This window comes from Muscardinus avellanarius, assembly GCF_963383645.1.
Source record: "Muscardinus avellanarius genome assembly, chromosome: 14".
Taxonomy (NCBI): Eukaryota; Metazoa; Chordata; class Mammalia; order Rodentia; family Gliridae; genus Muscardinus; species Muscardinus avellanarius.
This window is the reverse complement of record NC_137800.1, coordinates 40910314-41118179: the sequence shown is the minus strand read 5'-3', so window position 1 is coordinate 41118179 and position 207866 is coordinate 40910314. Positions and strand designations below refer to the sequence as shown.

The 207866-nt window shown below is 40.1% G+C and overlaps 1 protein-coding gene across 5 annotated transcripts; it reads right to left on the bottom strand.

Annotated features, from left to right (window-relative positions):
* Window positions 1-3104: 3104 nt before the first annotated feature.
* MTUS1 (microtubule associated scaffold protein 1) lies at window positions 3105-108562 on the bottom strand (the record flags this gene model as incomplete). Of its 5 annotated transcripts, XM_080710536.1 has the most annotated exons (14): window positions 3105-3318; window positions 3862-3959; window positions 12497-12613; window positions 15659-15754; window positions 15889-15962; window positions 16941-17046; window positions 17758-17972; window positions 29769-29835; window positions 38259-38473; window positions 67850-67888; window positions 70669-70800; window positions 79304-79465; window positions 101642-101837; window positions 106487-108562. In XM_080710536.1, the coding sequence occupies 14 exons, from the start codon at window positions 108560-108562 to the stop codon at window positions 3105-3107; spliced, it is 3807 nt and encodes a 1268-aa protein (XP_080566662.1). The 5 variants fall into 5 exon arrangements, with proteins under 5 accessions (XP_080566662.1, XP_080566663.1, XP_080566664.1 ...); XM_080710537.1 differs by lacking the exon at window positions 79304-79465; XM_080710538.1 differs by lacking the exons at window positions 79304-79465; window positions 101642-101837; window positions 106487-108562 and adding an exon at window positions 76895-77084.
* Window positions 108563-207866: the final 99304 nt, after the last annotated feature.

Sequence of the window (207866 nt, the reverse complement as noted above, 5' to 3'; positions counted from 1 at the left end):
TATTCTGAATGCTTACCCAGGTCCACGTGTTTCTAGTTTTTTTGCTGAGAAAGCATATGTCAACAATTTACATAATCATATCTATTAAATGAGCAAGTTTTTATAAAAAATAAAAACTGGGCTAAGTGCTTTTTTAAATTGGTTTAAAAAGTGCATTGGGAAAGACTTATTGGTAGGAATACTTGGGTCATTGCTTACTATTCTATTTGATATAACACTACTACATTAGTTTGATACTATGCCAATACTATATTAGTTGATATAATACTACATTAGTTTTAAAATGGGCTATATACAGTTCAACTACTTATCTACAAGCAGCAACTCAAGATCCAAATGCTAGCTGGGCATGGTGGTTCATATCTATCATCCCAGTACTAGGGAGGCTGAGACAGGAGGATCAAACTTTTGCTGTCACCCTCAGCAACTTAGACCCTTAGCAACTTAGCAAGACCCTGTTTCAAAATAATAAAAGGGGTAGGGGGATGGCTTGGAAGTAGAATTCTCAAGTTCAATTTCCAGTACCACACAAAAAAAGAAGATTCAAATACTTAGACATTTCACTATTTCTCAGTAGCAACTTTAAAGCTAATGTGAGTTTATTTATGAAGGTATCAAAAAAAAAACATGCACAGTTTTTTAAAACTGTGGCACTCAAATTCTAGGTTAGTCTATTCACTTAGAACTACAATGGGTGTTTTTAAATTTTAACTTTTAACATAAGATATATGCAGAGATTAAAGAAGATTTAACTTTGTCTAGACCCATTTCCAAAAATAGACTACAGCTGTTGTAATTTTGTTACACAGCAGAAAATTGTTAAAACCAGCCAAAATTTATTTCTCAAATACATATCTTTGAATTTGGAAATGCTTAGCTTTAACTCTTGCTCTGTGTGCCAAATTTTAGCCCATGATGAATTCTGGAGTTGCTTTGGAACTTCCTGTGAAATAGCTTAGGAGATGGAATTTTAACTGCTAAGCTGAGAAGGGCTATCCTCTGAGTCAACTTTGAAGGGTGATGTATGTCAAAGGCTGCATTTCTTACATTGAATACTCCAGCATTATTTATTTGATCAAAGTAAAATACACTTTCCAGCACTACAAACCGAGCACAAGTACAGCTGTTTACACATCCATAGTTTTTTTGATGTGCCAACATTTTGCATCCTACATAAAACATTTGGTTTAAAAAAATCTGAAGTTCTCTATTTTGTTTCCTATCATCTCTCCTGTTGTCTCCCATCCTCTGAAGACATCCAATACTAATTGCTGTAAGATTTATTTCCTGGACACCTAAGTAGTATGGGGGACAGCAAGGAGTAGCAGATTTACCATGCATGGGGGATGAATGGCAAACCCAACTTTGGCTAATATCATTAAGAACAACTTAGAAGTGTGAGCAGAGATGTTCCAGGTGGCAGTGACCTACCCATTCATCAGAAGCAAACATGGAAGGTTACATACATGATCAATTACTACAAGTTAAAAACTCTAAACACAATCACTAATAAAAAAAACATGCATCATGAATATCAATTTTCTATGTAGTATACATGTAGATGACTCAAATACCCGCCTCTAGTATCCTGAATCTGTTCTCACTATGTTTGCACAGCCATCGAATGCAGATTAGTAAATACTGACATCACAATGTTAACACATGCAGGGAGAGGGGGGAAAAGCCACAGTTTCCTTCCAACTTCCCCAAAGTTTTAGAATTGGGTGAGGTAACAAGCAAAGTTTTGAGAAGAAATTCAGTTAGGAGTTGTATAAGCCACATTTTCCACTCATTGGCTGGTCATTCTGTTACCTTCCCAGAGACAGGAGTCCCCAAAAGGCACCCCAAATTAGCATTACCTTTCCAGATTGTTTTGTTCTAATAGACACTATATCACTGGCTGAATAAAGGTGCTTGTGTTCTCCAAGGAATTCTGAGTATAATCTTTCTGAGTTCTAGCCCTGGCTTCCTCTTTCTCTTTATTTTCTCTAAGGTTTCCCAAAATTTGTACCATCAGATCTAGGTCTTGGTTTATTTGGAAAATGGGTTCAGCACCTTGAAGATGAGCTGGCTCTAGAAAAGCTTAAGTCCTTTATCTTGTCCCAGAGAAAGTAGGTAGGAGGTAGAAGCTTTTGTGGCTCTGGATGTTGTGGAAAAGAAAAGGGAAAATGAAGACAGTGGAAGAGAAGACAATGGTATACATCTCTACGGATGGCTTAGAGTAAGGTACGAATGAGGCAGAACAAGCCACTGTACTGCCCTCTTTTTTAGAAAAATTAGGGTTCTAGAATTGCTTGTAGCCTGAGAAAATGGATCTTAGTATAGCTTTAGTCTCACATTAATAAGTCAAAAATCTGCAAGAAAAACCAGCTAGTTTCATTTGACAGGGCTGAACACTGAAAAACTACCAACAGGTTACTCTAAAAAGATATGAAGAATGTACAGACATTGATAAGTCAAAGCTTTTCCCGTTGTACCCTCTCCTTGCCATATGGAAGGGCGGAGCGAAGCCGGTGGTAGATACTTATAAGTCAAGCAACTATTGCTTTTTCTTCTATGGCTTTTGTTAAAACACGTACGCTGACTATGATTTGATTAGTACATACCCAGCTATGTTCAGCTGTTGACTTTTAATACACAGCAAAGAAGGCTGCCTCAGACATAGGACACTCGGGTACATCCATTTCATTCACACCCCTGCCCCCTGTCCAATCAGACCGAAATAAAAATCACAAGAAGGTGTCTGTGGTGAGGAACATTACAAAGGTTATAAATCTTTATCTCAATAGGCCCCTGAGAGTTTTTCCCCTTATGTTTAGGTGAAAAGGCAATGAACAAGATTTTCTCGTTCCATAAGTGCTTTGTGCAGCAAGGTCCACATCAATTCGGAAATCTCTTCTGGAGGAGAGTCCTCTGGACCACGTCAGAAGTCTCCTCCACAGTTCCCAGCCATATGTAGTCGGTCCTGGTGGTGGCTGCTTTTCAGTTCCCTGCGGCAGCGCCACGTGTGGTAACGTAGCTTCTGCTCCCATGACCTCTGCTAGGTCAGTCCTGCAGACTTGCGTCCAAATGCCTTCAGAGAGTCTCTTGGCTTCCAGACAGCGTCATCTGGGTGAAATGCTGGGGCTGGAGAAGGAGCCAGAATTCCTTGGTGACTGGAAGGGGATGGCGGGAGACGTGGGGGATCTCTTGGGGCTGCACAGGTCCCCGTTGTGCAGCTTCCACAGCAGCTCCTCATTCTCCATGGATAGCCGCTTGTTGACTTTCGACTCCTTCTCCAGCGACTCCTGCAGCACTGCCTGCTCAGTGGAAAGTTGCCTGAGAAACAAAGGAGAGGCAGGAACCAGGTGGGTCTAAGTTAAAGAAAACAGGACTTGAAAACCATGCTTACCATTTGAAATTTGAAAGTCAAAAACCTGTGTCTGTGCTATAAAAGAGAATCCTGCACACAAGTCTAGGTATTACGCTGCCTAAGAAACCCACATGCTGGAAGCACTGGTGTGAGCCAGAAAACAAAAACACAAAAACAGCTGAGCTGTACTGTTGGGCAAATCCATAGTATGCTGCTGACAGTTCCGCCAGCTTTCTACATGGCATTCTACAAGTCTTAGGATGGCCTTACATTCGGAGCTCTTTTCTCTTTCTTTGAAAGCATTCGACTTGCTCCCTTAGATAACAAGAGTTTGGTCCAGGCCACTTTGGTAAAAGCATGAACTGCTAACAATCATCTTTTCCAGATAGAAATCAGTACCTTTTCAACCAGCTGCTTCAATCACATTTCTAGGAGGACTGCAGGGGAGCATGGCAAGAAAGCAATGCTAGGTTTGAGCAGCTCAGGAAAAACAGGACCACGGTTTTTACCTTGAAATTGCCATGTGCTTGTCCATCCGTGCTTTTAACTCCTCATTCTCTTGCTGGAATCGCTTCAATTTGTCAACTAGCGCCGTATTGTTGTCCACCTTGGTATAAACAAGAATTCTGACATTTATATAGAGAAATAAAAAGAATTCCCTCATTTTTCTTCTTCTTCTTTTTTTTTTTTTTTTTTTTTTTTTTTTTGCGGTACTGGAGATGGAACCCAGGGGCATTCTACCTCTGAGCTACACCCCCTGCCCTATTTTTTATTCTTTACTTTGAAACAGGGTCTCACTGACTTGCAAAGGGCCTAAGTAGCTGAAGCTGTCCACGAACCATAATCCTCTGGTCTCAGCCTCCCAAATGTTTAAGTGTGTGCCACCACGCCCGGCTCCCTCATTTTTTAAGGTACATTCCTGACACAAGCATGCTTTGGAGAGATTTTATTAGAGAAAGTTTAAAAATACATTGAAATATTTATACCCTGATGCATTGCAAAAAGAATCTGAATCAGCAAAATTGAGCACCTAGAGATGATGTGTTTTTGAGAAATGTCTGCCAGACCACTTAAGAAATGACACCAGAGTGGTAACTTTCTTGTTCCAGGTCATACTTTTAGAATTCCCTTGGGAAATGGTTCCCTGCCCTGGGCAACTTTAAACACACTAAAGCTGAATAGAATGCATTTATCAAAGCTATCACATCCTACAGTGAATTTTGCAAAAACAAACAAAAAAACTCACATTTGATGAAAACTCACAGGCTAAGAGGTTATCATTCTCATGTTTAATAAAACCTTAAACATATCTCAGGATAGCTGAGTTTTCAGCAGCTACCTTCACCTGACTGCACAAAGGTACAATGCAACAAAGCTGTGCTGGGCATCACCTGAAAAGAGGGACGCTAGGCAAGCCTCCCGCCCTCTCCAGCTCACTTCAAGATATGTTTTTTCCTCCTGCTGACCTGCCCAGGTTAGACTGTCAAGAACAAATGCAGCAGTTGAGAGATTAAAGGATAAGATTCCTGAAGACATTTAATCACTTAACACGATGGAGGGCTGATACCACCCCAGCTTGCTTTTCTTTTTTTTTTTTTTTTATTTTTTTTATTTTTTTTATTTTATTTTATTTTATTTTTTTTTAATTAATTTATTTTTTAAATTGGTGCATTGTAGTCATATATCAATCACATTGGAGTACAAGACTTGAGAGGATATACAAGCACACATCATCCAATTAGCCCTCCTCCAGCCCCCGTCCCATTCCCTCCCCCTCCCTCCATGCCACACTTCTTTGGTGATTTACTTTGATACATTTGTTTATGTACCTCCTGCATTTTAAAGAGGCTCCGTCCTCCAGTATTACATACCCTCTGATTGATCACATTAGTTGCTTCACTATAGGGCCCTTTCTATAGCTCAACCTCTTCCTGTTGCCCTTTTCCTCCTAGTTATTGCTGATTAAGAGAAGCGTCTGATTTATATTTTCTGCGATATTTCTCTGTGCATGCTGCGTTGCAAGTACCAATCCCACTCTTGATGGTCCCAGTAGTGGCCTGGCTACTCAGTGGACTGATCCAGACCTCGCTGGCTCACGCAGCGGCCTTGCCTCATGGGAGGACCCAGTTCTGGTCTCGCTGGCCCCTGAACCGGTCAAACCCCTAAGCTGGCTTTGGTCCCGACCTTGGAGGCCGCAGGAGTGAACTTGCCTCACGCCAGGCTCCGATGCTGGCCATTGGCCCCTGCACCGGTCTAACCCCTTGGCAGGATTCCAATCCCGGCCTCGGAGGCCCCAACACTGGTAATGCCTCACGGCAGGCTCCGATGCCGGCCTCACTGGCCCCAGCACCGGCCTAACCCCTTGACAGGCTCTTATCCTGGCCTCAGAGGTCCCAGTACCGGTCTTGCCTCACGGCACGCTCCGATGCCGGCCTCGCTGGCACCAGCACCGGCCTAACCCCTCGGCAGCATCTTATCCTGGCCTCGGAGGCCCCAGTACCGGCCTTGCCTCACGGCAGGCTCCGATGCCGGCCTCGCTGGTCCCAGCACCGGCCTAACCCCTCGGCAGGCTCTTATCCTGGCCTCGAGGCCCCAGTACCGGCCTTGCCTCAAGGCAGGCTCCGATGCCGGCCTCGCTGGCCCCAGCACCGGCCTAACCCCTCGGCAGGCTCTTATCCTGGCCTAGAGGCCCCAGTACCGGCCTTGCCTCAAGGCAGGCTCCGATGCCGGCCTCACTGGCCCCAGCTCTGGCCTAACCCCTCGGCAGGCTCTTATCCTGGCCTCGGGGGCCCCAGTACCGGCCTTGCCTCACGGCAGGCTCCGATGCCGGCCTCGCTGGCCCCAGCAGCGGCCTAACCCCTCGGCAGGCTCCGATCCCAGCCTCGGAGGCCCCAGCACTGGTCATGCCTCAAGGCAGGCTCCGATGCCGGCCTCGCTGGCCCCAGCACCGTCCTAGCCCCTTGGCAGGCTCTTATCCTGGCCTCGGAGGCCCCAGTACCGGCCTTGCCTCACGGCAGGCTCCGATGCCGGCCTCGCTGGCCCCAGCACCGGCCTAACCCCTCGGCAGGATCCGATCCCAGCCTCGGAGGCCCCAGCACTGTTCATGCCTCACGGCAGGCTCCGCTGCCGGCCTTGTTGGCCCCAGCACCGGCCTAACCCCTCGGCAAGCTCTTATCCTGGCCTCGGAGGCCCCAGTACCGGCCTTGCCTCACGGCAGGCTCCGATGCCGGCCTCGCTGGCCCCAGCACCGGCCTAACCCCTCGGCAGGTTCTTATCCTGGCCTCGAGGCCCCAGTACCGGCCTTGCCTCAAGGCAGGCTCCGATGCCGGCCTTGCTGGCCCCAGCACCAGCCTAACCCCTCAGCAGGCTCTTATCCTGGCCTCGGAGGCCCCAGTACCGGCCTTGCCTAACGGCAGGCTCCGATGCCGGCCTCGCTGGACCCAGCAGCGGCCTAACCCCTCGGCAGGCTCCGATCCCGGCCTCGGAGGCCCCAGCACTGGTCATGCCTCACGGCAGGCTCCGATGCCGGCCTCGCTGGCCCCAGCACCGGCCTAACCCCTCGGCAGGCTCTTATCCTGGCCTCGGAGGCCCCAGTACCGGCCTTGCCTCACGGCAGGCTCCGATGCCGGCCTCGCTGGCCCCAGCACCGGCCTAACCCCTCGGCATGCTCCGATCCCGGCCTCGGAGGCCCCAGCACTGGTCATGCCTCACGGCAGGCTCCGCTGCCGGCCTCGTTGGCCCCAGCACCGGCCTAACCCCTCGGCAAGCTCTTATCCTGGCCTCGGAGGCCCCAGTACCGGCCTTGCCTCACGGCAGGCTCCGATGCCGGCCTTGCTGGCCCCAGCACCGGCCTAACCCCTCGGCAGGCTCTTGTCCTGGCCTCGGAGGCCCCAGTACCGGCCTTGCCTCACGGCAGGCTCCGATGCCGGCCTCGCTGGCCCCAGCACCGGCCTAACCCCTCGGCAAGCTCTTATCCTGGCCTCGGAGGCCCCAGTACCGGCCTTGCCTCACGGCAGGCTCCGATGCCGGCCTCGCTGGCCCCAGCACCGGCCTAACCCCTCGGCAGGCTCTTGTCCTGTCCTCGGAGGCCCCAGTACCGGCCTTGCCTCACGGCAGGCTCCGATGCCGGCCTCGCTGGCCCCAGCACCGGCCTAACCCCTCGGCAGGCTCTTATCCTGGCCTCGGAGGCCCCAGTACTGGCCTTGCCTCACGGCAGGCTCCGATGCCGGCCTCGCTGGCCCCAGCACCGGCCTAACCCCTCGGCATGCTCCGATCCCGACCTCGGAGGCCCCAGCACTGGTCATGCCTCACGGCAGGCTCCGCTGCCGGCCTCGTTGGCCCCAGCACCGGCCTAACCCCTCGGCAAGCTCTTATCCTGGCCCGGAGGCCCCAGTACCGGCCTTGCCTCACGGCAGGCTCCGATGCCGGCCTCGCTGGCCCCAGCACCGGCCTAACCCCTCGGCAGGCTCTTATCCTGGCCTCGGGGACCCCAGTACCGGCCTTGCCTCACGGCAGGCTCCGATGCCGGCCTCACTGGCCCCAGCACTGGCCTAACCCCTCGGCAGGCTCTTATCCTGGCCTCGGGGGCCCCAGTACCGGCCTTGCCTCACGGCAGGCTCCGATGCCGGCCTCGCTGGCCCCAGCAGCGGCCTAACCCCTCGGCAGGCTCCGATCCCAGCCTCGGAGGCCCCAGCACTGGTCATGCCTCAAGGCAGGCTCCGATGCCGGCCTCGCTGGCCCCAGCACCGTCCTAGCCCCTTGGCAGGCTCTTATCCTGGCCTCGGAGGCCCCAGTACCAGCCTTGCCTCACGGCAGGCTCCGATGCCGGCCTCGCTGGCCCCAGCACCGTCCTAACCCCTCGGCATGCTCCGATCCCGGCCTCGGAGGCCCCAGCACTGGTCATGCCTCACGGCAGGCTCCGCTGCCGGCCTCGTTGGCCCCAGCACCGGCCTAACCCCTCGGCAAGCTCTTATCCTGGCCTCGGAGTCCCCAGTACCGGCCTTGCCTAACGGCAGGCTCCGATGCCGGCCTCGCTGGCCCCAGCACCGGCCTAACCCCTCGGCATGCTCCGATCCCGGCCTCGGAGGCCCCAGCACTGGTCATGCCTCACGGCAGGCTCCGCTGCCGGCCTCGTTGGCCCCAGCACCGGCCTAACCCCTCGGCAAGCTCTTATCCTGGCCTCGGAGGCCCCAGTACCGGCCTTGCCTCACGGCAGGCTCCGATGCCAGCCTCACTGGCCCCAGCAGCGGCCTAACCCCTCGGCAGGCTCCGATCCCGGCCTCAGAGGCCCCAGTACCGGCCTTGCCTCAAGGCAGGCTCCGATGCCGGCCTCGCTGGCCCCAGCACCGGCCTAACCCCTCGGCAGGCTCCGATCCCGGCCTCGGAGGCCCCAGCACTGGTCATGCCTCAAGGCAGGCTCCGATGCCAGCCTCGCTGGCCCCAGCACCGGCCTAACCCCTCGGCAGGCTCTTGTCCTGGCCTCGGAGGCCCCAGTACCGGCCTTGCCTCAAGGCAGGCTCCGATGCCGGCCTCGCTGGCCCCAGCACCGGCCTAACCCCTCAGCAGGCTCCGGTCCCATCCTCGGGGGCCCCAACACTGGCCTTGCCTCACGGCAGGCTCCGATGCCGGCCTCGCTGACCCCAGCACCGGCCTAACCCCTCAGCAAGTTCCGGACCCGACCTCGGAGGCCCTAGCACAAGCCTTGCATCATGGCAGGCTCCAATGCCGGCCTCGCTGGCCCCAGCATCGGTCTAACCCCTCTGCAGGTTCCAATCCCGGCCACGGAGGCCTCAGTAGTGGCCCTGCCTCACAGCAAGCTCCGATGTCGGCCACTGGCCCCGGCGCCCGCCTAACCCCTCAGCAGGTTCCGATCACTGTCTCTGTGGTTAGTATTTCAAAGGTTCCAGTTGTAATGTATCAGATCTCTGCCTCCCCCGAATATTGGCCACTGGCATTGCCACTGCCTCCACCGTTTCAAATCCTTCCCAGGCTCTTTTTCCACTCTGAATGTTGTCCAGTGTTCCTAAGCATGCGTGATGGTAGCATTCGACATTTGGTGTAATTTCTCCAAAAAAATAAAGTTGGTAAGATCCGGTTTCTGCTTCTCCTGAATACAAGTCTCTACCACCATCGCGAAGAACTCTTTCAACACCGCATTTCTCCTTGGTCTCCGCTAAACTCTCTCCTTATATGTGATGTCTGAGATTCTTAACAATATAGAGAAATAGCAGTCCTCTTTCACGGCGAATTTTTCCATAAGTTCCAGTGCATTTAGATAAGTTTTGTCTGCATCTCCAGTGTCCTGGCATCCATAACGGCTTTCTTACCACCTCTCCGATATTTTTCTTTATCTTTTTCTGTTCTGGGCCCGGTTTCTCCAGGGGTCTGGCGTGCTACTCGCAGTTCGGCCGGGACCCAGAGTCCCACGATCCGGGCCCCAGCTGGGGTGCCCTGTGCTCGACCCCCGCTCAGAACCCAGCGTCTTACTGGGCCTTGTTTCTCCATGGGTCTGGCGTGCTACTCGCAGTTCGGCCTGGGGCCCAGAGTCCCGCGACCCGGGCCCCATCTGGCGTGCCCAGCCCGCGACCCCAGCCCAGAACCCAGCGTCTTACTTGGCCTGGTTTCTCCAGGGATCTGGCGTGCTACTCGCAGTTCGGCCTGGGGCCCAGAGTCCCGCGACCCGGGCCCCATCTGGCGTGCCCAGCCCGCGACCCCTGCCCAGAACCCAGCGTCTTACTGGGTCCGGTTTCTCCAGGGGTCTGGCGTGCTACGCGCAGTTCGGCAGGGGCCCAGAGTACTGCGACCCGGGCCCCATTAGGCGTGCCCCGCCCGCGACCCCCGCCCAGAACCCAGCGTCTTACTGGGCCTGGTTCCCAGCTTGCTTTTCAAAGGTACAGTTTTATTACTTAAGAAGCAACATCACAGCCTGGTCAGAATTCCAAATCCCTGTCATTGTAGTATATGACTAATAATACTTTGATCAAAGTGCCCAGTTTGGAACTCTATTTTTTTCCAAACACAAAAAAAGACGGAAACTCAGAGCCTCATGTATGACAGGCAAACACTCTACCACTGAGCTACACTACTGGCCCCCTATTTTCTTAAGATGTCCTCATATCCAGAAAATGCCCAGCATAAGCCATTCAGGAGAAATAACTTTCCAGAAAATGAGTCTGAAATAAAAGAAAAACGAAACACTGAAATTTTCTATAAGTATAAAGGAATTCAAGATGAAAATAAGAGGTGGGAAGCCGGGCGTGGTGGTGCACGCTTGTAATCCCTGTGCTTGGGAGGCGGAGACAGGAGGATCGCGCAGGTTCAAAGCCAGCTGCGCTGGCTTAGGAGACCCTGTTTCCAAATAAATTATAAAATAGGTCTGGAAGTGTAGCCCGGAGGTAGAAGGGTTTCATCCCCAGTACCAAAAATCAACCTTAAATATTAGCTTATCCAACATTTTACAGAAGAGGAAACTAGTCCCGATATTCTCACAGAGCTAATTCTTGGCAAAGCTAGTTTTCATATCAAAGCTTCTTCTTTAGACAACCTCCTTGTCCTTATTAAGTATTTTAACCTAATCAAAGGCCTAGAGCTTACAAATAAAAAAGGTAATCATGGGTGTACCTGTCCTCATAGCAACCCCTTCTATACATACAACAATGTGATGCTGGTTAATATGATTATGACGCCTCTTGGTACAAATGTAGCAATAAACAAATACCCAGGGTTAACAAAATTAAACTGTTGGCATTTTTATAGCAGAGTCTATTTTATTGCTCGTGGTCTTCTGAAAAGTCTTGATGAATGAATGGCATATGATCCAACAAATTATTAACAAGGTCATCTTATTCTTCACTGCCTGGCTAATGAGCAGAGTTGTCAGACCTGGTATAATGAATGGGATGGTCTCTGGCAAGAACTAGTATGGCAACTAGATTAGCAACCACAAGATCCTTTTATTCCACTAAAAAAACCAAGATTTTTTTGACAAATTAAAGTGTACATTTATCCACATGGGGGCTTAGCCATTACTTCCCTCAAAAATAATAGTCTCTAAAAGAAAACCAAACTGAACTAAGCAAAATCCCCGAACTCCAAACAAAAAGCCAAACAGGTCAAGAGTTAGCTCCATGCTCCCTATTGCCCAGGACTGGTCTAGGTTTGAATGAGGAACTTATTCAACAATGAGTCACCCATAACTGGGAGGAGACAGGCAAGCAACAGTCGGCAGCGGGTGCAGTTGAGAACAAGTATGCAGGAGCTGGAACCGCCCGAGCTGCCTTGCCAAACTCTGCCAACTTGGGCAGAGTCCTGGATCATAGCAGCTGTGTTTCAGGGTGGGGCCAAAACTGACACTGAGCACTGGCACACCCCTCAGACACATGGTATTTTGTGGATTTGTCACACATAAACCCCTGCTCTATCCTACAGACTGTACGCTAAAATCTATTCATATTTTCGCGATGCTCTTATTTGTCCAAGTGGATTGATCTTATAAAGCAAATTCTGTTTTTTGCCACTAGAGGTTGAACCCAGGGACATTCTACCTCTGAACTATGCCCCAGACCTTTATATTTTGAAACACAGTCCATTAAATTTCTGAGGCTGGCCTTGATCCTCTTGTCTCAGCCTCCCAAGTACTGGGATTTCTGATGTGTGCCACCATGCCAAGCATAGAGCACAATTCTTTAATCATATTCTAATTTATAAGAAGAAACATAAGGAATTTAGATGGATTATATTGTTGTTCCTGTGGAATTAATTTGCATATTAAATTGTTTGGGACATAAAAGGCCTGCCCCAGAGTTGGTGGTAAGTTACTGACTTTATAGTATCTAAGATTTTTCTTTATGGTGAGGAGTCATTGACCACCGAATCATGAGTCTGATTTGTTTGCTATAGTTTTTGCAAGGACTGAATGCTGCTTTTCACGCTCCTTGGAAAACAAATGTTCTAGAAGGCAGCAAGAAATCATCCTTGAACAAACTTGGAAAAGAAAATGCAACTTTTAGCTCTTGTATGATTTCCAGGTGTCTGTATGTAGCAGTTATCCCAGCTCCACAGTTTGGAGGCTCAGAGCTCAATTCCTATTTCACAGGCAGCACCTCAATTGTTAAGACCCAGTTTGCCTTCCTGAAGGAGACATACCAGTTTCTCCATTTTCATTAACTTGATGTCCTGTTGATGTAGTTTCTCATTCTTGATCTCCAACACAGCTTTTAGGCTTTCTAGTTCTTGCTCCAGATACATGATCTGAGGGTTTTTCTGGAAAAGACACAGCGAGACATTGCTCTGACTTATTTAATACAATCACACAGTACAAACTTAATATAAAATGTAATCTAGAATTAGACACTATACGAACAAGTAGTAAGAGTCTTTCTTCTTAGAGCTGTTGCAAAGAAAGAAGTGAAAAAGAAAAGCCAAAATCTCTTTAATCTCAAAGATTTTGGTCTTACTATTTGAAAACAAACATTTCACCCACTGATCAATAACTTAGTATTTAAAAATATTGGTTTCATCATAAATGCTCTTGGAAACAAAACCATTCCTTACAATGCATAACAGAGCTCTGGCTAGGAACCAGGCAACCTATAATCCTTCACTGGTATTTGGAGAAAGAAAAGGGAACAAAAATTGTAGGCAAAGTCAGTACCTAATCAGGAACGAAAACGCAGTATGTTTATAGGCATCTCTGGAGGACAATAAATACAGCAGTCAAGCCTTGAGTCTCTGGACTTTTCTTGTGATGGTGCTATGTTGGCTTAGCTATACTATTAGGGTAGCTGTGACACTATTTTATATTATGATGCCCCATAGCGAACATGCATACAGCACATATTCTACTATGATTCTTTACAAAATAAAACTCTTGAAGGGAGACATTCTGAGAGCACATCAACGGTGTGGACTACTCCCTACACCTCACTTCTTGCTTTACTGATGGAAACTCAACGGAACCATTCAAAACTCAGGATGCAAATTAGATGCACAAGATATATTGATCAGATGTTAACAAAGGAATTTCTAAGACAGGTTCAGTGTCTTGGATGAACAAAACTACTTTCCAAGGCAGAAGTTTTTAATCTGAACCAATTCTTACCCTTGGGGAGAGTTAGGGAATGGGGAATGGGCATTATTTAATCCCAACCTCCAAACCCCTCACTTCATAGACAGATGAAAGGTGTTCCCCAAGTGAAACGACCCACTCAGAAAAGATGCCAGAGCCAAAGGGCATCAGGATCTCCAACTCTGGGCTCTTAATTTTCACATAAGACCTTTTCACATTTGACTTTTCTTTTTTGCCCCACAACTAATAAATCTCACCTCATTTGTATTAGAGGGAAATGGCATTTTTTAAATAGGACAGATTATTTTTAAAAGTTCCCAGTGTGCTAGCCTGTGCCCTGCACTCCTCTTTCTAGTTCCCTGCCAGTCTGCCCCCTTATGAGCCCACTCTTTTCCCACAACCTCCAATTTGAAGAGGGGAGGCACTGGGTGTCACTGCTCCCTACCTCCTCCTGAACTTGGCAAAACTGGTTGCAGTTGAAGAACCTCCTTTGTGTTCCAGAGAGCTCTTAATCTCTTTCCTGAACCATCAGGGAGATCGCTATTCCTCAGGTATAGATGTCTAGATTCCTTTGGAACTCACTGACTTTTTCTATGAATCTTCCAGAATAACTAACTTTGGGTTTTTTTTTAAATATTTGATCTCATCTAATGTTTATCAAATGTCTAACGGGTTGCCATGTGATTATCACAAAAGGTCTCACTGAGAGATGAGTATTTGTGCTCACAAATGTACTTTGAGCTGGCAACATATTTTCAGTGATAAAAAAATCTTTATCTTCAATTCCAGAGAACAGACATGTGGAATGAAAAACGGGGCAATAAAAAACGGGGCACTGAGACAGAAGGAGCATGAAAAAAAATTATTTTTCAGTATAGGAGGCTTGGGTCCTACTTGGAGTGACAAAAATATTCTGGAGGTTGGGTGTGGTGGCACATGCCTGTGATCCCAGTACTTGATTGGATAGGACAAGAGGATTGCACATTTGCAGCCAGCCTTGGCAACTTAGTAAGGCCTTGTTTCAAAATAAAAATATAAAAAACAGGGATGAGGATGTAACTCAGAGGAAGAATGCCTCTGGGTTCAATTCTCATTCTCCCTCTCTTCTTCTCCCCTCTCCCTCTCCTTCTCTCCCGAAAATAGATACTGGTGACCAATGCACAACACTATGAATATAGTTGATAAGAGCAATGGATTGTACTATTTATTTATTTATTTATTTATTTATTTATTTATTTTGGTGGTACTGGGGTTCCTGGAAACTCTTCTACCTCCAGGCTACACTCCCAGACCTATTTTATATTTTTATTTGGAAACAGGGTCTCTTAAGCCAGCGAGGCTGGCTTCAAACCTGCGCGATCCTCCTGTCTCTGCCTCCCAAGCGCGGGGATTACAAGCGTGCACCACCATGCCCGGCTGGATTGTACACTTTAAATGGTGAACCTTTTGTAATATAAATTATATCACAAGACAGTTGTTAAAAAAGAAAGAGCTGTCGGGTGTGTTGGCGCACGCTTGTAACCCCCGCGCTTGGGAGGCAGAGGCAGGAGGATCGCGCAGGTTCGAAGCCAGTCTGGCTGGCTTAAGAGACCCTGTTTCCAAATAAAAATATAAAATAGGTCTGGGAGTGTAGCTCGGAGGTAGAAGGGTTTCCAGGAACCCCAGTACCACCAAAATAAATAAAAAAGAGCTGAGTGTGGTGATGAATGCCTGTAAATTTAGTACATGGGTGGGGGGGGCTGAAACAGCAAGATCACAGGTTCAAGGACAGCTTCAGCAATGTAGTTACACTCTCAGCAACCTTTCAGTGAGATGTTGTTTCAAAACAAAAAATAAAAAAGGGCCGGGGGTGTAGCTCAAAGGTAGAATGCCCTTGGATTCAATCCTCAATCACACACACACACACACACACACACACACACACACACACACACACACACACAGGAAGGGAAAGTCCTTTCCTTGATACTGATTGATAATTTCTTTATTTTCCTGTAGGTATTTGCTTAGACCACCCTGAATATACTGGATTTTTCTGTATGTCAGTTTCTAAGATGTCATAAAAAGGCACCAGTCAACAAAGGAACTATTTTATATAGTTACTTAAAAAGAGCCCACAATGCAAGATACAAAGATAATCCCAGCCTGTAGTATTTCCCTAGCTGCTGAGCATTTAGTTGACTCTAAAAGACAACTGAGCAAAAGAAAAATTCAGTAGTGACAGAGAGCCCACAACTTACTGAATTTGCCTTCTCCCTTGATATTCTTTTTTGTTCTTCTGATTTCAACTTTTCATTTAAAGCATCGTTTTCACTCTTCAGATCATTGATTTGTTTCTAAAACACAAACATGGGATGTAAGTTAACAAGTACCAGAAAGAGAGCAAACATGTAACAAGCATCCCCAAACCACACCAACAGCAAGAATATTTTTTTCTTTTTTCTTTTTCTTTTTTTTGAGATTCACTCACCTCTAGTGACTCCTGCTTCTCATAAAGAAGATCCTCAAGTGATTTCTTCTCTATTTCATGTTTCTTCCTGATTTCTGGAAAAAAACAGATAATTTCTCCATGTTATGAGAATGTTATACTTCACACTGCTGAAGCGTATAGATGTAGGGGCTGGTTAGAAGTTACGTCTATGTTACATTTGTAAGGTGGTTTCATATAAATTAACCTATTCTCATAAGGACCTTATGAGTTGGGTAGAGAGTGGCCTCCAGAGGCCAAGGTAATTTAGAAAGCACACAATAAAGGGTGGTCCTCAAAACAATGACCTAAGATTTCTGATCTCTTTTCAATTTATCTTCCAGAATCAAACAAATCTAAAATTAAGCTCCTTTCTAGCAGAAAGAAAAACAATGTTTACTGAATGTCTGCCTTGAGCCAACAACTTTCACATATCACTGTCTGACCTCACACAACTCTTTTTCTGATGAGAAAAGTCTTTGCTTAAGGTCACACTTGCATGTGCTATTATGTGAGAGGCAACTGGTTTAGTATAAAGACTTCATTCAGCTACAATGTTATAATCTGAAAAAAAAATCACTCCTTGCTCTTTTCCTTCTTCTTCAAGCTTTCCAACGACGACAGGTAAGATAATAATAAGATTCTTTCTTGATCCAACAAGTGTTACTGACGTCTCACAGCACTGCCGCTGTGCAAGAGTGGTGAGTGTGGATCCTTCACTGAGATATGGGTGTAAACTGACACCTGCGACTTCCCAGGAACCCAAAATAGCAGCCACCACCATCAGCATGACCACCAAAAAGGCCTTTAGAATCTGTAAGCATTCGTCCTCTTTCCTGAATATGACTGGCACTTATGAAAAACTATTATTTGCATCCTTTGAGAGAAAGGGTATCCATTAACAATAAACAATGCAGAAAGAAACCAAGAGCACTCCAAAATGAACACCATGGGGCGGTCTCTGGAGGGGAAAGCTATGAATCATTTCTGTTTCAAGAAATGTCATTCTTTTCCATTATGTCATTTTCTGTTTCAATGGCAAAAAGCCTCCTTGCCTGAAAACGAGGCCTCATAGTCCTTCTTTAGCAATTCTACTTTCTCCGAGTGGCTCGCTTCAATTTCCAGCTTAGCAGTTTCATGGGCAGCATTCAAGTTGTCAAACTATAAGAAACAAAACAATTGTTTACTACTAACACCCAAAATTTCAAGTTGAATAAATATGCAGCAACATTAGGAGACTTTACTCATGAGTTCAAGGGCAACTAGGACTTGTGAAGAGCGATCCCCAATGGTGATGGCCGAGTTCATCATAGGACATTTTTTTTTTTTTTTGCTGTAAGCTTCAGCAATTTTATTATTACAAAGACAGAAAGATAAAGCCCTACACAAGAGGGGATGTAGGGGAGTAACTTGAAAATAAGTTACTCAGGAAATGTTTTTCACTGAGAGGGCTACCTGAGCCCCATGCCTGTCACACTGACTACTGTAGCCTCAGCTGTGTCTGGCATGCAGCAGACATTATGTAAGTAATTGCTAAATGCAAATTTAAGCTCAAAAAGATTTAATGATTTACTAATAAGTGAGGAAAATGTGTTATTTAACAAGCGCTCTTAAAAAAAAAGGCAGTAGAAATGCAAATAAAATAAGGGCTACTTTTAATTTTATCTTTTCCTTCTTCAACTTTATCTTTTTCTTCCCTTCTTTAATTTGACATATGCACATTACCTTTATCATAAGAAAAATAATCAATTAAGCAACCTTTTTAACCTCAAATTAAAGACAAAGAGAAACTTAGCAAAAAATGTGAACTGCAATCAGAATTCAAGTGAACAGCCATGCTCAAGAACATACTCTGGGCGCTAAGACACAGACCTGCTCTTGCAATTGGGTTTTATATTTCTCGGCTTCTTCGATGTAAATGTTCTGAAGCTTTTCATACTCTCCGGTGTAAAATTCCTTTAGCCGATTCTCTAGTTCTGTCCGGTCAGTCTGGTGCTGCTGGTTTAGCTTTTGCACGAATCCTTCATAAGCTGTTTGTAACTCATTCCTGGCTTTTTCTAATTTCTCACAGGTAGTTGATGCAGCAACTGAAAACCAAGAAAAAGGAAAGATGTCATTTCATTTGTTGACCATCTTAAATTTACAATGCTCATGAATAGCCACGATGATTCTGGGAGGCATAAACACAGTAACGTCTCAGTTCTCTCATGATCAAGGCTACAGTTTGGATCATAAATGTCTCCCAAAAGCCCATGTGCTAAAAAGGTTGGTTCCTGGCCCAGGGCACTATTGAGAGGTGGTGGAACCTAGAAACTATGGGGCTAGTAGGAGGCTTAAGGTCAGTGAGACATGACCCTGAAAAGGGACAGTGGGACCCTGGTCCTACTTTCGCTTCCCAGCCAAGAGGTGAATGGTTTGCTCCATAGTGCATTCCCTCCCTGCCTTGAAACATGCCTGACCACAGGCCCAAAGCAATGGCACCAGTTGATCATTGCCTGGAATATCCAAAACTGTGAATCAAAATAAACTTTTTTCTCTTTTTAAGTTTATTATCTGGAGCATTTTTTTTTACAGTGACAGAAAGCTGACCAACAAAGCCAGATTTTTAGGCATAATAGTATATAACTGAACTATAAAAAGGAACCAAAGGAAATGATTTCTGGCAGCAAAACAAATGATATCATCCAGTCTCATAAAGTCGAAGGTTATATATTTTCTCTCTTATGTGGAAGCTAGAGAGAAAACAGGAAACAAATGGGTCTTTGAATAAATAAGAAGAGAGACCAGTTGGGTAGCAGAATGGGATTGGGTGAGGGAGGCAGGGAGGGGGGAAAGGAGAACCGAGGAAGGAAACAGTTCAAATAATGTTGTGTCTATATATCAAGGTATCATCATTACCAATCTCACCAACGTGTACAGGAAGTTCCCTTCCGAGAGGGGAGTAGGGAAGGATGCGGAGGACAATGCACCAAGTGCTTTTGTCATGCACCATTAAAACTGCCATGTACCATTAAAAGTATAAAATCACAAATCACTAGAGGGTAAAAATTTTAGAAAAGAGTCACTTTTTTTTGGTGCACTGTTACCATGCATCATCACACTGAGGTTTAGTGTGACAGGAAATGCACAGCAGCTACTGGATTTACCCCCAGATCCTGCCTGCTCCCTCCCCCTCTCCATTTATAATATTGAAAGTGGTAACGATAGCTTCACAGATGTATATAGGATTGTTTGAACTTATTCCTTCATCAGTCTCCTTCCTTCCTACCTTGCCTGCCTCCCCAAGTCCCCTTCCACTGTTTTCCTGGCATCTCCTCTCATTTATCTAAAGTTTCCTTTGTTTCCTGGTTTTTCTCTAATTTCCACATATGAGGGAAAACACACGAGCGTTTCCTTTCTGAGACTGGCTAATCTCACTTGGCATGATTTTCTCTAGTTCCATTCATTTCCCAGAAAATGACAATTTTAATATGATTAAAAGATTAACTTATTTGAAAAAGGCCAAATAATTTGAAAAACATAATTTAAAATGAAGACATCTACCTTCTTTCCCACCACTACAGAAAATAGAATTATAAGATAATACACTGCAGAACACACACACAGAGATACTTATACTGAATAACATATACTACAAAAAATCCTGGAAGAGTTATACACTACAGAAGCTCCTGGAAGAGTTCAAATTTCTCAGGAGACTTAGCTTCAAACCTCTCCAGCCTTGCTTCACTGATGTGTAAATACAGATAAATAGAGCTAGTACACCTGCCATGAGGGTGTGTGCTCTCCGTACTGCAGCGTGCCCATGGATTCATATAAAATAGTAACGGGTAAATCTGTTACATTAGTCCTTACCTTTCTTTTGGTAATAACTATCTTTTAGGAGTTGTCTAATGAAAAAATAATGTCATAGGCCAGAGAAAATAATTGTATAAATGATTATTCTACCTAAGGAATATGAAATTGGCTGGTTCCTACGATGAATTTCCTACGATGGTGTAGACATGTTTCTGTGGGAATGTGTCATGTGGTGGTAGAAATAACCAAAGTCACTTGTGTCTCAGAATACTTTCAGAAATAAAAGACAGCATATTGAAATAAGGGCAGGAATGTGTGCAAATAAGAATTCTTAAGAATAAGCCCATATATGTTTATTGAATACCAGCTGCCATAGCATGGATCTAACGTGTGCCCCAGAGGTCCATGTTGTAGAAGCTTGGTTCCCAGTGTGGCAGTACTGGGAAGCCATGGAACCTTTTGGGGGTGTGGCCCGTCGGAGACAGAAGCACCTGAGGGAACGCAGTGACTCAGGCCCCTCTCTGTACTTTGGGCTGGAAGAGTTTCTAAGTGAAAGTTAATGGACGCTCCACCAGCCAGATTTAAACACAACTGCTTATAATCCAACTACTGTTGCTTTGGATATCTACTTATGATCATCAGAGTTTAAACTAAAGTAGAATATACAGAAATCCTTTCACATTAGCCATGGAATAGGGATATTTCCTCTGTTTAGAAAAACAAAAAAGAAGAGGCCTAAATACTGTGTGTTCTTGTTGGCCACAGTGAAGGAGGCGAGGGGAGGAGAGATGGGAGTGGACGGGAGGGAAAATGGGTCTGATGGAGTGGGGGGGGGCAGTGGTTGCTATCTCAGCTTGCAAAGCAGCAGGCCCAGCCCCAGACATTGACATCAGCCTGCAGCTGTGCAGAGACCTTTGCTCTGTTTACAACTGGGCTGTGGTGAGCTGAGGGGCGCACAGCTGGGCCACAGTGCTCACTCACACAGATGGCTGGAGTTTCAATCAACTGGCCTGGAGGCCTAGAAAACACTGATTTGGCACAAGGCCCCTGAACTACTTTGAACAGGATGCACATGTAAGCACTGTATAGAGGTGCTCAGAGCTCCTCACCTCTGGGGCATGCTGTGTTGGGTGGAGACAGTAGACGCAATGCCCCATCATCATAGGCCACAGGATTTCTCTTGCACTTAATCCAGTGGGAGAGAGACAGTGCCACTGTGCTGGCTCCCACTCCTGTCCTTGGTCAACCTCCTGCTCATTCTACAGCATTCCATTCAACTTCCAGTTCATCAGACATCCAGCAAAGCCACAAACAAACAGAATCACCCAGAATTTGGAATAAGTATACATGGAATTTTCCCAGAGAAAAAGGAGCATTTGTTGTAAAGAAGTTACTACATGCTAGGGATGGTGGTGTACACCTGTAATCCCAGTACTTGGGAGGCTGAGATAGGAGAACCACCGGCTCAAGGACAGCCACAGCATCATAGTGAGACTCTCAGCAACCTGGCAAGACCTTGTTTCAAACAAAAAATAAAAAAGAGCTGGGAGTATATCTTGAAGGTAGAATACACACACACACACACACACACACACACACACACTCTCTCTCTCTCTCTCTCTCTCTCTCACACACACACACACACACACACACACACACACACACACACACTCACACACACAGAGTTACTGCATGAATATAAAACTTACCTACTAAAGCCAAAGGAGTCTTTGGGGTTTTATTTTGGTGGGGAAGGTGGGCACTGGGAGTTGAACCCAGGGACATTCTACCTCTAAGCTATGGCCCAAAACCTATTTTATTATTATTTTTTATTGTGAGACAGGGCTTCACTAAGTTGCTGGTGGTCTAGCTAAGTTTCTGAGTCTGGCCTTGAGCCTGAAATCCTCCTGTCTCAACCTCCCAACTGGGATTACAGAGGTATGTACAATGCCTAGCTATTCTTGTTTTCACTATTCCATTAGTCAATTTTTTTAAGGTACTGGAGATTGAGCCCAGGGGCATTCTACCTCCAAGCTCTACCTCCTGCTTAATTTTTTTATTCTTTACTTTAAAACAAGGTCTCATTAAGTTGTCGAGGGCCTCACTAAGTAGTTGAGGCTGGCCAAGAACACAGATCCTCCTGTCTCAGCCTCCGAAGTACTGGGATTACAAGCATGTGCCACCACACCTGGTTCCATTAGTCCCATTTTAAGATTATTCGTATGATTAATGGCGATAGAGGCCCACCGCCTGGAGAAGAACATTTGCTTATAACTTTTGTGCTTGTTGCACACGATAAAACTTCCTTCAAATGAACAACATGGTTTTCAGAATTAATAGAGTGAGAAACACAAACTTATTTAAAGAGTTGTCTCTGAATAAGGACAACTGAAGAGCAGAGGTTGATGCTTTGCCCTAGGAGGGACCATTCCTGAGAAGACATGGGCAGAACAGAAAACACTTAGAGACTCATCTGGACAGTCTAATCCATGGAGAAATGCCTAGGGCTGGTTTTTAATTATTTGGATGATATCTAGAAAAGGCACCAATAGCTCCTTTTTCAACCAACCAGAACTCTGGAAGACACATGGCAGACAAGGGTCTTTTACTATATTTCAAGCTTAGCTACACATGACATTCTCATTGCTCCTGTTCATTATATCCACGGTTTGACATGAACCAGTTTCAGTTTTCTACTAATCATAATTTATGAGGAACCGATTTTTATAAAATGCTTGGGTAATCTAATCAATTCCTCCATAAATAATGATACCTCTCTGCCTTTCAAACTCAGTTCAGACTTTAGAAAGGGCTCTCACATTTATTTTCATATAATATAATAATTCTTTGAGCTGATAAATAGGTATTGTCAGAAATCTCATTTTATCAAAGAGGGAACTGAAATGGCAGCCATGAGTCGAGACCTTCAGTCTCCTGAGTTCCACTGCACACACACCAAACTAGATCTGAGGGGCTACTTCCCAATTGAGATGGAGAAGAGAGAACTTAACTGAGACATACAGTGGACACCTAGGGGCACTGGCGCTTCATTCTCTGGGCACTGGAGGCACTGCTGAAAAGACTAAGATAAGGCACGTTAGCAATCTTTTGTTTTTTTCTCCTACACTGATTAGTTCTGACGGAATCTTATTGGCAGGTCGGGTGAAGAGAGGACCAGCTAGTCTATCTCCCATCTCCCATGCAGGTGCCAGCTGGGCCTCCACAGAGCCCTGAGGTTCTCCCTGCCAATGCTCTTCCTCCCTGGTCTGAAAGGCTTTGCTGGTTCACGGCTCCTCCACTAGCCACTGACAGATTGCTCTTCTCACAGCAGCAAGTGTCCCAAACCAAAGTACGTAGGAGCGAGAGGTGATGAGAGATAAGCATGGATGAATAACTGGCCCAAGATTCAGGTCTGAGAAAAAGGAGTTGAACTTCACCTTTCATTCCAGAAAATAAATCTAGTGGTAATAAAAAGGTGAGTCAAGGTGCCAGCTATTCTGATTCACCTTCTCCCTGGTGAATCATTTTTAGGGCACAAAGGAAACAGCTGGTAAAAGTCCTTGATGTGCATAAAGTCTGGAAACCGTGTGTGTGTGTGTGTGTGTGTGTGTGTGTGTGTGTGTGTGTTATAAAAGAAACTTTTTAGACAGAGTATTGTGTTAAAGTATAGCTCCAGGAGCAACTGCAACAGAATCAAATAGGTGACTATTAAAAATATGAATTCCTGGATACCATCCCAAGCCAACTGAGTCAGACTCCATGGTTATGAAAACTGTGACTCTACATTTTCACCAGGTCTATTTCATTACAGAAGGAAGTTTGAGAATCCCTTCCACTGTTCTAAAAAAATGAAATTAAATTCAGGAAAATCAAATCTGAGAGGCTGGAGTTAAGACAAGACATAGGACAAGGATGAATATTCAATGGCCTTTCAAAACAGATGCCACGGAGCCAGGCGTGGTGGTGCACGCTTGTAATCCCCGCATTTGGGAGGCTGAGACAGGAGGATCGCACAAGTTCGAAGCCAGTCTCAGCTACTTAGTGAGGCTCTCAGCAACTTAGTGAGACTCTGTTTCCAAATAAAGTATAAAATAGGTCTGGGAATATATCCCGGAGGTAGAAAGGCCCCTGGGTTCCACCCCCAGTACCACACACACACACACACACACACACACACACACACACACACACACACAAAAGATGACACTGGCAAATTTTATATTGCTGCAGGTGAAAGAACATGGTCTTTTACTTACAAATACATAGATGAAAAGCCCAATTTTAGGCTTAACATGGATACAAAAAGAATAAGTTGGAGGTGGCTATCAACTCCATCCTCCAACAACTCAGCAGGAAAAAGTGTTCCAGATGTACAGTCAGTTTTCATTTTATTGATTGGGTTTTTTTTTCATTAGAGTCCACTTAAATTACTTCTGAAATTTTGTAAATCAAAAGTGACTTGGCTACAAAGAGTTTTTAAATTACTTTAAATACACAGCCTCATTCAACAAAAATTATAGCCAGAAGGGGAATGGTGAAAAAAATCAACACATTCCATAAGGTGAGAGCTAATCTGAAGTTCAAAGACACTGGTGAGTGTTGATTAAAAGATCTGCATACTACTTTTGACAAGTTACTTTGTGAGCAGGTAAGACATTTGAATTTTTATTTTTATTTTTTTGTGTGTGTGGTACTGAGGGTGGAACCCAGGACCTTTTTTTTCTCCTACATCTGGACTATATTCCCAGACGTATTTTATACTTTATTTGGGAACAAGATCTCCGTAAGTTGCTGAGAGCCTCACTAAGTAGCTGAGGCTGGCTTCAAACCTGTGTGATCCTCCTGTCTCAGCCTCCCAAGCACTGGGATTACAAGCATGCGCCACCATGCCTGGCTAAGACATTGTAATTTAATAATACTTTACTTCTTAAGCTCATTAGACAAAAAAGACTCCAAAGTAGTTATCAGTGCAAAGTAGTGCTTATTTCAAATGGCTCTCCCATGTTTTAAAAAGTCTCATGAGGTGTTCCCTGTTGTTACCGACAAGAGCTTGGTAGGCTAGTCATCTTAGGTTCTTATTCAAGTCCTTTGCCTTCAAGCTGTTTGGCCTTAAGATAAAGTTACTTAACTTCTAAGCCTCAAGTTCTTTTTTTAATAAAAGAAATTACTTTCTCTTTTTATACTTAAAGCTGGACACTGCTTATTAAGATATGAGTAGGCATACAAAAAATGTTTTTGCCATTCCTATCTTATAATTTTACACAGAAGGCAAAATCAACCAGCCTCTCACAAAATTACTATTGGAATTATGGGAAAGCTTAGTGAATTAAGGGCTAAAACCCCATTTAGTTCATGAAATATAAAAAACTAGGACTACATACAAAAATATGTAGGAGTTATTTGTTAGATTTTAATGGCCATATAATAATTTTGAATAGAAGTTATCTTTCTCTTAATTAATGTAGATAAGAGTATGCTTCTAATAATTAATATTAATAAAAAGCAACAGAAACCTCAAAAGATCACAATGATAACCCTCTGTTCTGTTTTAGTGATATTGGAGATTGAACTCAGGGCACCTCCAAGCTACAGACCCAGTCCTCCCCCTTTTTTGTTTTGAAACAGGGTCTTGCTAGGTTTCTGAGAGTTTCACTAGATTGTTGAGGCTGTTCTCAAACCTGCAGTCTTCCTGTATCAGCCTCCCAAGTACTGGAATTACAGGTGTGTGCCACCATGCCCAACTTATACCAGTTTTTATTCAACATGGCTCTAGAAAGAATCAGAATGACATTATTTTGCCCCTATCTCAAACCAAAACATTTGCTGAGGATGTAGAATATTAAATTTAACTGTAAACTATTTCAAAGGCTAACTCATCACTTCCTAGGCTGGAGGTGACGCCAGGGGAATGGATGATAAAACAGGTGATGAGACCACTATTTTAGAGGTGAGTGAATTTGTGGTAAATCCACTTAGTAGATTTTCCTGTAGTCATTGAGCATGGCCATCATGCAGACTATGAGGCTATGGAAAAAATGTTACATCCATTAAGTTAAAAAGATCAGAAGCAAGCCAGGTATGGTAGCACACACCTGTAATCCCAGGAGGATCATAGATAGGTTCAAGGCCAGCCTCAGCAACTTAACGAGATCTTGTTTAAAAAAAAAAATAGGTCTGAGGTGTAGCTCAGAGGTAGAATACCAGTGCCCAGAGGTTCAATCCTCAATACTACCCCTCCAAAAAAAAAAAAAAAAGGAGAGAGAGGATAAACACAGTAATATGGATACATCCCCAAAGCATACTGTGCCAGACACAAAAATTAACATACTATATATTTCCATTTATATGAAAGTCTAGAATAGACAAAACTAATATGTTTGATTAAAAAAATCAGATCGGTATTTGCTTCTGAGGGATGGGGAGGACCCACTGTAAAAGACCATATGGAGTTTTCTGGGATCACAGAAATGCCATACCTTGATAAGGGTGTAGCTTATATGAAAATATATGTTTGTTACAATTGATGGAATAATAAGACTTCTACCCTACATAAATTATACCTTAATTTAAAAATCAAAGTATAAATTTTATATATGTTCAACTAAACAAAGATGAAGAATGATACACATAGGAAAGTTACATTAGGATAGTAGGGTTATGAGATATTCCTAAAATTTTTCTCTTTATACTTATTCTTATATAAAAGGAACAAAGAAGCCTCAAATGCCAATAAATATTATCAAGTGCTCATAAAATGGACAGCATATTATAATTTTCCCCCTAAAAAGCAGGAAAGAATGTCTGCAATTAAGGACTATATTGTCTGAAGATAACAGGAAAGCATAAGGTATAGCCGATACACAAGTGTAAAATACCAAGGCATCACCAGAGTGAGTGGAGCCTCACAGTTTTGTTCTGAGGAGATTGCAAGGGTTTGTGTATTTTAAGAGTTTGTGTAGAAACCAAGTAAGTCATTCTACAAGGGGGTTTGGCTTGGATGGCAGAAATATGCAGACGAGCTGGCTTAACTTGGCAACAAAGCACACTTGTCTGGTATGAGAGAAATGGCAATGAGAAAGCTGCTCTGTGGTGGGGACGGATGGAGGTCATTAGCTGCTAAAAGGCCCAAAGTACAGTTCTACTTGGGTTTCAGTGCTTCTGAGTTTGAGTCATCCCTTATCCTCTGCAGTCCTTAGCAATTTGGGAACACTGTCTCAATTTTCATAGACAAGGTAAAGAAAAATTCCCCAATGGGAAAAAGATACCCATGCATGACCCCACATTTTGGAGGGAAAAGGTGGAGACTTCCGTGAGGGTAATGAAGATGGTGGTGGCTCTCTGTTCTTGAGTTTCCTGTCATGGTGTGGGTGCTATGACACTGCTTCATGCCTATTACTATTTTATGATCCACAATGACCCAGCAAAATACATACTGACTTCATTTCATCAATGAAGAAACTGTACCCAAAGAAGTTAAGCATCTTCTAACTGGGAGTGAATGGACAAAGACCTAGACTTCCAACCCCACACACCAAGCCCCACTGCACTAGGAAGGGATGATCAGGCCTCCATTCCATTTGAGGCTAAAGAGCCTGTAGTGAGGGATTTCTAATAATATTTCATTTGACTACTATTAGGTCCCATAGTTTGGTCTATGTCTTCGCAAAATGGCAAATGTAGCTAATTACTACACAGCTGTAAAACTGCATACACCTTAATACTTATTACTTAGTAGCAGTTAACACTTCCCCGGGCAGATATTTTACAGAGAATAAAATGGGGAGAGAAGAGCTGCCACACAGCTTGCTCTGGGTCACCTGGCTATAAAATCTTTGAACCTGGATACTGTGACACTGTCCTACATATTTTTCTCTTCTGCCTCAAATTTTAAAACAGAGTGTTGAACTGGGTTATGTATACCTAACCTTTTCTCATCTCAGCTCATGTTATAACCAACAATCCAACTGGAAGCTTTGAGAGCATTCTTCCCGGCCCATCTCTTCCTGGCCCATCTCATCAGAAGTGTTTAAGGGATTCTCTTCTTTCCCCTGATGGAACCAAACCCTTTCCAAAATCCTTTACATTGTTACTTAAGTGGCCCTGTCTGGTTCAACAGCAGCAATGGCATGGTCCTTGAGACCATCCTTGAGTGACAGGATGGCAGAGATACGCTATCTGCTGCATCCTGACACTCGCAGGGGTGGGGGAAGCACACTAGGACAGTCTCCCCGCCACAGGCGGAAGGTGAGAGCCAGTACACTCTATCTCTTGGGCCCCAATTTAAATTGCTTAATTGTGCCATCCGCCAAAAGGTGAAAAGAGGATCCCCCATTCAATTAGAGTGAATGAGCCCAGTGTTCCATCTAGTTCCTGTCTCACCTGGGGGAAGCTGAAATGTGAAACACTAGGTAGGCTCTTCCCCACCTCCACGGGGGTGCAATGAACTCTGGAGCGCACAAAGAAGCCTCTTTCCTGATGTTCTAACTCTGTATCCATTACATTATTTAAGCCACAAACAAAAGCAAATTAAGTTGGCCATTTGGGTAATAGAAAGGGCAATGGTTGAATAGCATGGCAGAGAGTCTTCCAAGTCTCCAAGGGCTGGGCTGCCCAGCAGCCATGGCTTCCTGGGATTCTTTCACTAGGACTCTCAAGTCTTTGGAGTTTGGAAGTTTCCCATGAAGGGTTGTTCATTTCCTTAGCATCAAATAAGGTCAAGACTGATGTCTTGGCAAGGTGTTATGAATCCAGAGCTGGCCAGGGGCTTGGCCACGCTTCAGTCAGGAGGTGGTCAGAGAAGGGACTTGTAGAGAGAATGTCTCAACCCACAAGCACTGCACCTTGACTTTTGCCCTGCATAGGGTGAGGGCTGGTGAAGGTGGGATTTTGTTTTTTGTTTTTGTTTATTGTTTTGTAAGACTGGAGATTGAACCCAGGGGAATTCTACTTCCAAGCTACAAACCAGCCTTTTATACTTTTGGTTTTGAAACAGGGTCTCAGGTTGCTGAGAGTCTTGCTATGTGGCTGAGGCTGGCCTCAAACCTGCTACTTTCTTGTTTCAGCCTCCCAAGCATTGGTATTACAGGGGTGCACACCATGCCTAGCTGATGATGGTTGTTTTAAGGGTTCTCCAGTCCCGAAAATGAGACTGAAGACCCTTAAACTCTTGTCCAAAGAAAAACAGGTGAATTCTCTTAAAACTGGCTGAGCACAATTAGCTTCTCATGCTGTTGATATCTCTTTATCACTTACACTCATACCTACCCACAGTTCTGTGGAGAACATGGCATGCACAGAGAGCTGCCAAGCGCAAGGAAACAGCCTTGTGATGAACCACTGCAGATGCTGCTGAAGCTAAGCAAGAAGCCTCTAGGAGGAGCCCCCTGCAGACAGGGGGACCCCAAGGCAGTCAGCTCACCCCAATAGTTGAGGTAATAAAGGCAGTCCTGTCACTGTCCCATGAACTCCAACAGCTTCCAGGACAGACAAGAACTATGACAGCCTGCCTGCCAACAGCAGCAATGGGTGAGCACTACAGACACTTGGCTTCCTTTGGAGCCTGACAGTTGTTCACCCTAAGCCTGACCAAGTGGTAAGAGCGGCATAGAATACACCTTTTATAGATGGACAACCCTAATGGGCAAGATTCTTGTAACTTTAACCTCACCATTCATAAGCCATCCCTAGGAAGTGTAATGTAATTACTGTGACCAGAGAGGACATTTCCTCAATTCTCTTTACTATGAAAAGATGGTTCAGGGAAAAAAAATTGACTGAATGATTTAACAGGAACTCAGGCAATTATGAAAATCATTCTGTCCCTCTCTCCTCAGCAAGAGACATGTTTTGGCCATCGGAGGCTCTGCTAAGCTTTAGTCACATCAGTGCCAGGAATTCTGTGAACTTGAGGTCAAGCTGCCAAGATTCAAAAGAAATGTCGATAGTGAGTGCACAGATACTGGGGTGTGAGAGCTAAGGACGGCCAGTGTGCACTGAAGCTGCAGTGCAGACTAGAAGGCCAGTTTTCCAATTTCCCCCTTTTCCCATAAAACACAACCCCCCACCCCCACACAAAGAGCTCTTACCTAGCTCTCCTCGGAGGTTGACAAGTTCTTGAGATAGGGTTTTGTGTTGTTTCAGTGCTTCCTCCCTCTGTGGAAAACACACATCGAGTTACTAATGTTTTCAAGAGGGTCCCTTTCAGGAAGGTACACATTTATTATCGCTAGGAAAGTGAGACCCAAAATTGAGAAGCCAAGATAGGAATCATTTAGGCTAACAAAATGTGCTGTTAAAAAACACAGATGTCCCTTAGCTGTGAAGGAAATTGGGGTTTCGAAAATCTGTATTTTCTCAGGTCCTAGTGAAACTTTCCTTTGAGGAGCTGAACAGTTTAGAAACATTTTCTTTGATCCAATGCTTCGCTGCTGATCCATAGGAAGTTCAGCTAATGCGTACTATACTTAAGACGTAATGCATTCTCCTCCTCCAAGGGCAATAAAGGGCTAATCAGCTGAAGATAAATATTTAATGTTCTAAGCATAGGCGCTTATATGTACTTTGTCCTATATTCACAAATACAAAATAAGTTTTGTTACAAAGTCAATCCTTAACTTCTAAAAAGAAGACAAAAAAAGTTTATTACAAAAATACAACAAAAAATCCTTTAGAGACAAAAACAATGATTTTATCCAGCTACACAGTAGTTTAGAAGGACTGTAATATCTTGGAGCAGCTACAGCTAAATAGATGTTAGAGAAAGAAACCAAAGGAAACCAGACAACTGTTTCAGTATAGAAAAAAAAAGCAGTTATCATAAACCTTGTAATAAAGAGTAATTTTCAAGTTACTAGCAACTCATAGTAATCCCACATCCACACATACTTACACAAAGACAGTCATCAGACAGTTCCTTGTGAGGGAGATTCCCTAGGACCAGGGCATAACTAAGGAAGACATGGAATCTCCGAGCTCTCTGAACGTGCCCTCACGGGGATCCCCCAGATGTGGCTCCCACCGCATCCTGACCGCGGTATTGCAGAGATCCTAAGACCCAGCCTTTGCAGGCAAGAGTTGCTTATCATTCAAAGCACTCACTCCTGACTCCAGACACCCTCTGCTGTAGCCCCTGACATTCCTCCCGAAAAGCACTATAAACAAATACTCATTACCCTTGTTGCTGCACATGGAGAATAGAGGCACATTTTGCTGCTGGGGCAGCCCATTTTCCAGCTTCTGTCTCCAACTCCCCCGCCCCCTGCACTGTCCAAGAAGCGCACAGGTGGCTGTGCCACCCACCAGCCAGGTCTGTCTACATTCAAAGCTCTACCAGGAGGAGCGCCATTGGCCCTCCCCCGTGGCCTCCCTGCCAGTCCTGCAGGTTACCGTATGCCTCAGACTCCTCTCTCCCCACAGAAGCTGATACTGCAGCTTCTGCCTTTGGCACAGGCAGCCTGCGATTACTTAAAGCCACAGCCCTTCATTTATGAAAAAGGAGAGCCAGACATTAAACTGATCGATTGCCACTTACTTAAGTATCAGCTGGGATGGTGGGAACAAAAACTGACCCTCCCTGCGTGGATAATGGAGTTATTTTTAGATTTGTGAGCCTTTTTACTCCCCTCTCTAATTGAGGTCATTAGATTATCACACTTGCTAATAGAGAAGTGGAACCTGTTCTTCAAAACCCATATACTAAATGAGGCTATGAACTAGGCGAAGGGCAAGGAAAAGGGGCACGTCATGACTTAGAATTTTAAATGACATGATAAAAGAAAATGAATGGTGTCTCTCTCAAGATTTAATTTGGTCACTCGGAACACAGTCCATTGATGTTTCTTAAAAATGTCTTTAAGTTTTGATTTGAGGGCTTTCATTGGTAGCTAAAAAAAAGAAAGGTAACTCTGAATGCTAACACTAATCATGTGGATGGGTAATAGTAACCCAAATGTAAGAAACACTCTTTTCGTGGAATACATTTTGGCCGTATGGTATCCTAAATGCTTTTTAAAAATGTGGTATTAAGTGGTTTTGAATCACAAATATGTGAGTTTAAGTTTAAAAAATAATAAATAAGGCTGGCTGGGGGTATAGCTCAGTGGTAGGGCACTTGACTTGCATGTGCAAAGCCCTAGGTTCGATTCCCAGGACCACAAATACAAAAAGTAACCGAAGCTGGTCTCAGTGGTATAAGCCTATAATTCTAATACTTGGGAGGCTGAGACAGGAGGGTTGCAGGTTTGAGACCACTTTGTGGTAACTTAGTGAAACTCTGACTCAAAAAATATAACAGAGTTGGGGGTACACATCAGGGATAGAATTCCCCTTGGTTCGATATACCCCCAAAAAATTAGGTTTTTTTTTTTTTTTTTTTTTTTTGCAGTACTGGGTGATGGAATCTAGGGGCATTGTACCTCCGAGCTACACCCCCAGCCCTATTCTTCAGTCTTTTGATTTTTGAAACAGGGTCTCACTGAGTTGCAAGGGTCTCACTAAGTAGGTGAGGCTGTCTGCAAACCATGGTCCTCCAGTCTCAGCCTCCCGAATGCTGGGATTACAAGCATGCGCTACCACGCCCAGCCTTGGTTTTTTAATCTAAAAACAACAACAACAACAACAACAACAACAACAACAACAACAACAACAACATTAAAGTTTAGAAACAATCAGCCTGGGTAATAATGAAAGAAAAATTTAAAACTACATATAATGTTCTTTTCTTTTAATCTCATAAATTTAAGTCTTAATTTTATTTATTTACCTAGTTCAGGTAAACAGCAGTAAGTTTTGTCACTGCAGTGACAGGAAACACAAGAAAATTTTACTAGACATCCTGAAGCCATCCCAAAACACATTCAGTGACCTTGCTTAAAGTTCACTTTCCAACAACAGTACCCACTTTGCTAAGAGAAGGAAGAGATAGCAAGAAAATTAAATCACTTCTCAGATCTACGAAAACTAAAAGGAAGATGAGAAAATTAAGAATTATAGGCGGTATAATTCCAAAAAACACTTCTGTTAAAATCATTATGATCTGTCACAAACACATGCCAGGTGATGTTTTTGCTTCTTAAGGGGTTTCAGTACACTTGTGGACATTTTCCCCAGCTCCACTACACTAACCGTCCCATCCTCACTGCCTCCGGTCTTCCAACCTCTGCCAATCACAGTAACAGCAAGAGGAGAACCCTGAGGTCATTCTTCACTCTCCTCTCCACAGGCTGTGCAAAGTCAGTTCTTCCTGTACACCTTTTCTCTTAGTGCTATCTCTTTCCATCCAGCCTTGGTGCTCACCTACCCAGACCTGGGCCATCTGTAAAGGGCTACTAGGTTATTATTCCATATTTTTATGCATATTAACTCACTTGCTCAAAACAGCCTCTGCAATGGGGGAGTGGAAGCCTCTCATTGAGTGCATTGAAAACAAAAAATATGCCGGGCATGGTGGCGCACGCTTGTAATCCAGGAGCTTGGGAGGCGGAGACAGGAGGATCGCGCTGGTTCGAACCAAGCCATGCTGGCTTAAGAGACCCTGTTTCCAAAAATAAAAAAAGTATAAAATAGGTCTGGGAGTATAACCCGGAAGTAGAAGGGCTTCCAGGAACCCCAGTACCACCAAAAACAAACAAACAAAAAAAAAACAAAAAAAAAACAAACAGAACTCGGGTATAGCTCAGTGATAGGACATGTGCTTAGTATGCACTAGGCCCTGAATTGTATTTACAACACCAAAAAGAAAAAACAAAGTCATCATGGTTCCGGGCACCCAAACTATCCAGCTCTAGTTCAGACTTTCAGCAGCCTCCCTTCTGAGCAAGTCACTAGCGTCACGCCATTATCTTCTCAATGGCCCCCTCTCTGGATGCCTGGCCTTCTTTACCTGGCCTGTTACTCGGACCTTCCCAAAATGCTCAATGTCAATCATCGACACCATCCTCCTCCCCCACATGCCTCGAAGGGACATTCATCCTTCTAAAGTGGTTGTCAGTACCAAGTAACTAAGCATTTTTCATATGCAATGAAAAAATATGTAAGACACTTAAGGCATGGTCCCTGCCTTCAAAGCAGACTGGGACCTTGACAGATCTAAAATATCCAGGCCCATCTCTTTGGTCATTAATCAAGACAGATGACTTACTTCATCTGAGGGGAAGCAGTCCAGGATAATGGAAAACCTGAGGCCTTTAAATATGATCCTTCTGTGAAGTGATGCCCACGGTTTCTATACCGTAACAGACACATACTCAGTGTTCGTTTCTGCCTGACTTTCCGAGTAGCTTGTTCTTTAAACATACTTATCCTTTACTTGTAGATGACAGAATATGTTTTGTCAGTTAAATACTGATTCGCTATCTCCTTTTCTTCAAATGTTTCCAGATCAGTGCTTCTGTCTTAGATGATGAACTCATTACAATCCAGATAACAAGTCTATTTGATTATCTTTGTATTGTAAATGTACAATTCCATATACACACAATGAGGGAAAAAAGAGTAAGGTGGGAATATGGATAGAAAGATGCTTTTGTACTCATGCATTAAATATATGGAGTGCTCCAAGAAAAAAATGGATTGGCTATAATTTAATTAGGGGTCCTTGGGACACAGGCACTTAGTCTTTGGCTGTCGGCCCATCGCTGTGCCTGGATTCTGCCAGCTACCGAAGAGCGTCAACAGCACAAGGGATCTTGCAGGAAAGAGCCACATGAGATGGCTCAGATGTGGCTACGTATGACCCCCACCACATTCACCCACACAGAAAATTCATCAGTGTGGCCACTTTTTTTTGGTCTGAGACAGTAGATGGCTAGTATCATTTAAAATTCACCTTTGGTTAGGTGCTAGTCTAGGCTAGATTTGGAGACACTTTGAAAAATCAGAGATTTTTTTGGGGGGTGACCTTGATCCTGTTTAGGATCACCTAGAAACCTACACAAAGACTCTTTTATAAAGACACTGGTATTTCTTTCTTTCTTTTTTTGCGGTACCGGGGATGGAACCCAGAGACATTCTACCTCTGAGCTACATTCCCAGCCTCATTTTTTATTCTTTATTTTGAACCAAGGTCTCACTGAGTTGCAAAGGGCCTAAGTAGCTGAGGCTGTCTGTGAGCCGAGATCCTTCTGTCCCAGCCTCTCAAATGCTGGGATTACAAGCATGCGCCACCACACCCAGCTTGGTATTTATTTCTACCATCAACACTGTCGTTCACTTTCACCATCTGTGCAGAATACTTTCCAACCATGCCAGGATGAGCCAAGGAAAAACTGAAAATAATATCAGCATGAGTGTGGCACAAGTTTCTAGATTCATGAGACATTTAGTAGAACTAAAATGTGTTTACATTGTAGTTATTAAACAGACTTGTAACCAAAGGGTAAGAGATAGGTTCCAGAACTCCCTACATTTCACCATTTTTACCCACAACCTTAACGCTTTAAAGTCATCGAGAAAAGGTTAGCAATCACAAGATTTGATCATACTTGTATAATATACATATACAGTCAAACATACATGAAAAATATACATACACTAAAGGGTTAAGGGAACTTTTATTGCTTCACTTTCTCCTTGTTGTCTTTCCTTTCCAACTGCTTTATAACAGTACCCTGTTCCCATTAAGCAGTCAGTAAATATTTGCTGATTGATTATAAAATAAAGAGAGAAGGAGCAAAAACACGCCCGCATAAAGACTTACTGTGTACCTTACATCTGGGATTCCATCCTCTCCATTCATGTATATACTGTGTCTACTACAGCTGCTGGTAGTTTTATAAGAAAGAACTAGAGGCAGATCTGGCTCTCAATGAACTTATCTTAAAAAGCAGACACAAGCACTAAATGGAAACCTATAATATAGAGAATGAAAGATAAGTAGAAATGTTCCTGGCATCCAGAGGGTGGACAGAACAGAGGGCTACAAGTCCCAGGAGAGTCTTCCCTCAAGAGGGAGATGTCTTCAGTAGAGTCATGATTGCACAGGTACTAGGACCTACATTTAGGTATAAGTGAAATTCACATGTGGTAAAAATGTCTTTGAAACGAAGAGTTTGACACGCTCAGACTATTAAAGCATCTTTCAGTTTATCCAATCCAGTGGATGTTTAACCTCGTACCGGGTCTGTTCTTTCCTCCAAGGAGCACATGTTTAGGCAAGAGGGGAAAAGGTAGCTTAAAACACAGTTGCATATAGTGTAAAGTGTTTGTGCCATGAGGGGCATTTAGGGAGAAGATACTTGAAAAGCAAACTCTGTCTTTCATCTCAAATCTACTCCTGGGCCTTTGCCCAGAGAGGGTAATGGAAACCAGGGTTGTCTGCTTTCTTTAACATGCATTTTTACTTTGGTTGTTTACAAGATGAATCTGTGTAAATTAAATGCAGGTAGTGATGTGAGGATGCTGTCAGAAAGATTTGAACACACAGGTGAAGAAGGGAGAGCACAGCTTGGTAACAGTATTTGAACGAAGGGTAAAAAGTATAGAAAATTTCACTAAAAAGTTCATAAAAGTCCTAGCCATAGGTTTAAGACTGGTCCTCCTCTTGCTTGGCATGTGATGTTACTTAACAACTCTAAGTCTTAATTTTATTTGTAAATTCCAGTTCATTGTGATTTTGGTGTATAGTTAAAGAAGTAAATGAGAGTATCTGGTATTTAATCAATATCTACTAAATGTTAAATTGGTTGTGTTTCTCCTCTCTCTCTAGTATACAGCTGAGCATTTGGGTAGCGAGGGCTACATGAAAATGGGCAGTTGGTGCCAAATTATAGAAAGCCTTATATCTCAGATTATGAACAGAGTCACCCAAAACAAATATGTTGTGAGTCATGTATGTAATTTAAAATTTCCTAGTAGCCACAGTGTGTGTGTGTGTGTGTGTGTGTGTGTGTGTGTGTGTGTGTGTGTTCATTCGTTCCTAGGGATTGAACTCTGGGGTGTTCTACCTCTGAGCTACAACCCTGGCCCTTCATTTTTTGCTTTGAAACAGAATCTCACTAGGTTTCAGAGTCTTGCTAAACTGCTGAGGCTGATTTTATAATCCCACTACCTCAGCCTCCCAAATATTGGGATTATAGGTGTGTGCCACTGCAACTGTCTAAAGGAACATTTTTATTTTTAATAATACTGGGAATTGAACACAGGGATATTCTACCTCAGAGCTGCACTCTGGCCCTGTCAAAAACAAATGTTTTTGAGTCAGAATTTCACTAGGTTACTGAGAGTCTCACTACTTTGGTGAAATTGTCTTCAAATGTAATCCTCCTGCCTCAACCTCCTAGCCACTGGGATTACAGGCATGTACTACTACATACTATGAGAATGTAGCTCAATGGTAGAGCACCTGCTCAGCACGCACAAGGCTCTGGGTTGGATCTCCAGGAACACACAGGCGTGCACACACACACACACACACACACACACACACACACATGGGCCCGCACACACGTGTGCATGCATACATATAAAAAACAGAGAGAAAACACTGCAAAATAGTTTTTTAAACTGTTTACTAGCCTGATAATTCCTCAAAGGCAGAGACCGAGTCTCAGTTATCTCTATCTCCTCCTCCCTAAATAGGCAATGAAAACACAGTGGCCTCTCTATGAAATCACTCTGTATTTTCTGGATTAAACTGAACTACAGTACCAAATTGGACAGTTATTTTTTTGCAATGTTGTATTTATATTCATCTTTAAAACTGTGATTAAAACATATGTGAAGAGCTCAAGTTATATTCTTATCCAAGTTTTCCCCTTAGAAAATTGTATTTTTGCTACTATGTCTTCAGTAGTGTATGTTCACATAAGCTTGGTTTCCTCAATGACTTGCAACCAGTTCCTGAATTAACATCCCTGTAGAATATCAGGGAAGAGTGAGTAAACAAATAAAATCTGCTTCGCCTCTGTTGTACCACAGATTATTTTAGGGATGGGTGAGCCGGGTGTGGTGGCACACACTTGTAATCCCAGTACTTGGAAGGCTGAGACCAAAGGATCTCAGGTTCAAGGAGAGCCTCTGCAAGTAGTGAGACACTTATCAACCTAGTGAGAACCTGTTTTAAAATAAAAATAAAACAGGCTGAGGGGTGTAGCTTGGAGGTACAATGCCCCTGGGTTCCATCTCTGGTACCACACACACACACACACACACACACACACACACACACACACACAAATGTCATACAGAAGCTACATATAGTTAGACCAAAAATATGTGGGAAATAAATCTTAATGCTATTAAATTATGTGAGGAAAAAAAGCTTACTGCTTTTTTTCCCCCCTAGATGTATGTAGGAGTTCCATAGGCAATTATCTTTTCTCTACTGTTATTCTAATCAAGAGACTTTGCAGGGGGAGCGGGAGGGGAGGGGAGTACTAAGATAATGTTTCCATCCTGATTTTCTGGAAGACTGACTCGGGTATCAAGTAAGTAGACAAAAGCAGAATTGGATGGATGGCGCCTGGTCTTCCTAATCATTACCTTCAACAGCTTCACAACACAAGGGCCTTGTGTCCCCGCCTCCATGCAGCCCCACGTCACCCCATGAGCACGACCAGCCAGGGGGTACCTTCCCCTACCTCAGACAGGAGGTGCTGGATCACGACTGTCAGAGCTTCAAGCTTGATGTTGCCGCAGGCAAGAAGCTGCTTGAGCTGCAGGATAAATCCACTTTGGTTCTCACATTTTGTTTTATACTGAGCCAACTCAAGTGTTTTTTCCGAGGACAGCACATCTGGCGATGTCTGAGTCTGAGTGCACAGACTTCGGGGGTTCTTTTGTCTGCCCTTTTCAACTGCAAGAGGAATACAGGCACAAAGACAGGTGGGGTTAATTTTCATAATCACCACCACATGGGTTCAAGAACAACATTTTAGGTCATGTTTGTATAAGGGGCACATATGGATGGAAACTGGGATTGATCAAAGATCAAGATGTTTGGAACTTGTAAACACAAACAATGGCTTTCGGTTCTGACTTTCAAAAATTTATTTGGCCGGTAATCCCAGCATTCGGGAGGCTGAGACTGGAGGATTGTGGTTCGCGGACAGCCTCAGCTACTTAGGCCCTCCGCAACTCAGTGAGACCTGGTTTCAAAACAAAGAAAAAAAAAAAAATAGGGCAGGGGGTGTGGCTCAGGGGTCAAATGCCTCTGGGTTCCATCCCCAAAACCGCAAAAAAGAAAGAAAGAAAAAACTTATTTGGAGCAGAGAATTATGTACATGAAACAATATTAGTATAGCAGCCCAGAAAATGAAAATTGCATGTAAAATGATGTTAATTCCAAAGTCTCTAATTTTCCCCTTAAATTGGTAAAGAAACCTGATTGGCGACTACTCCTTGGCTCACGGGTACTGAAAGAGAAACACAGACGTCTGGACTTTACCTGCCTTTCCCTCACTCCTCCTGTACATTTTCCACCAGGGTCTTATTCTTTCCTTGTTGCTGGCCTGGTCATTACAGAGATTTATACCTCAGATGCGTGATTTCCTAATCTTTAATAAATCAGCACAGACACTGAAAATCTACTCACCCCCCTCTTATGTTTAAGTTCATTTTTCAGAGTACTATATGTATGACTCTGCTAGTCCATTTCCTATAAAAGACAAGACTTGTTCATTAATTTTCCCCCAGTAGTGATCACGGGTGAAGTATTTTTGAAAGTGCCGGCTAATTCCGTCCATCCCTCGGCGATGGCACGCTAAGTGGTTATTCCCTTCCTCTGCTCTCCTGCTTGATTTTAAGTGAAAAACGGTTCAGTTTTGAAACCATTCCAAATGTCTCAGTTGCTTTAAATAATCGAGCAAAAATAGAAAAACAGGAAACAAACTGCTTAGCTTCTTGAAACAAACAGGCCAAATAATCAAAACAAATCTAAGTCTTAAAATAAAAGGACAGAAGAAACTAAATAAAAAAAAAAACAACTATTTCCCACGTTTCCCTACTCAGACACATTCCCTATGGCATCCACACGCTGTGGTAACATATCTAAGAGGAATGTTAAAGCAGTTAGTGATTATTTTCTCCAATTTTTCAAGGAAAGACTAACAACTATTCTGATTGCTTGAAGAAAAAGAAACCTCAATATTCATGTTCCAAGAACCAATGGCAATATACACTCAACATACTCATGTTGGTGGGGGGCATAAGGGGGCGGGGGTACTAGGGATTGAACCAGGGGCATTTTACCTCTGAGATACATGCCCAGCCATTTGCATTTCTTTTTTTAAATTTTGAAACAGAGCCTGACGTGGTGGTGCACACTTGTAATTCCAGTACGTGGGAGGCTGGGACAGGATGACTGCAGGTTTGAGGCCAGCCTCATCCACTTAGTGAGGCCATCTGCAACTTAGTGAGACTCTGCTTCAAAAATAAAGAATAATAAATAGGGCTGGGGGTGTAGCTCGAAAGTAGAATACTCCTGGGTTCCATCCCCAGTACTAAAAATTTAATCAGGCTTTCGCTTAGTTGCTGAGGCTGGCCTCAAACTCGTGATCCTCCTGTCCTGGCCTCTCAAGTACTGGGATTACATGCCGGTGACATGAGGCCTGGCTCAATATTATCTTTAAGTACAAAACAGAAAAAAAAGGCCCTCACTTCCTATAGTTGCTGTACATGGTTAAATAATTCATCTCATACTTGTATTAATATTTGATAATCCTCAGTTCTAAAATAACCAAACTATCCTGTGTGTGTGTGGGGGGGTACTGGGCATGGAACCCAGGGGCATTGTATCTCTGAGCTATACCTCCAGCCCTATTTTTTAGTCTTTTTTTATTTTTATTAATTTTTATTTTTTGCAGTACTGGAGTACTAGGGGTGGAACCCAGGGGCATTCTACCTTTGGACTACACCCTCAGCCCTATTTTTTTAGGCTTTTTATTTATTTATTTATTTATTTATTTTGGTGGTACTGCGGATGGAACCCAGGGGCCTTCTACCTCCGAGCTACACTCCCAGACCTATTTTTATATTTTATTTGGAAACAGGGTCTCAAACCAGCTGAGGCTGGCTTCGAACCTGCGCGATCCTCCTGTCTCAGCTTCCCAAGCGCAGGGATTACAAGCGTGCGCCACCACACCTGGCTAGGCTTTTAAATTTTGAAACAGGATCTCACTGAGTTGTAAAGGGCCTTGCTAAGTAGCTGAGGCTGTCTGTGACCATGATCCTTCTATCTCAGCCTCACAAATGCCAGGATTACAAGCGTGTGCCACCATGCCTGGCAGGCTTTCTTATTTTTGAAACAGAGTCTCAGTGAATTGCGAAGGGCCTCCCTAAGTAGCAGTGCACTGTCATTACGAGGGATAGAGTGATAGGCATCCACGTCCACGCACGCGGAGACTTCCCTCCAGGTCCCAGCCCCCTCTTCCCTGTGCATGTCTTTGAGTTGGAATTGGTAATTTCATATACATACATAGCGTCATTTCAATGTTACCTTCTTACACCTCTCTCCCCTCCTCCTTCCCTGAACTCCATCACTCCACTTACTCTGATCCTCTAAGATTCCCCTTATTTTCCAATTTCTATCTAATTTCTACATATGAAACATCCAAGTGTTTGTTTTTTGAGACTGGCTGACCTCACTTAGCACAATATTCTCAATCCCACTCATTTTCCTACAAGTGACATAATTTTGTTCTTTTTTTTTGCTTCCACTGAAGATAAGGGGAAAACTATCCATTTTTTCTTATTGTTAGTAGTTATTAAGTTGCTTATTAATAATTGACATTTCCCTAGTAGATAGAGATAATATCCAACTTGATATTCTTATACTATTACAGTCCAGAAGGACAAATTATTATAGTCACTTACTATATTAATGAAAAATAGTCCAAATATTTTATAACTTGTCAAAATATCTGGGACTTATATCATTTCCTATATGTTCTAAGGAACTATCAATCATGCAACATGTAATAATAATTACACAAGATCTTACTGTTCAGAGTGTTCATATTCTTCATATCTTGTATAAAATGGGGTCTTGCTATGTTGCCCGGGATGACCTCAAATTCCTGGGCTCAAGCAAGCCTCCCCTTGACCTCCTATGTAGCTGGGACTACAGGCAGGCCGCCCTGGTTACCTTTATTGATCCTCCCTACCTAGAGAGAGAACGGGAGGTTTCTGGATGTGAAAAGGCTTCCCCAGGCGTAGGCAGCCTCTCAGATCCAGTCGAAATCCAGGCCTCTGATACAAGTCTTTGTTCTCATAATTACACTCAGACTATTTTTTGGAAAGTGGAATGGGTATGATATTCTCTAGTTCCACCCATTTTCCTGCAAATGACATAATTTTGTTTTGCTTTATAGATGATGAACACCTAGCTAGTTCCATAATTTGACTGTTGTGAATTGCGCTGCTATTAACATAGATACATAAGTAAGCATTATTAGAGTGGTCTGGTCTCCATCCTTTTGGGAAGATACCCAGGAGTGATAAAGCTGGGTCGAATGGTAGTTTCATTCCCATTCTTCTGAGGAACCACCATTAATTTCCAAAGTGGCTGCACTAATTTGCAATCCCACCAAAAAAAGTATGAGAGTTCCTATTTCCCTACATTATTCACAGAATTTATTATTGTTGGTATTTTTGATGATAGCCATTCTAATTGGGTTTAGGTGAAATCTCAGTGTAGTTTTGATTTGCATCTCTCTTGATAATGATATTGAACACTCTTTCATGTATTTACTGGCCATTTGTATTTCTTGAGGCAGGTGGGGAAAGGAAAGGGAGATTCAATGAAGGAAATATTTCAATGGACATGATGTATGTACACAAAATTATCAATGCCAATCTCCATATCATGCACATGGAGGAGGGGAAGTGAGGCGGGAGCTGGGGGAGGATCACTAAGGAGAGCTGTGTGTATGTATGTCTCTATAGTTCTGAACTTCCTCATGATGTAGAATTACAATGCACCAAATAAAAATTTTAAAAAAGGATAAAGTTTTTGTGGGAAAAAAAGTAGATTGGGTATAGATGCAGTGTATTACATAAGTGAAAATTAAAATTTATGTAATAAACCTAACAAAATATTATGGCTACAAGTTCATTCTCCTAACTGATATTATTGTCTGTGACCTAACAATACTTATAATTTCATTTATTTATTGATACATCACTTTATCATTTCCTGAGTCCTTAGTAACATTTTGATTCTCTTTCTAGAATTTCTATGCTTGTCAATGTTATTTAATATATGCTTACCAATGGTACTTAATACAATATCAGAGTTTTACAATTGTCAGCTTCTAATTACTTATAAAATATGAAAGGTGAATCTTTCACATTAACATTTTTGGAGAAATATTCTTTAAGGTTCTTGCTTCATATGACAAAAATATTGCACAATACATTTAAAAGTACTAAAAATGTTTACTTTTTTAGATTAAGAAACAGGAACCTGACAGATAAAAGGTGTTCTAAAATTATTTTTAATAATTCTTAAACCATGGGTTAAATGTATTACCTATCCAAAATTAAATACAGAATGGAGTATAAACAAACTTATTTTTAAAAGATGGTAAAAATGAATTTTTTGTTTATGTTTGTTTGTTTTGGTAGTACTGGGGTTCCTGGAAGCCCTTCTACCTCCGGGCTACACTCCCAGACCTATTTTATACTTTTTTTTTTATTATTTGGAAACAGGGTCTTGTAAGCCAGTGCGGCTGGCTTCCAACCTGCTGGATCCTCCTGTCTCCGCCTCCCAAGCGTGGGATTACAAGCGTGCGCCACCACGCCCGGCTGTAAAAATGAATTTTGAACACGTGAATCTTTATTTCACATTTAACCACCAAGAAAATATAATCTATTCACAGAAGTCTTCTTTGGGGAATCTAGTCAGGAATCTAAACAGGCTTCTTAGAGATGCAGAACAGACTTGGAATTAAGGAGAAAAGAACACGCTGCCATATTATTCTCCTAAAAGAACATATCTTCGATTGCACACAGTGCCCTCTACCTGGAGCTAGAAGAGCATGCTGTGACCTCAATCTTCTGCTCCACATACAGTGCTCCCTAAGGACAAAACCGCGGCACACGGAGGCTGATGACCCAGTTTGTGCATCTTTCCCTCTCCCCATTCCAGCTCAACTGAAGATCAGAGATGATGCAAAAGCCTCCGGTGATGCTCAAAGCTCTAAGGCTCACATAGAGTGGGTGCTTCATAATCCTGAAAAAACACAAGTTTCCCTTAAATCCTTAGGGGGGTCTGTTACTAAAGTGAAATTAGCATAGCATGCACCAAACTTTGCTCTGATGTAATATGAGCCACATTTTGCCATTCTGTCCTTACATGCCCTTACATGTTTATAAGGATATCACTGTTTTGATAATGCAGCTGTTTTTAAAACATAAACTATTTTATTCATTATAGCTCTTAATAGAACATGTTCTAATTCCAAAGAATCAATTTCATCAGAAATCTTAAAACGGAATGTTAATTTCTACATCAATTCATATTCCTCTCAGCAAGATAATTACCACTATCACTTCTGATTCAACTTTACAGGGATTCATTCTGATGAAAACCAAAATTTCCATTGGGAAAAACAAAAGTCTTCAATCAAATACACTAGCTCACTTGGAAAACAGCTGAAGAGCACTGTTTGCTATTTTTTTTTTTGTCCTTTCTATTCAGAGACTTCTATCTAATAAATTTAAAACTAACCCAAAGAACTGGTTTCTCGTCTTCTTAAAGAAAGTAGGTAAAGAGGAATGGACCCATTTCTCAGGCTCGAACCGTTCAGGTGGACTGACTGACCAAAAACAATTTTGAGAGAGACTTATCCATTAAGTCCCAGACCAATCATCATCATGTAGAGCAGCTGAGAACCACCCATCTTAGGGTCACACAGTTATACGTTTACTGAATCTGCTGTTTTTCCACATTATTAAAATCAAGTGAGAGAAGACTACTAAGAGAATTTGCCTTGTGTTCAGTGAAACACAAAACTGAACACAGAATTTAGAAATTAATGTTGCCTAGTTTTTTTATATACCAATGACCACTTGCTCAGCAAATATTTATCAGAATCTACCACAACAGCCTAGAGGAGGTGCTGGTGAGCTTGCCTAGGTGCCACGGGGCCAGGGAGGACTCTTATGGGAGGGAGAGACCGCACAAGGATGCCTGAGGACGCCTGGGATTACTGCCGGCTCCTGTTTCCCTAGTGGCACTCTCTTCCTGTTCAACTCTCAAATATCAATATACATGCAAAAGGCGACAGACACTGTGTGACAGGGCTTCCACTACCTACCACAATGACAACTAATGCTTACCATCTAACAGAATGTAAGGCATAAACTCGGGGCTAGTGAGGGGTCTCTGAACCTAACAAGCTGGGCAGACAGCCTTCTTTCTTCCTTAATCTGTGCTTACCTATCTCAGCTCTACTAGGGACACCCATGCACAAGTTCTTTCAGTCCATGTTTCCTTAGCATCCCATGACGGGAGCTTATCATAGGATATTTCATGAGAGTAAACCACTAACATTGGAATTACTGGGAAATGTTTTCTAAAAAGAAAAATTATCAAGATTTGAAATGGTCATCTAAATGACTACTGCTCATTCTGTAAATGTCTGTGGGATGCCTTCCTAATGGATCAGTTCTTGCTTTCAAGAAACTTTAGTGTAGCAGAGACAGAAATAAGCCATCAACGGTGACAATGATTTAATAGGTACTAGGATTATATACACCATGTGTGGGGTACAGGTAGGGAAACACCTAGGCCTGGGGCAGAGTTCCAGAGACAGAGCCTGGGTGGAGATTTACACATCTAACAGACAGGGAGGCAGAGAGGCAGAGTACTGGCATTCAAGGCAGGCAAAGGCGGCAGACACAGAGATCCAAGGCCTCTGGCTACCCTGGTATCATGACAAGGTCAGCAATCCCAAAGTTAAAGCAAAATTAAAACAGCTGGAAATGAACATGGACCAGAGCATGGGTGCCATGCAAGGCTGGATTCATCCTGTAGGAGAAAGAGAACAATGCTGAGCGGGGTCCTGGAGGCACAGGAAGAGAGATCTGAAGGGGCAAGACCGGAAGTAGAGAGGCCAGGAGGGAGGCCAGGGAGAGAAACTCCAGGACTCAAGGCAGTGGAACAGGTGGGGAAGCAGAATGTGCTTGTGAGGCAGAAGTGCACTGCGGGGCCAGCTGGATCAGGAGGTGTCCAGACTGAGTCACGGGTTCCCAGCTAGGAAGTGACATCAGGAGGAGGTTAGCATGAAGAATGAGGCAGGGCGAGGGCAGGGAAAGAGATGGTTTCAGGGGGGATGTGCTGAGGAAGGTGCTAGGACGTTTTCTTACACTCTGCTCTTGAGTGTCCAAAAATGCTCTGTTCTAAACTCACCTGCTTTCCAAAATTAATCACTTGCCATTTTCCCAAGGTGCAACCAGCTTTTGATTTCCCATTGCCCTGAAGACTGCCTCTAATTCTTCACAAGACTATGAAAACACACTTTCTAGTTGTATATTTTTGGGCAGGTACTGGAGATTGAACCTAGGGGCATTCTACCTCCAAGCTATATCCCCAGCCTTATTTTATTTTTATTTTGAAACAAAGTCTCACTAGGTTGATGAGTCTTACTATTTGCTAAGGCTGCTCTTGAACTGTGATCCTCTTGGCTCGGCCTCTCAAGTACTGGGATTGTAGGCATGTACCACCATGCCAGTTCGTGGTAGTATCAATTTAACGGTGAGCTCATGGTAACCTGTACACCCTCACCATAATATTTAAGTCATCAAGTATTGATTTATATTTTTACAAAGCTTTCTAGTGTTCTTTTCATTCTTTATTTTCTCTGAAAAAGTTAATAGTAATCATAATTTAGGAGATACATATACTATTTTTCTATTTCTAGGTAGAGATGGCATTTACTTAATATGGAACATTTAAGGCTCAGCAAAGCACAGTTTAGAATTCTGAAATTAGTCAACAAAAAGTTTTTTGGTGGGGAGAGGAGCCTTTAAAACACTTTCACTTTTTTTTTCTTTTTGCTGTGCTGAAGATAAAATTCAGAGCCTCTTGTGCTAAGCAAGGGCTCTCAACACTGAGTTACATTATCAGTCCAGCATTTTAAATTTTACATTACTGGTGGATTTGTCGGAATGGCATATAGTATATGTGAAAGTGGTTTGCTTTTTTGTTGTTTGCTTTTATTTTAAAATCAGATTGAAGAATAGAAGACATAGTAAAAAAAAAAATTAGGCTTAATTATGCTTACAAAGCTTTTACTGAAGAAAAAAATAAATAAACAGTCCAAACTTGACCTTAAATATTTTCTATGTAACTGACAGGAAGTATGCCAAATTCTCATGTTCTTGTGTACTTAAAATAGATACTAATTACAAAAGGATAAAAATTCACTTCCTTCAGAAGTACTGTAAGAAGGAATTACTGCCCTCCAGTAGATATCTTTCTAAATAACATAAAAGTCCATATTACTGTATTGTTGGCTAATTCTGTTCCTGTTGTTGTTTTAGGCCTAAAGAAGCATTCCACAAAATGAAACAGAACACACATTTTGCAAGTATTGTAATATTAGCTTAAAATTAAATATTCCAAATATATGGAATGAAAGTATTTTCATTCTGATCATATAACAAAACTTTTGATAAAAACACAAATTTTAATTAAAAAAATTGAATATTCATTTTAAATTAGGAAACAAGTACCTTGAGTTGTGCTTATTTTCATTTCTTATGAACAAACTGAATAGGTCTTTTCTCAGAAAACAGCACAAGTTAAAGAATAAAATAGAAACCCAAAAGTAGACACTGATACTGGCTTTCCCCAATCTTATCATCCAAATTATGAATTATGTTTTCCTGAAATATTAATAAATAGTGACCTTCATATAGACCTGTGCTGTTTTGTCTTTTTTTTTTTTTTTTTTTTTTGCGGTACAAGGGTGAACCCTGCGGCATTCTACCTCTGAGTTACACCTCCAGCCCTATTTTTTATTCTTTATTTTGAAACAGGGTCTCATTAAGTTTCAGAGGTATTCACTAAGTAGCAGAGGCCGGCTGCAATCCTCCTGTCTCAGCTTCCCATGTACCGGGATTACAAGCATGTACCACCATGCCCAGCTTTAATAATCATTTTGACTTAATAATTTCATTAAATACTTACAAAACTGCACTGTACCACATAGCCTGCTTGTGCCAAGCACTGTCTTTTTATAATCTTAGCAATGACAGCATGCACCAAAGTATCCTTTTTAACACATGAAAGAATATAGTACCAGAAATAATATTCTATCATCATTAGAAACTAATTCCAAAGCAAGAAGATAAACACCTCAAGATTCTTTTTCTTGCAGAAATGGCCTCCAGTGCATTTATTATTTTATAATTTAAGTGCTGTATCTTCTGTAATTTTCACATCCTGAGCTAGGCAGAACTTGGGTCACCAGGGACCAAGAAGCTCTCTTAGCCTTCCTCTGCCTCAAAGGTATATAATTGCTGATGTTTGTAAGGGTCCTTGTGTATTAAAATAACCCATAGTATCATCTAAGACAAATAGAAATGCCAATATTAGATATATTTAAAATCATATATCTATTGCCCTTTTATCTAAGAAAACAAGTAATATACATATGATTAATATTTTAGCTCCAAAACATATTTTAGAGCTAATTAAAAATGTAATACATATTATTTTATCTATAGACTGATTTTCTACTAACTTACACTCAAGTAACCAAACTATTTCAACAGTTCTGATTGGTATTTACTATACATATCTCATCATGTTCCTTCACTGTTTCTTGATAAAAAAAAAAAACCCACCAGTCTACTTCCCATCTTCCCATCCTTAATCTAACTCCAAACCTTAATTTATGGTTTAATTTCCACTTTTCTGTGAAAATAGATACTACATTAAACATAATTTAGTCCAATGAAATTTTAGCTATCTGAAACTTGTCAGATTAAGATGTACTGGCTGTCTTTTTAACATCTAACTTTTAAAAACATGTCAAGATACTATCTATTATGAATGAAAAGTCATTTAACATTTGACTTTCTTAAATAGAATGCTGTAATCATCAAAGGGCAGTTTTTTTTAGGTCATAGCAAAGCTATAGCTGTAAGATCATCATAGCTACAGGGGCTTAGTATCAGTCTGTAACAGCGTGTTTTGAGCATACCACCATTCATAGCACTAGACCTTACTAAATACCTATCTGTAGCAGGAGGCCAGCAAAGTTGCCAAGACTACATTCAAGAGAGCCAAAAAGAACAATGTGAATTCACAGAAAGAAAACAGTGTGGTGGTGAAAGGATACATCTCCCATCGGTTATTCTTGAACTTGGTCCTTTTGTAGTCTACAAATGATTGAATCTCGTGAGTTTTTTTTTCACACAAATTCTAATATATATGGCTTCTCAAGGGAGCTTTCTATAATGGCTTCATTGACATCTATATTTTGTAGTGTAAGAAAACTACAACAGAAGTTAAAGTTTATTTACTACTCCCTTAACAGTCCATGAACAGGCTACCCACCATAAACACACTACTAACAAACTAAGTATATAAAAGTCACATCTAAAGCTGAGGACATTTTCCTCAGTGTATTATAACACAAAATAATTCCCTTAAATGATCAAATATTAACACTTATGTTCAAATAACAAAACAGCTTCAAAGTTTAACTGAAATAATTACAAGTTAGTAATAAGTAAAAACAAACAAGTTCATACTGTATTAGAGAGAAAAACAGCTAAGCCTGCTACCAGATTCAACCTGATAAATAGCATACTCTCTCATTTATAAGTGGCCAATAATAGTTTCTGATAAATGATTATTTTGCTTTCTCTGGTGCAGGTACTACAAAATACCTGTAGATACGACTGTGACCATAGAAGTCACTCAATTTCCCAGGTATCCTTGCAAGGAGAGAGAGCCCTGTGCCTGGGACCTAGCCAATGAGATGTAAGCTTAAAAGTTTTGACACTACCCCTTCCCTATTTATTTTTCTTCTTGCCTGAAACAGCTGTTGTGAGCTCATAAGGAAAGGGCTAAGAAAATAGCAAAGATGCTGATCCTGACATCACTGAGCCACTGAAGATCATAGCTCCTTCTTAGCTGAGATGAACTACTTCTTAGTTAAGCAGTCTGATTTGTTGCTTAAGCAGTCTGATTTGTTGCTTAAATCAGTCCTCTTGACAGTTTCAAAAGTTAATACCAAATGTAAGAACACAATTTGATAAATTTTATTCCAATTAAACCACTTTATTCACATTCTGCCTGACTCTTATGGAACACCTAGTCAAAATGGTTCTCTTCAGTACTGCTTTAAGTAGATAGAATATTTTGTTCTAATACTATTACTGCTCTTCCTCAACACATATGGACATCCACTACTCCTTTTTGCTACAGTACTCTCTTTTAATCTCGCTAGCTCAGGAAAAGGAATTTTTACTTCTTAGTAAGTTGATTTCATTTGAGTCAAAGGGAACATTAACTTTGAAGCTCAAAAGGTACTATTTATTATAATTAATAATTATTTCCACTTTCAAGGAAAAACTGAATTCCAAGTGGCAATGGATATTTCTACTCAGAAAATTCTTTTCCCTATGCTTACCCGTTATAAGATTGGAAATAAGATGATGTGTAAATACTGACATATACTGAGCCTACCCAGTGTCCTGAGGACTCGACTTAAAAGGAATTTTTTTATAACCTGGAAAAAGGTAGCTGAGAGCTGCCCGGGTGCCCACTCCACACCTTAACAGGATTGACTGATGATCCTTCTGTTAATTTGTGGGCTGGGTGAAGGCAGGGGCCATGTGGGACTTAGTCCTGGCTATAGTTTCAGCACCTAGCCTTGTGCCTGGCACACAGTACCTATCTAAAATATACTTACAAAAATAAACGAGTTGATCATGCAATGTAAAAGACAGTTTAGAATTAGGAGGAAGGTTGGTGGTATAGACCAAATACAAAGTCTTTTGGACAGCCCATTGTCAGATTGGATGAAAAAATTGTCAATATTTACCCCCTTTTTACTAATAAAAAGAGCAATTTGAAATGCTTAAGTTGAATAATGCCTGAAATAGGGTAGTGCCAGAGGTAAAAATAAACAGATTGTGATTCACGCCTAAAATTCCAGTACTTAGCGTGCTGAGACTGGAGGATTGCAGGTTCCGGGCCAACCTCAGCAACTTAGCAAAACCCTGTTTCAAAGTAAAAAAAATTTTTAGAAAGGTCTGGAGGTGTAGCTCAGAGGTAGAATTTCCCCTGGGTTTAATCACCAGTTACACAAAAATAAAAATAACATTTCAGATGGTAGTGTCTTAGATTCTTGCCATCAATCAGCTGCAGGTAAAGATGAATAATAATTCAAAGATGACTGAAGTTTGGCAACCAGATAAGGAGAAGCATGGTGTCATGAAGAAAAACAGATGAGTCAAGAGTATTTATTGGATTTGGGAGACAGAATGAATTTCCAGACTTAGCAATACATTCAGAGTTTGCTTGTTTTTTATGGTACTATGGATTGAACCCAGGGGCATTCTACCTCTGAGCTATACCCCCCGTTCTTTTTATGTTTTTGTTTTGAAATACGGTCTTCCTAGGTTGCTGGGAGTCTTACTATGTAGTTAAGGCTGTCCTCAAACCTGAAATCCTCCTGTCTCAGCCTCCCAAGCACTGGGATTATAGGTGTGTGCCACCATGCCCAGCTCAGAGTTTTTAAATCTACAGCCAGGAAACTCACAGAATTTGAGGGTCAGAGGACCTTTGAAACCATCTCATTCAAATTTCTTATTCTGTATCCCTGTGCTGGTTAACAGTTCAACTTTGTTACTGGTAGAACCAAGGCTATGACCCAGGTAGGAATCCTGGAACCCAGATCAGTAGCAAGGTCACTAAGAAAACCAACAACACTTTCTTGACTGAGAACACAAAAAACGTATTGCTTTCAGATCATTTAGATAAGAATAAACTTATGGAGGAGATTTTTGAGACCTTAATATAATATGGACAAGCTCAAAAGAGAATTATATTTTACTTGGGGTGAGGTTTTTTTTTTTGGGGGGGGGGGGTACTGGGATTGAACCTAGAAGCATTCTACCTCTGAACTACATCGAATGGCCATTTTTAGTTTGAAACAGGGTCTCATTGTGTTACTGAAGCTAGCCTTGAACCTGTGATCCTTCTGGCTCAGCCTCCCCAGTATGGGACTTAGAGACATGGGCCACCACACCTGGCTCTTTGCACAATTTAAAAATGTTTCCTTCATGCAAATCTCTTTTTATCACTAGAAACTCTTTCCCCATCTCTACTATTCCATGGGTCTCACAAAATTATAGCAAAATTCACAGCCAGAAAAACCTGTAAGCCACACATTCTAAACAGAACTCCCAGGCTTGGGTCTCTCTGTCATTTACTATGTGCCTTTGGGAGGTAACTTGCTTCTCTGAGCCCTGGGATTCCTGGTGTAAAATAAGGTAAACTAGATCAGTGCTATGTACTTCTAAAATTTATGACTGCAATCAAAGAAATTTTTAAAAATATTTTATGTAGTCAAACACAGTGGTACACACCTGTAATGCCAGTATTCGGAAGGCTGAGACAGGAGGATCAGCCTTAGAAACTTAGCAAAACCCTCAGCAACTTAGTGAGACTCTGTTTCAAAATAAAAAATAAAATAGGCTTTGGGGTGTAGCTCAGAGGTATAACACTCCTGGGCTTAATCGCTAGTACCACAAAGAATACTTGATATAAGTCTAGAGAATAAAATGTGTTTAAAACATCCATATTAATGTCACTTTGGTATTTAAACCCTTGTGTCTTTTGTTTGAGCTGTCTTGGAAAGCTATTTGCTTCACAAAAAATATCACCGACCACCTAAAATGAGTCAACTAATAGAAAGTTGGTTAAATCACAGCTCAACCAACAGATGTTATAGGACTCTCAAAAACAATGACATAGATGAACATGTAGTAAGATGATTCATGGGTCAACATGAAATTCTAAGATATAGTAACTTAAAAAAATCATGCTATAGGTGCCTGGGGATGTAACTCTGTGGCAAAACATTTGCCCAGCATGTTTGAGGCCCTGGGTTCGATCTCCAGCACCTCAAAAAACAAACAAACAAAAAGCTATAGAAGAATATATACTATGCTTCTATTTCTGTGTAACAAAAAAAGAATATAAAAGACCTGTATGGATTTTTATATGATTCAAAAGCTAGAAGCTAGCTTAGAAGCATAGAACTTTTTGTGCTGTTTGATTTTCTTAACTTAGAACATATATTACATTGTTTAAAAATAAGAACTTGTTAAAATTAAAAGCTATTTGGTGCTATTTTAAATTACAAATTATTACCAATATAAAACACCTTTTTATTAATTTCTTTCCATCTATTAGTAATTCTTTTTTTACTTTTTTACTTTTGAGGAGTGCAGAGGAATGAACACAGGGTCTCATGACACCACTAAGCTTCAACCCCAGTCTCCCCACCTCTTTGCGACTTTTTGTTTGTTTTAGTCGTTGGAAGACCGTGTGACATTTGGGCTGGGAGAGGAAGAGCCACTGTTTCCCCTCCCAGCTTACCTCATTTACCTCCTGCCGTCAGCTCAGAACCAGAGGGAGAGGCTGGCACACAGAAATGACAGGGCAAGGGAGTTATGAAACCTGAGAAAGAGGTGTCGGAAAAGATGAGAATTATCCCACAGAGAAGGGAGACGCCCCGGGGAAAACTAAAAACAGCCAGCTGAAAGAGTCGCCGGAGACCGAGAAGAGCCAAGTGAAAAACAAGCTGCTTACAGGCCAGGCCGAGACACACATGAAACAGAAAACAACCCCAGTGATGTCCCTATTCAACAGTCCTATCAAAGTCAACACTAGTGAGCCCAGAACAGCACCCGCGTTTTCACAGAATAAGACCAACTTAATTTACCAGAGTTGTCAGTTATCATCTAGAACAAGAAGCCGCGGTGTGAGACAACCAAACCTTCTCCAAGCGAGCAGGCAGGTTCACAGATGCCTGAAATATACACCAGGTTTATTTCCATCTCAGGCACAAACAAGGAGAGCAGATAGAAACATCAGCATCTCAGGCAGTGTTTTGTGACTGCAAACATTTTTTTTACTACCCAGATTGGAAAGCTAAACTGGTGATTTGTGTGTTCCCTCTCAACAAACATCCATATTTACATTTCAGAAATATTTAGAATATAGAAATCTTTGCTACATTAAAATAACCTATTTATCTCAGTGAGAAATGAAAACATGACAGAAACCCTCTCATTTCATCTCTTTTTCTCTTTTACTGGAAAGAGATGCTCTTCTTAATTTACTTGAGTTCTGTTTCCAAAACCATTTGAGGGAAAATGTAATTTAGTAGGTATTGACTTTTAGAGGCTTAATTGGTGACAGAGAAAAGAACCAGAGCCCAGAAACACCCGGGCCGCACTTCTGCATCCCACAAACACAACAGAGCTCGCATCCTCTTGCAAACAGCAAAAACACGCTCGTGCGCCTCAGCACACAAGACAACTGCTCACTCTACCTAGGAAGCCTACTCCTCTCACCAACAAGAGCTTTACTTCCCCCAATGTCTATCTCTTTACATATCTCCAACAAACATCTGCAAATCAATTGACATTTTCCCCATGCAACACTCAGCAAAGACCCATGCAGACTAACCTGTGTGGAAAATAACTGTGCTTTTTCTAAACCCTGAAGGAAGTCGAAGGTTTCGAAGCAATCCTTTGGCAGTCAGGCGAACATGAATGGTGGACAAGGAGAATTTGGGAGACAACAACATGTCTTCAGAGCAGGTGGAAGGATTTCACAGAAGCAGCAGCTCCCGTGGACTATCACACATGCTGTCTCTTTACATTCAGTACATTTTGAAGCCAAGAGACACAGGGAGAGAAAACATGCCTACATAGCTAATGTCATTCCACCAGAGACTCAAAGCAGAGGAAAAAAAAAAAACCCGGAGCTGTCCAAGGATTTCTGGCTTCTGTTCTCACTCCCAGATGTTGCCCAAACAATGCTCTTCCTCTGAGTGAAAGCTCCCAGGGAATCTAGCAGCAAGCAGCCTCTGAGTTACATCACACTGTACGTGCGTCGGAGTGTTGTGGTTCTCATCGGAGATGGGAAAGGGGAGGAGAAAGTGGGTGGTCTTAGGAGCTTTATGTAACAACCAATACTGTCACAGATCCTGTAGCCACTTGGAAGGTTGTTAAGGAAATTACCTCACGTGCCTGGTGTTTACTTAGTAATTGGGGGGGAAATGATTTCATTAAAGTAACCTACATCCCGATTCAAAAATTTCAAATGATAATTATTTACACTCACACTGACAGGTGAATAGATAAAGAAAATGGGGTATATACACACACCAGAGTTTTACTGAGCCTTAAAGAAGAACAAAATTATGTCATCTGTAGAAAAATTGATGGAGCTAGGGAATATTATGCGAAGTGAGACCAGCCAGTCTCAGAGATTCAAAAGTCATATGTTTTCTCTCAAATGTGGAAGCTAGAGAAAAAGGAGGGAAACAAAAGGGACTTCAGATAAATGAGGAGAAAGACCAATAGAACAGTGAAAGCAGACTGGGGGAGGAAGGTGGAAAAGGAGAACTGAGGAAGAAAACAGTTCAAATAATGCTATGTCTATATATGAAGTATCACTACCAATTCCACGAACATGTGCACAAAGTGGGGTGGAATGTGGAGGGAAACACCAAGTGCTGCATGCACACATGTTCATCTCACTTTGAACCTCACTTTGATGTATGATTATAAAACACCAATAAATATAAAAAGTGAGAAGAGTAAAAAACAATAAAACAGAGCATTTTTCCAGATATTTTAACTATAAGCATGATACCTTGGGTGAGAAAAAAAACTTCAAACAATAAATGTTCCCAACTCTAATAAAATTTCTGTTTTAAAATATCAATAAAGATTGACAAAAGCTGTAATTCTCATGTGCTCAGTACCTTGCTAAAAATCAACAAGAAGTCAATGTGATTTCTCTACCAACTGTCACATTACAGTTCCAGAGGAATAGTCAGATAGGCAGTACTGTAAGGACTACACATTTTGCACTCATAGAACACCAGTGTGCACTGGGATGTAGGTAGCTCAGTAGCTCAGTGGGAGAACACCTGACTAGAATAGGCAAAATCCAGGGTTGATCCCCAGCACAAGAAAAACACAATTACATCAGGTGAACTCTTACAGTGATCTTTGGAGACAGGAATGTGAGCAGGCTACAGTTGGGAATACCTTTTTGGTATTTATTAATTTTTATTTCAATAGAGTGGTTTGTAAAAGTACTTTAAAATAGGATGACAAAGCTGGGCGTGGTGGCGCACGCTTGTAATACCCGCGCTTGGGAGGCAGAGACAGGAGGATCGCACAGGTTCAAAGCCAGCCTTGCTGGCTTAAGAGACCCTGTTTCCAAATTTAAAAAGTATAAAATTAGGTCTGGAAGTGTAGCCCAGAAGTAGAAGGGTTTTCAGGAACCCCAGTACCACCAAAAAAAAAAAAAAAAATAGGATGACAAAAAGCAAAAAGTTGGAAGATATGAGAGACAAGAAAATTAACACTGGCAATGTGCTCACTTAAACTAATTCTTTTAAGCCAGGAATGGCCTAAACTCAACATTTTTTTTTTAAAACGTAAAAATGACAACAGCCGGGCATAGTGGTGCATGCTTGTAATCCTAGCATTTGGGAGGCTGAGATGGGAGGATTGCAGTTCGAGGACAGCCTCAGCTACTACTTAGGCCCTTTGGAACTCAGTGAGACGCTGTTTCAAAATAAAGAATAAAATAAAATAGGGCTGGGGGTGTAGCTCAGAGGTAGGATTGCCCTGGGTTCTATCCCAGTACTGCAATAATAATAATAATAATAATAATAATAATAATAATAATAATGTATATGTAAAAAAAGATATCAATGCCTATATATAAGACTTCTTAAAGAATAAAGGATTTGGAAAGAAATAAATGAATCGATAGCCATAAACAACCCTAATGAATGCTATTAAATAGGAAGCTCTTCTTTTAGAAGTTCTATAGAGCACCCAGGATGGGAAGAGGGAAGAACACAGGCAGGAAAGGAAAATTTTAGTATTTCCTCCTCCCTCTTTACTCAACATTCCGTAGCATGTCATGTCAGAGCTTGTTAACAAGGGAGACAGACCCAACAACCTGCCCAGGTCCCCGTGAGAAAGAGACGTGTTCATACACAACCTCCTACACAGCCACAGTCGTGGCAACTGAGGAGCAAACAATTGAAGGCTTAAAGTCAGAAAACTCACTTTTAGATTTTTTTCTACTTTATCACAATTTTTATTAAAAATATCCACATATTTTCACCAGATTTGGAATATTAAAATATACCATGAACAACTTCTGCTCTCCCAAACCTCACAGAAACCAAGATACCAATCAGCATCAAAATTACAAATATAACAACAGAGACAAATATCCTAATATAAAAACAAACATGTAGCAGTCCATACAGTTGGAGATTTGGACTTTGTATATTTTGGAAGTGGTGGGAATTTGATGTTTCTTCATACTAAATTCTAAAATATCTGTCTCAAAAGAGAAATCCTTTGGCCTAGACCATCCAAAAGAAGAAATGAGTAATCTAGTCACCACTTAGTTACACTCATTAAAATTCTAACTACACTAAACTACCCCACCTAAATTGAAAATAATGTTATGAACAATCTTTTTAACATCAAAGAAAAAACTAAAATAAGTAGAACAATCCTAGTGAGAAAGAAAATTTAAAAAATCAAAAGTAGGTCTTGGCGGAAACAGGAGGATCGCGCAGGTTCGAAGCCAGCCTCGCTGGCTTAAGAGACCGTTTTCAAATAAAAATATAAAAATAGGTCTGGGAGTGTAGCCTGGAGGTAGAAGGGCTTCCAGGAACCCCAGTACCACCAAAAAAGAAAAGTAGGTCTTGTTTGTACAGTAAAGTACACACAGAGATGCATACTAGATAGGAGAACATGAACAGTTGGAATTGAGTTTCTCTCTCAAACCCAGTCTGCCACCTGGCGACCATCTAGCACAATGTGCCAACACCGGGGCTGTTTTGCAACCCATTCACAGTAGGAACAGGCTGTCTTACAGTCCATGGCTGTCTCCTACACACTTACATCCAGTTATTCGTCTAACAGAGCAAGCAGATATTTTAAGGTTTCAACTATTTTTATAACACACACACACACACACACACACACACACACACACACACACTGTTTGGGGGAAAGCAAATTTTTTAAAAGTTGGTTCAAATAAGTTTTTTGATGATTTGATTGGTCAGCTCTTATCACTTTTATGTTAGAGTTTCTGAAATTATACCAAAAAGGAAAGAAATTATAAATAACTGAATAATTGAATCCTCTGCAGATACTTAAATAATTGACATTGGCATTTTAATGATACTTTTGAAGCCATAAAATAACAATATAGGGGGTTATTTAATCTCTTGGGAAGATAAGTGTGAAAAACTTAAGTTGAATAAGCTTACTAAGCTTACATTATGTTAAAAAATAAATTCAGTTGCAGAGCAATATGATATGCAGGTACCTTAAACATTTTTTAAAACAATCTGATGAATAGATTTTTTTTAAAAAGCAACATTATTATTATTAACAATACATTATTATTTTAAATTAAGCTTTTATTTTGGAAGACCAAAGAAATAAAAGGCAATTTCACTGTTATTGAATGCATTATTACTTTTATTGTTTTTAATTTTTTTTAATTTTATGTGGATATTGAAAGTGTGTGTGTGTGTGTATGTGTGTTTGTGTGTGTTACTGAGGGTTGAATCCAGGGGCACTGCACTTCTGAGGCATTCCTCCCCAGGCCAACTTTATTTTTATTTTTAAACAGGGTCTTCCTCTCTCAGCCTCCCAAGTACTGGGATTACAAGCGTGCGCCACCACACCCAGTCACGGCTATTTTGTACCATACAGGGTTTTTAGGGTTTTTTTGTTTGTTTGTTTGTTGCAGGACTGGAGATTGAATCCAGGAGCATTCTATATCCAAGTTATACCCCCAACTTGTTTTTCATTCTTTATTTTGAAACAGGGTCTCAATAAATTTCAGAGGGGCTCACTTAAGTAGCTGAGGCTGGCTGCAAACCTGCAATTCTGTCTCAGCCTTCCAAGTATTGGGATTTCAAGTATGTGCCACCATATTTGATTTACCATATAGTTTTAATAACTGTACCTTTATAATCTATTCTGAATTAGGAATTGTGATGGCTCCAGCTATATTCTTTCACAAAACCATTCTGGTTATTTGGTGGTCCTATGTGGTTCCACATACAATTTTGAGATTTTTTTTCTATTTTTACAGAAAATGTCAACAGGATTTTAGCAGAGATTACATGGGATCTTAGAGGTCTTGGAGTAGTATGATTTATTAACTTCTATTGTGGAATTGTGTATTTTGCTGATTTAAAAGAGCAATTGTGATTTATAGAACACAAGTCTCAATTTGTTCTTTGCTTACTAATACTGTTATAGTGATTTTGAGAAGAGGGAAACTTAAAACATTTGCTGTCATGTTTAGTAATATCTTCTATTATACCAATGCTCCTAGAAAGACTTTCTCTATACAAGTTTATATTTACAATGCTTTATATTAATTTTTGTGTTTAAGACTAATCCATCCATAATACATTTGTGTGTAATGTGTGAAAAAGAGATCTAGCTCCTGCTAACAATATTTGCCCCAACAAGATTTACTCAATAATTCTTCCTCCCAAATTGAAATACCAGATTTGGCACATATCTATATAGCATCTGCCTTTTAAGTAGAGAGGGAAGTTACGATAATCATAAGGCAGAAATGAGAGATAGCCTCATCTCTGTTAACCAGAGAACAACTAAAAACATTAGCATCACCTACCCAGAGGAAATGTACAACTTCTAGCCATTGCCCAACACTTGAAAAAGGGAGATAGAAAAAGCCGCCTTACCATGTAGCGACTTTGCTAAGTAGCATGGAAGTGGAGTTGCATTTACACTTCCCAGGGCAGATACCATGGCACTTGGGACTGACAATCCTGTGTAAAATAATCAGGGAGCTAGATAAACAAACCCTAATGCCTCTGGTATCCCCCAAACAGCTTTCCCCTGTGGTAGAACCAAGGTAATAATAGCAGACTGTGGTATGTGTGACATCTTCCTTATAAACAGTAAGCCAAGTTTATTTAGAGTCAATGCTGCCTAGAATCTCATAGCATCATAACCTTTAAATAAATTATGACACTTATCCCATGAAAATGGTTCTTGACTTTGAGTAGTCTTTCCTGCTTGGTTTAAAGATTTAAAATAATCCAGCTGCCTGGAAAAGAACTCTAAAAATAAGCCACTAGACTTTTAAGAAAAACAGAAAGGATGATCTTCACCATCCCTAGCAAAAGTAGCTACCACTTGAGGCTCTGTATACAAAAATTCTATGAAGTCAACATTATGCCCATATTGAAAAATTATTCCCTAAGCATTCCCACACTGCCGAATGAGAATCGTGAGACTTGGAGAGGCTTAGCAACTAGCCTAAGGTCAGCATGCAAATACAAAGTGTCAAGACCAAGATTCACACCACACCAAGACCCAACCCAGTGCCTCTTCCTAAGCTCTTTATTATCTTATGAGATGATGGAGTTTCCTTAAAACAATAAATTTAACAAAAAAATTAAATAATATCTAATGTCAACTGTGGTGTGTGTGATTCTTTTATGCCTTTGTTCATGGTATAAGTTGATGTGAAGCTTTTGGAAAGTAATATGATTATTTAAGTTAAATTACTATAATATATGCATGTTTATTGATACTAGTTTTAAGAATCTATCATTAAATTATTTTTCAGCTGGGTGTGGTAGTGCATGCCTGTGATTCCAGTACTTGGGAGACTGAGGATCACAGGTTGGAAGCCAGCCTGAGTAACTTAGTGAGGTCCTATTTCCAAGTTAAAATAAAATAGGGCTGGGAGCATAGCTCAGAGGTAGAATGCCTCTGGGCTCAACCCCTAGCGCATGCTTACATGCATGCACACACACACACACACACACACACACACACACAATCCTCAAACGTTGACATTGCTAATTATGAAGAGATTCACCACAAAATCATTATAACATCAAAAATGTGTATATGACATGTCAATCTGGGTACCTTGTATTGGAAGGGAGGTGGGAGCCACAAGGTGGGGAGGGGGGCACCAAGTGCTATGTGCATGGATGTCATTGTCAACATGATTTATATTATGATGTGAGACTATAATTCATCAAGAGAAGTATTAATATCATTATGAATATAATAAAAACCATCCTAAATATTCAAGAGGAATGGTTAAAAAGTTATCATTGTGTACTAAGTGATAAAACAGGACATTAAATTCCCGGAATATTATTTAAAATCACACATTTTAAAAACTAAAGATTGATTTCTAAACTTTTGCATGCTAAAGTTTTGGAATTTGGCAACTGCTATACTTTTGTGTGCATGTGGTGTTCAGATTGGACCTAGGAGTTATCTACCACTCAGTTACAACCTTTGCCCTTTTAGTTTTTCTTAAAACAGGGTTTCCCTAAGTTGCTGAGGCTGGCCTTAAACTTGTGATCCTCTTGTCTCAGCCTTCCAAGAACTGTATTTAAAACAGGTATGTATAGCCGGGCATGGTGGCACACACTTGTAATCCCTACGCTTGGGAGGTGGAGACAGGAGGATCGCGCTGGCTTAAGAGACCCTGTTTCCAAATTTTAAAAATATATAAAAAATAGGTCTGGGAGTGCAGCCTGGAGTTAGAAGGGCTTCCAGGAACCCCAGTACCACACACACGCAAAAAAAAAAAAAAAAAAAAAAAAAAATCGGGTGTGGTAGCGCACACTTGTAATCACCGCGCTTGGGAGGCTGAGATAGGAGGATCATGCAGGTTCAAGCCAGCCTCAGCTGGCTTAAGAGACCCTGTTTCCAAATAAATTATAGAATAGGTCTGGGAGTGTAGCCCAGATGTAGAAGGCCCCTGGGTTCCATCCCCAGCACCACCAAAAATAAATAAATTAATTAATTAATAAAACCGACTAGGCATATATCAAAGTGCTATATTTAAAAGTGACTATTTTACCTGTTTTACTAAAATTCAAGGATATGAAGCTGGTCAGCTATAATCTTCACCATTGTTAACTGCTAAAAAATAAAAGAAAATTGTCTCAAAGCCATAGTATAATGTCTTAAAATTCAGTGCTCAGAGGAAAATGTTTGTTTGTAGAGGCAATGTCTTTTGTATCATCTAAAATATGACTATTTGCCGGGCGTGGTGGCACACGCTTGTAATCCCCGCGCTTGGGAGGCAGAGACAGGAGGATTGCACAGGTTCGAAGCCAGCGGTGCTGGTTTAAGAGACCCTGCTTCCAAGTAAAAATATAAAATGGGTCTGGGAGTGTAGCCCGGAGGTAGAATGGCTTCCAGGAATCCCAGTACAACCATAAAATAAAATATGACTATTTGCCAGAAAAAAATTGAGAAATTAAGATAATCTGCATTCATAGAATACAGATCAATCTTTCCAACTTTACAGAAATGTAAATTAACATGTCAGAGATTCAGTGGTCCACTTAAAATAATTGGCTGCTTAGACACCATTTCTGAGCATCAAAGTTGATACCCAAAAGCTGATACACAGCAACTTTTCCTCCTCAGGCTCATAATACAATCATAATAAATACAAGTTGATGAACCTGGAATAAGCATGCTCATGATTTTAGGAAGATACACAGATATATCACATGATCTAGATGAAGCTGCACTGTCAATCTCTTAAAATACATTCTTTTCCACTGCAATTATTAGAACACTGATCAAATTAACTTTAAAATGTTAATGGGTAATTGGAGTCAGGTATTCCAGAACTCTGCCATATATCCCATTTCGACTTCAAGGCTAAAGGTTATATTTTTATTTTTTTTAAAAACACAACGTTATTAGTACTTTCTACTTCTTTTTCCACTTAATCAGAAATTAATTGGCCACTCTGATAAACTATTCCTGCTCAGGATCATTGAAATAAGGGATACACTCCCAGACCTATTTTATATTTTTGAAACAGGGTCTCTTAAGCCAGCACAGCTGGCTTCGAACCTGCACCATACTCCTGTCTCCGACTACCAAATGCGGGGATTACAAGCGTGCACCACCACGCCTGGCCTCAATATTTCATATGTTGATCTATAGATTCAGCACAATATCTACCAAAATCCCAGCTGATTACCACCACGCCCGGCCTCAATATTTCATATGTTGATCTACAGATTCAGCACAATATCCACCAAAATCCCAGCTGATTTCTTTAGGGGAATTGACAAGGTGATCCTAATTCATATAAAAATTCAAAGGACTCATAAGAGCAAAAAAAAAAATCTTGAAAAAGAACAAGGTTGAGCTAGGTGTGGTGGCTCACACTTGTAATCCCAGCATTCTGAAGGCTGAGACAGGACGACTATGGACGGGTTCATAGACAGCCTCAGCTACTACTAGTGAGGCCCTGTGCAACTCATAGAAACCCTGTTTCAAAATAAAGAAAAAATAGGGCTAGGGGTGTAGCTCAGAGGTAGAATATCCTTGGGTTCCATCCCTGGTACCACGGGGGAGGAGGGGCATGGTTGGATGACTCACACATCTTGATTTAAAAACTTAACTATACCACCATAATCAAGACTATGTAGTATAGATCCATGAAATATAATTTAGGGGCCAAAAATAAATCCTCATAATCAAGAACAGGTGCCAAGACATTTCAATGGAGGGAGGAAAATACTTTCAACAACTGGATGTCCATATGCCATAAAATGAAGTTGGACCCCTTATCTCATACCAATTTTTTAAAAAATTAACTCAAAATGGGGCCAAGGCCGGGATCAGAGCCTGCCAAAGGGTTAGGCTGGTGCCGGGGTCAGCAAGGCCAGTATCAGAGCCTGCCATGAGGCAAGGCCGGTGCTGGGGCCTCCGAGGCTGGGATCGAAGCATGCTGAAGGGTTAGGCCAGTGCTGGGGCCAGCGAGGCTGTGATTGGAGCCTGCCATGAGGCAGGGCTGGTGCTGGGGCCTCCGAGGGTTGGATTGGAGCCTGCCGAGGGATAAGGCCGGTGTTGGGGTCAGCAAGGCCGGGATCGGAGCCTGCTGTGAGGCAGGGCCGGTGCTGGGGCCTCTGAGGCCGGGGTCGGAGCCTGCCAAGAGGTTAGGCCGGTGCCGGGGCCAGCGAGGCTGGGATCGGAGCCTGCCATGAGGCAAGGTCGCTACTGAGGCCTCCAAGGCCAGGATCAGATCCTACCGAGGGGTTAGACCAGTGCCGGGGCCAGCAAGGCCAGGATTGGAGCCTGCTGTGAGGCAAGGCTGGTACTGGGACCTCCGAGGCAGGATCAGATCCTGCCGATGGGTTAGGCCAGTGCCGGGGCCAGCAAGGCCGGGATCGGAGCCTGACGTGAGGCAAGCCGGAGCTGGGGCCTCCGAGGCCAGGATAGGAGCCTGCCAAGGGGTTAGGCCGGTGCCAGGGTCCGCGAGGCTGGGATCGGAGCCTGCCTTGAGGCAAGGCCAGTGCTGGGGCCTCCAAGGCTGGGATCAGAGCCAGCCGAGGGGTTAGGCTGGTGCAGGGTCCAGCGAGGCCAGAATTGGGGCCTCCCATGAGGCAAGGCGAGGTCGGGATCAGAGTCCTACAGGTGGCCAGGCCACTACTGGGGCCATCAAGAATGGGATCGGAACTTGCAATGTGGCATGCACAGAGAAATATCACAGAAAATAAAAACAGATGCTTCCCCTAATTAGCAATAACTAGGAAAAAAGGGGTAACAGGAGGAGGTTGTGTTATAGAAAGGGCCCTATAGTGAAGCAATTAAGGTGACCAATCAGAGGGTATGGGATGGATGAGGATGGAACCTCTTTAAAACTCAGGAGGTACGTAAACAAATGTATCAAAGATCATCACCAATTAAGCATGGGATTGAGGGAGGGGGAGGAAATGAGATGGGGACTGGATGAGGGCTAATTGGATGATTTGTGCTTGTATATCCTCTCAAGTCTTGTATTCCAATGTGATGTATGATTACAACGCACCAATAAAATAAATAAATAAAAATGGGGCCAAGGATATAGTTCACTGATAGAGTACATGCTTAAAATGTGTGCATACCTGGGTTCAATTCCCAGCACTAAAAAATAAAAATAAATAAATAAATAAAACTCAATATGAGTCAAAGACCTAAGCTGTAGGTTTTTTTTAATAGCTAACACTATAAAAGCCTTTCAGAAAAATATTTTTATGACCTATACCAAGTTTCTGAGATATAACACCAAAAACAAAAGCAATAAAAGAAAAAAACAGATAAACTAGACCTTGCCAAAACAAAGACAGCTGTGCTTCACAGGACACTACAAAGGAAGTGAAAAGATAGCCCACAAAATGAGAAACCATATTCATAAGTCATATCTCTGATAAGGATCTAAAATCCAGGATACATAAAGAACTCCTATATTCAACAATAATACAAATAACCCAATTCAAAAAACAGGAAAATATGTGAATGGACACTTCTCCAAAGAATATATATGAGTGGCTGACAAATACATGAAGAGATGCTAGCCCTCATTAGCCCGAAGGGAAATGCAAACTGAAGCCACAAAGGGACACCACTTCATAGCCAGTAGCATGGTTATCATCAGAAAGACAAAAGGAAGTCTTAGCAAGAATGCAGAGAAAAGGGGTCCCTCATACACTGCTGGTGGAAACAGAAGATGGCCCAGCCTCTCTGGAAAACAGTCTGGCAGATTCTCAAACTGTTACACACAAAGTTACCGCATGATTCAGCTTTCTGATAATGGTTACTGTTTTTTTTTAACATAAAGTTATCTCTTTCTCCTAAATATTAGGATGTGCTCAAAATTTTAAATGAAAGTAAAAAAAAAAAAACTGCTTTGTACACAGAACAGTTTCTTTGGCTTAAATTAGAAAAGTTTTGGTAACCATTCAAACTCAGGCTATTGGGGGCCTTTAGAATTTGAGTCATTGGGCATGGCTGAGTCTTCTCTAGCTTTAAGAATATTTCAAAGGTTAGCAAATGTGATACAATTCCCTCACCCTTCCCTTCCTTACTAAGCTAAGAAAACTGTGTACATCCCATGGAGCTTCAAAGATGCTGGTTATTCTCTATGCACTATCATCCCCACCCCCCAATTTTCTTTACACTGGAGGTGCAGAAATTTATACTGCCTGTCTAGGTTTCCCTCACTAGGCCCCACTGTCCAATCCAGACCTCTCTCAGAAGCATACGACCTTCCTTCCTTCCCTCCTAGGACTTACTGCAACTCTAATTTGTGTTTGTCAATTCTTTGACTATTCTGCCAGCTCTCTGAAGTCAAGCCCCCGGCTCGTGTTTGCCTCAGGACTTCACCCTCACCTGAAAATGCTGTCACAGAGTATGTGACCGAACAACAGTAGTCCATGTGCCATAGTGCTATTTTTCTCTCTTCTGATTTCCTGTTCTAATCTGCAATGGACTAAGAGCCGGATAGATGTATTGCCTCTGTATGCAAAGGTAGAAAATATAAGTAGCATACGGGGGACCTGATCAGCTAGCTACATATGATGTACAGGAATTGCAGTGAATATATTTTGTGAATCTATGGCTTCTCCAGAGACAGTCTTGGATTCTTAGCATTGTTCAATTGAAGCTGCAAGCTATCTTGGAGGAAGATATAGCAAAGGTATAAAAAAAAATAGAAAAATGTAAGCTGCTAATGATAAAGGCATTAAAACCAGATCTGGAAAATATTTAGCAATTAAATATAATCCTATTTAAAACTGCATTTATTGCTAATAAGAATGTGTATATGTAGCAGGGGAAGGAACATTTGTGCACTGTCAATGAAACTGTAAATTCATACAACTACTGAAGCAAGGCACAGGATCTGGGAGCAGGAGGGATTGATTGAAGAAGGCTATCTGAATCTCCTTCTGTAGGCTAGGGGGAGGTAATCAGGGTGGACACCAAGAGATCAAGGCCCTCCAGCCTACAAGATAATTCAAATTAAGGATTGAAATTGGTCAAAAGACACTGGTTCCCCACGCCTCAGTTCTGACCATAAAAGAGCAGATGGGGAACCTCAAAAAAGTTTAAAAGCCCATCTCTCAAGAGCTTTGGTGGTTATTCTCTTTCAAGGACTCTCCTATGTACATGTGGGAGCTATTTTTGTCTTCTTTCCTTGACTTAAAATAAACTTTCATATTTCTATACCCTTGGTTGTCGTTGGACTTCATTTGTCAAAGTTTACTGGACAAGAGCCCTGGAAGAGGAGACACTTGTTTCACTACCGTGGAAATCAGTATGGAGGGTCCTCAAAAGATCGCTATATAACCCAGCTGTACCATTCTTCTCTATCCAAAATAAAGTCAGCATACTAATAGAGATACATGCAGATCCATGTTTATAACATCACAATTCACAATAGCCAAGTTACAGAACCAGCTAGGTGTCCTCAACAGATTAATGAATAAAAAACTTGTGGTATATACATTCAATGGAGTTTTATTCAGCCATAAAGAAGAATGAAGTTATGTTAATTGTGGGACATATTTGATAAGTGAAATAAGCCAGACTCAGAAATTCAAGGGTCATATATTTTCTCTTGTATGTGGAAACTAAAGAGAAAAAAGGGAAAAATGGGGAAAGAATTTCATAAAAAAAAATAGAAGGGAGATGAATAAAGAAAAGGAAGAGAACTAGAAGAGGATGGAGGGAAGAGACTGGGGAAGAAACTGACCAAACATGTCACAGTGAATTCAATATTACGTATAATTATAATGCACCAAAAAAATGAAAGAAAATTGTACTTATCTTGAAAAAAGTCTATTTTCTATTTCATATGGACCACATTAACAAAATCATGTTTTAAAAGCTAAACTTATCTGTTATAGATAAAATGTCTTTTTCTACATCAGATGACTTATCCATTCTGCTCCCCAAATGGTCCACATCATAAACAGTTACTTACACCACAAAATCTGAAATTCTATTTATAAGAATATTGATGATAAATCACTATAAATAAATTTATATGCTTTTAATAATATGACTTTACAAAAAATTTTTCTCCACATGTAAAGTGGTAATTTACCTGCATTAAAAGCTGTAAATATATTCTTTCTTGAAGCACCTAAAAAATAAAAGAAATAGCATGTTTATAAAATTAAATAAACACATTTATTGGAAACATCACAAAACATAGTTTTGTAAATAAGAGTGGTTTATTTTCAAAAAAATTCCATTAACCTCTAAATTTTAGGTTCCAGGTAAAAAGTACCACTATAATAAACCTTTATCGAGTACATTTTAAGCATAGAATGATATTCCAAATAATATAAAAATGATTGAGCAACATGAATTCATAATCACAAATTAAATATGGTCAGTTTTAGTGGGACAGGTCACAGTATTTTTCAGTTAAGAACAGTTAATGTTCAAGTTTTAATGGTGCTAGAGTCACACATTTACTAAGCATACATTGTCATCCCACTACTGACAACGAGAAGGAGCCAGACCTTATGAAAGGCAGCCACCAATGCCTGCTTTCTTAAAGTGCTAATTTTATTCAGCTGTGAAAAAAATAGCTAAGCTTTTTTTTTTCCAAACCCATAAAATATTGAATATAAGAGATGCAAATCACTAGTAGAAAACTAGAAATGACCCTATTTGTCACCAAATGGTCATTTCTGGCAGAAACCATCTAAACCATCTATAGATTACTATAGATAGAAATAGCTGCCATATTCTATTTGTGGAATTTTAAAGGGATGAAAATCTCTTAAAACACGTGGCTGTTATAAGTAGAAAGAACTGATTCCTGCTCAAATAAAACCTTTGTAAAACCTACAAATTCAATAGTGAAGCCTGTTGAATACCAGAGCTCCTTTTTCTACAAAGTTTTCAGTGGGATCTCTTAGTTCTCCTTTCCCAAAAGGCACCTCGGTACCCAAGCTCTACATTTATTTTCAGCTTCTATTGTGTGGATCATGGGGCTTTATCATCATGAATAAAAACCGCAGTTTCACATCTTCATGTCTTTGCAGCAAGGGGCCATTTGATGCCTCAGAAATGTACTGAAAATCCCGAACAAATGGGAACACGCCAGCACACTGAAGAGCCGTTTCCCCAATAAATATGGGTATTTTCTTTTCAACTTAATAATAAGAAAAAAATGTAGATAAACAGTAACCAGGTCAGTAACCTTCAAGTTACATGGTGTGTGTGTGTGTGTGTGTGTGTGTGTGTGTGTGTGTGTGTGTGTGTGTGTCTCCACATCCTCCACACTAAGGAGGATGCTAAGCAACGGATCTTCCCAACTGCTGTGAGAATAATAATACCTTTCAGGAAATTTATTTATACTAATAAATAAAACAAAATTTATTTTAATAACAAAAACTAAAATTTATTTATAACTAATAATTATATATACTAACAATGTCAAAGAGGTTCATCTAGTTAATCTCCCTAGTTGCCCTTTCCAGGGATACTTCATGGAAGTAATTAAATCTGAAACAATGAACGATTAATATTCAAAGGTGTTTGTCTCCATATTATACACTACAGTAAAAGTCAGAAACTGTCCAGGATAAACTAAACTAGAAACCACAGATTTAGAAAGTGCAGCACCATTTAAAGTAAAAACCAAACAAAAAGACCTCTCATTATATGTTGTTATTTATTAAAAAGCAAGATACTGGAAAGTGAACACTATGACCCCAATTTTTTTTTTTTTTGTGGGTCTGGGGATAGAACCCAGGGCATTTGACCTCTGAGCTACACCCCCTGCCCTATTTTTTATTCTTTATTTTGAAACCGGGTCTCACTGAATTGCAAAGGGCCTCACTAAGTAGCTGAGGCTGTCCGCGAACCACGATCCTCTGGTCTTAGCCTCCCAAATGCTGGGATTACAAGCGTGCGCCACCATGCCCGGCAACCCCAATTATTTTTTTAAACTAAAAGACCTGTTTATATGCCAAGGGGAAAAAAAATAGAAGAAAACGCGATGATAATTGGTGGTGGGTAGAATTAAGGAAGGCACTTTGTATGTTCCTCTGTTTTCAAAATACTCTTAACATAAATATGGGTCTAATTTTGTGAGTTTTCTCATTGACAATTACTCTTTTAGTTAGGTAACCTTTCAACTCACTAAGAACAAAGAAAACTGATATGCTTCAGACCCACTGTGATAAAGTTGCATGAAAACATTGCATGTTTAATATATACTACATGTTTTGCAAACCTGAAAATTAGTCTTAGTAGCCACAAAAATTAAAAAGTGAGTGGCACAGGGAAGACGAGAGATAAAGAGCAGCGAAAAAAAGAACATGGTTGGAGTGGGGGTGTAGCTCAGTGGTAGAGTGCTTGCCTAGCATGTATGAGGCCCTGGGTTTGATCCCCAGCATGGCGGGGGTGTCTACTATCTCAGACCAAAGATATGAAAGTAATAAACATGAAACATCCTCACAGATGGGAAGAAAACTGCATTTCTACTCCATTCTAGGAGCCTGAGCCAGCAGGTTCACTGCTCTAGAGCACTGTCTTATGATCATTTCACTCTAGAAGTGTGTTTTTCACCTGATACCCTCATTCTGCCTGCTGATTTATATACAAGTTTTATCCACACTGCCTATTAATCCTTAGAACAAGAAATCCCTCAGTGTGATAATGTATTATTTCTCCTTATTCAATAAACATTAAAAAATATCATTGTTAAACACACTATAAACCTAATTGTGAAATGTAACTTTATACTAGTCAAGAACTTTTCAAGATTTGCCCTCAAATCTACAGTGAGCTGTGTGCATGCGTGTCTGTATCACACTGAACCTCGCTGTGATGTATAATTATAGTGCACTAATAAAATCATTTTAAAACTTTTTGCCTTCCTTCTATCCACAATGCGGACCATACCTTTTGGAGGAGTTTTTAGCAAATGCACATGAGCTCTGGGTACCAAAGGCTTTAAATACAAGGATCCTGAGCCATTCTGAAATGCTGGTTTTGGAGGTTTCTCCTCATACTTAATGGCAGCAGGATTGCCAGCTAAAATAAAAGAGAAAAGTACATTTTATTTTATAAATAAATACAGTACCAAACCGCCACAATTCTTTTCTCTTTGAATCAACAAATGCTCAGTAAGCACCTTTAACATGCAATCATTACTAACGTTGAAAATACAAAGGTACTTCGTGTCCTCGGGGACACAAAGTAAAAGCTATAGCCAGTGTGATTATGCATTCTGGTTTTTCTGGCATGACCCAAGTTTATGCATCTTGTCCATTTTGACTTTCATACCAGACAAAAGTGAGGAGATGAATTAAATGGCCAGCCCTGCCATGTAATAATCATGTGCAATGGGCAGATAGAAGCATCTACTTCCATGAGTTCAAGACAGAGTGCGGGCAGCCAGCTCTGTCAATGATGCAAAAACAATAACCAACTACAAACTCCAAGATGAGATGTGGCCCTGATCCCAGGCTGCTGCACAAAGACGCTGGAATGCCAACATCTGCCTGTTACAAACGTGTCCAGCCTCAAAGCAAAAATTATAAAAGGTACTCATTTAAATAATAAAAATAAGCTGGGCGTGGTGGCGCATGCTTACAATCCCCGTGCTTGGGAGGTGAAGACAGGAGGATCACACAGGTTCGAGACCCTGTTTCCAAATTTTAAAAATATATAAAATGGGTCTAGGAGTGTAGCCCAGTGGTAGAAGGGCTTCCAGGAACCCCAGTACAATAAATAAATAAATAAATAAATAAATAAATAAATAAATAAATAACAAAAATTATAGAAAAAATTTTCCCTTCACCAAGACTTGATTTTTTTATTTCTAAATAATCTTCAATAAGTCTAAGCATCCAATACTATTCTGCTATTCAATACTTATGTTCATAAATTTTTTATTACCAACTTTGATTTCTATTCTCACCTCATACTTCTAACAAAGGACAAGATGTCTATTACTTACAAACACATTGTAAATGTGAAGACAGCTAGGCTGAACTATCCCAGCTCCTACAACGATGCCCATAGATGTCACATCAGTGACTTGAAAGGCATGCTGTTATTCTCCCCTGACCCCCATCCAACTCCTTTACAATAGGCCATCTGTTAATTCTTGTGCCCAGATAACATTTCTAATATTAGGTCCAATCAACACAGAGCTTCCCTCCTGCTGACAAGCTTCTGTCAGTTTCATGTCCTCTTTTTCAATTCTCAGAAGGCAGAGATTTTGTTTTTAAAACTTGGCATGAAGTTAATAGGAATGACAGACCTACAGACCCTGCTAGTATAAAATTCAACATAACTTTCTAAAGCATGGATGGGGAATGACTTTAGTCTTAAAATGACAAAACCAAAATCTTACAGAGGTTATTTATTAGAGTCCCATAAAATGAAGATCCAATTGCAATAAGCATTTCAGCTTTTGAGGAACCAAATCCAATAGAGGAAGAAAATAATTTTATTATAGAGTCTTAACCAGGATTTGTAACAATTGGAATTTTAGTCTTGCCTTTCCTTAAGGAATTTATGTTAGCAGCAAATGAGAAACTTATTTAAATTTTAAAGATTAAATTCAATTCAGCTTTTAAGCCTAATATAAAATTGTATGATGCTAAATTCATGCTTTTCTAAGCTTCAGACACAAGGCCTATAGCTTACAAAGAATTTACTAAGAAGATTTCTCACTGAAGCAATGGACACATTCCTCATGAGGCCGGAGACTCCTACCCTCGGCTCCCTGTCACACACAGAACAGGAGGCACTGCGCTCAAGAGGAACTGCTTCCCGACCAGTCCTCGCCCTTACAACACAGCTTCAGCATTAAATCCCTATCAACTCTGGAACATGCAAGTCCAAATCTTTATTTCAAGGACTTGACGCAGATACAAACATATACATATTCATATCTTCTCTTTTTGCAGGGATTGAGCTCAGGGGCATTCAACCTCTGAGCTATACCCCCAGCCATTTTTTATTCTTTATTTTGAAATAGCAGAGGGCCTAAGTAGGTGAGGCTGTCTGCTAACCTGAGATCCTCCTGTCTTGGCCTCCCGAATACCGGAATTACAAACATGCACCACCTCGCCCGGTTCATATTTATATCTTTGTATATAATTACATACTTATATAAGACACACACACATTATACATTTCACACTCTATGACTATGTATTATATCTACATCCTACTTTGGGACAAGCTGCACTACAATTACACACTTTAATGACCCAATGCTCAAGTATCTTTCGACCATTTAACCACTCTGCTGTAGGCCAGCCCATTGCTTCTTAGTAAACCCCAACTTGAAGGATGGATACTATCTTTCCTTTAAAGTATTTCTCCTGCCCCGTTTCAGTCCCTGACATGGCGACTAATGCAGTATCCTGATGATATCCAAATATTTCTTCCTTCAGAGTTATTGCACCCAGATGATAAACTCTTCAGTGATGGTATTTCCAACAGAGTAAGAGAAGCACAATGGTTTCAAGCAATGGAATGAAACCTAGGACGACCGAGTTCTGGTCCTGAGTTGGCCACTGCCTAGATGTGCTGACACACTTCACCTCCATGTGTATTACAAGCGGGTATGGGTATCAGGTGTGTGGAAACAGACAATGTGTAGTTATTTCAAGGGTCCCACAGAGGCCAGATGCAGCCTCAGAATCATCCCAACACAGTACCCCAGGGGCTATAACCACTCAATGACAGCTGGCCTATAGAGTCAAATGTAAAACTCCATCTCCAATCACCGGGGCCTCAGTTCTTACAATTTCTCCTGTTGTGCTGTGATCTCAGTCCTAGCTTTCTCAATTATGCTAGACTAACATTCTTTGGAATCCTTATTTCCCTAGGCCAAAAAGTATTTGAAGTGAAATGAGAGAGAAAAAGGAGGGCAGAATCTGAAAAGGAAATGAAGTAAAATTCTTAGAAAAGTACAAGCAGAAGAAATAACTTTTCTACTAGAAAAAGGGTTCATCAGGGGCTGGAGTTGTAAAGTACTTGCCTGGACCCTGGATTCAATTCTTAGCACCTTATAGACACACAAAAAATAATACTACTAATAAAAGGCTTATCACTGTTCCATACTTTTGTTTGAAAACTAACATTTTGTACTATAATCTAGCATCTAGTTAAAATTAGATTTTGTTTTGATTATTAAATTATATATATATATATACATACACACACACACATATGCAGAGCCAACATTCTGTTCATTTCTTGAATTTTTTGTGAATCAGCTTAACACTCTCAACTGTGCCAGATCATCTGCCCACCTGGCTTAAAATCAAACCAGTACTAAGAGCCTAAGCTTTTAAATTAAAAAAAAATGCAAAATCATTCATATTTGTAATAACAAGAATGTCTCAAATATACCCTAGGAACTGGATGTGGCAGGATATGCCTGTAATCCCAGTACTCAGGAGGCTGAGATAGAAGGATCACAGGTTTAAGGCCAGCCTCGACAATTTAGCAAGACCATTCCAAAATAAAAAATTAAGGCTGAGGGTGTAGCTCTAAGGTAGAAAGTCTCTGGGTTCAACTTCTAGTACCAAAAAAACTATTACACACACACGAAAATGCTAAAGCAGAATGAACTGGAAGAAAATTAATAGTGGTCTGGTTAATATTTCCCTATTAAATAATCTATTCAGAAGTGTATAAATAGCCAGGCGTGGTGGCTCACACTTGTAATCCTCGCACTTGGGAGGCGGAGACAGGAGGATTGTGCAGGTTCGAAGCCAGCCACGCTGGCTTAAGAGACCCTGTTTCCAAAAATCAAAATATAAAATATAAAATAGGTCTGGGAGTGTAGCCTGGAGGTAGAAGGGCTTCCAGGAACCCCAGTACCACAAAAAAAAAGAAAAAGAAAAGAAGTATATAAATACTAATATGTCTTGTGCTGTTGAGTCAGCAGTATATACTGTCTGTCTTGCATCTCGTCTTCATCTATTGCAGACATTATCATGTCAAAGACAAAACTTCCCTCTGGACCTGGAAGCAGCCTGAGAAATCTGCAACACTGTAGTGCAGTGATTTTTTTCTTTTCTTTTCTTTTCTTTCTTTCTTTCTTTTTTTTTTTTTTTTGTAATACTGGGGATGGAACCTAGGAGCATCCTAACTCTGAGCTATACCTCCCACATATTTTATTTTTTATTTTGAAACAGGGTCTCACTAAGTTGCAGAGGGCCTCACTAAATTGCTCAGACTGACTGCGAACTTGTGATCATCCTGTCTCAGCCTCCCAAGTACTGGGATTACAGGCATGCGCCACTGCACCCGGCTTCAGGTGTAGGTGTGTAGGTGTGTAGGGGTGGGTGTGTGTGTGTGTTACTGGGGGGCTTTTCTACCTCCAGGCTTTACTCCCAGGACCTATTTTATACTTTATTTGGAAATAGGGTCTCACTAAGTTGCTGAGAGCCTCACTCAGTACCTTAGGCTGGCTTCAAACCTGTACGATCCTCCCGTCTCAGCCTCTCAAGCGCTGTGATTACAAGCGTGTGCCACCACACCTGGCTTTCAGGTGATTTTTATCAACTGACTAGCATCGACATGTGATACTGTCCTCACTTGCTGTTTCTGCCATAAGAAAAACCAAACACTTAAGGGCAAACAGACTGGTCCTTCTCTCCATCAGCTCAATCACTGAACCACTCAAAACACTCTCCTTCCAAACTACTGGGCATCTAAATATAATAAATAAAAGAAGCCACAGCTACTGTGTAGGGTTGTGAGCATGACCTATTCCTTCCCCTCTCATTCATCAGATGAGAAAAGGAGACAAAGCAAAAAGAAAGATTGTCCAACCTCACATGAACCAGTAGGGGATCAGGATGAATCTGAGGCGAGCACCCTTTTCTATGTCTCAGCCAGGACTGGCCACCAAGGTGGAGGAAAAGAACAAAAACTTGTTTCTTTATTTAGACTCCCTGTGATCTCCTATTTCAAGAGAGTCCAAATAGCTTTGGTTTTCATTCTTATATTGCCCCACACCATCTGCTCTCGAAAATAAACTTGCTTTTGTGGTCAAAGGGGAAGAAGTCTCTGGACTTGATATTTCTGCTAGTGTGGCAACATTGCACAATTGTCCCGAAACCTTTGACTCTATTCAAGACTTACATCATATCATTTATCCTTATCCAATTATCTTAATGATCTTAAAAACTGGACACCAGGTATCTGAATCTGAATAATCTTGTAATATTTAATCTATAAATGAGTGAATTTGGTATAAATACTGCTGTACAGCATTCTATACTAATATTCAAATAAAATCATTATCCTAACTTGAAATTTCTTATGCTTAAATGAACACAAAGCACCTGCGAAAACTTGCAAATACTAAAAATATATTGTCTTACACATCTTCCCCAGTCATTTTCTAACTCGGCTAATATTTCTATAGGATTCCCAAGTGCCTGAGAACCAGACACTAATTTCACAACAGCACTAAGCTATCTCGGAACTTGTTAAATGATGCCACTAACAATGTCACACTCACAAAGAAGCCAGCAGACAATACAAGAGAACAACATTCTTTAAGAGGGGGTCAAATGCTTAACCCAGTAAGAATCAAAACACTAATTAAATGACTGTTTCCTAATATGATCCACCATTATCAAAAACAGAAAACACCCCAAAAATGATTTTCCCATATATTGAGGTCATCTTTTAAAATGTACATACATTTAATACTTTCAAATGAATTATAAATTAACTCCAATTAGAGAAAAGAATCAAGATGTGATGTTTCAATTTTAATTTTAGAAAACTATTTTCCTATATTCTTACAATTATAAGCTAAATGCACAAAGCTACTATTTAATCAGAAATTAAATCATCAAACAGTCTTTGATAATAGGATAATTCCATGTGCTAAGAATATTGACAATGCTGCTTAATTATATTTAAAAAGAGTCCCCAAACACACAAAGTATACAATAAAATGGATTTTATACAAAAGCATTCATACCTTAAATATACATAAATTTTGCCTAAGAAATACTATAGTTAACATAAATTACAAATTATAAAAACAACAATCAAGAGGTCCTAAAACCAATTTATTTGAACAGAAATTTAAGCATGCTTACAAAGAAAAGAATCAAACCAGAAATCATCGACCTACTTCTTTTCCCAGTGAACGTGGCTAACAAAGGAATTATACAAAGGCTGTAGGATCCCACAACCAGCAGTGTCAATAAGGTAGCGTCATAGTGCCTCTCTGAGCCAGCCGGCGGGGTGAGCGTAGAATTGATAAAGATGTTTGAAGAAATAGCAGTTTCTGTACAACTGCGAAATCCTCCTGGTACAGTCATTTAAAAGGATCAAAGCAAGCTCAACCAGGAAAAACTGCAGCCATGTTCATGCTCGTATGCCTCATGCTTGCTCTTAGTGAATTAGAGTGGAGGGGGGAAAAATCTGTGAGCTCAAGGCACTACACAAAACAGATTAAACCAGCTAGCAAATCCAACTAAGAGACTCACTGATCTGAATGCTTAATCCGCAACGGGGACACATGGCTACTAGATCGCTCGGTGGGTGTGTGGGGAACCCCTTTGTTAATAGACAAAAAGGCACCACACAGGCATTTTACAGCCTCCTCAGGAGTGTCAGACGTGGTCCTGAAACTGGCCAAAGGAACATGGCTGCTGTACGGCACGGCAGCATGCGTGCCTCTAGGGTCACAGGTCCCATCGTGTGGCTGTGGGGACAGGGTGATTCCGTTTGGGCAGTTTGTTTCTAAAATTCACATTGTGAAACACCAAAGGCTAGAAGGGAGACGTCCTTAAAATACATGTGTGAATTGCCTTTTCCAGTTCATAGAGGATGATCTGTTACATGCAAACCCTTCTGACTCTTTGCTACAACTTCAAAACTCAATTTATAAACAAATCATAATCCTGTTCAATTTTAAGAAACATATTCCAGTATTTCTAAAGTGCCAGTCACTTACTTGCCTAGAAGACCAGCCACTGCTGCTAAGTGATGTGGCACAAATGTGCTAACTCTCATTAGCTTCGTTCCTTGTCCCCCGTGATCCATTCTGTCACATACATGCTGTGTGACACTGGACCAGCAACAACATCTCTGGGCCTCATGCTACTTCATGTACAAAATCAAGGTAGTAGCATAAGTTGTTTTAAAGAAAAACTTTGAAATATTGTACGGTCACTCTCTGATACTGTTCCATAAACAGAAGGGTTCAATAACTGCTATTCTACTTGGTTCCTGTCTCTTCTCCAAAAAGAAGAAACCAATCTGCCATTAAAACAGAGGGATCTAATGCCTGGTGTGGTGGCGTACGCTTGTAATCCCCGTGCTTGGGAGGCTGAGACAGGAGGATTGCACAGGTTCCAAGCCAGCCTCAGCTACTCAGTGAGGCTCTCAGCAATTTAGTGAGGCCCTGTTTCCAAATAAAATATAAAATAGGTCTGGGAGTATAGCCCGGAGATAGAAAGCCTCTGGGTTCCACCCCTAGTACCATCAAAACAATAAATAAATAAAATAAAATGAAGTAGATCTATTCTTTACTCCTCCCCACATGCTTGTAAATTCTTTAGGCTGAAATTCTGTTCATCCATGTAAATATCTTTGTCTTCTCAACTATATTTAAGAGTAAAACCATCTCATTTATATCCCGTAACTCTGGCTATAGCTTTCATCATATCTGGGCACAGCAGGCATTCCAAGATTGTTTGAATTGATTAATTCAAGTAATAAATGAGAAATAAGTACTGAGTCCAAATACATTTTTTGAAAGAGACAGGTCAATTCATTCACTTTATTTATTTATTTATTTATTTATTTATTTATTTATTTATTTATTTGGTGGTACTGAGGTTCCTGGAAGCCCTTCTACCTCCGGGCTACACTCCTAGACCTATTTTTACATTTTTATTTGGAAACAGGGTCTCCTAAGCCAGCGCGCGCGGCTGGCTTCGAACCTGCGCGATCCTCCTGTCTCTGCCTCCCAAGCGCGGGGATGACAAGCGTGCGCCACCACGCCTGGGAAATTCATTCACATTATACACAGGAAACAAAATTTAGCATTAACTAAAATCTTTTCAAATATCCTATGTTTAAGTGATTTAGAATTAGACTTAACATGATAATTTATTAGTCAGAATGCACTGCCTCCATCCTCTAACGACTGCAGCACACACATCTACAAGATATTTACAAAGTAGGTTTAACTATGGTAATCTTTTTTTTCTGATTTCTAATTTGGATTCCAAGAACCCTTAGGTTGCTATTCTTTTGTCAAATCTCAATCACCAAATTAAAAGAGGCAAAAACACACCAGGTACCTTCAATACATCATCATTTCGGTGTTTCAGAGCACCGTCATCAGAAGGGAATGTTTTTTAAAGACTCTGGTTTTCCTGCCAAACTTTCTGAGCTATTCCAAAGAAACAGTATGCAAAGTGACCCCCTCAATACAGAAATAAAAAGGCTACTGAATCTTTGCAGAGCATTGGTTTTTCTTATAACTACAGTTTCCACCACCCCCAAAGGGGATGCAGGACCGACTTACAGTTGGTGCTGTGGGTGCTCAGGTCACTGTGAGTGCTGGCAATCGACCGCGAGCTGCCTGCCCTCTGCAGTGCACAACTTTTCACAGACGCTTTGGGTTTAGGAAGCGGTCGAGGCAAACTCGCCCAAGATGGCTGTGCAGTTTTCAGGCAAGTAGGTTTTCCTTAAGATTAAAAAAAAAAAAAAAAAAAAAAAAAGCAAATTTCCACTCCTGTTCATTTTGAAAGTTAGTGTTTCAGGCATGTAAACTCAAACTTCTGTACTAACAATGGAACTGAAATACAAAATGAAATGTTCAAATTCATGTAACTTCTGATGAAAGATGAAAGCTTCACACAGACGCTTATTTCTGACACGTTAGAGGCAGAAGAACAGAAATAATGAGACAATCAGGCTATGAGAAGCGTGGCTGGAACCCTGAAACCTGAGGTAATTAATAAGCACATCTCTGAAGTAGAAAATAGATCAGAAGAATCGTGTGAGAAAGCTTTCAGCAAAGTTGAAATCAAAGCACAAACAAACTGATATGAACCCTTCGCATGTCGATACAAAAGTAAACAAATTACTACATGCACACACAAGGCTGCTATATAGACTACAAAAGTGGGGCCAAAAATGTCAAGAAGCAAGCAACCAAAACAGGAAAACAAATCATTTAAAATGCCTAATGTCTAACACCAGGTGGTGCTATATTATTAGCATTCTTTTTGTTTTGTTTTGGTTCTGGGGTTTGAACCCAGGGACATCCTACCTCCCAACATACATCCCAGTCTTTTTTATTTTTTTTATTTTGAAACAGGTCTAAGTTGCTGAGGTGGGCCTCAAACCTGCACTCCTCCTGTCTCAGTCTTCCACATACTAAGATTACAGGTGAGAGTGACTACACAGGCTCATTATTTTTGTTTTAATCTTATTTCTTCATCTTTATTTCCCACACTTATTTGCCAAATATTTGGCAAATCTGTCTTCACTTAAATGTCTAATTCTTCCTCACAGCAAGAATGTTCCCACTTAGCCATGAAGTATGTGTGGTTCCTATCCTTAGACAGCTTTGAAGCCGCATTGTACTGATGCTCACACCTGCTTCTTGAATACAAGCACTTCTCAAAATACAGGAGAGGAAGTTCAGTTCCTCTCTCATGCCTTTTTTCCAACTAATTCTTCTGGATAGTCTATTTTACTTATTTTATTCTCTCCTCAATGCCTTACATGGATGAATCCCAGAGTCTTACCTGCAGCCCCAATCTCCTTCTGAATCCCAAAGCCCCTCCCTCACCTTTTAAATTTTTTTGTTGATGTGTCAACTTGGTCAGAAACCCTCCCACCTATTTGTGCTAATGACACATCATTTTCCTTTTGCACAAGCCTCAAATTGTTGGGATTTTGAGGAATTTCCTCCCCAGGGCCCTACATAATCTGACACTCAACACTGCTAGGATCACATACCAAAAATATGAAGAGTTGGAAAAATCCTTTAATGAAAATGACATTGTCACATTTTACTAATAGCACCATAGATGAGTAAGAAATGCTCATTTCTTGTCCCCGTAATTTCAGTAATAAAAATCTTAGTAGAGAAAAAAAGGACTCAAATCTCCTCAACTCCTTCATCCACAGTCATCAACATTGAGGCTCTCCTGTCACTGACCCCGGCTGCGCTTGCCCACCAGTGTATACCTGCTCCAATCGACCTGGTTTTCTCACACACACCAGGACATACCATGTGTGACTCTGCCACGCACAATTCTTTTCACAAAGTGTTCTCCCTCTCAATCCAAATGTTATGAATTCTTATTCACCACTTATATCTTACCTAAACAACTGTCCTAGACTCCTGCAATCTCGTCCTTCTTTCCCTTCCAACTCTATCACACTGGCCTCCCAAGCAAGCTAAAATTTAGGATTCCCTATTTAAATTATAGGATGATGCCAAGCGTGGTGGTGTATGCTTGTAATCCCCGCACTTGGGAGACTGAGACAGGATGATCGCACAGGTTTGAAGCCAGCCTCATCGACTGAGTGAGGGTCTTAGCAACTTAGTGAGACCCTGTTTCCAAAAAAAATAGGTCTGGGAGTATAGCCCAAAGGTAGATAGCTTCTGGGTTCCACCCCCAGTACCACCCAAAAATAAATAAATAGATAAATTATAGGATGATAATATTACTTTAATCCTATTAATAACTAGTTTTAAAGGCATAAAAGAGTCGTAGGGTTGATTCCTACCAACTTCTACTTTCTTAAACCCCTGCTTCTCTAGACATACACGTACATACACACATACACTCACACATTTGTCTTTATCCAGCTAATTCTACTCTATCTTCTTCTGCCTCGTATGTGACTGAAATGGCTTCCTTTCATCCAGTCCCACAGCTACTCATGATTCTCTAGATCCTAGCTGCTCATTTGCAGCTCCACTCCAGATCTATTGCATTTTTTTTTTTTTTTTTTTTGGTGGTGGTGGTACTGGGGTTCCTGGAAACCCTTCTATCTCCGGGCTACACTCCCAGACCTATTTTTTTATATTTTTACTTGGAAACAGGGACCCTTAAGCCAGCAAGGCTGGCTTCAAACCAGGGTGATCCTTCTGTCTCCACCTCCCAAGCGTGGGGATTACAAGCGTGCACCACCACGCCAGGCCCACAATTTACATTTTAATGAGATCCTCAGATCACTGAAATACATAATACAAAGCCAGTTATGATAGTCTGCACCTGTAATCTCAGAACTTGGGAGGCTGAAACAAGAGGATCACAGGTTCAAAGACAGCCTCAGTAATGTAGAAAGAATCTCAGCAACCTAGTGAGACCCTGTTTCAAAACAAAAAAATAAAAAGGACTGGGGGCATAGTAAGAGATAGCATTTTCCCAGAGCCTAATTCCCAGGAAAACACACACACACACTCACACACACATACACCACACCCATTTCAGGAACACTATTGAGAATCTTACCCTCTTTGTGAGCCTTTCCAGCAGGACACCCTCCTCTACCCAGGATGGAGCACACCTTCCTTTATGCTCACACCACAACTGCATGCATCAGCATCTGCTTCCATGTATCTCTTAGCCTAGTCTCTACGGTCCCTGAAAACAGGACAAGTGCCTGATTCAATTCTGTCCCTTACACTTAGCATAAAGTGTGCAATGCTTAATGACTTAATTTTTCTTTCAATACCAAAAGTAAATAACAAATTTTGATATGTTCTGTCATCTACAATGAAACACTTTATCTTTTTAGCAAGCTTATTTGCCTCCTAAGTCTGTACTAAAGGGAGAGATTCTTTTTTTTACATCCCTTATAGCAGTTAACAAATATTAAATATCCAAATACCCACTTGCTCTTTTATTTTTATTTGCTACCAGTTTTACTTGACTTTAGGGGACTAGAAAAACAAAATTTTGAAATATAACTTAACTATTGCCCCTTCTGTGGAAAAATTCTGCTGAGTCATCAGAAGCCGTGAGCAGGGCTGGGCAAGTAACAGATCAAAACTTGAGGGCCCCAGCCATTCTGCAGTGAAGACTCAACAAGTTGGGAAAATCCACCTATTCTTCAGAAAGGTATGTTTCACCGCACTGTTACCAGAGCCCTATGTTAGTCAGAGGCCTGGCTCTGGGGAATCCAACAGAGCAGGTCCAGCCACTGTCTCAAAAAAAAGAAAAAAAAAAAAAAGAAAGAAAAGAAAAGAAACAGAAAAGTAATGGTGAAAGGCAAGAAAGGCACTTTAATCAATGTAGCAATGCTGGGAAGACAAAGGAGAACCACATCTTTTGCCCTGTCTTCGAGGTGCTGACAACAACTTTAAAGTTTCACACAAAGGGGAATGAGGGCAAGGGTAGGGGCTGCATAGCTGAAGACTGCACAGAAGCCTCAACGGGGGATCCTGATTAGGTATGTTCGGGTTCACCACTATCTTAGGATGGGTTGTGGGACCTTGTCTGAGACAAGAATGTTTCTGTTGCTTGGCTTATCACAAGAATGTTTGTCCATCAGAACTAATGTCTCTGGAATCCAAGGTGACTCTGGACAAAGAAGACAGATGCAAAACAGAGGCAGAGATGCCAAATCTTTAATCCTGCTTTCAGCCATCCTCTGGACCTTTGCAGGGGAAAATGATGAGTCTGAGGTCTTGTTACAGCACTGTTTCTGGAAGCATCACAACTTTGCAGACAGTTCTAAGTGAGCCTCAGAATTATCACAGAAGACCTGTGCCACCACTGGTTCCAACACACTATCAGCAGAAGTACACTCAATCCCAAGCCCAATATCACTACCCTCACCTACCCAACTTCTATTCTAGTTCACAAGTCTTATCGTCACCCCCACCCCCATCCAGCCTCATCCCTTTCATTTAATGGCAACATGTGGAAGCACTGAAGGTACTAAATAATGCCTTTCTTCAAAAGCTGAACTTCCCCCCGCCTTTGGAGACAGGGTCTCACCAGGTGTTCAGACTGGCCTTCACTCTTGGGATCAAGGGGTTACATACTGGTACTATAGACCCATGCCACCACACAGGACTCCTGGCTAGTACTTCTGATGTTGAAAATATCCTAATGGTATTAGGAAAACTACATGGCTAAATGGCTCGTGTAGGTCATATATCTAACCAGTGACAGTGGGTCGTAGTGCCTAACCACAAGCCTAGTGGTCCCTCTGTTATGCCATGGGAAAGAAACATCACAGTTAGAGGACAAGAGTTGGAAGCAGATGGGTTCAAAGTTGGGTTCTATTTCTTACTGGGAGAAAGCTCCTGCAGCAGAATGGTGAAAACAGTGGGCATGTAACAAAGGCACTTAGCCATTTTATTAACAGTCCTAATGTTTGACTAAATATTAAAGTTGACCTAAAGTAGTTATATAAGTAGATAACATATAAAGAAGCAGTTAAACATATAATCATTAGCAATACAGAAAGACAGACATGGCAATACTGGGGTAATTGAGAGACTATATGAGCAGAGCACCAAGGCCTTAAGCAATGAAATCAACACAGGACCTCTCAGACTAACAGTTCTGAAACAATACATCCATCTGCCAGTTTGTCCCACATCATGTAACTTATCCCAGATGAGAAAGGTAAAGACTTAAGATCTACTTGCAGAGACATTATTAACCTTAGTCATTCATTTTAAGCTCAATACATTTAGCATAGACTTTCACATAGATGATAGATTTGTTTTTATTCTAATAATTATGATCATCTTTTGCTTGGGAAAAATCTGGGAGGAATAACATTTGCACTTTGCCTTATATAGTAACACAGGTCAACTAGATTTGAAGCACAGATGTCTTCATTAATCAACCAATAAGGAGAACCAACTTGGCAAACCTGGTAGAGAGGACTGTAACCAACAACAAAACGTCAGTAAGAATGCCTTGCAAAACTAAAAATTCAATGGAAAGTTTTAGAGGACAATGCTAATATTATCCTATTTTATAGAAATGAAAAGAATAGCACTTGCCAGAAGTTAGAAGGGGAGAAATGGGAATTAGTCAATGGGTGTAGAGTTTCACTTATGCTCGATGAGTAAGTTGTAAAGATGGACTGTGCAACATAATGCCTATGTTTAACAATACTGTATTGTACACTTGAAATTTGTTAAGAGGATAGAGCTATGTTAAGCGTGGAGAAAAAGCAAAGAAAGAAAAAGGACAGAGGACTTTGAGCAAGCACTGACAGCTGTGGGAGTTTTTGAAATGATTCACTGTCTAGGAGAAACCTCTAGTATAATTTTGCAGCTCCACGGTGGCCTCCTCCTTTTGTAAAGGAAAGGCCTGGGAAGAATGAGAGTAGCATACTGGTCTGCTAACACTTTCGAAGGACTGAGAACAACTTCCAGGGCTGCAAAAACATCTGCCAGTCAAGCAATTTCTCATCTCTGAACTATATCAAATAGACATGAATAGATTCAGATTTAATACATTTTTCATCATGTGCTGCTGGGCACACATTCTCCAAGTAAGGCTGCGGTGGCAAGTTTTGGCTCTGCAGCCTAGTTGACTTGCACCCCCTAGATGGCCCATGGTATAGAACCACTGCAAAAGAAGATCTTCAATGGAATTTTAGTAGCTGAATTGATGGGCATTTTTGAGCCAAGATTTCTGGGAAACAATAAACAAAAAATTTCCCTCTATCGTGGAAGTTTATGGCAAATACATTGAACAGTCTAGAATATATAGAGTTAGAAAGCAAGCTAAAAAAATGGTTGAATAGAAAAAATTAAGAATTTAGCTACTGATCAGAGTTTACTATTAGGAGAGTTACCAGAATATCTGGCAAGATTCAAATTCCAGAGTTGGCATGGATGGGTTGAAATATTTAAGACAAAATGTAAACTTTAATTCAAATATCATATTATTTGGATTATATAAAAGTTAGCTGAGGGTATTTTTATATTATCAATGAAATTTTGTTTATACTATGAGAATAAAGAATATATGTGTATTTTTATAAGACTATTCAGTATTAAAAATGACTGTTCTTTATCTTTGATTAAAAAATTATGGGTTTTGAAAATGAGATTCAAGTAGTTAAACACACAAAAAAACATTAACTACTATTACCTTTATTGGAAAACACAGATCATCTTAATAAAAATCTGGACCATGAATTAACATAAGAGGCTGTGTTATACAAGTATATACTTACCTACCCATTAAGGTAACTGCAAATAATCACAAAGTTCAAATGTGTACAGTACTAGAAACACTTGACATCTTACCATAGAAATCATGACCAAATGTCTGCAAAAAAAAAACCCTGCATATTACTGGAGAGGCCCTATGTCTCACTATAATAATATCTGTTGTTCTGTAGCTTGCACTGTTTAGTGGGAATACAGGTGTCATGTAAAAAACAAATAAGGCTGGAGAGGTGGGAGTTCACAGGTGGGAGCGATAGAGAGCATGAAATGCTAGGCGAAGAAGGTTAGACCTTAATCATTAGGTCTGGTTGGGAAGATGGGGAGGGGAGTATTGTCATTTTCTTAGCATTTGCTTCAGGACTTGATTGTGAATGGTAGACCACAGAATTGACTGAAAACTTTGAAAGTAAGAGATCAGCCAGGTGTGGTAGTGCATGTTTATGTAACCCCAGTTCTTAGGAGGATGAAACAGGAAGACCACAGGTTCAAAGCCAACCTCGGCAATTTAGTGAAGATTTTAGCAACCTAGTGAGACCCTGTTTCCAAATAAAAAATAAAAAATTGTCCTAGGGGTGCATCTTGGAGGTAGAATACTTCTGAGTTCAATGTCTAGTACCAAAAAAAAAAAAAAGAAAGAAAGAAAGAAAGAAAAGAAAGAAAGAAAGAAAGAAAGAAGTGAGGAATAAAATTAGAAAGCTGGAACATGGGATGGAGGAGTAGGAATTTTCACTAGATAATAGCAGAGACTGCTGAGGTAGTTTGTAATACATAAATACCAATAAACCATGCAAGTGTCAGAGCCATTCACTATTAGAGTCAGCAAGAGAAAAGTCCTAAGTAGTTAAAATATAAAGATATTTTTATAGATATAACTTAGGTTCATTCAATGTAAACACAGAGAAAATGACTTTTGTAGTTATTGTTTACAGCAATTAGAATTAGTATAAAATGAAAGTAGGACTACCCAAAGCAATAAAAAATAACAAATTATGGGAAAAATGAAGTATTCATATTCAAATCAGTTGCCACAGGTTCATCCACAATTAACTTTAAAGGTACAAATACTTTTACTAAACAATGACGGACGGACATGCCTATGAATACAGAATCAATGGAAGAGTTTTACTCTATCAATATTATTTAAATAAACCTGATAGGTTGATTACAAAATATATACTATACAATACCAACAACTTTGTTATATAGTAGGAAAAAATAGCAAAAAGATCCTTTAGCAAAAAAAAGCAACTCCATACAGATACATGCATATGCATGCGCGCGCACACACACACACACACCCTGTTATCCAAAAAATGCTAGTCCTACAAAAATAGGAAAATAAAAGTGCACATATGTAAATTCTTTCCTGCTTTAGTGTTTTAATTGAATGCTATTATAATAAATTGCTTTTAAAAGAGAAATTGATAGAATTTTTAACTTTAAGTTAGTCTACAATAATTAAGATTAAAAATAGCCAAGCTTGGCACAGTGACGTAAGCCTGTAATCCCAGTATTTGGGATGCTGAGACAGGAGGATTGCAGGTTCAAGACTAGCCTCAGCAACTTTGTGAGACCTTTAGCAACTTAGATCCTGAATTTTTTTTTTTTTTTTTTTTTTTGTGTGTGTGTGTGTGTGTGGTGCTGGGGTTGATTCCAGGATCATTCTACCTTAAAGCTACACCCCCAGCCCATTTTTTTGTTTAAAAAAAAAAAACAGGGTCTCACTAAATTGCTGAGGGCCTCACTCCAAACTATACCCCAGCCCTATTTTTTATCCTTTATTTTGAAACAGGGTCTCACCAATTTCCAGAGGGCCTCACTATGTAGCTGAGGCTGGCCACAAACCCGGATCATCCTGTTTTAGCTCCCAAGTACTGGGATTACAAGCATGCGTCACCATATCGGGCTCTTAAATCCTGTTTTAAAATAAAGGACTTGGAGGTAGAATGCCCATAGGTTAAATCTCTAGTCACACACACACACACACACACACACACACACACACACACACACACACACGGCCCAAAAGTTCTGGAACAGAAAAATAATGAGAAGATTATAACTGAACAATAAAACAAACAATTCAACTTAAAAACTGGCAAAGAGCCAGGCATAGTGGCACACACTTGTAATCTCAGTACTTAGGAGACTGAGACAGGAGGATTGCAGGTTCGTGGCCAGCCTCCGCTACTTAGTGAGGCCCTCTGGAAATTAGTGAGACCCTGTTTCAAAATAAAGGATAAAAAATAGGGCTGGGGTATAGTTTGGAGGTAGAATGCTCCTGGGTTCCATCCCCAGTACTGGGAAAAAAATTGGCAAAGAAACAGAACAGACTTTCTCCAAAAAAAAAAATATACGATGGCCAGCAAGCACATGTGGAAAAGCTCACCACTGTTCATTAGTGAAATGCAAATCAAAACCACAATGCGGAGACACCACCTCACACCCATCAGGATAACTATTACTAAAAAGTAATGATAACTAGTATTGGCAAGGAAGTGGAAAAGTGGAATCATTGTACATTGCTGGTAGGAAAATAAAATGGTGGAGCTGCTAGGGAAAGTGGTATGGTAGTTCCTTAAAATAATTAAGTATAGATTAACCTATGATCCAGCAACTCCATGAAACACACCCCAAAAACATAAAAGCAGTGATGTGAACCATTATCTGTACACCCATCTTCACAGAAGCATTATTCACAACAGCCCAAAGTGGAAGTAACTCGCGTATTCACAGGCAGGTGAATAAATAAAATATAGCCCATATATGGACAATGGACAATTATTCAGCCTTAAAAAAGAAATTTTGCCACATAATATAATGTACATAAACCTCAAGACACAATGCTAAGTTACCTATGATGGCCACAAATAGACAAATTTTGTATGACTTTCTTTAAATAAGGTGCCTATAATAGTCAAATCTGTAGAGACACAAAGTATAATGGTGGTTATGAGAACTGGAGAAAGGCAAACTGGAGTTTATAATTTTTAAATGCTTAGAACAGCACCTGGTACATAGTAACATAGTTCTCACCAGTCATCAAAATAAATTAAAATTGAGTAAAAAGTAAATAGTTTTAAATAAAACCATAAAAACAATAATAATTAAATACAGGTCATTTTTTTCTTCACCTAGGAAGGTCTTTTAGGCGTAAAAATTGGAAAAAATAAGTGATACATTTGATGACATAACCTTCAAAATTTAAATCACCATATACAAAATTAAAAGGCATGTAATAAAACAGTGGACAGTAAGAAACTAGCAAAGAACCCTATATCCCAAAATAGAAAGTCAGTACAATTGTTTTAGAAAGTGGCCTTACTGTGTCTAACCCCTTTCCTGGTTACCCAACTGTCACTCTCAATCCCCATTTCCACTGCTCACAACCTATAGAAAGGTTTAAAAAGCCAACTACTTGCTTCCCAACCTTTCTTGATGTGAAGGTTGACCATGTGATCTGATCTGTGCCAGTAAGACATGTGAATAAGAGTGCCAGGAGGGAAGCTGCCAAGGAGGAGTTTCCCTCCTGGATAAATGTAAAGAGGCATGTCAGGGCCCCACTTGGGACCCCATCTTTGGCTCCCAGCCTGTGGACACCGTAGAAAGAGGTCATCATGGGTGGAACTCTTGGCGACCATATTTCAACTGAAATGTCAGTGAGAAGAGCCAACATGCCAAGGCAGGAGGGATGGAAGAATGGGAAGTAGAAAGATGATGTCAGTCACCAGGGCCCAAACTACCTACATCTAGACTTCCTGGTTGAAGCCAAAAGGTTGAGTTTTCTACAACTTGATACAAATTGTGCTCTAAACTGTCATATTCTCCAGTCATCAGTGCTTAGTGCAGCCGATTCCTCTTTTCTCCTTCTTCCTTGAAAGGCTTAATAATTTAGCTTTGAGACCATTACTCTTGACTGATTTCCGTCTTATACTCCTGGCTATTCTCTGGTTTCCTTTGTGATGCCTCTTCATCTTTCCTCTCTATTAATCCTAGGAGTATTCCAGAGATATCCTCGACCTGCTATCTTTCTACATTGCCTGTCTTGGTGATCTCAATTTTACAGTTTTAGACCAGAATCTTCTATGCACTCCTTTATTATTTATCATAATTTCTGAGTTCCTGATACCCATGCCCCAAAAAACCACGTCTCCGTCATCCTTTCCCATCCCAGTTAATGGAAGCACCATTCATCACTCACAACAAATGTTCACAGCCATCCTGACTCCTCTCCCCCATCATCCACCCTAAGCAAATCCTGTTGGCTTAACCTTCAGCATGTATCCAGAACCAGCCACAACCCTCGCTCAAGAAATCATAACCTTCTGCTGCATCTATAATACCGCCTCCTTTTCAAACTCACTCGCATTCAATCTATTCTAAACATGGCTACCGAAGGAATCCTCTCAAAATATGAGTCAGCTGGGTTCAAATCCAGAGCCCATACTATGATTTTTCAAGACCATGCATGATCTGGCTCTCAACTGCCTCTCCAACCTTATCTCCTAAAACACACACACACACACACACACACACACACACACACACACACCTCTACTTTAGCATTTTTTCTCTTTTTAGAGCATATCACGATCAAATATACTATTATTGTTCATGTGTGGACTATCTCACCATGATAAAATTTTGTGTGTGTGTGTGTGTGTGTGTGTGTGTGTGCACGTGTGTGTGCATGTGTGTGGTGTTGGGGATGGAACCCAGAGGCTTTCTACCTTTGGGCTACACTCCCAGACCTATTTTGTATTTTATTTGGAAATAGGGTCTCACTAAGTTGCTGAGAACCTCAGTAGCTGAGGCTGGCTTCGAACCTGCGTAATCCTCCTGTCGCAGCCTCCCAAGTACTGGGATTACAAGCATGCGCCACCATGCCTACCTATGATGTAATTTCAAAGAAGAGCATGTTTTGATCAATCCTGTATCCTACCACTAAGATAACTGGATCTACATGTATTCAAAAAACATTTGCGTGCCAAACATTTGCCAATTAAAATACCATTTTGCACCTTCCTCAACATGGATATTTGGAAAGAGTGTTAGAAATGTCAAAATCCTGGCAAGAGTTTTGGAAAACTCAAGAGTAAAAGCACAAACTTGTATAATGTTTCAGAAGGGCAATTTGGCAGGCTGTGTGAAAAGTCTTAAAGACGCTCACACCCTGTGAGTCCATCCAGAGGAATGTATCTAGAAATTTATCTGACTCGCTTATGTACTTATTACATACAAAGATCTTCTGTGTAGAGTTCTTTAATGTACTGGAAAAAAAAAAACCCTGGAAACCACTTTAATGTTCAAAATTCAAAGAAATAAACCATAGCTGCTATGGTTTGAATGAGTCCTCTAAAGTACAAGTGTTGAATCAAACCCCAATGCAACAGAGCTGGGCAGTTGCTGGGCAGCCTTTCAGGAAGGCCCTGCCCTCGGGGACAGGCTGACATTATCTTGGGAGGAGTGGGTGAGTTAGGAGAGAGAGGGCTTGTTATAAAAGCACTTGCCCTTCTTGCTTGTTCTCTCACGCTCTCTCGTCTTCTGCCTTCTGCCATGGCATGACACTGGGACCAGGCTCTTGGACTTCTCAACCTCCAGACTAAGAGCCAAATAAATTTCTATTGCTTATAAATTACCCAGTCTGTAGTGTTTTGTTACAGCAACACAAAACATCTGAAGACAGTTGCACAGTTAGATGATAAATATTATGGTTATTTAAAACCATGTTACTAAGAAAACTTGGAAAACTCAAAAGAATATAAGCACCATACATTTTAAATGAAAAAGAAAATTCAGTCACTTAAATAAATGCCCACTGACTCCTGGCTATAGTATAATTTTTATCTAATTAATAAATTTCATTTATTTTTTATTTTGCTATTTTTATCAGTACATTGTAGTTGTACATCTAAATGGAGTACAAGATGATAGAGGCACACATATACACATTGCCCAATTAGCCCTTACCCCATTCCCACCCTTATTTATTTTGAGACAAGGTCTTGCTATGTTACCTAGGCTGCTCAGACTCCTGGGCTCAAGCAATCCTCCTGCCTCAGCCTCCTGAGTGGCTAGGACTTCAGATGCATACTACTGTACCCAGCTAGGTATGAGATTGCTGAAATTGCCCTCTAATATCTGTAAGCACGTGTGCAAAAAGAAAAGTCACTAAATAGCTATAAATTCTGATGTTATGAGCTACTTAGTGGCAGTGGTAACTTAAGGGTGATTTTTTTCCTTGTGACTTTTTATTTAAAAATGCTATACTTTAAAAAACCTGCTGCAGGAAGGGAGCAGTGGAGACTTGAGAGTCTATCCAAAATAACTCAAAATATAAAAGAGGTAGAGCAATGTTCTTTTTCTGACCTTAAACAGATCTAGACTCTACTCAGTACCTCTTTGTTGACCACCAGAACACCAATCTACTGTCCGAGTAACTAACCGCCCTCTTCCGTATCTATGCCTTTGTCTTGACTCCATCCTCAATCTTTACATTATACTCTGATTCCTCTATTTCTACTCCCTAGTATACCAGCCAGCTTCTACTTCTGGGATCTTAAATACCAGAAAGCAACACTAAGCCAAGCCTATCCCCGACCTATGTACAGATGCACCTCTGTTGTATTATAAAAGTACCTGTATCACATGCAAAGATTTAAGCAAAGTCTGGTATTTTTTTAACCTTATCCTCTTCTGAAATCCCATGGGTTTTTTTTTGTTTGTTTTGTTTTGTTTGGGGCTTTTTCTTTTTAAAAAAAATACAAGAAAAAATACAATGAGGACTTGTCATCATCCTTGCTTGGCTGTTGATGCCCTAAGGCAAGAACTATATCTTACTCACCCTACAATTCCTCAGTGTCTGGCAGATGACTTATAAAGTATTTACTCTCAAACTACCTGTTAAGCAAATGAATTACCTTCTATAACATAGAATTTCAGTAACGGTCTACATTTATGTATTGTGAAATGGAATTTCAGTATCCCACACTCTCGCCATAGCCATGATAATAATTTACTAGGAGGATATAAAAAAAACTGTACTCTGAGCCAGGCATGGTGGCTCACGCTTATAATCCTAGGACTTGGGAAGCTGAGACAGGAGGAGCACATGTTCAAGGACAGCCTCTGCAAGCATTGAGACTCTCATCAACCTAGTAATACCCTGTTTCAAAATAAGAAATAAAATCGGTCCGGGGTGTAGCTCAAAGATAGAATGCCTCTGGACTCAATTCTCAGTAACACACACACACACACACACATACATACACACACACACACACACACACACACACACACACACACACACAAATGTACCCTGGATACCCATCACCATTTGTTTAAGTTCAAGGGAAAGCTCACAACAAGCAGCCAGGGCAGCACAGGTGAGTCACGATAAAAAACAAAAACAGAGCAAGTCCTAAAAGAGCAGCCATTTGACAAGAAATGACAACTTCCCATCAGGCAAGATTTTTATGACGACGTGATCACATAGAAGCCAGCTGATGCTGCCAGCCCCAGCCTGTGTCGGTACAATGCTCCGAGGAGACATCTGCTGCCTTGGGTGGGGTTTAAACAAAAAGCTTCCTTAGTCACACACCTGGAAAGCCATGTCCCATAGCCAAGGGAATCCTGAAAATTCAGAGTGCAATAAACCCAAGACTTGGAAGAGTCACATTCTTTCTTAGCTACTATACAAAGAAGATGAACAGGACTGTCACAGGCATGTCAGTGAGTTTATCTGCTATCTGGTACTGAGAATAGAAGGGTCTGGGGTGTAGCTCAGTGACAGCACATAAATTCAATGTGGCAAGGGCCTGGGTTAAACCCCTAGCATCAAAAAACAGAAAACAAAATACAGGAAGGCATTCAGTGAGCTTCTGAACCCCTTAGAAGCCACGGTTGATGGCAGAGCTCTGAGAAGTGAGGTCACTGAAAAATCAAAACTGAACATCAGTTGTTACCTTTCCTAAGTTTGCAAAAGTAAGCCAAATAAATATGCACAGAGTCACTTAGAAGCCATCACCTATTCTCATAAAAGTGAGCTGAAAAGTATCAAAGAAGCTAATCATCCCACTGGCTGCTGCTGTCTTAAATCTTTGTTCTTTGTCTTTTTTTTTTTCTTTTTTGAGAGAGGGTACTGGAAACTGAACCCAGAGGCAATTGAACCTCTGAGCTACATCCCCAGGCCTATTTTTTAAAAAACAAGATCTTGCTAAGTTGCTGAGGCTGGTCTCCAACCTGTGATCCTCCTGTCTCAGCCTTCTAAGTACCAGGGCAATAGGCACGCACCACTACACCTGCTAAGCCTTCATTCTTAAATCTTCCTACTATTTAATCTCCAGGTGCATCAACTCGTACCTGCTTCTGCATTCCCTTCCTTTTCTGTCATGTCTGCCAGTGTGCTGGGTGTGTTCTGCCCTTCCAGTGCTCGGTTGTCATGGTTATCCCTGGGGCTTATTATCAGCCCTTTTCCCACAGGCTACCTTCACCTCCTCTCCACATTTTTACTCAGGCTTTAAACATGCACACACCTGTTTGAAGTGCTTCCCAGCCTTTGGTATCTTCAAGTTTAACACACCTCAAACGAAACCATCACTCCCCTGAAAATCTCCTCTTGCTAGTAGCCCCAATAGCTTATATGCTACCTAAAAAAGCAAGCTGCGCACACACAGGAACATTCACCACCACCGGGAGCTGGTCAGTCTTTCTCTAAAATATCTAGAGTATGCGCTCTACTTTCTATTCCCAAAACTCTCAGAGGCCCATGTTAGACAACCAGGACTGACTTGCCTCAGCCTCCCTAGGGCCATCTCTCACGGACCCCAGCACACGTTGTGCTCCACGCATGCGGAGCCTGGCCTTATAGGTCCCCAAACACACCATCTCCTTTCATAGCTCTGCACCTGCACTTTTGACAATACAGCAACCTTATCCACAGGCAAGCTTCTCTGGACACATTCCAAGACGAGTTTGAATGTCCACACTCTTCTCAGGCTGAGTGGGTGAATGTCCACACTCTTTGGCTCAGCTGGTGTTTTCCCCTTTACTGTGGATACAAGCCTCAATTCAAGTCAAACTAAATGGCATTTTTAAACATCTGTTGTGTAACAGGTACACTGTGCTAAGCCCTGGAAAATATAAAAACAATGGATACCTGCACTCTGCCCTATGGTTCTCCCAGTTAAACAGGAGACAGGCATGTAAGAAAATAATTATCAAACAGCTTGGTAAAGGCAAAAATGTCACAGATACCAGGGGAGTCCAGCTGAGATGTGAAGCCTGTCAGTGCAGTGTCATGATTTGCTTGGATTCCTCTTCCCACCTAGTCTTCCAACTACTGAGCTTCCTAGGACAGCATGCTTGTTTAATCGTATTTCTATTCTCAGAATCAAGTAGACCTCCATACACACAGTAGATACTCCAAATATCTTGTGAATGGATAAATAAGACATTGCACAGCTGACCTATTAAGCACACTCTGAGTCATTCCCTAAAGCAGTCTTCTCCGGTATTATTAATAGTGAGAAGTGTGTGAAATACCTAGGAAAATTAAGAATCCACAGTGATGATGGGAGTGAGAAAGGAAAGAGAAGACACTTGTCTCTGAGGCACCCACGGCGCCCTACTTACTCTAGCTTCAGCTCCTTCTCTGAGCTGATCCACTCTCTCCAGGCCCCCATGCTGATGGGCGGCTCAGAGTTTTTCAAGGCTCCCTACCCCCACATCTTGGGACCTCTGTACCCCCTCTGTGCACTAGAAATTTCTCACCCCTGGCACCAGGCTTCCATCTCCTTCTCCTGCAGGTGTCTACTCAGGTGTCATCCTACCAGTGAGGTTATTTCCTGACCACACTCTTTAAAATTCAAACCTCCTTCCCTGCTCTTCTTCCTCTAAGCACCTAGCATCTTCTATACTAAGCGATCCATTGACTTATTTTCTGACTTCCTTTATCAGAACTGAAGCAAGGATCTGTCGCATTTGTGCACTTCTTCATCCTTGGCACTAAGGAAGGTCCCTAGCTCCAGCAACCACTCACTAGGTAGTTGTTACAATCGGGCCCTTTAATGAATAATCGGCTCCTGTTCTTAATGAAGGAGTGAGCATGTCAGTGTTGCCTTATGCAAAGGAAACATAGGCTAGGCGCACAGGTTCTGGGGGCAGGCAGGCTGGCCCATCCCATCTCCCCAGCTATCAACTGTCACCTTGGGCAAGTTACTTAAGCTCTGAAACCCTCAGCCACCTTGTGCAGAATGGGCATAATGACATTATCTATTCCTCATGGGCTGCAAGGATGAGATGAGATTATGCACTTAAGGGAGCTCAGGACAGCGCTTGGCATATGAGTACTCCAAACATGTTAGCCATTACTAGTATTAGAAAGAAATCCTAAGACACTCTAAAATATGCATTCTAATTACATGCAAATACCGAAACATCTACTAGCAACATTAAAGATAGCCCTCAGAATACTTTATTGAGTGATCATTTCTAGTTTTTATTAATTAATGTATACAGATATGTGAAAAAATTCTCCTAATTTTGCTCACTTCCTCTTCCAAGCTCTTACTTAGAAAAGCTAAAATACCCTAGTATAGTGGTACACGCCTGTAATCCTACTACTTGGAAGACAGACAGGAAGATCACAGGATTGAGGCCAACCTTGGAAAATTAGTGAGACCCTCAGCAACTTAGAAAGACCCTGTTTCAGAAGTTAAAAAATAAAAACGGGTTGGGGATTTGGCTTGGAGGTATAATGTCTTTGGGTTCAATCCCTAGCATCAAGAAAGGTGAAAAGAGATTTCCTTAAACTCTAAGGAGAAAAATCAGTTTACATACACCATGAATTTGTACAAGTAAGCAGAAAAAAGAGAAACCCGTAACAACATGCAAGTCATTACAAGTTTCAGATGTACTACTGTCTACTGTCTTGAGAGGAATTCACTGTATTAACCCACAATAAACTGAATTAAAACAAAGGATAACCATAACCCTTTAGAGATGATGTTATTCTAATCATCTCTTTCATGAGGCCATTCTTCTCCTGAGGGCCTCTACCACAGCCCTCCCACATCTCCCTGCAGCTTTATGGTTTTGGCATTCTGTGCACCCACCTTTCTGGGTGGGGTAAAAGGCCAGGGGCAAGGAGGGCAAATGAGGACCTACAATCCTTCCCAGCTCAGGAGGTCACTAGGAAGGCAGCATCATGACTGTGTGGAGGACACAAACATCCATTTACAAAGTGAAACCTAGTAAGAACCTGCCCCTGGAGGATGTGACAGGTGAGGGGCTGACTATGCCCAAGTCGCTGATCAAGACAGTCACTGAGCAGTTCCTTATTCAGCAGAAGTTTTCAATAACTATAAAATAACATACACCATGGTAAATTGCCATGGGTCTGAAAAGTGCCACCATTTCTAATTCAGTTGAGCAACAAGATTTTTTTTTCAAAATTCATGGTTCTACTAATAGTACCTTTGGGGGAGGTGTACTAGGGATTGACCAAAGGCATTCTATCTCTGAGCTACACCCCCTATCCCTGTTAATTTTTATTTGAAAACAGGGTCTCACTAAATTGCCATGGCTAGTCTCAAACTTGAGATCCTACTATCTCAGCCTCCCAAGCACTGGGATTACAGGCATGAGCCACCGTGCCCGGCTAGTGCTTCTTTAGTCATGTGAGGCCTAGGAGCTTGGAATACGGAGCCCTGCTGCCTGGTCTGAATCCCATCTCTGCCACTTCCCAGCTGCCCAGCCTCTGACAAAGCCTGCTCTGCAGTGGTTTCCTAATCTGTAAAATGGGAGGAAGCCTCAAAACATTCATGAGGATTATATAAATTCACAGGTGAAAGGATTAAAACAGACCCTGGCACTTGCTATACACTTAGGAGTGTAAGCTGCTATCATTGGCATTGTAATGATTATTAGAAATAATTTTCATGATCTCATTTTTTAACTGAGTTTGTTGATAAAAGAAACACTCCTAAGAAGCAAAAGTACTTTAGATTTGGTTTTATGTAAATTTCTACATTTTGACCTTAAAATAGAAGTGCTCCATTGGATTTAATTACATTTCTTTCTCGTATTCTTTTTATTTATTTTTTTATTTATTTTTGCAGGTCTGGGAATGGAACCCAGGGGCATTCTACCTGCGAGCTATACCCCCTGCCCTATTTTTTATTCTTTAATTTGAAACCGGGTCTCACTGAGTTGCAGAGGGCCTCACTAAGTAGCTGAGGCTGTCCGCGAACCATGATCCTCTAGTCTCAGCCTCCCGAATGCTGGGATTACAAGCGTGCGCCACCACGCCCGGCTCATATTCATTTTAAAGCTTCAAACACTTGGCTATTTTAACTCTGGGTCTGTTTTTTTCCTTGGTTTTCAAAAAGAATTTTTTTTTTAAATCCTACACTGGCTGGCACATTCCGGCTGCTTACCTTCCAAGCAGAGTAACTTTGTATGAGTACAGTGGATATCCACTTGGTTTCAGTTTCCAAACACACAAACACTTCATTGTGAGATGAATGGCAGTGGGCTCTCCATGATCTAAAGGCACATTGTTTTTGCTCCTGGATTCTTCTGTTCTACTTTTAACTCTGTGGTGATTATGTTTCTTCTCCCCCACAACAAACACCTCTCACTTTATTGTGAACATTGAAACTAGTTGCTATTAATTTTAAAACATGATGCAGCACAATCAAGTTAGTCTTCTGCCTCAGTCTGCTCGGGCTGCCATAATAAATGCCACAGACCGGGTAGTCGCAACTATGAGAAAATTTATTTCCTTATAGTTCCGGAGGCTGGAAGTCTAAGGTCTAGATTGCTGCCGCCGCTTCACTTGTTTCACATGGTGGAGAGGGGACTCTGGCATCCTTCTTCTTCTAGAAAGGGTATCAGTCCCATTGGATTAGGGTCCCGCCTCTATGACCTCATTTAACCTTCACCACCTCCTCACAGGCCCTAGCTCCAAGTACATTCACATTGGAAGTGAAAGCTTTCATGGGTAAATTTGAGATCAAACAAGTCCATAAATGTCTTATAACTACTCAAACATTAACACTAAATTCAAATCCATAATGTTTCCACTTAAAATTTTTTCCATTCATACATGGAAACCACCAGGGAAAATATAATTCAATATTTAACTCAGACTGAAAGAATTTAAAAGCCGGATGTGGTGGTGTAAGACCCCCGCAGAGGGGAGACCCTCAATCAGCCTCGGGATAAGCGACGACAGCAAGAACACACGAGAAACTTTAATCTTGATGCAAAAGCAAAAGGTAAAAGGAGCCAGAGCACTGGGGCCGACCCGTATAGGAGTTCGGCCCCGAGCCACTGAAACTGAGGGTATTTATAGGGAAAAGACCATTGGTTAGGGGGTTTTGGGTTAAATTGCATGCGTTTACAGAAAATTATGGAATCATTTGAAAAGTACATTCTGTAGTCAAGTGTTAGATAAAATACCAGGTGTAGTCAGTAAGCTCCTGGGTCAAGGCGCTCTGGCCCAGACAGTATAGATAAGATGGGGTGGGCTTATCGCATATCTTACATTCCTAAGCTGTAAGCTGCAGTAAAATATACTTTTTCTTTTAACTATTAGCTGGCTGTTTTAACTATTAGCTAGCTGCTAGGGGCTTATGATTTTTTTCTAAATGGAGCCTTTCAGTGGCGCATGCTTGTAATCCCAGTAGGGATTGGGAGGCTGAGATAGGAGGATCATGCAGGTTCGAAACCAGCCTCAGCTACATAGTGAAGCTCTCCGCAACTTAGTGAGACCCTGTTTCTAAATAAAATATGGAATAGGTCTTGGAGTATAGCCCGGAGGTAGAAAAGCCCCTGGGTTCCATCCCCAGTACCACACACAAAAATAATAATAATAATAATTTAATGTGTAACTTAGTGTATCAAGCTCACTGACAGGATAATAAAAGCTCAATGACATTCCCTGTCTCTTATGACCAAACTGATTACTTTTCTTATCTAACCACATGATATTAATGTAATACAGAATAAAAGGACCTAAATGATGCTTTGCAGCATGACCTCCTACATAAAAGAACTCCATCTTTTTAAACAGACCCTGGGTACCAACTTAATTTCTTACAAGTGTGAGCACTTAGGCTTTCTGGGACTCAGTATCACGTGGTTCAGAGCATCACACCAGTAGCAGCTATTATTCAGTCAATTAAATGAGCTTCAAACCGTCCTTAGTAAGACAGGACTGCAGAAGCTTACAGGACGTTAAGTTCCAAACCCTTACGCAGGACAGCTGTGAAAGCTGCTGCCCTGGGAGGGTGGCTGACTGACAAGGTCCTAACCGTACTCCTTCATCTCTCTGGGAAGGGAGGTCCATGCCCTAGCAAACACCGTATGGCACATCAGGCAGCACAGGAGGCCCAGAGCTTTGATCTCACTCGTGTCTTGCCTCCCAACTGCGGCAATGTCCTAAAAACAAGGATCGCTGCTTCTCCCCCACATCTCTTCTGTTTTTCACCCAAACGAGGAACCCCTCACGCTGATGACTTCCTCCTTTCCACTCAGCTCCTCTGGCGATGGGAATAGAAGTACTCTGTGAATACCTTTCTTCCACTCATCTGCCCAAACCCCACGACCATCGCACTTTCTACGAAAGCAAACAATCAATCCTTAAAACACATCTGTGCCCCATAGGCTTCTCACACTAGCAGCTTCAAGATAGAATTTGAAAATAAAACTAAAAAAAACTAAAAAAAAAAAAAAACTGGTGCAGTAAAGAGATCCTCTGGGATTTGGTTGGTTTTATTAGTTTCTGCAAAACATTCTCACATGTGTGAGCACATGACATTAAAGGTACATTTCTTTTTAAAACCATTTGATAGTAGTCACTGTTTTTATAAGGGAACTTACTTCTAAATCTATCTGACATGTCTTTAATTTGCCCAAGGTTGTACCTGCAGAAACAAGGGGTGTTCCCAGCAGTGCGTGCAGCCACCTGGAATGGCTGGCAGGCTTTTGTGTCTTAGTCTCTGTGAAACAGGGCTTGACTTTTCCATTTCCTGCTCTGGTTTGTAACACAAAGAAATCTGTACATCTGCCAAATTTAGTAAGACACTTAATAGCTACTCTCAAAGCTCTCAAATGTCACCGGCCTAAAACTACTTTAAAGCTACAGCTTCTAAAATACATGCCAACATAAACAAAAGTTTGTGTCAGAAAAGTTTATTTTTTTAGTTGCCCTCAGATCCCTATAGATTTATAATACACTTTTTTTTAGTAAAATTTAAAGAAAAAAATTCTCTCTTCACATGGGGTGAGGACACAGTATGAAATCTACTACACAACACTGAAGTACTGTGAAGCACTTTACCATTTGTGGAAAAAAAGATGACATGGTACATATTTAAAACAGTTACCCAATTGCATATGTATGATGTTCCTTCTGAATAGCTTACTAGCTGGCCTGTGCACAGAAACCTCTCTCTAGCTAGCCTCCGCATCACTCAAAGATGGGCGCTGCGCTCTTGTCTTCTTTCTTGACTTTCCCTGTCCCTTGCTGGACCACAAAAGGCTGTCTGAATGCCTTCCTGACAGAATGCATTAGTCCTGCAACCAAAATTGTCTTTCTGCCTTCTGAGGGGCCTCAATTTACATTCCAATAATGCAGACACTACCATAAGCAGCTGTACAATAGTCGATCTACTTTATCCTTACCAGAACTGGACACACGCCTGATCCTCTGCGGAGATAAGGCACGATCGGGGCCCAGGTTTCGACTGTCGCTGTTTCGCCTCAGACAGGAAACAGCAGACCCCACTTTGGCTTTTGCACCAGGTGTTTTCCTCAAACTGCAGGAGTCAGGCTTGGAGACATTCCTGCTTGGGGTGGTGGTAGCTTTTGAATCAGAACCCTATGAAAAACAAATTAAGATTTCAATCCAGCTCACAGCTTGTCCATACCATTTCCTATTGTTAGCTAAGTGTGAGAGACAAATGCTTCCTCCCTTCGTGTGTCTCCCAGATAAACATTTAATTCTCACTTTTACTATGAAGCAATTAAAACTTGACAGCTGCTCTCCCACTGGACACGATCTGCCTTGGATCTACTGTTCTCAAGATCTCCTGTGCCACAGTATTCGGTCCCTTTCCGGTAGACCCTCTCTCTGACAGCTCCATCCTTCTTTGGCTTCACTGACAGCGCTTTTCTGCTTGTATGATTATTCTTTCTCTGGGTCTTCTTTTCCTGTGCCTTTAAATGCTTTAAAATCTTCACCAGGGCCCAGACTGGGTGCTGTTCTCTTTCCTCAGCATGTACTCTCCCCTATGAACTTGTCTGCTGTTTCAATCACCACCTACACACTGGAGCATCCAAATTCCACACGTCCAAGCCAACAACACTCTCTCCAGTTGCCCCTGTATTTCACTTGTCTGCGGCTCCCCATTCAGATCCTTCAGGTGCCTCTACTTAACAATGACAACAATAATCCTATTATTTTTGGTATTTGCTAACTTAGAGCCCTATGTTACAATAAGCTAAAACATCATTCTAAATTCTAAACACATGTATCAACTCATTTAATCCTCATAACAATCCCATGGGGTTGAAACTGTATCATCCTCTACTTTCAGGATAAACATGAGGCATCTTCTAAAACCAAACTTATTTTACCCATCCAACTCAGAATTCATCTCATATTTGCCAAAAAGCCACCTCTGGCTGCTTCTTTTCCTACCTCTAAAACCTCTCCTTTCCATCTGCTTTAGAATAAGCCATCTTCAATTCTCACCACAATTACTAAAACCATTAGGATTTTTCTGGTCTCCAAATCACCTTCCACTTTCCTGCCGAGGCAATCCCTAAAGCTTTCTGCCTTCCAGATAAAACTGACTCTTTTCTGAGGCACCTCAAGCCCTGAATGTGGTACCTCCTGCCATTCTCTTCAGCTTCTTTCTTTCTGTTCCCAGCTCCTATCAAACCCACAGTCTGGGGTCCCTTAAATCAGAAGATCTTCTCGTTCTTCATCCTTATGCATGGTAGTCCCTCCACCAGAACAGGTGCCCCATGTGTTCTGTCAAGGGACTAATGCCATGCGCCCCAGAAGCCTTCCTTTACGTTTCTCCCATCGCCATCAACTTCCTTCCCCTCCTGCACTACAATCTAGTCATATTCCCAACTTACTATTTAACATGCCCTGTGAGCTTACTTTCTAATAATCTCACTGCACGAGGCACTGAATTTAGGCAAGGGCTATGTCTTTTTCTATATCCCAACGATTGTCACCTTCCACGTGGCACACAGGAGGCACCCATTCTACATACAGAATATGGGAGTCTGAGCCTCACCCTACTACAGGATGCAACACTGCAAGCTACAATCTATACTGGAGACTCATAAAGAAGTCATTTTGCAAGTCAATGAGGTGGCTACAATGTGAAACTATCTAAAATCCATGGGTTTTTTGTGGGTTTTTTTGCTTTGGTTTTTAGTACAGGGGATTAAACCCACGGACATTTTACCTCTGAACCCAGGCTATTCTTTTTACTTTAAAAAAAAAAAACAAAAAAAAACCAGGGTCTTAGTATCTGAAGGTGGCCTCAAAACTACGTTCCTCCCATCTTAGCCTCCTGAGTACTAGGATTACAGGTGTGCGCCACTGCATTCAGCCAAACTCCATGCTTTTAACCTCAATGTTGCATAGGCCCCATTATATCTCTTCTTTCTTTAATAATTCATATGTGATCACGTTTTGGAGAGACACATAAAGCCCTACGCTGATGGCTATTGAATCCATATGCCAGGTGAATCAACACTAACTTAATCGGCCAATATTCAAAGAGAATAACTACAGGTCATGTTTTGGTACTGGACACACCAACACAAAATTAGCCAAGAAAATCAGAACATTATGTACAAACTAACAAAGATCTTCCAGCTCTACCTGAAAGCTAAGTTAATCATCCTCCAGAGAAAAAATAAACCAAACCTCTTAAACTTACAAAAGTGAACCTTCAGCAAATCACTTATTTTGCCTTTCAGAACCAACCTTCCATAGAATCTGAAACTCTGTGATGTATGTAGTAGAAAGACCCAGGATTCTCAATTTTTCTACTTACCAGCTCTGAGAGTTTCAAATAACTTCTCTGAAGCATTAAAACTGGATAAGAAAAGCTCTGTTGTTTCTGGGGGGAGTGAACAATAACATATGCAAAGTACCTGAGCATTGTTGGGAAAATTAAATGACATAAGGAAGATCACTGAGCAAAGTGCTTGATCCAGGGCAGGCACCGCACCAATTCATCCCCTTCCCATAATTCACCATTGCTTTTGACTGACACACTGTCCTGAATCCATAACCTCTGCAATGAGTAACTACACTTAACTCTCTGTACCGAGTTCTGAGATCAATCTCCTTCCAAATAATTTTTTTTGGAGTTTCAGATAAACCCTGACCCAGAAACAACTATGAGGTTGGAAATAGCCTTGAGTAAACTAATTTAGCCTAAGACCTACAAAGCATAGAAAATAACATCCCTCCAGGACTGTGGAGCAGGTAGAGCCCCCTAGGTACTGCTAAAGTAAACACTCAGAGTGTGACAGACAACTAAACATTCCCTGCAGTAAATCACAGCCCATGGCTATGAGCCCTTGTCCAGACCCTTCCTTGCCCTCCCTCCCAGAGACAGGTAGAAATGTGCAAGAGGTGAAATTAGAGGTCACTGTGCTTGATGTGATCCTTGAAAAAGAGTGAGTTCTTTTTCCAGTTGAGAAGTAAAAATTCCAGAGCTGAGAATGTGGAACAGTATTTTCAAGTACTTTACGTCCAATTATAAATCCTAATTGCAAGATTCCCAAGGTGCAAGGTGCCTCTTTCTCTAAGATATACTGGGATTCATTTTAATCTGAGGGTTCTAGTACCTTACTTCATGGGCCTGAAAAACAGGCTTTTATTTTGCACAGGGGAGATATAAAGATAACATTGAATGCAAAAATCTGAAAAATACCCTCTAGTTTCAAAATTATGCAACCAACTTATAATTAAGATAAACATTACTTAAACTTTGTGATATTTTTCTGGTAGTTAATACCCAATGTAAGTCTCCCATAAATCAAGGGGAAAATATATATCTTATTTCTATATCTACCCATAAACACCAAACTAAAACTACTGGTTAGAATTAAGAGGTCAGCCGGGCATGGTGGCACACGCTTGTAATCCCCGCGCTTGGGAGGCAGAGACAGGAGGATCACGCAGGTTCGAAGCCAGCCGGCGCGCTGGCTTAGGAGACCCTGTTTCCAAATAAAAATGTAAAAATAGGTCTGGGAGTGTAGCCCGGAGGTAGAAGGGCTTCCAGGAACCCCAGTACCACCAAAAAATAATAATAATAATTAAGAGGTCATTATAATTTAATGTAGCAAAATATTAAAAGTATAAATGACATAAAATGAGTTTCCTCTGCTTGACATAAAAAACTTAAAAACAAAATCTGAGTTTTAGAATAATGACAAACCCATTAGTTTAGAAATCCCCGTGGTGTGCCATTCTTCCCACAGATTTACAGTTAAATAAAATATCTCTAAACTGATCCAGCTCGAGTAGATCTTCAGCCTTTCTTAACTTCATCACCTAAAAGGACCTGGCAATTCCTCCCTGTGTTGTGATAACTCTGTGTCTCATCTACCTTCCTCCCCAGCACCAGCTCCACTACCAGCCCAGAGGACAGACACACAAGGACAGTCTGCTTGGGGCTGAAAATACACCTACGTCTCCAATGCCAAAAATAGGCCTACAGACAAGCATGCAACGCCAACAGTGACCTGTTATGCGCTTCTTTAGACTACTGTCAAAAATACACATGTGTTTAAAGAAAAATAAACTTTGAACTGCATGTGAATTTATTTTTTAAGTGGATCTACCTAGTCCTCATAAGTTTTTGCCAGGTGCTATTTTCACTAAACATGAATAACATGGACTTTGCTTATTTTATGTGCCAGAAATTTAAAAGTTAGGGCTGCAAAAGTTCTTAAACAGCCACAAGTCCAATCCTTTTATCTTTGGATCCTGAAAAATTACTTGCCCATAATCATAATAGCTGGTCATAAGCACAACTAAGAATACTGTTGTCCACAGGAGAGGGAGCTATGTCCTAAACAAGGGACCAGGAGTAATCTTTACGTTGATGTTTACCAGTGCTCCCTAGCCCTTTCTTGAATGTGGGCCAATACATTTAAGAGTTTATATACCTTCATTTTTTCCTCAGAAAAATAAAATGTAAAACTGACAGTATCAGATATTTAACTTAAAATAACTAGTAATACTGAAACTATAAAATTAATTTATTCTTTTTAACATACTATTAAAAGAACCATTTGATACTTGATTAAAAAATACTTAAAGGATTCTTTTCTATGCAGGCTTGTTATACTGACAGACAAAAGAACACCAGAAAGCCAATTTGCACACTTAGTTCTGAAATATTATTGGCTATTAATGGACAAATAATACTAATACATCTCCGTTTTCTCCACTATTCCCTGAGGCATGCAAAAATGTTCACTTACCAAAAACAGAGAGTCATATTCAAAGGTCTGATTCAAAATTTCCTTTTTTAGCTCTTGCTTTTCCACAGGTATCCCATTTTCTTTTTCACCCTTCTTCTCAGGGCTAATCCCATCGATGTTGGGAACATAAGTCAGACTTTCAGCACTTTCCATTTTAACAGGGAGCATGCCTTTGATCTTCTGGAAAAACACAGCTACGGACCCAGTCTCACATGCTGAATTAGAAGAACTTGCTTTGTCAACATCTTCCTGATTCGATTTCATGGCAGATGTTGTTCTTGGAACTCTTTGCGAGGCATTTTTAGAATGAGTTGTAACATGCACAGCCTGGCTAGTAATGAGTTTATTAAAGTGCTGCTTGTGTGTCTTGTTAATTGGAATTTCTGCTTGTGTATCTGCGTTCAAGCCAGATCTTGGTGTTTTGCTCAAAACTGTCACCTGTCTTGAGGAAGTCACCAGGGCGGGTGAGGCGGCGCTGCCCAGCTGAGATTTGGGTGTGACTTTCAATAAAGCAGGGTCTTTGGGCTGCAACACTGGTCTAGACATAACTTTTGCTTTGATGTTCTTGAAGTTTGGTCTTGGATAACTTATAATTTCCATTTTTCTAACTTTGCTGTTCATAGGGACATTCGTTTTGGTTGTTGATTTTCCTAGGCTAGGCTTAGACATGGACATGGGTGTCCCTTTTGGGTTTGGTGTATTTTTAAGGTCTTGATTACTCTTCTCCACTTTATTACATTTCTCCCCTGTGAAAACAGGTGAAATAGTGAATCTTGCATTTGTGGGTTCCAGGACTGGTGTTGACATGCAAACCATGTTATTTGGGCTAATGACCATATCATTTGCATCACAAGTCAGTTCAAATGATGAAGCCATCTTTTGTTCTGATAAGCTATTGAGTATCAGTTCTGAACTACTATTTTGGGTCCTCAAAGCCTTATCACTGGAACCAATGTGTGGATCTTCAGTCACAGTGACTTTACACTCTGAGCTCAGCACTTGGGCTTTACTTTTATCAAAAGCTGGCACCATAAAAGGGCATTCATCATCCATAAGACAATTAGACACTGTTTCTCGTAGATTTTGGCCCATTTCCTTTTGACCATATGAGCTTTGTGAATGTGTCTCACTATTCGGTTCCTCTTTAGATATACAATAGAACTCTTGTAATACAGACCCGCTGGGGACCTCCATGCCATCAGAAACTGGTGATAGGGCTTGTATCTCTTTTACTCCAACCAGTCTTTGCTGTGACCCATCTGTGTACTTGCTGGTGATATTTACTGAAGAATATTGACACTGATTTCCAAAATCTGGAACGATATCACTGTGCATCACCACATCAGAAAATGCTGTGTTTTGGGCTTCTGGTGGTATGGCTTGAGAGTTTTCAAAGCTCTCTCTATCATAACTGGTATCTTTCACATGCATCTTATCAGAATGGGATGATGTCCAAGTGGTGCAGGGTAAAGACGATGCATTTCCACTTTCCATACAGGTTGGTTGTGGACTTCCAGGGATATGCAAAGACTGACTCTTTTCAATGGCATGATGTGTTACAACGGTGCAGTTAACTGTATCCACTTTTATGTCAAATGTTTGGTTCAGCTCCACAGTGATAGGATAGTCTCTACAGTTCAGATCATCATTGGACTTCCACACACATGGCAGAGATGGCTCCACACTTGGGTCCTGAACATCTTCTAGGGAATGATAATTACTCTGCTGGAACTTGGACTCATCCATATTTATAAATGCAGAAGGCTGGCACGTGGATTCTTCACATGTTTCTAAAACCTGCTTACTAATTAAATCAATTGAAGACTTTTGGTGATCAAGTACATCTAGACATTGTTGGCTTAAAGACATACTTTCATCACTGTCCACAACAGGGTCCATTTCATAATCCGCCACCATGTCATCTGGATTAGCAGAAGTCCAATTCACATGACTGGCTGGAGAGTTTTGTATAGATGGTGATTTTTGGTTGTATACATATGTATTTCCATTTTTATCACTGATAAATAAGAAATGCAATTCATCTTCTGTCTTATCATCTGAGTTATCATCATACATCCTGAATTTTGACTTTAAACCTCTGCCATTTTATTTCTTCACTTCCTGCCAAATAAGAGCGAAGGAAAAATTGTCCGTCTCCTAAAATTTTTCAACAGAGTTGGAAGCTATTTAGTCCAAGATGCTTTGAAGTTGAAATGCTTTTTGCTCCCTGGAAGAAAGAAAATGTTTAACTCAAGTACATATTGAAAAAAATAATTAATTTCAATCACTTCATTTTCACATTTAGAACAATGATTTAAAATGTAGGTGATTAAGACATAACTAATTTTTATCTTCTTTCAAAATTACTTTTTTTGAGGGAATCTGGCAGAATGAAAGGTGGAGACACTGCTAAAGTCCCTGTGTCCATGTCTCCTCCCTGCTCCCAGGAACTCTTGTCATATGAGAAGAGGAAGCTAAATCTGGAAATTATTTTTGCCTCTTCTTGGTTGACAAAATGACCATTTATCCTAATTTGCCCATGAAAGTCCCAACTATGTCTGTCATCCCAGTATAAACCATAATAGTGTCCCTTTCATTCTCAGAAGGCCCCCTACAAAGAGGCTGATTATCAGACAGACTCTGTAGTCCTAGCAAGTGAGCTTAAATTTAGGGAAATAGTAAATAAGCATGGAAGATTTTAAAAAATAGCATTTATTTCACCCATTTTCATTTCTATCTTAAAAAATATGCCATTTCAAATTGAAAGGAGAAAGTTATTAAATCTTTTTTTTGTGTGTGGTACTAGGGGTGGAACCCAGGGACTTTTCCACCTCCAGGCTATATACTACCAGACCTATTTTATATTTTATTTGGAAACAGGGTCTCACTAAATTGCTGAGAGCCTAAGTAGCTGAGGGTGGCTTTGAAACTGTGCAATCCTCCTGTCTCAGCCTCCCAAGTGCTGGGATTACAAGGGTGCACCACCACACCTGGCTTGAGTTATTAAATCTTAAAAATTAAAGTGATGCTAATGGAAGTTCCTTAAAGTGCTAAACAGAGTTACTGTGTGCTTATACTGAAATGTATTTCTCCCAAATCCATATGTTGAAGCCCAACCTCCCTTCCCCAAAATGTGACTATATTAGAGACTGGGCCTTTAAGAAGGTAATTAAAGTTAGATTGTAAAGGTGGAACAATTATTCATTGGATCCAGTACCTTTATGAGAAAATGGGCCACCAGAGCACACTTCCTGACTACTCACGCAAGGGCACAGCAAGAAGCAAGCTAGCTGTCCATAATGAGGAAGAGTAGTCTCCATAAGAAAGAAAACCCCAAAAGAACTCTGTCCCTGCACTCTCTATAACTCTGAGAAAATAAATTTCTGTTGTTTAAGCTGCACACTAGTCTGTGGTTTTTTATTACGCAGCCCAAGCAAATTAAGATTCCATATTCTTAAGTATCAAGTAAAGAGAAATTAGAAAATATGTCCATGCAAAAACTTGTAAACAAATGTATGATTCTTAATAAAAGCATTATTTATGATAACCAAAAAGTAGAAACAATCCATATGTCCATCAACTGGTAAACAGATAATATGCTGTATATGCATGGGACAGAATATTTTTGAGCAAAAAAGGAATGCAATATTGATTCATGGTATAACATGGATATAATGTTACAACTTGAAATTTTACTACCTGAAAGAGGTCAGTCATAAAAAAAAACTACCTATTATATGATACTACTTACATGAAATGTCCAAAATAGGAAATTTTATCCAGACAGAAAGTAGATAATTGGCTAAGACTGGCAAAAGGGAACGAGGAGTGGCTGCTAGCTGGGATGATGTTTCTTTGGGGAGGGATGAAATGTTCTAAAATTAGACTTTGCTGATAATTGTGCAATGCTATAAATATACTAAAACCTATTGAATCATGTACTTAGAAGAAAACTTTAAAAGCACTCATAAAAGCTTTCAAATCCAAGGATTTTGCAAATAACTAAAAATTTTACTATGCTTTTTAAATCTAAGTGCTTTAGAGAGGTCCAAGTATTCAAGGGAGAACTATGAATAAGTTATAAATATACGCATGCACTTGAACTGACTTTCTCATCTTAGTAGTTAATGACAATCAAATGTCACCATGCTATTCTGAATAAAATATACATGGGAGAGGTTACATTCTATGTGTGACCTATGAATTTCTGAATTAAGAGTAGATCTCATTTTTCCATTTTGCAATTTTTTTCTCGTATTCAAACTGCAGTGACCTGCATAAAATAGTAAAACCAGAATAGGAACCATAGAAGAACTGAAAGGATCAGATCTTTGCTAACAGTGCTTTGTGTGTTGTTTCTGGCCATACATCCTGAAACCAGCTTTTAATGGGGTAAAGACAAGCTGCAATGTTTATCTCATTAGCACCTGTGCTTGTGCACTCAAACACACACATACACACTCCAAGAGATTCTGAATCCTCAGACAAGGGCTCCACAGGATTTATATACTGACAGAAAGTACACATGAGTTGATTCTTTTCACCAAAAGGCTCTTTAGTTAAAAGGAACCACCGAACTAATAGTTTACTACCTGGGACTCTCGTGAAATCTTTCGTGAAACACAAATTGACATTTTTTAATTCTCTTGCATAAAAAGTTCAAATTAGAGGTTTAAACCAAGAAGTATACTTATTTACTTTCAGATTTATGTGTGTGGAGTATAATTTTAAAAGAATGAAGATGTTAGCCAGGCATGGTGGCATATGCTTGTAATCTCAGCATTCAGGAGGCTGAGACCCGAGGATCATAGTTGGTGGACAGCCTCAGCTACTTAGCGAGGCCCTTCACAACTCAGTGAGACCCTGTTTCAAAATTAAAAGGACTAAAAATAGGGCTGGGGTGTAGCTCAGAGGTACAATGCTCCTGGGTTCCATCCCCAGTACTGCAAAAAAAAAAAAGAAGAAGAAGAATGAAAATGTTACACGTTTATGCTTCCATGAATGCCAGTACTCTTAAGAGATTCTGATATAAGCAACTCTGAGCAAAGAACACTGAAACTATAAGCATTAAGTCTAATTATAGAAGCTACTTGCTTTTATAAAGAGGATCATTAGATTCAATTAATGAAGATTTTATTACCTATGCTCCCTCTTCCAAAATTCATAAAAGTTTTTTTTAACCTGACAGAACTTAAAAATGTTCATATGTGAAAGCATTTCAAATTATTTTTAAATGGATATAAAATAGAATAAATTATACCACCAGTCCGATGACATTCAATATTTAGGTTGTTTCTAGGTTTTCTTTCCTATTAGTAACATTAAATAGCCTTGTAATATTTGACTTCTAGTCATTTCTTTTGGAAAATTTTCTTAGAAATAAAAGGATTATTAAATCAATGATTATTTTAAGGCTTTTGACATTGTCAAACTGTCAAATTAAAAATGGTCAGGATTCATCATAATATATACATTAGCATATACATATATGAATATGATCCAAGCTTGGGGGGGGTTTGTTTGTTTTTGTAGTACTAGAGATTGAACCCAGGGGTATTCTACGTCTGAGTGGTCCCCTCAGCCCTATTTTATTGTTTATCTTGAAACAGGGACTAAGTTACAGAGGGCCTCAATAAGTAGTTGAGGCTATCCTAGAACCTGTGGTCCTCCTGTCTTGGCCTCCCAAGTACTGGGATTACAAGCATGCACTATGGCCCAAGCTTGGTTTTTATTTATTTTTTTATATTTTGGTGGTACTGGGGTTCCTGGAAGCCCTTCTACCTCCGGGCTACATTCCCAGACCTATTTTTATATTTTTATTGGAAACAGCGTCTCTTAAGCCAGCACGGCTGGCTTCGAACATGCGCCATCCTCCTGTCTCTGCCTGCCAAGTGCAGGGATTACAAGCGTGCGCCACCACGCCGAGCCCAAGCTTGGTTTTTAAAGCCTATACATTTGGTCCAGCATTGTCTCAAAAGCATTTTGCTCTCAATATAGTATAAAAACATTTCTAAAGGTCATGAGATTCCACTAAAAGTTAAGGCTAAATGTTTTAAGTTTACAAGTCAGGGGTTTTCAGAGAGTAATGGAAAAATAAACTCCTGAATTGTTCAAATTTCATGACTGTTAGTATACACGTGGGCTTATGATTTCAATATATAGAAACAAAATAACTTCAGATGGGTAATCAAAACTATTTTAAACAGACACAAAAATGTATTCACAAAAAATAAGGAGAATTTTGACACAAATTTATTTTCTACCTTTGTAGATAAGAGTTAAAAATAAGTAGTATGGAGATTTGAAGACCGAAAAGGTCCTGCAGTTAAGTTTATCAATCACAGGATTCGGCAGAAAGAAGATCAACTTCACCATTCACTAAAGAAAAAAATGCTTAGAATCACCACTGAAGATAAGCTATGAGAGCAAGGGCTGACCAGCCCGTCAAGGGGTTTGTTAGAATTTGGTCATTCTGACTGAGGACCAAATTCATTCTTCCTCTACTTTAAAAATAGTAATTTCTACCCACCATGAGCTAGACACATTATTTGAATTAATCGCATCTTATTCATTAGTCAAAGATTCACATTCCTATTGGTGCAATATAATTTGCCTTAATACAAAAAAACTTCAAATTTACTGCTTTAGAAACTTTTTTATCAAAACAAAAGTGGCGGGGGGAGACAGAAATCTCACCCAAGTTTTCTTTCAGTAGCACTATTTAACAGAACAAAGTAGAATGATCAAATTTCTGTTTTAAGATCAAGTAGAAGAGTTCTTTTTTTGAGAACATTTTGGATAAGAGATAACAAATTCCCAACTTATTAAGATTTGGAAATACAAGAGGGCAGCTCTTCTTGAATAAAAAGGTTAGCAAAAATTGTATTTCCATAATAAATTATAAGATTAAAAATTAATAAATATGTACTAGAAGAAATAGTCAAAGAATATAAGATCTGAGGTATGATTTCCATTCCTTGAAAAACTAATATAGGTAACTAATAATTTAAGACTTTCTAAATCTTAGTTTAAAAAATGCTTTTTTATTGTCCAAAGATAAAAATGTCATTTTTTCTTACAGCAAATACACAAATCTGAAAAGTTAAATCATTATCTTATTAACTAAATAATTGTCATAATATGTCACTGTCATATTAATGCTGGAAGAAATTTTAGAGATCCAGTTCAGAATTATTCATTATATAAATGAGGACTCAACCTCAAAAAAATAAACTGTGTACTATGGCCAAATCAATTTCTAACAGATTAGTATGAGGTTGTTCAATAGTTAGTTGTATTCCTTTTTTTTGGGGGGGGGCGGTCTGGGGATGGAACCCAGGGGCATTTGACCTCCAAGCTACATCCCCTGCCCTATTTTTTATTCTTTATTTTGAAACCAGGTCTCACTGAGTTGCAGAGGGCTTCACTAAGTAGCTGAGGCTGTTTGCGAACCGCGATCCTCCGGTGTCAGCATCCCGAATGCTGGGATTACAAGCGTGTGCCACCACGCCTGGCTTTGTATTCCTTATTTTGTCAACTGAACCTATAAACTCAGAAGAGGCTCGTGTATTAATCAAGGTCTTTTATACTCCCTATTACCCGCCATGTCTAGCCCTGTAATTTGAACTTATTATAGTTAAATTTTGCTACACTATGTGATAACAATGAAATGAAGAATTTGTTTCCAAAAGGCATACATAAAAACTAGATTCCAGCTGGGCATGGTGGGACATGCCTATAATCCTAGTAACAGAGTCTGCGACAAGAGGATCGCAGGTTCGAAGCCAGCCTCAACAACTTTGTGAGGCTGATAGCAACTTAGTGAGACCATGTTTCCAAATAAAAAATAAAATAGGGCTGGGGTATATCTCAGTGGTATAATGCCCCTGGGTTTAATCCCCAACAACACACACACACACACACACACACACACACACACACACACACACACACTACTATATGAGATGCCAGCCTTTTAAGATGTGAATACAAATAGTCATAATTTAGTTCCCAAATCATAAAACCTCAGTCTTTTGTGTGTGTGTGTGTGGTACTGGGGGTGGAACCCAGGGGCTCTTCTACCTCTGGGATATACTCTCAGACCTATTTTATACTTTATTTGGAAACAGGGTCTCACTAAATTGCTGAGAACCTAAGTAGCTGAGGCTGGCTTCGAACCTGTGCAATCCTCCTGTCTCAGCCTCCCAAGTGCACACCACCACGTCCGGCTAAAATCTCAGTCTTCTTAAAGTTTTTTTTTTTTTTTAAAGAATTCATGAGCCAGGCATGGTGGCACATGCTTGTAATCCCAGTAGTTGGAAGTCTGAGTCAGGAAGAGTGCACGTTCACAGCCAGCCTGAACTACTTAGGAAGGCCCACCACAACTTAGTGAGACTCTGTTTCAAAATAAAAAATAAAGGTGGGCGTGGTGGCGCACGCTTGTAATCCCTGCGCTTGGGAGGCAGAGGCGGAGACAGGAGGATCGCACAGGTTCAAAGCCAGCCGTGCTGGCTTGAGAGACCCTGTTTCCAAATAAAAATACAAAAATAGGTCTGGGAGTGTATCCCGGAGGTAGAAGGGCTTCCAGGAACCCCAGTACCACCCAAAAAATTAATAAATAAAATAAAAAATAGGTCTGGAGGTGTAGATCAGAGGTAGAATGCCACTGGGTTCAATCCCCAGTACTGCCAAAAAAAATTTCACAAACTATAAGAATAGTTCAGCTCTTTAGGCTTTGAAATCCAAATTACTATCTGATCTTCAACCTGCTTTACATTAAAACAAAAACTGTGGCACAATACTTAAGCTACAAATTTATTTTATTCTAAAATTAAAGATAAATCAGAGCTGGGTTTGGTGGTGCACGCTTGTAATCCCAGCTATTAGGAGGCTCGGTCCCCAGCTATTCAAGTTTGCTGCAATAATAAACAACCCCAAGCTTTGGCAACTTCATGCAAATGCTGGGGATACACACACACACACACACACACACACACACACACACCCAAGTTTATAAAAAGGTGATAACTTCTAAGTTGCTTGAATGAGAACTTAAAACATATTTTGATGTAAGATACCCTAAAAGTGAAAAAAAAAATGCAGGGTAAGGAAACAGCCAAATAATACTATGGCAATATGGGAATGTAATATTACCAATCTCACTAACTCATGTGGGGTAGGGGAAAGGGGAGCAGGTAGGATGTAGAAGGATATATACAAAGGGCTGTCTACATATATGATTTTATGACACTAAACCTCACTATGATGTAATAATTGAAATGTACAAATAAATTATGAAAAGATAAATTATACAACTACCAAAAATAAGAGCCTTATTACTAAAGGTAATCTATAAATTCAATGCAATCCCCATCAAAATACCAATAATACAAGGTATGGTGGCTCATGCCTATAATCCCAGAAAGGCTGAGACAGGAAAATTGCAGGCATAGACCAGCCTCAGCAACTTAACAAGCCTCTAAGCAACCCAGAAAGACCCTGTTTCAAAAACATTGTTTTTAATAGCTAGGGGTGTATCTTAGAAGCAGAATGCCTCTGGGTTCAATCCCCCATTAAAAAAAAAAAAATCAATGATGCCAGGCGTGGTGGCGCATGTTTGTAATCCCAGCATTTGGGAGGCTGAGACAGGAGAATTACAGTTTGTGGACAGCCTCAGCTACTTAGTGAGGCCCTTTGTCACTCAGTGAGACCCTTTTCAAAATAAAGAATAAAAAATAGGATTGGGGCTATAGCTTGGAGGTAGAATGCCCCTGGGCCTGGGTTCCATCCCCAGTACAAAAAAAAAAAAAAAAAAAAACAAGGAAAAAAATCCTAAAATTCATATGGAAGCACACAAAAGATCCAGAATACCCAAAGCAATCCTGAGCAAAAGGAGAAATGCTGAGGTGTCATAGTACCCAACTTCAAAGTAAACTACAAAGCTATAGCAACACAAACAGCATTACACTGGCATAAAAACCGGCGCAGACAACATGGAGTAGAAGAAAGGCCACAGAGACAAACCCACACATGCTGAGTAGATGGGGAATATTATATCTGATACTTGGCAAAGGTACCAAAAACATACATTGGTGAAAAGACATTCTTTTTAACAAATGGTGCTGAGAAAATGGGAGGCTGAAAGAAGTCCCTATTTTTCCCCTCGTGCAAAAATCAATGTATCAAAACCTAAGTGTAAAACCTGGAACATTGAAACTGCTGGATGAAAACATAGGAGAAACACTTCAAGATATAGCACACATGATCACCTCCTGAATAGGACTCCTACAGCTCAGAAAATAACAGCACAAATTGGCAGATGAGACATCAAATTAAAAAGCTCCTGTGCAGCAAAGAAGCAACTACAGTAAAGACAGAGCCTACAGAAGGGAAGAAAATCTTTGCAAGCTGCTCTTTCAATAAGGAATTAAATGCAGAATACATGAAGAACTCAAAAAAGTAACAAAAATTAACCCACTCAATAAATGGGGAAATAAACAGCACATATTTTTCAAAAGAGACACAAATGGCCAATTTTAACTACATGAAAAAAAAAAAGATCAACATCTTTAGCCACTGGAGAAAAGAAAATTAAAACTACACTGGGAGTCCATAATCACTCCAATCAGAATGGTTATGACTTAAAATACAAATAAGTCCTGATGAAGATGTAGTAGGAAAAAACCTTATATATTGTTGATGAGAATGTAGATTAGAACGGCCACTATGGAAATCAGTGTGGAGGTTCCTTAAAAAACAATAGAAAGCCGGGCGTGGTGGCGCACACTTGTAATCCCCGCGCTTGGGAGACTGAGACAGGAGGATCGCACGGGTTCGAAGCCAGCCTCAGCTACTTAATGAGGCTCTCAGCAGCTTAGTGAGATAAAATATAAAATAAAATATAAAAAAGGTCTGGGAGTGTAGCCTGGAGGTAGAAAGCCTCTGGGTTCCACCCCCAGTACCACAAAAAAAAAAAAAAACAATAGAACTACCATATGATCCAGTTATACCACTCTCACACACACATTACAAATATATATATATACTCTCAGATATATATTGAATATATATCAGAAAATAAAGTCATCATATTATAGAAATACTTATGTACCCATAGTTTATCACAGCACAACTCTCAATGACCAAATTATGGAATAAACCTAGTTGTCTATCAACAGATAATGTGGTATATATACACAATGGTGTATTATTCAGCCATAAAAAATAAACTCATGTCATTTACAGAAAAATGGATAGAACAAGAGATTATAATGTTAAGCAAAATAGGCCAGATCAGAAAAAAAGTATCACATGTTTTCTCTTATATGTGGAATCTAGTAGATTAAAAAAAAGATTAAAAATGTAAAAAAGAGACTATTAGGGGAAAATAAGGGTGTCAGGGAGGCAGGGTGAGGGCACAGGAGGGTAACAAAGGGTTGTGAATGATCAAAATATGTTAAACACATATATGAATATGAAAATAAAACCCACTATTCTGTATAATTAATGTGCACTAGTTTTAAGAGCATTAATTATGGCTGGGCTGGGGAGGCAGCTCAGCAGTATTTGCCTAGCATTTGCGACACTCTGGCTTCATCCCCAGCACCTCAAAAAAATCATGTCAGTTACAGCACATCATACCAAAGGCTACACGAAAACTTGCCACAAATAACAGTACGGTTCCTCTGCCTAAGGGATCCCATTCCAGCCAAAAGCATCTCTCAGGGATTCACAACTTTCAGAAAAACCAAAGGAAAAACAGATGAGAAATAAGTGAAAGCCTCCGTCTGTCCCCATGTCTGATGGTCTCGACACATGCGGTACTTTTTGTGGCTTGTAACTATAGCTGACTGCTCACCAAGCCCATTTCCTCTTCTTTATTTTCCCACATTTCCTGCAGGTAAATGTTCTGTGTCCCAGCCACAGAATGTGAGTACCTGTTCATTGTGCCACCTCTAGACCCAGACCGTAAGACTCACTTAGGATCTTTCTTGTTATTTCGCCTTAAGTGACTCGACACAGCATAACAAAGCAAGCCAAGGGCAGACATATATTAAAATGGTGAAGCTGCAAGTTGCAAGAATGAGCCCCAGCTGGATCGCTGGAGGATCACTGCTCACCATCACAACCTCATTCTAGACCTCAGTCCACAAGAAATAAATTAGTATTGTGTTTGAGCCTGCACATTTTTAGAGTTTTTCATTTAGGGTCCTACTATTTAATTAAAACAAAGACTTTATAAATAGGACTTGCTTAATATGAAAAAATATGACCTCCTTGGGGATAAACAGAATCAGTGTAGTTGACTGATTTAGAGCTTCCTTTTACTCACTAATGATGTTTAGCTGGCCAAGCTAGAAGATTCTAAGACTGCCTAGAAAAAAAAGAATTTTGTATACTTGTTTTTTTTTAAATTTATTTTTTATTGGTGCAATGTATTCATACATCATAGTGGAGAATTTTGTATACTTGTATATTTAAAGAGAAAAATATTCCAAGACAATAGTTTATTATAATACACCTCCTTTGCCCTGAACAATCAATCTCCCTGTTACTTTTCATCTTTAACCCCTTTCCCAGTTTGTTTTTTTCAAGAAGTCTTCCCACACCAATATAGTTTGGGGATTTGCAAACTAAATCTGTAAAGGGCCAAATAGTAATATTTTAAACTTTACAGACCATATAGTCTGTGTTGTGTTTATTCAACTTGGCCGTCATAAAATGAAAATAATAGACAATATATAAATCAATAAACATAACCTGGGCATGGTGGCACACGCCTTAACCCCAATGCCTGAGAGGCTGAGAAAGGAGGATCACTGGTTCAAGGCCAACTTAAGGAACTTAGGCCCTCAGCAACTTAGTGAGACACTGTTTCAAAATAAAAAATGTTAGGGCTAGGTGTGTAACTTTGAGGTAAAACATATCTAGGTTCAATTTCCAACCCCCCCACCAAAAAAAAAATATCATGATGAATCTCCATAAAATAATTTACAAAACAAACCAAAAAAGAGGCCCCAAGCCAGACTTGTCCCTTGAGCTGTGGTTGGCTTTGCCCTGAACTAGTCTAATCTCCACTGTGTCAACTAACTGTCATCTATACTCATTTCTTAAAATGCATGTTTCTTTTGGTTTGGTTTCCTCTTGATTTCTAGCTCTCTCAGGGAGGTTATCTCAGCACAATGACAGCATAGGATCAATTCTTTAGGTGCAATGAATATTTATTTCACAAAAGTATCCACTCAAATCCCAGGTACTTAAGAGATTAAGGCAGGAAGATTGCCAGTTCAAGGTTGACCTAAGCAATTTAGCCAGACCTTGTTTGAAAATAAAAAATAAGAGCTGGGAATGTAGCTCCATGTAGAATACCCCCAGGTTCAACCTTCAGTATGGGGGAGGGGGTTTGAAAGATCACATTCGTTCACAAGATCAGGTATAATATGGCTTCTAAATTACTCAACAACAATGAGAAGCCACACCAAAAATTGGTTCCTAATTTTCTTAAGTCTTCACATCAATTATCATATAAATTATAGTTATCAAATATTATAAATTATTTTACCTTTGTGATAAATAAAAGGCCTAACAGTGACTTTTAAGGGGTTCTTTTGGATCGAACCCAGAGCTATATCCTGGCCCCTAATAGTGACTTTAGAGCCATAATAAGCAGTCTTGACACTGAGTGTCCATTTAGTGAATATTTTGTTGACAAGCTCAAGTTTGCATTGCTGTTGAATATTTTAAAACTGAAAGCACACTCCATTACCAAATACAGATCTTACCAGTATCAGCATAGTTTTAAGGATAAAAACAGAAACTTAGCAATGAATTGGTAATAAAAGGTCTGAAAAGTAGTTCAAGTGAGCCAGGTAGGGTACACCTTATAATCCCAGTACCTGGGAGGCTGAAACAGGATTGCAGGTTCACAGTCAACCTCAGCTACTTAGTGAGGCCCTCCACAATTTAGTGAGAACCTGTTTCAAAATAAAGAATAAGAAATTATGGCTGGAGGTGCAGCTTAGAGGTAGAGTACCCCTGGGATAAATCCCTAGTACCACAAAAAATGTAGTACAAGTACATCCAGTACACAAATAGTCACCATCCTGGATTAGACACCAACAAAAGGTAAAATGTTTCATTCTCACCCACCCCAAAGCCACAAGCAAGTCCCATTCCTCCACTGCATCTCCTCCTGCTGCACCAGCCATACCGAGTCCTGTGCTCTACCAGACCCCAGGAGGTGCTCTTCTATTACTCCATCCACCCTCCTTCCCTGATAGCAGAAAGCTGAGCCTGTGCAGACGTCCACCCCACCCATGTGATTTAGAAGAAAAGGCTATCCACAGCCTAGGGGTAAATTCTGACATAAATCATGAGGTTAGGGAAACCTGCAGAAAACCCAAGTCTTTAAGACTTGCTGTGTTTGCAACAATATGTTTAATACATTTAGAATGCCAAGGTGTATAAACTTAATAAAAGATCAGACTCTTACTTAGACTTACTTAGTTTTTGTTTGGTTTTTTGTGTGTGTGGTAGTACTGGGGTTTTTGTGTGTGGTAGTACTGGGGTTCCTGGAAGCCCTTCTACCTCTGGGATATACTCCCACGAGCTACACTCCCAGACCTATTTTTTAACTTTATGTGGAAACAGGGTCTCTTAAGCCGGCAAGGCTGGCTCTGAACCAGCGCGATCCTCCTGTCTCGGCCTCCCAAGCGTGGGGATTACAAGCGTGCGCCACCACGCCCGGCCGACTTAGCTTTAACAAAATGCATTATTTTCATTGGAAACTCCTATGAACAGAGGGTTCAAATATATGCCACCGTGATTTTTTTTAACAGACAAAAAAGATGATAATAATAACCAGTACTATCAATCTTTGCACAAAAGCTATCTAAAGGCTTCCCATGAATTCTCACATAATCCACAAACAACTCTTGCAAGGTAGACAATAAATCCCAATTGTACACAGGAGAAACCTACCATAGTTACCTACGTAGGATGTGGCAAACTAAATACTCTGGTTTTGTGTTCCTTTTTTCACTACTTGCCCCAAAAGTAAATTCCAGGATGGAAAAGAGAGGTGCACACAAAAAAGGATCAAATATCACAGATTAACATTCTTTAAGACTGAAGGCTAAACCTGGCATGGTGGCACTCACCTATAATCTCAGTACTTGGGAGGCTGACACAAAAAGATCGCAGGTTCAAGGCCTACCTCAGCAACTTAGTGGAACCCCATTTCAAAATTTAAAAATAAGCCAGGAGTGATGGCTCACACTTGGAATCCCAGCATTCGGGAGGCTGAGACTGGAGGATCGCGGTTCACAGACAGCCTCAGCTACTAAGTGAGGACCTCCGCAACTTAATGAGACCCTGTCAAAAGTATAGAATAAAAAATAGGGCAGGGGGTGTAGCTCAGAGGTCAAATGCCCCTGGGTTCCATCCCCAGGCCTAGAAAAAAAATTTTTAAAGAAAAAATAAAAATAGGGCTGGGGATGAGGTCAGAGGTAGAACAACTCTGGGTCAATTACCCCCACCCCCACATATGGCTGAAGGCTAGAAGACAATGAAACAATATATTTCAATGTCTGAGAGATAATTGATTCCAAACTGGATTCCACTCCCAATGAAACCATGATTCAGAAGTGGCCAAGGCCACTCCCAGTACACAGGAGGTGGGAGCAGGAGGAATGCAGGAGCCGGGGAGTTCAAGGCCAGCCTGAGCAGCAATAGAGACCCAATATTAAAAAAAGTAAGTGTGGATAAAGGGACTTCTAGGTATGTGAACTTCAAACTTCCCTCCCTTACACATTTTCAGAAATCTGAGACATGGTGGAGAATGAGTAAACCAACTAGAACTGTCACTCAAAACCAAGAAATTCAGGAGAGGGGCAACACCAGGGTGACTCCTGCATCCTACACCAGCCCTTACGGCAGCAGGACGCCAGAGAGGTCCAGGGAGGGTTTTTCCCTGTGTTTCTCCAGGAAAAACACAGCATGAATAAGTATTAGAAGGGTTTAACACTTTGATAAATTGAACAGCGCAAAATTACAAATATTTTGAAGAACATGAGATGTTCCTCCAGGATAGTCAAAGAAAATAAAGTGTGGTGGAGGATTTATTAAACATAAGAAAAATAGTTGTACAAAAAAAGTATAACCATAATACATGACTTGGCTCACCTGGGACATTTAACATCATCATATTAATGGAAACAACATAATTTTACCAACAATTGCCTACAGCTGTAACAGAAAGACTTGGGAAACTAAATGGGATGTCAAAAATCTTCATCTCTAATAGGAAGTTAATACATGATGCTTAAAAGGGATGTTAAGATATAGAAATATGTGCATATTGTTTTGAAATACAGGGGGAAACACAATGGGAAATGGTGAAGGGAGTAGAGAGTGCCTCAGAGGACAAGAGAGTGGATTGCTCCTGCATGGAGTGCTCTGAGCACTAAATAGTCCTCTCTTATCTGCAGTTTTCCTATCCAGTTTCAGTAACCCACAGTCAGTCTCAGTCCAAAAATATTAAGTGGAAAATTCCAGAAATAATGATTCATATGTTTTATTATTATTATTATTATTATTATTATTATTATTAGTGGTGGTACTGGAGCTCCTGGAAGCCCTTCTACCTCCGGGCTACACTCCCAGACCTATTTTTATATTTTTATTTGGAAACAGGGTCTCTTAAACCAGCGCAATCCTCCTGTCTCCGCCTCCCAAGCACGGGGATTACAAGCGTACACCACCACGCCCGGCGTGATTCATATGTTTTAAAGAACTTTCATTAGAGCATATTGTTATAACTATTGATAATCTCTTACTTTGACTAAATTATCAATTCAACTTTAACATAGGTATGTGTATACACAGAAAAAAATACATACAGGGTTGCATACTATCATGGTTTCAGATGTCGAACTGGGGGTGCTGGAATGGTATCCCTCATAGATAAGGGAGAAGCAACTGTACTTGTCTTCAACTCTGAGCAAAAGTAAAGAATTATGAGCAAAAGTAAAGAATTATGTAAAAGAATGACACTTTATCTCTATCCAACTTTTTCTTCCCATTTATAATCACATTAACAAATAACGGTCTTATCTTGGTTATTCTTTTATTTTGTTTTTATTAGGTTGGTTTTTTGTTTTATTTCACGCATGTGTGCACGTGTGTGTGTGTGTGTGTGTGTGTGTGTGTGTGTGTGTGTGTGTGTTTTGCTGGGAATTGAACTCATGGCCTTGTGTATGCCAGATAAGTACTCTACCACTGAGTTATATCCCCAGCCACTGCTTCCTATTTTACAGCCTAAACAGCTTACTTTTCTAGTCTGAGCTTCAGGAAATGCTGAGTGAAGGCTACAGAAAAGGGCTCTATGCAGAGACTGAGAGACATGGGCTGTAAGCGGCCTATTTTTTGAACAACAACCACTGATGTTTCAGCTGCTTCTCCACACTATTAATCCTCATTGGCCTCCTGATTTTAAGCCAATATTCATGCCACAACTTTTTAACTCTAGCCACTAAAGTACCTATGAACCATCAAGGCCAAATGTCAAATTCTGCTCTAGATATATGTCAAAGCCATGAGGCTGACTAATAAAATATACCCTAATTTCAGACATATATGTTAGTTGTTTGGGTTTGGCTTTTTTGGTACCGGGAACTGAGCAAAGTCATTTTTAGTTACTGTACCCTGGTCTTGAACCTGTAATCCTCCAGTCTGGGCCTCCTAAGTACTTGGATGACAGATGTACACCACAGCATCTAGCTCAGAAATGATTTTTTTTAAATAATAATTTATTAAAACAAAGCTCAAGCTGAGCATGCTTGTAATCCCAGGATTTGGGAGACAGACATGAGAATCACAGGTTCGCGGCCAGTCTCAGCTAGTGAGGCCCTCTGCAACTTAGACCCTGTTTCAAAATAAAGAATTTAAAATAGGGCTGGGGGTGTAGCTCGGAGGCAGAATGCTCCTGGGTCCCATCCCCAGTACCCCTCCCCACACACACACAGCTCAACAATCAAAGCCAATGACTCTCAGGATTAGAAAAGAGCTTTAACAAGGACCTATGGAATCTTCACAGCAACCCAACATTTGAATTCTTATTAGGCTAAAATGAAATCTCTACCCACTCCAGAAAACATGTTTCTATTTCATCATCTAGATACTACCTGTCCAAAGTCATAAAACATACTGTTGAATTTGGGACTGAAAGTCTAGATAGTCGAAATTGATATAAGATCCTCAAATAAGTGGTAAGACAAAAGTGTATTTGTTTCATGCAGAAGCCTGCATGGACTGTCTAGGATTAAGGCATTGAGTGAGAAGACAGGAACTCAGACTCTACCTTTCTCATTCTCTGTGTGTGTCCTGAGTCTGTGGCCCAAAATAGAGCCATCTGTATTACACTGAACAGGGAAGAAGGAGAATAAGAAGCAACAAGGATAGAAGACACCTAAACAAAAAACCTATGCCATAGTGCCAGTGGCCACAGCTGAATCACAAGGCCACACCTGCAGAGAATGTGGGCTGGGATTCCAACAATACCTGCCACCTGTCCCCGCCAGCTAAAAATTCTATAAATAGAGAAGAGGGGGAAAAGGAAACCAAGGAGCTAATATTAATCTCTGCCACATATGCCAGAGACCCATTGCTCCCACAGATCACTGCTCTTCACTAATAAGAAAACAGGGCTGTACTCAAAGACTCACCATTGCTGTTTCCATTTTAATAGAGCTTTTCTAGACACCGGGATGCCATAAACTCAGACCAAAGCTACTGATACCCTGTCAGACTCGGGACACGATCCTTGAGAGAGATGGCCCTCTTGGCATCCCTAAGTTATGATGACCCTGCAGAAAGCTCACGGGTCACTTTGAATCATCCTGATGCAACAGAAAAATTCAGTTTCTTTCATAAAAATACCCAGTTTGTTTATGGTCTATTTCTACTTTCCAATGAATAAAGCCCCTGGAGTGGCCCACTTTTTATGTGTGATTAATCACAGTTATGCTTGTATTCAATCAAAAATTGTGGTTTGAGAATATCATCAGTATTTTATCATAGCAAATATAACTAAGGATACTGTTTGAAACATGTATTGGATGTCTGCCATGTGCATGGTTAAATTCTGAAGTTGCTGTGGACAGGATCAGTAGTGAGACATAAAACAAGCCCAAGTACTTTCCTAGAGAAAAGAGCCACATACACAGAAGTAATGAACAGAATTCAGGGAATACCGATGCTTGCCTAGAAAAGTCAGGGGAAATGAGAACTTTGTCAAGCAGAAATGGAGACACAGCAATACAGCCAGAGGGAATCACACAAGGTCCAAAGTACAAAAGGGACCGGACCTTCTAGAGACAGGAAGACAGCCAAATGTCAGGTGGGGGATGAGGAGCGGCCATCCAATCATCTCGAGAGTTTGGCTGCTGTCCTGTGCACAGTGAGAGCCCTCCAGAACAAGGGAGATGGACACGAGCACTTGGCTTGGCTGAGGGGTGGCAGATGTTATAGTGAAGGCAGGCTGTACCGGGAAACTGCTGGGATGGACCTGAACTAACGCAGTGGAAAGGTTATGACATGCTAGGCAAGCCACAAAGGTCTGGGACTGCATTATCTGCACTGAGCAGCAGAGGGCGTTGCACACAGTAAGTGCCCAATAAATGCCTATTCAATGAAACACTTATAAAAGGTTACTTCACATACATTAATATTTAAAGCAGGAAGCTATGGCAGATATGATAGGAAAGCTACATAAATAACCTATCACATTCTAGGAAGATACAAAATGGATTTGAGCTTTTAGCATAAATTAGAATTTTGGGTTTTTTTCTTTAAATAAACAAATACACAAGTTTAAGATATTGGTTTTAGATGAAAATGTCTGAAAGGTTTACTACCCATTACAAACAACGATTAGACAAGAGGTTCCAACGATAAATAAGCTGCATGCACTGGTGCATGCTTATAAACCCAGTACTTGGGAGAACAAGACAGGAGGACTGCAGTTCCAGGCCAGCCTGAGCAAATTGGTCAGGCCCTCCACAACGTAGTGAGACCCTGTTTCAAAATAAAAAATATAATTAGGGCTAGAGGATAGCTCAGAGATAGAATGCCCCAGGTTCTACGCAAAGGCAAAATGCCCCACATAAAAATAATGGAATAAACCTTCACAGGAAAAAAATGAATAATATATTAAAACAGAGAGAGGGACTATTTAGTTTATTCAAATAAAATTCACTTTTTTAAAAATACAAGTGTAAGAAATTTTAAGAGAAAATACTACTCAAAGAATGCTATAAGAAAGTCTGTGGCATGGTAAAACAAAACACAATTAAAACCATCTCAACAAAAATATGTGCTCTCATTCCCCACTCACCATCAATATCACATAATGAGGTTTGTATTTAAATTATCTCTAGAGCCTGACATTTCACTAATTAAAATATTTTATAGGAACAATAAAATATCACCAAGTGTCCTAAAAGCGGATTGATGCCCCTCACTTCCAGGAGCAGACATCACTAGGCCACCAGCAGAGAACAAAGACTGGTGGTAGACAGATGGCATACCCAGAGTCCTCTGCAGCTGTGTCAAACACGCCAGAAAAGTAATATCAGCCTCCAAGAAACTTTGTCGTTTTTAAACTAATAAATAGGGATTAAACAACTCAATTATAGTCTGCTTAAGCCTCATATATAAAGCTTTTTTTAAAACCATGGCTACAATCTAGATACACAGATACTAGAAAACTGACTTCTGATAATCCATAGTACACAATGAAAATTCACACTAAACAATTAAAAAACTTTTCTGCAATGGAGGTGGGTGGAGGCTTCAAGGAGCAAAGCCCTAGCTGATTATTTCAAGGACACCAGCCCTGAAAAAATAAATAAATAAAACCTCGCTCAGGGCCACTGGAAGTATGAAGAGTCGATGCAAGGCCAATGAACTGGCCTACTGAGGTTCAAGAATTCTGATTCCTGCAGTTTGTTCCAAAAATATGCTTTTATTCCAAAATTTTCTGGCTCAAGAACTTCCTAAAACCTCTAAATCAGCATGTGGGAGACCCCACACACTCACAAACTCTTAAAGCTGCATTCCTGAGAGCTTAGTCAGTAATCTTACTAGTAAAATGCTTTAACAGTGGCCTTTTACAAATAACTATACTTCAAGACATCCTACATTCTTTCAACTTCACATAAAATACCTCATAAATAACAGTTGTACCCCTCCATCCTCGTCTCTTGCAGCTAAGATAGTGTGAGAGCCAATCTGCCAAGTTAAATATGCCCGAAGCATTTAAATCATAAATACTTGAGAAGTTCTAGTTTTCTTCTGTCCCTCTCGTTCTGCCTCAATCACTTTGTTTACACACACACACACACACACACACACACACCCCAGAATCACGTGATACTGATCAAATAACCAACTTCTAGCCACTTCAGATGACATAGTAAATTCGTGTGTTTAGTGTGTGTGCATGCGCGTGTACATGTGTATTTCCTATCATGTTCCATGCTACTATCAGTGTGATAATAAAATGACCAAGGTAGGTTGTAAAAACATAAAATTTTTAAGTGTCGCCTAATCAAAGTTTCTGTATTTGTCACCTTACACCCATAGCAGAGCACCCCATTTGACTCCTTTCCTTTCCAAAAAGCAGGAATATTTACTCATAATAGTCTTTGCATTTTCTCTTATTGTAGAATATACCCTGAACTAGGGGTAATTCAATATCAGAAATACCACAAACAAAATTTAAGAAAAAGTATATTAGGTTCAAAAGGCAGGTTTATTTTTAAAAGTATTGAAGCTAGTAATGGTGGCACACACTTGTAATCCCAATACTCGGGAGGCTGAAACAGAAGGATTGCAGGTTGAAGGCAGGCTCAAAGGCCCTCTGCAATTTAGTAAAAGGCTGTTTCAAAATAAGAAATAAGCCGGGCATGGTGGTACATACCTGCAATCCCAGAATTTGGGAGGCTGAGACAAGAGGATCACAGCAAGTAGTGAAATTCTCATCAACCTGGCAAGACTCTGCTTCCAAATAAAAATAAATAAAATAGTGCTAGGTGTGTAGCTCAACATTAGAATGCCCCAGTGACTGACACACACACACACACACACACACACACACACACACACACACACAAAAAAAAAAAGAAAATAGGGCTGGGGGTATAGCCCAGAGGTAGAATGGCTCTAGGTTCAACCCAAGTACCACACAGAGACACAAAAAGTATCACTTTTAAAACTTAATGATAGTGTTCTTGCTTAAATTAAATGCCAAATATCTACTACATCTAGCTAACAACTGTATCCTTCAGAATATCAAAATTGACAGTTCTAAAAGTAAAAAAGATATCTTATTCAAGGTTATTTGTCTAAAAACACAAACATTTTTGGCTGACCTAAAAGACTCTCTTTTGTACAGTAATGTAGAAACTACAACCAGATCAAGAGAAATTCAAACACCAAATCATACAAGGAATACTCTCTAGAGATTACAGCTATTCAAAGGACAACTGAGCCTTGCAGCACTTGCATTAGCTTTCCCTGCCTCCTCCATGTAAAGAATTTTCCTCGGATTCTCTGCCAATGAACCATTATAGAGTTTCCTGAGGCTTTATAGGCAGAAAATATATACCCAGATGTTCTTGGTTATACTGTGCATCACTTACAGTAAAACTCAAAACAAAACAAAAATGACATGTTCTGTGAAGTGAGCAATTTACTGGTCCATCCTTAGAGCAGGAGGGACTCCTACTCAGATTAAATCAGCATTCGCTGTGGTGGGTGACTGCTTCTAGATTAAAAAGCTTATAAGGACTCAGACAAAAACTTTTTTATTAAGGAAAGATGTTAAGTATGCATCTATACTACAATTTGAATTTAGGCTTAAGGTATAATCCTTATTAATCTGTCTGCAAGATGGGCATGGTGGTGCACGCTTGTAATCCCCGCGCTTGGGAGGCGGAGACAGGAGGATCACGCAGGTTCGAAGCCAGCCGTGCTGGCTTAAGAGAACCTGTTTCAAAAATATAAAATAGGTCTGGGAGTGTAGCCCGGAGGCAGAAGGGCTTCCAATTACCCCAGTACCACCAAAAAAAAAACCCTACTCTGTCTGCAATTTTACTTCTATTTTCCTAAACAAATTCTTAAAAGTTTCATATCCCTCAACTTAAAATGCTAAAATATTTTCAATCTAGTGAATAGTATAATACAGAGGGAAAGTTCCAGAATGATATGTAATGTACCATTAATGATAGTAATTAACTTTCTCAAGTGGGAGTAGAGAGAAAAGGAATACGTCACTATGTAATTGCTTTATACATTTCTTCTTTGGGTGAGATTTTATTTAAATACCAAAATATTTAAAATATGTTACACTCCATTCAGAAAGCACCATCTGCATGGATTGATCAACATTTCTTTCAAGAAACTGAAACAAAAAGATCTGGAAATTGTTTATTCAGCACTGTGGAGCCAGCATATCTGCTCTCTGCAAGATGAGTAACTACTGTTGTCAAAGCTGTTACTTTACAAAACAGGCAAAAAAAATGTCTCTCAAACTGCAACAACAGATCCTGTGATTCTGACACCTGGAACACATGCCAAGAGGTCTCACAGGCAGGCATTCTGCACACAGAAACAAACCAACAGAGGAACTTCTCTTGGATAAATTACTCTTCTTACCAACAAAGATCTTTACTACCCCCTCCTGAAGCAAAGCCCACTCATGGAAGAGTAGATGACTAACACTGATGAATCATCTTCCTCGGTGTAGAGTATCTTAGTTCACCAAACCAAGTCTACTCCTTTATATGTGAGAAAACTGAAGTCTGGAGAGAATAAGATTTGTAGTAGTGCCTCCACAGCCATATTTCACATCATATTCGATAGAACACAAATGCTGTGGGTACCATTGCATTATAGATGATGGGAAAGGCTGGGCCTGGTGGTGCATGCCTGTAATCCCAGTACTTGAGAGGCTGAGACAGGAGGATTGTAAATTTGAAGATAGCTTCAGTGACACAGCAAGACCTTGTTTCAAATGTTTTAAAATTGCTGGGAGCATTGGCATTGCCTGGGGATAGAACAATAGCAATGGGTTCAATTCCCAATAACAAACACACACACACACACACACACACACACACACACACACACACACACACGATAAAAGATGGTGGGATGGTGGGATGGTGTCCTGAACATTGTGCAAAGTGGCAGCTGGATGACATGCAAGTTCACATAATCCTTCAGAGACAAAAATCAGCATTAGAATGATCTCTCTCTTTCTCTTTGGCTCATCATCACCTTACCTCATAAAAGTATGAAAGAAAAAAATTAAATGGTGTGGTTAGGCTAGAACCCTATTCGTATCCTCCTTAACACTATGCATCTAACTCCTTTAGGTAAAATGGCATGAATCCCAGAGCAATCCTGCATAAAGAACATATATATTACAAGGAATATATATATATATATATATATATATATATATATATATATATATATTACAAGGAATATATATATATTACAAGGAATATATATATATATAAAACAAGGAATGCAGAAACCACAGGCTAGCCTGCAGAACAAAACAACCTCAAAAAAATAAACCTAAAGATGTTCTACATCAGTACAATGTATTAGTCTTTGTCTCAAACTACAGGTAAAAACAAGAGTATATATTTCATTTGTACAATCCAAACTTGAACCTCTATTGTTTGTAATATCGCCACTGATTATAACACAAAAAATTTAAACAAAGAGATTCATAATTATGACTATTGTGTCTGCTAAAACAAAACTATCTGGTCTTGCTTCCCAGTAGAAAAGGCCAGCTTTGTCAGTACTGATGTCATACCAAGGAAGCACTTTTGGCTATGATCCTTGATGCCAATTAAGATAAGAAACCAGCACATTCAGTACTCTACTGGGTTGCAAAGCAGATTAAACTTTCCTACAAAAATATGCGAGGCTAAAATCTAGACACAGTATGTTCAAACTTTTTTATAGCCTTCTATAACTCAGTAATAAAGAAGGTCTAAAAACAAAGCACAAATATTTCAGACCACTGCTTGGTAAAGAGCCAGAGTAGTTCTTCTAATATCTAAAAGTGCACAGCCATCTGGGATCCATCCCAGAGGAACACAAAAGGATTTTTAAAAACTAGAAACGAAATAGACACAAGGTGCCCTTGAGAAAGTTCTGGCATGGAAATACTTGAGGATTATGTAACAAACCTAATCCATTTTAGAGAACCAAAGGAGATTAAACTCACAACGATACGCTCATAAGAAAAAAAAATCTGCTGTGAACAAAACTATCCTTCTAGTTTCCTAAATGTGTGCAATATACACATATCTTTTCCCCTCTTTCACCTGAGTGGTTTGAAAAATCAGATTAGGTTAAGCAACTATTACTTCTCTTTAATCCTGAAATTCCAGTGGGGATCAAGAAGAAAGGCATATAGTGAAATATAAAGATTAGGAATCAGAACCCAAAGGAAAAAATAATGTCTTTGAATTTATGTGCACGCACATACTGGGATGGACCCAGGTCCTTGAGCAGCTAGGCAAGCACTCTACTGAACCCTACTTTTAACCCATTTTGTGATGTCTCACATCACCAAACCTAAGTGTAACCGTGAGTAGAGTTGTCCTGCATCATGCTGGCCACTCACTCTGTCCTTAGAGATGGTTTGGCAATGCACTGAGGTTACCTAAAGCAAGTCAGAGAGCTCAGTGTCTGCATCAGTAGCCTTCCTACACAAAGATCAACTTGGTCCAAAAGACTTCACTTAGGTGTACCACCAAAATCCAGCAGAAACTCTCCAGGAAGCTCTCTGGGGTCAGCCTCCATCACTCCTGTGTATGACAACCAGCTCTGCGCACACATCTCTGCACTCATGTATCAACAGCTGGCATTTCCAAGGTGAAGACTTGGCCCAAAGCACAGGATGTGGGAGAAGGCCTGGGATGCAAGCCTGCCTGTTCCAAAGCCCATGCTCTTCCCACCTGCAGCCCTCATCACACACTCCCTCCTTCAACATCATCACCTTGTTCCAGGACTTTCACCTATACTGCTGGCAAAGGCAGTCCCCAACTCACAAGTATGCAATCGTGCAAAGTTCGCTTGGAAATTTATTTTAACTCAAATTTTATTTTTTGAAAAATTCAATTAACAGTGCTTAAGGTCCAAGCTGGCCCCCACTTGAAACCCCTTAGTCCAATATGCAGCTAGTTCAGGGAAACCTACCCAAGTCTTTAACATTTCTATAAAGACCAAGGAGCTGAGTATCTGTTAAAGCATTGTTTCAATGGGAGAAAAACCATTCCAAGTTGGAAGAACAAATAAAAGGAGTTCTTTTTTTCTACTTTACCCTGGCTATGACTACCTCAGTCTCAAAAAAAGACAAAGGAGGGGAGGAAGTCAGAAAAATGAAAGGAGTCTTATTTCTTCCTAAAATGTAAAGGAAGGGAAGGGGATGAACTGCAACCAGACATCGGGATGAATCTCATGAAAAGATGCTCAACATCATGAGTCTTGTAGAAAATGTGAGTCAAAACCATGATGAGATTGTTTCATACCTATTATTGGATGACTAATATTAAAATGTAAGTAATAGTGTGGAGGCACTGGAACTCTCTTTCATTGCTGGTGGGGATGTAAAAACAGTGCAGCAGCTGACCAATTTTTGTGGTCTTCAAATAAATTATCTTATGATCTAGAATCATGTTCCAAAAGAACAGAAAAACAAAGATTCCAGTAGGTGTTTGTACCCCTGGGTTAAGAGCAGCATTATCCACAATAACCAATAAGGGGAAACCACCCAAATATCTATCAATGGATGAACAGATAAACAAAATGTGATATCACATGTGTGAAACATTTCATAAAAAATAAAATTCTAAAACATGCCACAATATGGAAAAATCCTGAACACATTATACTAAATGAAATAAACCAGTTAGAAAAGGACAAATATGGTTCTATTTATATAATAATTCATTGGGAAATAAAATTCATAGAGACAGAAGTAGACTAGAGGTGACCAGGGAAGGAAGGAGAGGAGAATGAGGAGTTGCTTTTGCTTTTCAAATAGGTACAGAGTTTCTGTTTGGAAAGATAAAAAAAAAAGTTCTGAAAATAGTAGTGATGTTTACACAACACTACAAAGACACTAATGCCCTGAATTATATGCTTAAAAATGGTTAAGAAGAAAAATTTTAGAATAGCAATACTATAAACTCTAAAAGCAAGATCTACTGGTTTGAGTCTATACCTCAATATTCTCCATCTACAGAAGAATATTGCCTGTCCTGTGACTTTAGGCTGCCTCATGAATATTTCAGACTTCAAATGTTAAATCCACAAGTGCCACAACCATTTTTTCTGACACTGCTGCCAGCCAGAAGCTTTTCTTAGGCAATCACATAGAAAGAATCCACTTGTACATATAAACAAGTTCTTTAAGTTAATAAGTGTGCAAGTTTGATACTCAATCAACATAAGAGTCATAAGAGAGACAATTTTAGAAAAGAGAAAAATTATCATAGTGACCAGGCATATTTGTTATCCAAGACTTTTTAGCCATGACTAAAAAATTCTAAAGTTACTACAATGAATATCAGCACTCATGGTCAACAGATAACTGAGCAAATGCCAGGAAAGCTCAGGTGTAGAATAGTCTGGCCAATGTAGATGGCTCCAGGGGAGTCCTAAGAGACAAAGTGACCACAAGACACACAATTCAACAGAGTCACACGGTTTTTAGGAACAGGCTCTGGGCAGGCAATTCAGAGGAAAATCAAGGTGCTTATCTTCCTACTGGGCCAACTGTTGGACATCAGTGTTGATATTGTTTCCCAACAATCTCTGCATGGAACAGTCCCAGTCCAGGTTCACTTGAATAATAAAGAACTCCTATCCAACAATAAATAAACCCCAATTAGAATGTATGGCTCTGAGAATAAAATCTTATAAACATTTTTGTATTTATAGAAGTCTCAAATACAATAACCTAAAGCAATAAACAATGACTGTAAGTTAGATTCCTTTAGCTATTTATTAAACAATACTCAGAGGTGAGAGAGCAAAATTAGAAGGTAGTAAACAACAATTTTTAGTATCTAATTACAAATACAAAAAAAAATGTGTATAATATTCCTCCAACCCTTTTCTCCTTGAAGACCTAACTGTAGCTAGGAGCAGTGGCACACTTGTATCCAGCTATTGGGGAGACTGAGGCAGGAGGATTGCTTTGGCTCAGAAGTTCAAGGCCAGCTTGGGAACATAATGGGACCTCACCTCAAAAAATATAAATAATAATTGTTTTTAAAAGCTTTAATTGTAACTTCCTTCTTGGAAAGCTATTTCAATAAAAAATTAAAAAGGAGGAGGAGGAGGAGGAGAGGAAGAGGAGGAGGAGAAAGAGGAGGAAGAGGAGGAAGAGGAAGAGGAAGAGGAGGAAGAGGAAGAGGAGGAAGAGGAGGAGGAGGAGGAGGAAGAAGAAGGAGGAGGAGGAGGAGGAGGAGGAGGAGGAGGAGGAGGAGGAGGAGGAGGAGGAGGAGAAAATGATTTTTAGGTCCTCTTACTATATGCAGAAAACTTTTGAGTGTGGGCTCCATAGCCCTCTCTTGGAGAATAGACTCTTCTGTTTGCTAAGGAGGGCTTCACTCTATGAACTGGAAATTAGCTTTGGTACAGACACATCAAATGGAGTCAGGTTTTCTCTTCCTTAGCATTTGGATTTGAAATAGCTGGGCGGGTACATTGTGTCCTGAAACTCCCTGAAACTGAAGAACTATAAATCCTGGCCCTATGGTACACCAATGCACCCAGAACAGAGAAAGCAAGTCTCTACAAAGAGAAGAATGGGTCCAAAATACAGAGAGGCAGAAATGAAAAAGACTGAGGGAGCGGATTGCTTACTGACTGCTTAGCTGATGTAGCTCTAACAATCTCCCAGACTCCAAGCTCTAAGAAATACTCCACACACCCGTGTACTGCCTATCCACATTCTGCCCCCTTGCTTGAACCATTTTCTATTACTGTCATCTAAGTGTGCTAAGTAAATGGTTGCTGAGAACTTATCAGAAGAAACACTTTAAATAGAAGATTTTAGTGTACTTTCAACTGTAAAGACTTAGAGAGAATCTAAATGTCAACAAGAAATGAATTTAAAAATTGCAGTATAGTAAGTCAATGAAATACAACCATTTAAAAACTATGCGTTTGCCGAGCATGGTGGTGCATGCTTGTAATCCCAGCATTCGGGAGGCTGAGACAGGAGGATCGCGGTTCATGGCCAGCCTCAGCTATTCAGAGAGGCCCTCTGCAACTTAGTGAGATCCTGTTTCAAAATAAAGAATAAAAAATAGGGCAAGGAGTGTAGCTCAGAGGTCGAATGCCCTGGGTTCCATCCCCAGACCCGCAAAAAAAAAAAAAAAAAAAAATACAGTTTATGAAACAAGTATAAAAACTTGTATTTTATGATTACAGCCATATAAAATACATAGAAACAAAATAAAATACACAGGAAAAGAGCATGGGTAGTGGAAACAGGAGAAGTGGGTGGGAATATGGAGCTGTGGGTTCTTGGTGTTGTTTTAATTCTTGTATGTTATTATTTAAAACTAGGAAGAGAAAACTGATTACCAAAGAACTAGAAAACTAGCACCAATGTCAATCACAGGTAGATAAATTTTTAAAAATGTAGTGTGACTTCACCATAAAATACTAAACAGCAATAAAAAGGTAAACCGTAACACACAATAACATACATGTATCTTAAAGGCATATCCTCCGTGAAAGATACCATACACAAATAGCTACAAACTATATAACTCCATTTGTAGAATATTAGAGAAAAGCATTACCAAGGGGACAGAATCAATGTATGCTTGGGAATGGGAAAAGATTACTAAAGAGACACAAGAAAACTTTTTGGTATGATGGGAATTGATTGTGGTTGGTGGTTACATACCTATATATGCTTGTCAAAGTTCAATGAACTGTACACCAAAAAATAAATAAATTTTGCTACATTTAAATTATTCCTCAATAAGGCAGACTTAAAGATGACACTGGGCTTTGAAACCAAACCAAAGCTACTTAGGTACATCCAAGACATCTGTTTTTTAATGCTGGGTGACATTTATGTATCATATTTACTTAGCACCCATCTTATGCCAAATACTCCTCTAGGAGTTAGCAGAGAGAAATGAAATAGGGAAAAATAAGAACAATTACAAAAATAAGTTGAAATCAATGCAGAAAAGTTTTAATACTGCTATGAGAGGAATGAGGATCAAAGCAAGCCTCTCTGGGCAAGTCACATGCTTAGCCTAGATTTGAGGCATGCGCAGGAGGGAAAGGTTTCTAAATTCATCATTGCATCAATAGTCAACAGCAACTCAACTCTGGATATAAGAAGTGTGGCATGGGTCCTCCTAAGAAAGTCCTTTTGAATAAAGATCTTAAAATAGCACTACATGCAGTGAACAAATGAAAACAAGTGTTTTATATTTTAGGGACCCTCAAAGAATATTATAGTTCCTCCATCCATTGTTAATATTTCAAAAAATGATAAATAAAATACATGTGTTTCACTAACATAAGGTGGCCCTGCCACAACTAAATCCCATATTCTGATGATTTTAAATGTCTGTCTGCTTGTGTCTGTCTGTCTCTCTCTCTCTCTCTCTCCACACACACATACACACACACATTCTCTCTCTCTCTTTCTGTCTTTTTGTCTCTCTCTCTTTTTGTGTCTGTTTGTCTGTCTGTCTGTCTGTCTGTCTGTCTCTCTCTCTCTCTCTCTCTCTCTCTCTCTCTCTCTCTCATTCACTCACACTCTTATCGAAATACTCTCCTGGTTTAGTAAGGAAAACTCTTCACACTGTGGCAGTTAGGTTCAAGGACACCTCCCTTTGTGTGGCTTCAGAAGTGCTACTCTATCTTGGTTTTCTTTAGAGAGTCAGAGACTTTTCTCTTTGGCAAATACATTTTCTTCTCTAATCAACCTCCAAGTGTTGGGAGTAAGGCAGGCCTCAGCTTCGTGTCCTCTCTTCTTCCTACATTTGTATCTTGTATTAAAAACACTCTGATGACAACTACCATGGGCTTATATCTAGCCCTGGTCTTTTCCCAAAGCTCCAAATTTGAATATCCAACTGTCATGTAACATCTCCATTTAAATATCTGGCAGGCATCCCAAACTTCAAGTCTAACAGACCTCCACAACCGGGCATGGTGGTACATGCCTATCATCCCAGTACTTGGAGGCAGAAATAGGAGGATCACAGTTTCGAGTGCAGCCTCAGCAACATGGTGATACTCTTAGTAAACTAGCAAGTCCCTGCTTCAAAACAAAAAATTTAAAAAGGCTGGAGGTGTAGCTCAAGGTAGAATGCCCATGGACTCAATCTCCAGTACCACAGTACATGCATACATACACACATGTATTTACTTCCAGGTTTACAGAGCCTTGCCAATTTCCCTTTCTTTATAGTGTTCCTCATTCTAAGTGGAAGATACCACTATATCTCCAGGTTGACCAGGCCCAAAACATGAGATAGTCTTCAGTTACCTCTTTCCCTCTCACCCCAATAACTTCACAAGGTGTCACTTTCAACATCCCAAATGCAACAATTTCTCACTTTTACTACTACCTCTTAGCACAAGCCACCACTCTCTGTCCCTTACATTACTAATAGGACAAACCATGATTCCCTTGATTCCTGACAATATGCTTTCCACGTAGCAAAATGATGCTTTGAGTTGTAACTCAATTCATGCCTCTCCCCAATCCAAGCCTTCTCTGGGCCTTCCATAATACTTATTACCAAGGGAGAGCCACTGATGCAAAACAATGTCCTAATTTGAGTCTCCCAAGGCTTTGTGAATTACAGACTTGATCCTCAGGGTGGCACAATTAGAAAGTGCTATGGCCTTTTGGAGGTGTGGCCTAGTGGTTGGTGCTCAGTTCATTAGGGGCACGCCTACCTCCAAATGGGAACGTGGGGCCCCTGTTTGTCCTCTCCCTTTGCTTCCTGACACTCAGTGTAAGATATTTACTCCATTGCACACCCTGCCATGATGTGTCACCCTTGCCAGAGGCCCAAAATATCAGGTCCTGGAACTTCCAGGACCATGAGCCAAAATAAATCTTTTCTGAGTTAACAGCCCCAGGTATTTCCTTATAGCCATGGAAAGCTAATTCACACAAATAATCGACAACAGATTATCCTTAGTGCTAAAGGTGACAAGAAACATTTTCAAAGGTACAGAAGTCCTGCTACCACCATCAAACCAGATGAAGTCAAACAGAATGCTCTCTCTTACCTAATCAGACCTCTACCATTACTCCAAGGCTGTGAGGGTAAAGTACTGCTCTGGACCTTCTGATCACTGCTTAAGTTTCATCATTTGAAGCTGTCCAGCCAATATGATTTCCAAGGAAACTTTGTCCCATACTGTATCCAAAGAGTTATGATTAAGAACATTAAATAACCCTCCCAAAAAACAATTTAAAACGTATGGGTCTTTGAGTAAATGTCCCATTGTCTGCAAGTTTTCTAACAATGCTTCACTTTGTGTTCTAGGGCAGTATAGGAAACAAGACATGTTACTGTTTCAATTTCTCTGACTTACTGTGATTGTTAAACAAAAAAAAAAATTTCTTGAAAATTAGAATCATCTAGAAATATATGCCAAGGAATCCAGCTTCATAAAAAGAATAATATTATTACTGTTTCTAAACATTTTTAAAGTCAACCACCAAAATTCTTTACCTCCTTTTAACACATGAGGAAGGAAACTCCAGCGTCTCTCCCTCTGTACACCTGTCTTAGGACAACCACCCCGGCCCCTGTGGCCTCCTTCCTTATGTGGTCATCTTCTGGCAGGAGCAAGGCAGTGTGGACCTGTGCCATGCAGGACCTCTTGGTAAGCTATGACTATTTTTAGGCTAGTGGCCCCTCTCTGATTTCTAAGTTGGAACTAGCTAATCATGAAGCAATCTTTAGAAAGAAACCCTTCAGAAGCCAGGCAAGTCCCAGTAGGATTAGTGACAGTCCTCTGCTAACACAGGAGAATTTTCCTAAAGGCTATAAAGAGGAATGTCCTCCTAGGACAGCCCAGTTAGAGGACAGCCACGTCCAACCTGACTGCACTCAGCTGGCCAGACCTAAGGCTGGGTTCTCTTTTCACATGTCCATGATTTCATCAGGTTAAGAAGCCAAAGCTGAGATTTACTGATCAGCTCTACAGAGCATTTGAACTCTGTGACAGTAACTTTAAAACAACTCATTGATGAAATTTTTCTTGATGGAAAGGTCATGTCCACTACCAACACTGAGACTTCAGATTTGTGCAATAGAGATTTTCAGGGGGAGGAAAAAGTCAAAGAAAATTTTAGTCACCCTTAAAAAAAAAGAGCATACCGAGACAATGTGGTAAGTTAAATATTCCCTGTGCTATTTATAAATATAAGTATATCATTTCTAATTGAAACAGGCCTTCCAGAAACCCAAAATGTATCTGACACTAAAAAAAATGCCCAATCTACTTCTATACTTCCATAAAAAAACATATTAACATGAATTTTAAGAACAAATTTAAAATAAATATTTGGCTTTTTTCATCTCACTACTAAATGAGTATAAAAACCTCTAACTAGGCTTAAATATCTTATTAACTGGAGTGTGTGTGTGTGTGTGTGTGTGTGTGTGTGTGTGTGTGTTATTAGGGATTGAATCCAGGGGCATTCTACCTCTGAACTAAACCACCAGGCCTATTTTCCTTTTTGTTTTGAAACAGTATCACTAAAATAATGATGCTAACATCAAACCTATGATCCTCCTGTCTCTGCCTCCCAAGTACTGGGATTACAAGTGTGTGCTACCATGCCCAGCTAATAACTGGAATTTTAGGGGAAAACACATCTAAAAAAATGAAGTGGGAAGTTTATGTACTTCATACTGCACTTTTCCTCCAAGGATATCCGGACACATCAAAATTGACTTTTTGTATCCCTAAGCTGGATTTTTGTCAAGAATTGCAATAGCTTTTCTAAACCCATAAGCTTATGGTATGAAAAAATATTTGCCCAGCTAATTTCTACTAGTCACATTAAATGAAGACTTTATGAAACTGTTGCAGACAACACATCAGCTCTTGTATTGACGCAGAGCTGCTGGTTCAGATAATAAAGATGCACTCACTGGTGTCTGCTCCAGCAGTGAGCACCGGCTCATCAGGAGCCTCTGATTCTGAATGTGAGTGCTCCTCTCCCTGCCAGGTGTCTTCCCTTGCATATACTTAAGAACTGGGATTTCCCAGGTACTGCTCACTATGAGGGTGTTCTGGGGAAACAAAAGAACTCAACACAGACCTCAGGAAGCAAGACCCAGTCAAGGGCCCTCCCTTACTCTCATAAACAGAATAAAACCTCACTGCTCCAACACGGAAGAAGAGAGAACCTACCAAATTAATCTGTCCTCCATAGACATGGAGGAATAAATGATATAATGTTTTATTAATTTTTAATATGCATGCTGTTGGATAGCAGAAGAATTTGGAAATTCACAAATTAGGCTTTGTTAGCTTTATATTTCTAAGAATAATGTGTTTAACTCAAAGCCTTCAGCTCCATTAAAATGCCCCTGGACTTGGTTCCTAACTCTATTTTTCCTTCAAAATCATTAGTATGTGACAGTCAATCAAAATGGAGACGTCCATAATTACCCTTGGCAATGAATTCCCAACAGAAACAACTCAGTAATATACCAATTCGATTCTCAAAGACAACCTCAACTGTGGCCCACAAATTGCAAGCTGACCAAGGCCAGGACCACTGTTCCCAGTCTCACAGATCTGTGCACCTTGAAGGCATGACAGATCAGTTTAGAGTTGAGAGACAGAGAAAGCAAGGATTTTCACTTAAAGATTATTAAACAATTGAAATCTGTGGAATTCTAATTCTTCTCATTTTTTATTTTTTATTTATTTTGTGTGTGTGGTACTGGGGTTCCTGGAGACCCTTCTACCACGGGCTACACTGCCAAACCTATTTTATATTTTTATTTGGAAACAGGATCTCTTAAGCCAGCGCGGCTGGCTTCAAACCTGCGCGATCCTCCTGTCTCCGCCTCCCAATCGCGGGGATTACAAGCGTGCGCCACCACGCCTGGCTCCTCCCGTTTTTTAAAATAAATTAATTCCAGTATCTATTCGTGTATTTCTTCAAATGATCTTATTTATACAGGACTGTAATCATAAGTTAAATAACATCTCCTCTTTTGAATAATAACTTCCTAGCCTAGCTGTTAGAGGCAAGATAGCAATGTGTTTTCATTTAATCTACTGCGGACTGAAGTTGAGGATAATACTATTCCCTGCCATGACACAGATGTAAGATGGTTTACTTGGAAACCTAAACTTTATAAGTTTCTTTACAACTATTCTCTTAATATTAAAGACATTCTAATATTAGAGATTTTCAAGAATGAAATCATTCTTTTGTAGCTTTTATATATCCAGAGTCTCCAATTAGGTACATAAAGAAGGGACCCATTACAATGGCACTTAAAACAGTCCCAGATCATATAAGTAGGTTCAAAATAGGGGTTGGCTCCCTCCAACCACTGCTGTCAGCTTCCACATCCCTGTTGCCGAGGGACCCTTTTACATCAACAGCTTGCGTTCACTTGACAACCATTAATCTTCTATCACATGGATCACACACCTAGTGGCTAAGCTGGGTGTTTGGGCCAAAGTGATGAACAAGATGCTCCCTGCCTTCAAGAAGCTTTCTGAGGGCCCACGGCTCCGTCAAGAAGACAAGAAAGGGCAAATAGTTATACAGCTGCGCAAGTAGAAGTGACCAGAGCCTAGGTGACAGAAGGGGACTCAGGCTGTGGCTATGGAGGGAATGGTTGGCTGCAGCTACCAGTGGATGAGAAAGCTTGAGCTGAGGAGAAGGAACAGGCAGGTGAGTGCTTGTCAGCCTTTTCCACTGTATGGACTAGTGACGCTTTCCCTTCCAAACTCTGGCGAGACAACACAGGGATACCAGCTTTGAATTCTGCCTGCGAGGGCATATGCGACAAAATTTCTGACTATGACTAACCCATTCTAGAGGATATTTCAAAATGGAGCACATGATTGTAGAATAAGAAGATTCCTTTAGTTTGAGTTATATAAATTTTGACTTACAAAAAGTCTTAGCACATTGTATTTTCTTTCCATTTTGCTGCATCTTAAACATTTTCTCACAAAACACATCTGATATTTGGAACCTCTGAGCTCAGCCAAAAGGCAACAGTGGGGAGAGATGGAGGGCAGTTTTCCAGTCTCTGGGGAACTCAAAGGAGCAAAGCCATAGAGGAAGGCATGAGCCCAGGGGTGAGGGAGCCAGCAGATCTGAGAAGGCCAGGGCACCAGGAGGAAGGGCGGCATTCGCTGACCTTGCCAGTGGATCCAAGACAGAGACCACAGTCCCCAGCACACATGAAAGCCCCATGGGATGCACAAGGACAGAGGCAGCCAAAGATGAGCCATGACCAGCTGTCTTGGCGGAGACCAGAGAGGCCTGAAGGCAGCCCCCACCCACTGCCACTGCCACTGCCACGATGTTATCAGGGTCCTCGAGGAACCTGGTACCCACTCAAAAGGGGTATGCTGAGAAAGAAGGAACAACCCCTCAGAGGGAAAACAGACAGACGTCTGGATTGACCAAATTTAAATACCAAAGTGAATATTTACCTGAGCATGACTGTTTTAACCATGCTTGTAATCCCAGCATTTGGGAGGCTAAAACGGGAGGATCATGGTTCGAGGACAACCTCAGCTACTTAGTGAGGTCCTTTGCAACCCCATAAGACCCTGTTTTTAAAATAAGAATAAAAAGTAGGGCTGAGAGTGTAGCTCAAAGGAAGAATGCCCCTGGATACCACCCCCAGTATCACACACACAAAAAAAAAGAAACCAAGTTATCCTGTGGTTGCTATACTATGTGTTCTCTACAAAAACAAAACAAAAAAAAGGATGAAATTGAGGCTTGTGAGCATCAAGGTATAAAAAGTAAAACTCCATTTTTTAGGGAGTATTGTAAACCTGCTTTTGAGCATGGTGAGTATTAAACCTGCTTTTGAGCAGGTGTGGTGGTGTTCACCTGTAATCCCAGTACTTGGGAGACACAGACAAGGATTGCAGGCTTGAGGCCAGTCTCAGCAACTTAGCAAGACCCTCAACAACTTAGCAAGGCTGTTTCAAATTTTAAGAAAATAATAATAATAAAATAGGGCTGGAGTATAGTTTGGAGGTAGAGTGCCCTGAGTACAGTCCCCAGTGCCAAAAAAAAAAGGTTTTTTTTAAGTAAAATAAACCTGCTTCTGTAGTTACTAGAATGGCTGGGGTTGAAGAACTGGCCCTTCTTGAGCACTGTTATAGAGTTTTATGATTAATACTAAGAATTAGGTTGGTATTTTTGGTAATGAGCATTTAAACATCCCATGGGAGCAACTTGTCTTCAAGAATACAGGAAATAGTTAAAGATAATTCAGTTCAGGACCAGAATACAACACCACACTTCTTTGGATCACTGAGGAAATCATCCACTTCAAACCAACAGTGTTTTATACCCAAGGATATACATTTTGGGGAAAAAGAGTTTTTTTTGTTTTTTTTTTTTTTAAAGACTCTTCTTCTACAGTTGACAAGTCATGAAGTGAGGCTGACCTATAGCTTAAAAATGATCTAAAGCTTTTGAAAGTTAGGAGGGACCTGTGGGAGAGGGCTGTGTAAACACAGTGTTCAGCACATCAAGGGCCTGGCACTTATGTGAGGACCCCTTTCTCTGACACATTGTCAATTCCACTTGTTTGTCCACCATCAACAGCGTGTGAGGCCAGCTTGGGGGAGTAAGCAGCTACCTCTTCCATGGACAAAGATAACAACATCAGTGCACAGCTCTTCAAAGCCCACAGAACATTTTCTCACACCAACAGTCCCTTGGACAGACAGCTCGCATGACAGTCACACTTTCAACCTTTCCACTACTTCTAGATAGCTTAAGTCTGAGGTTTCCAAGAAGAAGAGTACTTTGCCCAAGAAACAGAGTTAATATATAGCAGTGATGGACAGTAAACCCAGTTAGACTGTGTGTGTGTGTGTTTTGTCTTTTTGAGACAGGGACTTGCTATTTTGCTTTGTTTTTCAAGCTAACCTTAAATTCCTGAACTCAAGCAGACCTCTTACCTCAGCTTCCCAAGTAAGTGAGACTACAGGCACATGCCACTGTACCTGGATCAGACATGTAATGTTGGTCTCTCTCCACCCTCCTTCCCACAGTAATGAACTCACCTAACATTTGGTCACTTTATGCATATAGCCACTGTCCTGAAGCTACCTGGACCTGAAGGACATCCATTACTCCTGGAGCTTCCAAACTGATCCACTCACTGAGCTATGTTGGAAGGCCAAAACTAAGGTAAGCCTTATTTTCCTCATCTACAAACATTGATATAACAGTAACAATCCATCTCATGGAGGTGTTCTATAGTTTAATGAAATTTTTAGAAACTTTCTAATTCACATAATTGGTTGGGAAACTTTCTAACTCATACACAGTTGGGGTGATGGACACGTTCTCACTCTTAATTGATGTGCTGGTTATGTGCATGTACATCTACACAAGTTTTTTTACCCCACTATGATGTATGAATACAATGCACCAATTAAAAAATTTTTTAAATACAGTTATCAAAACTCCTAATTGAACACTTGCACTGGGCACATTTCATATTACTTTACCTCAATTTTCTTCACAGGTCATGTGGCCAGTAAACAGTAGTGTATGTTCTAAAACATCCACTATCTCATGTTGGAATCTCTATTTTTTCCCAGTTCTTGTGCTACAATCTGCCTTCAAAACATTATCGTCTTTCCTACCCATTTAAAACCCTTGAATTTAAATCATACCTATTACTGCCATATTTGTCTATTGTACTTATTCAGAATTGTGTTAGCTCCTAAAATATAATCACCTAAACACTCCTATAAAGTCTATAATGCTCTAGAGCCACAGACTAAATGATTGGCTCGAAAAGCAGGTCAGGATCATGTACCAATTGCCTAGTCTCAGGCCAACAAACTTCTGAGAATCTAAACTATATTTCTCAATCTAAGTCAACATTCCTGCAACCATTTATTGGGCAACTATACCTAAAGTACTTATCTAAATTCTCCTGATAGAGAAGTAAACAAAACTAAGTTCTTTTTCTTGTTCTTTTAGCTATTCCATCGTATTGTAGATTATTTCCAAAATTCTACCAAAAAGCAGGCTTTTTCATGAAAATCAGTAAGCATGTATAAGAATCAAAACAAAAAACTAAGTTCCAGGACATATTTATCCAAAAGAGAAGTTTGTGTTTATACAAGTAAATGACTAAAACTAAACTATCTTATACACCCAGTGCCTATCAGGGATGCTGTGAAGAATTACACTGTTGTACTAAAGAAGTATGAGTTATATACAGCTCCTTAAAGAAATTACCCAACAGAAAGCACAGGTGGCTTGAGGGAAATGGGAGTTGACCCAAGTGGACAGGGCAGATTTAAAGCTAAAATACCACCTTTTCCTAAAAGTGTTAAATGTCCATGGAACAGCTGTATCTTTTAAAATCAAATGCTTTCATCTTTGCTAAAGTCTGTAAATTATGTTGCCAGTTTTCTATCCATACTTTCTAACAGCACTTAGATTTGTGTCATCTCTTTGAATTAATAAAGCACTTATGGATTTGTGTGTGGGAGAAGGGAGTCTGGGGTCAGAACTCAGGGGCACTCTATACCTGAGCTATACCCTTGAGCCTTTCTTCTTTTGTGTGTTTTTTTTAAATAGGATCTTGCTAGTTGTAGGGACTAACCATGAAACCACATTCTTCTGTCTCAGCCACCCACTGTGGCTTCTGTCAGAGCACTTCTGTCAGAGCACTTATGGATTTTAAAGTACTGAAGGCCCCTGTTCTAATTGTTGACCTGTAACTTAGTCCAAAACATTCATACTGAAGAGTTTCAATTGTAAAGTATAACTATTTTTGTATTTCAACAGTAAAGTGATTTTTTGTGTGTGGAGTACTAGGGATTGAACCCAGGGGCATTCTACCTCTGAGTTACATCCCTAACTCAATTTTATTTATTTTGAAACAGGGTCTAAGTTGCTAATGGTCTTGCCAAATTGCTTTGAACTCACAATCCTCCCTCAGCCTCCCAAGTACTGAGACTACACCACACCCAGCTAAAGTGATTCTGAATTTTCATCATTGAGGCAAAGTGAAATGATTCCATATGTTTTTGGAAAGCACCTTGTACATATAACACACTAGAGATACTATCATTGAGTTGACACATCAGCCTTGTGAGTTATGCCATACAAGTCATGAAAGCTATGTTTTACACATGAGAAAATTAGGGACTGCAAAAGTTGCGTAAATGTTTTTGACTTAGTTAAGAAACTGGGGCTAGTACCCAGGACTTCTACCTGTTCTTTTCCTACTCCTAGTACAATACTGTTACTTGATTAGTTTTAATACTAGTCAAAGTCATAAATTACTATTGCAAGGGTTTTCTATATATTGGTGCTGAAGTGGGACCAAAATTACATAACAGTTTGGATATATAAAATTATTCAGATGACATATTTTAGAATTATAGTTTATTATTTTTTCTATTTTCTAACCACAGGACATAAAACAGAATATTGAAATGTCGTAAGCCATTTAGATTAGTAGCACAAATGGAAAACAGAGGGTTACAGATCATTACAGTATATTCCATTGCTAGGAATCTGTAGTTTTCAGATTGATTTCTCAAAAGACATAATAAAATTCTATAAAACATTTATTTGAATGTTTCGACTGTATCCCCTTTTATAGATAACATTCCAGAGCTTTTTATAAAATATTTTACATAAACCTTAAATACTGATTCACTCTTTCTTCATTTATGTGGTGCTAGAGACTGAACCTAAGACATTCTACCTCTAGCCTATACTCCCAGCTCATTTTTAAAATTTTCAGCTTGAAAAAAGGGTCTCACCAAGGTCATGAGAGCTTCACAAAGTTGCTGAGACTGGCTTCAAAAATGTGGTTCTCTGTCTCAGCCTTTTATGTACTAGGATTACAGGTGTGTATCACCATGCAAAGCTCCGCTTCCTTATTTTTAACTACACAGAGGCAAAGGTGGAAAATACATTTCCTGGAAATTTAACTAAAAGGTGACGCCTGACATTTATTGGAACTCAAAAGAGATGAATGCTGAGCAAAGCCCCAGTTAAAGCCTGACTCTCAGCCATGATTTCCAGCCCCAAAGGTCCTCAGTTCTCTACTTCCAAGTGCCATCTAAGGGATGACGAGCATTAGGACTTTAATAATAGTCCCTTTGCTGGAGGTTGGCTCTTCCTTTAGTCAACCAAAGTGAGTTAGATGTGTACACACATTGCCTTTCAGTGTAAGAACCTTTATTGACCAATGGAAAGTCTAAATCACATAGGTAATCATTTTCAAGTAAAGGGTACAGGAAGCTGATGTTTAGTAAAGGTTGGGAGATACAGGATGAAGTGCCAACTTGTGTAACCACTAGCACACACAGGGATATTTTTTCAATTGGTCTTGGCATGATGCAAGTGGAAAATTATTTCCTTTAAGCCAAGTGGACTTTGAAGAGATGTGACAACTGTCTGAAGGTTTTGAATAAGGAGAGCTCAAACATAAGAAAATATGAGCAGCTCACTACATTCAAACTCTAAAGACAGCCAAGAAGTGACACACTGGAATCCAAGAATAAATAATGTCAAATGTTACTGTACAAACCAGTTCCTTCAACAGAAGAGGAAAGTTAGGAGACTCCTGCACCTAGAACTGAATTCCCAACAGATCTCACACCAGTGGATCCAAGCAATAACTTTACCAAAGCTGAGTCACAGATTGTATGAACCGCCTCTCGGTGAATCAGAAGAGATTTAAAACAAGAGACCAAGGAAAGCTATTAGCACCCACTGATCATCTTCTATATACCCGGCACTGTGGCAGACTAACCTCAAGAGACAAGTACTATCCCCAAAGAACTGATGAGGCAACTGGGGTGCAGAGGTAACGGAGTCACTTAGCTAGGGTCACGGGGCTGACGTGGAAAATGTCAGACATGAAGCCAGTCTTGTCCAACTGCTCAGTCCGGGCACTCTCCATTCCATTCCTGTTCCATGTGATCTGATACCCATAACATTTTTCCAATTCTATAATAAAGTATAATTTTAAGGTCTCATAACTGACGTCAGGGTCAGCAAAGCTCAGCTAAATGGTAAAATACCTCTATTTTATTATTCCAATTGCAATAAAAACAAGGCAAAAAAGAAAAGCAATATTCAGCACTAGTGGGTGAAGAAAGCTAATTATTCGAGGTAAAAATAACATACTGTTAGTAGAAAATAATTTTCCATTTTTTGTGTGGTACCGGACATTCTACCTCCAAGCGATGCCCCCTGCCCTATTTTTTTTATTCTATTTTCGAAACAGTCTCAACTCTGTTGTGAAGGGCCTCGCTTAGTAGCTGAGGCTGTCCGCGAACTGCTATCCTCTGGTCTCAGTCTCCTGAATGCTGGGAAAACAAACGTGTGTCACCATGCCCGGCTTCCCTTAATTTTATATGTACAAGGTTACAAGTTTTAAATGTTCGGTTAAATAAGCTATAACCAACACTTTCAACACTCAAATCTGATATATAAAATGGTTTAAATTTTTACATAAAAAGAACAATGTGGGATTTTCCTACCTCCAGTCCCTTTTTATTGACTGGTCTCTTATTTTTAGACAGAAATTTTAAAAGCTATTAAATTACTATGCAAAGTTACCATTAATATCTTCATAAAGCAATGTCAGAAAACAGACAAAAATATTTCTTAAACTATGAACATCAAAACTAATAAGAGCATAAAATCAAGGTCAATAATAAGAAATTTCAGGAGCCAGGCATGGTGACACACGTCTGTAATCCTAGGGAGAATGAGGCAGGAAGAAAGTTGGAAGCCAGCCTGGGCAACTTAGAATGACTCTGTCTCAATAAGAAATTAAAAAGGGCTCGGGATATAGCTCATTGGTAAAGCAACCCTGGGTTCAGTCTCCTGTACTGGAAAAAAATCAGAAATTTAAGTGAACTACCAAGTTTTCCAGAAATGCAACCCAACTCTGGAACACAAATCTTATTGAATAAAATATGAAGCCAGGCGTGGTGGCCCACACTTGTAGTCCCCGCACTTGGGAGGTTGAGACAAGATCGCACAGGTTCGAAGCCAGCCTCAGCTACTTAGTGAGGCTCTCAGCAACTTAGTGAGACCCTGTTTCCAAATAAAATATAAAAAATAGGTCTGGAAGTATAGCCTGGAGATAGAAAGCCCCTGGGTTCCACCCCCCAGTACCACCAAAAATAATAATAATAATAAAATAAAATATGAAAAAGAACAATTTTAGACTGAAAAGTTATCTAAATTTCTCTAAGTTGTAAACACAGAATTCTCAAAACAGAAAACAGCTCAAGTCTCTGTTCAAGAAAAATTATCAACTTAATTATCTGTACAAGTGGAGGATGTAATAAAGTATCACAAGTGGAAATAATTCTGTGTAAGTATTTGCACATGAGTAGGCCAGATGTTCTGAGAAAGGCTCTTCCTAACAAAAGAGTATTGCAGAAGGAACTGGAACCTCTGCACCTTCCAGCTCTGTATTAACCCTGCTCCTGATGGTATCCTTTTCCAGAGGGGCACAGGACAGGCTGAGCTGTCTTCGCTCTCTTTGCTTGCTAAATATGTAATATTGGATGAGGGTGAAAGCATGTGAAGGAGAGTAGAGAAAAGCAGTAAGGAAATCCATACCTCTAGGTGAAAAGACCTTTGAGTAGTATAATTAACTGAAATAAGATTTTCAAATTCCCATGCCTTCAGAGTACCAGATGATTTATTCCAGGCAACATCTGTCACAAATAATTATAAAAGTGTAAGTGCGCCTAGCCTCGTAAATTTTAAACTCAATCCTTAAAGAGCTTACAAGATATAACAAAAAGACAGTGGAGGTTTGAGGAATAGCTCAGTGGTGGAGTGCTTTCCTAGCATGCTTGAGGCCCTAGGTTCAATCCTCAATTTTTTTTAAGTAACTACTAAAAAGTATTCAGACATATTAAAGCCACAGAGTACAGTGCAAAGTGTCTTTCTTTTCAACTCTTCTGGTGAGAAGAAAAAAGTAATAGTGATTAAGGATAAGGATTCTTTATACAACTGAGGGTGTCAATACAGCTTTATGCTTGCTAGAATTTGATCACTAGATAGCAGGCAGAATTCCCAATGTCTGGCACAATGCTAACTACTTGCAGGAACATTTCTAGCAACACAAGCACTCATGTTCTCTCCACTGGGGCCAACTGCTTTCCATACGTGCGTCCTTTACCCTTGACAGTATTGGGATCGTAAAGGGCTTGAGGCTAATGAAAATCAAATAATCATATTCTTACAGCAAGGACTTTTATGCATGCCTTTTAGTTACCATTTAACATGAAAACGTAACCCTAACCATCTGCATAAATGGCTTGGATCTGCATGCAAGGTCTAGAGTAAAGATCTAATCTAACAAGTATATTTTTCCTGGTAAACAGGTGCAGGCAGGACTTAGTCCTTTTTTAGCTTGTTTCTCTCTTCTCCAGTCCTGCTTACCCTAGCACCAGCAAACAGGACTTTTGCAGTCTTCACTTCAATTAAAGCCTCTTGGGTCAGGTTATCAACAGGCAACTATGGTTCAATTGTATAATGTGCCTAAGAGTGAGGTAGTTATAGTATAGTTTACTGTATTATAAAACTTTTTACAGCACATGATGATTTAACTGGTGTTCAAGCACTTGACGCAGAGGTGGAGGAAGCAGAGGGTCTATGTTCAAATGCAATCTCCTAGATTGCTTGTATCTACACTGGTTTCTATTTTTATTCCATGAAGCTCACCAAGTGAGCTATGTTTTAAAGGGACATGCAGTTTCAATTTGATATCATTCATCATTAACATTTATCAAAAAGGTCTATAAGATAAACATAAAAGAAATGTCTCATCTGCCACCGAACACTACTAAATGCCTCATAGAAACTGCTTATCTGAAATAAGGTGAAGAAATATTGACTTTTCCTTTGGGATTGGTATATGCGTAAATAATGCCTTAGTTAAATATTACCAAGTTTTCAGTGTAGAAAAAGTATAGAAGATCAGCTAACCAGCCAACAGTCAAGACTTAATGAACACTGTCATAAACACTTCAGCCGTATGTTTAGTTATGCAAGAATATATTTGTACACCTCTTCTTCTTGCTCATAAGTGTGGCCATTTCTCAGAAGGATTCCTTAATGTCAATTTAGGACATAAAAGTTCCTGAAAGCCGGGCGTGGTGGCGCACGCATGTAATCCCCGCACTTGGGAGGCGGAGACAGGAGGATTGCACAGGTTCGAAGCCAGCCGTGCTGGCTTAAGAGACCCTGTTTCCAAATAAAAATATAAAAAATAGGTCTGGGAGTATAGCCTGGAGGTAGAAGGGCTGAAGGGCTTCCAGGAACCCCAGCACCACCAAAAAAAAAAGTTCCTGAAATGTTTTAGTTCATTGTAGAAGATTAATTATGACTGGACCTCAAACTTAAACAATTTTATTTTCCTCTGCATCAAGTTTCAAATACAATTTACCTGCAAGGTGCAAAGATCTGTATTTTTAAAAAAAATCATAATAAGATAACTTAATGGATTAGAATCCCCTTCTCAAAGCATCTTACCTAGACGACTAGTACGTTTTTGGTCTGCACTTACTGTCTGCTGTTGGCACTGTGCGAGCCTGCCCTTCTACTCAGCAGAGCCCTTACTGAAATACGAAATCAGTATAATTTCAGAAAAAATTATACTGCCTGGAAGTCACTTTCTTGCCATCTCCTTGCCCCTTTCCAGCTAGTGTGACAATCGTACAACCTGCTCATAAGGACTCTATCACCTCTCCTCACACTAAACATGTTTCTCAAGAGAAATTTTATGTGATCTTAAAACTATCTTTAACATTTTAAAGTTGTAAAGCTAAGTTTCAAAGTTATAATGAATGTGGGTTCTCTCACTCCTATTCACATAACTGATGTGTACACATAAACATTCTCAATTGAGATAGGGCCCCCCTAGCAAGACTTAAATGTAGTATATCTTTAAAGTACACTGTTATTACTCTTCCATATGGAGCATAAACTACATCCCAGGGGAAGCCTACTAGCTTTAATGAATAAATTAGGTTGCCTTCTAAATCAAGATTTATGAGCAAATATATACTTTCTGAAGTGTTCAAGAACTAATAAAAGTGAAATACCTCTAGATACAACCGTATTTATACTTGATTTGTTAAACTTTTTCCTTGATTGTGTAGCAGTTACACATCCAGGAAATCACAAAATGCAAATTAGCTCATGGTGTATAAAAAGGAGGTTTTTTTTTTTTTTCATTTATCCACATAAAGATCAGCCCCCAAACCTGTCATCCCCCAAATAGGAAAATCTTTATCTTCATCTTGGGCCAACTGAATAAGTCATTCATTAATATCATCATGGAAAACTGCCCACATTAAATAGTAACTGCTAACTTCAAAGGATACTGAGGTCATTTTTTAAAAATAACTACCATCAGGATAATCTTTAATAAAACTTGGTTTGTTTTTGCTTTGTTTTTTTGGTGCTGGAGATTTAACCCAGGAGCATTCTATCTCTGGGCCATACCCCCAGCCCTATTTTTTATTTTAAAACAGGGTCTCACTAAGTTGCAGATGGCCCAAGTAGCTGAGGCTGGCTACAAACCTGTGATCCTATCTCAGTCTCCTAAGTATTAGAATTACAAAGGTGCACCACCATGCCTGGCTTAAAATTTGGTCTTCTAAATTCTTAGAACAAATGAAAAAATAAGTCGTTTTGCAATAGTCTCTAAGACACAGAAGCTGCTGTAATAAATTTGAAAAGACTAATTCAGAATTTGGGCAAGAATTCTTTTAAAAGTCTTCTACCATAGTCACATAAAGTTCTTAAACTACGATGTGAAAGTGCTACAAATTCTGTTATAAGAGAGTCAACAGAATCAGCAACACTGAGGTACAGAACTTTTGTTAGTCAGCACCACTATAATAAACATGTGATTGTTGTTGTTGTTGTTTGGTAGTACTGGGGTTCCTGGAAGCCCTTCTACCTCCGAGCTACACTCCCAGACCCATTTTTACATTTTTATTTGGAAACAGGGTCTCCTAAGCCAGCGCGCGTGGCTGGCTTCGAACCTGCACGATTCTCCTGTCTCTGCCTCCCAAGCGTGGGGATTACAAGCGTGCACCACCACACCCAGCCTATAATAAACATGTTTATAAGGCAAAGACAAAATAGAGAAAATACCTGCAATATGATGGCAAAAGTTTACTAACAATCCATAAAAGGCTCTCATAAATAGAAAAACATTTGTATCACAAGAAAAAAAATGGCACTATACTCAATTAAAAACAAAACCAAGATGTCAAATGCCTGTAATCCCAGTATTGGCAGGCTGAGACAAGAAGATCAAAGGTTCAAGACCAGCCTCAGCAACTTAGCAAGATTCTTAGCAACCTGGAAAAGCCCTGTTTCAAGATAAGAACAAACAAATAAATAAAAAGATCTGGGCATGTAGCTCAGAGGTGGAATGCTCCTGGGTTCAATATCCTGAGGAAAGGAGGGAGGGGGACAAACCAAAATTATTTGGTGATCTACATCATTTGTGACCAAAGAAATGAAAATTTAGACATTGAGATAGCATTATTCACCTATAAAGCTTGCAAGAATAATTCTTTTAAGGATGATTATGTTAACAAGAATACAGTAACACAAGTACTCTTATAAGAATGCTGGTGAGCAAACTTCAGTTCAAACATGTTGGGGGGGGGCAGGGAAGCACATAGCCAATTATGTATCAAGAGATCTTTGAACCATTATCTGTATTTCAAGGAGCTTCCTAATAGATACTGTACACAAAGTGTTCAAAAGAATAATTGTTGCAACACTACATTTAGTAATAGTAATAAAAACAAAAAAGAAGCTGTAACAAATGGTTAAAGAAATTGATACATCCATAGAATGTAGCATTTCCTAGTCCCCAAGGATTTTTGAAGACTTAATGTCATGGGAAATTTTCCATGATATGCTAAGCAGAAAAAAAAATGGCATGCAAAAATATTAACTGAGTATCTTTATTTGGTGGGATTGTTTAATTCTTATACTTTTCTGAGTCTACCAATTTTTAATGTCTCAAGCATGCATTACTCTTTTTTTGTACTGGTTATTGAACCCAGGGAATTCAACCTCTCAACTACACCCCTAGCCCTAATTTTTTTTTCCTGAGGCTACCCTCAAACCTACAATTCTCCTAGTCCCAGCCTCCCAAGTGTTGGGATTACAGGCATGCACCACCATGCCTGGCTCATGCACTACTCTTGAAATGATACAGGGTTAACGGAATAGGTCTATTAAATGACATGTTTTTAAATGCCTGAGTCTAAGCACTGCAGTTTAGCTTCCAAGAATTACTGTAAGAAATTTATCTAGAATTTCATAATCCTACTAAACACTGGACGTTAACATCAAAATATTGACATTTAATTAAAATGTGGAAACTTCTACCATGCTCTATTTTCTCCACAAAACTTGGTTTTTAAAAAAGAGGGTGTGGGGACACCTCAGTGGCGAAGTGTGTGGTGACACGCACAAGACTTCATCCTCAGTCCTCACCCTTCAAAAAAGAAATTCAAAAAGAACAGACACGAAATGTTGAATTAAATTAAATGTCATTTCAAACTAAATTCCACTCCTATAGGTAAAGTACTATACACTGTAAACCGGGTATTGTTTTAATTTAAATAGCCCATCATTCTCTGCTCTAATCATCCCCGAATTCCTGAAAGAAAAAGTTTGTCTACAGAATTGCAATTCCAATTATGAAACATCCTTAGAGTTATCACCACGCCGTTATCCTTAAAGAGGTCACAGGTTCCAAGGAACAACGACTCTCATTTCTTTTTTATTCCCCTCCCTCCTAGGCTTTCTTCCTCCCCTGGAATCTGTTTCTTAAAACTCCACACTCCCCCACCTGCCACCCGAGTACTGTGATTTAGTTTGATGACTGAATTCCAATCACCTGGCAAGACATGAAAGCTCTCATCTCTCCTCTTTAGCTTAAGACTTTGGTTTATATGCAAACAAAACACCCTGGGTTTCCTTGCTTAGAACACTGACTAGTTAAATAGTATTTAACAGAGTTTTATGTGCAACTGCTGGCTAAATCCTTACTCTCAAGTTAATTATTCCTACTCAAAATCTACAAATGACTTAGCAGAAAAAGAGTTACGTCTGCAAAATTAAGGGGCAAAAAAGATTGTCTAAGGTAAATAAACCCAAGCACTAATTAGTGTTGAGTAGTCCATAAGGTGACCTTAGCTAGACAGGAGTGGGTTTTTCTGGAGGGCGTGAGAAGTACCTGGAGCCGCTGGAGGTGGCCGGGGAGCCGCAGCAGCGCTGCTCCCACTTCCTCGGCCCAAGCAGAGCCGGGCGAGAGCCAGGGCCGGCGGGTCCCGAGCCGGGCGGGCGGCTTCGGCCCCGAGGGTCACTATCCAGGTGACCGCCCCCACTCCGCACCGGTCCCTCCCGAGGGAGCTGCGCGGAGCCCACGTGAGACCGGCCTATCCGCCCCGCCAAGGCCCCCGACTCTCCGGGGCGTGGGCACCCAGCCCCAGAGACAGCCCCCCGACTCTACCGGGAGTGAGCACCCCAGCCCCAAAGAAAACCCCCGACTCTCCCGGGCGTGGGCACCCCAGCCCCAAAGAAAGCCCCCCGACTCTCCCGAGAGTGAGCACCCCAGCCCCAAAGAAAGCCCCCCGACTCTCCCGGGAGAGAGCACCCCAGCCCCAAAGAAAGCCCCCCGACTCTCCCGGGAGTGAGCACCCCAGCCCCAAAGAAAGTCCCCCGACTCTCCCGGGAGTGAGCACCCCAGCCCCAAAGAAAGCCCCCCCCCCCGACTCTCCCGGGAGTGAGCACCCCAGCCCCAAAGAAAGTCCCCCGACTCTCCCGGGCGTGGGCACCCGGCGGGAGCCCCGGGGCGCGGGGAACGGCCCCCACTCACCGCCGCCAGCCAGCCCGGGCCGGGCTCTGCACCTGGGCGCGCCGCCCCAGCCGGGGGGAGCCGGTCCTGGCCTCCGCCTCCCGCCTCCCGGCCGCGGGGAGGAGCGAGGGCGGGGAGTCGGCAGAACTAGTAAATAGAGACGCTCCCGCGGCCCCGGAGCGGCCCCTCGGGCGGCGGGGTGCGCTGGCTCCCCCGCCCCGCCCAGCCCGGGCGCCCCGCGGCGAGGACCCCCCCGGCCGCCGTCACCTGCCGCCGCCGGCCCCGCCCGCCAGCCAGGCCCGCCGGGGCAGGTGCCCAGGCCGCGCAGCCTCCGCCGAGGTCTCCCCTGGACGTCTCAGTTGCTCTGACCCGCGCTCTGTATTGACATCATACTTCCTAGAGGTTTATTAGCAAACACCTATTAAAGATTTGAGAAACCAGCCCTCCAGCTGTTAGAGCTTAAGGTAAAAAGTGGAAAGGAGAAACGCCAGGGGGAGAATCCCCCCCACCCCCGTCGACTTTTATTTGCCAAAGCTATCTTGGGCCCATAAAGTATTTCCTTTTAGAAGGCTTAAGCTTTTCCAACAATGATAGTCTGCCCATGAGGGATATAATATCACTGAACCATTAAATGCCAGACAACCTGGGTCCTTTTTTTCCCTCTTAAATTACCTGCTAGGATTTGCTCAAAGAATTTGAAGTAAGCTTCTTCTGAGAGAGAAAAAAAAATCTCTCTCATCGAAGGGTGCTACAAGCCAGTTGTGTATACCATACTCTAAGATGAACTAAACGATGGATTGCTGATAGTTGCAAAGCCTTTTCACAAGTACAGTGACCTATTATTACCTCAACACTAGACCTAAGTGCAATAGGTCAGATATTATCTCTATTATTCAACTGAAGAAATGCAGGCTCGGGAAGATCCAGTGACTCGCACAAGGTCACAGGACTAGTGAGGTCCAGGAGCAAACCCAATAGGAACAATCGCTCACCTTTTACTCCATTATAGGACGACGCCTCTCGCTTGCTTTTGATGAAGACCCTGTTGCAAAAACAAATATGTAACGAATATGATCGATGGCCTTAGGAAAAGGCACGCGATTAATTTTAGGGCTACAACACTAAACACCGTGGAATGATTCTTCCTTGTGCAAAAGTACACACGCGCGTGCAAACACACACTCACAGACCAAAATGAAAAAAGCCACTGATGTTGCTTCTGCAAGTCATGAGACAATTATGTAATTATGCTAATGAGCAACAAGCCTCTTCCCTACGCAGATTTCCTGTATTAAGCATATTACTTACTCTCTATAACCCTCATGTGACCCGGATGGTTCGTCCCAACCCCCTCCCCCCACAGTTCTGTTGTGTGGTTTAGTTATACCTATAAATACAGAACCTGTTTTACTTCTTTTTTCTATGGGATAGAAAGAAAAATAAACAAAAAACACCCTCTGCTACGTAATTAGAGCTACTTTTGTGGGCATTGGGAAATGTGAACCTAACTTCTAAGTGCATCCACATAAAAACAGAAGTTATCTTCTAGGGATATCATCAGGGACTCTGTCAAGGCAAATATTCATGAAATGGAGCCGATTGGCTTTTCTTTCCCTCTTGGTTCTGGGCATGTTGCCATGTTCCTGATCTCTGAACTCTAAAGCTGACCTGCTACAGACTTCAAGAACAATATTAAAGAACAGATAATAACTCCACATAATTATGTGGCTCTCCTTAAAAAGTTAGCATATTTTCCTCTATGAAGAAAAAGCAAATTAAATTTTTATTGAAAAAACACTTTTCACTGTCTTATTGTAAAGATTCAAAAGTTTGATAAGCACTGTGTTTGTAGAAGTGTAAATAGACAGTAACAATGCAGATGTGAATATCAATTATAATACCTCCATAGAGAGTAATTCGTAATACCTAACAAAATCAGAAATGCACACATTCTTTGAGCCAGTAAAAAGTTTATTTTACAATACATGAGAAATGGCATGTATATAAAACCTAACTTATTTCAACACCATTTATAATAATAGAAGGTTGAAAAACAATATATATGTTCATGAATCAAAGACTGGTAAACCATGATGCAGCCATAAAATGGAACCCTATGAAAGTTTTAAAAAAGAATGAGAACTGGGCATGATGGCACACACATGTAATACCAGTACGTGGGAGGCTGAGACAGAAGGATTGCAAGTTCGAGGCCAGCCTTGGCAAAGTAGCAAGGTTCTCAACAACATAGCAAGACTCTTTTAAAATAAGAAGAGCTGAGTGTGTAGCTGGAGGTAGAATTTCCAATCCCCAGTACCAAACATAAATAAATAATGAGAAAGCTCTTTATACTACTATGAAATGATCTCCAAGATACATTATGTCCAAATTTTGATGCAAAATGATTACCTACTAAAATGCTACAATTTTTATTAAATAGAAGAATATTATATACATGTCTACATATATATGCATATTTATACCTAAAAATATTCTACTGAAAACTGGCAAGATTGGTTGCATCTTCAAAGGGGAGTTTGGACAACTGGAGAACAAAATTTGGAGGAAAACTTTACTAGATGGAATTTTATACTTTTTGGATTTTTAACCATGCAAATGATAGTACCCATTCCAGTATCTTAAAACTTTTTACCACTTTAAGTTTCATCACCAGGAATGACTAAGCTTCTTTGTCAACTAGTTTCGCTTAATACATAAAATAAATGATCAAATTTCTCATACACTAATGAAAGGGAAGGAAATACTCAACCTATTTTAGCCTTTTTATTTTAACCCTATTTCTCCTCTGATTCATCTAAAAAGGAAGACTTTTTTTTTTTTCTTCTTTTTTGGCAGTACTAGGGATGGAACCCAGAGGCAATCTACCTCTGAGCGACACTCCCAGCCCTAATTTTTTACTCTTTATTTTGAAACAAGTTCTCAAGGTAGCTGAGGTTGTCTGTAAGCCTGGATCCTCCTGTCTCAGCCTCCCAAGCACTGGGATCACAAGCATGCATCACCACACCCGACTAAAAGTAACAAACATGCCGTGAGGGTGGTGGAAATGATGAGTTAACAAATTCCTCAGGGTTTTATTAGCATGGACATCTCCCCAGGGGAGAGCTTCTAGCCAACTCTCCCAAAGTCACCTCCAATCAGAAAGGAGAAAAGAGCCCCAGGCTTAATTCTCCAGGGGAAACTTCTGTACGTGAATTTGAGAAGAAAATAACTCCATAGGAATTCCATGGAGTCATTAGACTTTGTTCCCAATCCAGGTCCCTTTTTGTTCCTTTTTAAAAATATATATTTAGCCAGGCGTGGTGGCGCACGCTTGTAATCCTTGCGCTTGGGAGGCTGAGACAGGAGGGTCGCATGGGTTCAAAGCCAGCCTCAGCTACTTAGTGAGGCTCTCAGCAACTTAGCGAGACCCTGTTTCCAAATAAAATATAAAAAAGGTCTGGGAGTATAGCCCTGAGGTAGAAAGCCTCTGGGTTCCACCCGCAATACCACCAAATAAAAAATTATATATATATATTTTTTTTTCTACCACCACTTCATTGAACAGAGATTTGAACCACTCTAAAATACAGAAAGAGTAAATTTTAAAAATAAATATTTAGAAGAATAAACACTTTGAGTATAGAGGGTCCCAGGAAAAGCCGTAAACAAGCTATTAAGCAATGAGTCAAAAACACTGAGTTTCCTGGTAGCCAAATGCCCCAATCAAGGCAATTTTGAAAATTGCCATTTTCAGAAGTGGCCCATGGTTCCTGAAAAGAAGCAAAATTTCTAAAACTGAATTCCAAGAAAAATTTCTGTTTCTCATTTTTTAGATCAAGACTATTTGCCAGGCCTGGTGGCACAAACCTGTAATCCCAGTGCTTGAGAGGCTGAGACAGGAGGATCATAGGTTTGAGGCCAGCCTCCGCAGCTTAGTGAGGCCCTGTTTCAAAATAAAAAATAAGTCAGGTGTGGTGGCACACACTTGTAATCCCAGTACTTGGGAGTCTGAGACAGGAGAGGATTCCAGGTTCATGGCCAGACTCAGCTACTTAGTGAGGCCCTCTGCAACTTAGTTTCAAAATAAAAAAATAAAAAATAGGCCTGGGGACATAGCTCAGAGGTAGAATGGCCCTGGGTTCAATGCCCAATACCAGCAAAACCAAAACCAAAATAAAAAATAAAATAGGGCTGGAGTTGTAATTAAGATATAGACTAACTCTGGGTTCAACCTTCAATACCATAAAACGAAAATAAAAATCAAGACCACTGAATAGGGAAAATCAATATATTATTAAGATATAATAAGGAAACCTTTTTATAGTGGCTTTGAATCAAATAACAGCAGAAAGAGATCAGAGATTAATAGAGGTGTGTCTGGACAGAGACTCGTTCAGACAGACTTCTGAAAGTCAGATATGCTCATGGTAAGATTCTAACTTTTCCACAAAGCTCTGCCTTGGAGGAAAACATACTTGCTTTAAACAGCATTCCAGAAAGTTTCCAGTCAGCCAGCCACTTGATAAGTGCAGAAGAATTGGTATAAATAGTAATAATCTCTGACAAAGTATCCAAAGGTTGTAATTTTGTGCTGCTCTTGACAACTTTTCTATTTTTGTGAAGAGAAAATATATATTACAAATAGCCATGTGACTTTTAATTTCTATATCCCAAGGTAATGGGACATATATTGTCAAATATACAACCTGGCCAGCTGTAATAATGACTATCTAGCAAAAACTAAGAGCAGTAAATGGCTCTGATTTATTTACAAATTGCTCTCACATTTCTGATTAGCTATTCTTCTTAGTGGGCTTGGGTGACTACCAGAATTGTTATGGCAGAAGTCTGCCCATTTATAAATAAAGCATCTCAGGAAGAGCTTCTCAAAGTAAATAAATAAAAACTACGTAAGTAAACGAGTAAATAAGTAAATAAATAAATAGATTCATAGAAATATATAGGTCATAGAAGTAGTAATAACAAGAAAATATAGCTTTCTGCAAGATGTGTTGGCACGTACCTGTAATCCCAGTACCCGGAAGGCTAAAACGGGAGGATTGCAGGTTTGAGGACAGCAATCTAGCAAGACACTAAGCAACCTTGTTAGACCCTATTTCAAAACCAAACATTTTGGATGTGAGGGCGATCTGGCTGCGACATCTGTCACCCCACTGATCGCCAGGGTTGGTTCGGCTGATCTGGCTGCTAGGCGGGTGTCCCCTTCCTCCCTCACCGCTCCATGAGCGTCCCTCCCGAAGCTGCGCGCTCGGTGGAAGAGGACGACCTTCCCCGAATAGAGGAGGACGGGTCTTCGGTCAGGGTATACGAGTAGCTGCGCTCCCCTGCTAGGACCTCCAAACAAGCTCTCAAGGTCCATTTGTAGGAGAACGTAGGGGAGTCAAGCTTCCAAGACTCCAGACACATCCAAATGAGCCTCTGCACGTGGCAGTCTGCCTTTCTTTATAAAAAAAAATAAAAATAAAAAACAACAAAACCAAACTTTATTTATTTATTTATTTATTTATTTTGGTGGTACTTGGGGTGGAACCCAGGGGCTTTCTACCTCTGGGCTATACTTCCAGACCTATTTATACTTTATTTGGAAACGGGGTCTCAATAAGTTGCTGAGAGCCTCACTAAGTAGCCGAGGCTGGTTTCAAACCTGCGCCATCCTCCTGTCCCAGCCTCCCAAGCGCGGGGATTACAAGCGTGCGTCACCACGCCCAGCCAAACAGTTTTTTAAATGGGTTAGAGATGTAGCTAAAAGGTAGAATACCCTTGGCTTCAATCAATAATATCAACAATAGGGGGGGGGGAAGCAAAGAAGAAAAATGTATAGCTTTCTTTTATCCATATGTCCTGAAAATAACTAAGAAACTCACCAAACCAAGAAAGGCATGCATATTCAACTAATCCTTCTCTTCCATTTATAGACTCTGTAGAAGGAATTGTTCTTATAGTATGATGCCAAAATTATTTTAGTTCACACACAAACAAGTTGTTCTATAATTCTTTAGTGGACTTCCTCATATTAGGAAGAAATTAAGAAAAATATAGTACTACCAGTTTGTTATGCAACCACTTTAAAAATGTTTACTTTGAGTGCTTAAAATGTCATGACCAAAGAAACTACTGGTGTGTGTAACCCACTCTTGACAACGAATCACAACCGTGTCACCCTTGGACTTAGTCAGGCTTTGCTCCAATCAAATGAGTCTTTCTTTGAAAGGGGATATATTTTCAATTTCAAAGTATCTATTGCCTAATGACAAATATTTATAATAAATCTGCGACTTTGAGGTCTCACATCATCAAGAGTATTACAGGCTACTTTTTTTTAACTTGCCATCAATATATGCTTCTATTCTTGTCCTCTTGATCAAACATAAGCCCTGAGAGAGCTGGAGAAACCTTTCTACTTGTCCCCAGCCCCTTGAGGCCCAGCAATTGATTGATCAATGACCACATGAAAATAGCTCAGAGTCAGGAAGCCTAATGGGTTCAGTCTCGCCGCACTGTGAGCAGGCTGGATCTGCCGATTACCTGGCTGCAGATCCACTGCAGGCCTGGTCCTCTGATCCACTTTTGGCTTATTCTGCTTGCAGTATTTGGCCTTGACTCATGGTTCCTGATGCATGACTGACTCTGAAATTCTTCCCCCTCAGAAGTGGTATGCAGGCCAGGGAACCAAAGGGCTCTGTTCTAGCAAACCTCTGCAAATCATAATGACATAGGAAGAGCAGTAAATTAAGTGAACAGCAATTAGCCCTTGTGCTGTTACATAAGCATTCCTCACAATCTAATCACTCTTCTAAACATGCTCTGGTGATTCTGAGAAAGGACACAGAAATCATTATCAAATAAAATAATGTTTATTTTCTCTGTACAGCAAAAATGGACTCTGTGCCTAAACCACATCGCAGTATGCCAACATTTTAAATGCATGCTGTTATTAGTTACCAGAGAGGGAAATGATCTTACCTTTGGGCAGCTAGAACACTGAAATGTCCAGTTGCTCATCTAGTATAGTAATTCAACACCACCGAAGATTTATCTATTTTGGATAAGTACACATCTGATTGTTTCCCAAGTTTCTACAACATTATAGTTACCCCCCCCAGTTTACAAACTGATTATTTGAAACTCTAAAATAGGAGAATCTAACACAAAAACATCCTCATCACTCCAAAACTGAGAATACAAACATGAATTCAAAATTTTAGTTCTGGTACATTTCTCTCTAATCTTGAGTGTAGAAGAATTTCCCATTAATAAAAATATGGAAGATACCAAAAAATCATTTTTAGTATAAATACCCAGAGTTTCCTCTTTTGACAATTTTGGCATTCTAAGTAACTTTTCCATCAGTGTCCACCAAAATGCATGTCCCTGGAAGCAACCTTTAAGTATTGGTTTAATTTAAGTCAATTTATTTTTTGTCTTTTTGAACCTGGGGCTCAAACCCAGGGTGCCACACTTTCAAGACAAGTACTTTGCTACTGAGCTACATCCCGCCTTTAAAACTTGTACACATAAAGACAGGGGTGTTTTGTGGGTGTGGTATTGGACCCAGGGGCTTTTCTACCTCTGGGCTATACTCCAGATTTATTTTATATTTTATTTGGAAACAGGGTCTCACTAAGTTGCTGAGAGCCTCACTAAGTAGCCGAGGCTGGCTTCAAACTTGTGTGATCCTCCTGTCTCAGCCTCCCAAGTGCTGGGATTACAAGAGTGTACCACCACACCTGGCTGGGGATGAATTATTAACCCTCATTAATTGTAAAATATAACACAAACACAGAAAACTGCACAAAACAAATTCAAGACATATATATATATATTATCACTATTTAAGTTAAAAAAAATTGATAGGTGTCCAGGTGGGGATGCATTCCTATAAACCTAGCTTACTTAGGACACTGGCAGGAGGATCACGAGTTTTAGACCAGCCTGGAAAACTTAGCAAGACCCTGTCTCCAAAAAAAAAAAAAAAATTAAAAGGGTCTAGGGTATAACTCCGTGATACAATACCCCTAGATTTAATCTCCAGAACCACAAAAAAAGAAAGGAAAAGAAAAGAGAGAATAAAAGGTGGCCTGGCACCCATCCTAACCATGACCCTTTCTTCAGCATTAGCAGTAAGCATATTCTGGCTTTTGTGATAATCTTTTCCTTGCTATTCTTTGTAGTGTTATCATTCATATGTCCATTCCTAAACACGATGTTTTTTTCTGTTCTTTTTCAATGTTTATTTTAATTCTACAGATTCTCTCTCACTCTCTTTTTCATTCTCTTTGCCATATATTTGTTCAAGAAATGGTATCATCTGACCTGGAGAGTTTTCCACAGTCTGGCTTTTACTAATTTACCCCCATATTCATTCCTTCCTTCCTCCCTCCCTCCCTCCCTCCTCTTCTCTCTCTCCAGTACAGTGCTTGAACCTGCAAGCTTGATAGATTTCAGTTTGATTCTGGTGAGGGGAAGAGAATGTCGCTAGTGTTATTGTATCCATATATCTGGTTGAGTCTTTCTTTCTTTCTTCCTTTCTTTTTTGGGTGTAGTACTGGTGATTAAACCCAGAGGTATTCTACCTCTCTCAGCTATTATGCCAGCTCTTTAATTTTTGTTTTTAAAAAGAATCTTGCTAAATTACTGAGAATCTTGCTAAATTGTCAAGGCTGGTCTTGAACCTTCAACCCTCCAGTCTCAGCCTTCCAAGTACTGAGATTATAGGTGTGTACCAGCATGCCTGGCTTGGTTGACTCACTTTTGATGTTAGTCACCGTTGATGCTTAATGCCTATATCCACTCATCCATTAGAGATGGCAATAGTGATGTGCTGACTGAACCATTTATTCTCCAATTATTAGCTGGAATATTTCTATAAAAAGAAACTTTCTACCTCATGTCCTGGCACAGGTCTGTAATCTCAGTACTTGTGAGACTGAGACAGGAGGATTGCAGGTTAGAGGCCAGTCTCAGCAACTTGGCAAGATCCTGTTTAAAATAGGGCTGGGGGTCTGGCTCAAAGGAAGAATGCCCCTGGATTTAATTCTCAGTATCCTCCCCCCCCAAAAAAAAAGAAATAAATTTTCTCTTTTGCCCTGAAGTTGCCCAATGGACTAGTTCATATAAGAAAGAGAAAAAATACTAAATTCTTACTCGTGTTTATCAATTTTAATAAAACAATGAGTTGGTTCTCTCGAAATCTACAAAGGTAACCAACTAGGTGTTTGTTTTTTAAATTCTGAACTCATGCATTCCAGTTTGTTATTGTTGTTTTTAATACTTTTATTAGTGCATTGCAAGTACACATCTAGCAAGGTACAATTTGATACAAACGCACATACACACTGCACATGGCTCTTCTGCACCCCACCCGGCTTCCTCCTCCTCTCTTCTCATACATATCAAAATTGATAGTGATGCCCTCATATATTGCCATGGTATTGTTTCAACTATTTTCTTCCTCAACCCTCCTTTCTTTCCTTCTCGGTCTCCTCCTGCTATTTCCCATGGTCTCTCTTCTTTTAACTAAAGTCCCTTTTGTTTCCTATTTTCTCTCTAGCTGTTATTTTATTTTTTATCTTTTTTCCTTTGGCAGCCAAAGGCTGGCTTCTGGGTCCTTATCACATGATGCTAGTAGCTTTGAGAGCTTCCCTGCTATCTGATATGACAGTGCTATGATGTGTGCCTTAAATGTGCCCCCAGGCCCATATGTTAAAGGCTTGGTCAGCAGCGGTGGGCACTACTGTGACAGATTGCATCTTTTCAGAAGGGTACTGGGGTGTACCTTTGAAGGGAGGTCGGGACCCTCGCTCTTTCTGTCTCTCTCCTTGGTTTCCCAGCAGCCATGAGCCTCCTCCACCATATGTGTCTATCATAGAGAACTCTGCTGCTGCAGGCCCAGACAGCAAAACGAAGCAGCTATGGACTGAAACCTCTGTGACTGTGAGACACAATAGACCTTTTTTTAGTTAAGTTTATTTTTCAGGTATCTGTCATAGCAATGGAAAACTAACTAACACAGTATTTTCCAGGGTTATCTTATACATTCCTTGGGCAGACTTTGAGCTAGCCATGGTTTTATTGTATTATTTATTTATTTATTTATTTATTTTACTTTTTGTTACCAGGGATTGAACCTAGAGGTATTACACCTCTGTGCTATACTACCAACCCCTTTTTGATTTTTAAACAGGAGCTCACTAGATTGCTGAGTCTTACTAACTTGCTTAGGCTGGTCTTGAACCTGTGATCCTCCTGTCTTAACCTCCCAAGTACTGGGTTTACAAGCATGCACCACCACACCTGACGATCATTTCTTTAAGAAGTGTAGAAAAGGATATTCCTAAATCACATTCTGGTGCTAAGAGAGTTTACTGATACTGGGTTGCTTACTGTTTCTAGGAAAGAGGTAGGCAAAATGTTATATCTGTATCTGTATTTATTATCTTAATGTATATTTAGAGTATGTATAAGTCTTCCACACTAAGAACGTTGTTTAATGACAAATATGTGGGGTTTTTTTCTTTATAAGTATACTTTTTTGTCTGGAGGCACCAAGAAATAATTTCCTTTAACATCTAGTAATTTGATGATAAAATGTTCTAGTGTTGCTAGTTCTTGTCAGTTTTTACAGGTATGTAGTATGACCTTTCAATATGTAGCTTCAGCTATATCCACTGGTAATTTTAAGAAATTTTTCTTGGTTGTGGGTTTTGGTAGTTATTCTGTTCCTTGCTTTGTTTTTCTTTTTTTCATCTTTAGGAATTCCCATTAAAGATGTTTGTATTTTCTTTGCTGTCTATAAACTTGTATCTTTATATCCAATCCTTTGTATAACTTTTCTTAATTTTTCCTCTTTACCTTATATTCTTCTTAAGACATTATCTGGTGCATTTATTTATTTTTGTATTGCTTTTAGTTTAGTCTTTACTTTTAAATTGATTTTATTTCTACTTCTTTGTTCCAAGTTCTATCAACTCATCTGAGGTTTCCCAATTCTCATTTTTTGTTTTTTCTTATGTAATTTATTTAAAGTATTTTAGTTCATGATATAATCATAGGAGTAGACACCTGAGAAGTTACTGACTTAGATAGCAGTATGGTAGCTTCACAGATGGTTTGGATTCAAAATCTCCTTGTTTTAAATTCTGAGTTATTAGAGTTGGTTATATGATGATAAAAATTGAACTTTGTGCACCATACACTATTGAAGGTTTTATACTTTACATATGTTAATTGATTTAAAATCATAACAAAAGCCAAGCATGGTGGCATACACTTGTGATCCCAGTACTTGAGAGACTAAAACAGGAGGATCACAGGTTTACTGCCAGCCTCAGTGACTTAGTGAGATCTTGTTAAAAAAAAAAAAAAAACAGCTGGACGTGGTGGCACACGCTTGTAATCCCAGCCCTTGGGAGGCTGAGACAGGAGGATCTCACAGGTTCGAAGCCAGCCTCAGCTACTTAGTGAAGTTCTCAGCAATGTAGTCAGACCCTGTTTCCAAATAAAATATAAAAAGAAGTCTGGGAGTATAGTCCAGAGGTAGAAAGCCCCTGGGTTCCACCTCCAGTACCACACACACACACACACACACACACACACACACACACACAACCTATAGTTATTATACCCATTTTATAAATTATAAAATTTAAACCTAGCCTGGTACTAACTATGCCCTGTGTCACATAGCTAATAAATAACAAGATTATGGTCAAAACCCAGGCCAAGCCTGGCGTGGTGGTACACGCTTGTAATCCCAGCATTTGGGAGGCAGACACCAGAGGATCGCGGTTCGCAGACAGCTTAAGCTACTTAGTGAGGCCCTCCACAACTTAGAGAGACCCTGTTTCAAAAAATAAAGAATAAAAATAGGGCAGGGGCTGTAGCTCGGAGGTCGAATGCCCCTGGGTTCCATCCCTAGACCCGCAAAAAAACAAAAAACAAACAAAATAAAAACAGGCCAGTGGGACCTCTGAGCCTTTCAGAACACTATTCCTGCATAACCCTGTTCTTCATAGTTCCATGTTTTATTTTTGTTCTCTATAGCTCAGAAAAACCATACAACTTTAAAGATTATATTTAAAATAAAGGGCCAGGAATAATTGTACAATATATTTTTCAAAGTTTATTAATGAAGAAACACTAGGATATGGTAACCTGTGCCTGTAGTCCCAGCTATTTCTGAGATTGAGGCAGGAGGATCTCTTCAATCCACAGTTTCAGTTTCACAACATAGCAAGATCCCATCTCAGAAGAATACAAAACAAAAGCCAAAATAAAAACAAAACTAGAATCAGAAACACTTGAATCAATTTACTTAAAAAACAAAAGCAGGGTGTATTCATTCGAGTCACCCCTCCATGCCAGTCTGGTATGAAGCTGTACCTATCCTCTGTATTTCTATCTTTTAATAAACTTCTTTAAATCTTAAAAAAAAAGGCACAACAAGAGTACCCCAACACAATTATCACTAAAGAGGATGTAGACAAATTTATATGTTTTGCATTTTACACACTTAAGATATCAAAGTATTCACACAAAAAATAGCTATCCACAACTAGAAAACAAACTTTATCACATCAACAAACTTTATCAGAACAACAAAAAAATTTATTAAATAAATTTGGGGAAAATTTTATATAGTTACATTCCACATAAGTACATTTTGGTCAGTATAGGCCACATATAAAGATGCTGGTCCCATAAAACTGTGTTATCTAATGACACTGTGATCACTGTAATCATCAATGTAGTCATCGTAGAGTATGTAAGTACAGCCTATGATGTTTGCACAGCGACAAATCACCTAATGACATATTTCTCAGAACCTGTCACCCCACATTAGCTGATCATGACTATATATAAATTTATTGCAGCCACAACTAAAATTCATGTTATAGCTAATACTAAAAAACAAATGAGGCCGGGCATGGTGGCGCATGTTTGCAATCCCTGCGCTTGGGAGGCAGAGGCAGGAGGATCGAGGCCAGCCACGCTGGCTTAAGAGACCCTGTTTCAAAAATACAGAAAATAGGTCTGGGAGTGTAGCCCAAAGGTAGAAGGGCTTCCAGGAATCCCAGTACCACCAAAAAAAAAAAAAAAAAAAAAAAAACAAATGATGGGCTGAGCATGGTGGCACACGCTTGTAATCCCAGCATTCAGGAGGTGGAGATTGGAGGATTGCGGTTCGTGGACAGTCTCAGCTACTTAGCGAGGCCCTTTGCAACTCAGTGAGACCCTGTCTCAAAAAATATAAAGACTAAAAAATAGGACTAGGGGTGTAGCTCGGAGGAAGAATGCCCCTGGGTTCCATCTCCAGTACCACACACTAAAAAAATGGATGACAACATGAAAACATTTTTATAAGTAATAAAGATAGATTCAGCATATTTGGAAAACTGGGCACACTACAACAATGATGAAAATCATGCATGCTAGGTTATCATCGCTTGAAATAAGAATGTACAACACAGAGAAAAAAAGCAGAAGGCAAGAGATAACCACCCTCCACATACTTGGGTAGTTGTTTGAAAAAAATTAATTTAAATACATAAATACAAGAGACTAGACACTACAATTATTTTTAGCTATGCCAAAAAAGTAAAGGCTCTTCTAAAACCCTGGAGTTGTTGGGGTGTGTGCATACAGAGCCTAAAGAGATGCAGCCTCCCTCGGCCTGAGCGGCCTGCAGCCTAAGGCTAAGCTTTAGGTAAAGTTTAAGAACTTCAGTAAAATGATTCAGCAGAAAAGGGGCTAAGATGGCGCCTGCAGGAAGCTACGAAGGCGTGGTTTCCCCATTCATTATGGGTGGGGAGACTGAGCAGTTTTTCCCTTTTTACCTTTAAAGGAGCTTTCCGCACACATGAATGGCTCATGTACTGGCCTGGGATTGGCTGTGAACTACGTGCTAGTGATCTTTATCCCAATAGGCTAGGCTATTTCCCCATGGGAATTCCCCTTGTGGTTTTGTGCTATATATATGTTGCTTGAAGAGGAATAAATGAGATCTTGCTTGACTTGACTCCCGGCTTGTGTGTGTGTGTTTGTGTGTGTTCGAGCCGTCGGTACTCAACCTTCCTGATCAGTCCTGCTACTGACGGGCAAGACCCCCATCATGGAGTGACTCATTTGCCCCAGATATGTAGAGAGTGTGCACTTACAATCACTGAAGAAAATGGAGGTCATTACCAAAAGCAAGAGGGATTGAATATACTTAAACCTTTTAACCTTTCATGCAACAAAATTTGAAATAAAAATATTATAAAAGAAAATTTCTAGTATAGGATGTTATGAACATAACCGAATAATAGCTCTCTCCCAAAGTTAGACAAAGAAATAAATGGTACTGTATGTTATAAACAACTTTTTGCTTGATAAATGATCAAGTGAAATGGTACATGGTCAAGAACATTTAGACTAAATTGTTGTTTTTAAAATTCATAATTTTTGTGACTGACTAAATTCACTTGACATAATGTTCTCCAGTTCCATCCATTTTTCTGTAAATTACATAATTTTGTTCTTCTTTATGGCTGAGTAAAATTTCATTGTGTATATATCCCATAGTTTTGTAATCTATTCATCTGTTGATGGACATTTTGGCTGGTTCCATAGTTTGACAATTATGAATTGTAAAGCTATAAACATAGATACACATGCATTAGTTTGGTAATTCAGTTTCTATTCTTTTGGGTAGATACCCAGAAGTGGTATTTCTGGATCATTCTTCTGAGGATCCTCTATACTGTTTTCCAAAGTGGTTGCACTAATCTGCAATCCCACCGACAATTTGTTAAAGTTCTCCCTTCTCCATATCCTTACCAGCATTTGTTGTTGTGTTTTTAATGATTGCCATTCTAGTTGTAGTTAGGTGAAATCTCAGGGTAGTTTTGATTTGCATCTCCCTTATTGCTAATGATGTTGAGCATTTTTTATACATCATGGCCATTTGAATTTCTCCTTTTGTCAAGTGTCTATTTAATTCATTTGCCAATTTTTATTTGGGTTATTTGTTTTCTTATCTGTGAGTTTCTTGAGTTCTCTGTATGTTCTAGATACTAATCTTCTACCAGAGGAACAATTGGCAAAAATTATCTCCCATTCTGTCTGTTCTCCGTTAAGGTTCTTGATGGTTTCCTTTGCCGTACAAAAGCTCTTCAGTTTGTAATCCCTGCACTTGGGAGGCTGAGACAGGAGGATCGCACAGATTCGAAGCCAGCCTCAGCTACTTAATGAGGCTCTCAGCAACTTAGTGAGACCCTGTTTCCAAATAAAATATAAAAATGGTCTGGGAGTATAGCCCGGAGGTAGAAAGCCTCTGGGTTCCACCCCCAGTACCACACACACACACACACACACACACACACACACACACACACACAAAATCAACATATTGATCTGCCTTTTGGTTTCTTGTGCCTTTGGGGTCTTGTTGAGAAAGTTTTTATCTGTGCCTATGTGTTGAAGTGTTAGACTGATATGCCCTCTTCAAGGAGCTGCAAAATCTCTGGTCTGATTTCCAAGTCTTTGGTCCATCTTGAATTGACTCTTGTGCAGGGTGAAAAAGTGGGATTTATTTCCATTTTTCTGCATATGGTTAACCAGGTTAAAATCTGATGCTCTTCTTAAATATGCGGAAGCTAGAGAGAAAAAGGGTCATAGGAAGAACTCTAGACAAAGAAGGAGAAATCATAGATGCACAAATAAGGTGACCTAACCGAGGGGAATGGAAGGAGAGAAGAGGCAAATACCCAATATGCATGATGTACATTCACAAACATATCAAAGTCAATCATTAAGCCAAACATGAGAAGGGGGGGGAGGAATGGGGTGGGAATTGGGGAAGGGCTAAATGAGTGATGAGTGTATATATGCCTCTACTATCTCATATTCCATTAAGATGTATGACTACAATGAACCAATAAAAAATTAAAAATAAACAAAATTTAAAAATTTACAATTTTATTAAAAATGCAAATATAAGCCAGGCATGGTGGCCTTTAATCTCAGTACTTGGTAGGCTGAGACAAAAGGATCACAGGTTTGAGACCAGCCTCAGAAACTTAGAGAAACCCTCAGCAACCTAGAGAGACCCTGTTTCAAAAAAACTAGGGGTGTAGCTTAGAGGTAGAATGACTCTCAGTTCAATCCTCAGTACCACCAAAAACCAATAACAACAACAATGTTCAACTAAAAGGAAGCCTTCCATACAAGCATATTAAATAAACTGGAAGAAATTTAAGAATTGTAAAGCACAATCTTAATAAGTCTTTGCAGGGTTGAGGGTGGGGAAAAGATATATTTGATACATTAATGGTAGAAATATGAAATAGCAGCCAGGCATGGTGGCACATGTTTGTAATCCCAGCATTTGGGAGGCTGATACAGGAGGATCGCGGTTCGGTTCGTGGCCAGCCTCAGCAGTTTAGTGAGGCCCTTTGCAACTCAGTGAGACCCTGTTTCAAAATAATGAATAAAAAGTAGGGCTGGGGGTGGAGCTCAGAGGTACATGCCCCTGGATTCCATTCTCAGTACCGCAAAAAAAGAAAAAAGAAAAAAGAAAGAAAAGAAAAGAAAATAGTTTCATAGTGTTTGAGAGTAATCTATGTTCTGCTTTTTGATGTGTTACATATTCATTCCCCTAAGGGAAGAAAACTAACATATGACAATTTTTATTGCAACATTACTGAAAGTGGGAAAATACCAAAATGTTTAAATGCTCAAAAATAGTCAATGTTTAGGAGCTAGGGTATAGCACAGTAATAGAGTATATGTTCAGCATGGATGAGACCCTAATTTGATCTTCAGCACTACATTAAGAAAAATAAAACCAGAGGATTAAAACTAGAAACATTATGAAGGGCTGAGGTTGTAGGACAGCATTAGAGTATGTGTTTAGTGCTCTAAACCAATGTGTATTACTATATACAAATTAAAATGATAAGTAAGTGTAGGATGCCATATATGGAGATATTTAAGCAAAATAACAGTCTGAACCCATGATCATCTTATGAAATTTTATAGAAATATGCAAATTTATATTCATCTAGATCAAAAAAAGATTTTGATTGATATAACTGGTATAATAATGTTCATTGGATTTATTTTTATTTTAAAATATAACAAGATGTAACATTTATAAAAGACTTGCTCTATGCCAAGCACTCTTAAGTACTCTGACGTGTATTAATTTCATTTGACCTTTGCAACAACTCTGTGTGCTGGAGATTATTTTTAGTACTCAGAAACTGAGGCACAGAGTGATCAAGTAAACGACTCTGGATTAAAGAGTTCAGCTTAACTCTTCCAAAGTGACAGGTTCTTTCCGAAGAACAGTGTAGATGATTTCTATTTGCTAATTGCTTTAATTGGCCCTCAAATTCTGGGCTGAACATCTGTTGTCTATATCCCCATTCATTTCTCCAGTATAAAAAATTTAAAATCTCAAGAAATAAAAACTATTAATTATTGAATAAAAACATGAAAGGATAAAATAGAACCATATGCAAAATCATTAACAAAAAGTTTAGGCGCTGGGCCTGGTGGCTCAGGCTTGTAATCCCCACGTTTGGGAGGCGAAGACAGGAGGATCGCGCAGGTTCAAAGCCAGCCACGCTGGCTTAAGAGACCCTGTTTCCAAATAAAAATATAAAAAATAGGTATCTGGGAGTGTAGCCCGGAGGTAGAAGGGTTTCCAGGAACCCTAGTACCACCAAAAATAAAGTTATTTAGGGGGATAAAAATAATGACGAATGTTTTGATAAATGGTAGAGTAGGGGGCATAAGGATATCTCTGTACATTCTTCTCAATTTTTGCCATGAACTAAAACTACTCTAGGAAAAACAATCTTTAGTCAGGCAAGATTATGCCTGTAATTTCAGTATTTGGGGGGGTTGAGACAGGAGGATCGAAAGTTCAAGGCCAACCTAAGTAACTTAACAAGGCCCTCAGCAACTTAGTGAGACTGTTTCAAAATAAAAATAAAATAGGGGTGAGGGTGTAGCTCAGAGGTAGAATGTTCCTGGGTTCAATCACCAGTACAAAAAAAAAAAAAAAAAAAGGAAGAGGAAAAAAAACTCGTAAAAGAATAGCCTACAACGGGCGTGGTGGTGCACACGTGTAAACATAGCATTTGAGAGACTGAGCCAGGAGGATTGCAGTTCCCTGACAGACAACCTCAGCTACTTAATGAGGCCCTTTGCAACTCAGTGACCCTATTTCAAAATAAAGAATAAAAAATTGGGCTGATATGTAGCTCAGAGGTAGAATGCCCCTGGGTTCTATCCCCAGTACCACAGAAAGGAAGGAAGGAAGGAAGGGAGAAAGGAAAGAAGGAAGGAAGGAAAAAAAGAAAGAAGAAAAAGAATAGCTTAGTCAAGATATGGCCAATTGAACTAAATAGATACTTTACAAAAGAAAAAATACAAATACCCAATAAATTCATCAAAAAATGTCCAGCATCATTAGCAATCAGGGAGATGCAAATCAAAACTACACTGAGATTCCATCTAACCCCAATCAGAATGGCAATCATCAAGAAGTCAAACAACAAATGCTGGTGAGAATGTAGGGAAATAGGAAATCTTCTACACTGTTGGTGGGATTACAAATTAGTGCAGCTGCTATGAAGATTACTGTAGAGATTCCTCAGAAAGTTAGAAATGGATCCACTATATGACCCAGCTATACCACTCCTAGGTATCTTTCCAAAACGACTGAAGCCACAATATTATAGTGATACATGCATATCTATATTTATAGCAGCACAATTCATAATAGCCATATGATGGAAACAACCGAGGTGTCTATTAGCAGGTGGACTATGAAATGAGGGGATATACACACAATGGGATTCTACTCAGCAACCAAGAACAAAATTATGTCATTTGTAGAAAAACGGATGGACCTGGAGAACATTATGTTAAGTGAGATTAGTCTGTTACAGAAAGTGAAGGGTCATATGTTTTCTTTCATGTAAGGAAGGTAGGGACTGATGAGAATCCGAGAGGGACTTCAGATAATGGAGGAGAAGCCCCAGTGGATCAAGGGAAGTGGTCTAGGGGAGGGTCGGAGAGAAAGAGGGAGAAGTAATGAAGGAAACACTTCCATGGAAGTTATGTACACGTGTGAGAATACCAGTGCTAATCTCAGTATCCTTAAGGGGGAAGAGAGGAGTGGGGAAGGAGTGGGGAAGCCAAGTGCTGTGTGTATGTCTGTCACTACCACTGTAAACTACATTAGGATGTAAGATTATAATACACCAATAAAAGTATATAAAAAAGACAAAAGGCGTTTTTAAAAGAATAGCAATAAGGTAGTAAATATATTCTGGAATTTTACAAAAGAGCCTTTTCACAGTCACCTTCCCCGTAATAAAAGTGCGCGCACACACACACACACACACACACACACACACACACAGAGTCACCTCCCTCCTCATTCCTAGACTTAATATCTCACAGACACACACCCACTGGGCCCTAAGATTCCTAAGGTTTCTAGTAAATTAAGTCTATCTCATAAATAGATTAGAATTCTCAGAGAAAAAAATATATTTTAAAAATCCTTAAGGAAGAGAAGCCCTAGCCATCCCAGTTCTCTAGAAACTGACTAACATACCCACTGATTTGTTGTTGTTGTTGTTGTTGTTGTTGTTGTTGGTACTGAAAGTGGAACCCAGAGACATTCTACCTCTGAGTTACACCTCTAGCTTTATTATTTTATTTATTTATTTATTTATTTATTTATTTATTTATTTCTGTGGTACTGGGAATAGGACCCAGGGTCATTCTACCTATGAGCTACACCCCTAGCCCTATTTTTATTCTTTATTTTGAAACAGGGTCTGAAATGAGTTGCAAAGGGCCTGACTACATAGCTAAGGCTGTCCATGAACCCGGATCCTCCTGTCTCAGCCTCCCAAATGCTGGGGTTACAAGCGTAAGCCACCACGCCCAGCTCAAACCTACTGATTTTAAAGAAGGAATTTTTCCCTCATTAGACTGATTCCAAAGCTTCCCTAGGTAAGCCTGATTTACCAGGCTCCTTTGTTGATACTTGATCTGATTATTCCTTTTCTTCCATTCAAAGACCTCAGTGAATAAGAAACCAGGAGATAAAAGGCCTTAAAAAAAAAAAACACCACCATTGTTGACAGGTCTTCTGTTTTGTGCCCTAGGTAAACATGATAGGCCAAGGAGAGGAGAGTTAAATTCCACCTTAGGCTCTTGACCCAGCACGAATACTTATGTGTACAGTGTCTGTGTGCATGTGATTAAGCTCTGTAAACCATGAACATGGGCTTTATAATAAAACCATGACTAGAATTTAAGGACAACAGCCTTAAAGCAAAGACTTAAAAGGTGCTATCATTAGACTAATTGTAACTTACTCGATCCTCCAATGTAACAAAACACTTCCATCTACTTTCCCAAGCCATTACTCCTTACGTTCAGCATATTGGTTTGTCTACCATTAAATATTCATTGTCTACAGTGCTTTTTGGAAGGCAAACAAAGCAGGCAGCTTACTGCTGTATATTGATTCCTGGGTTGTTCTTAGAAAAAGCTTTTAGGAAGTCTAATTGCTCTGAATGTTTAAGAAGTGTACTGCTTATTTCAATAATAGACTATTAGAACTTAGATCTTTATTTTGCCATCTAGGCCTATGCTGTCATTATTAATGAAGGTCTTAAGTGATACTTGTTCTGAACTGTAACTAATCTATACAGAAAAAAAAAATATCAAAGTAGAAAACACGGCAACTATACATGCTTTTACCAGATGTGATGTTAATTGCCTTAAAAAGAGGTCATGTAACCAGTGAAGATTGGAGCCCTCTGAGCAGCTGGAAGCTCAAGGCTATAGGCATATTTTTGCCTTGTGGGTGAGAGAAAGATAGCTAAATAGTTTTATTTAGTTTAAAAAGCCCTTAATCAAGATTTACTGAAACTGAGCTGGATTTGGTGGTACATACCTATAATCCCAGTACTTGGGAGGCTGAGACAGGATGATTGCAGATTCAAAGCCAGCCTCAGCAATTTAGTGAGATCCTCCACAATTTCAAAAATAAAGATAAAATGAGCCTGGAGTTGTAGCTTGGAAGTAGAATGCCCCTGGGTTCAATCCCCCAGTCTCTGTCTCTCTCTGTCTCTCTGTCTCTCTGTCTCTCTCTCTGTCTCTCTCTGTTTCTCTGTCTCTCTGTCTCTCTGTCTCTCTCTGTCTCTCTCTCTCTGTCTCTCTGTCTCTCTCTCTCTCTCACACACACACACACACGATTTACTGAATTTGATTTAAAACTGACCCCTTGTGAATTATAGAATACTTCCAGAAAATCTCAGTACCTTTGTGAGTGAGTGAGTGAGTGTGTGTGTGTGTGTGTGTGTGTGTGTGCATGCACGCGCATGTGTGCTGCTGGAGATTTACACCCCAATGCTTTTTATTTTTTGGTTTTTTTTTAAACAGTTTCTCACTAGATTGCTGTGAGTCTCTCTACATTGGTGAGGCTTTCTTCAAACCTGCAATCTCGTTTCAACGTCCCAAGTACTAGGATTATGGGCATGCAACAACCTCAAAATTATGTCATAATCCAGGCATGGTGGTGCATGCTTGTAATCCCTGCATTTGGGAGGCTAAGACAGGAGGATCGCAGTTTGAGGATAGCCTCAGCTACTACTTAGTGAGGCCCTGTGCAACTCAGTGAGACCCTGTCTCAAAATAAAGAATAAAAATAGGGCTGGGGGATGACACTCGGAGGTAGAAGAATGCCCCTGGGCTCCATCTCCAGTCTGGGGGAAAAAAATGTCATTCCTCAGGGCCTTTTTATAGGATACAGATCACCCATCTATCCAAGTTATGAAAGCTGCTTTTGGTTTGAGTGTCTGGTATATATTATCTTCCATTAGGCACATTTAAATCTTAAAAACAGTGCATTCTGCAGTCTCAGATATATTAGTTATATATTTAATCTGGTAAATATTTAAGAGGAGCCAATTACTGTTATGAAAAATACATTGAAACACATGATAGCCATTTATTCTTTATTATGACTATCCAAAAATATTTGCTAAACAGATACTGTGTCTTCTTATGTGCTTTCCATGTACAAATACTCTAAAAAAATCCACTGCATAAAGGATAAAACAAATATAAATATAAAACATAGTTTCTGTCCTAAATAGCTAAGAGGTCATAATTATTTGAAATTCATATAAAACATTTTCTTCCAGTTTATTATTTTAATTGGTTATTATTTAGACTTTACATATCTTTTTTTCTCACTGCAATCAACCTTGAAATAGCTTTCATTTTCTCTATCATTACATTTCTCTTAAGAAATTATTTAACTGAAGAACATTGTCCTGAATCTACATTTTCCTAAACTAATCAGTAAAGAATTATGAAAAAGAAGCATTCAAGAAATCACATTTGCCTACATTATTTCCTGGTACAGCCTGAGGTTCTTGGTAAACCCCCTTTCTCACTCTTTGCTTCAGCTAAGTTCTGGTCATTGGAAGACCAGATTATCTTTTAGCAATGAAACCAACCATGTTGTTCAGTGTTTTCTGAACTGCACTAAACACAAAAGTCGATTTTAAAATGTGATCACCTGTAGTTTCACATTTATTAGTTGCAGAGTAGTTGGTCCCAGACTACACACCCTGCAGAAAACAATTGTACACTATGTAAAAATATAAACAATGTCCATCTGAAGGAACTGGAGAGTGATCAAAAGCAGGCAGAAACTGGAAGGAAGTCAACCTTTGAAATGAAGCTATATATAGTTTTTCAACTGAAGAGACTTTCCAATCCCTGTATTACAAGGGAAGCTAAAACTCCAGCAGAAAAACACGGTACTGATTGCCTGAAGAGTAGAAAGAGTTTGGGGCTGGATTTGGAGGAGAAAATTTCCAGATAGAAGGTAGCCACAGACGGGAGAACCACTAGATCTGTGTGCAAACTCGATACTCATTCCTGCAGACCTCTGCACCATGTGTGAGAGGCTCTAAAGAGCACAACAGAAGCCTAGGGAAACTGAATGGAGATTCAGCTGATGCTGGACAATGGAGACACAGTTTAGAGCTTTGTGGAGCCATTAACTGCCTGCTAGAACAAAATGGAAGGCTGAGGAATATGACAATCAAGAGTCTTATAATGTATCATCAAGTGTACAGTATGCAGTTAAGAATCACTACACTACATACAAAGAAACAGCATGTCTCTTGAGGGATAATAAATTTGATTGGCAGAAACTAGTGCCAGAAGCCCTAGATGTTGGAACTAATAAAAAAAAAAAGTCTTTAAAATAGCCATTATAAAAAATATGTGTTCTATGTATATTTAAAACTGGAAAAAAAATGTGTCCTTTGGTTTTGTTTGTATTTGTATTGGGAGGTTAGGGTTAGCCTGGCCTTAAAGCTGTGATCCTTCTATCTCAGCATCTCAAGCACTGGGATTATGGTATGAATGTATTTTAAAATTTAAAATATAATATAATGGAGAAAAGGAAACAAAAAACCCTAATGCAAATTCTAGAGTAGAAAATTATATTGAATAAAAAATTTAAAGTGAATCTAACAGCATATTAGAAACAGTAAAAAAAAAAGGCTAGTGAATTTGAGGAAAGATTAAGAGAAATTATGCAATATGAAGCACAAAGGAGAAAGTGAAATTGAAAACAATAAAGCCTCAAGGACCTATGAAATAATGCCAAACCAATGAGCACAGTTATGCTTAGAGTTCCAGAGAAGAGGAGTAGAAAAAAATTGAAAAATAGCTGGGTGTGGTGGTGCATGCTTTTAATCACAGAACTTGGGAGGCTGAGACACAAGGATTGCAGGTTCATGGCCATCTTCCGCAACTTGTGAGGCTCTCCACAACTTAGTGAGTCCCTTTTTCCAAATAAAACATAAAATATGATTAGAGTTGTAGCTCAGAGGTAGAATGTTCTTGGGTTCAATCCCCAGTACCACACAAAAAAATTGAAAAATAATGGTCCCAAATTTGGTATAAATATAAGTCTACATATCTAAGAATTTCAACAAACCCAAAGAAGAAATAAAAGCCTTCAAGAGATCCCTGACTTCGATAATCAGTAACACATTTTGGGGTCTTAAAGATTTGAGCTTACACCTACAGGAAGAAGACTTTTGGTCAAACAGGATGTAAGATACTGAAACCCCAGATCAAAAGGCTTGACCTGGAAAAGGTGCGGATCTAGTCCGGTCAGAAACACAACTGGTTAAGCAAAGATATGAGATAAAACTCTTTATAAAAACTGTTCTATATCCAAAAACTTCAGTACCTTATTTTAAAATTACTCAACTACATCCTTCTGAAGTAGTGCTTTAATTTAATCTGTTCTATCTTTCCATCTTTGTAATAATAAAATTGCTTAAGTTTACAGCAGAAGAGTTTGGGCTACTCTTTTCTAAAATAGCTAAGAATGAGAACCCGCAGCTACATCTCACACCAGTACAGTTTTGGTGTGCCACCGTAACAGTTTTTGGTGGCCCATTTGGGGACAGTAACATCTATTGTGCAGAAAGCCCATCAAAACCAAGAATTTGCCCGGCGTGGTGGCGCACGCTTGTAATCCCTGCGCTTGGGAGGCAGAGACAGGAGGATCGCGCAGGTTCAAAGCCAGCCGCGCATGCTGGTTTAGGAGACCCTGTTTCCAAATAAAAAGGTAGAAATAGGTCTGGGAGTGTAGTCCGGAGGTAGAAGGGCTTCCAGGAACCCCAATACCACCAAAAAAAAAAAAAACAAGAATTTTATATCCAATGAAAAATGTCCTTCAAAAATAATGAAAAAAAAAAACATTCTGAAGTAGTGAAAAGTGACTTAAAGAATAAAATATCAATGATCCAAGTTTCTGTCTTAAAAATCCAGAAAAACACAGGAAGAATTAAACCCAAAGTAAATAACCATCTTTATGAAGCAAAAAAATCAATTAAGTGAAATATTCCATAAAGAATAGAATATTGTGGGCCTTGAATTCTAAGGGAATTTAGGATCACTACTGCAGGCTTTATTATTATTATTATTATTTTTACTTATTTACTTATTTTTTGCGGGTCTGGGGATGGAACCCAGGGACATTCGACTTCCAAGCTCCACCTCCAGCCCAATATTTCATTCTTGATTTTGAAACAGGGTCTCACTAAGTTGCGGAGGGCCTCATTAAGTAGCTGAGGCTGTCGGCGAACCACTATCCTCAGGTCTCAGCCTCCCGACTGTTGGGATTACAAGCGTGCGCCACCACGCCCAGCTCTGCAGACTTTATTTTAAAAAGATAAATCCCTTGGTATAAGTTGGTTCATATTCTGAAACAGCTGAGAACATTTTGGTTTAGACAAAAGGGTATTTTAAATGCTTCAGCTCCTTTAAAGATTATTAAAAGGAGACTTGAAGAAACCAGATAATTGTTTGCAGAAATCAAGTGTTAGAATGATAATATTGCTGAACAAGTAAAGAAGGAAAATATGGTTGTACTTTTTAGCGAAAAATTAATTGGCATTATGCCAGATGTGGAAGATTCTAATAGAAATAATTTCAAAAGAGATTTTCAATATCACTCTTGATGGTAAACTAAAACAAGTGGCCTTCAGCATAATTTGGAATAAATTTCAACCTCACTGAATGACTAACACATGGCTCAAATCTTTATCTGAAAGCAAAATCAATTATGTATGATAAGTGTGTAAGGCAGAGCTTTATGAGCATAGTATAAGCGAAATAGTACCTGATGATGACAATTTTATATATTTGATGATTTAAATAACATTTTGAAAATCAACAAAAAAGAAAATAAATTGTTAGTATACAGTATTCATATTTGTTTAGTTGAAGTGCATAATTGCAAAACAAATCTCTATTTTAAGAAGTCTCTAGAAAAGCATGCCCTTTTTGGAAAGCATGAAAAGACCTCAAAACTTAATGTTGAAACCATATACATTTGAGTCTAATTAAAGATGGTTGCATTTGAATACATAAAATGTGCTACAATTTGAGTAGAAAAAAAGGTTAAAAAAAATTCATGCATAAAATAACCCTCAAATGATACAAACCAAACAGGAAATCTTGGTTTGCTTTTAGACATAGGAGTGAAAGGGAATTGTTTTTTCTTTGTATACCCTTTTGCATTTTAAAAAATTGACTAAGTTAATTATACAGTACAATAGACAGGCAAATAAGTCAAATAATCTCAAATAAAATGATTGACACAATTTATAGAGATACAAGGTTTGCTTTATTTAAAAAGCCAACTTAAGCTGGGCGTGGTGGCACACGCTTGTAATCCCCGCACTTGGTAGGCTGAAACAGGAGGATCGCACAGGTTCAAAGCCAACCTCAGCTACTTAGTGAGACTCTCAGCAACTTAGTGAGACCCTGTTTCCAAATAAAATATAAAAAATAGGTCTGAGAGTATATCCTGGAGGTAGAAAGCCCCTGGGTTCTACCCCCAGTACCACCAAAAATAAATGTAAATAAATAAATAAAAATAAAAAGCCAACTTATATCATAAATTCAAATATATAAGATAGTATTTCTTCTTCTCCAAACTTTAGCATGCTTCAGGATCACTGTGGGCCTTGGCAAAAGCAGCTCGTTTGGCTTCGCCTTTCAGATTCTCTGACTCAAAAGGCTGGAGCAGAGCCCAAGAATATTCATATCAAACAGGTTCCCAGGTGCTGCTGCTGCTGCTGCTGCTGCTGATGATGATGATGATGATGATGATGATGATGGATGATGATGATGGATGATGATGATGATGATGATGATTTGGTGATCAAAATTTAAGAACCACTGTTCTAACAGTTCACCAACAAAGAATCACTCCGCACTGTAAAAACAGTCTACACTCCTAAGCAGAAGTCAGAATGTATATGACAAGCCAGAAATCATCAGGCTGTAGAAGAAATAGGCAAAACCTTGCAAGTCTAAAACACAAGAGGATCTGAAGATAACATCTAAAATAATTGTTTTATATAGTCTTCCAGGAGAAAAGTCAATTGACAGACACCATGCCCAGTATTCTGCTATTTATTATGAATTATACAATCACATATAAGATGCTGCTCTGCCACCAAGAAGCTTTGGCTCTAGTTTAAACAAGTGAGAGTCCCTTCTGTAATAGATGTTCCATTGGAATGTTTGTCCTGATACTGAATTATATAGAAGGTATTACTTAAGGGGTCTTGTGATAAGCATTAGTATTCCTTGTGTTTCTTTCTCATTAACTTTCATCCAAATTTAGATCTCTCAATGCTTAGTGAAAAGCAAACAATTGGAAATTTTCACATGATAAATTAAAAACACTTAAAATACAGAGGTGAGTTTAAAGATTGGCCTTACTTCTAAAGTTATATATGCTTAATTTATCTCATATTATTTATCTATAACTGAGTATAATTATAACTACCCAAGTTTTGTGCTCTCTAATAGTGCTCTATAATAGTAATAATAAAATCTAATGTTTAGGAAACACTAACTATACACTTTACATACATCGATTCATTTACTCTTTCCAACAACACTATGAAATATGTACTAGTATTGCCTTCATTTTCCAAATGCTAAAAGTGAACCTTAGGGAAGTTAAAGAAGCTTGATCAGGGTCCGACTAGTAAGTGATGCCGCTAAGACTTGAATAAGAGATATAAGTGGCCTTTTGTCCTTTCTTTAAGGTATATTGCCCTCACATAAATTTTTATTAATGTAGAGAAAGCACATATGCCTATCTGGTTGTATAATATGGCATAAATACAGTAGAGTGCTCTATAAAGAACCTTTGCATGGGATGCTATTAATTTCAGGTAACATTTTTATTGCAAAAGATAAATAGTATTTGTTGAGGATCTTATACTCTTTTCTAGTTTCTGCTAATTTGTTTTAAAGTCGACTTTTTTTTAGAGCAGTTTTAGGCTTACAGCAAAATTGATCAGAAAGTACAGAGAATTGCCATGCATCCCTTCCTCTTTCTATTTTTTTATTTTTTTGGTCGTACTGGGGGTGGAACCCAGAGGCTTTCTACCTCCGGGCTATTCTCCCAGACCTATTTTATATTTTATTTGGAAACAGGGTCTCACTAAGTTGCTGAGAGCCTCACTAAGTAGCTGAGGCTGGCTTTGAACCTGTGCGATCCTCCTGTCTCAGCCTCCCAAGTGCGGGGATTACAAGCATGGGCCACCACGCCCGGCCCCTTCCTCTTTCTATCTACAGCCTCCTCCATTATCAATTTATCCAACTAAATAATTGTGCATTCCTTACAATGCATGAACCTACAGCAACACATCATTATCACCCAAAGTCCATAGTTTAGGATTTAGTCTCGATTTTGCACACTGAATTCTGACAAATGTATAATGTCATGTTTCCACCATTATAGTATTAGAAAGAATAGTTTCGCTGTCCTAAAAATCCTCTAGACTCTGGCCATTTATCTATTTGTCCCCTGCCCAAGCCTCTGTTATATTTTACTACACAAATAGACATAAGAAAAGAAATATTTAATTCATTATAATATAGTATGTTTAGGGATGTTTACACAATATAGGCATTGAAAATAATTATTGAGAATGTCAGGCAAGCTCTAACTAAGCATTTAGCCAACTAAAAGCAAAGCAAGTATTTAACTAGCTCGTTTATGACTTCATGAGATTTTTTTTTCTTGTAATATAAGCACTAAGCAGTCTGACAAGCACTGTGGCTCTGATTGAGAGGATGATCCTGCATGGATGTCACACTCAGAAATTCATCTTCTTCTAGAGATAGGTGAAGATCTTTTAAACGGGTATAGAAAACACTAACCACAAAATAAGATTGACATATTGCATTCAAAATTAAGAAACATTCATCACAAGACAATGATAAAACAAGCCATAGACTGGGAAAAAATATTTGTAGAACTTATATGCAAGGTCTCATATCTAGAATACATAATGAGACTTAAAAAAATTCCCAAATTTTTAGAGTGGCTTAAATATATGAAAAGGTGCTTAGCCTCATAGTCACCAGGGAAATGCCTATTGAAACCACACTGAGCCGGGCATGGTGGCGCACGCTTGTAATCCCCGCGCTTGGGAGGCAGAGACAGGAGGATTGCGCAGGTTCGAAGCCAGCCATACTGGCTTAAAAGACACTGTTTCCAAAAATAAAATAGGTCTGGGAGTGTAGCCCGGAGGTAGAAGGGCTTCCAGGAACCCCAGTACCACCAAAAAAAAAAAAAAAAAAAAAAAAAAACCACCACATTGAGATACCACCTCGATACCTATCAAGATGACTAGTTAAGAACAAATAAAACAAAAAACTGGCAGCACCAACTGCTGGTGATGATGCAGAACAGCTGGAACTCTTATATGTCACTGATGGGGGTTTACCCCAAACCAACCACTCTGTAAACCTGTTTGGCAGGTTTTAACCAAAGTTACACATATGCTTATCCTGTGACCCAAGAATATATGCAAGAGGAATCAGTGTTTTTACTCCAACAATGCTTTTATCCAACAATCTTTCAACAATGTTCATGGCATCCCTATATGATAAAGGAAAATTGAAAACAACCCAAAATGCTCATCAATCATAAGATAAATAAATTGATATATATTTATAGAAAGGAATATGCTAAAGGCAATAAAAGAATGAACACAGATATTGTTACATGCAACAAAATGTATGAATCTCACTGACAAAATATTTAAATGTGTAGCAAAAGAAGGCAGGTGCAGAGTTCTCACTCAACTCTGTGTGTGTGTGTGTGTGTGTGTGTGTGTGTGTGTGTGTGTGTATACATACACACACACATTATATACACTTGTCCCTTGGTATTCACAGGCAATTTGTTCTAGAATCCCACAGGTACCAAAAACCACAGATACTTAAGTCTTTTACTTAAAATGGCATATGGTTTACATATTGTTTTTGTGGTTCTTGGGATAGAAATCAAGGGAAGTCTACCTCTGAGCTACACCCCCAACCCAATTTTATTATTTTATTTTGAAAGTGGGTCTCACTAAGTTGTAGAGAGCCTAAATTTCTGAGGCTGGCCACGAACCTATGATCCTCCTGTCACAGCCTTTCAAGTTTTGGGATCACAAGTGTGCATCACTACACCCATCTCTAAATATTTTTAAATATGTCTTAAACATATTTTATTTTAAATTACCCAAGATTAGTTTATTTGTTGTGTGAATAATAGAACAGTAATTGCTTCAAAGTTGGAGTCTGTGGAGCAGAAACTAATGGGAGAGGAGCATGACCCAGACATTGGAGTCCTATAGTTCCATAACATATAGTCTATAGTGTATAGTATAGACTTTTGAGTTTTAAAGTTTGTTTTAACCTGGGCATGGTGGCGCACGCTTGTAATCCCAACATTCAGGAGGCTGAGACCTAAGGATCATGGTTTACAGACAGCCTCAGCTACTTAGTGAGGCCTTCTGCAACTAAGTGAGACCCTGTTTCAAAATAAAGAAGAAAAAATAGGGCTGAGGGTGTATCTCAGAGGTTGAATGCCCCTGGGTTCCATCCCCAGACCTGCAAAAAATAATAATAAATTTAAAAAATTTGCTTTAGGTTTCCCAAGTGAACAGACATAAAAATTCATTAAGATATACATTTCAGACTTATACTTTTTATTGTGTATATGTTATACCTCAATTATAAAAAGAAAACCAATCATTCTGATGAATATTATAAAACACAAATTTTCATGATCTACAATTTCCAGCTGTGGCAGAGTAGAAGACTGAGGAGGCACTGAGCATTAGTCTAGCCAGAAGGGTGCTGCTGACCCTGCTGAAGCTGGAATCAACATGGTACAATCACACTTTACTCATGGTTTTGTGTGCAGTGAGCACATCAGGGACCATCTGGGGATGGCTATTTGAATAGCTTTTTTGAATATTTTATTTTATTTTATTTTATTTTTGTGGGTCTGGAGATGGAACCCAGGGGCATTTTACCTCCAAGCTACACCCCCTCACCCCCTGCCCTAATTTTTATTCTTTTTTAAAAATTTTTATTGGTGCATTATATTCATACATCATATTGGGGTAAAAAACTTGTGTGTACAGACACGTACTCATCACTGATTTAACTCCTACCCAATTCCCACCCCATTCCCTACCCGTCCCTCCTTCCCTTGCTCGGCTTAGTGGTTGACTTTGATATGTTTAAGTACATTGTGTGTTTTAAAGATTTTCCTCTTCCCCCCTCCTTTCTCCTCCTTTAGCTTTTATTCAGCGAATCTGCTGTCTGTTGAGAAATCTTGCCTCGAATTGCCTCAAGTGTGTGAGTCAGAAGCTCGAAGAGGGAGTGTAACAGTCCCCGCTTCTCTCCTATCTGGCTCCCCTACTGACCACAAATCCTTGGCTTTGATTCTTATTAGAGGTTTTCTGTCAGATTTTATGGTTTTCATATTCTGAAATACACATCATATAAATAAATGACACATGCCTAAGGCCTGCAGATCCCTCCAGATGTTTCTCCGACTTCCCTGAGGGTCAGTTCTCCACCTTCCTGCTGCTCAGCCCCCTCCATTCATGATAGAACACAGATTGGGCATTTGGACTTGAACTACCAGGCAGATAGTAGGAATTTTTACTTTCATCTTTGATTTTCTGGTTGTTACATTGGCTCTAGAAGGGGTTTGATTAGGGCCCAGAACACAGGATTACAATGAACACTCTCTTAGATACTCTTCAAAGTTCACATCAATTCAAGTACAGTTGTTTTGTGATGTCTCTGTGTATATTAACAATATGCTGATATACCATGTGCTTCATTCTGTAAAACAAAGCTGGAACATATCAAATGCAAATGGTAAAAACAGAATTAAGCCAGCTCCCACTCTCAGATTCAAGGATGCATCATACTCGAGAATAGTGGCACATGCCTGTAATCCCAGTACTTGGGAGGCTGAGACAGGAGGATTGCAGGTTTGTGGCCAGCAAGTTAGTGAGACCCTCAGCAATGTGCAATATTCTCTACAAAAGTTCCCGTCTCAATTAAGCAAACTCTGAAATGACAACCTCATTAACTCAAGAGGCAATTTATTCTTTCCTTTAGGCAACTCTGGTTCTTGGGAGGTTTTTTACAATTTTAATTTTAGTCAAAATTAGCATACTTGCTTTTCTATCATCATGTATTTTTATTTATCAATTTTTGAGTCTTATGGAATAAACATAATACATCTTTCCATAAGGAATATCTAAGATGTTTTCTAATTGCTAACATGTTTCTCCTAGTTTTCTCTGGCTATCCCAACTGAACTAGATATTATCACCTTCTTCTTGCATTTTCTTGTCAGGAACTTAGTGAGACCCTATTTCAAAATAAAAAGTAAAATGGGGCTGAGGTTGTGGCTCAGAGGTAGAATACCCCTGGGTTCAATCCCCAGTACCAATACATAAAGAATAAATAAGAACACATCCTGTTGGGTAGGCAGAAGGGAGCAGCTGAAATTTCTGCGTTACTGCTCACGACAGGTTTCTGCAAGGCCGACACAGTAGAAATGGTAAAGGTTATTTGTAGACCCTGGGCCCAGGGCAGGGGTCGCGTGGGGCACGCCAGACCCCCGCCGCAGTGCGACCGAGTGCCTGATCCCACAACCTCCTCAAACTACACATACTGTCTTCTTTATTTAAAAAAAAAAAAGGAAAAGAAAAAAGAAAAGAAAAATATCAGAGAGGGGTCAAGAGGGCCGCGGCGGCTGCCAGGATACTGGAGATGCAGACAAAATTTATCCAAATGAACTGGAACTTTTGGAAAAATTCCCCGCGAAGGAGGACTGTTTCTTCTCTACATCCTTAAGAATCCTGGACATCACCTGTAAGGAGAGAGTTTAGCGGAGACCTAGGAGGAAGGCGGTGTTGGAAGCAGTCACCACAATGGCGGTGGAGACTTGTATTTGGGAGAGGCAGAAATCTGATCCTACCAACCTTATCTTCTGGAGAAATTACCCCAAACGACAAATGCTACCGTCGCACATGCTTAGGAACAGTGGACAACATACAGAGTAGAAAAAGAGCTTGGGAAAGATTTGAAATGGTGGAGGCAGTGGCAATGGCAGCGGCCAGTACTCAGGGGAGGCAGAGATCTGATGCATTACACCTGGAACTTTTGAAGAAATAACCCCAGAGGCAGAATGCTACCACCATGCACCCTCGGGAACATGGGACAACCTGCTGGGTGAAGAGGGTGCTCGGATTGGAGCCTGCAGAGGGGTGAGGCCGGTGACGGGGACAGCAAAGCTGGGATTGGAGCCTGTCGTGAGGCAAGGCCGGTGCTGGGGCCTCCGAGGCCAGGATAGGAGCCTACCGAAGAATTAGGTCGGGGCCGGGTCCAGCAAGGCCAGGATCGGAGCCTGCCGAGGGGTTAGGTCGGTGCCAGGGCCAGCGAGGCCGGGATTGGAGCCTGCTGTGAGATAGGGCTGGTGCTGGGGCATCTGAGGCCTGGATTAGAGCCTGCCAAGGGGTTAGGCTGGTGCCCAGGCCAGTGAGGCTGGGATTGGAGACTGCCATAAGGCAAGGCCGGTGCTGTAGCCTCCGACGCCGGGATCGGAGCCTGCTGAGGGATTAGGCTCATGCCGGGGCCAGCGAGGCCAGGATCAGAGCCTGCCGTGAGGCAAGGCCACTACTGAGGCCTCCGAGGCTGGGATTTGAGCCTGCCGAGGAGTTAGGCTGGTGCCGGGGCCAGAGAGGCCAGGATCGGAGCCTGCCATGAGGCAAGGCCGCTACTGAGGTCTCCGAGGCCGGGATCAGAGCCTGCCAAGGGGTTAGGCTGGTGCCGGGGCCAGCAAGGCCAGGATTGTTGCCTGCCATGAGGCAAGGCCGGTGCTGGGGCCTCCGAGGCCTGGATTGCAGCCCGTCGAGGGGTAAGGCCAGTGTTGGGGCCAGCGAGGCTGGGATCAGAGCCTGCCATGAGGCAAGGCTGATGCTGGGGCCTCTGAGGCCAGGATAGGAGCCTGCCAAGGGGTTAGGCCGGTGCCAGGGTCCGCGAGGCTGGGATTGGAGTCTGCCTTGAGGCAAGGCCAGTGCTGGGGCCTCTGAGGCTGGGATCGGAGCCAGCCGAGGGGTTAGGCCGGTGCGGGTGCCAGCAAGACCAGAATCAGAGCCTCCCATGAGGCAAGGCCGGTGCTGGAGCCAGCGAGGTCGGGATCAGAGTCATCCGGGTGGCCAGGCCACTACTAGGGCCATCAAGAGTGGGATAGGAACTTGCAATGCAGCATGCACAGAGAAATATCACAGAAAATAAAAACCAGATGCTTCCCCTAATTAGCAAAAACTAAGAGGAAAGGGGTAACAGGAGGAGGTCGAGTTATAGAAAGGGCCCTATAGCGAAGCAATTAAGGTGACCAATCAGAGCGGATGGGATGGGAGAGGATGGAACCTCTTTAAAACTCAGGAGGTATGTAAACAAATGTATCAAAGATAATCACCAGTCAAGCATGGGATCGAGGGAGGGGGAGGGAATGGGATGGGAATTGGATGAGGGCTAATTGGATGATGTGTGCTTGTATATCCTCTCAAGTCTTGTATTCCAATGTGATGTATGATTACAATGCACCAATAAAAATATATATAAAAAAGAAAATACTCAAAAAATAATAGTAAAATAAAATATTATGACTGACTCATGAGTATTTGGAATTTAATTCTTTGTTTTTGTTTCTGGATTTGTTTGTTTAGTTTTGCTTTTGTGTTATTGTTGTTATTGTTAATGGGGTTTTTCTATGCTTCTAGGCTGGTTTCAAAGTACTGAAACTCCTCGGCTTAACTGATCCTCCTCAGCCTCTCAAGTACCTGGAGCTGTAGATGTAGTCCTTCTTGCCTGGCTTGGAATTTTTTTCTTAATTTCTTATATAAGACTCAATTGTGACACAATGCATATATTTTCTCTCTCTAAAAAGGTCTTTGCTAAAAATCAATATACAATAAAAAGTTTTCCTAAAAAAAAAGTTATTTGTAAACTCTTCCCTCACTCAATATTGAGTGTATCATGTTGCAGGGAGAGAAATATCCAGGATCCAGAGAATGGACTGAGCCTTTGGCCTAGGCATCAAGTGCTGATCAGCACTTACATGGTGGAACACCATTTTCGAGATTGTAAATATTCTTCCTTGGCTCATCACCTGCCACATAGAGGACATAATATTTCTTAACTGCTCTGAGTCTGTGGTGCCTGAATCCTTGTTTACCTGTAGCTGGGTTTGGGTTTTTGTACAGAGGCAGTATTGAAAAGAGGTGCTTTCTTCCCTTGGCCCCTGCAGATGATTACAGAGGGAATCCTTGCAGGTTTTTTTATCACTGAGGTGTGAGGTCAGGCACCCATGTCATGTGGCTCAAAGTGAATTTTTTAAGGTGATTCAAACACAGAATTAGGATGGAACTAAGAAAATTTTAAAAATTTGTACTAGATATTATAAAACATTCATGTATAGTAGTTAACTTACCTTTCTTTTAAAATGAGCAAATAAGATGATCTGAGGGGGATGGAAGGGGGGAAGAGGGAAATTCCCTAATGTACATTTTGTACACTCACAAACATATCAAAGTGAATCACTAAGCCAAGCATAAAAAGGAGAGTGTAAGGGGTAGGGTGGACTTGGGGAAGGGCGTAAGGAGTGATGTGTGCAGGTATGCCTCTTCCATCTTGAACCCTATTAACATGTATGACTACAATGCACCAATAAAAATAAATAAATTGAAATAATAAAATGGAATTTAAAGAATTGAAATTGCTAGTTTATTATTCCTTGGTTGTTTTCTTTACACTTGCCCTTAACTCTTTTCTCCATGAGTCAATTTTTTCTCTCTCTCAGTTTAAAGACACTTATTTGTTAGATATGTGGAATCTAGAGCCAGGATGCCTGGGCTCAAAATCCAGCCAACTAACTGTGTAATCTTAGGCAAAAAGGAATGGTTAGGTTACTACAAAGTCTAGTTCATAGGGTTGTAGAGTGAATAAGCAAATAAGCAGAGAAATCCCCTGGCAGCATCTGGCACATGGACACCTGTGATGTGTCAGCTGCCCGCCCTCCTGCTCTTGCTGAAGGGGCCCCTTGATTTGCCCCTTCCTTATGCTGTTTCTTTCTCAGTATGACCTCTAGGTGTCAATCTGCATCAACATGCTTACTTTGCTTATTTCTTAGTATTCATTTTCCTCAAAGGTGTTGAATCCTAGCCGGGCGTGGTGGTCCACGCTTGTAATCCCAGCGCTTGGGAGGCTGAGACAGGAGGATCGCACAGGTTCGAAGCCAGCCTCAGCTGCTTAGTGAGGCTCTCAGCAACTTAGTGAGACCCTGTTTCCAAATAAAATATAAAAAAAGGTCTGGAAGTATAGCCCGGAGGTAGAAAGCCTCTGGGTTCCACCCCCAGTACCACCAAAAAAAAAAAAAAAAAAAAAAAAAGTGTTGAATCCTAAGAGTCTCTGGGTGGTAGGAAATAAAGAGACTCTCACCGGCATTAATTACATAACTACAATATCCTAGTATAGTCTAAGACTATTATTTCTGACAAAAAGAAGTAAGGAAGAAAGGAAAAGAAGAGAAAAGAAAAGCTGAGAAAAGACAAGAAGAAAAGGAGAGAGAGACTAGCTTGCTAAGTGATTTGTGTAGTACCCACTCTCATGCACAGGTCATAAGGCAATCTAAAGACAGAGCTGATTGAACACTCTTCTGCTTTTGCCATTTGTTTATTTTTGGTCGTCAGATGAGTCCTTATTGAAATATTTTTCCTTGCACCTCTTAACTAGCTGGGCATTACCCTGGACCACCTCTAATATCATCTATGATGTTATAAAGGTGGTGGCCATGGACATCGCAGCCCACAGGCTGGCCAGTCCCCAGGATCTCATCTGTGACTCCAGAGAGTTCTCTGGCTATAGGTCAGTGCCACATCTGCCAGACAATATTGACAGTTTCATCAAAGTGATATTTCCACTGTGCTTAATGTTTTTTATTTTTGTCTCTTGGCAGTTCCTTTAGAGCTTAAATGATCAGGAAAGAGCATCTACTTTATTTGCTATGTTTTGGAAAGGATGCATAATGTTAAAATTGCATCCCAAAATTATAATATTTAAGAAAGACATCAAAAGATTTTGGAAAATAATCAAAATAGTATGTGTTCTAACTACCCAGGGGATACTTTATGTAGTTGCAATAACCTCTACCAAAGTTAAGCAATCTCTGCCATGACAACCTCATCAACCCAAGAGGCAATTTATTCTATCCTTTAGGTAGCTCTGGTTCTTTGCAAAACTAGTAAAAACTAGCATACTTGCATTTCTATCCATCATGTATTTTACATAACAACTTTTGAAGTCTTATGGAATAAACATGATACAGATTTTCATAGTAAATCCCTTTAGATACTTTCTGACTACTAGAATGTTTCTCCTAGTTCTCTCTGAGCTAAATGTTCTTACCATCTCCAATGTGGAAGATCAGTTCTAAATGAGCTTAGTGTTATTAATATGCTCTTAATTTGGGGTTCTAAATTGAACCCAATATTCCAGATATACTTGAGCAAGTTCAGAGTGTTACTACCTTTTTCTGCTACTCCAGCTTCTATTGCTGGACCCCCAAAATCATATAAGCTTATTATTATAGCTATACCATTTTTATGAATAACATTGTATACTTCTATCTAACTGACTTTTTCTCTGGCCCAAGACACACCTAATTAGGTATTCTAACTGTCTTATGTTTTCATTCTAATATTTTATCAGGTTTTTGCATTTGACTGTAAACACTTCATAGGTGACTTTTACATTCTTACATTGTAGTGACCAATAACCCATCTGTTACTCAACACATGTTTGCCAAATAAATGTTGGATTAATTCCTGAAAGTGCTATTTTTGTATGTGGTACTGGGGGTGGAAGTCAGGGGCTTTTCTACCTCTGGGCTATACTCCCAGACCTATTTTATATTTTGTTTGGAAACAGGGTTTCACTAAGTTGCTGAGAGCCTCACTAAGTAGCTGAGGCTGGCTTCAAACCTGTGTGATCCTTCTGTCTCAGCCTCCCAAGCCCGGGAATACAAGTGTGTACCACCACGCCCGGCATGATAGTGCTTTTTAAAGCAAAGTTCACATACTACAACATCATCTGAAAATTCTAATATCAGAGGCCCAGAAAGACTATAAACCCATCTCCTTTTGTAGAGGCCTGTTATATTTAAGTCTCCAGCTGAAATTTTGTAGGAATAAAAACAAATGAGCATCAGAAAAAGGCATTATTTAACCCAATAGCTTAGTCAAGTGTCTTCCCTCCATCCACCTCCAACTGTACAACCAGTGGAAACATTATGGAAGCGTATGGATAGATTACCATTCAGAGTCAGCATCCACCAATGTGAAGGAATCAGCTATAGGAGGCTGAAACCATGTAGGAGCTTGTACCAAGGAAACCTGATACTAGAAACTTTTAGGGAATTTTGCTGCCCTGGCAGTTACAAGTCATCTAATAGTCTGGAACAAGAAACTTATTTAGAAAGCAAAGCATGCCTTTCCTTAGGTTGCAATGAGTCTGATCCTAAAATGAACACTAGGGTGTACAAGATTATGGTCCTCTCTGTGCTTTTTTGCTTTTGAAATGCTGCACGTCTTTCTTTAATTGGTCTTTGGTTAATATATATTCCTTGCTGATAGCTGCTACGTTGAACACAGAGAAACAGATCCCACGAGATCTTAATTCAACTAGATTTTGCAAACTCAATATTCAACTCTCAGCTCAGATTTGATAGCAATACTCTCAAATAATAATAAACAAAAAGTGGTGCACCGTGTGCTCTCGATAATGAGTCATGGTGTGTACCAGGTGATGCAGAGCAATGAAAAAGTAGGTAAGTGTCCTTGTGTTTGATGTGATTTAAAGGTGCATTCAGTTACAGCTCCCTTCTCTATCCAACAATTCCCATCGCTCAAGTTATACTTAAAATAAAGCTATTGCTTTATCTTTGAAGATGATAGATTCTCACCCGCAAAGGTGAGAATCTATGAGGGTCTAAGTCTCTGACAATTGGTCCCCGGGGAGGAAGCTCACGCAGGACTGAGCTTGACCCCAAGCCCCCACCTGCAGCTTCTTTGAAAACCCTGAGTAGACTGATGCAGAGAATACCAAGCAGTGGTGGAGCATGAAGTCCCCAGGCCATCATTAAGGGAGACTCTGGTCACTGGGCCTGCACTTCAGGGTGGAAGGGCTAAGGGAAGGAGAGAAAGCAGCCTAGATTCACCTAGGATTTGATCGGTGGGAGAAGTTAACGAGTGGCATCCTTAGCAATACTAGCTTTGCAGGGAAAGTCAAGGCATGCTATGAATTCACAGTAAAATCCTGCCTGGGAGGCATGAAGAGGAGCCTCACAAAGCTGCCAGCCAGCAATTAGACAGAAGCAGTCACTCTGTGAGACCCACACAGTGCAGCCATTTCTACACAGTGGCCAATGCATCTTCTTACCAAGAAGACAAGACAGAGGTCACAGCCACCCTGTGAAGCGCCTGAGGTCTAGCACCCCCTTTCTTGCCAAACCCATAAATCCAGGGCTGGGCATAACTAACAAGTGCCTTCCTAGCTTGCTACTGCTGGAACTCTTGGATTTCAGCCACTTTATAAAAATTCCCTCCTAACATAGAGGAAGGCTTCTTACATGTCCTTCCTGTTACTTTAGGAAATTGGAACAAAATATTTTTCAGGTTAAATGCACAAATATTTATTTTAAAATATTTATATTTTAAAAGGTCCTCTGGCCCACAAAGGATTCTTTATGGAGGACTTGTCAGATCTTGGTTTTGGCAGGTTTTATTTAAGGATCTAGGAAAAAGAGAGTAACTGAAAATGGCCAAATAATTTGCCCCACACTTCCTCTACCCAATCCCCCGTCCTGGAACTGAGTCCAGCATGGAAAAGTTCTGGTCTCTAAATAGACTCTTTCAGGAAGTTTGGGTGATGGTGAAGATGGTAAAAAGAGAAGTGGCATGCCACCCTAACATTTTCCTACGAAAAAACTGAAGTGATCAGTGAGCTCCTGGGATTTGTTTTGTATTATATTATGAAGCAGTTGGCATTCACACCCTCTGTGAGATAGCCAGGACAAAGGGCGAATGCACTTCTGGGCCTTGGCTCATAACCGACAGCCACTAAAAGGCCCCACCCTAACTTACAGTTTGTCAGATACCAAGAGTGCCTCATTCATCCACCCTCCAACAATACCAGGCATGTCATTAGAGCCAGGGTGCTTGCACCGAACTTATAAGGGCAACATTCTTAACCCCCCACCCCCTGCAAACAGCCAAGGAATCTAGCTCCATTTTGTTTGTTCAAATGAACCAGCCTGGTACAATCTGGTTGGAGCTGTGTTTCCCTTCCCAAGTGGAAGCTTTAGTAAAGGCTTTTCTTCTACAGTCCTTTTCAGATGGCTCGATTTCATTTCTATTGTTACTGGGCCTAAGTTCCCAGCATCGCGCATCATCTTGGCAGGTTGTCCAACCCAGGCTTGCTGTGTGCAGGAATGAAGGTAGGGAGCTCACCAGCTGTCTGAGCATCTTGGCTCAGGAGTAACCGATACTCAGTGTGCTGCAGAATCATTTAGGGAGCACATCTGATAGCCATCTGCTCACTGTAATCACCACCAAATTGCTGTTTTCTTACTCTGCTCAGAAAACCGTAAAAGAATATAGATCCACAGTTTTCATGTAAGCTTTTGTGATTTTGAGTCATCCAAGACTGTCCTTGAACTGAATCTAAAATATAAAAACCACTCAGCTTCCTTGAGTGAAAAGAATATTGAGGAGTGACATGAAGTATCCTTGAGCTTTGGGGTGAATCAGATTTATTTTGGAACTTATTAAAAACCAAGTGGCCCAGACCTAAACCTGGTATTAAAAACAGCGTTCAGAGTAAAATACACAGTCCCTCCAAACTCCTTAGTTTCTCTGGGTTTCTCATTCCACTGCAGGGTGACTCACAGGCAAATAATACACAGACATTCTTTGAACCTGGATTTTAAAAGGATCCACGTTTAGAAACATTCTTCATCATATTTGGTAAATTCCTGACATAGTCTAAAAATTTTCTAAATTATTATTTTTCCTGCTTGTACTCATCTCTGAGTCAACATGAAACTTGTTGATTCATTTTTTTTTTGTTTTGTTTTTTGTTTTTTTCTGTACCGGGGGTTGAACCCAGAGGCATTCTACCTCCAAGCTATCCCCGCAGCTCTAATTTTTATTCTCTATTTTTGAAACAGAATCTCACTAAGTGGCATAGGGCCTTACTACATTGTTGAGGTTGTCCTCGAACCTGCAATCCTCCTGTCTCCGCCTCCCAAGTACTGGGATTACAAGCACGTGTCACCACACCCAGCAAAATCTCATTTTAATTTGGTATAATTTTATGTTTATACATTGCCCATATAAATGTTTAACAGCTTTTGACTTTTAGAGAAGCATTATATGATTTCCTGCTCAAGCATCATGAGTAAATGCATGAGAATGTAAGACTCTTTCAAACCACTGGAAAACTACTTTTCAAACCACTTTCAAACTACTGGAACGGGACAACAGTGAAATGGGAATGGGACTGTTCTACCAATGAGCCACCTGTATTGTTGTTTCAAATTGTACTTTCTTTTCTTTTTTTTCTTTTTCAATACTAGGTATTGAACCCAGGGGTATTCTACCACTGAGCTACATCCCTACTCTTTTAAAAGCATTTAATTGTTATACCCTTATTGGTGCATTGTAATGATACATCCTAGTGAGGTTCAAAGTCATAAAAACAGCGGGTCTTGCTGTGTTTCCTTTCAGGTCCCACCTGGCTACCTACCCCTCCACATATGTATTAGTGAGATGGGTAGTGATACACTCACACATGGGCATAATTTGAATTGTTTCTTTGATCAGTCCTTCCTTTCCACCTCCCCACCTCTCTTCCCCTGACCCTGTCCACTATTCTCCTGGTCACTTTCCTCAGTTATCTAAAGACCCTTTTGTTGCCCATTCTCTATCATCTGCATATGAGAGAGAACAATCAGCTTTAACTTTCTGAGTCTGGCTTATCTGACTTAGCATAATATTCTCTAATTCCATCCATTTTCCTGCAAGTTATATATTTTTTTGTTCTTTCTGGCTAAGTAAAACATATATATATATATATATATATATATATATGTATATATATATCACATTTTTGTTATCTATTCATCTATTAATGAACGCCTAGATTGGTTCCATAATTTCACTATTGTGAATTGTGCTGATATAAACATATACATACATGTATCAATATAGCATTCTGACTGTGTGTGTGTGTGTGTGTGTGTGTGTGTCTATGTGTTTCTGGGGATTGAACTTAGGGGCATTCTACTTCTGAGCTACACTCCCAGCCATTTTTGTTTTGTTTGTTTTTTTTTTTTTTTTTTTGAAACAGGGTCTAAGTTGACTTGCTAAATTGCTGAGGCTGGCTGGCCCAGAACCTGCCGTCCTTTTATATCAGCTTCCCAAGTACTGGATTACAGTTGTACATGACCATTCCCAGCCTGACTCTAATTCTTTAGGAAAGTTATGAAGGAATGTTATAACTGGGTCATATAGTGGTTCAACTCCTTAGTCTCTTGAGGAAACTCCATACTGATCTTCAGAGTAGTTATAATAGTTTGCAGTTCCACCAAGAGTGTTATAAGAAGAGCTATTTCTCCACATCCTTGCCAACATTTATTGTTTGTATTCTTGATGATTTCCATTTTAGCTGGAGTTGGATGGAATAGCACTGTAGTTTTGATTTGCATTTCCCTAATTGCTAATGATGTAGAACCGTTTTTCATTTATTTATTGGCTATTCGTATTTCTTCTTTTGTGAAATATCTGTTCAATTTAATTGCCCATTTTTTCACTGGATTACTTAGGGCAATGATTGATTTTTGGGGTGGTATTGGGGATTACACTCAGGAGCACCCCTAAGTCCTTTTAATTTTTTGTTTTGAAACAGGGTCTCACTAGATTGCTGAGTCTTGCTAAGCTGCTAAGGCTGATACCTATGATACTGCTGCCTCAACTTCCAAAGCACTGGGGTTGCAGGTGTGCACCACCATGCCCAGCTGGCAGCTGGGTTATTTGTATTTTTAGTGTTAAACTTTTTAAAGTTTTCAACATATTATAGATTTTACTCCTCTAATATCTACTAAATACTAGGTAATTGATAATTATCTAATGACCTTAGATAATTAGATAATTGAAACGGGGTCTTGATAATTTGTCCTACCTGGCCTTGAATGTGAGATCCTCCTGCCTTAGTCTCCTGAGTAGCTGGGACGACAAAACATACACCTCTACACCCAGCTCAAATTTTACTTTTTTGTATCTAAGGTAACATTGGAATATTTTTAGTAGTTTTTAAAAACTAGTAAGTTAAAGGCTGGTATTATGTGTGAAGGGATTTCTTTGAGGAGTATGTCATTCCTAAGAATCTCAATTAGTTGGTTATCAATAAAGTATAGAGATTTTTATAATGAGCTGACTTTTCTAAGGTTTTATTTTACAACTCAAGTGCTCTGTATTCTAATATCATTGAACTGAAAAAAGATACCAAAGATATAAAAAGGAGAGTGAAAGAGATGAAATAGCTGTCATATGTTAGCCACATTTAAGAGCCCCCAAATTACCTGGTATTCCAAAGAACTAGGATGTGCGTGATAATTCCCTAAAGGCACAATCATTCCTTGTGGGAGAGAGGCCATAGCAAAAAAACACTGAGCTGGCTTCCAATAAAGGGGACTCTCTTTACTACCCTGAAGAAAAAAACATCACATTGACTCCAAATAAAAGCAGTTTATGAAAAGCTGTCACCTTTTAATGAATTTAAAACTCTAGTGTTTCCCTGGGCATGGTAGCAAATGCTCATAATCCCAGTACTTAGGAGGCTGAGATAGGAGAATTGCAGGTTTGTGGCCAGACTTTGCAACTTAGTGAGACTTTGTTTCAAAAATAAAAAAAATAATATACAGCTGGGGATATAGCTCAGAGGTAGAATGTCCTTGATTCCATCCCCAGTACCACACACACACACACACACACACAAAAAAAAAAAAAAAAATCTAGTTCTTCTAAGGTATACTCCTGGCTCTATTCCAATTATTATTTGACCTTGAAGAAACCTCTTTTGAAGTTTTCTGGTCTATAAAACCTGGATAATAATACTATCTGTCCCAGATGGTTGGAATTGTATGAATTAATTAGTTCAAGCTGGAAAGGTCTTTGATACTGTTAAGCACTGAATATTGTTATTGTTATAGGTACAGGTGGAGGCAATGTTACACAGCACATCTATAATTAGAAAGGCCTAGAAACTGAAAATGGTGCCAACACCCTAGGAGTTAAGGAGACAATGCCCTGTGTCATTTTCTCCCAGAGACTCAGCTTGTTATGACTGAATACTTAATTCTCTCTTTTATCTTCTTTGAAAGGTTGAAGCTTGTCTTGGACTTGCCCACCATGGAGCATAGTTTTTACTGGGTGTATGTGCTTTTTAAGCCAGTGTTCTAAATGAAGTGCTGACATTCATTAGAACACAGAGTACAGTCTTGGGTTTACAAAGCTTAATTGAACTGAATCAAGAGTAAGAAAGACAATCCCCAGAAATGCCTGCCATCTGGAAAACGCAGAAGCTCTGGTCATCTATGAGACAGCTGAACTTTCCTTTAAAGACGAAAAGCTTCCTTTTTTTTTTTTTTCCAAAACAAACTTCAAAGTGTTACATGAAACCTAGATACATATAATAGATAAAAATTGAGCTGTGCTGGATGAAAGGAAAACAAGGAAGATTTTCCTATTCCCCATAAGGACACTGAGGCTTGTAGTCAGAATCTAAGGCTCCCCTGGGCCCCATTTAGAGCCCATTGGTTCAGATCATCTCTAAACTAGGCTTGACATCTAAGTTTTGAGTATTCTAGATACCAGTGACATTAGAGCTCTTGTAGAAAATGTAATTTACCCAGACTCTTAGTTCATTTCATACACTGTCTCCTCTGAAAAACTTTCCCTGACCATGCACATCCCATGTTCTCACACCTTTAACTCTTGCTGAAAATGACAAGCGCTCCAATTCATCAGGACCACATTCCTTTTTTATCTTCTTTTCTGCTACCATTCTCATCATCATGATCACGGTATATTTCTGGAGCACACAGCACGTGCCAAGTGCAGTATTATCTCATTGGTTCCTCACAACACTATCGTGGGATAGCCATAATATTATTCATATTCTAGAGATGAAGACACTTAACACAGAAATATAAAGAAAATTTCCTCCTAAACAATGGCAAATATAAAAGGCAAACCCCAAGCTGCTTGACTCTTTTTGGTCAATAACAAAACCCAGCACCATTTTGTTTATCACTGACGTTGAATAATCACCTCTATGTCTTTTTCCCCAGATAGATTTATCATGTCTTTGAAGGCAGGAACTCGTTGTGTTCTCCATTACATGCCTGACAAACAGTAGGTGCTAATAGTGGCTTGATTAGTGACCAAACTGGGAGCATGTTTCTCCCAAAAGATAAGACAATTTGCTAATGGACATTCAAAAGAACAATATATTAATATATTAGATATATTCAAGTGAGGATCAAATAAGGCATCCATGATGGAGATCTAAAACAAATAATTTATAACAGAAAACACTAACTTTTGAAATTTGGGGATGAAGATATTTCTCTTGTAAAAGCTAAATTGTATTGCTAGAGAAGACCAAATTTATACAGCTTTGGGAAAGAAATGCAGCAATTCTACTTTTGTAATCTTATCTTAGAAAATAATTCAAAGCCAAGTGGTGACATATGCCTGTAACCCCAGCACAGGAAGATCACAGGTTGGAGGCCAGCCTTGGCAATTTAGCAAGTCCTTCAGCAACTTCATGAGATTCTGTTCCAGAATAAAGAAATAAAAGGCTCCTGGGTTTCCTGGGTTCAATCCCAAGCACCAAAATTAATAGTAGTAGTAGTAGTAGTAGTAGTAGTAGTAATTATAATAATTCAAAAGCAAAACCAAACAAGACCTTTGTGTAGAAATACCTATCACAGCATTATTTGTTGTTGTTAGAAATAGTTTAAATATTTTAAAAATAAGAATAGTAAAAAATCATTGGGCTAACCAATCATATGGAGGATACCTATATATGATGATGTTTTATGGAAACGAAAATTGTGTATGAAAAGACATTCTAAAAATTTGAGGACATAAGTAATAATTTTAAAAAGGAAAAAAGTCATGAAATTCTACACTAAATGTGACTTTCCAACTTTTACTTTTTTTGCAGTACTGGGGATGGAACCCAGGGGCATTCTGCCTCCAAGATACACCCCCAACCCTATTTTTATTCTTTATTTTGAAACAGGAACTCACTGAGTTGCAAAGGGCCTCAATAAGTAGCTGAGGATGGCTGTGAACTGCGATCCTCCACTCTCAGCCTCCCGAATGCTGGGATTACAAGTGTGCGCCATAATGCCCTGAGCTTCCCAACTATTTTTAACGAAGCAAAGGAAAAACAAAATTCTTATGAGTATTTAGCTCCCAGTGATAAATAGTGTTTTGGGGTTTTTTTTTTGTTTTGTTTTGTTTTGTTTTTGGTGCTGAGAATCAAATCTAGAGAGTTGTAGCTAACAGGGAGGTGTTCTCCCACTATGATAACCCCTGTACCCTCACCCTTGTCCTTTTTTTCCTTAAGTATCTCTGAATTTAAAAGTTTTCTATAGAACTATGTTGTTGTTGTTGTTTTCAGGAAAGATATTATTTAAGAGCAGCCATCTAATACCACAAGGAAACTTAGGTTAAATTTAGGAAAATCTTCAAGAAATGAAAAGATTTTAGAAGAGCAAATTGGTTGTTTAACTCCTAGAGTGGAATTGCACATCACTATGTGAAATGTTGAGTCACATACACACTATCTATTCCCCAAGTACCAGGAGCTGAGATGGTGCCTTTATTGAAATAAGAATTTATGTGATGTCCACATGACCTGTGCTTCACTCTACAGTGGCTTCTATTAATACTGCAAGTTTTGAATTGAGATGATGATGTAAATATTTGGGTTAAATACATGATTTGTTGCTTATAATTTCATTTTTCTGTCTCCAATCAGATTCAATGTGACCAGACACTGTGCTAGATTTTATTTTACCGTATTTCATTTAATTTAATTGCCATAATGACTGTATTAATGTCTACACTTGACAGATGAACAACTAAGGGTCAGAGAATTGACCACTCTAATTCGATTCCTTTGTTGAGTTGGGTCTTCCACACCAAAGAATCTTTTAACAGCATTTGAGCTAGACAACTTATCCTATTAAAAAACTAAAAAGTATCAATAAAAATATTTATTAATAACCAGGCATGGTGACATACTTCTGTAATCTCAGTATTTGAAAGGCTGAAACAGGAAAATTGCAGGTTCGTGGCTAGTGAGACCCTCTGCAACTTAGTGAGACCGTGTTTCAAAATAAGAATTAAAAAAAACAAAGGACTTGAGGTGTAGCATGGAGGTAGAATGCCCCTGGGTTCAATCCCTAGTTTGGAAAAAATGTTAATTTTTTTAATGAAAAGTAATTTAAAAAATTCTCATTCTTAGAGTTGTAATAGTCCCCTGGGATTTAGTGACTAGAAAAAAATTGAACGTCGATCTAAAATAATTTTTATGTTTGTTTTTATTACTATTATGTCAATTCTTTCTATATTGTCTGATAATTGTCATATGTCATAATGCCGTACTGTTTGAACAAATAACAGTGCGTTATGCATAATGCATACCCAGTACAGGACTCTTTCAGATTGTGTTTAAACCTGCAATAAAAAGAAATAAACATAGCGTGGTATGGTGGCACAGGCCTGTAAACCCAGTTCTTGGGAGGCTAAAACAGGAGGATCACAGGTTCAAGGCAAGCCTCTACAAGTTAGCAAGACACTGTTTTAAAATAAAAAATAAAATAGGGCTAGAGTGTAGCGCAAAAGTAGAATACCCCTGGATTCAATCCCCAGTAGCCCTCCACACACAGAGAAATTAATACATACAAACCATGATTCTATAAGAAGGAGTTTGTAATCTCACTACAAACCACAGCCATTAGGACCTCTTGAAATAAAGTGTGTGTGTGTGTGTGTGTGTGTGTGTGTGTGTGTTGCTGGAGATTGCACCCAGGGCCATTCTACCTCTGAGCTACATCTCAGTCTCATTTTATTTTTTAATTTATTTCAAAGCAGGGTCTCACTAGGTTGCTGAGGCTGGTCTCAAACCTCTGATCCTCCTGTCTCAGCCTGACAAGTACTGGGATTACAGGAGTGCACCACCATGGCATTTTAATACTTTAATGATTCCTCCTCTGTGTTGAAAACTACAGTACTAAGATGTAACACTATACTGGTTTAGCTTCCCTTCCTTTTCTCTGTAAAATCATTTTTAAAATTCTTTTTACAGGTATTTCTTTTCATCTCCTAATTGTAGGAATTCTTCAGAATACTACTTGAGCAAGTGACATCTGTATTTTAAATTGTCACTAGTGCTCCATTTTAGAGCTTACTGAAGTGCGTCTTGTAGAACATGGCTTTGTACGTGATGACATAAAAAAACAATAAATGTTCAGGAACTGTGCAAACTCTGTATTAGAAATTGCTTCCTTTTTTCTTTCTTTTTCTTTCTTTTTTTTTCCTTTTTCTTTTTATTTTTTTGTACTGGTAATTGAACCCAGGGGTGTTCTGCCTTCAAGCTACACCACAACCCTATTTTATTTTATTTATTCTTGGAAATAAATATTTGGCACATTCTACAGAGATTGTAAAATGACATATTCTCTTTCACAATCTTACCTGTAGATGGAGTGGACATATGACACAATTCTGGTCAATAGGACATAAACTAAATTTTGTGGACACTTTGCTTTTTCTCTTTTTAAGAAGGATTCAAACCAGGAACCCAAAGGGCAACTTCCCATTTGGAAGGACTAAGTAAATTCCAGAGACCTCAGCTTCCACGGTGCTAGCAGTCTAAATTAGCAGCCACGCATCTCCTGAGTTTGTACCATGTAACATGAGTAAATCCCGATTTGCTTAGACTTCATAATTTGTGCCTTGCAGCTGGACACACTCTGAACAAGATATAAAAATACTACACACTTTGTGTCCTCTTGGAACTTCCAAGTGCACATCAGCATATTCAGGGACCTGAGAAATTATCAAGAGAAGAAATCTGTTGAATTTTAATGTTATCTAACTCCTAAACTTGTTTGCTCAAGGGGCCCTTTTCTTCCTGCACTAACCATTAATATCTCATAGAACCATACCTCCTTACACTCTTGTTTTTCAAAGTGTTTCTAGACCAGCAACATCTGCATCATCTGGAAACTTGTTGAGATCGTAGATTCTAACCCAGAATCATAATTTATGTTTTAACAAGATCCCCGGGTGATTTTTATGACATTAAAGTTAAAGAACTGCTGCTTTGGGAAACACAAGAATAACGTATAACTAATGTTAACATCTTTATGTGACACATGATTTAAAAAACATTATTATTGTCCTTTAATGCTCATTTATTAATAACTAGTTCTTATTGAATCCTTACTTTGGGCAAGGCATTATGCTAATGTCTGATCTGCAAAATCCTCTAAGCCTCCCTGCCAGGCATATATTATTGTACAAATGAGATAGTGCTGTTCAGAAAAGCTAGTAGCCTATGCAAAATCTTACATCTATAAAGTGGTAGAATCCTTGATGTAAGGACTTAAGGATCACTAAACTATACTGCCCATCCAACTTTCTTTTGTTTCCATGCACTTTCTGGTTCCATGGACTGTACCTGTAGGGTCCCCTCAGCTGCAATTGTCTCTCAAATACACCTAGTTCAAAAGTTTCTGGTCAGAATATTCTAGGAAGCTTCTCTGATCCTCCCTCCATCCCCGCCAGGTCAGGTCCCCTGCTATATATCCCCCAACACATATTTCTACTGCACTTTTATCAGATTTTATAATTATTTACATTCTTGTGATTACATGATTGGTGGATATCTTTCTCAAATAACTTTCATGTGGGCTTAAACTGTGTCCTCTCTACTTGATGCATAGCTAGCACACAAATGTGTTTTGGACTATCTTGCCTCTGTTTGTGCTTTTAGTCTCAGTCAAAAGGCACCAGTCCAAGTTGAATCCAGAAGAGCAGTAGGATGGCAGTAGGCCTTTGATGGTTCAGTGTGGGAAGACTTGGATTTGTGCACTTGTCCTCTCCCCCTCTTTATTAACTTTGTGACTTTGAACAATCACACAAGCTCACAACCACAAATTCTCAGCTCTGTTAAATGGCCATAATAGTATCTCCCAGGGCTAGCAAAAATAATTAAAATAATAGTATCTCCCAGGGCTAGCAAAAATATTTAAAATAAGGCATATGAAAAAAGTATATGACCTATATAAACATCCTAAAAATTTGAGTAGTAGTTGTTTTTTTTATTATTATTTGTGTGTGTGTGTGTGTGTGTGTGTGTGTGTGTGTGTGTGTGTGTGTGTTACTAGGAATTGAATCCAGGAGCATTCTAACTTTGAGCTATATGCCTCAGCCCTCTGTTATTTATTTTATTTATTTATTTATTGTGTGTGTGTGTGTGTGTGTGTGTGTGGTGTTATTGTCAGGGATTGAATTCAGGGGCATTCAACCTCCAAACTGTATCTCCAAGTCTATTTTTTTTTTTAATTTGGAAACAGGGTTTTGCTAGGTTGCTGAGGCTGACTTCAAAGCTGCACTCAATCTTCTGTCTCAGCCTCCCAAGTATTGAGGTTAAAGGCATGTGCCACCACTTCCAACTTGTTTTCATTTTTTATTTTGAAATAGGGTCTTACTAAGTTGCTGAGAGTCTCGCTAAATTGCTGAGTCTGGCTTTGAACATACAATCCAACAGTCTCAGCCCTCCCAAGTACTGGGACTACAGGTGTGTGCCACCAAGCCTCGTCTGAGCAGTGTTTTAAAGTGACTGAGGGCCCGGGTTTTGCTTAAGAGTTTCTACTCTGTAGTTCAAGACCTGAGTTCAAAGCCCAATTCATTTTAATAGTCTATGCAGTTGATTCGGCGATCTATTATTTGCTG